The sequence below is a fragment of the Hyla sarda genome, chromosome 6 (assembly GCF_029499605.1).
Source record: "Hyla sarda isolate aHylSar1 chromosome 6, aHylSar1.hap1, whole genome shotgun sequence".
NCBI classification, from domain to species: Eukaryota; Metazoa; Chordata; class Amphibia; order Anura; family Hylidae; genus Hyla; species Hyla sarda.
In genome coordinates this window covers 19,813,426-20,101,783 of record NC_079194.1, presented here as the reverse complement: position 1 = coordinate 20,101,783, position 288,358 = coordinate 19,813,426, and the positions used below count along the sequence as shown (strand labels likewise).

The 288,358-nt window shown below is 44.1% G+C and overlaps 1 pseudogene; it reads right to left on the bottom strand.

The window, feature by feature from the left end:
- Positions 1-273,299: 273,299 nt before the first annotated feature.
- LOC130277875 (U2 spliceosomal RNA) lies at positions 273,300-273,475 on the bottom strand (annotated as a pseudogene).
- Positions 273,476-288,358: the final 14,883 nt, after the last annotated feature.

The window sequence follows — 288,358 nt, the reverse complement described above, 5'->3', positions numbered from 1 at the left end:
GTAGATGCAGATATCAGTACATATAGATATCAGTAGATGTAGATATCAGTAGATGTAGATATCAGTAGATATAGATATTATTAGATGTCTATGCCTATAGTCATTTGGCTGAATCTAGCACATGCAGTTTTTGATATTAATATAATAACGTTTTTTTTTTGTTTGGTTTTTTAATTATGGAAAGTTATCTGTTTGACCCTTATGTGACACAGGCATTGCCCTTTTGGTCCAATAATGTGAGATTTCTGTTGTAAAGGGTCATATAGTTGTGAACTGGTTCCAGGAACAGGACAGTGAGTTAACCTTCTTGGCCATCACAGTCCCTAGATCTTAATCCTTTAGACATCCCTGGGACAAGGTGGAAAAAGCTAAAAAGTCCATACTTCCCTATCCCCATTCCCTTGCTGGTCTGCTGCAACTCCAGTTTGGCTCTGTTCGGTCCCCTGATCTTCTGTGCTCAGTTTAGGACCTGCCAGTTCAACCAATTAGTGTACACAGGGGTGTCCCGCCTCAGCCAGTGATTGGTTGAGCTTACAGGCCCTGCACTGAGCACTTTGAGCATTTGCCCGATAACCAGTGCATATAAAAGGGCCTTTACACAATGATATCTATGAGGAACCAATAGCAGCCCAACTTAATTTGGATACATATGAACATAAGGACTATAGATGAGCGAATTTTAAAAAAATTAGATTCGGACGATTTGATACGGTGCAAATTGATTTGCGGTGAATCGCTATTAAAAACGGCTATTTCTGGCCTACAGAGAGCCTCAATAGGGGTGTAGAACACTTTTGCCTTGCTGTAATACGCATATGGAGTGTGCTAGGTTAGTGAAATAATACTGTTAGTCAGTATGACATGCAGATCAGAGGCTTTGCTATTAGAATCACTGTTGCAGAGCGGCATAATGAAAGAGCCTGGAGTTGGCATCAGTATGATGAGATCATATTGTGGCTAAATGACAGAGCATGGAGGTGGCGGAAGCATGAAGAGACCATATAGTGGCTGAATGACACAGTGTGGAGGTGGAGGCAGCATGAGGAGACCATATAGTGGCTAAATGACACAGTGTGGAGGTGGCGGCAGCATGAGGAAAACAGAGAGTGGCAGAATGACACAGCCTGGAGTTGGCGGCAGCATGAGGAAAACATAAAGTGGCTGAATGACACAGAGTGTACGTGGCAGCAGCATGAGGAGACCACATAGTGGCTGAATGACACAGAGTGTAGGTGGCGGCAGCATGAGGAGAACACAAAGTGGCTAAATGACACAGTCTGGAGGTGGCGGCAGTATGAGGAGAACGTATAATGGCTGAATAACACAGCGTGGAGGTGGCGGCATCATGAGGAGAATATATAGTGGCTGAATGAGACAGCCTAGAGTTGGCGGCTGCATGAGGAGACCACATAGTGGCTGAATGACACAGCATGGAGGTGGCAGCAGTATGAGGAGAACATATAGTGGGTGAATGACACAGCATGGAGGTGGCGGCAGTATGAGGAGACCATATAGTGGCTGAATAACACAGCGTAGAGGTGGCGGCATCATGAGGAGAATATATAGTGGCTGAATGAGACAGCTTAGAGTTGGCGGCAGCATGATGAGATCACATAGTGGCTGAATGACACAGCATGGAGGTGGCGGCAGTATGAGGAGAACATATAGTGGGTGAATGAAACAGCGTGGAGGAGGCAGCAGTATGAGGAGACCATATAGTGGCTGACTGACACAGCGAGGAGGTGTCGGCAGCATGAGGAGAACATATAGTGGGTGAATGAAACAGCCTGGAGTTGGTGGCAGCATGAGGAGACCACAAAGTGGCTAAATGACACAACATGGAGGTGGCGGCAGAATGAAGAGACCATATAGTGGCTGAATGACACAGTGCGGAGGTGGAGGCAGCATGAGGAGGCCACATAGTGCCTGAATGACACAGCGTGGAGGTGGCGGCAGTATGAGGAGATCATATAGTGGCTGAATGACACAGCCTGGAGTTGGTGGCAGCATGAGGAGACCACATAGTGGCTAAAGGATAAAACGTGGCGGCAGCATCAAGAGACCATATAGTGGCTGAATGACAGCGCAGAGGTGGCGGCAGCATGAGGAGACCATATAGTGCCTGAATGACACAGTGTGGAGGTGGTGGCAGTATGAGGAGATCATATAGTGGCTGAATGACACAGCTTGGAGGTGGCGGCAGCATGAGAACATATAGTAGCTGAATGACAAAGCCTGAAGTTGGCGGCAGCATGAGGAGACCATATAGTGGCTGAATGACACAGCATGGAGGTGTTGGCAGCATGAGGACACATATAGTAGTTGAATGACACAGCCTGGAGATGCACTCAGACGGATCCCTCCAAGGAACAGCCCAGGATAAAGGCAGCGCACAAGACTTCAAAGGTAAAATGGTTTATTTACCCGGCATGCAACGCGTTTCGCTGGATAACCAGCTTCATCAGGCCTTGTGCGCTGCCTTTATCCTGGGCTGTTCCTTGAAGGAATCCGTCTGAGTGCTTCACCTGTGTTGCCAGGAGCGGCTGCCGTTTCTTCGCCCGTCGAAGGGTTATCCTACGCTTTCACCATAGTTGTACTTGGTTGCAGTACAACTACACTTGGTGAGCATTTCTGCTTGTTTTCCATCTCCTTTTCACATTACGTTATCACACTAGGAGCGCTCTCCTTGTCTGTATTTTGCTGTTTAAACAGCCTGGAGATGACGGAAGTATAAGGAGACCATATAGTGGCTGAATGACACAGCGTGGAGGTGGCGGCAGGAAGAAGAGAACATATGTTGGCAGAATGAGACAGCATGGAGGTGGCAGCAGCAGCAGCATCAGGAGTCCTGAAAGTTACCCAGTGACAGAGTGGTGGGGTGGGTGGCAATACCAGTACCCAGTGACGAAGGTGGGTGAAAAAAGGAGATTTTGGCATCAAATGTGTGGCATCAGGCGGTTGGCAGGATCAGAATAGTAGCTGAGGCAGGTAGGCAGAAGAAAACGGTCTCTTTTGTAAAAGTGTTACTGTGCACAAGTAAGTATTGAGGATATGCATTCAAAAAAAAGTTACTTTTAATAATATGCTTAGGATAAAATATATGGCCCCCAATTATTTTTTTAAATCAAACCAAAGGAAGGGTGTGCAAAAAACACCATGTGCCACCTACAACACCAAGTATTGATGTGATGCAAAGACCTCTAAAAGGTGGAAGGGAACAACGTGTGGTCCACTGTAACCGTAGGGGGTAAACACTTCCCCTGTAAGGCCCTACTCTCACATTATTAATTCCCTTCTTGGCAAGTGATACTAGCCCTAAAAAGGGCGGCACCACACAGGAACCTCTCCCTATTTCCACCTACAAACACTGCCATTTCCCAGGGTTTTTAGGTGGAAATAGGGATTGGTTCCTGTGTGGGGCCGCCCTTTTAAAGACAAGTAATACTTTCCTCGAAAAGGTGGAAGGAAACAACGTATTGTCCATTGTAGTAGGTGGGGGTAAAAAACTTCCCCTGTAAGGCCCTACTCTCATCCTATTAATTTCCTTCTTGGCAAGTGTTACTCACCCTAAAAAGGGCAGCCCCACCCAACTCTCTCTATTTCCATTTAAACACCCTGGGAAATGGCAGTGTTTGTAGGGGGAAATAGGGAGAGGTTCCTGGGTGGGGCCGTCCTTTTTAAGGAGCGTAACACTCTCAAAGAAAGGAATTAATAATGCGAGAGTAGGGCCTTACAGGGGAAGTTTTTACCCCCACTGGTTACAATGGACCATACGTTGTTCCTTTCCACCTATTAGAGGTCTTTGCATCACATCAATACTTTGTAGTGTAGGTGGTAAATGGTGTTTTTTGCACACCTTTCTTTTGGTTTGATTTAGAATTTTTTTTGAATATGTATATTTTATCCCAAAAAAAGTAAAGTTTTAGCTAATGCATATCCTCAATACTTACTTGTGGTTTGATGGCGAGGAATGTCTGTAACTGGGGAGCAGCACCTTAAATATGCACTATCCATATTTGGGAAGTGTTGGTGTGGCACCATGGTCAATCTACTCTGATGCATCAGGCATTGGTGGGGGGAAATCCTGGCTGATCCATGCCTGATTCATCTTCACAAAAGTCAGTCTCTCCACATTTTTCATGGACAGACGAGTTCTCCTTGGTGTTACCATTGCCCCCGCCGCACTAAACACCCGCTCTGATGGCACACTACTGGCCGGGCAGGACAACTTTGCTAGTTGCTGCCACAAATCAAGTTTTGCTGCCCAGAAGTCCAGCAGTTCTTCAAGGTGTGTTGGCATGGTCATGTCAAGGTATGCCATCACCTGCTGGTTCAGGTCCTGCTCCAGGTCTACCTGCTGCTGATGAATTGCTTCACTATGCGGCTGAAGGAAGCTACTCATCAGCGACTGTAGACTCAGGCTGCTGCTGATGGAGCTGGTACTGCTCTTGCTACCCCACCCCTCCCAAGCAGCCATGGCAGTGGAAGGTGAGTGCAGAGGGCCCCCCGATTCAGACCTGTGAGAGGATGAACAATGGCGCAGATAGGCATCGGTCAAGTGACTAAATAGGACGTCTCTGTAGTAGGTCAGTTTGTCCTCCCTCTCAGTGGGTGTGAAAAAGGCCCCCATTTTGTGCCGGTAGCGAGGGTCCAATAAGGTGGAGAGCCAGAAGTCATCCCACTGCCGAATGGTGACAATTCAGTGGTCACTATGCACGCAAGTGAGCATTCATCGTTTCATTTGTGCAAGTGACTCGGAGGGACTCCCTGCCTCCATCTCCACTGCATACTGCCACTGTGTGTCTGGGTCCTGGGTCTCGCCTTCCTCATAACCTTCCAGCTCCTCCAACTTTTCCCCCCTCAGTTTTGGGGAAGAAAAAGTGCGTCTTATACGGCGAAAAATACGGTATTTTGATTTATAAAATAAAGGATTCAGTTTTTTTCATTTAGGATCGGAGATATCTTTTCAGAGAAAAATTCTAGGTGGCACTCTGCCATTGTCTGTCCTCAGGGGCATAACTAACAGGAAAGCGGACATGGCAGCAGTTATTGTGCCACAACTGAGGCTATAAGGTGCAGTTAGTGATAAAGTAAGGTGGGATCAAAACTCAAATCCAGTCCCATTCTGAGCTTAAATGGTCACTCTCATTAAAACTCAGTTTTGCTACTGCACTCTTTATGGTAAATAAAAAAAAATCTTTCTAATGTACTTTGTTTAAAAAAAAAACAAAAAAAAAAAAAAACACTGAAGTTTTCTATGTTTTATTTGTGCTTAAAATAGCTGCAACTAGGTGTCTCCCTACTAGTCCAGAGCACATTTCTCCCCATCTCTTACACAGGCTGCCCTGGCCGAAGTCCAAAATCAGGAAATGCAGTCTGGAGTGCTGAGGGGAGGGGGGGGGGGGGGTGCAGCCTTATCCAATCATAGCTCATCTCACACTGAACTGCTCTGGGCTGTGTGTAGCAGAGTGAGGGAGGGAGTTCTCCCCTGTATGGCTTCAGATGATGTCACGCCTGCTGTGGAACGCCCCTTCCCAGTCTGTGAATCTGACTGAGACTGAGCAGAAAATACAATATCAAGGTAGAAAACAAAAAAATAATAAAAATAAAGGCAGGGGGTGGTTTGCTATGATGGGGGAAGTGAACTGGGAGGAATATAAAATTTAACAAGATCATGAGAGGAACTCTTTAAAGGTTTACCACCATAAACACCTATTCCCAAGTCACGTGTATCATCCACCTGTCTTCAGAATTCCCATAAACAATGAATAGAGCAACTTTCTAGTCTGTGCACTGCTATTCCTTTCAGATATTTTTTTCTTAAGATTGTGAGGGTTCCCAGCAGCCAGCACTTTTCCACGTATCCCTGTACTGTGACATCAATGTGTGTGTTACACCTCTACTGTGACATCACTGTGTATATTATCCATGTACCGTGACATCATTGTGTGTATTATCTCTGTACTGTGACATCACTGTGTGTATTATCCCTGTACAGTGACATCAATGTGTGTATTATCCTTGGACTGTGACATCACTGTGTATTATCCCTGTACTGTGACATCACTGTGTATTATCCCTGTACTGTGACATCACTGTATATATCATCCCTGTACTGTGACATCACTGTGTATTATCCCTGTACTGTGACATCACTGTGTATATTATCCCTCTACTGTGACATCACTGTGTGTATTATCCCTGTACTGTGACATCACTGTGTGTATTATCCCTGTACTGTGACATCACTGTGTATTATCCCTGTACTGTGACATCACTGTCTATATTATCCATGTACCGTGACATCACTGTGTATTATCCCTGTACTGTGACATCACTGCATGTATTATGCCTGTACTGTGACATCACTGTGTGTATTACCTCAGTACTGTGACATCACTGTGTATTATCCCTGTACTGTGACATCAATGTGTGTATTTTCCTTGGACTGTGACATCACTGTGTATTATTCCTGTACTGTGACATCACTGTGTATTATCCCTGTACTGTGACATCACTGTGTGTATTATCCCTTTACTGTGACATCACTGTGTGTATTATCCCTGTACTGTGACATCACTGTGTGTATTATCCCTGTACTGTGACATCACTGTGTATTATCCCTGTACTGTGACATCACTGTCTATATTATCCATGTACCGTGACATCACTGTGTATTATCCCTGTACTGTGACATCACTGCATGTATTATGCCTGTACTGTGACATCACTGTGTGTATTACCTCAGTACTGTGACATCACTGTGTATTATCCCTGTACTGTGACATCAATGTGTGTATTTTCCTTGGACTGTGACATCACTGTGTATTATTCCTGTACTGTGACATCACTGTGTATTATCCCTGTACTGTGACATCACTGTGTGTATTATCCCTTTACTGTGACATCACTGTGTGTATTATCCCTGTACTGTGACATCACTGTGTGTATTATCCCTGTACTGTGACATCACTGTGTATATTTTACCTGTACTGTGACATCACTGTGTGTATTATCCCTGTACTGTGACATCACTGTGTGTATTATCCCGGTACTGTGACATCACTGTGTGTATTAACCCTGTACTGTGACATCACTGTATGTATTATCCTTGGACTTTGACATCACTGTGTGTATTACCTCAGTACTGTGACATCACTGTGTATATTATCCCTGTACTTTGACATCACTGTGTGTATTATCCCTGTACTGTGACATCAATGTGTATATTATCCCTGTACTGTGACATCACTGTGTGTATTATTCTTGGACTGTGACATCACTATGTATATTATTCCTGTACTGTGACATCACTCTGTGTATTATCCTTGGACTGTGACATCACTGTGTATATTATCCCTGTACTGTGAAAATACTATGTATATTATCCCTGTACTGTGACATCACTGTGTATATTATCCCTGTACTGTGACATCATTGTGTATATCATCCCTGTACTGTGACATCACTGTGTGTATTATCCCTGTACTGTGACATCACTGTGTGTATTATCCTGTACTGTGACATCACTGTGTATATTATCCATGTACCGTGACATCACTGTGTATTATCTCTGTACTGTGACATCACGCTGTGTATTATCCTGTACTGTGACATCACTGTGTATATTATCCATGTACCGTGACATCACTGTGTATCATACCTGTACTGTGACATCTCTGTGTATTATCCATGTACTGTGACATCACTGTGTGTATTATCACTCTACTGTGACATCACTGTGTGTATTATCACTGTACTGTGACATCACTGTGTATATTATCCCTGTACTGTGACATCACTGTGTGTATTATCCCTGTATTGTGACATCACTGTGTGTATTATCTCTGTACTGTAACATCACTGTGTATTATCTCTGTACTGTGACATCACTGTGTATTATCCCTGTACTGTGACATCACTGTGTATTATCCCTGTACTGTGACATCACTGTGTGCATTATCCCTGTACTGTGACATCACTGTGTATATTATCCCTGTACTGTGACATATCTGTGTGTATTATCCCTGTACTGTGACATGTCTGTGTGTATTATCTCTGTACTGTGACATCACTGTGTGTATTATCCCTGTACTGTGACATCACTGTGTATTATCCCTGTACTGTGACATCTCTGTGTGTATTATCCCTTAACTGTGACATCACTCTGTATGGCCACAGGGGAGCGGGGTTCCGTTTTGCTATGTGGCCTTATTTGGGCCCCAATGCCAGTGTCAAACATTCTGCGCACACTGTACGGTGTCACTGGGAGACTTCCACCATGTGGTACGGTGCAGCATTGCTAATTGGGAGTTGAACGGCGGCGCAAGTATGGGGTAAGTTCCCCAGTAGTTAAATAGCCCTTAGTGAGAAGGCAGTACGTTCCTTTGTTAGGTAGCTCGGTCCCCCAATAGGTTGGCAGGTAGATCCCCTGGTATGTAAATTCAACTGTTAAGATAGGTAGGTCAATCCTTTTGGTAGGTTCACTCAAGAAAGTAATTTGGTCAGCCTAGTATGTAGGTAGGTAGGTAAGAAACAGACCAAACTCAACATGACCTCTTACAGTAACTGTCCTAAATGTATTTTCCATAAAATCACTCGCTTGGTCGCTATTTAGTTGTGTAAACATTTATTTCTTCCATCTTCAGTCATGTCATGAGTTCTAATGTTACATATTTTGAGTGATGAAAAACTGTAAAAAAAATGAGACCACTTGTAATATTTTTTGTTCTATTGTTAGCACCCGGATGTTACCTGAAAATCAGCAGGCAAAGTTTTTTTGTTTGTAGTCTTTCCCTTCACTTTCAGTGCATTTTTGAGAACGCACATTTTTTGGGGGGTGTTTTCTTATTATCTTCTTTATGAGCCTTAAAGGGGTACTCCGCTGCTCAGCGTTTGGAACAAAGTGTTCCGAATGCTTAGAGCCGGCGCCGGGAGCTCGTGACGTCATAGCCCCGCCCCTCGAGATGACACACCCCGTCCCCTCAATGCAAGTCTATGGGAGGGGGCGTGATGGATGTCACGCCCCCTCCCATAGATTTGCATTGAGGAGGCGGGGGCGTGACGTTATGAGGGGCTATGATGCCACGAGCTCCCGCTACCTCCTCTAAGCATTCGGAACATTTTGTTCCAAGCATTGAGCAGTGGAGTACCCCTTTAACAAAAATACTTATAAAATCAGTATCAATATAAAAAAAGTCATCCCCAAAAAATTTTGCACAGAAATCATAGCAAATAAAGCCAAAATGTAAACAAAAAGCTGAAAAAACAAGGCAGAGGAAGATTTGTCTGAATTTGTGAATAAGACATCAGGTGGAGCGAGAGGAGAAACTGTGGGAAGTGGATATTAAGTGGATCGGTCTCCAGACAAGCCATTATACATTACAATACTCAAGAGAGTTTTTCCGACTTTTGACCGATAGCTGGCCTGGTGTCTACACACTTTCGTTCATTCATTTATTTTTAAAGTTTGTTTATTTGAGGTTAAAACTAGTAAAAACATTGAAAGGCTAAATAAATATTTAGTATCCTTGGAGCGGACATGTTTATTATATTATCAAGCATGAAGATCAGGGAAGAATGGAGAGAAGTAGAGAGAAGAATTGGGGTTGGAGCTAGCTGTTTTTGTGGCTGACACTAAGGTCTGGCTTAGTAATTAAAGGGGTACTCTGGCCTTAAGAAATCTTATCCCCTATCCTTTGGATAGGGGATAAGATGTCTGACCGCAGGGGTCCCGGCAATCTTGCATTTGGCACCCACCTCTTTGAGCTGCACGCCGCGCTGCAAACTCACAAACTGCCGGGTGCCGACCACAGGGCCGGAGTATCGTGACATCATGACTCCGCCCCCCTGTGACATCACCCCCAGCCCCCGCTATGCAAGTCTATGGGAAGGGGTGTGATGGCCGTCACACCCCCTCCCATAGACTTGCATAGCAGAGGTGGGGGGTGATCTCACGGGGGCGGAGTCGTGCCGTCACGATGCTCCTGCTCCGTTTTCCATGAGGATTTTCTCCTGCTCTGGACAGTTCCTGATACGGGCATCAGGTGTCAGCAGAGAGCACTGTGGGCAACACAAAAAAGAAATTCAAAAAACAGCTGCTAAAAAGTACTGAAAGGATTAAGATTTTTTAATAGAACTAATTTACAAATCTGTTTAGCTTTCTGGCACCAGTTAATTTATTTTAAAAAAGTTTTCCATCGGAGTGGGCCTAGATGCTGTGAAAGGACAGCCAAAATAACTCACCGGCTGGTGCAGTACAGATTATTTTTTAAGCGTACTGTAGCGCATTTTTCTGCCCTCAAAAGAGCATTCCACATATGTACATCTAAGTGTTGTACCATTTTGTTCCTGATAAAGTCTTAAAGGACTAGTTACTGTAAAAGGCCAGCCAAAAGTACACACCTGCTGCTGTTCTAGACATATACTGTTTTAAGTGTAGTGAAGCGTATTGTACTCCCCTCATATACGCACTATGTATGTCAGGCAGAGAAGTGCCAGGATGTGCACAGAGGAGTGGCAGAGGCCAAAATTCATCAGGCACAGGCAGAGGTTGCAGCAGACATGGGGCAAGTCGCAGCGAGATGCCTGATTTCCCGATATCAGCTAGCGGTCGTGTCTTGACCAGCAGCCCATCTGCCATCATTGATTGGTTAACACAGTCATACACTTCATCACAAGTGACATATGGCACCCCCAGTCAACAGTCAATGGGTTCCTCAGTCACAACCCTTTAGTTGGCATGGCCTGGGAGCAATCCCTGTCCTTCCATTGCCTTTGTCCTATGCTGTTCCCCCTCCTACAGAAGGATCTTATGCTGTGGGTTCAGCTCCACCATTCAGTGAGGACGATCTAATAGAGGACAGTCAGCAGCTACTGCCCAGGCAGAAAGGGGAGGAGACATCCGCCACTTCCTCCACTAGGCAGGCAAGAAGTGATGAGGAGAGTGACGTGGGAGGCGGTGTTGTCAGCGCTCAGGGTCCTGAAGCAAACACTGTTGAGTGCAGACACTTGTTGATGATGATGAAGCCGATCGCAATTGGGAGCCGGGTGCAGAAGGGGCTTCATCATTATCAGAAGAGGGTTGCAGGTTGCCCTTGAGGCAGCAGCTGAGCCAGTAAGGTGGTAGCACAGTGCGCATTCAGCATGGTGGCAGAAATGAAAATTCTGGATCAAAATGTGCCTGAGAAGGACCACCTGCTTTGAGGCAGCCTACCCGGGAGGTAGTGGAGCAGGGGTTCCTGGAGTCGGCGGCAGTAGCAGTCAGTGTTACGCCGAGCACTCCGGGTCCCCGCTCCTCCCCGGAGCGCTCGCTACACTCTCCTCACTGCAGCGCTCCGGTCAGATCCACTGACCCGGGGCGCTGCGATACCGCATCCAGCCGGGATGCGATTCGCGATGCGGGTGGCGCCCGCTCGCGATGCGCACCCCGGCTCCCGTACCTGACTCGCTCTCCGTCGGTCCTGTCCCGGCGCGCGCGGCCCCGCTCCCTAGGGCGCGCGCGCGCCGGGTCTTTGCGATTTAAAGGGCCACTGCGCAGTGGTTCCAATCAGTATCTTCACCTGTGCACTTCCCTATTTATACCTCACTTCCCCTGCACTTCCTTGCCGGATCTTGTTGCCATTGTGCCAGTGAAAGCGTTTCCTTGTGTGTTCCTAGCCTGTGTTCCAGACCTCCTGCCGTTGCCCCTGACTACGATCCTTGCTGCCTGCCCCGACCTTCTGCTACGTCCGACCTTGCTTCTGTCTACTCCCTTGTACCGCGCCTATCTTCAGCAGTCAGAGAGGTTGAGCCGTTGCTAGTGGATACGACCTGGTCACTACCGCCGCAGCAAGACCATCCCGCTTTGCGGCGGGCTCTGGTGAAAACCAGTAGTGACTTAGAACCGATCCACTAGCACGGTCCACGCCAATCCCTCTCTGGCACAGAGGATCCACTACCTGCCAGCCGGCATCGTGATAGTAGATCCGGCCATGGATCCCGCTGAAGTTCCTCTGCCAGTTGTCGCTGACCTCACCACGGTGGTCGCCTAGCAGTCACAACAAATAGCGCAACAAGGCCAACAGCTGTCTCAACTGACCGTGATGCTACAGCAGCTACTACCACAGCTTCAGCAATCATCTCCTCCGCCAGCTCCTGCACCTCCTCCGCAGCGAGTGGCCGCTTCTGGTCTACGACTATCCTTGCCGGATAAATTTGATGGGGACTCCAAGTTTTGCCGTGGCTTTCTTTCCCAGTGTTCCCTGCACTTGGAGATGATGTCGGACAAGTTTCCTACTGAAAGGTCTAAGGTGGCTTTCGTAGTCAGCCTTCTGTCTGGAAAAGCTCTATCATGGGCCACACCGCTCTGGGACCGCAATGACCCCGTCACTGCCTCTATACACTCCTTCTTCTCGGAAATTCGAAGTGTCTTTGAGGAACCTGCCCGAGCCTCTTCTGCTGAGACTGCCCTGTTGAACCTGGTCCAGGGTAATTCTTCCGTTGGCGAGTACGCCGTACAATTCCGTACTCTTGCTTCAGAATTATCCTGGAATAATGAGGCCCTCTGCGCGACCTTTAAAAAAGGCCTATCCAGCAACATTAAGGATGTTCTGGCCGCACGAGAAATTCCTGCTAACCTACATGAACTCATTCATCTAGCCACTCGCATTGACATGCGTTTTTCCGAAAGGCGTCAGGAGCTCCGCCAGGATATGGACTTTGTTCGCACGAGGCGTTTTTTCTCCCCGGCTCCTCTCTCCTCTGGTCCCCTGCAATCCGTTCCTGTGCCTCCCGCCGTGGAGGCTATGCAGGTCGACCGGTCTCGCCTGACACCTCAAGAGAGGACACGACGCCGCATGGAGAATCTCTGCCTGTACTGTGCCAGTACTGAACACTTCCTGAAGGATTGTCCTATCCGTCCTCCCCGCCTGGAAAGACGTACGCTGACTCCGCACAAAGGTGGGACAGTCCTTGATGTCTACTCTGCTTCTCCACGTCTTACTGTGCCTGTGCGGATATCTGCCTCTGCCTTCTCCTTCTCTACTATGGCCTTCTTGGATTCCGGATCTGCAGGAAATTTTATTTTGGCCTCTCTCGTCAACAGGTTCAACATCCCGGTGACCAGTCTCGCCAGACCCCTCTACATCAATTGTGTAAACAATGAAAGATTGGACTGTACCATACGTTTCCGCACGGAGCCCCTTCTAATGTGCATCGGACCTCATCACGAGAAGATTGAATTGTTGGTCCTCCCCAATTGCACTTCCGAAATTCTTCTTGGACTACCCTGGCTTCAACTTCATTCCCCCACCCTGGATTGGTCCACTGGGGAGATCAAGAGTTGGGGGCCCTCTTGTTTCAAGGACTGCCTAAAACCGGTTCCCAGTACCCCTTGCCGGGACTCTGTGGTTCCTCCTGTAACCGGTCTCCCTAAGGCCTATATGGACTTTGCGGATGTTTTTTGCAAAAAACAAGCTGAGACTCTACCTCCTCACAGGCCTTATGATTGTCCTATTGACCTCCTTCCGGGCACTACTCCACCCCGGGGCAGAATTTATCCTCTGTCCGCCCCTGAGACTCTTGCCATGTCTGAATACATCCAGGAAAATTTAAAAAAGGGCTTTATCCGTAAATCCTCCTCTCCTGCCGGAGCCGGATTCTTCTTTGTGTCCAAAAAAGATGGCTCTCTACGTCCTTGCATCGACTACCGCGGTCTTAATAAAATCACGGTAAAGAACCGCTACCCCCTACCCCTCATCTCTGAACTCTTTGATCGCCTCCAAGGTGCCCACATCTTTACCAAACTGGACTTAAGAGGTGCTTATAATCTCATCCGCATCAGAGAGGGGGATGAATGGAAAACGGCATTTAACACTAGAGATGGACACTTTGAGTATCTGGTCATGCCCTTTGGCCTGTGCAACGCCCCTGCCGTCTTCCAAGACTTTGTTAATGAAATTTTTCGTGACCTCTTATACTCTTGTGTTGTTGTATATCTGGACGATATCCTGATTTTTTCTGCCAATCTAGAAGAACACCGCCAGCATGTCCGTATGGTTCTTCAGAGACTTCGTGACAATCAACTTTATGCTAAGATAGAGAAATGTCTGTTTGAATGCCAATCTCTTCCTTTCCTAGGATACTTGGTCTCTGGCCAGGGACTACAAATGGATCCAGACAAACTCTCTGCCGTCTTAGATTGGCCATGCCCCTCCGGACTCCGTGCTATCCAACGTTTTTTTGGGGTTCGCCAATTATTACAGGCAATTTATTCCACATTTTTCTACCGTTGTGGCTCCTATCGTGGCTTTAACCAAAAAAAATGCCGATCCCAAGTCTTGGCCTCCTCAAGCGAAAGACGCCTTTAAACGGCTCAAGTCTGCCTTTTCTTCGGCTCCCGTGCTCTCCAGACCTGACCCATCTAAACCCTTCCTATTGGAGGTTGATGCCTCTTCTGTAGGAGCTGGAGCGGTCCTTCTACAAAAAAATTCTTCCGGGCATGCTGTTACTTGTGGTTTTTTTTCTAGGACCTTCTCTCCGGCGGAGAGGAACTACTCCATCGGGGATCGAGAGCTTCTAGCCATTAAATTAGCACTTGAGGAATGGAGGCATCTGCTGGAGGGATCAAGATTTCCAGTTATTATTTACACCGATCACAAGAACCTCTCCTACCTCCAGTCTGCCCAACGGCTGAATCCTCGCCAGGCCAGGTGGTCTCTGTTCTTTGCCCGATTTAATTTCGAAATTCACTTTCGGCCTGCCGATAAGAACATTAGGGCCGATGCTCTCTCTCGTTCCTCGGATGCTTCGGAAGTTGAACTCTCTCCGCAACACATCATTCCTCCTGACTGCCTGATTTCCTCTTCTCCAGCCTCCATCAGGCAAACTCCTCCAGGAAAGACCTTCGTCTCTCCACGCCAACGCCTCGGAATCCTCAAATGGGGTCACTCCTCTCATCTCGCAGGTCATGCAGGCATCAAGAAATCTGTGCAACTCATCTCTCGCTTCTATTGGTGGCCGACTCTGGAGACGGATGTCGTGGACTTTGTACGAGCCTGCACTGTCTGTGCCCGCGATAAGACTCCTCGCCAGAAGCCCGCTGGTTTTCTTCATCCTCTGCCTGTCCCCGAACAGCCTTGGTCTCTGATTGGTATGGATTTTATTACTGACTTACCCCCATCCCGTGGCAACACTGTTATTTGGGTGGTCGTTGATCGATTCTCCAAAATGGCACATTTCATCCCTCTTCCTGGTCTTCCTTCAGCGCCTCAGTTGGCTAAACAATTTTTTGTACACATTTTTCGTCTTAACGGGTTGCCCACACAAATCGTCTCGGATAGAGGCGTCCAATTCGTGTCAAAATTCTGGAGGGCTCTCTGTAAACAACTCAAGATTAAATTAAACTTTTCTTCTGCATATCATCCTCAATCTAATGGACAAGTAGAAAGAATTAACCAGGTCTTGGGTGATTATTTACGACATTTTGTTTCCTCCCGCCAGGATGATTGGGCAGATCTTCTACCATGGGCCGAATTCTCGTATAACTTCAGAGTCTCTGAATCTTCCTCCAAATCCCCATTTTTCGTGGTGTACGGCCGTCACCATCTTCCCCCCCTCCCTACCCCCTTGCCCTCTGGTCTGCCCGCTGTGGATGAAATTTCTCGTGATCTTTCCATCATATGGAGAGAGACCCAAAATTCTCTCTTACAGGCTTCATCACGCATGAAGAAATTTGCGGATAAGAAAAGAAGAGCTCCTCCCATTTTTTCTCCTGGAGACAAGGTATGGCTCTCCGCTAAATATGTCCGCTTCCGTGTCCCTAGCTACAAGTTGGGACCACGCTATCTTGGTCCTTTCAAAATTTTGTGCCAGATTAATCCTGTCTCTTACAAACTTCTTCTTCCTCCTTCTCTTCGTATTCCTAATGCCTTTCACGTTTCTCTTCTTAAACCACTCATCATCAACCGTTTCTCTCCCAAACTTGTTTCCCCCACTCCTGTTTCCGGCTCCTCGGACGTCTTCTCCGTCAAAGAGATTCTGGCATCCAAGAAGGTCAGAGGGAAAACCTTTTTTTTTGTTGATTGGGAGGGTTGTGGTCCAGAAGAGAGATCCTGGGAACCTGAGGACAATATTCTAGACAAAAGTCTGATCCTCAGGTTCTCAGGCTCTAAGAAGAGGGGGAGACCCAAGGGGGGGGGTACTGTTACGCCGAGCGCTCCGGGTCCCCGCTCCTCCCCGGAGCGCTCGCTACACTCTCCTCACTGCAGCGCTCCGGTCAGATCCACTGACCCGGGGCGCTGCGATACCGCATCCAGCCGGGATGCGATTCGCGATGCGGGTGGCGCCCGCTCGCGATGCGCACCCCGGCTCCCGTACCTGACTCGCTCTCCGTCGGTCCTGTCCCGGCGCGCGCGGCCCCGCTCCCTAGGGCGCGCGCGCGCCGGGTCTTTGCGATTTAAAGGGCCACTGCGCCGCTGATTGGCGCAGTGGTTCCAATCAGTATCTTCACCTGTGCACTTCCCTATTTATACCTCACTTCCCCTGCACTTCCTTGCCGGATCTTGTTGCCATTGTGCCAGTGAAAGCGTTTCCTTGTGTGTTCCTAGCCTGTGTTCCAGACCTCCTGCCGTTGCCCCTGACTACGATCCTTGCTGCCTGCCCCGACCTTCTGCTACGTCCGACCTTGCTTCTGTCTACTCCCTTGTACCGCGCCTATCTTCAGCAGTCAGAGAGGTTGAGCCGTTGCTAGTGGATACGACCTGGTCACTACCGCCGCAGCAAGACCATCCCGCTTTGCGGCGGGCTCTGGTGAAAACCAGTAGTGACTTAGAACCGATCCACTAGCACGGTCCACGCCAATCCCTCTCTGGCACAGAGGATCCACTACCTGCCAGCCGGCATCGTGACAGTCAGTCAGTGTAAACTGTTGGTGGGAAAATCAGCTACTCGGTGGTGTGGCAGTTTTTCGTCAAGCATCCGGAGGAGGTTAACATGCAAGATGTGTCGGTGGAAGGCGGAGCGTGGCCAGGGTCCCAATGTTGGCACCACGGCCCTGCATCAACATATGTTGCGCCACCATAAAGCGACCTGGGAGAATCGTGGCTCCGATGTGGTGGTCCAGCCTGCTGCATCACCCAGTGGAACGCCGCTCCCTGTTTCAGCAAGCCAAAGCTCCACCACCTCAGCTGAAGGGAGCTGTGTGTCATACCCTCCTTCTTTCGCTCCAGGTGCTCCTGCTCCTCTGACTTTTAGTCACTCATTCTGCCAGCAATCCATCGGCGAAGCCATGTCCAAGAGACAACAGTATGCACCCACTCATCCAACGACGCAGAAGCTGAATGTGCTCCTGTCTAAGTTGCTGGTGCTGCAGTTCCTACCTTTTCAAGTGGTGGACTCTGCACCTTTCAGAGAACTGATGGCTTGTGCCGAGCCGAGGTGGAAAGTCCCATTCCGTCATTTCTTTGTGAAGACGGCAGTACCAGCCCTGCACAATTTTGTGGAAGAGAAGGTGGTCCAGTCCTTGAGCCTATGGGTGTGTACTAAAGTGCACGGCAGCGCCGAAGTGTGGATCTGTAATAACGGTCAGGGACAATACATGTCCTTTACGGCCCACTGGGTGAATGTGGTTCGTCAACACCAACTGGGACAGGTCACGCCACTTCCTCCTCCCCACTCTCAGGTTCTTGGTCCTGTGACTGTTTGCGACTCTGCCTCCTCATCCTCTACCGTGTCCTCAGTCTCCACTGCACGGACAAGTCTCAGTGCCCCTCCAGCATACCATGTGTCCAGGGCACAGCGGTGTCACGCTGTTCTTCACATGGTTTGCCTTGGCGAACGGAATATCACAGGGGAGGAACTGCTAAAAGTCATTCATAAAGAAATCGGATCATGGCTTACTCCACGAAAACTGGAAAAGGGAACCATGGTGACCGACAATGGGAAGAACATCTTGTCTGCACTGCGACAAGGAAGACTGAGCCAAGCGCCCTGCACAGCACATATGTTTAATGTGGTTATCATGCGGTTCCTGAAGTGTTCCCCCCATTTGCAAGACATCCTAACAATGGGAAGAAAACTTTGCATGCACTTCAGCCACTCATACAAGGCAAAGCACACCCTCCTTGAGCTGCAGCGTCATAACGGTATCCCACAACATAGTCTGATTTGCTATGTTGCCACACGTTGGAATTCCACCCTCCATATGTTGGACCGACTGCATGAACAGAGAAAAGCCATCTCCGATTTCTTGATGATCCAAGCGGATAGGGGGACTCCCCTGCGTAACTTCAGTATAAACCATTGGCTGCTCATACAAGACATCGGCCTTTTGCTCAGGCCCTTTGAGGAAGCCACATTATTAGTCAGTCGCCAGGATTACAGGATGAACAACGTCATTCCACTGCTTCATTTCCTGCAACACATGTTGGAAACGATGGCTGGTCAGGGCACTGGAGACATGGCGCCTACATCTTAGGGCTACATGAGCCCTGTGAGGGCTGAACTGGAGGAGGAGGAATTGGAGGGGGAGGGGCACAGTGGAGCACAGTTTAGGTTTTCGCAAAATGGGCAGTTTTTCTAGTCATCTGACAGGAGAGGAGCAGGAGTAGCCAGAGGAGTTAGAGGGTTATGAGACAGAGGACCCAGACACACTGTTGCAGTATGCAGTGGAGATGGAGGCCGGGAGTCCCTCCGAGTCAATTGCACAAATGGCACAATGCATGCTCAGTTGCTAGCCTAGTGACCACTGAATTGTCACCATTCGAGAGTGGGATGACTACTGGCTCTCCACCTTATTGGACTCTCTCTTCTGGCACAAAATGGGGGCCATTTTACAACCAATGAGAGGGAGGACAAACTGACCTACTACAGAGACGTCCTACATAGTCAGTTGGCCGATGACTTTCGGCGCCATCATCCACGCTCTCGCAGCTCTGACTCGAGGGACCCTCTGCGCTCACCTTCCACTGCCATGGCTGCTGGGGAGGGGTGGGGTAGCAGGAGCAGTACCAGCTCCATCAGCTGCAGTCTGAGTCTACAGTTGCTGATGAGTACCTTTCTTCACCCGTATAGTAAATCAACTCATCAGCAGCAGGTAGACATAGAGCAGGATCTGAACCAGCAGGTGGTGGCATACCTTGACATGCCCATGCCAACACACCTTGGAGATCCGCTGGTCTTCTGGGCAGTAAAACTTTATTTGTGGCCACAACTAGCAGAGTTTGCCCTAGAAAAGCTGTCCTGCCCGTCCAGTAGTGTGCCATCAGAGTGGATGTTTAGTGCGGTGGGGACCATAGTCACCCCAAGGAGAACTCGTCTCTCCATGAAAAATGTGGAAAGACTGACCTTTGTCAAGATGAATCAGGCCTGGATCAGCCAGGATTTCCACCTACCAATGCCTGATGCATCAGAGTAAACTGACCATGGTGCCACAGCAACACTTCACAAATATGGATAGGTCCAAACAGATTTAAGGTGCTTCTCCCCAGTTACAAACATTCTTCCGCATCAGACCTTTTTTCACCCACCTTCTTCACCGGGTACTGGTATTGCCACCCACCGCACCACTCTGTCACCGGATAACTTTCAGGACTCCTGATGCTGCTGCTGCCACCTCCAGGCTGTCTCATTCTGCCACCATATGTTCCCTTCATGCTGCCGCCACCTCCAGGCTGTGCCATTCAGCCACTATATGGTCTCCACATGCTGCCGCCACCTCCACGCTGTGTCATTCAACCACTATATGGTCCCCTTTTTCTGCCGCAAACTCCAGGCTGTGTCATTCAGCCACTATATGTTCTCCTCATACTGCCGCCACCTCCATGCTGTGTCATTCAGCCACTATATGTTCTCCTTATGCTGCCGCCACCTCCATGCTGTGTCATTCAGCCACTATATGTTCTTCTCATACTGCCGCCAACTCCAGGCTGTGCCATTCAGCTTCTATATTATCTCCTCATGCTGCCGCCAACTCCAGGCTGTGTCATTCAGCCACTATATGTTCTCCTCATGCTGCTACCAACTCCAGGCTGTGTCATTCAGCCACTGTATGGTTTCCTCATGCTTCCGCCACCTCTAGGCTGTGCCATTCAGCCACTGTATGGTTTCCTCATGCTTCCTCCACCTCCAGGCTGTGTCATTCATCCACTATAGGGTCTCCTCTCGCTTCCGCAAATTCCAGGCTGTGTCATTCAGCCACTATAGGGTCTCCTCTTGCTGCCTCAAACTCCAGGCTGTTTCATTCAGCCACTATATGTTCTCCTCATGCTGCTACCAACTCCAGGCTGTGTCATTCAGCCACTGTATGGTTTCATCATGCTTCCGCCACCTCCAGGCTGTGCCATTCAGCCACTGTATGGTTTCTTCATGCTTCCTCCACCTCCAGGCTGTGTCATTCAGCCACTATATGATCTCCTCATGCTACCGCCACCTCCAGGCTGTGTCATTCAGCCACTATATGGTCTCCTCTTGCTGCCGAAAACTCCAGGCTGTTTCATTCAGCCACTAGATGTTCTCCTCATGTTGCCGCCAACTCCAGGCTGTGCCATTCAGCCACTATATGTTCTCCTCATGCTACCGCCACCTCCAGGCTGTGTCATTCAGCCACTATATGTTCTCCTCATGCTACCGCCAACTCCAGGCTGTTCCATTCAGCTACTATATGTTCTAATGATGCTGCCGCCAACTCCATGCTGTGCCATCAAAGTATTTTGTTTTAACAGACAGAAAATAATGTGTTGCTTACAGAAGTTAAAGGTAGGTAATGTCCCCAGGAGGTAGTGGCCCCTAGTAGATCATGCCCCCAGGTAGTTAATGTCCCCCAGGGAGTTAGTTATGCCCCCTGTGGGTAAGTCCCCCAGATAGCTTCCCCTATATGAAAACACGCTATGCAGGTAGTAGGAAGCCCTCCTATTAGTTTGGTAGATTGTCCCCATATTAGCTAGGCAGGGACATAGTAGATAGTCCCTCACATTATGTGTAGGCAGCAGAGTTCCCCCACAGTAGGTGTAGGCAGCAGAGTTCTCCCACAGTGGGTTTAGGCAGCAGAGTTCCCCCACAGTGGGTGTAGGCAGCAGAGTTCCCCCAGAGTAGGTGTAGTCAGCAGAGTTCCCCCACCTTAAGTGTAGGTAGCAGATTTCTCCCACAGTAGGTGTAGGCCGCAGAGTTCCGCAACAGTAGGTGTAGGCCGCAGAGTTCCCTCACAGTAGGTGTAGGCAGCGGGTCCCCCCCACAGTAGGTGTAGGCAGCAGGGTCCCCCCCACAGTAGGTGTAGGCAGCAGGTTCCCCCACAGTAGGTGTACCACACATACAAGAGAAGGCAGCGCTGTCTGCTGGGGATCAGGGACAAGTGTCCTGGATCCTCAGTAGCGGTGGCAGCAGTGGGCCCTTTAGCCGGCCGTGTCCTGAAAGGGGAGCATGTGGAGCATGAAGCAGCTCATAAGTATTGAAAGGATTAAGATTTTTTTAAAGAAGTAATTTACAAATCTGTTTAACGTTCTGGCAAATTGCTTTCCACCGGAGTATCCCTTCAAATCGATTGTTTGTAAATCAACATAGAAATAGACAGTAGATTTGAGTACTCCAAATAAAGGTTGTTTTTTGCTGAACCCTCTGGAGCCTATTGTTGTGTCTGAGCCGGTGTCCACCAGTAGATCCTCCTCTGTTACAGTGGGGGAATACACAGTCGAAGCCGGCATAGTCCTTACAGATGTTGATTTCATTTGGGGAATAAGTGATCTTATTGATATGACTGATGACTAATATTCTGGGGAATCTTCTGTTTATACTGTTTACATTGACGTGGTCTGAAAAGGCAGGAGGTGCTCAACCCCAAGTGAAATTATGCACCTATGCTGGGGTGGTGGTCCGTTGCTATGGACGATCCCCAGCATAATATGCATACAATGGAGGATGCCTGCAGATGGTCACAAGTACCACAATGACATCCTATACCAGATAAATGTGTGGATGTGTAACACTCATAATTTAAACATTAAATAACTACATTGACGTGGTCTGAAATGGCAGGAGGTGCTCAACCCCAAGTGCAGTTGTGCACCTACGCTGGGGTGGAGGTCCTGCATTTGTGGACCACAATATAGGTTCACTACTGTGGTAGATGTAAACATCTACCCCAGCAGTGAACCTATATTGTGGTCACAAGTACAGCGTAGGTTGAGCACCTCCTGCCATTTCAGACCACGTCAATGTAGTTATTTAATGTTTATACTGTTTCCCTCTGTTTCGTGGAGTATAAAATCCCATCTTGTGTATTAAAGAAATAGGATCCATTTTTAATCCTTGACAATCTAGAAATGAAGGTTGTCTTTAAAGTGGTATTCTGGTATCAGAAAATAGAAATTTAATTAAGACTCAAAACATTCTGTGTAACTTACGTATTGTTCCCGAAAATTGTCCTGCCTGCAATATATTTTTGCTTAATTCACCCCTGGCAGAAAGTTGTGTAGTCCTCTCGTTGTCAGTGTGGTGTTGTCTCATGCTCCTCCCTCTCTCCTGACAAGAAGTTGTGTAATCCTCTTATTGTCAGTGTGGTGTTGTCTCAGCAGCTCTTTGTCTCCTCCCTCTCTCCAGACAAAAAATCATGTAGTCCTCTCATTATCAGTGTGGTGTTTCCTCAGCTGCTCCCTGGCTCCCGACTCTCTCCTGAGACAACTCATCATTCTTTGCTTCCTCCTTAGGCATTGTTGGATCTTATGCCCCCTGAGTCATGTCATCACCTCTGAGCAGCACCTTCAGCCTACATCACCAGCTCGCTGTCATATACACAAAGGAATATGTATCTTTTTTGGGACATTTAGGAAAGAATGAGGTGTGGTTACGGCATGCTGCCTTGTAGTGAGCAACACCACAGGCAGAGGAACAGACAGGAAGTAAATTCAGCAGGTGCATCAGGTTTACTGACTTCAGAGGCATTTGATAAATTATAATCTGAAAGACTAGCAACATTGTTCATGTTCTCCAGAATTGTTGCTTTAAGTCTACTCGTGGTGCTCTCCCCGCTCATCTCTCATTATGACTTTCCAGAAAAATTTTTTGGGAGGGGGAATTTTTTTTAAACAGGATGTTTTTCACTTTCAAATCAGAATAGAGAATGGGTAAAAATCGCTGAACAATCTCTTTTATTTGTGTGAATTGTGGGCAATATTGCAAAACCAGGGTTGGAACACATTTAAAGGGGTACTCCATTGTCCAGAATTGGAAACATTTAGTTCCAAAAGCTGTGTGCGCGCTGCAGGGGTCAACCACGCCCCTTGTGATGTCACACCACGCCCCCTCATTGCAAGTCTATGGGAGAGGCGTGGGGGCCGCCACCCCCCTCCCATAGACATGCAATGAGGGGGCATGTCCTGACTTCATGAGGGTGGCATGGCCGACCCTCGCAGTGCGCATGCAGTGTTAGGAACTAAATGTTCCCAACGCTGGCCAGTGGAGTACCCCTTTAAGTGTTATTTTTTAGATGTCTTTCACTGACTTTCCTGTTGCTTATTAATAACTCCATTCCTATCACGTGCAATCTTCTTTGCCCTCTCTAGTGTCAAACCTGCATAACCTTCCTCCTTGAGCCTGTCACAAGATGCCAGCCTCTCACTATTAAAGTCCAAAGTCTCACTACAATTGTGCCCAACCCTTGTTAGCTCCCCTACTAGGATGGCTTTTACGGTAGGGCATGGGTATTGGCTACAGGCATGAAGAATTGCATTGCCCCATGTGTGTTTCCTGTAGTTGGACACAACAAAGGGTGTACCGTACCGTACCCAACTAATTCAGTTCAAGAAATGAAACTTCTGATTCCTCAACCTGATGTGTATAAGTGAAGATAAGTGTCAGCACGCCGCGATGGCGGTGGTGCACGTGATGGCATCAAAACCAGGGCTATAGTGTAAAGGAGATCCCAGCACTCACCAGATCAGATGCATGGATAGAAGGATTGTTCACATCAGGTCACAATGCAGGACGCGTTTTGTGCCAAAAGGCATCCTGTATTGTTACCTGATTTGAATAAACACCACTATCCTTGCATCTGATCTGGAAAGTGCTGGGATTTTCTTTACGCTTATAACCTGATGTGTAAACCTCAGGTTGAACTGATTGTTGTTGATATATTCTGCATACAGTGATACAGGAAACATCTCGCCCCCTCGAAATGGAAAAAAGTGTACATCTGCAAACAGGACTGGTCATGATGCAATACTTTATGGGGATACATAGTCTTTGTGTGATTCATGTAATTGTTTCTGAGGACCCGTGTTAGACGTGAGTAGGAGGAGAGTGTCAGGTTGAAATATATACTGTGCGGCAGTGTAAATGATATTTTCCTGCTGCATTATAACTTTCACACATGCAGTGTTTGTTGCTGTTTGTCATGTTTTTATTCTAGTTGCATGTTTTATAAATTTATAATGTTATGTGACATTTTAGAATCTGTTATGATCATATCTGAAGTCAAACAAAATCTGTGTGCTGGTTTGTCACGTTGCACCTGAGGCCAGAGGGTTCGCTCACCACAGGTGTAGTAAACTTTCAGATTGTGAGCACCCCTACAAACCTGGTCTCAAGGGTCAAGTGACACCCATGAGTAAGGATGTGATCTCTATTTCCGAAACGCAGCCATAAAAGGTTTACCCCCTAAGGGGTAAGTGTCTGATTGTGGGGGGTGCAGCGTTCATGCATCCCCACCTCTCCCATAGAGCTGAATGGAGGGGGGCATGTCTGTCGACCTCTTAGTGAGGTCAACCAAACACACACCGACACAAACATTAGCCGCGCAGAGCCGTGACAATTCCGGGGTCCCATATGGGAGATTGCGGGGGCTCCCAGCAGTTGGACTCCCCCCGTTCAGACGCTTATCCCCTATTCCGCGGATAGGGGATAAGTGTTCTATGGCTGAAATACTTCTTTAAGGACTTTAAGAACTAAGGATTTTTCATTTTTGTTTTGTTTTTTTCCACCTTACCTTCTAAAAATCATAAAGCTTAAAATTTTCCACCTACAGACCCAAATGAGGGCTTGATTTTTGCATCACCAATGTTACTTTGTAATTATATTAGTAATTTCACCAGAAAATATATAACCCCCCCAAAAAATTTTGTGGGACAAAATAGAAGAAAAAAAATGGCCATTTTGTAACTTTTTGGGGGCTGCCAATTGCTATCTTCCTTATTTTGTAGGTCCATACAATTAAAATTATACCCAACTTATATAAAATTTTGTTTTATTTCTTTTAAAAAATTTAAACTTTTTGTACAAAAATGAGTACATTTAAAATAGTTCTCTTCTGACCCTTACAACTTTTTTTTTTTTTCTGTATATGTGAAAATGTGTGAGGGTAATTTTTGCGCCCTGATCTTTACTTTTAATCGGTACCATTTTTGTTTTGATGGAACTTTTTGATCGCTGTTTCTGCATTTTGTTAGGCTATACAAAGTGACCAAAAATATAAAATTTTTAACTTTGGTATTTTTTTTACATATAAATATGTATTTTTCTTTACATATTGACCGTGCTGTTTATATTGTTATAGTGATATGTTTTTATAGTTCAAACATTTACGCATGCGGCGATACCACATGTTTGTTTTTGTTCACATATTGCGGCATCTAAGGGGTTAATGCCGGGGATTACGCAATCGGTGATGTCCAGCATTAGACACGGGTCCCGGTGATCAGTTGCCAGGACCCGTGTCTAATGCCGGACATCACCGCACTATGACGCGTACTCAGCTCCTGAGTGTGCATCATAGAAGGGGAGCGAGTCCTTAAGGGGTTAAAGTTGTCCTTTTCTGACCCTTAGAATTTTGTAATTTTTTTATATATACTTTTTCTGATGTATGATGTGACCTAAAATCAGCAATTCAGTTTTTTGGTGTTTTTTTTAATGTTTATACCATTGCCTGAATGGGATCGTCAATGTATAAATCTTTCTCAGCAAAGGCTACTCACCAATACTGTGATTACTGCACCTGTTAGATCGAAACGCTCAAAGGGGTACTCCGATGAAAAACTATTTTCTTTTAATCAACTGGTGCCAAAACAGATTTGTAAATTACTTCTATTTAAAAATGTTAATCCTTCCAGTACTTATCAGCTTCTGTATGCTCCACAGGAAGTTCTTTTCTTTTTAAAATGTATTTTCTGTCTGACCACAGTGCTCTCTGCTGACACATCTGTCTGTCTTAGGAACTGTCCAGAGCAGGAGCAAATCCCCATAGCAAACCTGTCCTGCTCTGGATAGTACATGAGACAGACAGAGGTGTCAGCAGAGAGCACTGTGGTCAGACAGAAAATTAATTGAAAAAGAGAAGAACTTCCTGTGGAGAATACAGCAGCTGTTAAGTACTGGAAGGATTAACATTTTTAAATAGAAGTAATTTACAAATCTGTTTAACGTTCTGGTACCAGTTGAATAAAATAAATAAAATAAATAAATAGTTTTTCACTGGAGTACCCCTTTAAGCCAGACTTGGCTCTCCTCACTGTCCTATTGGGTTGTGCTCACTGTTACAGCCAAATAGTCCATATATATACATATATATATATATATATATATATATATATATATATACATATATATATATATATATATATATATATATATATATATATAATTCCACATCCATAGAATAGAAAAGAGGGCTTTGTTTTCTATTCTATGGATGTGGAATTATAAATGTATAAATGTTTTATTTTTTTAGTTTAGACATTTCTGCATGCGGCAACACAAAATATGCGTTTTCTATTTGACTTTCGTCTTTATAAGGGGTGGGGCTTTTTTATTTAACCCCTTTCCCCACGATTTTTTTATTATTATTTTATTTACACTTTTAAAGTCCCTATTAATAAGCAATCATTAGATTGCTAGTGGTGAATATTGCTATGCTATGGCAAATTACTGATAATCTACCAACAGATTGGACCCAGGACCCCCACAGAGCAGGTGAGGAGAGCTCTGCATATATTTTGCGAAGGTGCTGATCAGGCAGCGGGAAAGTCATTGGGGGCTCCTAAATGCTATTGATCACAGCACTTAAAGGGGTACTCCATTGGGGAAAAAATATGTTTTTTTAATCAACTGGTGCCAGAAAGTTAAACAGATTTGTAAATTACTTCTATTAAAAAATCTTAATCCTTCCAGTACTTATTAGTAGCTGTATGCTACAGGGGGAATTCTTTTATTTTTGAATTTCTTTTTTGTCTTGTCCACAGTGCTCTCTGCTGACACCTGATGCCCATATCAGGAACTGTCCAGAGCAGGAGAAAATCCCCATAACAAACCTATGCTGCTCTGGACAGTTCCTGATACGGACAGAGGCGTCAGCAGAGAGCACTGTGGTCAGGCAGAAAAGAAATTCAAAAAGAATAGAATTTCCTCTGTAGCATACAGCTGCTAATAAGTACTGGAAGGGTAAAGATTTTGTTATAGAAGTCATTTACAAATCTGTTTAACTTTCTGGCATCAGTTCATTTAAAAAAAAAAAGTTTCCCACTGGAGTACCCCTTTAATGGATATTACCGATAGCAGTCATCACTCACAGTCTATGAGGCCAGTAGGTGGAATGCCATTCAGGACATTAATGTAAGGTAGCAAATCAACCTTCTGATGAAAGGAATCACAAAAAATGAAACAAAAAGAACCAAAAATGAAGAGAGTGGCATTGCGTGTACAGACCTATACTAAGGTATTTTCAGTTTCCCTAGAGACCTCCTTACATCCGCTTCACAATGGTAAGTGGTGTGCCGAAAATCAGTCATAAGGTTCAGAGCCTCGAGAGGAGTACAAGCCGATTCTATGAATAGCCTCCATTAATGAAAGAAAGCCTCCGTTTCCTTTTACGGTTTCCAAAGTGCCCCCGGATTATCAATAAAAAGTCTATCATCTCTGGCATATCCGAAAGTGACCACGTCTTCGTAGTTGTAAAAATATCCGAAAGTGAGGTCTGAATGACGTAAAACATATTTCAACACCGCCAGAAGTGTCACATGAATCCCCTAGACTGCTACTAAGGTGGAAGCAGCAATAAAATACAATGCAAATAAATAAAAAAAATTACCACCTTCTCACCCCATCCAAATGCTGTCTGGGTTTTAAATAAAAAAAATTCTCCAAGGGTTGGTAGGTCCTGGTTATGTTGACGCGTGAACGTGCAGATTAAAGGGGTACTCCTGTGGAGGTCTTTTTATTTTATTATTTAACTGTTTACTTATTGTTTTATCAATACAATTTTCAATTCAGTAAAATAGAAAAAAAAATAACAAAGAAAGAAAAATCTCGCAGCAGCAAGAATGGAGCATAGAGTTCATGGTCAGAGCGTATATGCAATAACGGAACAAGAACCTTCCATCTAAGTGCTTTAAGCTATCGCCATGTCTCTATAGGAATTGAGTTGCAGGTTTATAGATTGTCCACAATACATTTAAATCCGTCAGTGTGTATTAGGTAGAAACATAGCAATCTATATTATTTCTGTTAGATTCCAGAAACGGAATAAAGGAAATGAAAAGAAGGAAAAGAAAGAAAAAATAAATAAAAGATAAAAATTATAAAAATAAAGTACCTGCTTGATCAAGATGTGAAATATAGAATAAATCCATGTCTATGCGACCTCTTCCGACTTTCCTCCCGTCAGTGTTGGTTATCGTCTTCTATATATTCATTCCAATCCTTCCAAGTTTTGTAGAAATGAGAAAGCCTGTTTTCTGTCATTGCGGAGAGATATTCCATCTGCCTAACTTCCAGAATCCTATTGGTTAGGGCTTGTACGGATGGAGGGGTAGGCTTTTTCCAATCTTTGGCTATTAAACACTTTGCAGCCGTGAGTATGGAATGGAATAATCTGAGTTTATTTTTTTTAATACCAGGGGGAGGTACATTTAAGAGATCATTGATTCAACTGGTGCCAGAAAGTTAAGCAGATTTCTAAATTAAGGTAGAAGACAGACATGGTGCACATCTACAATCTTGTATAATGATCTGATTGCTTCTCAGCATAATATCAAAAACTAACAGGTTGTTATTATACATTTTTGAACAAAAGGTACAAAGCCCACTCGCCACGTCAAGGCCACCTATCCAGAGTGGGTCCCTAACGTCCCTAGCATAAAATGGCGTAGCACTGGGCGGCGACCACCACCGTCGCGACACCAGTGCCCACGGGGGGGGGGGGAAACGACCCACTGGCAGAGCGGCCCCAATGCCACTCAAACCAGTCTATGGGTCACCCCCCCCCCCCCACAGACACGGCGCCACGGCAGCAACGGACGCCGCACAGCACCACACCAGTGTGAACAAGGTGTAATGGCTCACTTACCATGTGCTCCCAATCAGGCTGGGAGGCTGATAGGAAAGAAATGGCCCTTGTGTAGCTAACTACTACTTATATAGGGTTGGGCTGAGGGGGTGGGGAAGAGTGCAGACACATGTTCAAACCAAAAAAAAAAGGAGGGGATAGAAAACACAGTGTGAATTCTTGTAGAAGAAACAGACATGGTCGCACATCCTCAATCCTGTATAATGATCTAATTGCTTCTCAGCATAATATCAAAAACTAACAGGTTGTTAGTATACATTTTTGATCAAAAAGTACCAAGCCCACTCGCCACGTCAAGGCCACCTATTTAGAGTGGGTCCCTAACGTCCCTAGCATAAAATGGCGCAGCACCGGGCGGCGACCACCACCGCTGCGACAACTGGTGCCAGAAAGTTAAGCAGATTTCTAAATTACTTCTATTTAAAAATCTTAATCCTTCCAGTACTTATCAGCTTCTGTATGTTGCACAGGAAGTTATTTTCTTTTTGAATTTCTTTTCTGTCTGACCACAGTGCTCTCTGCTGACACCTCTGTCCATTTTAGGAACTGTCCAGTGTAGGAGCAAATCCCCATAGCAAACCTATCCAGCTCTGGACAGTTTCTGACATGGACAGAGGTGTCAGCACAGAGCACTGTGGTCAGACAGAAAGGAAATTCAAAAAGGAAAGAACTTCATGTGCAACCTATAGCAGCTGATAAGTACTAGAAGGATTAAGAATTTTAAACAGAAGTAATTTACAAATCTGTTTAACTTTCTGGCACCAGTTGATTTAAAAAATAATGTTTTCTAGAGGAGTACCCCTTTAACCCCTTAACGACGAGCGCCGTAAATGTACGTCCTGGTGATGTGGTACTTAACGCACCAGGACGTACATTTACGTCCTAAGCATAACCGCGGGCATCGGAGAGATGCCCGGATCATGCGCGACAGGTCCCGGCTGTTGATTGCAGCCAGGGACCCGCCAAAAGTCCAAAATAGCTGTTTTTTATAACATTTTATTCAAAAAAAAAAATAATTAAAAATTTATTACAAAATAAATAAAATATTAAAAGTTTTATATAAGCAAATATGGTATCAATAAAAAGTAAAGATCACGGCGCAAAAAATGAGCCCTCATACCGCCGCTTATACGGAAAAATGAAAAAGTTATAGGTCTTCAAAATAGGGGGATCTTAAACGTACTAATTTGGTTAAAAAGTTTGTGATTTTTTTTTAAGCGCAACAGTCATAGAAAAGTATGTTATCATGGGTATCATTTTAATCGTATTGACCCAAAGAATAAAGAAAACACGTCATTTTTACCATAAATTGTACGGCGTGAAAACGAAACCTTCCAAAATTAGCAAAATTGCAGTTTTCTTTTTAATTTCCCCACACAAATAGTATTTTTTTGGTTGCGCCCTACATTTTATGGTAAAGTGAGTGATGGCATTACAACGGACAACTGGTCGCGCAAAAAGCAAGCCCTCATACTAGTCTGTGGATGAAAATATAAAAGAGATATGATTTTTTAAAGTCGAGGAGGAAAAAATGAAAACGTAAAAATAAAACTTTCTGCGTCCTTAAGGTCCAAATGGGCTGCGTCCTTAAGGGGTTAAGAGCTCCTCTTCTACTCCAGACACCACATATATATCTAGATGTTATTCAGTATTTGCACCATATAGATAGCCAGAAAGTCCAGGAAAACAGGACTCGTACCAGATCTCAATGATCCTTTCTGGTCCATAGCACCAATACCTGAGGACGGTCCCTGTTCCATCATGAAGCCCACTGGGGTGCACCATACAGCTAGATGATAGAAGACCTTCCATCACTCATTTCCCCTTCTTTAAAGGGGTACTCCAGTGGAAAACTTTTTTTGTTAAACTGGTGCCAGAAAGTTAAACAGATTTGTAAATTACTTCTATTAAAAAAAATCTCTATCCTTCCAGTACTTATTAGCAGCTGTATGCTACAGAGGAAATTCTTTACTTTTTGAATTTCTTTTTTGTCTTGTCCACAGTGCTCTCTGCTGACACCTCTGTCCGTATCAGGAACTGTCCAGAGCAGCATTGGGATTTTCTCCTGCTCTGGACAGTTCCTGATACAGGCATCAGGTGTCAGCAGAAAGCACTGTGGACAACACAAAAAAGAAATTAAAAAAGAAAAGAATTTCCTCTGTAGCATACAGCTGCTAAAACGTACTGGAAGGATAAAGATTTTTTTTTTACAGAAGTAATTTACAAATCTGTTTAACTTTCTGCCACCAGTTTATTTAACAAAAAAAGTTTTCCACCGGAGTACCCCTTTAAAGAAGGGAAAATGAGTGGTGGAAGGTCTTCTATCATCTAGCTGTATGGTGCAGCCCAGTGGGCTTCATGATTTTTTAATAGAAATAATTTACAAATCTGTTTAACTTTCTGGCACCAGTTGATTTAAAAAAAAAAAGTTTTCCACTGGAGTACCCCTTAAAGAATCATCACCAGCTCCTTCATTTGCTCTTAATGGGGTACTCCGCGAAAAACATAGGGGGATGGGGGATAAGATGTCTGATCATGGGGGTCCATTTGGATAGGGGATAAGATGTTTTTTGTGGAGTACCCCTTTAAGAACAGAAAAAGGCTGAGGAGCTACGGCGTGGCACCCTAGTCATCTGTGCACAGAGTGAACTCCGCTCTGTGTCGGATGACTGGTGTCTACAGCCTCCACGCTCCCTTCATTCATGTCCATGGGAGGAGGCGTGACGGCTATGAAGTAACCGTCACGCCTTCTCCCATAGACATGAATGATGGGGGCATGGCGTGGCGTCACGAACATGGAAGCTTCAAGCTTCCATGTTCTGAATGCCGCTGCTCCTGGCCTGGAGATCACGGGGGTCCCCATCTTATACGCTATCCTTTGGATATGGGGTGAGATGTTTTTTGGCAGAGTACCCCTTTAAGTCCTGGGTGAGGGAGGACATTCCACACTAAAGCTTTTGCAATAACCTCTTAGCTTTTTCTCCCATCATCATCTGGACATCTTTCCTAGCTCCATGACTAGATCACATATGGCAACGCTACACTCTACGTTCCATGCCATGCAGCTGACATTTGGAAGGTTTTACATTCTAGAGTAAGAAGCTGCACATATAACTCACCTCTCCCCAACATGTACAGCAGATTAGAGTGTCTCGTAGACTGGGGTCACATATATCAGGCCTCCGGCGTGCACCGGAGGGAAACTGATGCCAGAACTGATCCCATTCATTTGAATGGGGCAGTTCACAATCATCCAGTGTCTCAATTCTGACGCCGGATGGTTGGACACGCCGGAGGGCACTGGACAGGGGAACACAGCTTGCTGCTGTAATCTCTGTGAGATCAGGCTATATAGTAGTTATACACCTCCACTCCAGCTCTATCTGTATACTGCTGCTGTTATCTCTGTGAGATTAGGATATATAGTAGTTATACACCTCCCCTCCAGCACTGTCTATATACTGCTGCTTTCTCTATGTGATCAGAATATGTAGTAGATATACCCCTCTCCTCCCATCTCTATCTGTATTCTGCTGCTTTCTCTATGGGATCAGGATATATAGTAGCTATACACATCTCCACCTAGCTCTATCTATATACTGCTGCTATCTCTATGGGATCAGGATATATAGTAGCTATACACCTCCCCTCCAGCTCTATCTATATACTGATGCTATCTCTATGGGATCAAGATATATAGTAGCTGTACACATACCCACCTAGCTCTATCTATATACTACTGCTATCTCTATGGCATCAGGATATATAGTAGCTATACACATCCCCACCTAGCTATACCTGTATATTGCTGCTATCTCTATTGAATCAGGATATATACTGTAGTGGTTATACCCTTCCCTCCCAGCTCTATCTGTATACTGCTGCTTTCTCTATGGGATCAGGATATATAGTAGCTATACACATCCCCACCTAGCTATATCTGTATACTGCTGCTATCTCTATTGAATCAGGATATATACTGTAGTAGTCATACCCCTCCTCTCCCAGCTTTATCTGTATACTGCTGCTTTTATCTCTATGGGATCAGACTATATAGTAGGTATACCACTCTCCTCCCATCTCTATTTGTATACTGCTGCTGCTGGGTGGGTCTGACAGTTCATACTTTCAGATAATATCTGGCTGAAAAGTTTTGCACAAAATAAATAAATCTGTGTGGAAAATGTGATGTTTTGATAGCATTTTTGCTGCAAAAAAGGGGAAGCACAGCGGCAGGCTAAGTAATAGACATTACTCATCATCATTGCCCTACTTAAAATTGTACACTACAGGAGCCGGGGAATAGAAGTCTGCTTTGTGACATGTAGATATGATCAGTTTTTCTTACTTTGGCTGCTGTTTTTTTTTTTTTTCACTTCTGGTCTCAGCTCGATTCTATTAACTTCTTGGAAAATAAGCAGTTTTATATAAATTCTAGCAACATGATGGTAGATCATCGCTTTCTGAGAAACCAATTCAAACTGTAATTTCTGTGTAAAAATATTTTTTGACACTTTTTCTGGAATTCCTCATTACATTTACCGCTTCCGGCTCTTGACATTGCTGGGCCATAATGCTGCGGCCACCAAGCGCTCGAAACGCGTCCATTTTCAGTGCACCACTGGTGCTTGTTTGCAAGATTTTAATGTTTTTGGATTTCAAATAAACTTGGATGTTTTACGGAATTGCTGGATCCAGGACATCTTCTTTTTCTACGACACGTACCAGGCCAGGCTGAGGATCCGTGCAGAACCAATGGGAGGTGAGCTGAAGATTTCTTTCTCACTTTCAATGTAAATTTACGCATGACATACTCTGTTATTTTACTTATACCTTATCCCTTTGGATAGGGCATAAGATGTCTTAGGGCCGGAGTACCCCTTTCAGGTCTCCTGATTAAAGCTAAAAAATTGCCAAGAGCTAAAGCTCTGATGCGTTTCAATGAACGTCTTCACAGCTACCAATGGCAACTTTCACTATGTGTCTATGGCATCCAGTAACTTACAGGTCCCTATGGTGAAAATATATTTTTGTGCACTGCTGCTTACCGATGCCAAGTAACGTGTGGGAGGTGATAATAAGCCTGAGAGAATTTCCCGACATCGTGCCCCCACAATGCCTGGTGGTCTGCAGATCCAGAGTGATGACACAAAGTGTGTGTGTGGAGGTGGGGCTGGGTATGACAACTTTTACTACTAACCCAGCCATGTGCAACAGAGTATGCTATATCTATGGCACACCCATTATACCATGTATAAGTCATCTGAAATACAGGTTTTCGGAACATATGAGGCCAAGTGAGGATATAGTATCCTAAATATCTCTTGTGGGAATGTTTTTACAATGGTTTCTTCTCCATCCCTCAAGTGTAACCTGGGGCCCAAATACACAGGGTGATTATCAGTCAAACAGCAGATGAACAAGTGAACACTCATTTGTTGGCCGATCGCTTCTTTACTTTATGTAAAAAAAAAATAATTGTTTGTTGCCGACACGTCATCATTTTGTGTAATAGCAGAAAAGAGTAATCCGGCACCAACGGCAGGTAAAAGAATCCACTTTATTGAAGCATAAATGTAAAATACAAGCTGGGCACAGCATCCTACGCATTTTGGACAAGCATGTCCTTAGTCATGGCAATGCCATGACTAAGGACATGCTTGTCCGAAACACATAGGCTGCTGTGCTCAGCTTGCATTTTATATTTATGCTTCAATAAAGTGGATTCTTTTACCTGCCGTTGGTGCCGGATTACTCTTTTCTGCTTGTACTGAAAGAGCGGAGGCGCTACCCCACAGCCTGAGCACAACGGAGGTAGTGAGGTTTGGAGCGATCACTTGCTATATGGAAAGTATTTCGTGTAATAGGGAATGTGCAGGCCACAAATGATGGAAGCGGAGGGTCACTCAGAAGATCCAGTGATAGTTTGTCGAGCCTTGTATTAGGCTCCGTTAATGAGTGCCGATCTGCGATGTCCAACCATCTATTACGGCCTATAGTTCATGTCCTTTGTGGGCAATTCAGCAGAATACAAGGAGTAATAACCTACAAAAAAATTCGACACCATAGGACAACTATATAACATTTATGGAAGTTTCATTGATAATGATGTGGTGACTGGGTGGTGCAGGTGATGGTGTAGGGTATGTTGGTGTTAACCGTTAAATGTCGTGACGCCAGGGTGTAGTTTTCCTCAACGTAATGGTCCTACCGCCAACCGTCCCACAAACGGCAGGGAGAAATAACGGAATGTCCACAGCAGATTTTCTGAAGTAAACTTGAAGTAACTTTACTGTAAATTTTATGCAACGACATGTAACACAACAGTCTTTTACGAGTGAACCGGGATACAGGTTCCTCACAGGCTTGCTGGGACTCCGGATCAATGAGCTTTGATTGCTAGCCACTGTGCTACTATGTTTAGGAGATTTCAGTTTCTAGTAGTCACACAGGATTCAGTAATTTGAGCTTGGAGAAACTTACGTTTAATGGCTGCGGATTCTTAGGGTTTGGGCCTAGCTTGAATTGATGCTGACGATATGAGATTAGTGCTGCTTGATAGTCCAGAACTAAGAGAGCGAATTTAGTGGCAGCAGCACCTTATATATTAAGGGGGTGGGACAAAGCTCATTGGTCAGCAGAACCTGTCAGTTATGAACCCAGTGAACTCTGGGCATCACATGACTCAAACGTCCTTAAACCATAATACAATTAATTAAAGGCACTTGACCTCTAAGGTCCTATACAGAGGTATTCCTATATAACATATTAAATATATATTTATTTGTACATTAAATTACATTTACATGAGGCGACTAAGGGTTAGTCCTAAGGGAGAGTCCTATTGTCATGGAGGGACTCTGGCTGTGGGGACTCTAGACAAAGGGACAGAACCAGGTCCTGTTCAGGACACCACAATGACATAAAGAAATCTGACAGACAAGTTTATTAGTAAATATATATATATAAAGAGAAGGCCTGACTCACTGACTCATAAATGCCCGGCCTAAACCCTTGGACCTAGATACCTGAATTTTTTCACAGTTGTTGTTTTTAAGACATAGATGAGGAATAAGAAAGGATTTTTCGAAATTCAACCCTTAAGGGGGTGAAAAAGGGGTTGAAAGTTTGTATTGAAGTCCGTCATTTTTGAAGCTAGAAGCATGAAACCTTGTTTTTAGGATAACAATTAGAGATAAAGAAACACGTGTTTTAACGTTTTCTAAAATTCCACCCCTGAAGGGGTGAAACGGGGGTTCAAAGTTTGTATGAATTAACCCTTTGCCACAGAAGGCCAGGTATACCCGGCGCTGCGGCATGGGAGGGTTATGAAGCGAGCTCAGGAGCTGAGCTCGTATCATACCCATACTGTCCCGGCTGCTATCAGCAGCCAGGACCCGTGGCTAATGCTGGACATCGCCGTTCCGGCAGATGTCCGGCGTAAACACTTTAGGCGCGGCGATCAAAGTGGAAAGAATTCGGGTTGTTTGGATGCCCGTAGACTTTACCCAGAGCAGCCTCATTACTATAGGATCATAAAAAGTAGATCTATGTTACCCCAAATTTACATAAAAAAACATAAAATGTTAAAAAAGAATTACCAGAGAAAAGAGGACAGGGTCACTGAGGTACACTTAAGATTTTGATGGGAATTTGCATGTAAAGACTAGGTTGACACTTTTTTCCACGGTCCATTTTTTTTTTTTGCGTCAAACTACCTGAATGGGTTGGAGCACAACTCGACTCGACTTGAACGACAGGAGTTGAGCAGAGAGAAAAGATCGGATGTGCAGTAATTTTTACTCTGCTCAACTCCCATTCTTCCAATGGATTGCGTGATGGAGCTCGCTTTAGCGGAGCATAGCGGCCGCGTGTATGTAATTTACTGCACAACCATGAATTTTATTGAAGGATCTTACATCTCAGTTGAACTTGAGAGGAGAAATGTCTGACAAATTTGTGACAGAAATGTGGTGTGGATTTATTTGACTATGAGTCAATGTCCTTTAACCCCTTAAGGACCGAGCGTTTTTCAGTTTTTGCACTTTCGTTTTTTCCTCCTTACCTTTTAAAAATCATAACCCTTTCAAATTTGCACCTAAAAATCCTTATGATGGCTTATTTTTTGCACCACCAATTCTACTTTGTAATGACATCAGTCATTTTACCCAAAAATCTATGGCGAAACGGGAAAAAAAATCATTGTGCGACAAAATTGAAAAAAAATTTTTTTTTTCTAATTTTAGGGGGCTTCCGTTTCTGTGCAGTACATTGACATGACACCTTCTCTTTATTCTGTAGGTCCAAACGCTTAAGCTGATACCCTACTTATATATGTTTGATTTTGTCGTACTTCTGGAAAAAAAATCCTAACTACATGCACGAAAATGTATACGTTTAAAATTGTCATCTTCTGACCCCTATAACTTTTTTATTTTTCTGCGTATGGGGCGGTATGAGGGCTCTTCTTTTTGTGCCACAAAATGTTCCAAACGCTGAAGCCGGCGCAAGGAGCTCATGATGTCATAGCTGTCATGCCCCCTCCCATAGACTTGCATTGAGGGGCGTGACATCATGAGGGGGCGAAGCTATGACACCATGAACTCCCGACGCTGGCTCCAGCGTTTGGAACAGTTTGTTCCAAATGCTGAGCAGCGGAGTACCCCTTTAAGGACTCAACCCTTTCTTGCAATTCTGACCACTGTCATTTTAAGCATTAATAACTCTTGGATGCTTTTAAATTTTATTCTGAATCCGAGAGAGTTTTTTCGTGACATATTCTACTTTAACATAGTGGTAAATTTTCAATGTTACTTGCATCCATTGGTGAAAAATCCCCAAATTCCATGAAAATCTTGAAAATTTTGCATTTTGCGAACTTTGAAACTCTCTGCTTGCAAGGAAAATGAATATTCCAAATAAATTATATTGATTCACAAATACAATGGCCCTCATTTATCAATGTCTTTAGACAGTTTTTGTGTCTAATAAAGGGGCAAAAAAGGCGCAAGCAGGGTTTTTTGCGCCTTTTTTTGCTCCTTTTTGTTTACACATTTCTGCTGATTTTGAGTTGCAATCCACTGATTTTGGCAATAAACATGATATGGAAGGGATTTATCATTGCGCCTTTTTGTAAAAAGGAGCAAAAAAAGGCGAAAAAAGAAAAGTCTCTAAAACTACACCAGCCCAGACATGGTGTAGCTTTTTGGTGTATGTGTAGACAGAAATTTCAGAAAATGTGACCTGCATAAAATTTATCAAAGCTCTTTTAGCTTTTAATAAATTTGGTGCTCCTACACATTATCAACACACAAAAAAAAAAGGTGTAAAAAAATGCTTCACTTGCACTGCAATGATAAATGTGGGCCAATATGTCTACTTTATGTTGGCATCATAAGGTTGACATGTTTTTACTTTTTGAAGACATTAATGGGTTTCAAAGTATAGCAGAAATTTTCAAAATTTTCACGAAAATTTCAAAATCTGAATTTTTTAGGGACCAGTTAAGTTTAAGTGGATTTGAGGGGCCTTCCTGTGACAAATACCCCATAAATGACCCCATTATAGAAATTGAACCCTTCAAATTATTCAAAATGACATTCAGAAAGTTTGTTAACCCTTAGGTGTTTCACAAGAATAGCAGCAAAGTGGAGGAGAAAAATCAAAATCTGTATGTTTTACAGTAACATGTTCGTTTAGCCCCATTTTTTTTCATTTTCATTTTTATAATGGTATAAAGAGAAAATCCCCCCAAAATTTGTAGCTCAATTTCTCTCCAGTGTGAAAATACCTCCTATGTTGACATAAGGTGCTCTGCGGGCTCACAACATGGCTCAAGAGGAAAAGAGCAACTGTGGGATTTTGGAGAGCAAATTTTGCTGTCATGGTTTTTGGGGGCCATGTTTGCATTTTTCTTTTCAACACGGGGTAATAGGAGAAAATTCCCCCCAAAATGTAAAACACATTCTGAGTATGTGGCCGTTAAGTGCTCTGCTGGCGCACTACAATGCTCAGAAAAGAAGGAGCAAATTTTTTTTTTTTTAAAGAGAATTTTGCTGAAATGGTTTTGCGGGGGGCATGTTGCATTTAGCAAGTCCCCAGGGTGCGAGAACAGCAAAAAAAAAAAAAAACATATGGCACACTATTTAGGAAACTACACCCCTCAAGGAATGTAACAAGGGGTACAGTGAGCCTTAACACCTCACAGGTGTTTGACAGGTTTGCGTTGAACTTGGACGAGAAAATGAACATTTTTCTTTTTAACACAAAAATTATGGTGTTACTCCAATTTTTTCATTTTCACATGGAGTAATAGGAGAAAATGGAGCACAAAATTTGAAGTCCAATTTCTCCTGATTAAGAAAATGCCCCATATGTGAACGTTAAGTGCTCTGCTGGCGCACTACAGGTCTCAGAACCGAATTTTACTGGAATTGAAGTTGGGGCCATGCGCATTTACAAACCTCCCATGGAGCCAGAACAGCAGAAACCCCCACGAGACCCCATTTTAGAAACTACACCCTCAAGGAATGTAACAAGGGTTATAGTGAGTACTTACACCTCACATGTTTTTTGAGCAGTGGGCCGTAAATTGAAAAATTAGATTTTTTTACACTAAAATGCTGGGGTTACCCAATTTTTAACATTTTCACAAGGGATAATGGGAGAAATTGTGATGCAAATTTTGGAGGGCTTTTTCCCCTGACTATGGAAACACATCCACATATGGGGTAACGTGCTGGGCGGGCGCACAACAAGGCTCAGAAGTCATAGAGGTCTGTTTGCATTTGAGGCCTATGACATATCAGTAGCTGACGGTTACATACATTCAGAGGAAAATACAAAAATGAAACACCCACATGTGACACCATTACAGAAAGTACCCACCCTGAGGAATGGGTATAGGGGTAAAGAGGACATTTTGAACACACGGGTGTTTCCTAAATTTATTTTCCAGGAATGGATGAAGGGTAGCTTTGGAAAATTGCAATTTTCAACCTATGCTCTGCTTCATCTTTCTGGGAACAACTAACATGTGACTCCGAATTGTCGCCTGGAAATTTGACAGAGCTCAGCGAGAACTCTTCACATTTGAGGACGATGTTTCTTACGGACCTAACAGTTACATACATTCAGAGGAAAATACAAGAAAGGAACAACCACATGTCAGATTATTACAAACAGTACACCCCCTAGGGAAGGTGTATAGGGTGAAGTTGAGATTTGGAACAGACGGGTTTTCCCTAAATTTATTTTCCATGAACGGATGAAGTGTACTATGGGGGGGAATGGAAATTGCAATTTTTATACTGATATGCCAATTCCCAGAATGATGACCCAGAGTATAGCTGAAAGCAAAAATTACGCCCGCCCCAAACCCTATGCTCTGAATCTTAATTCTTGGAATGTGATGTGTGTGGCTGTCCCTAACCTGTTACCTCAAATGCGCACCACGCTCAGGGGAGGAGAGAGTGCAGCATATTTTAGGCAACTGCAAACCCCCAATGCTGTTGACTCTGTGTCCCATGACCCATTTTATGGGGGGGGGGGGGGGGGAGATATTATCAGGGGTATTGGGAAATAGTTGCTTTTTTTTTTTTTTTGGGGGGGGGGGGGTTGGTTTTAAAATTTGGAACACAAAGTACTCTAGACTGGTACATTGGAGTCAAATTCTGGGGAATTAAAATTAGGGAAAAGGATTAAAAATGTTGTGCTCCATGGAAGTGTGATGCTCCCTGAAGCAGTTTTTAATGCAGAGGCCAGAATGATCGGGGCAAGTGTCGCATTAAGTGGTGGTGTCCTTACGAATCCCCCTCCTGTGACACACTCTGCATTTTTTCTGGGATTGTCCCTTCTTTTCAGTGTGGGGGACCTCACCTGGAAAGTGTTGGCCGGGGACGATCCGGGGAACCGAAGTTCCAGAGGTGCTCCGATCCGCTCTTTGTCACCAAAGATTAGGGCCTTTAGAACTTCGGTGAGCATCGGGGACCAGAATCGCCACAAATCGCCGGTCTGAAGGAAGTGAAGGTAGGACAAGCAGGGCTCTGTGCAGGCTCCTGGCTTGTCAATCATCCTCATGTGTGAGCCCATAGCATGTCACAAAGCCTCACTGCACAGAGCCCTGTTTGTACACCATCATTTCCTGTATTTGGACTTCTGATAGAGACACACAGGCATATAAACAACTAATGTTCATTCAGATGGGACATAATTATTTCACAGTTTCTTATCTCACCCCCTTTCTCTCCATTCATCCCCCCCCCCCCTATATCTTGGGTGAATTGTAGAAGTGTCGTCTAATGGCCGGAGGAAGCACGATCATTGTGCGAAACGGAGCTTGGTCGCCATCCTGTGTCCCCCCACTACCCTCTTCCCACATGATATCCTTGTGAGTATGAAATAAAAGAAGATTTACTCAGCTGGCCGTGGTGAGTTGCCGATTATTTCTCTGCTTCTTTGTCGCAATTCCATGCACTATTACTAGTCAGAGCACCACCTCCAGCAATCCTTAGTCCTAGTCTGCCGTGTCATCACCGTTCTGCACCTGAAGGGAAAGTAGTGCCGTGCTGTCTATCTATGAACTGTGTCTATCTACACTTTAAGGAGTAGTTACATTTATACAGTCTCACACTTACAAACGGCTCTTTGAAGGCAACCTTAAGGCTAATGTGGCCCTCGGCAAAAATGAGCTTGACAACCTTGCTACACTTTCCAGAATGCTTAGGAAAAATAAATGAACTGCACGTGAACTTCACTGCGCCCTAGAAGTGCCCCAGCACATAAAATTACCAGCAGTTCACACCCTCACAGGGTATAGGACATGGTACAAAACATAATCGCAGATGGCTGTCCGGGCATGCTGGGAGTTGAAGTTTGGCAACATATGGGGGGCCACAGTTTGAGACCACTGGCCTAGTCTATGGATACACTGTCTATGACAGTATGTTTCACGCCCTTTCTTTCTGTGACTGTAACAATTTTGGTGTATTTTTAGACTATCTAGTCCAGTGGTCTCAAACTGTGGCCCTCCAGATGTTGCAAAACTTCAACTCCCAGCATGCCCGGACAGCTGTTGGCTGTCCGGGCATGCTGGGAGTTGAAGTTTTGCAACATCTAGGGGGCCACAGTTTGAGACCACTGGCCTAGTCTATGGTTACACTGTCTATGACAGCATGTTTCACGCCCTTTCTTTCTGTGAGTAAGGAATTACCCATACGCCACAGAAAGTCCCATACACTTTCATTGTGAACATTCTAGATCAGGGGAGGAGCTTGCTCTAGTCCTGTTTCTCCCTCTCGGCAGAGGATATTAGTTTAGAGAGCGTTTAGTTCTTGGACCGATCTTTCCTTTATAATTGATGTGCGGTATCCTATTCTTTATTGGATATACAGTGGTCCCTCAACATACGATTCCAAATGAACCATCGTTACTTGAATCCATCGTATGTTGAGGGATCCGTGCAATAATATTATAGAAAGTTATACTCACGTGTCCCCGCCGCTCCGGACCATCACCGCTGCCCTGGATTGTAGCTCCCCATCACCATCATCATGTCCCGGGGTGTCCCCACCACTCACGAACATCACTGCTGCCCTGGATCATCGCTCCCCATCACTGTCATCACGTCCCCGGGGTGTCCTCGCCGCTCCGGACCGTCACCGCTGCCCTGGATCGTCACTCTCCATCGCCGTCATCATGTCACTGCGCATGCCGCTCCTATTGGATGAAGGGATGGCGTGCACGGCGACGTGATGATGATGAAGGAGAGCGATGGCCATGCAGTGGAGCATGAAGAGGACTGTCCGGAACGTCAGGGACAGGTGAGTGACACTCACCGGAGCACACGAGGCACATTTAACGGCTATCCGGCGGCAGTTGAAGCAGTCTGCGCTGCCGGATAGCCGTTTATGTGATGGCCCCGACATATTAAAGCATCGTATGTTGATGCTGCCTTCAACATACAATGGTCTCATCATATGTTGAAATGATCGTATGCCGGGGCCATCGTAGGTCGGGGGATCCCTGTATTATATAATGGATAAATCAACCATTTCACAAAACCCATCCTAAAAAGAATAGTTTATTTCTACCATATTTCATCAATTATACATTATATTAAAGATGACTAATGAATCCTGTAATATAATATATAATACCTTGTAACATTTAGGTCCCTTGGCATTCATTAGACCTATAGGGACGGTCCCTCTATGGGTACTGTATGATGACGCTGGGTATTCACCCACATACAGATGAGTAGTTCAGTTTCGTTACAACTAAATAGATTGTGGTTAAAGTTTTTCTGACTTTATTATTTTCTTTTGCATTCTCATTCTAAAGCTTTAGAACTTTTGAAGAATCATGATATCTTGTAATGTTATGCCTGAGAATTAGGTCATGAATGTTGATAATATTTTATTAGGACACTTTCGTTTTTCTTGTATTTTATCATTTGCCATTTTTGCAATGTTATGCCTGATAATTTTGCCATCTGTTTCAGTCTGATATAAAAAAAATATATTTTTTCTTCTTCATTGAGACCAGACTAATTTTTCCCACAAACATTTGCATTATATATATATATATATATATATATATATATATATATATATCCACAGGATTGGGGAAAAGTAGCTGATGGCGAGGGGTCTGACCACTGGGGCTCCCCGCGATCACTGGGACGAGACCTGACGCTACCGGTAGACGGCACACGCTCCATTGTTCCTGTGGAAGTGCCGAAATGACCCATGTACAGCTCTCGGGCATCATCGGCGCTTCTATAGAAATTAATAGAGCGCGTGATGTCTACCGGTAGGCGACATACCGATGATCGCGTGGGCCCCAGTGGCTGGACCCCCCCCCCCCCTGTGATCCGCTACTTATCCCCTATCCTTTTGTGAGGGGATAAGTTATTTATTGCTGGAGGGCCATTTTAAAGGGGTACTCCGGCCCCAAGACATCTTATCCCTTATCCAAAGGATCATGGGGGTCCCACCGCTGGGGACCCCCACAATTTAGCATGCAGCACCCACCTGTAAGCACTGCAGGAAGCGCTGGAGGCTCTCAGTGTTATGCCTCCCGACCACGGGGATGGAGTATCTTGACATCACGACTGCGCCCCTGTGTGACGTCACCCCCCCCCCCCCCAATGCAAGTCTATGGGAGTGGGCAGGGATAGCCATGTTATTGACCACCAACAATATATTGTTATAGTCATAAAGCTTTACAATTTTGTATAATTAACCCCTTAATTCCTACCTGATCATTTTTCCTCGCCCTTCCTTGTTCCTATGTATAGTCCCTGTTGGTGGCCATGACTCTGGCAAGCATCCATGTTGAGCTTCTAGGCAACCCGCATTAATGCTGTGATCGGCATCCTCTCTCTTCTCTCTCTGCTCGATGCAGCAAGACCATCTGGTTTTCATTGCAACCAGTGCTACTCTTTGACTTCACCCAATCGGCCATCGGCCATATCTTCTTGACTGAAGATTATGGTAAATCCTTGTGGCTTTTGTTCCTGATCTTGTTCCTTATTGTGCAAGATGGGGATAACTTTAAAGGAGTATTCCGCTGCTCAGCGTTTGGAACAAACTACTCCGCTGCTCAGCATTCTGAACAAACTTTAAATTAAATTAAATTTTAACTGTTTGTAGTACATTCTTTTGCTGTATCTAAACGGATAGAGAAACTAAACTAACTCATTGACACCAGTTTCTATTATTTAGTCTGTCACCCACTAACCTCAATGATAAAACCCTAATGAGGTAAACTGTAAAACAACAGAATAAAAATGCAAACCAAAAGTATAAATCATTTTGACCTTTGGCAAACACATTATAACCAAAAATAATAACACAAGAAAAGTATATGTGCACTCACCGTCTGGTTGAAGTCTTTCTTCTCCTAACGCCGGGTCTGGATTACGGGATCACATCAGACAGGTTCTGTGTGCGCTCAGAAGACAGCGAGGCGATGCCGACATTTTGCGCACAAACGGCGCTTCGTACAGCCTCTCTAATCACGTCATCGCGCCCGATATATCTGTTGCTAGGTTGCCAAAGCAACGGGAAAACATTCAAGTATGGTAAGAGGGGAGAACTACTTCCGAACTCACGAGCACCGCAACAAAGTGAATAGCAGCTATCACCGAAGCGAAACACAAACAGAAACCATATAAATGTGCAGTGTGAATCAAATAAAGCCTTGTGAAGGAAAAAAGAGAACCGAGTGTCTACACAGGGGAGACCAAACAAAAGGAAAGAGAGAACACATACTGAAAAAGGAAAATAAACAGATCTATAAATCGGCAGATTGCCTAGTGTAGGTAGAATCATATAATAACTATTGTAAATTTAAAATACATAAAATGAAATGGGATCATCTATTTAAGAAATGGAGCAAGGTCTAAACGGTCATTTAGACCTGCTGGGCCTTGAGCTCCACATCGCATTATCCATCTAGCTTCACATTTTAGGAGGAGGTTGCTCCTATCCTCTCCTGATTCTGGGATTAAAATTCTTTGGAGACTGCAAAATCTCAGGACTTCTATGTCATTGTTATGACATAGGCGCAGGTGTTCAGCTACCCTCAGGGCTCCTAGCCCTTTCCGGAGGGAGTAGAGATGTTCTCTAAATCTGACCCACATTTGAAGTTCTGTCTTGCCTATGTAAAAAACGTTGACAAGGACATACTAGATAATAAACCACAAATGTGCTTCTGCACGTAATTGTATGTGGTACGTTGTGAGAGATACCGCCTATTGTGAGGGCTTTTTTGCACGTATTGTATCTACAGTAGCGACAGGTCCTACATTTGAAATTACCCTTCAACATCTTTTCAGTTAGCCATGTTGAAGGAGTAGTTGGATGGGGAGGTTTACTCATCCTTTTAAGCTGGTCGGAAATAGTTTTATTTTTTCTATAAGATATCAGAGGAGGGCGTTTGGCAACTGCTCTGAGATCTTGGTCGGTTTCTAGGAAATGCCAATATTTCCTAATTGCACTATTGATCTTACTATTCATAGCAGAATTTTTGAACGAGAGGGTGAACCTTTTTCCGCTATTATCCTTTATATGTGCTTTTATTCTTTTATTCTTGTTTCTCAGCAAATCTTCTCTGCTCATGCTATTCACTTTGTCCCGTGCTATATCCAAAATCTGTTGGGGATATCCATGTTCTCTGAGCCTCTTTTCTAGGTCGTCGGCCTATTTTGAAAAGGTTGTTGTATCACTGTTTAGGCGCTTTAAACGCATGAATTTGCTTTGTGGTATTCCTCTTTCATATGAAAAGGGTGTGAGCATGAAAAATGCAATAAGCTGTTCCTTGATATATTTTTTCTGTAACCTTTGGTCATTAAGCTTTCTGGGGATATAATGATGTCTATATCGAGAAATTCAAGATGAATGTCGCTGAGAACGCTCGTGAATTTCATATTCATGCCGTTCACTTCATTGAGGTACGAGACAAATTCTTGGAACGTGTCGTCTGGTCCGTCCCATATTATCAGAACATCATCTACGAAACGTTTGAATGCCTTGATATTTTTAGCAAATGGGTTTCTAGTGGAAAACACGTACTTGTACTCAAAAAATGCAAGAAACAGATTAGCAAAAGTACAGGATATTGGGGTCCCCATAGCGGTCCCTGTCTTCTGTTGAACCACTGTTTGTTGTATTGAAAGGTGTTCTGTGTAAGTATAAAAGTAATTGATTCAGCTACAAAATCTATAAAGGTAGGTGACTTGCTTGTCTGTTGGAGGAAGAATCGGACTGCCTGCACACCCGCATCAATTGGGATGCGGGTGTACAGGCTCTCCACATCTATACTAGCGAGCTTGTAACCCGGAGTCCATACCACATCTTCAAGAAACAGCAAAACAACTGTCGAATCCTTCAGGTAGGACGGGGTGTCAGGTAGAAGGGGTCGTAGAAGCCAGTCCATATAGCTCGACAGGTGCTCGGTCACGGACCCTATCCCCACAACGATCAGACGACCTGGGGGATGGGTCCATGACTTATGCACCTTAGGGAGCAAATACCATTTGGGTTTACTGGGGCACTGAGGTAGTAGCCTTTCTGCTGTTTTAAGATCTAAAACTCCCTTCTCCACAAACTGTCTTAATAGGGTTCTTAGGGAGTTCTGGATTTTACATGTGGGATCAGACATAAGGCGCTCATAGGTGCTGTCGTCAGATAGCTGTCTGAGGGCTTCTTGTTCATATTGTTCGCTCCTCATTATGACTATAGCTCCTCCTTTATCTGCCTTTGTTACCTTCAGTTGAGGCTGTGTAGCTATCCATTTGAGGGCTTTACTCTCTTCCTCTGTTAAATTAGAGACAGTTTTGGGGTATTTGAATGTTTTCCCGTTGCTTTGGCAACCTAGTAGCAGATATACCGGGCGTGATGACGTGATTAGAGAGGCCGGACAAAGCGTTGTTTGTGCGCGAAATGTCAGCATCGCCTCGCTGTCTTCTGAGCGCACACAGGACGCGTCTGATGTGATCCCGTAATCCAGACCCAGTGTTAGGAGCAGAAAGACTTACACAGGACGGTGAGTTCACATACATTTTTCTTGTGTTATTACGATTGATGCTTCAGTTTAGTGTGTGCACCCGGGAGGTTGTTGGATCGCATCCCTGGAAACCTCATATGTACTGCGACAGTGCCACACTGCATAGAGTGGCAAGTAGCCCATCCACAGTATTGTATGTATAGGAGTGCTCTCCTACTCTTTCTCCATATTGTGTACATTATAACCAAAAATACAAACGTGTAAAGCTTTATGACCACAACATTACATTGTCAATAACATGGTTATTCAAAAGGGATGTTGCAAAATGATGCAGAGAGAACATAACACAGGTTTATCACTATGAAAAGACGCATCTATCCAGGTTTTATCTATGCACTACCATTACGATTTTAATTGGTGACATCGTCTAGGCTGTAGTCCAGTTCTGTCCTGGCACTGCCGCCATCTCCTTGAATATGGACTGCTTTAATGCTGCGTTGTCTCAAGTGTTCATGAGACATGAGAGTATTGTGACATCACGGCTCCATCCACATGTGACGGACCCCCGTGATCTCTCACGCAGCACCCCGTTACCATCAGCCCCCGGAGCATGTTCGCTCCGGATCTGATGTCTGCCGATCACGGGGCCGGGGTATTGTGACGTCACGGATCCACCCCTGTGTGATGTCACGCCCTGCCCCCTCAATGCAAGCCTATGGGAGGGGGCGTGACAGGGGGCCCTGCATTGCTTTAGATGATGTCACGCCTGCTGGGGAACGCCCCTTCCCAGTCTGTGAATCTGACTGAGCAGAAAATACAGAGCAATATCAAGGTAGAAAACGAAAAAATTATAAAAATAAAAGCAGGGGGTGGTTTATCATGATGGGGGCAGTGGAATGGGTGGATTATAAAATTTATCAAGATCATGAGAGGTACTCTTAAGGGCACAGACTTTTTGTGAGCCCAGAATTTTAACATTGCTATGGACATCTAAGACAGTTTTTCTTTGATCTTTAGTCCCCGTCTGTTTACCACTTATATTACTTTACCTGCAGACCTTTACTTTTGCACCGTCATTTTTAAGCCCATTTTCACCTTAAGGACCAGACCAATTTTTTTGGGGGGGGGATTTTCGTTTTTTCCTCCTCGCCTTCTAAAATACAAAACTCTTTTAAATTTCCATCTACAGACTCATATAAGGGCTTGTTTTTTTGTGTGAGCAATTGGGCTTTGTAATGAATCCTGTCATTTTACCATAAAATGTACGGTGAACCCAAAAAAATATTTTTTAGGGAGGACATTTAAATGAAAACAAAAATTTTGCAAATTTTGGAGGGTTTTGTTTTCACACTGTACAATTTACGGTAAAAATGACATGTGTTCTTTATTCTGTGGGTCAATATTATTAAAATGATACCCATGACTAGATACTTTTATAGTTTTGTACCGCTTAAAAAAAATCTAAAACTTTTTGTACAAAATCAGTAATCTAAAATTGCCCTATTTTGACCACCTATAACTTTTTCATTTTTTTGTATGTAGGGCAGTATGAGGGCTAATTTTTTGCGCTGTCATCTGTAATTTTTATTGATACTATATTTGCATATTTAAAACTTTTATATAATTTTTTATAAAAAAAAAATGTTTAATAAAATGTGACAAAAAAGCAGCATTTTTGGACTTTAAAAAAAAAATTACGTTTACGCCGTTCACCGTATGGGATCATTAACATTATATTTTGATAGTTTGGACATTTATGCACATGGTGATACCAAATATGTTTCTAAAAAAAATTACACTTTTTGGGGGTAAAATGGGAAAAACTGACAATTTGCACTTTTATTGGGGGAGGGGATTTTTCTTTTTTTAACTTTAAATAAAAAAAAATATATATATATTTTTTTTACACTTTTTATGTCCCCATAGGGGACTATCTATAGCAATCATTAGATTGCTAATACTGTTCAGTGCTATGCATAGGACACAGCACTGATCAGTATTATCGGCTATCTCCTGCTCTGGTCTGCTCGATCTCAGACCAGGGCAGGAGACGTCGGGAGACGTATGGAGGCAGATGAGGGGACCTCTGTCTGCCAATACAGATAATCGGATCGCCGCGGCAGCGCTGTGGGCGATCCGATCATCTATTTTATGATGCTCATTGCCGCAGATGCCGTGATCTGTAGAGATCACGGCATCTGAGGGGTTAATGGCGGACATCCACGCGATCACGGATGTCGGCCATTACCGATGGGTCCCCTGTCGTGTATGACGCGAGCACCGATCCAATGCTCGCGGTCATACATAGGACGTAAATGTATGTCCTTGTGCGCGAAGTACCACTAAACCAGGACGTACATTTATGTCCGTGGTCGTTAAGTGGTTAAATCACCCTGTACCGCATCTCAATAAATCAAGGAGAAACTTATATAAAAATCTGCTCATCAGACCGTCCACATAAAAGTTATGACTCTTTGTTGAATATACATACTGTCAGGTTGAGTCCCTCAGTGACCTGGGGGCTCTCCTGCAGTGTCTCCCCTGCTGTTGCTAGAGTGTAATTTGTTGTACTGTATGTATGGTCAGTATACCTATTTATAGTTAGTACAAAGAACCTTATATGTTATATGTTGTGTTGTCACATGATGTTACCCAGAGAGTACCAGCTTAACCTATGACCCGCAGCTTGACCAATGGGCTTTGGTTCAGCCACCCACTATATAAAAGGGGGCCATTACAATTCTCTCGCTTATCTCTTGTATCATCAGTCTTTACTGAGACCAGCAAGCACCAGAGACCTCAGTGCTAGTGACCAGCATCTGGAAGGCCACAAAGCTACTGTTACGCCGAGCGCTCCGGGTCCCTGCTCCTCCCCGGAGTGCTCGCTACACTCTCGCTACTGCAGCGCTCCGGTCAGATCCTCTGACCCGGTGCGCTGCGATACCGCCTCCAGCCGGGATGCGATTCGCGATGCGGGTGGCGCCCGCTCGCGATGCGCACCCCGGCTCCCGTACCTGACTCGCTCTCCGTCGGTCCTGTCTCGGCGCGCGCGGCCCCGCTCCCTAGGGCGCGCGCGCGCCGGGTCTCTGCGATTTAAAGGGCCACTGCGCCGCTGATTGGCACAGTGGTTCTAATTAGTGTGTTCACCTGTGCACTCCCTATTTATACCTCACTTCCCCTGCACTCCCTCGCCGGATCTTGTTGCCATTGTGCCAGTGAAAGCGTTTCCTTGTATGTTCCTAGCCTGTGTTCCAGACCTCCTGCCGTTGCCCCTGACTACGATCCTTGCTGCCTGCCCCGACCTTCTGCTACGTCCGACCTTGCTTCTGTCTACTCCCTTGTACCGCGCCTATCTTCAGCAGTCAGAGAGGTTGAGCCGTTGCTAGTGGATACGACCTGGTCACTACCGCCGCAGCAAGACCATCCCGCTTTGCGGCGGGCTCTGGTGAAAACCAGTAGTGACTTAGAACCGGTCCACTAGCACGGTCCACGCCAATCCCTCTCTGGCACAGAGGATCCACCTCCTGCCAGCCGGCATCGTGACAGCTACAGTCATTCCAGTAAGTCAAAAGTCTGTCTGCTGTCACTACCCATAGTCAAGTAGAGTCTAAAGTCAAACCTCATGATAATTATCCAAAGTCATTTAAAAGTCTAATTTGTTCCAAGCAAGCTGCGAGGTCCTTCTGGGTTCCTGGCCACCTCTCTGGGAATCTGGCCTAGCTGTGAAGATAATACCATCTGTCTTAACTCAGTAAAGCCTCTGTTGAACCATAACTGGTTGTGGACTCTCCTTTCACTATTAGCCATTGGAATAGCGGAGATACTGTTCGTGTGATTCCGGTACCCAAAAACCACTCTGGCGTCACGAACACTAGGGATTAACAACATCTTGCACTGGGGAGTGGGTTAATCCAATCTGACCCCACCACCTACACCGCTACACCCCTGGTCCCCACATACACCGTGGGTTACCACACGTTTTATTTTCCCTATGAAAAACAGATTGTTTAGATGCTGCATTGATCTCTTTATTTTCTCGCCATGAGCTTTTACTCAGATGTAGTACTTGACCTTTTTTCTGACCAGAGGATTTTTGTCCCCTCACATGAGAAATATATGTACAGACTTTCCGCAAAGTAAAACTGAAAGACATCAACTGAATCATCTCATTTGCCCTAGTTTAGATAGGTAAATACTGTGTGTGATATCTTGTGATGTAAGGAAAACCCCCAAAAATATGACTGATGTGGTCACCGTCACTGCGATATACATTGACTTCAACAATAAAATGCTGTGTGTCTATTCAGGTTATAAGAGCTGAGTCACAGAGTGTTCAGTGACTGGCCAGACTAACGTAGGCTGCACTTCCCCTTTATGCTGCACGATGACTGGTTTCTTGTTTAACACAGACACCACAATGCAAAAGAAGAAAAAAAACGAAGACTTCAGTATGTACAATGGCCTTGGATAAAAATGAAAAACAAAGAACTGCTACAGATCCACAAGATAGATGGCTCCACGGGGGTGTAACTAGAAATGGTAGCAGGTAAAGGACCAACAAACCACCATGACAGGCCAGGGTAGGGCTAGGGCTGCAAATTTAAAGGGGTACTCCGCACCTAGACATCTTAACCCCTATTCAAAAGCTGGGGTGTGGCACCCCAGACATTCGGTGCACTGAGCGACTGTGCCGGATGACTAGCGATGCGGGGCGGAGGCTTGTGAGGTCACGCCCCACACCATATGCCCCCTCAAAGCAAGTCTATGGTGAGGGGGGCGTGACGGCTCCACATACTTGCATTTAGGGGGCGTGGTCATGATGTCACGAGCCTCCGGAGCTGATCTTGATGCTCTAAACAAAAGTGGGGTGCAGCACGGAGACCGTGAGGGTCCCCAGCGGCGGGAAACCCGTGATCAGACATCTTATCCCCTATACTTTGGATAGGGGATAAGATGTCTAGGGGCAGAGTATCGCTTTAATCTTTTCCCTGGTGAAGGAAGCCTAGCTATGACTTTGCAAATGTTTAATTCTTTAGAACACATGGGTCAAACTAAAGGACCTGTGGGCCTAATCAGGCCCTTCATGTAATTTTATGTGGCCCACAAGGTCTGGACGCATTTCAGAGGTTGTAGCAGCTCCCTGTGTTGGAGGCTTCCTGTGTTGGAGGCTCATCTGCATCCACTGCGTATGAAATGCCCAATGCACGGGAAGCAGGCGCCATCTTGGATTTTGAACTCCAGGGTGCACCTCCATACCGATCTGTGCAGCAGCTCACAGGCAGTGGCACAATTCTGACATTGCAGTGCTGGTTTTGCAAGTTTGTCTCTCTCCTGCCACAAATATCATGTCATCCCGATATCTGAAACTAAAACTTTCTAAAACTGAAGTTCTTGTATTTTCCTCATTGAATAAACTACTCAAACATGACATTTTCATCTCGGTGCGCGGTACTAAAAAAAAAAGCCGGGCAGCACGGTCTGATCTGTCTTTCACTCCCCTATATTTAATCACTTTCTTGCCATCTGCACCTCATAAACATCTTTACATTATTGTTTCTTCCTATTGAAACTGCTAAAAAAAACTCTCATTGCTTCGTTGCTTCGATTCATTCTCGCCTTGACTATTGTAACTCTTTACCAATAGGTCTTCACTTCCCTAAACTCTTCTCTCTCCAGTCCATCCTTAATGTCACAGCCAGACTCATCTTCCTCTCCAGCCTTTGCACCAATGTCTCCCCCTGTGTCAGTCACTACACTGATGTCTCCCCTGTCAGTCACTACACTGATGTCTCCCCTGTCAGTCACTACACTGATGTCTCTTCTGTGTCAGTCACTACACTGATGTCTCCCCCATATGTCAATCACTACACTGATGTCCCCCCTGTGTCAGTCACTACACTGATGTCTCTCCTGTGTCAGTCACTACACTGATGTCTCCTCCTGTGTCAGTCACTATATTGATGTCTCTCACGTGTCAGTCACTACACTGATGCCTCTCCTGTGTCAGTCACTATACTGATGTCTCTCCTGTGTCAGTCACTACACTGATGTCTCCTCTGTTTTAGTCACTACACTGATGTTTCCCCCTGTGTCAGTAACTACACTGATGTCTCTCCTGTGTCAGTCACTACACTGATATCACCTCCTATATCAGTCACTAAACTTATGCCTCCTCCTTTGTCAGTCCCTACACTGATGCTTCCCCCTGTGTCAGCCACTATACTGATGCCTCCTCCTGTGTCAGTCACTACACTGATGCCTCCCCTGGGTCAGTCATTACACTGATGTCTCCCCTGTGTCAGTCACTAAACTGATGCCTCCCCCTGGGTCAGTCACTACACTGATGTCTCCCCCTGTGTCAGTCACTACACTGATGTCTCCTCCTGTGTCAGTCACTACACTGATGTCTCCTCCTGTCTCAGTCACTACACTGATGTCTCCTCCTGTGTTAGTCACTATATTGATGTCTCTCCTGTGTCAGTCACTATACTGATGTCTATCCTGTGTCAGTCACTACACTGATGTCTCCTCTGTGTTAGTCACTACACTGATGTCTCCTCCTTTGTCAGTCACTAAACTTATGCCTCCTCCTGAGTCAGTCCCTACACTGATGCTTCCCCCTGTGTCAGTCCCTACACTGATGCTTCCCCCTGTGTCAGCCACTATACTGATGTCTCCCCCTGTGTCAGTCACTTCACTGATGTCTCCCCCTGTGTCAGTCACTACACTGATGCCTCTACCTGTGTCAGTCACTACACTGATGTCTCCCCTGTGTCAGTCACTACACTGATGTCTCCTCCTGTGTCAGTCACAACACTGATGTCTCCCCCTGTCTCAGTCACTACACTGATGTCTCCCCCTGTCTCAGTCACTACACTGATGCCTCCCCCTGTGTCAGTCACAACACTGATGTCTCCCACTGTCTCAGTCACTACACTGATGTCTCCTCCTGTGTCAGTCACTACAGTGATGCCTCCCCCTGTGTCATTCACTACACCGATGTCTCCCCTGTCTCAGTCACTACACTGATGTCTCCCCTGTGTCAGTCACTACACTGATGTCTCCCCTGTCTCAGTCACTACACTGATGTCTCCTCCTGTGTCAGTCACTACACTGATGCCTCCCCCTGGGTCAGTGACTACACTGATGTCTCCCCTGTGTCAGTCACTACACTGATGTATCCCCCTGCGTCAGTCAATACACTGATGTTTCCCCCCTGTGTCAGTCACTACACTGATGTCTTCCCCCTGTGTCAGTCACTACACTGATGTCTCCTCCTGTGTCAGTCACTACACTGATGTCTCCCCCTGTGTCAGTCACTACACTGATGTCTCCCCCCTGTGTCTGTCACTACACTGGTTACCCATTTAGTCCAGAATACAGTACAAAATCCTCACTCTCACTCAAAAAGCTCTGAATAATAATTTCAAAGAAATGCCCACTATTTTCCTCTAAAGCCCGTACCCTGTTGTGTTAAAGGGGTACTCCCGTGGAAAACTTTATTTTTTTCTTTTTTTTAAATAAACTGATGCCAGAAAGTTAAACAGATTTGTAAATTACTTCTATTAAAAAATCTTAATCCTTCCAGTACTTTTTAGGGGTTGTATACTACAGAGGAAATGCTTTTCTTTTTGAATTTCTCTTCTGTCACGACCACAGTGCTCTCTGCTGACACCTCTGTCCATTTTAGGAACTGTCCAGAGCAGCATATGTTTGCTATGGGGATTTTCTCCTGCTCTGGGCAGTTCCTTAAATGGACAGAGGTGTCAGCAGAGGGCACTGTGGTCGTGACAGAAGAGACATCCAAAAAGAAAAGCATTTGCTCTGTAGTATACAGCCCCTAAAAAGTACTGGAAGGATTAAGATTTTTTAATAGAAGTAGTTTATAAATCTCAGTAAAAAAGAAGAAGCGGAGCACTCACCAGACCTTGAATGCAGATGGATTTTATTGACCGGTTCGATCAAAAGCACATCAGGGGGGGAAGAGGTGGTACAGACAGGGGAGTGTGACTTAGAGACGCGGGGGTATCCTCTTGGTAGGATACCCACGCGTCTCTAAGTCACACTCCCCTGTCTGTACCACCTCTTCCCCCCCTGATGTGCTTTTGATCGAACCAGTCAATAAAATCCATCTGCATTCAAGGTCTGGTGAGTGCTCCACTTCATCTTTTTTACTGGAATTTCACATTGTCTATCAGCGTGGTAGCACCTGTATGTACCTCCAGCAGTTGCAAGGGGAGAAGCAATCAAGGGTCCTAGCCTTTCCCGTCCTTTTCATATACAGAGAGTGGTGCAGAGCTCCTTTCGATACAGATAGTTTACAAATCTGTTTAACTTTTTGGCACCAGTTTATTTAAAAAACAAAAAAAAGTTTTCCACGGGAGTACCCCTTTACGATGACGCATTAACACCGCTCATAGCTCTGGCCCCTGTATATGCCATGTCACATGACCGCAGCACGTAATAATGCATGTATGCTATGTCACAGAGAGACACGACACTCGGGGGCCGAACGGCGCATGCGCATAAACAACAAGTTAGTGTGTTGGAAAAATACCAACACCCTAGGGTGCCAAAGTTAAAGAGCTATCTGGTGGAGACATAATGCAGCTACAAATCAAAATAAAGTCAAAATAAAAGGCCCAATACTAATAAAGTATAACAATAATTATATTTGTATAAGTAAATACAATGCAATAAATGAAGTGACGATAAAGTAATAAATATTATGTTAGAAACATAAATATTAATAGACAATGCATAAAAAAATGAAAAATGAAATGCAAGCATATAGAATTAAAACGCTTCAATAAATTAATAGCATGGATAAATATAGTGAACATACGTAATAAACATAAGTGCTTGCATAAAAAATAATCAAAGTGCAAAAAGTGCAGAAATAAGATACACAAACAGCATATTAAGAAAAATATATATGTCAATAGAGATGTCGCGAATTGTTCGCCGGTGAACAGTTCCCGGCGAACTCAGTATGTCCGCGTTCGCATCGCCGGGCGAACATATGTGAAATTCGATTCGCCCCCTATACTTTAACATTGCGGTAAACTTTGACCCTGTGAGTCAGAGTCAGCAGACACACTACTGCCAATCAGCAGCAGTCCCTGCCTTCCAGACCCTCCTACCTCTTGCACGGACGCCATTTTCCCCTCATTCAGCATGCTGCAGGCTTAGGAAGTGGAGGGACAGAGAAGCTGCTCCTGCTGTATAGGGAAAGTGATAGCTAGGTTGCTGCTAGGTGGTGTATTCAGGGTCCACTTTACTCCTAAAGCACTAGTGTAACATCTGCTTTAAGGACAGCACCCAAAAAAGCCCTTTTTAGGGCTCAAATATCAGTCCGTGTGTCTTGCAACAGCTGGGGGCACCCACGTTGGGAGGGAACCGCTGGTTAAAAGGGCTACTCCAGTGTAAAACTTAAGTTCCTTCAAGCAACTAACTACAGTATTAAAAGGGCTATAAGTTCAGTCCGTGTGTCTTGCAACTGCTGAAGGTACCCTGGTTGGGGACCTCTGCCTAAAAGGGGAACTCCGCTGGCAACCTTTTTTGCTCATTGTCACACTAGTGCAAATCACATTTGGTGTGACAGTTGTTCAAATAAAAAAAAAATACCTTTTTTGGTTGTGAAATAAAACCAGTGCTGCCTAAAGGGGGGCTCTAACTATGTGTTGCCTAATATGGGGGAATCTATGTGCTGCCTAAAGGGGGGATCTAAATATGTGCTTCCTAAAGGGGGCTCTATGTGCTGCCTAAAGAGAGGCTCTAACTATATGCTGCCTAATATTGGGGGATCTATGTGCTGCCTAAAGGGGGGCTCTAACTATGTGCTGCCTAACATGGGGGAATCTATATGCTGCCTAAAGGGGGGGGGGATCTAACTATGTGATGCCTAAAGGGGGGATCTAACTATGTCCTGCCTCAAGGGGGGATCTAACTATGTGCTGCCTAAAGGGGGCTCTATGTGCTGCCTAAAGGGAGGCTCTACCTATGTGCTGCCTAAAGGGGGGCTCTAACTATGTGCTGTCTAATATGGGGGGGATCTAACTATGTCATGCCTAAAGGGGGGCTCTATGTGCTGCCTAACGGGGGCTAAAGCACGTTTATTCCAAAGAATTTAATAATAATAGGTGATTTATGCCCTTTATGGATTAAAACCAGACTCTGCATCAATTATGTAATTTTCCATGGGAGTTTTGCCATGGATCCCCCTCCAGCACGCCACAGTCCAGGTATTAGTCCCCTTGAAACAACTTTTAAATCACTATTGTGGCCAGAAAGAGTCCCTGTGGGTTTTAAAATTGCCTGCCCATCGAAGTCAATGGCGGTTCGCCCGGTTCGCGAACATTTGCGAAAATTCGCGTTCGTCGTTCGCGAACCGAAAATGTTATGTTCGCTTTCGAAATTTTCCTTATCAAAAATTTCTCCCACCTCTCTATGGTACGTGGGTCATGGAAAGTGACTTTGAGTGTGACTCATCCCTTTCTGTACGCTTTGGACCTATTTGCTGAGAATCTGTGTATATCTCTGATTCATTTATTTATTAACCGGTTGCCGTCTAAGGATGAGCTGGCTTGTCCTGAGACAGCAACTGTTGTATGGCGCGGGCTCCCAACTCGAGCCCATACCATACCAGCCGGCCCCCAGCTGATTCCTGTAGCTGGGGGCCAACGTTAATAGCCAACATTCAGCGATTGTGGCGGCCAACTATTAACCCTTTAGATGTCAAAGTTGAAAGCGGCATCTAAAGGGACATTTAAACCATCCCTAGTTGTCCAGTGGGTGGATGCCCCCCCACAGCACAATCCACTGCTGAGGTAGCTGGAGGACTTACCTCACGTTCTATGTCGTCTGCTGCACTGTGAATGATAAAGCCTGGCAGGACGAGGCTTTATCAATCAAGCGCAGAGAGCACAGATCTATGTGGTTCTATGAAACCACATTGATCTGTATGAGGAATCTAATGATTCCTTCTAAAAGTCCCCTAAGAGGACTAAAAGTGCAAAAAGAAAAAAAGTTGAATAAAAAGTTTTAAAAAACACCCATTAATCCCTTACTTCTTAAAAGTTTAAATCAACCCCGCTTTTTCCAAATTCCATATAAAAATATGTAACCATATAAACATATGTGGTACCGCCGACTGCGTAAATGTCCGAACTATAAAAATATATCTATTATACATATATATATATATATATATATATATATATATATATATATATATATATATTAATTAAACTGCATGGTCAATGGCGCATGGCGAATTCCAAATTCCAAAATAGCTTATTTTTGGTCACTTTTTATATCATTAAAAAAATGAATAAAAAGCGATCAAAAAGTCCGATCAATACAAAAATTATACAGCTAAAAACTTCAGATCATGGCGCAAAAAAACTTAGCCCTCATACCGTCCCATACACATAAAAACAATAAAGTTAGAGGGGTCAGAAGATGTCATTTTTAAACATTTACATTTGTAGTTATGATTTTTTCCAGAAGTACGACAAAAACCTATATATGTAGGGTATCAATTTAATTGTATTGACCTACAGAATAAGGATAAGGTGTCATGTTTACCGAAAAATTTACTGTGAATAAACGGAAGCCCCCAAAAGTTACAAAATTGTGTTTTTATTTCAATTTTGTCGCATAATGATTTTTTTTTTTGTTTCGCCTTAGATTTTTGGGTAAAATGACTGATGTCATTACAAAGTAGAATTGGTGGTGCAAAAAATAAGCCATCATATGGATTTTTAGGCGCAAAACTGAAAGGGTTATGGTTTTTAAAATGTAAGGAGGAAAAAACGAAAGTGCAATAACAGAAAAACGCTTGGCCCTTAGGGGGTTAAGTATGATATTATTTCACTCTATACGTGACTTTGATTTTTGGTGTGTATACTTGTATGGTTGGGAAACTCCCTTCTTAGTCTCCTGATGATCCAGCTGGTTAGTAGGGAAACCACTTAGAGACTAGAGATGACTGAACTCTTTAAAAGTTTGGTCCTGCAGATTCCCCAGAATTTGGCAGAAAGGTCTGGTTCTCACCAAACTAACCCTGTCCAACCTTGTACTTGACTAATAGCTCAAAACATGTGTATTCCACTGAATAAGAGTCCTGTAAGCCAGGTATAACACTGTTAGGTCACTGTTAGGTCTTCAGAGCTGGGTTATGGCAACATGTATGGCTATGGGTAACCAGATGGTCCCTCGTGGTAACGGATGAAGACTTCCAAGGAGGAGGTGGGTTTCAACAGCACTTACCAGGAAAAGATGCGTCAGGTGAAGTAGAAAGATTTATTGGATAAAAGAATGCAACATGTTTCACTGCGCTTGCACCGTTTCATCAGGCATTTATCTGTAGACTTCAGAGTTGGGTTATGGCAACATGTATGTATGAGTAAACAGATGGTCCCTCGTGGTAAGTAATGAAGACTTCCAAGGAGGAGGTGGGTTTCAACATCGCTGACCAGGAACAGGCACGACAGGTGAAATAGAAAGATTTATTGGATAAAAGAATGCAACGCGTTTCGCTGCGCTTGCGCAGTTTCATCAGGCATTTATCTATGGACTTCAGAGCTGGTTTATAGCTACATGTATGGCTATGGGTAACCAGATGGTCCCTCGTGATAACGAATGAAGACTTCCAAGTAGGAGGTGGGTTTCAACTGCGTTTACCAGGAACAGGCATGTCAGGTGAAGTAGAAAGATTTATTGGATAAAAGAATGCAACGTGTGGTAACTAATGAAGACTTCCAAGGAGGAGGTGGGTTTCAATGGCGCTTACCAGGAACAGGCACGTCAGGTGAAGTAGAGAGATTTATTGGATAAAAGAATGCAACGTGAAACCGTAAGTGCGGTTTCATCAGGCATTTATGTATGGACTTCAGAGCTGGGTTATGGCAACATGTATGGCTATGGCTAACCAGATGGTCCCCTGTGGTATCTAATGAAGACTTCCAGGGAGGAGGTGGGTTTCAATGGCGCTTACCAGGAACAGGCACGTCAGGTGAAGTAGAGAGATTTATTGGATAAAAGAATGCAACGTGAAACCGCAAGTGCGGTTTCATCAGGCATTTATCTATGGACTTCAGAGCTGGGTTATGGCAACAAGTATGGTTATGTGTAACCAGAGGGTTCCTCGTGGTAACTAATAAAGACTTTCAAGGAGGAGGAGGGTTTCAACTGCGTATACCAGGAACAGGCACATCAGGTGAAGTAGAAAGATTTATTGGATAAAAGAATGCAACGCGTGGTAAATAATGAACACTTCCAAGGAGGAGGTGGGTTTTAACTGCGTTTACCAGGAACAGGCACATCAGGTGAAGTAGAGAGATTTACTGGATAAAAGAATGCAATGTGTTTCACCGCGGTTTCATCAGGCATTTATCTATGGACTTCAGAGCTGGGTTATGGCAACATGTATGGCTATAGATAACCAGATGGTCCCTCGTGGTAAATAATGAAGACTTCCAAGGAGAAGGTGGGTTTCAACAGCGATTACCAGAAACAGGCACGTCAGGTGAAGTAGAAAGATTTATTGGATAAAAGAATGCAACGCGTTTCACCGCGCATGCGCGGTGAAACGCGTTGCTTTCTTTTATCCAATAAATCTTTCTACTTCACCTGACGTGCCTGTTCCTGGTAAGCGCCGTTGAAACCCACCTCCTCCTTGGAAGTCTTCACCTGCTATTAATCACATTGGTGGATTACCTATAGGTGGTTTTACGCTATGGAGCGCTCTTCCATTTTCTTTTAGTCCTCGTGGTAACTAACAGGTTGAAGAAAACACACTGAACTTGGGGATTTATTATGCTTTTAAAAATTTATGTTCAAAAATTCTCCCTTTGAGAGAAACAAGCTATATTTTTTTTTTTATTATTCTGGAGTGTAGCAACAGGATTGGCAACCTAAAAAGTGCACAAAAGTGGCTCTGAGATCACCACTATACTGCCTCCTGATTGGCTGGAAGAGCTGTATGAAAGGCATTATGGGATTCCCTGAGGTCATGTGATCTTTCCTCCTTCTCCTTTCTGCTATGTGGCTGATGTTATTAGCAGGTTCTAACTAAACCAAACGTTTATCAAAGTTCTGACCGAATTCGGGTTCTACGGGTTTGGTTCCCTCATGTCTAGTTTTGTCCAGTGTGACTCTATCAATGCGAATGCCCACTAAGGCCCCTTTCACACTATAAAATTCATCCGTTTTAAAGATCTGTTTGATGTTCCGTTATAAAAACCCTGAAAAATCGGACGTTAAACTGCTGTTAGAAAATCCCATACGGCCGTTAGAAAATCCCATTATAGTCTATGGGATTTTTACATTATCCGTTTTAAAGGGGTACTCCACCCCTGGCATCTTATCTCCTATCCAAAGGATAGGGGATAAGATATTAGATCTCCGCGGTCCCGCTGCTGGGGACCCCGGGGATCGGCGCTGCGACACCCTGCCATCATTACTGCACAGAGCGAGTTCGCTCTGTGCGTAATGACGGGCGATACAGGGGCCGGAGCAGCGTGACGTCATGGCTCCGCCCCTCATGACATCACGGCCCGTCCCCTTAATGCAAGTCTATGGCAGGGGGCGTGAAGACTGCCACGCCCCCTTCGCATAGACTTGTATTGACGGGGGCGGGCCGTGACATCACGAGGGGCGGGGCCGTGATGTAACAATGCTCCGGCCCCTGTATTGCCCGTCATTACGTGCAGAGCGATCTCGCTCTGTGCAGTAATGATAGCGGGGTGCTGCAGCAGCGATCCCCGGGGTCCCCAGCAGCGGGACCGCAGCAATCTAACATCTTATCCCCTATCCTTTGGATAGAGGATAAGATGTCTAGGGGCGGAGTGCCCCTTTAACCCTTTAAAGCCCGTTATTACTAACGGCTGTTATTTTGTGATGGAAGATAGTAACGGGAGAAGTAGTGCATGCACTATTTCTTCCGTTCATTCTCCCGTCACAAAATAACAGCCGTTAGCCGGGACGTCGGGGAAAGCAGATCACAAAACAATACTGAAATCTGACACTAATAAACTACAATATCAACCAATCCAGGTACACTGCTACATAAACTCACATACTTTGTTTTTTATTTGTTGCCTATAGGTGACTATAATCTATTTATCAGTCATTTACAGGATGTACATTGTTCTTTCTATATCATTCTTACATAGACTATTTGAATACTATTTATCAGTCATTTACAGGATGTACATTGTTCTTTCTATATCATTCTTACATAGACTATTTGAATACTGTGCATAGTAATAAGGCGTATTAGCTTAAAAACTGAAAAGTTTGAATATTGTGGCTATGAACAGTCTGGTTGAGTCGTTAAAAAATATAATGTAAAAAGCAAATGGATAGTTTACCAGAAGAGCCAAGTATCATGGAAAATATCTAACCGAGCTATTGTTTCATTAACACCTTAAGGACTCAGCCCATTTTGGCCTTAAGGACTCAGACAATTTAATTTTTACGTTTTCATTTTTCCCTCCTCGCCTTCTAAAAATCATAACTCTTTTATATTTTCATCCACAGACTAGTATGAGGGCTTGTTTTTTGCGCGACCAGTTGTCCTTTGTAATGACATAACTCATTATATCATAAAATGTATGGCGCAACCAAAAAATACTATTTTTGTGGGGAAATTAAAACGAAAAATGCTATTTTGCTAATTTTGGAAGGTTTTGTTTTCACGCCGTACAATTTATGGTAAAAATGACATGTGTTCTTTATTCTGAGGGTCAATACGATTACAATGATACCCATTATTATATACTTTTATATTATTGTTGCGCTTAAAAAAAATCACAAACTTTTTAACCAAATTAGTACGTTTATAATCCCTTTATTTTGATGACCTCTAACTTTTTTATTTTTCCGTATAAGTGGCGGTATGGGGGCTCATTTTTTGCGCCATGATCTGTACTTTTTTTTAATACCACATTTGCATATAAAAAACTTTTAATACATTTTTTATAATTTTTTTTTTAAATAAAATGTATTAAAAAAGTAGGAATTTTGGACTTTTTTAATTTTTTTTCATTCACGCCGTTCACCGTACGGGATCATTAACATTTTATTTTAATAGTTCGGACATTTACGCACGCGGCGATACCAAATATGTCTATAAAAAAATGTTTTTTACGCTTTTTGGGGGTAAAATAGGAAAAAACGGACGTTTTACTTTTTTATTGGGGGAGGGGATTTTTCACTTTTTTTTTACTTTTACTTTTACATTTTTTAACATTTTTTTTTACACTTGAATAGTCCCCATAGGGGACTATTCATAGCAATACCATGATTGCTAATACTGATCTGTTCTATGTATAGGACATAGAACAGATCAGTATTATCGGTCATCTCCTGCTCTGGTCTGCTCGATCACAGACCAGAGCAGGAGACGCCGGGAGCCGCATGGAGGAAGGTGAGGGGACCTCCGTGCGGCGTTATGAATGATCGGATCCCCGCAGCAGCGCTGCGGGCGATCCGATCGTTCATTTAAATCGCGAACCGCCGCAGATGCCGGGATCTGTATTGATCCCGGCACCTGAGGGGTTAATGGCGGACGCCCGCGAGATCGCGGGCGTCGGCCATTGCCGGCGGGTCCCTGGCTGCGATTAGCAGCCGGGATCAGCCGCGCATGACACGGGCATCGCTCCGATGCCCGCGGTTATGCTTAGGACGTAAATGTACGTCCTGGTGCGTTAAGTACCACCTCACCAGGACGTACATTTACGTCCTGCGTCCTTAAGGGGTTAAAGGGGTATTCCGGGCAAAAACATTTTGTCCCCTATACAAAGGATAGGGCATAAGTTGTCTGATGGCGGGGGGGGGGGGGGGTGTGTGCTGCTGAGACCCCCCGCGATCTCCCTGCAGCACGAGCATTCTATGCGGGTGCTGAATCTCCAGTTTCGGAAATCTCCGGGAGGAAAACTAGGGGACGTGAGGTCACGCCACGACCCCTCCATTCATGTCTATGGGAGGGGGCGTGACAGCAGTCACGCCCCCTCCCATAGACATGAATGGAGGGGGCATGGCGTGACCTCACGTCCCCAGTCCGAAACTGGAGATTCAGCACCCGCATAGAATGTGGGTGCTGCAGGGAGATCGCGGGGGGTCTCAGCAGCGGGCCGCCCCCCCCCCCCCCCCCCGCAATCAGACAACTTATCCCCCATCCTTTGGATAGGGGATAAAATGTTTTAGCCCGGAATATCCTTTTAAGTCTGGTGAATACCCCTTTAAGCCATGTAAAGAGAGAGAACGGTTTTATAGCATTGATTGTTTTTATGATTAATATGTTTTTATATAACTTTTCTAGAAATAACCCTGGTACCGAGTCAGTAATCTGTTCTGTGAGGCCTCGAATCGCTCCAAACCGGCCAAAAGCAGAACCAGAAAGGGTTGTCTGGTTAGAACGATCTTATCCCCTCTCCACAGTATTAGTATTGTGGATTTGACTGCTGGGACGTCCTATGATCTCCTACAAAATATAGTAGAAAATTGCAGAACGTTTCATCATGCAGTGATTCAGCTTTATTTGCATGGAAACTGCATTAAGTGACTTAGGTCTCAGAGTCCTGAACACATATTTTGGGTAAAACGGAAAAAGGGTTTTGATTCAATCCAGATGTTGAAGCAGATATGAACTTTGAAAGGTGTCCCCACCGGCTTGTAAATGAGCGAGAACCATCATCCTCTTCTAGTCCCATCTGGTCGAGTTGCGATCATTCCCTCACAGTGTGATTGACAGCTCTGTCTGTTTAGGGAGCAGTGCAGGAACACGGGCTGTCAATCACACTGAGGGGGCATGATTACAGCCCGAACACTGTAGGATATATTTAGTCCTACAGTGCCATCTGCTTTGTTCCAGCACATCAGCAACCATTTGTTTCATTACTGTAGCTGAGTCATGTGACCAGCACTCAGACCACCAGTAAATTACATGACTTTATGTGTCTTAGGCAGTGGTCAGTCTTGGGTCAGCTGACTTGCTCTGAACTACCGGATAACATCATCACCTATCAGATCTCTTCGGGCAGCTCCCGAACTACTCCCCTCCAGCTCTATCTGTATACTGCTGCTGCTTTCTCTATGGGGACAGGACATATAGTAGTTATACACTTCCCCTCCAGCTCTATATGTATACTGCTGCTGCTATTTCTATGGGATCAAGATATATATAGTAATTATACACCTCACCCCTGCTCTATCTGTATACTGCTGCTCTCTCTATGGAAACAGGATATATAGTAGTTTTACACCTCCCCTCCATCTCTATCTGTATACTTCTGCAATATTTATGGGATCAGGATATGTAGTGGTTATACACCTCCCCTCCAGCACTATTTGTTTTCTTCTGCTATATCTGTGGGATCAGAATATATAGTAGTTATACACCCCCTCCAGCTCTATCTGTATACTGCTTCTGCTATCTTTATGGATCAAGATTTATAGTAGTTATACCCCTCCCCACCCAACTCTATCTGTATACTGCAGCTCTTCCTATGAGATCAGAATATATAGTAGTTATACACCTCCCCTCCAGGTCTATCTGTGTTCTGCTTCTATTTCTATGGGATCAAAATATATACAGTAGCAGTTATACATTTTTCTTCCAGCTCTATCTCTATGGTCTGGGATCAGGATATATAGTAGTTATACACCTCCCCTCCAGCTCTATCTGTATACTGCTGCTATCTCTATGGGATCAGAATATATAGTAGTTATACAACTCCCCCACAGCTCTATCGGTATACTGCTGCTGCTATGTCTGTGGGATCAGGATATATAGTAGTTTTACACCTCCCCTCCAGCTCTATCTGTATACTGCTGCTATCTCTATGGGATCAGGATATATAGTAGTTATATACCTACCTCCAGCGTTATCTGTATACTGCTATCTCTATGGGATCAGGATATATACTAGTTATGCACCTTCCCTTCAGCTCCATTGTATCCTGCTGCTGCTTTCTCTATGGGATCAGCATATCTAGTAGTTATACACTTCCCCTCCAGCTCTATCTGTATACTGCTGCTGCTATCTCTTTGGGATCAGGATATACACTGTAGTAGTTATACACCTCCCCTCCAGCTCTATTTGTATACTGCTGCTGCTATCTCTTTGGGATCAGGATATACACTGTAGTAGTTATACACCTCCCCTCCAGCTCTATCTGTATACTGCTGCTGCTATCTCTTTGGGATCAGGATATACACTGTAGTAGTTATACACCTCCCCTCCAGCTCTCGGCACTGGAAAGGAAATTGGAGAAAAAAAAAAAAAGGTATGCCTAAAATCCTGGTGACTAGCCCTTTAAATTCATGGTCCTATTTTAATTCCCGTTTAAATAATTCCCTAATAAATAACCTGGTTATATCTTCATGTAAGATGATTTTAACGACATACTGAGTTATGCTAAGTTTGAAGGGGTACTCCGCTGGAAAATAATGCTCCAGAGGAAGCTCTTTTCTTTTTGGATTTCTTTTCTGTCTGACCACAGTTCTCTCTGCTGACAACTCTGTCTATGTCAGGAACTGTCCAGATCAGGAACAATTTCACATAGCAAACCTCTCCTGCTCTGGACAGTTCCTGACATGGACAGAGGTGTCAGCAGAGAGAACTGTGGTCAGACATAAAAGAAATTCAAAAATAAAAGAACTTCTTCTGTGGCATACAGAAGCTGATAAGTACTGGAAGGATTAAGATTTTTACAAATCATTTACAAATCTGAACTTTCTGGCACAAAAAAATAAAAATAAAAAATAGTTTTCCATCAGAGTACCCCTTTAACCCCTTAAGGACCAAGGACGTACAGGTACGCCTTTGCTCCCTGGTACTTAAGGACCAAGGGCGTACCTGTACGCCCGTGGGAATTTCGGTCCCCACTGCGCGCCGGGCGGGGATCGCTCCGGGGTGACTGCTGATATCTATCAGCAGGCACCCCGCGCAAATGCCCAGGGGGATCATTAGACCCCCCCATGTCGGCGATCGGCGCAAATCGCAAGTGAATTCACACTTGCGATTTGCGCCGATTCCGGGTAATATGGGTCTATGGTGACCCGGTGACCTGGAATAGAAGGGGGATCCCGGGTGTCCTAGACACCCACAATCCCCCTGTAGTGATAGGAGTGAGGTGGCAGGGTTGCCACCCCTCCTATCTCTGCTATTGGTGGTCTAGACGCGACCACCAATAGCAGATCGGGGGCGGAGGGGTTTACTTTCGTTTTCCCCGTCCTGCCCTCCCACAATAGGCGGGGCAGGACGGGGAAACCAACAGGGACCGAAGATCCACTTACCCATCGGCGACGGCAGCGGGCGACGATCAGCAGCGGCAGCGGGCGACGATCGGCGGAAGAAGAGGACGGCGACGCAGCTTCCTGGATCCAACGGAAGCCGGTGAGTTACTTAGCAACATCTGGAGGACTACAGTCTGAGACCACTATAGTGGTCTCTAAACTGTAACCCTCCAGATGTTGCAAAACTACAACTCCCAGCATGCCCAGAGAGCTGTTTAGGCTTGCTGGGAGTTGCAGTTTTGCAACAGCTGGAGGTCTACAGTTTGAGATCACTGCAAAGTGATCTCTATACTGTGCACCTCCAGATCTTGCAAAACTACAACTCCCAGCATGCCCAGACAGCAGTTTGCTGTCTGGGCATGCTGGGAGTTGTAGTTTTGCAACATCTGGAGGTCCACAGTTTGGAGACCACTGTGCAGTGGTCTCTAAACTATAGCTCTCCAGATGTTGCAAAACTGCAACTCCCAGCAAGCCTAAACAGCAAACAGCTGTCTCTACATGCTGGGAGTTGTAGTTGCGATCCCTCCAGCTGTTGCATAACTACATCTCCCAGCATGCCTTTCGGCGATCAGTACATGCTGGGAGTTGAAGTTTTGCAACAGCTGGAGGCACACTGGTTGGAAAATACTGAGTTAGGTAACAGAACCTAACTGAAGGTTTTCCAACCAGTGTGCCTCCAGCTGTTGCAAAAGTACAACTCCCAGCATGCACGGTCTGTCAGTACATGCTGGGAGTTGTAGTTTTGAAACAGCTGGAGGTTTGCCCCCCCATGTGAACGTACAGGTTACATTCACACTGGCGGGTTTACAGTAAGTTTTCTGCTTCAAGTTTGGGCTGTGGCGGTAAATTCACTGTAAACCCGCCAGTGTGAATGTACCCTAAAAACACTACACTACACTAACACATAATAAAGGGTAAAACACTACATATACACCCCTTACACTGTCCCCCTAATAAAAAATAAAAAACGTATTGTACGGCAGTGTTTCCAAAACAGAGCCTCCAGCTGTTGCAAAACAACAACTCCCAGCATTTCCGGAAAGCCACTAACTGTCCATGCATGCTGGGAGTTTAGCAACAGCTGGAGGCACCCTGTTTGGGAATCACTGGCGTAGAATACCCCTATGTCCACCCCTGTGCAATCCCTAATTTAGTCCTCAAATGCGCATGGCGCTCTCTCACTTCAGAGCCCTGTCGTATTTCAAGGAAACAGTTTAGTGCCACAGATGGGGTATCTCCGTACTCAGGAGAAATTGCACTACTAATTTTGGGGGCTTTTTTTCCTTTTACCCCTTATGAAAAAGAAAAGTTGGGGTCTACACCAGCCTGTTAGTGTAAAAAAAAATTTTTTTTTATATTAACATGCTGGTGTTGTCCTTTACTTTTTATTTTCACGGGATGTAAAAGGAAAAAAAGACCCCCAAAATCTGTAACGCAATTTCTCCTGAGTACGGAGATACCCCAGATGTGGACGTAAAATGCTCTGCGGACGCACAACAAGGCTCAGGAGTGAGAGTGCACCATGTACATTTGAGGCCTAAATTGGTGATTTGCACAGGGGTGGCTGATTTTACAGCAGTTCTGACATAAACACAAAACAATAAATACCCACATGTGACCCCATTTTGGAAACAACACCCCTCACGGAACGTAACAAGGGGTATAGTGAGCCTGAACACCCCACAGGTGTTTGACAAATTTTCATTAAAGTTGGATGGGAAAATGAAAAAAAAAATTTTTTTTCACTAAAATGCTGGTGTCACCCTAAATGTTTCATTTTCACAAGGGAAAATAAAAAAAAGCCCCCCAAAATTTGTAACCCAATTTCTTCTGAGTAAGAGCATACCCCATATGTGGATGTAAAGTGCTCTATGGGTGCACTACAATGCTCAGAAGAGAAGGAGCGCCATTGGGATTTTGAAGAGAAAATTTGTCCGGAATTGAAGGCCACTTGTGTTTACAAAGCCCCCATGGTACCAGAACAATGGACCCCCCCATATGTGACCCCATTTTGGAAACTACACCCATCATGTAATGTAATAAGGGGTACAGTGAGCATTTACGCCCCACAGGTGTCTGACAGATTTTTGGAACAGTGATCCGTGAAAATTAAAAATGTAATTTTCCATTTGCACAGCCCACTGTTCCAAAGATCTGTCAAACGCCAGTGGGGTGTAAATGCTCACTGCACCACTTATTAAATTCTGTGAGGGGTGTAGTTTCCAAAATGGGGTCACATGTGGGGGGGGGGGTTCACTGTTCTGGCACCACGGGGGGCTTTGTAAATGCACATGGCCCCTGACTACCATTCCAAACGAATTCTCTTTCCAAAAGCTCAATGGTGCTCCTCCTCTTCTGAGCATTGTAGTTCGCCCATAGTGCACTTCAGGTCCACTTATGGGGTACCTCCATACTCAGAAGAGATGGGGTTACAAATTTTGGGGGGTATTTTCTGCTATTAACCCTTGCAAAAATGTGAAATTTGGGGGGAAACACACATTTTAGTGAAAAAAATATATATTTTTTTTACATTTGCAAAAGTCGTGAAACCCGTGTGGGGTATTAAGGCTCACTTTATTCCTTGTTACGTTCCTCAAGGGGTCTAGTTTCCAAAATGGTATGCCATGTGGTTTTTTTTGCTGTTCTGGCACCATAGGGGCTTCCTAAATGCGACATGCCCCCCGAGCAAAATTTGCTCTCAAAAAGTCAAATATCACTCCTTCTCTTCGGAGCATTGTAGTTCGCCTGTAATGCACTTCATGCCAACTTATGGGGTGCCTCCATACTCAGAAGAGGTGGGGTTACAAATTTTGAGGGGTATTTTCTGCTATTAACCCTTGCAAAAATGTGAAATTTGGGGGGAAACACACATTTTAGTGAAAAAAAAAAATATTTTTTTTACATATGCAAAAGTCGTGAAACACCTGTGGGGTATTAACGCTCACTTTATTCCTTGTTACGTTCCCCAAGGGGTCTAGTTTCCAAAATGGTATGCCATGTGGGTTATTTTTGCTGTTCTGGCACCATAGGGGCTTCCTAAATGCAACATGCCCCCCAAAAACCATTTCTGAAAAACGTACTCTCCAAAATCCCCTTGTCACTCCTTCGCTTCTGAGCCCTCTACTGCGCCCGCCGAACACTTTACATAGACATATGAGGTATGTGCTTACTCGAGAGAAATTGGGCTACAAATATAAGTATACATTTTCTCCTTTTACCCCTTGTAAAAATTCAAAAATTGGGTTTACAAGAACATGCGAGTGTAAAAAATAAAGATTGTGAATTTTCTCCTTCACTTTGCTGCTATTCCTGTGAAACACCTAAAGGGTTAAAACACTTACTGATTGTCATTTTTAATACTTTGGGGGGTGTAGTTTTTAAAATGGGGTCATTTGTGGGGTATTTCTAATGGGAAGACCCTGCAAATCCACTTCAAACCTGAACTGGTCTCTGAAAAAAAGCGAGGTTCAAAATTTTGTGAAAAATTTGAAAAGTGCTGCTGAACTTTGAAGCCCTCTGATGTCTTCCAAAAGTAAAAACATATCAATTTTATGATGCAAACATAAAGTAGACATATTGGAAATGTGAATAAAAAAAATATATTTTGAATATCCATTTTCCTTACAAGCAGCTTCAAAGTTAGAAAAATGCTAAATTTTCTAATTTTTCATCAAATTTTGGGATTTTTCACCAAGAAAGGATGCAAGTTACCACAAAATTAGAATATGTCACGAAAAAACAATCTCGGAATCAGATTGATAACTAAAAGCATTCCAGAGTTATTAATGTTTAAAGTGACAGTGGTCAGATGTGCAAAAAACGCTCTGGTCCTAAGGTGTAAAATGGCCTGGTCCTTAAGGGGTTAAAGTAGACATTTTGCCTATCCCTTCATCCCTGCATATTGTGTTTTACTATTTTGAAAAATAAACATTACTTATTATGAAAGAGATTGGGATCAGTAACTCCTATAGTGGAGATCAGACAAGATAACTCATGACTACAAATCGTAGGCGACTTTCGCTGTTTTGGAAGTTATTTCTTGGTTATGTCTGTATACTGAAGAAGTTTCCATTCTGCAGATGGTTACAGAGGAAACATGTGACAGATGTCAGGACCACGGACAGCGGCACAGTGTAAGCTGCCGTCTGTTTATACAGAAGAATAAGCTATAATATTGCAACGGCGCTGATTTACTGTGAAGTTCCCAAATAGTTTTTATCGCCTTTTTTTGGCCAGAATTTTGTCGCACACTGTCAGAAAATGCACTAATGTTCTCCAGAATATGCGCGAATGTGTGCCACAAAAAGGGGTGTGGCCACCTGTTTGCAACCAATTAACTAACGTTTTCCCACAAAAAATTTTGAATTAGCACCATCAATTTCCAACCAAAACCTTGTCAGAAAATCGACCTTTTTTACTTTAACCACTTAGATATTGTAATTTTTAAAGGATAAGTATCTTGAAAAAAAAAAAAATTATCCCCCAGCGATCTAAAACTTTAGATCGCGGGGGGGATAAGGGTTAGTTTTTTTTTTTTTATAATACTTATCCTCTAAAGCATACCCATCAGATCCAACAAAAATTTATTTTTTATAGTTCCCGTATACGGGAACCGTAGTTACAAATCGTAGTGTGAACCCAGCCTAAGATGTCTTGGGGCCGGAGTACCCCTTTAATGCTAATGCAATCTCATTTTTGGGGAGTTGGCCACAAGTCCTGAAACGGAGCTGCCATTTTGGCATAGAATATCGGTGAAAAGTTTAACAAACAATTGTTGGTTTAAAAAGTTGGATACGTCTGAAGGTGCAGCAAATTTATCATACACCATAATGCAAAGTAATAGATTTCGATAAACTACCATACCGTTATTATGTTGTATTGTCTAAGTCTATGCTTTCTAAGTATCTTACAGGATTAGTAACTCTTCTTTATGTAAAATCTAAAACAAATATAACAAAAAGTTAAAATAGACCCAATCATTTCAATTGTATATATATATGGGGTCTTGAGTATAAACAATTGGACTATATAAACAATTGGAGTATCATTATTTTTGTTATAATTTTTTGTTATAACTGATTTCACGATGTCATATGGTTTCCAATTTTCTTCTCTTATACTGATAAACGTCATCATAAAAATGTTTTAAACCGAATTAACAGAAGGTCTAAGTTCAAGCAAAGGTCAAAAACCGGTCTTCTAAATTCTCACGGGGGGGACTTTGTGTTATATAATTTTATGTAAGTTTTTAGTTAGTTTGATGTCTAACAGAGGGAACCGAGTGCAGCTTCCTCATGAGTGGGTGTTATCAATGTTCATCTAACAGGATATGAATGTTTGTCTCCAGGTTTCTGAACTGTTCCTTTTTTAGTGGTTGAATACGGTAAATACATTAACATTTCCTTTTTACTCTTTTTTTTTTTAAGGTCAAACCGACTGGTACCGATAAATTGTATGTCATTACAGAATTGGTTTGTAAGTATCGCCTTGTCTTTTTATACAGTTTAAAAAAATGATCTCAGCCTGGGGGAAAACAGAAAAACAAACAAACAATATACTTACCTTTTTCAGTCCCGCTGCCTCTCACTTGTGCTGCCGATGGTTGAGGTGGGACACCGGAGTGGGAAGCCCCACACACAGCCAATGTTTAGTCTGGACAACATGTCAAAAGTTATTTCCAATAACATGAACAGCTTCACTTCACAAACTTATTATGAAAGGGCAGAATTCTAAAGAATGTTCACGGATTATCTCTATTCTCTCTGGTTTCTACTGCTTTTAAATGCCATGACCATGGCTGTATATTTGCTAGTGGATAAATAGGCATACAAGTCAATGGTGCCCATCAGAATTCAGTGGTATCCACTCAAATACAAATCTGTTATAGCATGGTTCTTTTAAGAAGGGGAACCATTGAACTCATGTGAACAGAGCCTAAGCTACTTTGTGAATTTTTTTATGGGGATAAGTGATCACAGGAAGTCTGACCTAAGTTAAAGGGGTATTCTGGCCAAAGACATCTTATCCCCTATCCACATTCTATGTGGGGCTGCTGCTTAAGTCTTGAAAACCTCTGTGTTTCCGGGACTGGGGAAGTGATGTCACGCCACGCCCCCCCCCCCCCATTCATGTCTATGTCGTGGCCATCACGCCCCCTCCCATAGACATGAATAGAGGGGGCGTGGTGTGATGTCACACCCCCAATCCTGGAAACCTGGGGGTTTCCGAAACTGGAGACGCAGCTCCGCATAGAGTGTGGGTGCTGCAGGGAGATCACGGGGGGGGGGGGGGTGGTCCAGCAGCAGGCCCCCCGCGATCAGACATCTTATCCCCTATCCTTTGGAGGGAACCGAGTGCAGCTTCCTTTGGATAGGGGATAAGATGTTTTTGCCCGGAATACCCCTTCAAGTTTTTTCTAAGGCTCAGGTGCCTGCTGTAATGTGGATCCTAGCAGCAAGATGTCTGCCCTGTTCCCACATAAAGAAAATCCAGTACAAATTTACGTTTCCCTTATTTTCTGCACATAGAATACATTTTTATGTAGTTTGTGAAATCTAGTACAAATTTCATTTTATTTCTCATTTTTAGCGTCTTCTACATCACCAGACTGTAGGAATATTAAGCTTGAGCCAATAAAAGGTGACTTGACAGTGGAAGATGGCTCAATAGTTTGTAGATCGACTGGAATCTACGCACTCTATTTGTATGCCGAGGCGAAGGACAGAAAGGAAACAGGAAAAATCACTTTGAACATCAAGCATCCAGGTAAAGGTAGATTGCGTGAGACCAAAGAGGATGTACGGAATGGCTACGTACGTGCAACTCTACTTGAACATCTCTATCAGGAGTCGAGAATTTACCTCAACACAAGTCTCTGTTTGAACGTGTTGCAGTTGACGGTCTTTCAACTCTGATCCTTTTCTGATATCAGGGAAATCAATTCCTACGAGATATTCCCCTCATCATTCACAGTAACTGACCTGATCAATGTGGAGGACTGCCTGAAAGCTAAAACTATAGACGGTTACCCGTAACATAATACGTGTTGGAAAACGTCAAGAAGATGTCTTCAACTCAAAGCTAGAAGAATAATGGACAAGTTATACATACAAAGGAAAATGCAACTTATATTGTAACAGTCCAAATCTTATATGCAGCTTTTTAATCAAGGATTTCTCACTTTGCTAGCAAGTCAAGTTTTTCTTCATCGAAGAGTAACTCACTTCTCTTCCAGGACAGCATCTACAGCTCATTTTGCCCCAGCCATTGAGCCGGAATACAATATTTTTTCCTTCTTTATTGGGTTCTGTCAATAGGACTAAGTAAGCTGGTGTTTATTGGGAACAATCGTCTGACATTGGTTATGGGAGGAACTCAGTAGGTGTTGATGATTGGATGCACCCTGCTGGTCTTTACAGAAAACACTCCAGATTTCTTTATGAGGGACACTCTCCTGGCATTTGTAAGGGGGGGGGGGTAATGGGGAGGTACTAAGTTGTTTGTACTGAGACAGTATGCTGGCACAGTGTATGGAACCCACACATCTGGTTTTGTTTATGATGGGGGCATTTAGTTGATGTTGGTGTGGAGGTCACCTTGCTAGTGTTAGTTATGGGGGGGGGGAGTTAATCAGATTATATTATTTATTGGGGCATTTTTGGCCAGTTGGAAGGTACATGAACTGATTTTTTACATATGTACAATTGAAGGGCATATGAGCCAGTCAGACTTTTATTGTAGAGTGGAGGTGTTTCTGATTTATTAGTAGCTCTCAAAAAACTCTCACGTTTAGGAATGATGATAGCTGGAGGTCTCCCTTTGTATAGATAGATTTAGTACTTGTTACACTTTTGGGAGCTCAGGGCTCCCGCCACCTAGATCACACATCATCGGCAACCTCCGAGGCTGCCACTATAGGTCCACTCCTGAACTCTACAATTAATCACTCTATCAAAATGACACAAGACATTGGTAGAAGCAACTTGCACCTCAGTCGCCTCCACAATGTTCAATAATGGCCTGTAAAAAAAAGAAAAGAAAAAAAAAAGTTTTTCCATTAGGCAAACAAATGCAATGTGTTTGGAAAGTGAAATAAATGTGGGATTTTATACTGTGTGTTGAGGTGGGGGGACTGGGGTTAGGACAAGCAAATACTGTACTATTTCTTTAATAGTAAAATAATCTGACTATCTGCAGAACTTTTATCGAAAGGAGAGTAACTAGGAAGCTACTGTAAGGTAGTGCTATATATTTACACCTGCCAGAGGTTAAAGGAGATGTCTGGGAACTTACTGGGGCTATATTTACAGCCTCTAGAGCTGGAAATATACTGGGAGTAAGATTTTAGCTGCCAAAGGGAGAAGAAGACTGACTTGTCCTTACAGAATGACTATATTTACAGCTGTCAAAGGAGAAAGAGACAAGGGAAAGGAAGGAAAGAGATTGTCTGGAAGCATACCGAGGGACAGTATTTAAATCTTACTAGGGACTATATTTACAGATTGCAGAATTTAAAGTAGAATAACTGGGAACATACTGGAAGTAAGTTTACAGCTGCCAAAGGGGGAAGAAGACTGACTGGTACTTACTGAATGACTATATTTACAGCTGCCAGAGGGAGAAGGAGACTAGCTGGAAATGTACTGAGGGATCATATTTACAGATGAGAGAAAAAGACTGTGTTTGAACCTATTGTGGGGCAATTTACACCAGAATTGAAAAACCCTGACTAACTCTCCATTTTGCTAAGAAAACCTGAAAAGGGGGCGTGGCTGCTAGGAAAAGGGGGTGTGGTCTCCAAAAGGGGCGTGTTCCCGACATTTAAAAAAAAAGAAAGAAAAAAAGAAACATATTTACTAAGGTTTCCACATAAAATGTGGTGGATTTGAGCTGAGGAAAACCCTACAGATCAGAGCATGTGTAAAAAAAGCAAAATGTAGGGAAAGTGGAAAATGTAGGGAAACCTTAGTAAAAACTGTGGAAAATAAATTGTAGGGAATTAAAACCCACAAAGAAACCTACACAACACTCTTAGTAAATAAGGGCCAATATGATGAAGTTCTGATATGGGGAAATATGGAGGACACAAACATCTTTGAACAAATACTGGAGGCGAAGCAGGTCAGCAACATTACATTTACCTGGAGGGTTCAATACTATTTAACTAATAAATAAGTTTGACAACCTGCACATACTGTATAGCTAAAATTACAATGTATTCATCAATCACAATTTTTTTTTCTTGGCTTTGTCATATGTCATCATGATGTCCTCTTTGTTATACATTTATTTATTAATTTATTATTACATAATTAATGTTTTTTTTTTTTTTTTTTTTTCAAATGGGTCATCTGGCTTTTGGCTTCCTCTTGTCTTTACTACCTCCTGTTTAGGGATAGTTCAGTTGATTGTTAGTGTTTTGGGTTAGTATTTATGGCCAACAAAGACAGGTAAGGCCCTGTACAGTTTGAACTGAACCCAGCAAAATCTATTTTAGGCTTCATTGTGATGGATCCTGTTGATTTACATTTAGGTCTATCATGTTATTTTTTTTATGTCAAGAATAGGTGTGAAAACTGCACAATTTTTTGCTATAAATATGCTGGAACCCTGAATGGAAATAATAAAATGAATATGTAAACCGAGCCTTAGACATATTTTCATCTATGCTTTTACCATACAAAATGTGTAGAATTTGCAGAGTAGCAACCTATACAAAAACTATGTGGTAGACAATTTTAGACACAGCCCATTTTCATTTTTGCATTTTAGTTTTTTCTTCATCGCCTTATAACAACCATAACTCTTATTATTCATAATTTGATCACTCACCCATATTAGGGCTTATTTTCTGTGTGACCAATTGTACTTTGTAATGACACTTTTCATTTTACCATAAAATGTACGATGAAACAAAAAATTAGTTGTGGTGGAAAATCAAAAAGAAAAATGCAATTTTGCCACTTTTGTGGGGTTTCGCTTTGACATAGTGCATTTTACGGTAAAAAATTAACATGTGATCTTTATTCTTGGGGTACATACTAGAGATGAGCGAACTTTTCAAAAATTCGATTCGGCCGATTCGCCGAATTTTCCCGAAAAGTTTGTTTTGATCCGAATTTGTTTGTGGCGAATCGATATTAAAAAAGGTTATTTCTAGCCTACATACAGCCTCTATAGGGGTATAGAACACTTTGCTGTGTCCTAAAATGCATATGGAGTGTGCTGGGGTAGTGAAATAATACTGTTATGCAGAATAGCATGCAGATTACCGGCATCACTCTTAGAATCACTGCCGCACAGCAGCACAATGACAGACCTGGTGGTGGCATCAGTGACAGGAGACCATATAGTGACTGAATGACATAGCGTGGAGGTGTTGGCAGCATGAGGAGACCATATAGTGGCTGAATGACACAGCGTGGACATGTTGTCAGCATGAGGAGACCATATAGTGGCTGAAGGACACAGCGTGGAGTTGGCTGATGCACTAGTACACTACACACCAGGGCTTCACAATCCCCCCCCCCAAAAAAAAAAAACAACACAATATATGAAATTTTTGACAAAGATTTCTCATAGATAGCACCCGCTATCCAAAAATGAGAAATTTCTAGACCCAGGCCCCAACTCTGCGGCATCAGGAACCCATAGATTGCCTGAAAGACACAGCCTGGAGTTGGCTGATGCACAAGTACACACCCGGGCTTCGCAATCCACCCCAAAAAACCGCAAAATTTTATTGAAATTGTCTGACAAAATATCTGTTTTTTAAAAACAAGCGCATATACAGCAGTTCAGAAGACTCTATAATGCAGGATGGTGGACCACCAAAAGACATTCTTCTGAAAAATAATAAACCACACAATGTTTGACATTTGGTTAAAAAAATTATTACATGTGTGTAAGTGCATCTGTCTTCAAAAGATCAGATCACAAAAGGATTCTAATCGCCAAAAATTATTAAACAGAGTTAATCCCTCTCCATATATTTTATAATTTTTTTCATTAAAAAATCACACGCAACAAGCGTTCCGTTGTGTAACGGTTAGCATTCTGCAAAATTCAATTTTATTACTGATAAAATTCTCAGTAAATTTAACAATAACACTACCCAAGAGTGTTTAACTACCCCATACATTGCACCAGGAGCAGTCAGGAGTAGGCCTCAGCAGTACCCAAGAGGCTTTAATAACCCCTTACCTTGCCCGATCAATTGCGAGATCGAGCAATAACAGGTGTGTTATGGCCTCAGATGTCCTGGGCCGCACTAGCACTCCACTGAACGGATTAGAGTGTCTCTATCTTTCAAGGACAGGAGCGTGTTGCACGCTGAAACCAGTTCGTGATAGGGATCTGGGATTGCAATTATTTAACCTTAAAACGAGAAATTACCAGTAAGTGAGGGTCATAACTCCCTGCCCTTTGTACACACCGCCCGTCGCTATAAGCGATTGGATTAGTTAGTGAGTTGGTTAGTGAGGTCCTCGGATCGGCCCAGGCGGGGTAGGAGAAGGCCCTGGCAGAGCACCGATAATTTAATGATCATTGTTGAAATTTGCATTAAGCATGTAATTAGCTATTGCTAAACATCCAAAAATTTAAGGCCCAAGGCCAGAGGCACCAGGGAGGCAAGTAGCTCCTGAAAGACACAGAATGAGTCTGGATCATGCATTTGCAGTACCCTAGAGGTTTTCATAACCCCTTACATTTAAAGATCAATGTTTACATTTGCATTAAGCATGTATTTAGCTACTGCTAAACTTAAAAAAATTATAGGCCCAAGGCCTGAGGCACCAGGGAGGCAAGTAGTTTGTGAAAGACACAGAATGAGTCTGGAGCAGTAATTTGCAGTACCCAAGAGGTTTTCATAACCCCTTACATTTAAAGATCAATGTTGACATTTGCATTAAGCATATATTTAGCTACTGCTAAACTTCAAAAAATTATAGGCCCAAGGCCAGAAGCATCAGTTTTCCCCATATTAGGAGCATAGTTGTCCCCCAGATTAGGCAGCAAAGATGTCACCCAGATTAGGCAGCATACATGTTCCCCAGATTAGGAGCATAGTTGTCCCCCAGATAAGGAGCATAGTTGTCTCCCAGATTAGGCAGCATAGATGTCCCCCAGATTAGGAGCATACTTGTCCCCCAGAGTAGGCAGCATAGATGTCCCCCGGATTAGGAGCATACTTGTCCCCCAGATTAGGCAGCATAGATGTCCCCCAGATTAGGCAGCATAGATGTCCCCCAGATTAGGCAGCATAGATGTCACCCAGATTAGGCAGCATAGATGTCCCCCAGATTAGGCAGCATAGATGTCCCCCAGATTAGGAGCATAGTTGTCCCCCAGATTAGGCAGTATAGATGTCACCCAGATTAGGCAGCATAGATGTCCCCAGATTAGGAGCATAGTTGTCCCCCAGATTAGGAGCATACTTGTCCCCCAGAGTAGGTAGCATAGATGTCCCCCGGATTAGGAGCATACTTGTCCCCCAGATTAGGCTGCATAGATGTCCCCCAGATTAGGCATCATAGATGTCCCCCAGATTAGGCAGCATAGTTGTCCCCCAGATTAGGAGCATAGTTGTCCCCCAGATTAGGCAGCATAGATGTCACCCAGATTAGGCAGCATAGATGTCCCCCAGATTAGGAGCATACTTGTCCCCCAGAGTAGGCAGCATAGATGTCCCCCAGATTAGGAGCATACTTGTCCCCCAGATTAGGCAGCATAGATGTCCCCCGGATTAGGCAGCATAGATGTCCCCCAGATTAGGCAGCATAGATGTCACCCAGATTAGGCAGCATAGATGTCCCCCAGATTAGGCAGCATAAATGTCCCCCAGATTAGGAGCATAGTTGTTCCCCAGAGTAGGCAGCATAGATGTCACCCAGATTAGGCAGCATAGATGTCCCCCAGAATAGGAGCATACTTGTCCCCCAGAGTAGGCAGCATAGATGTCCCCCAGAGTAGGCAGCATAGATGCCCGCCAGATTAGGAGCATACTTGTCCCCCAGATTAGGCAGCAAAGATATCCACCAGATAAGGAGTTTAGTTGTCCCCCAGATTAGGAGCATAGTTGTCCCCCAGATAAGGAGCATAGTTGTCCCCCAGATTAGGCAGCATAGATGTCACCCAGATTAGGCAGCATAGATGTCCCCCAGATTAGGCAGCATAGACGTCCCCCAGATTAGGAGCATAGTTGTTCCCCAGATTAGGCAGCATAGATGTCCCCCAGATTAGGCAGCATAAATGTCCCCCAGATTAGGCAGCATAAATGTCCCCCAGATTAGGAGCATAGTTGTCCCCCAGATTAGGCATCATAGTTGTCCCCCAATCAGCACGGGCCGGTCAGAGCCAATCAAAGAGCCGTATGTGGCAAGCGGGCCGTACAATGCCCAGGTCTGCCCCAGAGGGTTTCATAACCAACCACAATAGAGAAAATTTTGTTGTAGGAGCATGGTCAATCTACTCAGACCCATCTGTCATTGGTGGCTGGAAATCCTGGCTGATCCATCCCTGATTCATCTTGACAAACGTCAGTCTCTCCACTTTTTTAGTGGACAGACGAGTTCGCCTTGGGGTGACTATGGCCCCGGCCGCACTAAACACCCGCTCTGATGGCACACTACTGGCCGGGCAGGACAGCTTTTCCAGGGCAAACTCCGCTAGTTGCGGCCATAAATCGAGTTTGGCTGCCCAGAAATCCAGCGGATCTTCAACAGTTGTTGGCAGGGTCATGTCGAGGTAAGCCACCACCTGCTGGTTCAGGTCCTGCTCCATGTCCACCTGCTGCTGATGAGTAGCTTCACTATGCGGCTGAAGCAAGCTACTCATCAGCGACTGTAGACTCAGGCTGCTGCTGATTGAGCTGGTACTGCTCCTGCCACCCCTCCCCTCCCCAGCAGCTGTGGCAGTGGAAGGTGAGTGCAGAGGGCCCCCCAAATCAGACCTGCGAGTGGATGGACCATGTGGCCGATAGGCATTGGCCAACCGACTACGTAGAAGCTCCCTGAAGTAGGTCAGTTTGTCCTCCCTCTCAGTGGGTGTAAAAAAAGGCCCCCATTCTGGGCTGATAGCAAGGGTCTAATAAGGTGGAGATCCAGAAGTCATCGCGCTGACGAATTTTGACAATTCAGGGGTCACTACGCAAGCAACTCAGCATGCATCGTGCCATTTGTGACAGTGACTAGCTGGGACTACCTGCCTCCATCTCCACTGCATACTGCCACGGTGTGTCTGGGTCCTCTGTCTCGCCTCCCTCGTAATAACCCTCCAGCGCCTCTGGCTGCTTCTGCTCCTCCTCTCCTGTCCAATGACCAGAAACACCGGCCATCTCATTCACCGTAAACTGTGCTCCGCTCTGCCCCTCATCCTCCTCCTCCAGTTCATCCCCCACAGGACTCATGTAGCCTTCTGATGTAGGCGCAACGTCTCCATTGCCGTGACCAGCCATGTTTTCAATCATTTTTTGGAGTAAATGTAGGAGTGGAATTACGTCGTTCATGGCTAACAAAAAATGTGGCTTCCTCAAAGGGCCTCAGCAAACGGCAGGTGTCACGTATGAGCTGCCACTCGTTCACATTGAAGTTACACAGGGGAGTACTCCTATCTGCTTGTATCATCAAAAAATCTGTGATGGCTTTTCTTTGTTCGTATAGTCTGTCCAACATATGGAGGGTGGAATTCCAACGTGTGGAAACGTCACAAATGAGACTATGTTGTGTGCTTGGCGGTGTACGAGTGGCTGAAGTGCATGCACAGTTTCCTTGCTATTGTCAGGACGTCTAGCAAATGGGGTGAAGACTTGATAAACTTCTTGACAATGACAACCAGATTCAACACGTGTGCCATGCAGGGCGAATGGTTCACACTTCCTTGTCGCAGCGCGGCCACAATGTTCTTTCCATTGTCGGTCACCATTGTTCCCATTTCCAGATTTCGTGGAGTAAGCCATACTCGGATTTCTTCCATAATGAACTTTAGCAGTTCCTCCCCTGTGTGCCACCATTCGCCAAGGCAAACCATGTGAAGGACGGCTTGACACCGCTGTGCCCTACACACGTGGTACGATGAAGGGCCACCGAGATTTGGATGTGCAGTGGAGGCCGAGGACACGGGGGAGGAGGCGCACACTGTAAAAGGACCAACTGCCTGGGAGCGAGAGTGTGGAGGAGGAAGCGGTGTGACCTTTCCAAGTTGCTGTTGTGGCTGAGCAGGAGCAAAATTTACCCAGTGGGCCGTAAAAGACATGTATTGTCCCTGCCCGTAGTTACAGCTCCACAGGTCGGTGCTGCCGTGCACTTTTGAACACACCGACAGGGTCAAGGACTGGCCCACCTTCTCTTGTACAAACTTATGCAGGGCTGGTACTGCCTTCTTCGCAAAGAAATGACGGCTTGGGACTCTCCACCTCGGCTCGGCACAAGCCATCAATTTCCTGAAAGCTGCAGAGTCCACCAGTTGGAAAGGGAGGGACTGCAACACCAGCAACTTGGACAGGAGCACATTGAACTTCTGCGCCGTTGGATGAGTGGGCGCATACTGTTGTCTCTTGGACATGGCTTCGCCGATTGATTGTTGGCGGAATGGCTGACTACGAGCGGAAGAAGCAGTAGCGCAAGAAGGAGGGTTTGACAGAGGGTTTGACCTTTGGCTGAGGTGGTGGAGCCTTGGCTGGATGACGGAGGGAGCGGATGGCCACTGGGTGATGCGGCAGGCTGGACCACTACATCGGAGCCACGGTTATCCCTGGCCACTTTATGGTGTATCATGTGTTGACGCAGGGCCGTGGTGCCAATATTGGGACCCTGGCCATGCTTCACTTTCTGTCGACAGATTTTGCATGTGACTACGCTAAGGTCCTCCGGATTCTTTATGAAGAACAACCACACCGCAGAGTAGCTGATTTTCCCACCCGCAGTCCGCACTATTTCACTGCTATTGGCGCCATCTCCAGGAACCCCTGTTCCACTACCTCCCTGAATAGTAGCTTGCCGCAAAGCAGGTGGTCTCCCCCTGGCACGTTTGGCTCCTGAATTTCCACTACTGCCTCCACCAAGCTGATTGCCAACCGTGCTACCGCCTTGCTGCCTCATAGACAAAGAGCGAATCTCTTCTCCTGATGATGATGAAGCCCTGGCTTCTGCACCCGGCTCCCAATTAAGATCGGCTTCATCATCATCAAAAGATGTGTGCACGTCACTGATGTCCTCCTAGTGTTCCACAACAGTGTCTGCCTCAGGACCCTGAACAATTGAAACACCACCTCCCACTTCACTCTCCGCATCGCTACTTGCCCGCCTTGCGGAGCAAGCGACGCATGTCTCCTCACATTCACGGCTACCCATTAGATGCTGACTGTCCTCTATTACATCGTCCTCAGTAAATAGTGGAGCTGAACCCAAAGCATGAGATACTTCTTTGGGAGAGGGAACAGCATAGGGCAAAGACAATGGGATTACGGGGACTGCTCCCGGGCCTTGCCAACTGAGGGTTGTGTCTGAGGAACCCACTGACTCTTGACTGGGGTTGTCACATGTCGCTTGTGATGATGGGGATGAGATTGCAAACCAATTGACGAGGAGAGATGGGTCGACGACACGACCGCTGGGTGTTAACGGGAGCTCAGGCTTATTGCTGCGACTCCTGCTGCCACTCGCCCCAATTCTGCTGCCAACTCTGCCTGACGTATGTAGGCCTCTGCCCCTTCTCTGTGCACGTCCTGGCACTTCCCTGCCTGACATACTTAGTGCGTTTATGAGGGTATAGAACAGCAGCAGGCGATTACTTACGGCTGTCCTTTCAAAGTATATAGGCCCTAGACAGAATAACAGTTACTAAATAGTACACTCCTTTGTTGTATGTATGCCCTTTGCAATGATGAGCGCACTGGTATGCAGGTGTATACTAATGTGTGGAATAGCACTGAATTTAGCACAGAGACAGAATAACAGGTAGTAAATAGTACACTACTTGGTTTTATGTAGGCCCTTTGCAATGATGAGCGCACTGTTAAGAGTATTTATACGCAGAAAAAACATTTTTTTTCTTTAATACACCGGCAGGTGTATAACGTGTGGTATAACACTGAATTTAGCACAGAGACAGAAAAAAAGGTAGTATATGGTACGCTATTTGCTTGTATTTAGGCCCTTTGCAATGATAAGGCCACTGTTAAGCGTATTTTTACGCAGGAAAAACTTATTTTTTTCTTTAATACACCGGCAGGTGTATAACGTGTGGTATAACACTGAATTTAGCACAGAGACAGAGTAACAGGTGAAAAATGGTAAAAAGGCACTAAAGTCCACACTAATATGACTTATTTCTGAACAGCAGCAGGACCCAACAGTGCAGCACCACAAAAAAAAAAAAAATAATCCAGGGATTAAACCCTAATTGCACGCTGAAAAATGAGGAGATAAGATGGTTGATAAAGTTCAGACAGCTTGGAGATCTGTATGAGGCAGCTGACAGCTATCTGCCCCTCTCTGCTGCAATGCTCAATAACGTGAATAGGAGGTTTAGCTATCAATGATCCTTCTCAGTGTAACAGCACAGCACTCTGCACTCCTGCTTTTCCCTAATGCTGATGTGACTAGCAGTTGCAGTGTAACGCTGTGGTATGAGCTATTCACACACACGCAGTCCCGTCCTCTCCATCTGACTGCATAGATGAAATGAAGAGAGGCAAGATGGCCGCCAATTATATAGGGCCTGTGACATCACAGGGGTCAGTGAACACTGATAGGCTGCATCTCACGTGTGATTCAGGGTCAGCCCGTCTACCTTCATTCCCGCCGCTGTTTCCTGCCCTCCCATAATCCCCTGCCCCATGTACTCACATGTGGATCCACCATCTTAGGTCTCCAATAGCCTGGAACACTGTAAAATGGAGTTTAATGAAGCGATTTGCGCGATAGAATCGCGGCGATATTCATATTCGTTGCAAATCGAATTTTTCATGAAATTCGTAACGAATTCGGGTTCGTCAACTTCGATTCACTCATCTCTAGTACATACGATTAAACTTATGACCATGTCTAAACTCATGTTTTTTTTTTATTATTAAACTACTTTTAAAACATTTTCAGTCAAACATATTTTTCCATATACGGGGTTGTATGAGGGCACATGTTTTGCGCAATGATCTGTCATTTTTATTGGTACCCCTTTTGTGTACACATGACTTTTTGGTAAATTTTTATTATTATTATTATCATTATTATTTTTTTTTTATGTGATGTGACCAAAAATCTGCCACTTTGGTGTATTTTTAATGTTTACACCTCTCACTGCACAGGACCATTAACATTTTAATTGAAAAGTTTGGACATTTTTGCATGTGGTGATATCAACTATGTTTATTTATTTTATTGTTTTCCTTTTTTTTTGTCAAATGGGAAAAGAGGGTAATTGTTTTTAAGGGGGGAGGGGCTTATTCACATTTAACAAACTTTTTTTTTTTGCTCTTTTTTAAGTCCCCCAGAGGACTATTTCATAGCACCAGGAGGTGGTAAGCATAGCTCTGGGAGCCATCTTTAACCATGGGACCCCTGCAATTGCACTGCAAGTGGTCCGATGAGTACCCCCGAACCCCATATATACTTCAGATGCCGTGATCAATAATGATCATGGCATTTGAAAGGTCATTAGCAGACATCAGCAGGATCGCTGATGTACGGCATTACCCATGAGGTCCCGACTGCCGATTCCAATCACTGTGTCAGGAGACGCGGTGATATGGAACCCTGCAACGTACATGTAGGTCTTTGTACACTAAGTACCAGGGCACATCAAAGTGATTAAAGGAGTACTTCCAGAGTTCTGAACATTTTGTTCAGAACGATCAGAGCCGGAGGTGATGTCAGGCCACACCCCCTCCATTCATGTCTATAGGAGGGGGCGTGTCGGCTGACACGCCCCTCCCATAGATATGAATGGTGGGGGGCGTGACTTGATGTCACGAGGGGGGCGTCGCTGTGACATCATGACCACTGCCACAGGAAGCCGACTTTTCGTCCCGCTGCTGAGGCCCTCCGCGATCAAACTGAAAGCATTGAAATCATTGCACTGTAATGTCGTTTATTTGTGTCAAATTGAATCTAAAATTTTAACTGACATTTCGTTCACTTCTAATATTGACTGACAAGATTAAAATTTTAGGCCACAAAACTTCACTAAAGGGGATTTTATTTAACACTTTACTTCAGCATTGATATGAAAAATAACATATTGTACCATTCAAAACTATTAGAAAATATGTTTAATTTTACATTTGTAAACATTAAAATGATGCTAAAATGATTATAAATCTATGCCATGATTATAAATCTATGCTCCAATGGCTTCCAATAAATCATTGAAGCTTCTTGAGGTAGCCATTACATGGATGCCAGTTTTGTATGCCATACTCTGCCATCTGTCACCCAGAGGCTAAGGTTACGTTCAGACAAGCGGATTTACAGCTTACTTTACGCTGCGGATCTGCCGCTGAAGGATCTCTGTATGCTTTACATGTGCCTGCTTGAAGCAGCAATCCGCCGCTACGTGCAGACACACTGAAGCGATGTGCGAGTCGCCGCGCATGCGCAGTGTACTCGCACACGTCGCGCCCGCTCCCCCAGCTCAATGAGCTAGGCCGAGAGCTGCCGCGATGTGCGAGTAGCAGACAGTGTGTCTGCTCGGAGCGGCGTATTGCAGCTCCGAGCAGGCAAATGTAAAGGCAGCATATAGAGGTCCTTCAGCGGCGGATCCGCAGCTAAATATGCGCGGATAATCCGCTCGTCTGAACGTACCCTAATAGAGTATTTATTTAACAAGACTGTTTTAGCCTCCATCTGGCAGTGAATGCCTATGGATGTGTTTAGTGTGTACAATGGAAGCTTTCCTGATATACAAGCAAAACATAATGCAAAAAAAAAAGAGAAAATGATAAGAATCATTGTTTTACAATAGCGTGGTAACTAACAAAATGCCTAAATCTACTAATGACTTCTCTGCACACCATGTTTTTAAAGGGGTACTCCACTGCCCCAGCATGCAGAACATTTTGTTCTGAATGCTGGATGCGGGCTGCGGGGGCCGTGACATCATGGCCACTCCCCTCGTGATATCACGCCCTCTAAATGCAAGGCTATGGGAAGGGGAGTGGCAGCTGCCATGCCCCCTCCCATAGACTTTCATTGAGGAGGCATGGCATGACATCACAAGGGGCAAGGCCGTTATGTCAGGATCCCCACAGCCTGCACCCAGCAGTCAGAACAAAATATTCTGAACGCTGGGGCAGTGGAGTACCCCTTTAATGTTGAAATAAAGTATTTGTTGGAGAATTTCCCGTATAAAGCAAAATCTAAAAAAAATTCTAGTATTATAATTTTGATCATTCTTGATGAATACCGAGTGCTTCAACTATTTAAATATATAATTTTCTAAGAAAAAAACAATAATTCAGAAATAAAAATTCTCTGAATTATTTCTGTCTTTCTACTAAATGTTAAAATGTTTTAAAATTAAAGTGTAACATATTTTTTTTTTTTTTTTGTGATTGAAAACTGACAAAAAACTATAGTGTATTTTATAACTTTCATATTTATGAAGATTTACTGTTGGTTACAAAGGATAGTCTCTGATCAACATTCCTATTTTGCTACAGATTTAAGGTTTTAAGATACAATATTCTACATCTATGTTACTTTTTCTTTTTTTTTTTTCTCTCGATTTTCAATTTTGTTTATGTAAAATGTTGAGTTTATTTAAAGGGGTATTCCAGGAAAAAAACTTTCTTTTTTTTATTTTTATATAAACTGGCTCCAGAAAGTTAAACAGATTTGTAAATTACTTCTATTAAAAAATCTTAATCCTTTCAAAAAATATCAGCTGCTGAAGTTGAGTTGTTGCTCTCTGTCTGGCAACAGTGCTCTTTGCTGACATCTCTGCTTGTCTCGGGAACTACACAGAGTAGAAGAGGTTTGCTATGGGGATTTGCTTCTAAACTGGGCGGTTCCCGAGACACGTGTCATCAGAGAGCACTTAGACAGAAAAGAACAACTCAACTTCAAAAGCTGATAAGTACTGAAAGGATTAAGATTTTTTAATAGAAGTAATTTACAAAACTTTCAAGAGCCAGTTGATATATATAAAAAAAAGTTTGTTCCTTGATAAACCCTTTAATATAAAGAATGAAACATGAGAATATTTTTTTTCAATATCTTTCATTTTTTTTATTTCATTTTTAAATAAAATTATGAAATGTAAAATATCAAACTCATGTTAGTGTTTTATTTTTATTCCCAACCGGATTTTATAAAGTGGTATTTTAATGGTGTAAACATTAACTCTAGTGCTCATAATACATATGCTTAAACAACTGTTAAAAGTCCCTAAATTGTGCCTTTTGTTTATTAAGTCACAGAAGGAACTTAAAGTGAACCTGTTGTTTCAGAATATTTTTTTAAAGGGGTAGTCCAGTGGTGAAAAACTTATCCCCTATCCTAAGGATAGGGGATAAGTTTGAGATCGCGGGGGTCCGACCGCTGGGGCCCCCTGCGATCTCTCTGTACGGAGCCCCGGCTCTCCGCCGAGATAGCGGGTGTCGACCCCCGCACGAGGCGGCGGCCGACACGCCCCCTCAATACATCTCTATGGCAGAGCCGGAGATTGCCGAAGGCAGCGCTTCGGCTCTGCCATAGAGTTGTATTGAGGGGGCGTGTTGGCCGCCGCCTCGTGCGGAGGTCGACACGCCCCCTTCCCGCGGGCTGTCGGGGCTCCGTACAGGAGATAGCAGGGGGCCCCAGCGATCGGACCCCCCGCGATCTGCAACTTATCCCCTATCCTTAGGATAGGGGATAAGTTGCTCACCACTGAATCACCACTGGACTACTCCTTTAAATCTTGCTGAACTTGTTAGATTAACCTTTTAGAGGGGGGACAAGGTAAGTTAGTGCTGTCACTGTTGTTATTGAGCCACTGAGACCACCATGGTCTGAGCTGCTTGCCAGCAGAACACACATAGATACTTCCTTCCTTAGTTGCCCAGCCAATACCAGCACAGCACAACACTGCTTTGCCATGATATAGTCCTGGTGAAAGGGCACAAACAGGCTGACTCTGTGCTTGGGGAGGATTTACACATTACACTACTATAGATGACATGTGAAATGGAGAATGGTTTAAATGGGCACTGTCATGAAATAAAAAAATTGATATGTTGTAGTACTTAAGTACTACAACATATCTCTAATATACTTTCATTTAAAAAAGTGATTTTAAAACAGTTTAAAATCACTTTTAAATTCTGCCACTAGGGGTCGCCCTCCTAGTGGTCGAATGCATTCGGCAGTCACTAGTGAATTTCGACTCATTGAAGCCTGGCAATGAGTCGGAATTCACTCACTTCGGTGCTCGCTCCCGCCTGTCAATCAAACAGGCGGGAGTGAGCACTGAGAACAGAAGAAGCGCGCATTGGCTCCCCTGCTCCCTGGCCTTGCACGTCGGCCCCGCCTCCCGGCATCCCGTCTCTGCTGTCCTGCCCGTCGCTGCACTGTCCTGGTATGTCTGGGGGGTGGGGGTGTTAGGGGGGGGTTCTAGTAGCAGGTGTTCGGCTAGCAGGGTTCAGGGGAGGGGTAGCGGGGTTCAGGGGAGGGGTAGCGGGGTTCGGGTTGCGCCGCGGCCATGCATTGTTTTTAACACAGGGTGCCTCCAGTTTTTCCCCACTACAACTCCCAGCATGCCCTGAGAGCCAATAAATGTCAGGGCAAGCTGGGAGTTGTAGTGGTGAAACAGCTGGAGGCACCCTGTGTAGATGAACTAAGGGTGGAAGTCCCCCCCAGCAGGCATCAGTGACGTGGTGCCTGCTGTGGAAGTCTGCCTGGTAGTGAGCACTGCCAGGCAGACAAAACTACATTTTTTATATAGTAAAGAAAAAAAAATTAGGCAGGGAGGAGGTTAGGGATAGATGGGAAATAGGCAGGGACAGAGAGGGAAAAAAAGGGATGGTGGGAGCTACCCTTTAATGATGCACTGGGTTTGCAATGTATTGTGTAAGCAGAAATGCAAGAAACAGCAGCAGTAATGAAGAGGTTATGCTAAGCAGTGAGCTACTGCTACGGTCGATGATGACAAATCAGATTGGTTGGGATCAGACTGCTGAGGTGTCTACCAATCAAAAGAAAGCAGGAAAATTGTGCCATCATGTGTGCCCGCCCAGTACTCCAGTCATTCCCTATGGGGCTTCTGAATGTTGAAAAATACTGAATGTGCCGCTGTTTCATTAAGTCAAAGGATGTTTGTCCTCTGTTGTAACAATTGAGTGGGGGCTTCTAGTAGTTTGACCCCCTCTGATCCCCTAATTATCTCCTATGCTGTAGACAGGGAATCATTTTCTAAAATGAGAATACCCCTTTAAATTAGTGTTGAGCGGCATAGGCCATATTCGAATTCGTGAATATTTGCGAATATATGGACGAATATTAGCATATATGCGAAAATTAGCATATACAAAATTAGCATACGCGAAAATTCGCATATACGAAAATTAGCATATGCTAATTTTCGCATATGCGAATTTGCGTCTGGCAGTCTCACACAGTAGTATTAGAGCCTTCTTTACACCACACAAGCTGGAAGCAGAGAGGGATGATCACTGTGATGTGTGCTGTGAAGAAAAAAAAAAATAAACGAATATTCGTAATTACGAATATATAGCGCTATATTCGCGAAATTCGCGAATTCGCGAATATGCGATATTCGCGAATAATATTCGAATTGCGAATATTCGCGAGCAACACTACTTTAAATAGGAGTATTTCTTGATTCTCTGTCACTTTATGATTGACAGTTAGCTGGAAGCCGAGCCCTGTTTCCAAATCTCGCGAACAATTTGTATGCACAGTACCGGCAAGATTTGGAAACAGGGCTCTGCTTCCAGCTGACTGTCAATAAAGCAGGTACAAAGATGGAAGGGGTAGTGAGGGGGTGTTTTTAGCACCAAACAATATATATATATTTTTTTATATTATGAAAGGTATGATGTGTTTCCTCCCACCTCCAGCATCTTCTTGTTTCTGTCTGTAACCAACATCCTTCTCTGAACTCTTTGGGAATGGAGATGCTACTGCCCTCTATCTAGAGGAGTAGAAATGGAGAAAATGTTGTTGCCAGTGGTGCAGAAAAGAATGCCAGGGTTGTAGAAATGGGCAGGGATTTAATGCTGCTGGGTATGGATAGAAAGGGGGAAATGGACAATAGAAGACAGGTAATAAGGAGGACAATGCTGCTGCCAATAGAGGACAGGTAATAAGGAGGACAATGCTGCTGCCAATAGAAGACAGGTAATAAGGAGGACAATACTGCTGCCAATAGAGGACAGTAATAAGGAGGACAATGCTGCTGCCAATAGAGGACAGGTAATAAGGAGGACAATGCTGCTGCCAATAGAGGACAGGTAATAAGGAGGACAATGCTGCTGCCAATAGAGGACAGGTAATAAGGAGGACAATGCTGCTGCCAATAGAGGACAGGTAATAAAGAGGACAATGCTGCTGCCCCTAGTCATCTCCTATGCTGTAGACAGGGAATAACTTTCTAAAATGAGAATACCCCTTTAAATATGAGTATTTCTTGATTCTCTGTCCCTTTATGATTGACAGTTAGCTGGAAGCCGAGCCCTGTTTCTGAGCTGCCAATAGAGGACAGGTAATAAGGAGGACAATGTTGCTGCCAATAGAGGACAGGTAATAAGGAGGACAATGCTGCTGCCAATAGAGGACAGGTAATAAGGAGGACAATGCTGCTGCCACTTAGGGTGTGAATTGTAGCAGACAGATCCCCTTTGAAGTACTCCAGCAAAAATTAGTTTTATAATAAATATATCCACTATTTAAATGAAGTTATCCTCAGACAAAGATGACATACACCAATGGGCTATGTGGATTGTGTGTAGGAATGCGATAAAAATGATGATTCAAGTTGTACCAATATGGAATGCAAGGTGATATATTCTAATCCACTACTAGATCAGAAAAGACAACTAATAACCATGAGTACCTGTAGCCGAGTGCAGATGATGTGCAGGAGTTCAGATTCTGGTAACTGAGGCTGATATAAGATGTGGGTAATGTGTGCTAAAAAGAGTTAAGATATATATAAAGACCAGTATTAGTGTGGATCTAGGGAACACGCAGACCCTAGCTGGCGGGCAATGAATGATGCGTCCATCAGTTAGAGCGCTGTGGATAAGGTCTGGCTATTGTATTACAATCAAACACATAAATAAAAATGTCTATATGTTCAGAGAACTCAGTATCACTATGATATACCTGTGTCTGAAAATCCTATGGATGCAATTGATGACCTAAAGTTGCTGCTGTACAGTCCTTAACCCCTTAAGGACCAGGCCATTTTACACCTTAGGACCGGAGCGTTTTTTGCACATCTGACCACTGTCACTTTAAACATTAATAACTCTGGAATGCTTTTACCTATGGTTTTGATTCCGAGATAGTTTTTTCGTGACATATTCTACTTTATGTTATTGGTAAAATTTTGTCAATACTTGCATCGTTTCATAGTGAAAAATTCCAAAATTTTATGAAAAAATTGAAAATTTAGCATTTTTCTAACTTTGAAGCTCACTGCTTGTAAGGAAAATGGATATTCCAAATAAAAAAAATTTTTATTCACATATGCAATATGTCTACTTTATGTTTGCATCATAAAATTGACGTGATTTTACTTTTGGAAGACACCAGAGGGCTTCAAAGTTCAGCAGAAATTTTTCAATTTTTTACAAAATTTTCAAACTCACTATTTTTCAGGGACCAGTTCATGTTTGAAGTGGATTTGAAGGGTCTTCATATTAGAAATACCCCACAAATGACCCCATTATAAAAACTGCACCCCCCAAAGTATTCAAATTGACATTCAGTCAGCGTTTTAACCCTTTAGGTGTTTCACAGGAATAGCAGCAAAGTGAAGGAGAAAATTCACAATCTTCATTTTTTACCCTCGCATGTTCATATAGACCCAATTTTTTAATTTTTGCAAGGGGTAGAAGGAGAAAATGTATACTTATATTTTTAACCCAATTTCTCTCGAGTAAGCACATACCTCATATGTGTGTTTAGAGTGTTCGGCGGGCGCAGTAGAGGGCTCAGAAGCGACAAGGGTATTTTGGAGAGTACATTTTTCTGAAATGGTTTTTGGGGGGCATGTTGCATTTAGGAAGCCCCTATGGTACCAGAACAGCAAAAAATCCCTATTGGCATACCATTTTGGAAATTAGACCCCTTGGGGAACGTAACAAGGGGTAAAGTGAACCTTAATACCCCACAGGTGTTTCACGACTTTTGCATATGTAAAAAAATATTTTTTTTTCACTAAAATGTGTGTTTCCCCCAAATTTCACATTTTTGCAAGGGTTAATAGCAGAAAATACCCCCAAAAATTTGTAACCCCATCTCTTCTGAGTATGGAGGTACCCCATAAGTTGACCTGAAGTGCACTACGGGCGAACTACAATGCTCAGAAGAGGAGTCATATTTGGCTTTTTGAGAGCAAATTTTGGTCGGGGGGCATGTTGCATTTAGTAAGCCCCTATGGTGCCAGAACAGCAAACCCCCCCCCACATGGCATACCATTTTGGAAACTATACCCCTTGAGGAACGTAACAAGGAATAAAGTGAGCCTTAATACACCACAGGGGTTTCACAACTTTCGCATATGTAAAAAAAAAAAAAAAATGTCACTAAAATGTGTTTTCCCCCCCAAATTTCACATTTTTGCAAGGGTTAATAGCAGAAAAGACCCCTCAAGATTTGTAACCCCATCTCTTCTGAGTATGAAGGTACCCCATAAGTGGACCTGAAGTGCACTACGGGCAAACTACAATGCTCAGAAGAGAAGGAGTCATATTTGGCTTTTGGAGAGCAAATTTTGCTCGGGGGGCATGTTGCATTTAGGAAGCCCCTATGGTGCCAGGACAGCAAAATAACCCCCACATGGCATACCATTTTGGAAACTAGACCCCTTGAGGAACGTAACAAGGTGTACAGTGAGCATTTACCCCCCACTGGTGTCTGTCAGATCTTTGGAACAGTGGGCTGTACAAAATTTTTAATTTGCACAGCCCACTGTTCCAAAGATCTGTCAGACACCAGTGGGGTGTAAATTCTCACTGCACCCCTCATTACATTCCGTGAGGGGTGTAGTTTCCAAAATGGGGTCACATATGGTTTTTTTTTTTTGCGTTTGTCAAAACCGCTGTAACAATCAGCCACCCCTGTGCAAATCACCTCAAATGTACATGGTGCACCCTCCCTTCTGGGCCTTGTTGTGCGCCCCCAGAGCACTTTGCGCCCACATATGTGGTATCTCCGTAGTCGGGAGAAGTTGCATTACAAATTTTGGGGGTCTTTTTTCCCTTTTACCTCTTGTCAAAATGAACAGTATAGGGCAACACCAGCATGTTAGTGTAAAAAATTAATTTTTTTACACTAAGATGCTGTTGTAGACCCCAACTTCACCTTTTCATAAGGGTCAAAGGAGAAAAAGCCCCCCAAAATTTGTAACACAATTTCTCCAGAGTACGGCGATACCCCATATGTGACCCTAAACTGTTGCCTTGAAATACGACAGGGCTCCAAAGTGAGAGCGCCATGTGCATTTGAGGTCTGAATTAGGGATTTGCATAGGGGTGGACATAGGGGTATTCTACTCCAGTGATTCCAAAACAGGGTGCCTCCAGCTGTTGCAAAACTCTCAGCATGCTTGGACAGTCAACGGCTGTCCGGCAATACTGGGAGTTGTTGTTTTGCAACAGCTGGGGGCTCCATTTTGGAAACAGTGGAGTACCAGATGTTTCTCATTTTTATTGGGGAGGGGAGAGGGGCTGTGTAGGGGTATGTGTATATGTAGTGTTTTTTACTTTTTATTTTATTTTGTGTTAGTGTAGTGTAGTGTAGTGTTTTTAGGGTACAGTCACATGGGTGGGGGATTACAGCGAGTTTCCCGCTGCAAGTTTTAGCTGCCGCGCAAAATTTGTTGCATCACAAACTTGCAGCCTGATACTCACTGTAAGCCCCCTGCCCATGTGAATGTACCCTGTACATTCACAGGGGGGGGGGGACCTCCAGCTGTTGCAAAACTACAACTCTCAGCATGCACAGTCTATCAGTGCATGCTGGTAGTTATAGTTTTGCAACAGCTGGAGGCACACTGGTTGGGAAACACTGAGTTAGGAAACAGACAATGTTTCCCAACCAGTGTGCCTCCAGTTGTTGCAAAACCACAACTCCCAAACATTCTCAGGCATGCTGGAAGTAGTAGTTCGGCAACATCTTTAGAGCCAGATGTTGCCGAACTACAACTCCCAGCATGCTTGGAGTTGTAGTTTTGCAACATCTGGAGGACTACAGTTTGCAGACCACTAATACAGTGGTTCCCAATCTGTGCCCTTCCAGATGTTGCAAAACTACAACTCCCAGTATGCCAAAACTGTCCAGGCATGTTGGGAGTTGTAGTTCTGCAACATCTGAAGGGCCAGATGTTACAGAACTACAACTCCCAGCATGCCTGGACAGTAAGGGCATGCTGAGGATGTGTAGTTTTGCAACATCTAGAAGGGCACAGTGGTCTCCAAACTGTGGACCTCCAGATGTTTCAAAACTGCAACTCCCAGCATGCCCAGACGCCAAGGGCTGGCTGGGCATGCTGGGAGTTGTAGTATACAGGGTCCCATTACAGCAATGCATGTCGCTTTATGGCGACGTGCATTGCTGTAAAGGGCCCGACCGCGGCTGAAGAGGAACTCACCTGTCGCCGCCGCCGCCGTCTTCATCGCCGGGATACAGGTCTTCAGGGACGAGGTAAGTACCGAGGCCGGTCGCCAGCACTCCCCCGTCCCCCGCCGCGTCCTCCGGTCTTCCTCTCGTCCTCTCCGGACGTCAAGGGGCCAGGCAGGGCGGGAGGAAGCAACCGCCCCCCCCTTGCGATTGGTCGTTTAGTAACCGACGGATCGCAGGGGATAGGAGGAGGTGGCAGGCTTGCCACCTCGCTCCTAGCCTTCAGCATGGTCCTGGCTGTCTGTGACAGCCGGGATCATGCAAAATTACCGGGCGGTCGGGTCCCAGAGACCCGATCAACCCGGTATCGCCGCAGATCGCAAGAGCGATTTCCCTTGCGATTTGCGGCGATCTACATGGCCCCCCTCGGCGTTTGCCCTGGATGCCTGCTGAAGGATTTCAGCAGGCATCCGGTTCCAATCTCTGCCCGGCGAGCGGCAGAGACCGGAAATACAACAAGACGTTCTCTAACGTCCTTGGGCATTAAAGCCCAGGTAGCGGGGACGTTAGAGAACACCCTATGTCCTTAAGAGGTTAAAGGGGTATTCCAGGAATTTTTTTTATTTGACTATGCTACAGGGGCTATAAAGTTAGTGTAGTTCATAATATAGTGTCTGTACCTGTGTGTGACGGTTTTCTCACAATTCTTATGTGATTTTCACCCCACTATTTATTTTTAACAGCATACAAAATTACTGTTGTCTCCAATTTTTCTCAGGTTGCAATGCAGCCGAGGCCTGACTCACTAGTCAGCTGATAACAGGGAGCCTGTCTGCTTCAATAGGTGGAGCAATCGCTTGGTGGGAGAGAGATCAATCTGCAACTAATGCAACAGCTGGAGGCACCCTGATTGAAAACCACAGGTCTTTTGAATGGAGGCAGCTCATTTATGTTTCAATGGGTGGGGTGGCTGATGTGTGGGAGGAAGGAAAACCCCTTTAAAGGGGTAGTAAGCTGTAATGTAAGCTATAGCAGAGTGATGGGAGTAAATACAAATTTTTTTATTGTTTAACCCCTTAAGGACACAGCCCATTTTGACCTTAAGGACCAGGCCAATTTTATTTTTGCATTTTCGTTTTTTCCTCCTCGTCTTCTAAAAATCGTAACTCTTTTATATTTTCATCCACAGACTAGTATGACGGCTTGTTTTTTGCACCACCAATTGTCCTGCATAATGACATCACTCATTTTACCATAAAATGTATGGCCCAAATAAAAAAAATACTATTTGTGTGGGGAAATTAAAAAGAAAACCGCAATTTAGCAAATTTTGGAAGGTTTCGTTTTCACGCCGTACAATTTACGGTAAAAATGAGTTCTTTATTCTGCGGGTCAATACGATTAAAATGATACCGATGATTATATACTTTTCTATTATTGTTGCGCTTAAAAAAAAATCGCAAACTTTTTAACCAAATTGGTATGTTTAAAATCCTTCTTTTTGATGACTTATAACTTTTTCCTTTTTCCGTATAAGCGGCGGTATGAGGACTCATTTTTTTGCGCTATGATCTTTACTTTTTATTGATACCACATTTGTGTATATAAAACTTTTATTTATTTTTTTATAGATTTTTTTAAATAAAATGTGACAAAAAAGCTGAAATTTTGCAAATTTTTTTTTTACTGTTCACTGTACCGGATCAGTAACATTATATTTTAATAGTTTGGACATTTACACACGCGGTGATAACAAATATGTGTATTAATTATTATTTTTTCACACTAATTATCTCTTACACTTTATGGGGGTAAAATGGGAAAAAAAGGACATTTTACATTTTTATTGGGGGAGGGGATTTTTCAATTTTTTTTTTACTTTTTTATTTTTTTTATTTTTTTTACTTTCATTTTTACACTTTAATAGTCCCCATAGGGGACTATTCATAGCAATCGTTTGATTGCTAATACTGTTCAGTGCTATGTATTAGACATAGCACTGATCAATATTATCGGTCATCTCCTGCTCTGAGATCGAGCAGACCAGAGCAAAAGACCCCGGGAGACGGTCGGAGCAAGGTGAGGGGACCTCCGGCCGCCATGCTGGATGATCGGATCGCAGCGGCAGCGATGCGGGCGATCCGATCATCCATTCAAAGTACCGCACTGCTGCAGATGCCGTGATCTGTATTGATCATGGCATCTGAGGAGTTAATGGCGGACATCCGCGCTATCGCAGCTGATTGCAGCTGGGACCTGCCGGACATGACGCGAGCACCACTCCGGTCATGACGGGCGTAAATGTACGCCATGGTGCGTTAAGTACCACGGCACCATGACGTCCATTTACGTCCATTGTCGTTAAGGGGTTAAGCTAGCATTAAAGGGGTACTCCGGTGGAAAACTGTTGCATTTTTTTTTTTTATCAACTGGCACCAGAAAGTTAAACAAATTTGTAAATTACTTCTATTAAATAATCGTAATCCTTCCAGTACTTATTAGCTGCTGAATACTACAGAGGAAATTATTTTCTTTTTGGAACACAGAGCTCTCTGCTGACATCATGACCACAGTGCTCTCTACTGACATCACGAGCACAGTTGTCAGGATTCAGCAGGCTGATCCTCTGTATCAGTAAGGGATTGGCGTGAACCGGACCGGTGGACCGGTTCTTAGTTGCTACTGGTATTCACCAGAGTCTGCCGCAAAGCGGGATGGTCTTGCTGCGGCAGTAGCAACCAGGTCGTGCCCACCGGTAGCGGCTCAACCTCACTGACTGCTGAGACTGGCGTGGTACAGAAGGACAAGGCAAGAGCAAGGTCGGACGTAGCAGAAGGTCAGGGCAGGCAGCAAGGGTCATAGTCAGGGGCAACAGCAGAAGGTCTGGAACACCGGCTTGGGACATACACAAAACGCTTTCACTGGCACAAGGCAACAAGATCCGGCCAGGACAGGAAGGGGAAGTGGGTTTTTATCGGCATGGAGCAGGGAAGCTAATTACACTGATTGGGCCAGGCACCAATTAGTGGTGCGCTGGCCCTTTAAACCTTAGAGAGCCGGCGCGCGCGCCCTAGAGAACGGAGCTGCGCGCACCAGGACGTGACAGCCGGGGAAAGGGACAGGTGAGTAGATTGGGATGCGACCCGCGAGCGGGCGCGTCCCGCTATGCGGATCGCATCACCGCCGGTAGTGTCAGTGCAGCGCTCCCGGTCAGCGGGTCTGACCGGGGTGCTGCAGGGAGGAGAACGCCGCGAGCGCTCCGGGGAGGAGCAGGGACCCGGAGCGCTCGGCGTAACAGTACCCCCCCCCCTTAGGTCTCCCCCTCTTTTTATCTGCTTGTCCCTTCATACGAGACGAGGCCATTGGGAGCGACTCTTGAGTCTCCTTCCAGATAACGGAGAAGTCCTGGGTTACTTCATCTAGGGCAGGAACTCCAGAAGAAGTGGGAATGGGGAGGGGGGGCAGAAGGTGAAGCTTGCCATGGGGCAGAGTGTTACCAGGAAGGGGGCTATGAGGAGGCAAGATCTCTGCTTGCTTTTTGCGGAAAATATCAGAAAAGTCCTGGTAAGCCTTGGGAGGGATCTTAAGGTGGAACCTCAGGAGTGAGACAAGTGGGAGCAGATGTGAGGCATCGTTTGTGACAAGAAGGACCCCAATTTTTGATCTCCCCGGTGGTCCAGTCAAGGGTAGGAGAATGACGTTGGAGCCATGGCAGACCGAGGAGGACTTCAGAGGTGCAGTTGGGCAGAACAAAAAATTCAATTTTTTCGTGATGCAGTCCAATGCTCATGAGAAGGGATTCTGTGCGGTAACGCACAGTGCAGTCCAATTTTTCTCCGTTGACAGAAGAAATGTAGAGCGGTTTGACGAGACGGGTTACTGGGATACTGAATCTATTAAGGAAAGAGGCCTAAATAAAGTTTCCTGCAGAACCGGAGTCCAAGAAGGCCACAGCTGAGAAGAAGGAGTTAACAGAAGGAGAAATCCGCACAGGTACAGTCAGACGTGGAGGGGCAGAATTTATGCCAAGAGACGCCACTCCCACGTGAACAGGGTGCGTGCGTGCATTTCCAAGACGCGGGGGCCGAATAGGGCAGTCCACTAGGAAATGTTCGGTACTAGCGCAGTACAGGCATAAATATCCATCTCTGCGACGAGACCTCTCTTCATGGGTCAGGCGAGACCGATCCACTTGCATAGCCTCCTCCTCAGCGGGAGGCACAGGGGTAGATTGCAAAGGATTCTGGGAGAGAGGTGCCCAAAGATCAAGGTCCTTTTCCTGGCGGAGCTCCTGGTGTCTTTCAGAAAAACGCATGTCGATGCGGGTGGCCAAATGGATAAGTTCAGACAGGTTAGCAGGAATTTCTCGTCCGGCCAGTACATCTTTGATGTTGCTGGATAAGCCTTTCTTGAAGGTCGTGCAGAGGACCTCATTATTCCAGGCTAGCTCTGAGGCGAGGGTACGAAACTGGATGGCGTATTCGCCTACGGAAGAACTTCCTTGGACTAGGTTCAGCAAAGCAGTCTCGGCAGAGGAGGCCCTGGCTGGCTCCTCGAAGACACTACGAACTTCAGCGAAGAAGGACTGGATTGTACAGTGGCAGGATTGTTGCGGTCCCAGAGCGGTGTGGCCCATGCCAAGGCCTTTCCAGACAGGAGACTGACCACGAAAGCCACCTTAGACCGTTCAGTGGGGAATTGGTCCGACATCATCTCTAAGTGCAAAGAACATTGGGACAGGAACCCACGGCACAATTTAGAGTTCCCATCAAACTTGTCAGGAAGGGACAAGCGGAGTCTGGAAGTGGCAATTTGCTTCGGAAGAGAAGCAGGAGCAGGCGGAGGAGATGGTTGCTGCTGTAGAGGCAGAAGCTGCTGTAGCATGGCGGACAACTGTGACAGCTGTTGTCCTTGTTGGGCGACCACGGTGGCGAGGTCAGCGAGACTTGGCAGTGGCACCTCAACGGGATCCATGGCCAGATCTACTGTCAGGATTCGGCAGGCTGGTGGTGGATCCTCTGTGTCAGTGAGGGATTGGCGTGGACCGTACCGGTGGATCGGTTCTAAGTTGCCACTGGTATTCACCAGAGCCCGCCGCAAAGTGGGATGGTCTTGCTGCGGCGGTAGCAACCAGGTTGTGTCCACCGGTAGCGGCTCAACCTCACTGACTGCTGAGACTGCCGTGGTACAGAAGGACAAGGCAAGAGCAAGGTCGGACGTAGCAGAAGGTCAGGGCAGGCAGCAATGGTCGTAGTTAGGGGCAACAGCAGAAGGTCTGGAACACCTGCTTGGGACATACACAAAACGCTTTCACTGGCACAAGGCAACAAGATCCGGCCAGGACAGGAAGGGGAAGTGGGTTTTTATAGACATGGAGGAGGGAAGCTAATTACACTGATTGGGCCAGGCACCAATTAGTGGTGCACTGGCCCTTTAAATCTTAGAGAGCCGGCACGCACGCGCCCTAGAGAGCGGTGCCGCGCGTGCCAGGACGTGACAGCCGGGGAATGGGACAGGTGAGTAGATTGAGATGCGACCCGCGAGCGGGCGCGTCCCGCTATGCGGATCGTATCCCCGCCGGCAGTGTCAGTGCAGCGCTCCCGGTCAGCGGGTCTGACCGGGGCGCTGCAGGGAGGAGAACGCCTCGGCGTAACAACAGTGCTCTCTGCTGATACCTCTGTCCATTTTAGAAACTGTCCAGAGCAGCATATGTTTTCTATGGGGATTTTCTCCTATTCTGGACAGTTCTTAAAATGGGCAGAGGTGTCAGCAGAGAGCACTGTGGTCATGCTGTCAGCAGAGAGCTCTGTGTTCCAAAAAGAAAATAATTTCCTCTGTAGTATTTAGCAGTTAATAAGTACTGGAAGGATTAAGATTTTTTAAAATAAGTAATTTACAAATTTGTTTAACTTCATGGCACCAGTTGATTAAAAAAAAGTTTTCCACTGGAGTACCCCTTTAACCCTTCAGATGCCGTGATCAACTGTCAAAATGCAGGTGCTGGTTGCCTAGGGAAGCTTGCTGGGATCTCTGTGGAGTGATCCCGGAGTCCCGATCATCTTACATGAGGGCCAGAGGGTCCCTACCTGCCCCTATGCTATCCGCTTATAGCTCTGCTTTTCCTGACTACGTCTGTATCCTGAAGAAGCAGAACACTGATAACACTGATCAATGCTATGCTATTGAAAGATTACTTGTAAAAGTCCCCATGGGGACTATAAAATTGTGACAAAATCTAAACAAAAATTATTAATAAATGTGAATAAACCCCTAATAAAAGTTTAAATCATACCCCTTTTCTTTTTTTTTTTTCTTCAAATAAAATAATATAATAAAAAATAAGCATAAATATATGTGGTATTACAGCATGCAGAAATGTCAGAACTATTGAAATATAATGTTGAAACGCACAGTGAATGACTTATATGTAAAAAAAAAAATACCAAAGTCCAGAATTGCTGATTTTTTATCACTTCAAATACCAGAAAAGAAATTTGAAAAAGTGATCAAAAAGTCCCCACAGACCATATATGAAAAAATTTAAAAATTATAGGGGTCAGAAGAGGACAATTTTATGCATACCAATGTTCTTACAAAACAATATTTTTTAAAGTAGTAAAAAAATTTTTTTTTTATAAATTGTGTATCATTGAAATCGTATTGACCTACAGAATAAAGATAAAATGTCATTTTCACCATAAAGTACACTGCCTAGAAACGATACCCCCCCTCCCCCCAAATTGTGCAAGATTTTTTTTATTTAACCCCACAAATAATTGTGTAATGATATTACAAAGTACAATTGGTTCCATATAAAACAAGCCCTCATATGGCCATCTAGTAATTACAGTGACAGCCATGTAATACTGCCTTTCCCCTGTAGTGGCCGCTCTATGCTTATAACTATCTGAAACTCTGGGGATTCCAGAGGTTCCATAATTTCTGCTCACGCTTCATTCTTAGATGGGGTTAAAACTTTCACTTCACAAGAATCCGTCCTAACAGAGAGCAGGGTGGATTACATTATTACTGACCTCAGGTCGTCCTCCCTACTCTAAATAGTTCACATTACATTATGTAGAATATGTAATGTCTCAGATAACATTCTATATGTCTTACTCCCCACCCCAACACTCACACAGATAAGAGAAGTCAGCAATAAACTCCCTCAGTGATGTGTGGCCTCTGATGTTATGGAGTGAGCAGAGTGTCCCACACACAGCTGAGGGAGTGTTATTGCTGGCATCACATATATTTCTCCTGTTACATAGATGTGAATGTGTTTGGGGGTGCGGGACCAAAGAGGTAATAATACAACACTGTGAGCATACCAAGACAGAGTAACAACTGGGCCCTATGGTGCACCAGCCGTCTGAGCAGAGTAAGCCTGAATCACTTTAGTCTGAGCAGCAGAAGCCTGGACCCATTCAGTTTGAGCACAGTGAGCCTTAACCCCTTAAGTCTCAGCACAGTAAGCCTTCAGTCTGAGGATAGTAAGCCTTGACCTCTTCAGTTTGAGCAGCAGAAGCCTGAACATCTTAAGTCTGATCAGAGTAAGCCTGAACCCCTTTAGTCTGAGCACAGTAAGCCTTACCCCCTCAGTCCGAGCACAGTAAGCCTAAACCCCTTCAGTCTGAGAACAGTAAGCCTAAACCCCTTCAGTTGGAGCAGAGTAAGCCTAAACCTGTTCAGTTTGAGTACAGTAAGCCTAACCCCCTTCAGTCTGAGCAGAGTAAGCCTGAACCTCTTCAGTTTGAGCACAGTAAGCCTAAACCCCTTCAGTTTGAGCATAGTAAGCCTTAACCTCTTCAGTTTGAGCAAAGTAAGCCTGCCTGAACCCCTACAGTATAAAAACAGTAAGCCTGAACCCCTTTATTCTGAGAACAGTAAACCTGAACCTCTTCAGTCTGATCACAGTAAACCTGAACCTCTTCAGTCTGAACACAGTAAGCTTTAACCTCTTCAGTTTGAGAACAGTAAGCCTGAACCCCTTAAGACTCATCACAGTAAGCCTGAACCCATTCAGTCTGAGCAGAGTAAGCCTGAACTTCTTCAGTTTGAGCATAATAAGCCTGAACCCCTTCAGTCTGAGAACAGTAAGCCTAAACCCCTTCAGTTTGAGCAGAGTAAGCCTACACCTCTTCAGTTTGAGTACAGTAAGTCTAAACCCCTTCAGTCTGAGAACAGTAAGCCTAAACCCCTTCAGTTTGAGCAGAGTAAGCCTAAACCTGTTCAGTTTGAGTACAGTAAGCCTGAACCCCTTCAGTCTGAGCAGAGTAAGCCTGAACCTCTTCAGTTTGAGCACAGTAAGCCTGAACCCCTTAAGACTCATCAAAGTTAGCCTGGATCGCTTCAGTTTGAGCACAGTAAGCCTAAACCCCTTCAGTCTGAGCAAAGTAAGCCTGAATCTCTTCAGTTTGAGCAGAGTAAGCCTGGATCTCTTCAGTTTGAGCAGAGTAAGCCTGGATCTCTTCAGTTTGAGCAGAGTAAGCCTGAACCTCTTCAGTTTGAGCACAGTAAGCCTGAAACCCTTCAGTTTGAGCAACATCTGCCCAATTCCAGTAGGCCTTAAAGGGGTACTCCGGCACTAAGACATCTTATCCTCTCCATAGGCTCCGCCCCTCCATAGGCTTGCATTGAGGGGGCGGGCCGTGACATCACATGGGGCGGAGCCGTGACATCACTATGCTCTGGCCCTGTGATCGCTAGTAATCAGACCCGGAGCGAGCATGCTCCGGGGGCTGATTCTAACGGGGTGCGGCGTGGAAGATCACAGGGGTCCCCAGCGGCGGGACCCCCGCTGTCAGGCATCTCATCCCCTATCCTTTGGATAGGGGATAAGATTTCTTAGCGCCGGAGTACCCCTTTAACACTGGCAGCCTGATCACAACCAGTATATCTAACGCTTAGATTGTGATGGCACCTGGAGTACGACACTGCTGAATCCTGGGGGAATGAGCCAACACTGCTGTTAAGAGACTGTTCCCAGTTACTTTCTAAAGACTGTCCACTATCCAGTTTTAAGAGTCTGAATCTGATGCTTGTTTCTGATATCTCCGTATTAGCCTCTCCATAATGAGCAGCATCCACAAGAGTTAGCGATCTCCACATACACCTTGGTGTCTGTCATTTTACTACAAGAATGTGCTGTACGCTGCCTTTCTAGTCTGCACTGGAGGCTCCCACACACATGTGTTTACTGTTTGTAGTAAATTAATAACAAGCAAAGCTCTGCAGTCTTTATGTCGGCATCTATCACAGACAGGACACAACCCAAGTCATATATCTCTTTTGTCTTCTCTTCGTTTGCCAACAATCCGTGCCAAAAGTTCAATGGTATGAAGAACATTACTTACGATGACAATTGAGCAAACTGAGGTTGTTCTTCCTATAACGCACATCCTATGTCTGCATGATAAATAGATTTATTCAGATCTATTATTCTGAGAAGCCACTTTCTGTATGTGAGACATGGTATCATTGTACAAATAACGCAATATCATAGGGAGATTGAAGTGAAGCACTCACCCTTGTACTAGTGCAATAAAAGACCCTTTATTTCATAATTCAATGGTGATTCACATAGTGGGGAAGGGAAAAAAAGAACAGGAGCTCAACAGAGCTTGTGGGTATGATGGTCCCGTTTCGGGGGTGAACCGCTTGGTCACGCCCCAAGGGGCGTGAACAAGCAGATCACCCCCAAAACGGGACCATCCAACCCAAGAGCTCTGCAGAACTCCTGTACGGGAAGGGAAGAAAAGAACAGGAGCTCCGTGGAGCTTGTGGATACAACCGTCCTGTTTTGTGGGTGATCCGCTTGATCATGGCCCTTGGGGCATGACCAAGCGGATGATCCAAGAAATTAGACTGTCGTCCCATGAGATCTGCAGAGCTCCTGTTCTTTTCTTCTCTTTCCCGCTATGGGCTTCACTATTGCATTCTGTAATAAAGCGTATTTTCTTGCACCAGTACAAGGGTGAGTGCTTCACTTCAATTCCCTATATTATTGCATTACCGTATTGTTGGCTCCAAGGGAGAGCACCCCCGAGATGCCAGCTCACCATCTCCTTCTCCGCATCACCATATAAAACTAATTAGTGATTAGACACATAAAAAGAATGGAGCATATATCAGCTCTTTCTGATAATAAAGTGGAGGCCTTTATGAAGGTATAGCAGCGTTGGGAGGATTATGAGGACACCCTGAGCTCCGTTCCAAGAGCCTGACCTCTCCTTCTTTGTTTCTCCACCGACCACGCATGACTTTCCTTTTCCTTCCTTTCCTTTTTTTTTGGTTATTTCACTCTACCTAGTCTTTTTCCATCTTTTCATATCTTACTCTTCTTTGTCCCACGTATTTCTTTTTTATGTATTTGACATGTACATTTGGAAATTTCCTGCGTCTCTTGGGGACCTAGTTGAGATATAAAGTCTTAATGGGCTCTTATCCTAGGATGTTAATTACACAATCCTATATGCCTAATCTCGATGGTTTGCTAGTGAGACTGCTATTGACTTGTTATTGTCTTTTCTATTTTTTATTGTTTTGTACCTTACAAAAACCTGATGAAAACAATAAATAAAACAATTATATAAAAAAAATGAATCAGTGATTTTGCCGTGTGGTACCGATACTGTACATTCTCTTTTTTCGACCGTAAACATAATGCCTGGAGGTTGACATTATTGATGGTTTCCCATAAAACTAATCATCTTGTATAATGAGTTTCTTCACTATCGTAGGTTACTGTATATGATGTTTACCAAGATACCATGCCTTTTACCTGGAATTTCATACGTGATTCCAAGAACTGAAATTTATGGAATAATTTATTAAAATCCAATTTATGCTGAAAGGGGTTATCCACCGTAAGGTGATTTTAGTACATACCTTGCAGATAGTAATGGACATGCTTAGGAAGGATCTGCGCTTGTCTTGGGGATAAATGGCTATGTTATGAGATTACCATAACATTGTGGCTAGCTTTTTGTGAACTGGTATTTCCTGTTTGAGTTTTCTTCTTTGCATAAAAATCCCACAATTCCATTTTCCTCCCTCCCACACCTCAGCCACCCCACCCATTGAAACATAATTGAGCTGCATCCATTGAAAAGACCTGGGGTTTTCAATCAGGGTGCATACAGCTGTTGCATTAGTTGCAGAGTGATATCTCTCCCACTAAGCGATCGCTCCACCTATTGAAGCGGACAGGCTCCCTGTCATCAGCTGACTAGTGAGGTCAAGTTTCGGCCGCATTGCAACCTGGGAAAAATCTGGGACAACAGTGCAGTTAAAAATAAATATTGGCGTGAAAATCTCATAAGAATTGTGAGAAAACCGTCACACACAGGTACAGACACTATATTATGAACTACACTAACTTCACAGCCACAGCCATAGTCAAATAAAAAAAAAAATCCTGGAATACCCCTTTAAGTCCTGGGTACAGACAACTACCAATGACAGTGACTGAAGTTTAAGAGAGAAGCGGATCCTACATTTAAAAAGCATCTTGGTTCACATCATACACAGTAACCTACAATTGTAAATAAACTCATTATACAAGATAGTTTTATGGGAAGCCATCAATAATCTCAAATTACAGGCAGTAAGTATTGTTACTGGCACATATTTCTTGCTCCGGGCATTATTTATATGATGAAACCATGTCTCACATACTGAAAGTGGCTTCTTAGAATAATATATCTAAATAAAATTATTTATAATACAGACATAGAATGTGTATTATATGAAAAACCAAGTGGATCATTTGCGAAACGGGACCATCGTACCACGAGCTCTGCAAAGCTCCTGTTCTTTCCTAACTTTTACCGCTATGTGCGCCACCCTTGGATTATGAAATAAAGCGTCTTTTATTGCACCAGTACAAGGGTGAGTTCTTCACTTCAATTCCACTATATTATTGCATTATCGTGTTGTTTGTTCCAATTAAGAGCACCCCCCGAGACGCCAGCGCAGCATTTCCTTCTCCACATCGCCATATAAACTAATCAGTGATTTTGCCGCGTGGTGCCGCGACTGCACTTTCTCTTCTTTCCACCATACACATAATGCCTGGAGGTTGACATTATTGATGGTTTCACATAAAACTAATCATCTTGTAAAATGAGTTTCTTCACTAGTAGGTTACTGTATATGATGTGTACCAAGATGCCATGCCTTTTAACTGGATTTTCGTACATGATTCCAAGAATTGAAATTTATGGAATATATATATATATATATATATATATATATATATATATATATATAGAACTCAATGTGTGTATGGGTGTATGTTCCAGTATCACGTCCAAATGGCTTACGATATTAACATGAAACTTGGCACACGTTACTTATATGTCAACAACATACATAGGATATGTGATTTACAGTAGAGTCTCCAGCATTCATATTTAGGGGAGGCACATGGGGGCCAGTGACAAAAGTGGGGGGGGGGGGCAATTTTAAAATGTGTGTGTGTGTATATATATATATATATATATATATATATATATATATATATTTATATACACACACCGTGCAGAACATGTTTTATAAAAAAAACTCCCTCTGCAAACTGCACTCTCAGGTAGGTAAGGTGTAGCCGCATTGTCTGCTTGCTATGCTCCCCCTTTCTTGCTCAGGGTCCTTACTTGCTCTGCTCTCAGGTCTCCCTTACTTGCTCTGCTCTCTGCTCCCCTTTACTTTCTCTGCTCCCCTTACTTGCTCAGCCCCCTCCATACCTGCTCAGCCCCCTCCTTCCTTGATCAGCCCTCCTTACCTGCTCTGCTCCCTTTACTTGCTCAGCCCCCTCCTTACTTGCTCAGCCCCCCTTACTTGCTCTGCTCCCCCTTACTTGCTCAGCCCCCTACTGCTCCTTACTTGCTCAGCCTCCCTTGTTTGCTCAACCCCCCCTTACTTGCTAAGCACCCTCTTATTTAATCACCCCCCCTATTAGCTCAGCCCCCCTTAATTGCTCAGCCTCCCCTGTTTGCTCAACCCCCCCTTACTTGCTCAGTCCCCCCTTACTTCCTCTGCTCTTCCTTACTTGCTCTGCTCTCTGCTCCTCCTTCCTTACCCAGCTCCCTTACTTGCTCAGCCCCCTATTAGCTAAGCCTCCTCTTACAGCTCAGTCCTCCCTTATTAGCTCAGCCCTCCTTACTTGTTCAGCTCCCCCTTACCTTACTTGCTCATTCCCCTTATTTGCTCAGCCTTCTCCCTTTACTTGTTCAGCCCCCTCTTATTAGCTCTGCCCCCCTTACTTGCTCAGCCCCCTCTTATTAGCTCAGCCTCCCTTACTTTCTCAGCCCCCTCTTATTAGCTCAGCCTCCCTTACTTGCTCAGCCTCCCTTACTTGCTCAGCCCCCTCTTATTAGCTCAGTCTCCCTTGCTCAGCTCCCCCTTACCTTATTTGCTCAGCCTCCCTCCCTTATTTGTTCATCTACCTTTACTTGCTCAGCTACCCCTTAACTTACTTGCTCTTCCCCTTTTGTTAGCTCACCCCCCCTTACGTTATTTGCTTAGTCCCCCTTTATTAGCTCAGCCCCCCTTACTTGCCCAGCTTTCCCTTATCATACTTGCTCAGCCCCCTTATAAGCTCTGCCCCCCTTATTTGCCCCCCTTATAAGTTATTTTGTCAGCCCCAGACCCCCTTACTTACTCTTACTAACTGCTCCTAACTGTCCTAACTGCTCTTGGCTCTTCTCACTCATCTCCCCTTTCCTTGCTCAGTTCTCCTTACATTACTTACTGCTCTTGCTGTGTCTTGCTCTTCAGGTTCTAACTTCTTCTCACTGCTTACCCTCTGTCTCTTCGCTGTCCGCAATGTGCGCTCCCACTCCTCTTCCTCTCTTCCTGTCCGCCGAGTCCAACTGCCAGAAAGCATGGGTTGTGCGCACGTGACCCTGGCGCCGCTCAGCCACATCAAAATAATCAGTCGTGAGGTGAGAGGGAGGGGAAAAGGAAGCAGTGCTCCCTTGCGACGCCGGCGCGGCTTCAAATGCTATTTGATATCATATTAAAATATAACTTAGCTTATTTTAAATTGTGGGGGACAAAAGGGGGGGGGGCACGGCCTGATCTAGTGACGCCAGTAGTGATTTAAACAAACAACAAAAAACGTGGTCTCAAATGGCTGGAAGTGCTCAACCCCAAATGCGGTTGTGCATTTATACTGGGGGAGCAGATCCTGCCCTTGTAGTCCGTTGCTAGGGGCGATCCCCAGCATAAAAATGCATACAATGGAGGATGCCTGCAGCGGACTACAAGTGCCACAATAGAATCCTACACCAGATAAACGGTGTGGATATGTAACAATTAGAATACAATACAAGAATATGGGTGCACTACTGTGGTAGATGTAAACAATACATTGGCTATCCCTCAACACTGATGTTAAAATTGAGACATTCACCAGTGTATCCTTATATGAAGGACACACCAGAGCCCGCACACCAACGCCAAGGTTTCTCAATTTGGTGCGAGGCCTAACGCCTGTCCTACCTGTGCTTGATAAACAGAACAGGGGCCAGTGGGCAATTACGGCAGCATTCGGCTGGCTCACAACTTCCTTCCAGATACCCTCCAGTGTTACTACGCACACATGCAATGGGAGGAGGGAGGCAAGCTGCAAGCCCCACCTGAGTTGGCTATTATGGGTGCCTGGCCTCACAGGTGCTACCTTAATGCTGCCTGGTAGATATTCAAGGCGCATTAATATTGGAGTTTACACACCTCCAAATTTAAAATTGGCGTTGGTGTGCGGGCTCTGGTGTGTCCTTCATATAAGGATACACTGGCGAATGTCTCAATTTTAACATCAGTGTTGAGGGATAGCCAATGTATTGTTTACATCTACCACAGTAGTGCACCCATATTCTTGTATTGTATTCTAATTGTTACATATCCACACCGTTTATCTGGTGTAGGATTCTATTGTGGCACTTGTAGTCCGCTGCAGGCATCCTCCATTGTATGCATTTTTATGCTGGGGATCGCCCCTAGCAACGGACTACAAGGGCAGGATCTGCTCCCCCAGTATAAATGCACAACCGAGTTTGGGGTTGAGCACTTCCAGCCATTTGAGACCACGTTTTTTGTTGTTTGTTTAAATTTTAAATTTGGAGGTGTGTAAACTCCAATATTAATGCGCCTTGAATATCTACCAGGCAGCATTAAGGTAGCACCTGTGAGGCCAGGCACCCATAATAGCCAACTCAGGTGGGGCTTGCAGCTTGCCTCCCTCCTCCCATTGCATGTGTGCGTAGTAACACTGGAGGGTATCTGGAAGGAAGTTGTGAGCCAGCCGAATGCTGCCGTAATTGCCCACTGGCCCCTGTTCTGTTTATCAAGCACAGGTAGGACTAGCGTTAGGTCTCGCACCAAATTGAGAAACCTTGGCGTTGGTGTGCGGGCTCTGGTGTGTCCTTCATATAAGGATACACTGGCGAATGTCTCAATTTTAACATCAGTGTATTGTTTACATCTACCACAATGTATTGTTTACATCTACCACAGTAGTGCACCCATATTCTTGTATTGTATTCCAGTAGTGATTTAACCCTTACTCACCCCTATTTGCCAGGGCCGGGGTTTTTGTTTAAAGTCCCATACAAGTCTATGGGAAATATATGTTACTGCATAATTTCCAAACGGCTGGAGATATTTCGATAATAGTTGGTCACATATTACTTATATGTCCAATTAAAATATAGGATAGTTAATTTAACCCTTAACTACCCCCATTTGTGAGGGTCAGGTTTTTTGTTTAAAGTCCCATGCAAATCAATGGGAAATGTATGTCCCCACATAACTTCCGTACAGCTGGAGATATTTCAATAATACATGGTACACATATTACACATATTACAGTACAGACCAAAAGTTTGGAAACACCTTCTCATTCCGAGTTTTCTTTATTTTCATGACTATGACAATTGTAGATTCACACTGAAGGGATCAAAACTATGAATTAACACATGTGGAATTATATACATAACAAAAAAGTGTGAAACAACTGAAAATATGTCATATTCTAGGTTCTTCAAAGTAGCCACCTTTTGCTTTGATTACTGCTTTGCACACTCTTGGCATTCTCTTGATGAGCTTCAAGAGGTAGTCACCTGAAATGGTCTTCCAACAGTCTTGAAGGAGTTCCCAGAGATGCTTAGCACTTGTTGGCCCTTTTTGCCTTCACTCTGCGGTCCAGCTCACCCCAAACCATCTCGATTGGGTTCAGGTCCGGTGACTGTGGAGGCCAGGTCATCTAGCGCAGCACCCCATCACTCTCCTTCTTGTTATAATAGCCCTTACACAGCCTGGAGGTGTTTGGGGTCATTGTCTTGTTGAGATTCAAGAGGTAGTCACCTAAAATGGTTTTCACTTCACAGGTGTGCTGGTGTGGAGGGGGAGGTGTGATGGTGTGGAGGAGGAGGTGTGATGGTGTGGAGGAGGAGGTGTGATGGTCTGGGGGTGGAGGTGTGATGGTGTGGGGGAGGAGGTGTGATGGTGTGGGGGGGAGGTGTGATGGTGTGGAGGAGGAGGTGTGATGGTGTGGAGGAGGAGGTGTGATGGTGTGGAGGAGGAGTTATGATGGTGTGGGGGGCTTTGCTGGTGACACTGTTGGGGATTTATTCAAAATTTAAGGCATACTGAACCAGCATGGCTACCACAGCATCTTGCAGTGGCATGCTATTCCATCCAGTTTGCATTTAGTTTCACCATCATTTATTTTTCAACAGGACAATGACCCCAAACACCTCCAGGCTGTGTAAGGACTATTATACCAAGAAGGAGAGTGATGGGGTGCTGCGCCAGATGACCTGGCCTCCACAGTCACCGGACCTGAACCCAATCGAGATGGTTTGGGGTGAGCTGGTACGCAGAGTGAAGGCAAAAAGGGCAAACAAGTGCTAAGCATCTCTGGGAACTCCTTCAAGACTGTTGGAAGACCATTTCAGGTGACTACCTCTTGAAGCTCATCAAGAGAATGCCAAGAGTGTGCAAAGCAGTAATCAAAGCAAAAGGTGGCTACTTTGAAGAATCTAGAATATGACATATTTTCACACTATTTTGTTATGTCTATAATTCCACATGTGTTAATTCATAGTTTTGATGCCTTCAGTGTGAATCTACAATTTTCATAGTCATGAAAATAAAGAAAACTCTGAATGAGAAGGTGTGTCCAAACTTTTGGTCTGTACTGTGTGTCAAATAAAAAGATATGATAGTTAAATATTATAATTAAATTAACTCTTACCTACAGATGGGTTTTTGTTTCAAGTCCCATGAAAGTATATGGGAAATCCAGTACCTTACTCCACAAGCTCCGCACTGCATCTCCTGGTGAATGTGTCAATCCGGCTTGAAAGCCCCACCCCATCTCACAAAGAGTGGAGGTCGGGATAGGAGGTCAGGATAGGAGGACAAGATCTGAGGATGGGATATGAAGTTGGGATATGAGACGGGATATGAGGTCGGGATATGAGGTCAGGATTGGAGGTCGAGATATGAGGTCAGGATATGAGAACGGGATATGAGGACATGGTATGAGGTAGGGATATAAGGTCGGATATGAGGACGGGATAGGAGGACTAGATATGAGGACGGGATATGGGGTTGAGATATGAGGACGGGATATGAGGACGGGATATGAGGACGGGATAGGAGGACGGGATAGGAGGATGGGATAGGAGGATGGGATAGGAGGTCGGCATATGAGGTCGAGATATGAGGACGGCACATGAGGATGGGATATGAGGACGGGATATGAGGTCAAGATATGAGGTCAAGATATGAGGACGGGATAGGAGGTTGGGATATGAGGTCAAGATATGAGGTCGAGATAAGAGGTTGAGATGTGAGGTCGGAATATGAGGTCGGGATATGAGGATGGGACATGAGGTCAAGATATGAGGATAGGATATGAGGACGGGATAGGAGGTCGACATATGAGGATGGGATATGAGGACGGGATAGGAGGTCAGGATATGAGATCGAGATATGAGGACAGGATATGAGGATGGGATATGAGGAGGGGATAGAAGGTTGAGATATGAGGACGGGATATGAGGATGGGATATGAGGACGGGATATGAGGATGGGATATGAGGACGGGATATGAGGTCGGGATATGAGATTGAGATATGACAAAAATATGGATGGGATATGAAGTCAAAAGCTTCCTCCTTTGTTGATTTTCCTCCCCAACAAGGATGAGGAAGGAAAAACCGGGCAACTGAGCAAGTAATTTATTAAAATCCAATTTATGCTGAAGTCCTGGGTTCAGACCACTACTAATAACATTGACTGAACTTTATGAGAAAAGCGAATCCTACAGGTAAAAAACATCTATACACAGTAACCTACAATTGTAAATAATCTCCTTATACAAGATAATTAGTTTTAAGGGAAACCATCAATAATCTCAAATTACAGGCAGTAGGTATTTTTACTGGCACATATCTATTGCTCCAGGCATTATTTATACAATGATACCTTGTCTCACATACTGAAAGTGGCTTCTCAGAATAATAGATCTATGTATTCTATGAAAAATAACCTCAGATTGCTCTGTCTGTAGTAGATGCCAACATAAAGACCACAGAGCTATGATTAATGTTTTACTACTATATAATCAGTAAACTAAGGTAGTGTTCACATCTGTGATGGAGCCTTCAATGCAGATTAGAAACAATATGGCAGTATGCAGCACGGAACATGAGTGGAGATCACTCACTGTTGTTGATGCTGCTCATTCATGAGGCTAGAATATTTCCAAGACACAGCACCTTCAAGAGTCATTTATAAGGGGATAAAATGCTAGATTGCAGGGGTCTTGCCACTGGGGACCCCCGCGATCTCCGTGCTGACAGCGGCGGCACCAGGAACACGGAAGCTTGGAGCTTCCATGTTCGTGACATCACTCCACGCCCCCTCCATTCATGTCAATGGTAGCCATCACACCTCCTCCCATAGAAGTGAATGAAGGGGGCATGGCGGCCGTATCGCCAGTCATCGGGCAGGGAGCAGAGTTTGCTCCATGTGCCGAATGACAGGGTGCCATGTTGGAGATTGCTGGGGTCCCCAGTGGCGGGAGACCACAATTTAACATCTTATTCCCTATCCTTTAGATAGGGGGTAAGATGTTTGTGGCTGAGTACCCCTTTAAATTGTCTGCAAAGGGAATCGTCACCACTACCCAACATTTAGACAACCTACCAATGCTACAGCTTAGATTACTGTCATCAAAAGCTGCCTGAGTCTCCACTTCCATACCGGAGCGCTCACGGTCCAGAATATAGTTGCGGAGAACACAGGCAGCTTTAATCATCAGGTCAACAGTGGTCACATCCAATTGTAATGAAGTAGAAATAACCTCCTCTTACTACTCATGATTATTATTTATATAGCACCTTTGGTTCCAGGGCACTTTACATTTCATCAAGGTTAAAATAAATAATGTAGATTACATTGCAGAATGATATAGATGGGAAGGGTCTCTATCCAGGGCGTAGGCTTTTCTTGAAGAGATGGGTCTTCAGGTTGCTCTTGAAGGTCTTCAATGGTGTGTTGGGGTAGCAAGTTCCTATTTATGGGGGAAGCTGGGGAGAAGGCTTGAAGATGGTTGTGTGAGGTGCAGACGAGGGGAGAGCACACATGGAGGACTTGAGAGGATCAGAGATTACATAAGGGGCAGTACCGGGAGATCAGGTCAGAGATGTATGGTGGACAGGTTGTGGATGGCCTTGCATGTTGTGGTGAGTTTAAAAGTTGGTTTCTGCTACCTCCTAACAGCAACATGTTGCACTAGGCTGGAATTATCCAGCACCATGTTGCTAAACTGCATAGAAAGCATATACATACATACATACGGCACATTTTCTTCTCAGTGTCACACCAGTGTTATACCATGGGCCATTATTAATGTTCAGGTGGTACCTACTGTCAGTCACATGGTCACACCACCTCCAATCAACCCCCACCTAACGAGGCATCCCATGTTGGCCCCTGCTACCTCCTTACAGCAACATGTTACATGAGGCTGGAATTAGCAAGCACCATGTTGATAAACTGCATAGAAACCATCGGGGAGATTTATAAAAACCTGTGCAGAGGAAAAGTTGCTGAGTTGCCCATAGCAACCAATCAGATCGCTTCTTTCATTTTGCAGAGGCCTTGTTAAAAATGAAAGAAGTGATCTGATTGGTTGCTATGGGCAACTGGGAAACTTTTCCTCTAGACAGGTGTTGATAAATCTCCCCCCATATCCATATGTCAGTGTCTCCCATCCAGGGTGCCTCCAGCTGTTTCCAAAGGCTGTCCGGGCATGTGGGACTTGCAGTTTTGAAACAGCTGGAGGCATTGTGGTGTGAAAACACTGCCATATGCACTTTCAAAAAACACATTGCACTTATACTCGAGTATAAACGGTATATAACCCAGCTGTATAACTTTTCTTTACACAATGACTGCACTTTAGTTACGCAAAACTGAATATCGAGGATAAACATCAGGCAAGAAATAATTATCTTATTACCTGAAATGTAAACTCTTTCTTGCTTGATGTTTACCCTGGATATTCAGTCCTAAAGTGTAATCATTGTATATAAAAAAAACGTATACAGCTGAGTAACATCCTTTGTTTCAGCTGCTCAGTAGGTAGATTTTTCTCTTTTCTATCGAGAATTCAGCACCACAGACAGCAACTCAGTAATGAAAGCCAAATCCTACTGTGTGACGAACAGTATAAGATGATCCTAAAACTATAGTACAACCAAATCTGACAAACAATAAAAGACTAAGACTAAAAGACTTGACAACAAGCAGCATAATTAGTGATAAAATGCAGCCGAACCCGAACCTGACAACTCGACCGCTGATTGGTGTAGTCTAGGACTGCATCTTTTCAAGCACCCGTAGAACTTTGATAGCGGTACTATAGCTCTATATATTCATATAGACTAAAGCAATCGTTGCCAACAAGTTCTTCTTCTGTTGCATTTACACTAATCAAAATGGTATTTAGGAATAAAATGTAAAACGAGAAAGAATTATTAGGAGATGATCGAAGATGCTAAAGGATCACTTTATGGTCCCTTTGGTAGTAGCAAAAGAATGGAGCACTCACCACATCAGTCATCTTTCTTTGTCTTTATACACACATAAGCTCTCTCCTCTGAATAAGTGCTGGTGATATAAAACCCAAGTGGGCACTCACCTGCACATCTGGTCAACCTGTCCTGAAATCCACAATTATTGGAAAGAAATTGAAAAGGCTAAATCTAAGATTGATCCCTCATTTCATGATTTTAATCCGGCCTCTATGCCCTTGAACAAACCCTTTAAAAATCCTCCACAAATGGTCTTTGAGGTGAAAGCATTCATACCCATTAAATGGCTTCAAAATCCCCCCCCCCCCCCCCCATACTGACAGACTGGGTTTCCAGATCTGCTGTTTTGAGGAGATGTCCAGCAGAGCTTCCAGACTACATGAACACTTTATCAAAACCTGGACGCCGTGGCTATTTAGCCCCTACTCCAATGTCTGAACATGCAGGCGGTGGCATGCTGGGGTGTCACCTATGGAGTGACTTGTGGACTGTCACTTAATCTAAGATTCGTAGATCTGTTGGTAGTTTCTAACCTACCTAATGACAACATGCTGTTATCCCCCCCCCCCCCCCCACTCACCCCTGATTTTCTGATATTTGCCAGAAACTACCATATATGCCATATATGTATGCACTACAAACTTGCTCACATGATGTGAACACCCCCTTTTCCCTATTCTAATCCTGCATGAGTACTTGATGTCATTTGTCAAAATTGCTCTGATCCATTTATTTTATGTGTTGAAACTCAATAAAAACATTGTTGATCACATACGATAAGGTGCAAACAGACGTAACAGACGTTTGTGCAGGGGAGTGGTGTAGCAGGTAAGGCGGGGGCGTGGATATATTATGTGCCTATATGTGTAGCACTACTGGAGTTGATCATAATCAGTGGAGACTTTCATGTTGGTCTGAAATGAAAGTTCAAACTTACTGTATTTTCTGGCGTATAAGACTACTTTTTAACCAAGGAAAATGTTCTCAAAAGTCAGGGGTCGTCTTATATGCCGAGTGTCCTCATACAGGGCAGGTGCTGCAGTCGGCTGGGATGCCCGGGGAATGGATAGAGAGAGAGCAGCGCTGTGCCCAGAAAAACACGCATCTTTCAACCATCTGGCCCGCCCTTGTATGTATCCTATTACTATACCTCTTTCTCTGCCTCTCAGATCTTGCTCCTGAGGATTGCAGTGAAGCGATGCACATGTTCGACATCTGAGGCGGCGTAGGCGTGAATGTGCAAGATCTGAGAGGTGGTGCTGGTAGGCATTTGCGAGATCAGAGAAGCAGAGAAGGAGGCACGTTAATGAGATACAAGGGTGGCGCATGTGTGAGATCTGAGAGACGGAGAAGAAGGTACGGTAATAGGATACAAGGGCGGGCCAGATGGGTGAAAGAGGCATGTACCGCTTTGATAGTATTGGAGACAGGGAGGGCTGGGCAGACAGGGAGAGCTGACCAATCCAAGCAGGCTTAGTATACAACAACCAGCCAATCACTGGTAAGGTACCGTACATCGCAATAGAGGGGTAGTCTTATACAGCGAGTATATCCCAAACTCTATATTTTAACTGTAAAAGTTGGAGGTCATCTTATACGCCGGAAAATACAGCAGCTTTGATTTAATTAAATCTAGGAAAGGACATGGCTCAGGAGCAGGAGCATAGCCCATCATAATGTATTCATTTCTATAGTCTAATAGTGACTACCTTCAGTATATTTGCAAGTGCCAGCATGCTCCTTTTTTTTTGTCTTTTTGTGCAGGACTTAAAAGATCAGACAGCCATGCTTTTGGGTCCCATGCTTTTGGTTCCCATGACTGTGGTATATGGTGGCGTACCGATTGGCTGGTTTTCTGACCACAAGTGTAGGGTACTTGGCAGGGGTGGACGTGTCGTTATACATGGCCTTTTTTTTAATCCCTTATGTTTTCTTCAGGTTTTATTTATTTTTTGCCCATAAAAACACACAAGCAGAAAAAGACAAAAAAAAAACAGTCCCACAATACATCAGACAATAATTACTAATATAAAGCCCTCCCTAATGAGCATTGTGATTAATAAATAAGTAAATACATTTATTCAGGTATTTACAATTGAGAAAGGAATCAATTAGAGTATCCGGCACTTGTAACTAAAAATATTTATTTATATTAATAACACCAAACATACAGAACAAGAAATCACAGAGGAATAGAATGTTAGTGGGTTTCAGACACACCACATGGTCCTTGGACATAACACAGATTTTCCCATGAGAACCACAAGTGAATTCTCCCACACATCCTGTACATCTGGCATTAATCCCAGTAATTGGCTTAAAATAACTTTATACCTGGGGGGTCAAAACAGCAGCAGCCAATACACACCCCAAAACACGTAATCCAAATCCAAGTAATGTATCAGAACCACCCATAGCAAATTCCAGTAATACCAAAGGAGAATAACAAGTGTGCCTTAAGGGAGTGTTTATTACCTCTCATTTATGTTCTCGTAAGACATAATTATTACCCTTCTAATAATTGTTTCTACAGTCACAGGCATGTCCCACAGGGCACATTTTTTACCGTACGTAGCCAATTTATTTATGTCAGAGAAGGTTACTTTTATAATAAACTAACACAGTAGAACATTTTTTGCCACTGCAAAACACTTCAAAACCTACAGTATACTCTTCCGTGGGACACAATGTACACTACAGGTAACATAATTCACCAGACATTATGAACACCTACATATGTCCCCTATAAAATCACACAATAATTATAACCAATCTCTATCCTTATATTATTATCCTCTGCAACACTTATTGACTCCAAGGTAGATGGCAAGTAATGGTTCTCTCTTACATCTTGACAGAGATGACAGCACAATGAGTACTAAAGGTGTTTGCAGAACTATATTAAATTGACCAGAACTGTATTAACACTACAGGCTAGATCCGTGTAACTTTAACATGCATGGCAGAGATAACAGCACAATGAGTACTAAAGGTGTTTGCAGAACTATATTAAATGGACCAGAACTGTATTAACACTACAGGCTAGATCTGTGTAACTTCAACATGCATGGCAGAGATAACAGCACAATGAGTACTAAAGGTGTTTGCAGAACTATATTAAATGGACCAGAACTGTATTAACACTACAGGCTAGATCCGTGTAACTTCAACATGCATGGCAGAGATAACAGCACAATGAGTACTAAGGGTGTTTGCAGAACTATATTAAATGGACCAGAACTGTATTAACACTACAGACTAGATCCGTGTAACTTCAACAAGCATGGCAGAGATAACAGCACAATGAGTACTAAAGGTGTTTGCAGAACTATATTAAATGGACCAGAACTTTAGTAACACTACAGGCTAGATACATGTAATTTCCACATGCTTTTTGCATGGCAGAGATTACAGCACAATGAGTACTTAAGGTGTTTGCAGAAATTTTTTATATTCACAACTATGTTGACAGGCCCTATAGATATGTAGTTGCCACTTGGATACACTTTGTGGCCCAGATTTACCAAACTGTGAGAGAAAAAATTGAGAGATTTTTCCACAATAACCAATCACAGCTCAGCTTTCACTTTACCTCAGATCGTTAGCTGATCTGTGATTGGTTGATGTGGAAAAATCACTCTATGTTTTCTCTCACACAGTTTGATAAATCTTGGCCTGTGAGTGGGTGGCACAGATCACTGCACCTCACTGGCTACTGTAGCTGGTTGAGGAACACTATTAAATTCAGGTATATGCAGGTATGAGCCTTGAAAAAGGCTTTGAATTTGTGGTAGCAACATATGAGCCCTTTAGAGGCTGTGATTTAGATGTCCCCTCCTTATATGCGGTGTTGGTGTATAGGAGCCCCTACAAGATTCTTGCATGGGGATTTAATCCTGTTCACACACACACAAGGGCCCTTATTTACTAAGAGTGGAGTGTAGGTTTCTTTGTGGGTTTTAAAGGGGTTATCCAGGAAAAAACTTTTTTTCATATATATCAACTGGCTCCAGAAAGTTAAACAAATTTGTAAATTAGGAATTCGGGTAGAAAACAGACATGGTGCACCTCTACAATCTTGTATAATGATCTGATTGCTTCTCAGCATAATATAAAAAACTAACAGGTTGTTAGTATACATTTTTGATCAAAATGTACAAGCCCACTCGCCACGTCAAGGCCACCTATTCAGAGTGGATCCCTAACGTCCCTAGCATAAAATGGCGCAGCACTGGGCGGCGACCACCACCGCCGCGACACCAGTGCCCACGGGGGGGGGGGAACGACCCACTGGCAGAGTGGCCCCAATGCCACTCAAACCACTCTATGGGCCGCACCCGCCCGCAGACACAGCGCCCACGGCAGCAACGGATGCCGCCCAGCACCACACCAGTGTAAACAAGGTGTAATAGCTCACTTAACATGCTCTCCCAGTCAGACTGGGAGGCTGCTAAGAAAGAAATGGCCCTTATGTAGATGTGCACCATGTCTGTTTTCTACCCGAATTCACACTGTGATTTCTATCCCCTCCTTTTTTTTTTTTTGAACATGTGCTGCACTCTTCCCCACCCCCTCAGCCCAACCCTATATAAGTAGTAGTTAGCTACACTAGGGCCATTTCATTCTTAGCAGCCTCCCAGTCTGACTGGGAGAGCATGGTAAGTGAGCTATTACATCTTGTTCACACTGGTGTGGTGCTGGGCGGCGTCCATTGCTGCCGTGGCGCTGTGTCTGCGGGCGGGTGGCCCATAGACTGGTTTGAGTGGCATTGGGGCCGCTCTGCCAGTGGGTTGTTCCCCCCCCCCCATGGGCACTGGTGTCGCGGCGGTGGTGGTCGCCGCCCAGTGCTGCGCCATTTTATGCTAGGGACATTAGGGCCCCACTCTGAATAGGTGGCCTTGACGTGGCGAGTGGGCTTGTACTTTTTGATTAAAAATGTATACTAACAACCTGTTAGTTTTTGATATTGTGCTGAGAAGCAATCAGATCATTATACAAGATTGTAGATGTGCACCATGTCTGTTTTCTACCCGAATTCACAAATTTGTAAATAACTTCTATTAAAAAATCTTAATCCTTTCAGTACTTCTGAAGTTAAGGTTGTTCTTTTCTGTCTAAGTGCTCTCTGATGACACTTGTCTCGGGAACCGCCCAGTTTAGAAGAGGTTTGCTATGGGGATTTGTTTTCAAACTGGGCGTTTCCCGAGACACGTGTCATCAGAGAGCACTTAGACAGAAAAGAACAACCTTAACTTAGGAAGCTCATAAGTACTGAAAGGATTAAGATTTTTTAATAGAAGTAATTTACAAATCTGTTTAACTTTCTGGAGCCAGTTGATATATAAAAAAAAGTTTTTTCCTGGATAACCCCTTTAATTCCCTACAATTTATTTTCCACGGTATTTACTAAGGTTTCCCTACATTTTCCACTTTCCCTACATTTTGCTTTTTTTTTACACATGCTCTGACCTGTATGGTTTTCCTCAGCTCAAATCCACCACATTTTATGTGGAAACCTTAGTAAATATGTTGGGTTTTTGTAAAAATCTTTTGGAGGCCACGCCCCCTTTTACCGGCATCCACGAGTTTTCTTAGCAAAATGGAGAGTTATTCTGGGTTTTTTCAATTCTGGCACAAATTCTGGCACAGACACAATTTCTGGCGCAATGCAACAGAATCTGACGCACAACTCGACAAAACATGTCGTGTTTGCAATAAATGAGGGCCAAGGTCTCTATTTCTAATCTGTATCTCTCTCTCTTTCTGTCCCTATTTCTGTCTATTTCTGTTCTGTCTCTAGCAGTTCTGCCATTCTGAATGCAGTGGGTGACGTCACTGCCCTCTTGTCTGTGTAAAAATGCCCTCCCCCTTGCTGTGTCCAGTTGGCCTTTATGCTGATTGACACAGTAAGCAGCAAATCACATGTCACCTCCCCCTGGACACCCTATTTCTTCCATCCACATTTGGGGAGACATCAATTGGTGAACACACTATATAGATGATGGAGGGGGGATTTATCATTGTTTGCATAAATCAAGTTATTTCTACCCCCCCCCCATTTGAATTTGCCTACGTCATGTGCAATGCACTACTATGAGTGGCCAACCAGTAGTAATATATATATATATATATATATATATATATATATATATATATATATATATATACATGTATGTATATATGTTCTCTATGGCCTCTAAACCGCTCAACCGATTTTGATCAAATTTTCTGGGAAACTATAGTATAGTCTGAGGATTGTTTCTGTGAAGTTTGGTTGCAATCGGATGAGGGGGTGTGACACTGCTGATATGAGAGAAAAACCAAATTTGTCATATAAGCTGTCCAAAAGAAAATCTGTGTTGTCCATAGTAACCAATCACAGCACAGCTTTTATTTTACCTCAGCAGTAAAACAAATAGCAGCAAATCACAACACAGCTTTCATTTTACCTCAGCAGTATAAGAAAAGGCAACCAATCGCAGCACAGCTATCATTTTACCTCAACGGTATATGAAATGGCAGGGCAGCTTCCATTTTACCTCAACAGTATAAGAAATGGCAACCAATCGCAGCACAGCTTTCATTTTACCTCAACAGTATAAGAAATGGCAACCAATCGCAGCACAGCTTTCATTTTACCTCAAAAGTATAAGAAATGGCAACCAATCACAGCACAGCTTTCATTTTACCTCAACAGTATAAGAAATGGCAACCAATTGCAGCCCAGCTTTCAGTTTACCTCAATAATATAAGAAATCGCAGTGCATCTTTTATTTTACCTTAGCAGTATAAGAAATAGCAACCAATCACAGTGCAGCTTTTATTTTACCTCAGTAATGTGAGAAATGAAAGCTGAGCTGTGATTAGTGGCTATTAGCAACAAAAATTACAGGGGAAGTCTATATAAAAATGGATGTATGTTCTAAACCGCTCACCCAATTTTGATCAAATTTTCAGGGAAACTATAGTATAGTCTGAGGATTGTTATAGTATAGTCTGAGGACAGCTTTCATTTTACCACAGCAGTACAACAAATAGCAACAAATCACAACCAGCTTTCATTTTACCTCAGCAGTATAAGAAATGGCAACCAATCGTAGCTCTGCTTTCATTTTACCTCAACAGTATAAGAAATGGCAGCGCAGCTTTTACTTTACCTTAGCAGTATAAGAAATGGCAACCAATCACAGTGCAGCTTTTATTTTGCCTCAGCAGTGTGAGAAATGAAAGCTGAGCTGTGATTGGTGGCTATTAGCAACAAAAATTACAGGGGAAGTCAGTGATGTGAGTCTATATAAAAATGGATGTATGTTTATATGTTCCCTATTGGCTTCTAAACCGCTCAGCCAATCTTGATAACATTTTCAGAGAAACTATGGTATAGTCTGAGGATTGTTTCTGTGACTTTGAGGGGGAGTGCCACCGGTCATGTAAGAGAACAACTACTAGATCGATTTTGATGATATATTGAGGCATACGTGCTGAGCGAGTGAGACAGGCGGTGTTTGGGTGAAGTCACAATATACTCAGCAATGCCACCGAAAAGAGCATCAACTGGACGAAAAACATCCAAACAACAAGAATAAGGGAAATGCTGATGAAACGGAATCTCGAGCGAATCTCAGCTTGAACAAAACTGCGACAGAGCATCAAAGTACAAGGGCAATCATTTACCCCTTCCAGCAAATAGACGTTCATGAATGTGGTGTGCCGGTACCGTATGGTATACCGTACCTTGTATGATGTTCCCCAAAGTCACCATTACTCTGTTCCAGTAGCATCCTCCTGTTGGGATAGCCCATAGTCGCCTCTTCTTTCTTTAATTTTATGATGTTTAATTGTAATTAAAGTAATTATATATTTAATTGTCTATATAGTGTCGCAGGACCTTAGGTCACATGACTAATGTTACTTCTTTAGTTCATGCTTAAGGACCTTCCAAGGTCACATGGTATAGTCACATGTCAGACCATAATCCTTTGTAAGTAGAATTGACATATGGTATGGACCAATGAGCTTAAGGCCAGCCCCTGCCCATATAAGAGAGCTGCCAGACAATCCTCGCTCTCTTGCGTTCCAGACTAGCAGAGAGAGAGAAAGTGGATCTGTGCAACTTACAAAGACAAGACCAGGCCAGAAGCCTGCAAATTCCGCAACTTGCGAAACCGTGAGTTTACATATCAATCCATGCTAAAGCAAGCGTGACTACTGGACCTTATATCAATCCCCTAAGTCCAGTGGAACAGCTCATATAAATCTCCCAAGCTCTAGAAACTCATGAGGTCCCAACCAACTGTCAAACTTCAGATAGACTCTGTTATATGGACTGTTCTTGTTTAAGTCTGCATAAAAGCTGCAGTAAAAGTTTTGACAGTTTTCTGAAAGTCTCCGGTTGTGGACAATCATTTATTTACTATCTCCCTATCACTCTTGGGACGGGTGGCGGTAGGACAAGCATACAGAGAAAACCCTCACCCTGGCGTCACGACAGTTAAGGGTTAAACCAGCACACTTTCATCACTGCAAAGCTACACCCCATATACTCTACAACCCCAGGCTACCACATGAACGTCCATTTTTCCTGTCACTTAATGCAAAAGGACATTCATGAACGTCCAATAAATTTTCTATCACCATGTCCGTTGGCATGGTGATAGAAACGTCATCGCAGCTGTTCTGGACAGCTGACCGATGACACTATGCAGCTGGGGACCAATCAGAATGGTCCCCTGCTGCTGATCATTGTCATTAGTCAGTCAGTTAGTGACTGATAATGACAAGGACTTGTGGGGTCAGAGACAGCTCCGATCATCCTGAGTGACTGACCAATGACAAGGACTTGTGGGGTCAGAGACAGCTCCGATCATCCTGAGGGATAGGAGCGAGGTGGCAGCTGCCACCTCGCTCCTATCCCATGCCATTAGTTAGATATGACAACTGACCAATGGCAGTTAGGGGCAGGGGTGATTAACGTGTAAATCCCTGCTCTGCCTGCCCCTGGATGTCGGGCAGAGTGGGATGAGAAGATGGCGGAAGGTACCTGGGGACCGTCGGCGGGGACCTGCGACCATCGGCGGGATCAGCGGGGGATCAGCGGCGGTGGGATCAGCGGTAAGGAAGAGACGGCAGCTGTGACGCTAGCAGTAAAGATCGCTGTAAAGCGATCTTTACTGCTGCCTTCTAGGGGTTGCCAAACTACAACTCCCAGCATGCCCAGACAGCAAAAGACTGCCTGGGCATGCTGGGAGTTGTAGTTTTGCAACATCTGTAGGGCCACAGTATGGAGACCACTATACAGTGGTGCCCAAGCTGTAGCCCACCAGATGTTGCAAAACTACAACTATCAGCATGCCCAGACAGTCGAGACATGCTGGGAGTTGTAGTTCTGTGACATCTGTCCCTTCAGATATTGCAGAACTACAACTCCAGCATGCCTGGACAGTCTGGGCATGCTTGGAGTTGAAGTTTTGCAACATCTGGAGGGCTACAGTTTGGACACCACTGCACAGTGGTCTCCAAACTGTGGCCCTCCAGATGTTGCAAAACTACAACTCCTAACATGTCCTTAGGCTGTCTGGGCATGCTGGGAGTTGTAGTTTTGCAACAGCTGGAGGCACACTGGTTTGCGAACACTGAGTTAAGTAACAAACTCTCAGTGTTTTGCAACCAGTGTGCCTCCAGCTGATGCATAGCTACAACCCCCAGCATGCACGGACAGCCAAAGGGCATGCTGGGAGTGTTAGTAGTATGCCTCCAGCTGTTGCATAACTACAAGTCCCAGTTGTCACTGCATACTGAGAGTTGCAGTTTTTGCAACAGCTAAAGGCACGCTGGTTGCGAAGTTTGTTACCTAACTCAGTGTTTCGCAACCAGTGTGCCGCCAGCTATTGCATAACTACAACTCCCAGCATGCACTGATAGACTGTACATGCTGGGAGTTGTAGTTTTGCAACAGCTGGAGGCACACTAGTTGGAAAATACTGAGTTAGGTAACAGAATCTAACTGAAGGTTTTCCAACCAGTGTGCCCCCAGTTGTTGCAAAAGTACAACTCCCAGCATGCAGGTCTGTCAGTAAATGCTGGGAGTTGTAGTTTTGCATCAGTACAGGGTACATTCACACGGGCAGGTTTACAGTGAGTTTCCTGCTTCAAGTTTGAGCTGCGGCAAATTTTTCATCACAGTGCAAACTCCTAGTGGGAAACTCACTGTAAACCTCCGCCTGTGTGAATGTACCCTAAAAACACTACACTACACTAAGACATAATAAAGGGTAAAACACAACATATACACCCCCTTACACTGTTCCCCCAAAGAAAAATGAAAAACGTATTGTACGGCAGTGTTTACAAAACGGAGCCTCCCGCTGTTGCAAAACAACAACTCTCAGCATTTCCGGACAGCCACTGACTGTCCAGACATGCTGGGAGTTTAGCGACAGCTGGAGGCACCCTGTTTGGGAATCACTGGCATAGAATACCCCTACGTCTACCCCTACGCAATCCCTAATATAGTCCTCAAATGCGCATGGTGCTCTCTCACTTCGGAGCCCTGTCGTATTTCAAGGAAACAGTTAAGGGCCACATATGGGGTATTTCCGTACTAAGGAGAAATTGTGCTACAAATTTTGGGGGGCTTTTTCTCCTTTTACCCCTTATGAAAAGGAAAAGTTGGGGCTACACCAGCCTGTTAGTGTACATTAACATGCTGGTGTTGCCCCATATTTTTTTTATTTTCCCAAGCGGTAAAAGGAAAAAGAGACCCACAAAATTTGTAACACAATTTCTCCTGAGTACAGAAATACCCCATATGTGGGCGTAAAATGCTCTGCGGGCGCACAACAAGGCTAAGGACTGAGAGTGCACTATGTACATTTGAGGCCTAAATTGGTGATTTGCACAGGGGTGGCTGATTTTACAGTGGTTCTGACATAAACGCAAAAAAATTTATACCGAAATGTGACCCCATTTTGGAAACTACACCCCTCACGGAACGTAACAAGGGGTATAGTGAGCCTGAACACCCCACAGGCGTTTAACAAATTTTCGTTAAAATTGGATGGAAAAATGAAAAAAAATTAAATATTTCACTAAAATGTGTAAAGAGTAGCAAATAGGGTCAGCACTGAACTACACTTATGGAGCACTATGCAGACTGCTGATTGATTCCGGCAGGCGGTATGGACAGGGTGTTACGGATATACTGCACAACTAGTGCCGTGCTCTTTTCGTTAAAGTAAGACAAATGCAGGTCTGTGATAGATAAAGTGAAAGGCACTCACGGTTCGTAGTTCGGTGCAGATTTCTTTATTTTCAAGTGCTTAAATCAATAGCGGGACGCTAGAGCAGGGTCAGGTTTGAGCCATGGTTACAGCCGTATCGCGCCTCGTCTCCGGCGCTTCATCAGACCACACCTACCCTCAGGTGAGTAGCACGGTAAGTACCATTTGGCCTCTGATGCTTCAGGTCTTCAGGGTAGGGGCGTTAACATAATCTTTACAATGAAACATAAGGTGTGAAAGTTTAAATCAATAAACCTCAAAGATAACAGAAACCTCTTACTTCTTATCATAATAGAGGGCATTAGACTATAATAGAGGGCAAATAGATTTGCATCTGTCACTTTGAAAAGTAAATAAAAAATTCACAATAGGTCTGGAAATACTATGCGCACTGAAGGGGAAATACCGGTCATTATTGGACCACTAGATTTTTCAGTACTGCAATCAGCCCCTCAGACTAAATTAGAAGAGCTGGATTAATTTATAGACCTATTGTCTAAAAATGATACATCCTCGAATGTTGTGCATGATGTCATCTCCGTCCCGGAGTTCACTGGGGGAGTAAAATCAAATTTTTGCCCCCCAGTGAATCCCGGTAGCAGTATTGACTTATTTTCCCGACGAGTATTGGAAGATATAAAAGCCCTCAGATACCCCATTGCCCCCTCAAATCTGACTGAACAGGAAAGATCTGCCTTAGAAAAATTAAAGATGAGGGAAGATATTATTATCAAAAAGTCAGATAAAGGGGGCAATGTGGTCCTGATGAGCAGAGATTATTATGTATCTGAAGCAAAGAGGCAATTAAATGACCCTAGGTACTACTGTAAACTGAGCTCTCATCCAATATCTAAACTTACCAGTCGACTCATGTCCTTGCTAAGATGTTACGTTGAAAAGAATGTGTTATCTAATAAAAACTCAGAAAAGCTATTACCTTTGCAGCCAAAAATACCAAACTGGTATTTTTTACCTAAAGTGCACAAGACACTTGTGTCCCCACCCGGGAGACCTATTGTCTCCGGGGTGGGATCACAGAACCTTTGTCAAAGTTTCTGGATTGGATTCTGCACCCCCTGCTCGCAGAGGTACCAGCGTTAGTTAAAGATACGAATGAATTCTTACTTACTCTAGAAGGCTTAAGTTGGCGAGAAAATTGCATACATATCAATTGATATTGAAAGTCTCTTTACTAGTATCCCGCAGAGGGAGGCAGTTGAATCTATAAAAGAATGTCTTGCGTTATCTGACAAAAGTCCAGGATACATCCTGTCAGGATCTGGATAGGAATGCAGCGAGGATACTGGTGGTGGATCCTCTGTGTCAGTGGGGTGATGACGTGGGCCGTACCAGGGGAACGGAGTCTAAGGGGTTACTGGTTTTCCCCAGAGCCCGCCGCAGAGCGGCATGGACTTGCAGCGGCAGGTAACCCCCAGGTCGTTCCACCCGATAGCGACTCAACCCCAGCTGACGGCTGAGACAGGCGCGGTACAAGGGACAAGGCAAGAGCAAGGTCGGACGTAGCAGAAGGTCAGGGCAGGCAGCAAGGATCTTAGTCAGGGGCAACAGCAGAGGGTCTGGAACACTGGCTTGGAACATACACTAAACGCTTTCTCTGGCACAAGGCAACAAGATCCGGCGATACCAGGAAGGGGAAGTGGGTTTTTATAGGAAGGACAGGTGCAGGAACTGATTGGGCCAGGCGCCAATCAATGGCCATTGGCCCTTTAAATCTCAGAGAGCCGGCGCGCACGCCCTAGGGAGCGGGGCCGCGCGGGCCGGGACTGAGCAGGCGGAGGATGGGGCAGGTGAGGAGATTGGGATGCGAGCCGTGGGCGGGCGCGTCCCGCTACGCGGGTCGCATCCCCGCCGGTGACACTAATGCAGCGCTACCGGTCAGCGGGTCTGACCGGGGCGCTGCATGGAGGTGAACTCTGCGAGCGCTCCGGGGAGGAGCAGGGTCCCGGAGCGCTCGGCGTAACCGTACCCCCCCCCCTTGGTCTCCCCCTCTTTTCATTTGCCTGTCTCTTCATACGAGACGAGGCCAGTGGGAGCGACTCTTGAGTCTCCCTCCAGATAATGGAGAAGTCCCGGGTTATTTCATCTACGGCAGGAACTCCAGAAGAAGTGGGAATGGGGAGGGGGGGCAGAGGGTGAATCCTGCCACGGGGCAGGGTGGTACCAGGAAGGAGGCTATGAGGAGGCAAGATCTCTGCTTGCTTTTTGCAGAAAAGATCAGAAAAGCCCTGGTAAGCCTTGGGAGGGCCCAGTAAAGGTGGAACCTCAGGGGTTAAACAAGTGGGAGCAGATGTGAGGCATCGTTTGTGACAAGAAGGACCCCAATATTTGATCTCCCCGGTGGTCCAGTCGAGGGTGGGAGCATGACGTTGGAGCCACGGCAGGCCGAGAAGAACTTCAGAGGTGCAGTTAGGCAGAACGAAAAATTACATTTTTTCATGGTGAAGTCCAATGCTCATGGGCAGGGGCTCAGTGTGGTAGCGCACAGTGCAGTCCAATTTTTCTCTGTTAACAGAAGAGATAGAGAGCGGTTTGACGAGACGGGTTACTGGGATGCTGAACCTATTAATAAAAGAGGCCAAAATAAAATTTCCTGCAGAACCGGAGTCCAAGAAGGCCACAGCTGAGAAGGAGGAGTTGGCGGAAGGAGAAATCCGCACAGGTACAGTGAGACGTGGAGAAGCAGAATTCACACCAAGAGACGCCACTCCCACATGAACAGGGTGCGTGCGTTTCCCAGATGCAAGGGACGAATAGGGCAGTCCACTAGGAAATGTTCGGTGCTAGCGCAGTACAGGCACAAATTTTCATCTCTGCGACGAGACCTCTCTTCATGGGTCAGGCGAGACGGATCCACCTGCATAGCCTCCTCGGCGGGAGGCACAGGGGTAGATTGCAGAGGATTCTGGGAGAGAGGTACCCAGAGATCAAGGTCCTTTTCCTGGCGGAGCTCCTGGTGTCTTTCAGAAAAACGCATGTCGGTGTGGGTGGCCAAATGGATAAGTTCAGACAGGTTAGCAGGAATTTCTCGTGCGGCCAGTACATCTTTGATGTTGCTGGATAAGCCTTTCTTGAAGGTCGCGCAGAGGGCCTCATTGTTCCAGGATAGCTCTGAGACGAGAGTACAAAACTGGATGGCGTATTCGCCTACGGAAGAACTCCCTTGGACGAGGTTCAGCAAAGCAGTCTCAGCTGAGGAGGCCCGGGCTGGCTCCTCAAAGACACTACGAACTTAAGCAAAGAAGGACTGGATAGTAGCAGTGGCAGGGTCGTTGCGGTCCCAGAGCGGTGTGGCCCATGACAAGGCCTTTCCAGACAGGAGACTGACCACGAAAGCCACCTTAGACCGTTCAGTGGGGAATAGGTCCGACATCATCTCCAAGTGCAAGGAACACTGGGACAAGAAGCCACGGCACAACTTAGAGTTCCCATCGAACTTATTAGGTAGGGACAAGCGGACTCTGGAAGTGGCAACTTGCTGCGGAGGAGAAGCAGGAGCTGGCGGAGGAGATGGTTACTGCTGTAGAGGCAGAAGCTGCTGTAGCATGGCGGTCAACTGCGACAGCTGCTGTCCTTGTTGGGCGATCTGTTGGGATTGCTAGGCGACCACCGTGGTTAGGTCAGCGAGACTTGGCAGCGGCACCTCAGTGGGATCCATGACCGGATCTACTGTCAGAATCCGGATAGGAATGCAGCGAGGATACTGGTGTTGGATCCTCTGTGTCAGTGGGGTGATGACGTGGGCCGTACCAGGGGAACGGAGTCTAAGGGGTTACTGGTTTTCCCCAGAGCCCGCCGCAAAGCGGGATGGACTTGCAGCGGCAGGTAACCCCCAGGTCGTTCCACCCGATAGCGACTCAACCCCAGATGACGGCTGAGACAGGCACGGTACAAGGGACAAGGCAAGAGCAAGGTCGGACGTAGCAGAAGGTCAGGGCAGGCAGCAAGGATCGTAGTCAGGGGCAACAGCAGAGGGTCTGGAACACTGGCTTGGAACATACACTAAATGTTTTCTCTGGCACAAGGCAGCAAGATCCGGCGATACCAGGAAGGGGAAGTGGGTTTTTATAGGAAGGACAGGTGCAGGAACTGATTGTGCCAGGAGCCAATCAATGGCGCACTGGCCCTTTAAATCTCAGAGAGCCGGCGCGCGCGCCCTAGGGAGCAGTGCCGCGCGTGCCGGGACTGAGCAGACGGAGGACGGGGCAGGTGAGGAGATTAGGAGGCGAGCCGCGGGCGGGCGCGTCCCGCTACGCGGATCGCATCCCCGCCGGTGACACTAATGCAGCGCTCCCGGTCAGCGGGTCTGCCCGGGGCACTGCATGGAGGTGAACGCCGCGAGCGCTCCGGGGAGGAGCAGGGACATATCGGTGTAACACATCTAGTTCATATGCGATGCGCTCGAATTTGTTTTAATGGGCAATGCATTTGTGTTTGGGGAAGAATGGTATGCCCAAATAGGAGGAGTGGCAATGGGTACACCTCTCGCGTGTACCCTTGCCAATCTCTATGTGGCAATTTTTGAGAAAAGATTCATATTCACAGAAAATAACCCCTATCTCAAATACATTTCTTGATATCGTCGTTTGGGGACGATGTTTTTATGGTCTGGACAGACACTGAGGCATCATTCACGGAATTTGTCACTACTCTTAACAGAGAAAACAATATGAATTTGAAATTTACTTACGAGATAGGCCCGCATGAACTGGAGTTTCTGGACATTTTGGTCAAGATAAAAGATAATGGAATTATAACACAGGGTTACCGAAAACCAACAGCATGTAATGCATAGTAGCTACTAGAGATGAGCGAACTGACAGTAAATTCGATTCGTCGCAAACTTCTCGGCTCGGCAGTTGATGCCTTATCCTGCATAAATTAGTTCAGCTTTCAGGTGCTCCGGTGGGCTGGAAAAGGTGGATACAGTCCTAGGAAAGAGTCTTCTAGGACTGTATCCACCTTTTCCAGCCCACGGGAGCACCTGAAAGCTGAACTAATTTATGCAGGATAAGTCATCAACTGCTGAGCCGAGAAGTTCGTGACGAATTGGATTTACTGTAAGTTCCCTCATCTCTAGTAGCTACCATCCAGATCATGTAAAAACTGCAATACCATATGGGCAGTTTCTGCGATTGAGAAAAAAAAATAGTGAAGAGGAAGATTTTTTGATACAGGCAAATGAGCTAAAAAATTGTCTTAGAATGAGGGGCTACCCTAATGATGTACTGGATAGAGCTTTGGATCGAGCTAAAAGTAAAAGTAGAACTGAGCTTTTAAATGGAAAGAAACCAAAAGTAAAATATGAAAACAAGAGAGAACTACCTTCTTGCACACAGGATAGAGAATTTGAGAGTCCAAGGCTCTGCTTTTCCTTTCAATATAGCCCGATGGCTGAAACAATTAAAAAATCTATTAGGAATAACTGTTTTTTTATTCACTTTCCACTTATAACCTTTAAAAAAATCTAAAACCATTAGGGATCACCTTGTTTCTAGTAAATTCAAATCTAAGAAAAAAGAGAATTGGTTAGGTAAACCCCCCAATCCAGGTAATTACCGTTGCAGGTCCTGTAAATGGTGCAATTATATTTGCACAGAAAATATTAACATTGGCCGAGTATCTCATACTTTTAAGGATGTAATGTGTTGTAGATGGAATCATATTGTGTATGCTATAGTCTGTACCTGTAAAAGATTCTATATCGGTTGCACAATCAGAGCCCTCCATACCTGTTTTAGGGAGCATGTTTCTTCGGTAAGAACTGGAAAAGGCTCCCCCAGATGTATTGCTCACATTAATGAAACACACGGAGGCTCAACTGCTGAATTGTCTTTTTTTTGTTTGGAGAAAGTTACACGAGTTGAAGGAATGGATTGGCGGAGAGCGCTCCTAATAAGAGAAGCCAAGTGGATACTAAAAACGGACGCTCAAGGTGGACTCTGTCTGAACGACCGCCTAGATATGAGCGTTTTTGTATAGGAGCGCTCCGCATCCACTCCCGCGTACTCCTTACAGATTAGATAAAATTTGCCCTCTATTATAGTCTAATGCCCTCTATTATGATAAGAAGTAAGAGTTTCTGTTATCTTTGAGGCTTATTGATTTTAACTTTCACACCTTATGTTTTGTTGTAAAGATTATGTTAACGCCCCTACCCTGAAGCGTCAGAGGCCAAATGGTACTTACCTTGCTACTCACCTGAGGGTAGGTGTGGTCTGATGAAGCGCCGGAGAGGAGACGCAATACGGCTGTAACCATGGCTCAAACCTGACCCTGCTCTGGCGTCCCGCTATTGATTTAAAGGGGTATTCCAGGCCAAAACTTTTTTTTTATATATCAACTGGATCCGGAAAGTTAAACAGATTTGTAAATTACTTCTATAATAAAATCTTATACCTTCCAATAGTTATTAGCTTCTGAAGCTGAGTTGTTGTTTTCTGTCTTACTGCTCTCTGATGACTCACGTCCCGGGAGCTGTGCAGTTCCTATGGGGATATTCTCCCATCATGCACAGCTCCTGGGACGTGGCATCATCATTGAGCAGTTAGACAGAAAACTTCAGAAGCTAATAACTATTGGAAGGATTAAGATTTTTTAATAGAAGTTATTTACAAATCTGTTTAACTTTTCAGAGCCAGTTGATATATATAAAAAAAGGTTTTGCCTGGAATACCCCTTTAAGCACTTGAAAATAAAGAAATCTGCACCGAACTACGAACCGTGAGTGGCTTTCACTTTATCAGACCTGCATTTCACTAAAATGCTGGTGTTACCCCCCCCCCCCCCCCTTTGCAACGTCACGTTTCGCCGTCATGCCCCAGGAGACGGGCCGTGACATCACAAGGAACGAAGCCGTGAAGTCACGATACTCCGGCCCCTGTATCACCAGTCATTACGCACAGAGCGAGTTTGCTCTGTGCAGTGATGACAACAGGGAGCTGCAGCCGAGATCGCAAGGGTCCCCATCATACATCTTATCCCATATCCTTTGGATAGAGGATAAGATGTCTAGGGGAGGAGTACCCCTTTAAGTACCAGGGCACCAAGATATATATATTTACATCCAATGGGGGAGATTTATTAAAACCTGTGCAGAGGATAAGTTGACCAGTTACCCATAGCAACCAATCAGATCGCTTCTTTATTTTTTTTAAAAGGCCTCTTAAAATGAAAGCAGCAATCTGATTGGTTGCTATGGGCAACTGCTCCACTTTTCCTCTGTACAGGTCTTTATATATCTCCCCCAATGTTCTTAAGGGGTTTTCATTCTGATGATACACTGTAACAAAAACCTCCTTATGTCCCCATCATCATCATAACACACTGTAAGAAACCTTCTCATGTAATCTTCTTACTACTGGAGTGACACACTGCAACAAACCTCCTCCTCATGTAATCTCCTTACTACTGGAGTGACACACTGCAACAAACCTCCTCCTCATGTAATCTCCTTACTACTGGAGTGACACACTGCAACAAACCTCCTCCTCATGTAATCTCCTTACTACTGGGGTGACACACTGTAACAAACCTCCTCCTCATGTAATCACCTTACTATTGGGGTGTGATGGAATTGGGTAGAAGAGACTCCATTTTGTCTTCTAGAGAATCAATTTTTTTAAGTCTAAGTGACTGCATTCTATAATTCTTGTTTTTTCTACATAACTCCTGTGAATAGACTAGAGACAATTAGCATCTTATATTCAAGGCTAACGGGATACAATGAAGGAACATCTTATCTCTTTCTACCACAGATGTGTCCCCGAAACATTGGTTCATTATACCTCAGCTTAAGCAAATGTATCCTTGTATCTAATTTTTTGCTGACTACGCAGATTTACTGTTTGCTGTCTTTGATACAATTTAAAGTTTACTGCGCATGCTCTATATACGTGTACTAGAAAGCTTTTTAAGTAAAGAGCCAGTCTTAGAGACTGCACTCGACTTGCTCACAGCTGATGTGTCTGTGTCTTGATTTGAGTGGCAGGTGGTGTGGAAGGAACGTAGGGTGACTGCAGCCCCTTACAAGCCTTCCACGCACTAATTGGGCATCCGCCGACGGAAGACGTCTCGGCCTTTGGGGTCGAACCTAACATTATCTGGCGCTGTGAACAGGGACCCGCTGACGCTGAATCACAAGGAGTATCTCAGATATAGTGCGGGAACACTACGGCTCGGGCCTCCGGAGACCACAGATTGAAATCGCCTGGCCAGGTAAGAAAAGCTTTATTTTCTTATATCTGTGCCCTCCTGAGATCTGTGGCTGTGGCTCCTGCACTTAGACTGTGTTTTAGAATAGCTCCTGTGGGTCTATTTGAATAGACAATGAACCAATATACCTTCTGTCGGTTGGATAAGTACAGTGTTACTCCGCAAAGAGACATGAAATGAATGTATGAGCCAAGAGAGGATGGTATGTGATTTTATGAGGGTATTGCCGAACTGATCTGTGAAAGCGCCTAATGGGGTCACAGATTATGCTTAAATCCCATATTATCACATAAACCATTATCTGGTTGCTAGCATGAGCCTGGAATACATCATAAATCCAGGACAGGTTTCGTGTGATAATCCCGTGTAGTCTGGGGGGAATAAGGTGTGGAAAAAAAAATTAAAAAAATTAAAAACACACCTAGACGGACACTGACCCTATAAGAGTGATGTAGATGACGCTGAAAAGGCCAGGTGAGCCTTTTAGCATATTAGTCGCCTAGGAGGAAGGCAACGAGGGAAAGACACCTTATGAGGGTTTCCCCAATAAGCTACCTAGGACCGGACGGCTAGTATGAGTTAGCTAATATCTAATACAGAATTGTCATGCATCACAGGAAAAGGCCAGGAGAGCCTTTTAATCAGGAAAAGGCCAGGAGAGCCTTTTAATCAGGTAAAGGCCAGGAGAGCCTTTTTAACCTATTAGTCGCCTAAGAGGACAGCAACGAGGGAAAGACACCTACAGGTTTCCCCAATAAGCTACTTAGGACCGGACGGCTAAGGATGGGTCAGCTAATGTCCAAAAAGAATGATGGAGAACCCCAGATAAACGCTCTTAAAACAATCCTTATAGAATTACACGGCAAGGATGCAGTAATTCAGACTGTATCTGACTATTTCCCTAGTCTAGAAGGTTCGGACATGAGCAGTGATGCAATACAGAGACTGTTTGTATGTGCTTTTGTGGACGGTCTAAGACCCCAGAGAAGGGAACAACTGAAAGCCCAGGGATAGGACCTGACCTACGGGGAGCCCCTAAAAAGACTACAATAGCATATGTCTCTGAAAAATCCCAAGGTGGGGGTCAGAATAACAAAGGAGACAGACCCCGGAAACCCCCAATTTGTTATTATTGTGACAAGTCAGGACACATAAAAAAGAACTGCAGAAAACGTATTGCTGACGAGGGGAATGACAAGCAGGACTAAAGGGATGTACGGAGTTAAGAATGAAATCAGAATGTGACAGTGATGGAATACTGAGTAATCAGCGTTTGGAAAGACAGCAGGTTATGGGAATGTTGACAAGTTGAGTTGACTAAAGCGAAGTGAAGGAAATAGAAGCTTTCTGTGAAATCTATGTGTATGTTTGTTATTTCCATACAAATTGTTTTGTCAAGTTGTGTTGTCCACTGTGTATGCAGGACATGGTGTGTCTAACATGCTACATTTTTACGTGAGTCTTGTGATGGTAGAGAACGTGAAATGAAACTCTTTTTTTTCTCTTATGTGAGGTATGATACCTTTATGGTCTAAATATGGTGTCTAGGGACTAGCCAGCACCCAAAATTCCAAGAGGAGGGGCTTGTACGTCACATACTGTAGACAAAGAAATAAGTGTTTACCTTATGGGATAGTTTGTGAATACTTTTTAGTAAATGTGGAAGTTGCCGGATTAGTGGAAATTCTGGAGTATGCAATGTTTTAGTTGAATGAAGCGGAATATAATCTCCCAGTGAGACTGTTTTAGAAGGCTACTGATAAGCTTTTTGCGTCCGAGTAGATATATATATCTTCGTGTCACTATTAGTTTTGTTTGGTTGTGATTTCTGATCTCCAAAGATAATATTCAATGTTTGTGTTTGAACACTAGGTCTTTGTGACTTTTTTGTTTACTAATCCTGATCCTCTGTCACGATATCTGTTTAATATTTTATTGTTCCCTATCTGTATCTAATTGTATGTCACTGATCATTCTTGGATTAGTCATTTAACCCTTGCCTCTTCTTGCTTATGCTGTTCTGTTTAACACCCTTGTATTGTACAGTTCAGGAATAGGCTGGTGACTAGTTGTCATGCAATCTGTGATTTATTGCTATGTGAATCCCTTTTTGTGTTTGTATTTTTTGAGTCTTAACGGTCCGTCCCGTGTAAAAGCTGACACAGCATTCTAACCTGTGTGTGAACAGCTCGATGCTGCAGAGGGGGGCAGCCCCCCCTTCCTGTCTTTATCTCTGAAGATTTTCTGTGTGAGAGCGGCATTACTAGTTTGTTTCCCTTGTTTTTCTTGTGATTATTTAAATGTAATTTATCTCTTATGATAAAAATACTAAGTCACCTTTTATTTTGCGTAATTTTGCCATAGTGTTGAAACCTTGTTGTCTTATTGGGTTAAAATTATGTTCTTGTGAAAGATTGAGATAATTTCAGAATTACATTTTGGTTTGTGAGAGGGAGTCAACCTGTTGATTCCATTCACTGACATGTAGCGGCTTGGTAGTCTGGTCTTCTTTCCAATCCATTACACTCCTCTCTACACTAGATAACTGTGCCCTTGAATCCAGCTTCATTGCTCTCTGGTGGAGAATGACTGGATTCAGGGGGGGGGGAGAGATGATGGGAGAGGGGCATAATTTATTACAAACTCTGTGTATAATAATGATGATGATGATGAATGCCTGTATAGAGTTAATCTTACAGGAGACAGCAGGGTTCTCACATGATGGGGTATGCATTCTGCATGACACCAAGTAGTCAAAAGAGCAAACTCTCTACCTTGTTGCACAGGGCAAAAAGGTAATGAGTTGGCTGCACTAACTGGAGCTTAGAGACTTGGCTGGGGTAAAACCGCTCACAGACTTATCTGAAAGACTTTTCTCACCTCTTCAGGCAGACCAATAAAAGATGCAGAGAATTGGAGCACTCATGGAGGGGCTGCTAATGTCAGAGGAGGTGGGAATTGTCAGAATTAGGGTCCATACTAAGACTGGTACTTGCCAAAAATAATGAGTTGGCTGACACCACTACAGAGGCAGTCGCCGCACTGCCAGTGATATCTGTCAGAGACGTGAAGGTGAGCGTGGAAAAAAAAACCTTCACAACAGGCAGATGTTGCTGTAAAATGAATCTTGGAGGATGTTAAGGGACAGAGGAGAAAAGACGGCATATGGGGGACTTCTGCAAAAGTCTGCCTGCCTAGAACACATTTTGTCCAAAGGGGCCATGCTGCAAGTCATAGACAAATCCTGGATAGCCCCTGGCATCTCCACTACCGTAGTAGCTTTTCTTCAAGCCTGTATGACCTGTGCTTCATACAATCCAGGGAGGACTATACCAGCCCCCTGAAAGTATACCCAAAGCCACTCTGTCTGCTCTAGAGAGTCGATTACATAAGCCTGACCCCTTGTTCAGGCTATGTGTTTGTCTTGGTGTGTGTTGATCTCTTTAGGCTGACCCGAGGCCTACCCCATGGGAGAATGTATTATAGTTATAACATTAGTATGAGAATCTGTCCTCATATGTGCAGTTCTTGTGAAAGTATCTGAAACTAAAATGTGGGCAAGTGTTGTCTTTCCTCCCAGACCGGACAGCATTGAAGGAACCCACACGCTACAGCCTGGAGGCTACGTGTATGTAAAGAAACATACCAGGAAGTCCCTCGAGCCCTGATTTGAAGGACCATATCAAGTTCTCTTGACTACAGCCAGTTGGATTCATGCTTCACACTGCAAAAGGACGGTATCTGACCATGACAATACTTTGGTTACTGTTTAACTGTCTAATATGTTACATCACAACTTTCCATGATGATGCAAATATGGGACAAATTAGTTGAGGCCACTGACTACCTTGACGACCAAATATATGACATTCTGGACATCACTAACACCTCTGTGTCTGTACAACTAACCAGCACACAATAGTTCTTGATTACCTTACAGCTGCTCAAGGGGGAACGTGTCAGATTATAGGCCCCACTTGCTGTCACTACAGACACCACAGGTACCATCCAGATGCACCACCGACTTGAAAACATAAAAAAACTAAGGGAACAGTACGCTAAAGACAATGACCAAAATAAAGATAAGTGGTGGGGGAGACACTTTCTCCAGAATGAACCCATACACCTGGTTGAAAGGTATTGGAGGATGGGTAGAAGGTGCCATACATTTTATATTACAAGTCGCAGTTGTTATTCTTTTATCTTATTTAGTTATAAAGCTTTTGATGATATGCATAAGTCGCTGTAAATATAGAATCAGCAAGTACTGAGTATTGTTTACTTCAAATGAATGGGTTAACATAAACATTTTATGCTGTTTTCCCAAGATGTAGACGGAATAATGATCGGCATTTGTTTCCTGGTTCTCATGTCTCTTCTCTTTTTCGTTTGTTTCTAGATTGACATCACACCTGAAACACTCTTCCTGGTGAGGATGCCGGTCCATTACTCAGGGGACGGAGCCAATTTAAGAAGACTTGGTTCCCTCAGACAACTCGCGGTCTGGGATAGTACCTGAGGAAAGACCCGCTATACACCTGACCTGGAGGATCCAGTTCTTTCAGATGATGATGTCAAAGGGGGAAATGATGGAATTGGGTAGAAGAGACTCCATTTTGTCTTCTAGAGAATCAATTGTTTTAAGTCTAAGTGACTGCATTCTATAATTCTTGTTTTTTCTACATAACTCCTGTGAATAGACTAGAGACAATTAGCATCTTATATTCAAGGCTAACGGGATACAATGAAGGAACATCTTATCTCTTTCTACCACAGATGTGTCCCCGAAACATTGGTTCATTATACCTCAGCTTAAGCAAATGTATCTTTGTATCTAATTTTTTGCTGACTACGCAGATTTACTGTTTGCTGTCTTTGATACAATTTAAAGTTTACTGCGCATGCTCTATATACGTGTACTAGAAAGCTTTTTAAGTAAAGAGCCAGTCTTAGAGACTGCACTCGACTTGCTCACAGCTGATGTGTCTGTGTCTTGATTTGAGTGGCAGGTGGTGTGGAAGGAACGTAGGGTGACTGCAGCCCCTTACAAACCTTCCACGCACTAATTGGGCATCCGCCGACAGAAGACGTCTCGGCCTTTGGGGTCGAACCTAACAGGGTGACACACTGTAACAAACCTCCTCCTCATGTAATCTCCTTACTACTGGGGTGACACACTGTAACAAACCTCCTCCTCATGTAATCACCTTACTATTGGCGTGACACACTGTAACAAACCTCCTCCTCATGTAATTTCCTAACTACTGGGGTGACACACTGTAACAAACCTCCTTCCATGTAATTACCTTACTACTGGGGTAACACACTGTAACAAACCTCCTCCTCATGTAATTTCCAGTGGAAAAAGCAAAGGAACGCCGTTCCTGTGCGTTCCTGCAGGACTCGAGCCCTGCATAGGGGCTTCCTAAGGGTGCGTTCACACGGAGTAATTCAAGAGGAATTTACTCGAGTAATTCCTCTTGAATTCTCTATTCTAAATTAATGCACATCTCCTCTGCCCATTGACTTCAATGTTATTTCTGCTGTCCTGTTCTCACTGCGGAAATTCTGCTTGCGGAATTCCGACACTGAATTCCGTTCTGCTTGAAGAAAGAGCATGTTTATTCTTCAAGCGGAATTCGCTAGCAGAAATCAATTGAAGTCAATGATAAAAAAAAATTCGGCCCGACATCGTTTTCGCGCAGAATTCGCACGGAATTTGCGCGCAATTCGCACACAATTTGCACGCAATTCATGCGCAATTCACACAGAAATGGCTGAAAAACCCTTCACTTCTTTCTCCCCCATTTCCGCGCGCAATTCCGAATTTCCCGCGATTTTCACGCGAAAATAAAAAAAAATTTCCATCCGTACATTTTTCAGCGTGAATTACTCTCAAGAGTAATTTGGGTTACAAATTTTGAGAGGATTTTTCTCCTTTTACCCCTTGTAAAAATTCAAAAATTGGGTCTACAAGAACATGCGAGTGTAAAAATTGAAGATTTAGAATTTTCTCCTTCACTTTGCTGCTATTCCTGTGAAACACCTAAAGGGTTAACAAACCTTTTGAATGTCATTTTGAATACTTTGAGGGGTGCAGTTTTTATAATGGGGTCATTTGTGGGATATTTCTAATAAGAAAGCCCTCCAAATCTACTTCAAACCTGAACTGGTCCATGAAAAATTCCGATTTTGAAAATTTGGTGAAAAATTTGAAAATTGCTGCTGAACTTTGAAGCCCTCTGATGTCTTCCAAAACTAAAAACATGTTAACTTTATGATGCAAACATAAAGTAGACATATTGTATACGGGAATCAAAATATTATTTATTTGGAATGTCTATTTCCCTTACAACCAGAGAGCTTAAAATTTAGAAAAATGCTAAATTTTCAATTTTTTCATAAAATTTTAGAATTTTTCACCAAGAAATGATGCAAGTATCGACAACATTTTACCACTAACATAAAGTAGAATATGTCGCGAAAAAACAATCTCGGAATCAGAATGAAAAGTAAAAGCATTCCAGAGTTATTAATGCTTAAAAGTGACAGTGGTCTGATGTGCAAAAAACGCTCTGGTCCTTAACCCCTTAAGGAGCGGGGGTTTTTCCGTTTTTGCATTTTCGTTTTTTGCTCCTTGCCTTTAAAAAAATCATAACTCTTTCAATTTTGCACCTAAAAATCCATATGATTGCTTATTTTTTGCGCCACCAATTCTACTTTGTAATGACGTCAGTCATTTTGCCCAAAAATCTACGGTGAAACGGAAAGAAAAATCATTGTGCGACAAAATTGAAAAAAAAACTGCCGTTCTGTAACTTTTGGGGCTTCCGTTTCTACGTAGTACATTTTTCGGTAAAAATGACACCTTATCTTTATTCTGTAGGTCCATACAGTTAAAATGATCCCCTACTTATATAGGTTTGATTTTGTCGCACTTCTGGAAAAAATCATAACTACGTGCAGGAAAATTAATACGTTCAAAATTGTCATCTTCTGATCCCTATAACTTTTTTATTTTTCCGTGTATGGGGCGGTATGAGGGCTCATTTTTTGCGCCGTGATCCGAAGTTTTTAACGGTCCAAATTTTTTCATTAATAGGACTTATTGATCGCTTTTTATTCATTTTTAAATGATATAAAAAGTGACCAAAAATGCACTATTTTGGACTTTGGAATTTTTTGGCGCGTACGCCATTGACCGAGCGGTTTAATTAATGATATATTTTTATAATTCGGACATTTCCGCATGCGGTGATACCATATATGTTTATTTTTATTTTTATTTACACTGTGTTTTTTTTTTATGGGAAAAGGGGGTGATTCAAACTTTTAATAGGGGAGGGGTTAAATGATATTCATTCACTTTTTTTTCACTTTTTTTGCAGTGTTATAGCTCCCATAGGGACCTATAACACTGCACACACTGATCTCTTATACTGATAATTGTTATCCCATAGGGACCTATAACACTGCACACACTGATCATTGTTATCCCATAGGGACCTATAACACTGCACACACTGATCTTTATCATTGATCACTGGTTTCTCATAGGAAACCAGTGATCGATGATTCTGCCGCATGACTGCTCATGCCTGGGTCTCAGGCACTGAGGAGTCATTCGGCGATCGGACAGCGAGGAGGCAGGTAGGGACCCTCCCGCTGTCCTGTAAGCTGTTCGGGATGCCGCAATTTCGCCGCGGCTATCCCGAACAGACCACTGAGTTAACCGGCAGCTTTTACTTTCGCTTTTAGCCGTGTGGCTCAGCTCTGAGCGCGCGGCTAAAGGGTTAATAGCGCGCGGCGCCGCGATCGGCGCTGCACGCTATTAGCGGCGGGTCCCGGCTTCACTATGACGCCGGGCCCGCCGTGATATGATGTGGGGTTACCGCGTAACCCCGCGTTATATCACGGGAGCAGGACCGACGACGTATCGGTACGTACTTGGTCCTTAAGGGGTTAAGGCCAAAATGGGCCTGGTCCTTAAGGGGTTAACTATTACTGGATTGAATTAGTAAAATTCATGTTTTTCACATGGCCAGTTGTATGTTGCTTGCTCGCGAGTTGGCACACCAAAAAATGTATACATTTGTACACCAAATGAAACCACCAAAAATATTGTGTATCAGTTAGCATCACAATAAAATAAAGAAAATTTTATTCACAATTGACGTTAAATATGTGTATTTTTTCTTGGGCGCAGCAACGTGCGCCAGTACCGCTGGTAATAAAAGGCTTTCTTCAGGATAAAGCCTTTCCGGCGAAGCACGTTGGAGGATTGTTAGGGTGCTGGGGTAAGTCCTGTTGCTCTGTATGGACCTGTATGTAGTCATCTGCTTATATGCACCTTTGCATCTCCAGGTATATATCTTAATATTTACAAGCTCTTGGGAACTTTATTTATTGCTCTGGTTCATGACACTGCATTTTATGTGTGAGGGATTATTCTTTCATAGGATGGCAAGTTTGGCTTTTACTCCACCAATTGCATTTTTAAATGAAAATAACTTTATTAGCAATCAATCGTCAATCACCTATACACTGCTAAAAAAATAAAATAAAGGGGACACTGCGATAACACATCCTAGATCTGAATGAATGAACTAATCGTATGAAATACTTTTGTCTTTACATAGTTGAATGCGCTGACAACAAAATCACACAAAAATTATCAATGGAAATCGAATTTATCAACCCATGGAGGTCTGGATATGGAGTCACATTAAAAATCTAAATGGAAAACCCCACTACAGGCTGATCCAACTTTGATGTAAAGTCCTTAAAACAAGTCAAAATTATGCTCAGTAGTGTGTGTGGCCTCCACGTGCCCGTATGACCTCCCTACAACCCCTGGGCATGCTCCTGATGAGGTGGAGGATGGTCTCCTGAGGGATGTCCTCCCAGACCTGGACTAAAGCATCTGCCAACTTCTGGACAGTCTATGGTGCAATGTGGCGTTGGTGGATAGAGCGAGACATGATGTCCCAGATCTGCTCAATCGGATTCATGTCTGGGGAACCGGCGGGCCAGTCCATAGCATCAATACCTTCCTCTTGCAGGAACTGCTGACACACTTCAGCCACATGAGGTCTAGCATTGTCTTGCATTAGGAGGAACCCAGGGCCAACCGCACCAGCATATGGTCTCACAAGGGGTCTGAGGATCTCATCTTGGTACCGAATAGCAGTCAGGCTACCTCTGGCAAGCACATGGAGGGCTGTGCTGCCCCCTAAAGAAATGCCACCCCACACCATTACTGACCCACTGCCAAACTGGTCATGCTGGTGGATGTTGCAGGCAGCAGAATGTTCTCCACAGCGTCTCCAGACTCTGACACGTCTGTCACATGTGCTCAGTGTGAACCTGCTTCCATTTGTGAAGAACACAGGGCGCCAGTGGTGAATTTGCCAATCTTGGTGTTCTCTGGCAAATACCAAATGTCCTGCACGGTGTTAGGCTGTAAGCACAACCCCCACCTGTGAACATCGGGCCCTCATACCACCCCCATGGAGTCGGTTTCTGAGGACACATGCACATTTCTGGCCTGCTGGAGGTCATTTTGCAGGCTCTGGCAGTGCTCCTCCTGCTCCTCCTTGCACAAAGGCGAAGGTAACGGTCCTGCTGCTGGGTTGCTACCTTCCTACGGCCTCCTACACATTTCCTGATGTACTGGCCTGTCTCTTGGTAGCGCCTCAATGCTCTGGACACTACGCTGACAGACACAGCAAACCTTCTTGTCGCAGCTTGCATTGATGTGCCATCCTGGATGAGCTGCACTACCTGAGCCACTTGTGTGGGTTGTAGACTCCGTCTCATGCTACCACTAGAGTGAAAGCACCGCCAGCATTTAAAAGTGACCAAAACATCAGCCAGAAAGCATAGGAACTGAGAAGTGGTTTGTTGTCACCACCTTCCGAACCACTCCTTTATTGGGGGTGTCTTGCTAATTGCCTATAATTTCAACCTGTTGTCTGTTCCATTTGCACAACAGCATGTGAAATTGATTGTCAATCAGTGTTGCTTCCTGAGTGGACAGTGGGATTTCACAGAAGTGTCAGTGACTTGGAGTTACATTGTGTTGTTTAAGTGTTCCCTTTATTTTTTTGAGCAGTGTATAATAAACTAATAAAACTGTGAATTTAATTTTCTTTATTGTATTGTGATGCTAACTGATACACAATATTTTTGGTGGTTTTATTTGGTGTATAAATGTATAAAATTGTTGGTGTGCCAACTCGCAAGCAAGCAACATAGAACTGTCCATGTGAAAAAAAAAAGAATTTTACAAATTCAATCCAGTAATAATTAATGATTGCCCTTGTACTTTGATGCTCTGTCGATGTTTTGTTCAAGCCGAGATTGGCATTGTTCCTCCGTTTCATCAGCATTTCCCTTATTCTTGTTGTTTGGATGTTTTTCGTCCAGTTGATGCTCTTTTCGGTGGCATTGCTGAGTATATTGTGACTTCACCCAAACACCGTCTGTCTCCCTCGCTCAGCACGTAGGCCTTAAAATGTCATCAAAATCGATCTAGTAGTTGTTCTCTTATATGATCGGGGTCACGCCCCCTCAAACTTCACAGAAACAATCCTCAGACTATACCATAGTTTCTCTGAAAATGTGATCAAGATTGGCTGAGCGGTTTAGAAGCCAATTGGGAACATATAAACATACATCCATTTTTATATAGACTCCCATCACTGACTTCCCCTGTAATTTTCGTTGCTAATAGCCACCGATCACAGATCAGCTTTCATTTCTCACACTGCTGAGGTAAAATAAAAGCTGCACTATGATTGGTTACAATTTCTTATACTGCTGAGGTACAATAAAAGCTGCACTGTGATTGGTTGCCATTTCTTATACTGCTAAGGTAAAGTAAAAGCTGCGCTGCCATTTCTTATACTGCTGAGGTAAAATGAAAGCTGTGTTGTGATTTGCTGCTATTTGTTATACTGCTGAGGTAAAATGAAAGCTGTGCTGTGATTGGTTGTTATGGGCAACACAGATTTTCTTTTGGACAGCTTATATGACAAATTTGTCTTTTTTCCTTATATCAGCAGTGTCACACCCCCTCATCCGATCGCAACCAAACTTCACAGAAACAATCCTCAGACTATACTATAGTTTCCCTGAAAATGTGATCAAAATCGGTTGAGCAGTTTAGAAGTCCATAGGAAACATATATACATAATTTTATATATATATATATATATATATATATATATATATATATATATATAGATACTGTATATAATGTGAGGGGTGGACTCACTTATGGGATATACTGTATATAATGTGAGGGGTGGAGTCACTTATGGGATATACTGTATATGATGTGAGGGGTGGAGTCACTTATGGGAGATACTGTATATAATGTGAGGGGTGGAGTCACTTATGGGAGATACTGTATATATAATGTGAGGGGTGGACTAACTTATGGGATATACTGTGTATATAATGTGAGGGGTGGAGTCACTTATGGGAGATACTGTATATATAATGTGAGGGGTGGACTCACTTATGGGAGATACTGTATATATAATGTGAGGGGTGGACTCACTTATGGGATATACTGTATATATAATGTGAGGGGTGGAGTCACTTATGGGATATACTGTATATATAATGTGATGGGTGGACTCACTTATGGAATATACTGTATATATAATGTGAGGAGTGGGGTCACTTATGGGGGATACTGTATCTAATGTGAGGGGTGGACTGATTTATGGGAGATACTGTATATATAATTTGAGGAGTGGGGTCACTTATGGGGGATACTGTATATAATGTGAAGGGTGGACTCACTTATGGGGGACACTGTATATAGAAACATAGAATGTGTCGGCAGATAAGAACCATTTGGCCTATCTAGTCTGCCCAATAATCTGAATACTAGGGATAGTCCCTGGCCCTATCTTATATGAAGGATAGCCTTATACCTATCCCTATCTTATATGAAGTATAGCCTTATACCTACCCCTATCTTATATGAAGGATAGCCTTATACCTATCCCTATCTCATATGAAGTATAGCCTTATACCGACCCCTATGTTATATGAAGGATAACCTTATGCCTATCCCTATCTTATATGGAGGATAGCCTTATGCTTATCCCATGCATGTTTAAACTCCTTCACTGTATTTGCAGCGACCACTTCTGCAGGAAGGCCATTCCATGCATCCACTACTCTCTCAGTAAAGTAATACTTCCTGATATTACTGCAGAAACCTTTTCCTTCTAATATAAAACTATGTCCTCTAGTTGTAGTTTTTCTTCTATATAAATCTCCTCTCATCCTTTACCGTGTTGATTCCCTTTATGTATATAAAGTCTCTATCATATCCCCTCTGTCTCTTCTTTCTTCTATACATGTTAAGGTCCTTTAACCTTTCCTGGTAAGTTTTCTCCTGCAATCCATGTACTAGTTTATTATCTTCTCTGAACTCTCTCTAGAATATCTTTATCCTTCTGGAGATACGGCCTCCAGTAATTTAAAAGCAAAACAACAACAACAAGATTAGTCAAATCTAAACTCCTGAATGACTTGAATGTGACCTAAGTTACCAACACACCTATGAACAGATGTAATACTAAATTCAGTGCCACGCTCAGTCAAGAGCTACAAATCTGCTTGAATGTCACATAATGCCTCGGTAAGCCGCTTGATCTTCTCTTCCATGGCTTTCTTACTGTTCGCCGTTTCTTGGAGGAGCTGGCGCATTTCTTCTTCTACTTGATGAACTTTTCATTGGCTGCATCTAGTTCCTTTTGCTTCTCACTTGCCACTTTAACAAGATCTGCCTGGTGAGCAGCCAAAATAGATTCTAATTGTCTCCGGAATGTGTCATCCACAGAACGAAGCTTCTCCATCACAACCTTATGGTTTTGAAGGCTTTTGTCTCTCTCTCTTGTTTTCCTTGGCATCAAAATTCTCTTTCATCTTCCTGACTTGTGTTTCAATCTGGCTTAGTAATTCTGCTTTATCCAGCCAATGTGAGGGGTGGAATCACTTAAAGGAGATACTTACGATCGATTTTAAGATACAAGTACGAGCTTTTTCACTGCAGCAACTTATACACTTCAGCAATTATACACTATTGGAGCTGGAATTACTGTGGCTGCTGGCACCAGACTTGTCCTCCAATGGGTCCTCAAAAAAGGATTAAACGTTTGCTCATTCTAATTACCAGGCTCTGCCATTGTGCCGCTGTGCGGCAGTGATTCTAATAGCAACGCCTGTAATCTGCATGTCATACTGAATAACAGTACTATTTTACTAACACAGCACACTCATTATGCATGTAACACCTCTATTGATGCTCTCTGTAGCCCGGAAATAGCCATTTTTAATAGTGATTCGCTACAAATAATTTCGAATTGAACCAAATTTTGTTGTAAAATCGGAAAATCGGCCGAATCTAATTTTTAAAAAATTTGCTCATTTCTAGTCTTAAGGCCATGGGCCCCTCACGAGATGAATGTTTTATTTTAAGTTCACTTTTGTTCACTTTGTTTTTAGATATATTTTTTTTTATCATTCACTTAGTCATGGCAACACATATACAAACACATACGACTTGGAGTCATAGGCTATATATAACGTATCTTCATATGAGCCAATCGAATTTCCACTGCTGCATGAAACGGCACCATTGCCAGCTAAAGTAAACCTCTCACTCTACATTCGTCCATCCTGTCAATATGCACTGATGTGTGTACTTTATTGTCTTCAATAAGCTACTGCCACAAGAGCAACTACATGGTGAGTGCCCTATTTACTACTTTGTATGCTGGATAATTTATTTATTTATGTATTTATTTATTTTTGGAGGTGGCACTATTTAACAATTCACCAGAATATGTATTTCTGTTATAAAGCTAGCCATGAAGATACATAATACATAGGATATTCAACAGAATCTACTAAATTAATCAATTTAAGAGACTTAAACTGCTGATACATTCACATCTGATGTCTAGACATGCTCACTCCATTGGGAACTAAATAAAGTACTGTAATAAATTTGCATCAAAGTGTCTGTGTTTGGGAAGTGTCAAGTCTTTATTTACTGTGGAGATTTTTTTTTTATGATTTCCATTTAGTCTAACAGCACAGACAGGAGAGGAACGAGAAAGAATCCCAGACAAATATTTACTCCTCTGATGTGACCAAATACATCCAGAAGACTGAACATCCAGGAAACACATGTACAGCATACGTTATTACTGTAAAACTGGGATGTGGGGGAAAATTTGGCTGGTGAAAAAACAAAAAAACAAGATAATACAAATGAAAAATTACTGCTAAAAAGGTTTATACATTTTTATCAGATGTGTTTTATTTAAAAGGATGTATCTATTAATAATAAGGAATTAAAGGGGTACTCCACTGTTCCGAATGCTTGGTGTGAGCTGCAGGGGTTGTGACATCATGGACACACCCCCTTGTGACATCATGCCACGCCCCTAAATGCAAGTCTATGGGAGGGGGTGTGGCAGCCGCCATGCCCCCTCCCATAGACTTGCATTGAGGGGCATCACATGACGTCAGGAGGTAAAAATAAAATAAATAAAAGGTAGAAAAAAAAAAAAAGATCCCCAATGTACAGGATAGGGGATTAGCGGATGATTGGTGAGGGGACAACTTGTCTCGGCAATTATGGGCTGCCTAGACAATCACCGGCTGAGGAAGGTTACCACTGCAGCTGGTGATTGAGTGGCCCGTCACTGCTGAGACTAATACATTGTGGAAGGTGGGGGTAAAATCAGCCATTAAAGGGCTATTCCGGGTACAAAAAAAATTATCTGCTCTTGTGCTTGGGTTGCTATGAAAGAAAGAAAAATTTTATGTATCTATATATCTAAAAAGCTACAACTTTTTTTTACTAGTTAACTGGATTTGTGGTAGACCAGACTTATAATGGAGCCCATCTGGTAGTTGACTGGATTTGTGGTAGACCAGACTTATAATGGAGCCCAACTGGTGGTTGATTTGACTTGTAGTAGACTGGTGGTAGACCGGACCTATAATGGAAACCATCTGGTGGTAGACTGGACTTGTGGTAGACCAGACTTATAATGGAGCCCATGTGGTGGTAGACTAGACTTATATTGGAGTCCATCTGGTGGAGATCATTTAGGGTCTGAACCCTCAGACCCTGAGAGATCAAAACTTTTCACGTGTCTGTCTGACATGTCAATTTTTTTAAGTGACAGAGATACTTTGAGTACAGCATGAAAAAATGTCAGTCTTCAATAAATGGCCTCCTTTACATTTGCTTTATTATAAATATCTAGAAATGTCAACCTGTGTGTGCAAGCTCACAGGATGACATCATTAACTCTTCCTGGCTCGACAAAACCATGCAGGAATGTGTGGACAGTCTGCCAACTGGTACGTCCCAAACTCTGAATGTCATTGCCAAAGGCCGACTTCATACTTGGCATTTCTCTTTTCTTTTCCTGGCAATAGCAAAAATGTTTATGTGGGTAAAAATTATTTGTATCATCCTGATCACGAGTAACTATTAAAAATGTCCTACTGAAATGTAAAAAATAGGGATTAAGTCTTCTTTGTTATTGTGTGTTATTAACAGTGTGTTAGGACCACGCCAGCGCCGCTGCATACAGGATCACCAGCAGTTACTCTGCCTACTAATGTAGAAATTGGTATTGTACTCTTTGGACCTGAAGAAGGCAGCTTAAGCGTGCCGAAACACGTTGTCCACTCTTTTTGCAAAATAAACAAGTTTTAACCTGTGCTGGCTTGAGTCTCACCGTCCTTTCGTATACAAACAGCAGGGCCTCCATTAGAAACCGGTCCTTTTTTGTAGCTTCCAGCTATCTATCCCACTCCCACACTGTGGAGCTGGAAAGGGTGCAGAGACGCGCGACTAAACTAATATGGGGCATGGAACATCTTAGCTATGAGGAGCGATTAAAGGAGTAACAATTGTTTAGTCTTGAGAAGAGACGTTTAAGGGGGGATATGATAAACGTATATAATTATATTAATGGCCCATACAACAAATATGGAGAAAAACTGTTCCAGGTTAAACCCCCCCCCCCAAAGGACGAGGGGGCACTCCCTCCGTCTGGAGAAGAAAAAGTTTAGTCTCAAGGGGCGACACACCTTCTTTTCCAAGAGAACTGTGAACTTATGGAACAGTCTACCTCAGGAACTGGTCACAGCAGGAAAAATTAACAACTTTAAAACAGGATTAGATACATTCCTGGAACAAAATAACATTAATGCTTATGAAGAAATATAAAATCCCATCCCTTCCCCAATATCGCGCCACACCCCTACCCTTCAATTCCCTGGTTGAACTTGATGGACATATGTCTTTTTTTTTCCGACCGTTCTAACTATGTAACTATATGTAACTATATCCCGTCTCTCCACTGGATCTTGCAGAAGAGCCCAGACCCGGTCGGAGTCCAGCAGCTTTCGTTCAACAGTTCACAACCTAAATTGGAGCTACCAGCAAGATATGGCAACATATTCTGCATTTCATTCCACCCTGGGAGCGCCCCCCATTTTCCGCCCTACTATTCACATATCCTGTCTGATAGGACTCCTCTGTGCTCTCTCCTGTCTGATAGCACTCCTCTGGGCTCTTTCCTGTCTGATAGGACTCCTCTGTGCTCTGTCCAGTCTGATAGTACTCCTCTGTGCTCTCTGCTATCTGATAATAATCCTCTGTGCTGTCTCCTGTCTGTTAGTACTCCTCTGTGCTCTCTCCTGTCTGATAATACACCTCTATGCTCTCTCCTGTCTGATAGCACTCATTTGTGCTCTCTCCTGTCCTATAGTAATCCTCTGTGCTCTCTCCTGTCTGATAATACTCCTCTGTGCTCTCTCCTGTCTGATAGAACTCCTCTGTGCTCTCTCCTGTCTGATAGTATACCTCTGTGCTCTCTACTGTCTGATAGTACTCCTCTGTGCTCTCTCCTCTCTGATAGCACTCCTCTGTGCTCTCCTGTCTTATAGTCCTACTATTTGCTCTCTCCTGTCTGATAGTACTCCTCAGTGCTCTCCCCGTCTGATAGTTCTCTTCTGTGCTCTCTCTCCCCTCTGATAGGACAGGAGAGAGCACAGAGGAGTCCTATCAGACAGGATAGAGAAAAGAGGAGTGCTAGCCCACCCTCACATATTGGATTTTGTCCATGCCTCTGCTTCAGCTTGGACAAAGTCATTATTTCTATAAAAAGAAAATGTTACGCTATGCGCTCCTGCTTCACACGCTGGCCATGAGCGCATGGTCCCCTTACCTTTTGCTGCCGATGGGGCTGGGACTCACATTGCGGGACGCACCCGCATGCGAGCCCCAGTCCGTCACTCTCCGGGTATTTCCCCTGCCTCTGCTTCCGCCTCTCTGCTCCGGCGCGAGTGTCCCCATCCCTTAGGGCGTGCGTGTGCCGGAGCTTTAAGATTTAAAGGGCCAGTACACTCATTAGTGTAACCACCTGCGTCTTGTTGATGAAATTCCTCCACCCTCCTCAGTTCTCTGCCGGATCTTTGTTGCCTTGTGCCCTAGAGAAAGCGTTCCTTTGTATTGCCTTGCCATGTACCAGATCTCCTGCTCTTGTGACCTTGACCTTGCTTCTCTGCTGCCTGCCTACTGAACTTCTGCTACGTCGCGACTACGCTACTGTGCCGCCTGCCATGACCTACAGCTATCCTGACTATGAGTTGTCTCATCTTTTCTGTGCTTCGCATCTCCTCAGCCGCCTGTAGTGTTGAGCCGTTGCCGGGGGTTGCGACCTGGGTGTCGCCTGCAGCAGCAAGTCAATCCTGCTTTGCGGCAGGCTCTGGTGAAGACCAGCGGCACCTTAGACTCCGTTCCCTGGCATGGTCCGAGTCATCTGCCACACAGGTCCAGCGGATCCACATACACCGGAGTTCCTGTCTTCAGAAACGTGAGTGTTACAGAAAATAATGTTTTTTCAAGATGTACAACATAGAAAAAGTTTTTGAATTAGACAGTGTTTATTTAAATCATTTGTGGTGACATACATTGACAAAATAAAACTATCTATTAAATGGTCCAATAAGAACAATACAATACTAACCAAGGTAAAAAAGCAAGTCTGTAAATTTTTTGCAGATTCTAACAAACTTGTCAAAGTGCATGCTACATAGTAAATGTATGCCACCTCAGGGCTCTTATGCATGCACATCATCATTGGACACCAAAAATGGCACAGGATCTTAATACTATAGTTTACAGTTTACATTCTGGCCACTTGGTTAGAAACAGCAAATAATTCAGTTTCTGTACAAATCTCCTCCCAGCACCCTCCTTTTGATCATAATAGACAGGATTGCAGTGACAGATGATACAGAGAATGGATAACAGAGGTACACACCGTAGCTGTTGCTCACAGATCAGCTTCCTCCATTGTCATATAGGGCAGGAAGAAGTGCAGCCCTGAGCTCACCCAGATGATGGCTCTGCCTTTTGGGGTGCCCACTTCCTTAATAGGATGGCCCCAATTATGGTGTTGTACCATACTCTGCTATAGGGCAAGGTGTAAATAAGTCAAATACAAAAAACAAACACTGTATAAATGTCAGAGAAGCAGGTCAAGATACAATAGGTTAGCAGGCATATCACAAGAACAAAAACAGACAAACAGTAAAAGAGTTGTCAGAATGGCCAAATCCAAACCAAGAAAGCTCACAGTACTAATATGGAAGACAGAAGAATAGCCGTGTCACATAGCCATGGGTTAAAATACACAGTGTAGTTTAAGTAAGGTTATTATATCCACCTGGGAAGGGCGTGACTGGGTATTATATCCACCTGGGAAGGGCGTGAAGGCTGAGGCCAGATGTGATTGGATCTATGTTCAAGTCCCCTGATTGGCACAGGTGTTGCCACAGCAACACAGAAGACCACACCGGAACTCAGAAGACTTTTATCTTTCTGCTTGAACCAGATCCACTTATTACTTACTCTCGGTAGAATGACGTCTGAAAATGTTACAGAGCACGTCCAGAAACATTTCCTATTTATATCAAGGGCACAGCTCCTGTCTATGTCCATTGGGATTACTGTAAAGCAAATCTCTAAATGCTGTTAAAAACAGCTCTGGAAAAAAAAAATCACAGCATCGAAACTGATTAGAAAAAATAACATTTTGGAACATGATCAGTAAAAAAATCTAGGTGATACTGTACATTCCGTTTTATACATCTGGCGTAACCACTGTTTGCTTATAGGTTGTTGGCGAAAATATTTTAGAATTCTTTATGTTTAAATTGTTCCACATTATGGCATAAATGCTTTTTAACATATGGGGCCTAATGTACATAGTTTTTTCTTATATTTTTGACAGATGTATGTAAGCTTTGTTTACTATGATCTAACAATTAACCCATGTATTTTTTTTGTAATATTATATTCTATTATACACGGCTGTATCAGCACATATTTCTATCTTTACATAATTCACCTACACCTACAGTATTTGTATGTCTTGAGGTTTATTGTTTCTTATTCTTGGATTGGACTTTGTTTCGTTTGGCAGGATCTGTCAAAACCAACTACTATTAATATGCGCAGGTGACTTTCTATCTCCGGTTCCTTGTTTTTGCTGTAATTGTTATCTTTTGACTTATTGTGTTTGAAATTTCCTGTTGTTAACCACTTGAGTAGAATGAATCTTGTGTGTCTGTGTGGTAGAATTGTTGTTGCTCGTCTTATGTAATGTACAGTGCAATAAATAAAATCTCACTAATACAAATATTTTCCAGGACATTTTTTATCGATGGCCTTTTCTTAGGTCTTTAAAGAGGTACTCCACTAAATGTTCCAAATGCTGTTTCCGCGCTGCAGGGGTTGGCCACACCCCTCGTGATGTCATGGACATGCCCCCTCAATGCAAGTCTATGGGAGGGGGTGTCACGCCCCCTCCCATAGACTTGCGTTGAGGGGGCATGGTCATGACATAACGAGGGGCGTGGCTGACCCCCGAATGCTGCGAAAATAGCATTCAGAACATTTAGTTCCCAATGCTGGCCAGTGGAGTATCCCTTTAAGGTCAGATCAGTTAGGTGCCAATTCATGAGACCCTCCAGTCAGCTGTTTGCTTCCAAGAGGACAAGAGATTGATGCAGGACCTGGCAGCTTAGACAATCACTGGCCCAAAGAAGAGAAAAGGCCAGGAGAAGGAATAGACAGAGGCAAGCATCAGGGGACCGGGGCTAGGTAAGTGTAGGCATTTTTTTTTCCCCAGCTCCAGCGCCATCGCCTTTAACCCATTAAAGACAGTAGATGTAAATGTATGTCCATCACTGGTACTTAACACTCAACCCCCCCAGGAGTTCAATTGGTTTGAATGCCTGCCGGAGATATCCGTATGGGTCCTTATGCTCTGTGTGGGTCCAATTTGCTGATTTGCCCATAACACTAAATAATGCTATATAATAGTGTAAGCAGTCTAATGATTACATATAAAAAAAAATTCCGCTAACGGGACTTAAAGGTTAGATTTGTAAATTACTTCTATTAAAAAATAATAATCCTTCCAGGACTTATCAGCTGCATAAGCAGCTGTATGCTACAGAGGAAGTTGTGTAATTCTTTCCAGTCTTACCACAGTGCTCTTTGCTGACACCTTTGTCCATGTCAGGAACTGTCCTGAGTAGGAGCAAATCCCCATAGCAAAAAAAAAATACTATAAGGTAGTTAACAGTGACCCATTCCCGGCCCTTTAGAAATAAATCTTATCCACACTGAATGAGGGCCTTACCAAAAATATAATTTCGAAATAGGAAAAGAAGGTTATGTTTATTCCCAATCCTACAGTTCCGTACTACTACCACCTACCCAAGATCCACAAAAACTCCACCTGTCCACCTGGAAGACCAATAATCTCTGGCATAAATAGCAGCACCTGCAACCTGTCCCAATATCTCGATCTCCTGTAACAGGAATACGTACAGAATCTTCCAAGTTACCTTAAAAATTCTGACCAACTAATTTCACTCCTCAGACCCATAAACTGGGAGGACGACATGACATTAGTAACAATGGACGTCATCGCATTGTACACCAACAACCGCCACAACTTAGGCATGCAGTGCACCAGAGATTTCTTGGAAAGAGCCCCCAAGGTCCCACCAGAACAAACAGCGTTCCTAATCAACTGTTTTGAACTGATTTTAAAAAATAACTTTTTCACCTATGACAAACATATGTTCCAGCAGATACGGGGACCGCTCTGGGGATGAAGGTAGCACCAGCCTTTTCAAACCTCTTCATGGGATGATTTGAAGATACCATTATCACAAGTAATAAACTGTTTCAAGATCATGCCCTACTGTACAAAAGGTACATAGATGACCTGTTCATCCTATGGTAAGGCCCCACAAAAAACATCAACCAATTGGTTAAAGATATTAACAGTAATGATTGGGGAATTACGCTAACCCTCAACTACTCCTCAGACAAGAGTTTCTCGACTTAGAAATCACCCATGAGAACGGTGAAATACTCACATCAACCTATTTCATAACTGTAGATTCGAACAGTTATATTTCATTCCACAGTGGCCACTACAAGAAGTGGTGGGAAAACACCCCGTTCGGTCAATACAAAAGGGTAAGAAAAAATTGCACAGTAGACAGAAACTTTATCACCCAAGCCAGAACCCTAGAGGAGCACTTCCGGGCTAAAGGGGACCCCAGACCCTTATTGAAAAACGCATACAAGAAAACAAAAAACCTGACAAAAGAAGAATGCCTAGACAAAGGATGGGAGGCACCAGTCCAGATGGATAAGACCAAAAAAGAAAAAGAGAACCCCTTTGGTTCCAACTTCATCATTACCACATATTCAGCAGGGCAGCACGCCATAAGAAAAATCCTCCAGAAACACTGGCACATCATCCGGTCACATCCATACTTGAAAGACATCATTCCAAAAGTGCCGAGAATCAACTTTTGCAGAGCTCCAACCCTGAGAGGTATGATTGCTCCTAGTAAACTCAGGCACAATACCAGTAAAAACAATCATAATGCGACCACAAAGAAAGGAGCATACCGGTGCAATACACCCAGATGCATGTGCTGCAAAACCATCTCTAACGGAAAGGCAACTATTACAAGCACCAACACAGGAAAATCCTTCCAAATAAAAAAACATCTAACGTGCCATTCAAAGTACGTAGTGTATCTGATAGAATGCAAGAAACAATGTCAGAAACAATATGTGGGCAGAAAAACACAACCACTGCTTTCAGGACTGAATCAGAACCAGGCCAATATCAAAAAAGGTAATCAACTTCATAGCCTCTCACGCCACTGCAGCAGATACCATCCTGGCGACAGTAACCCCATATCCATTATTCCTATCGATCAAGTCCCAGGACCCCTCACCAACAGATTTGAAGCCTTGATTAAAAAAGAGATATTCTGGATCTATAGCCTGAAGTCCCTGCAACCACATGGTCTCAATGAGATTACCGAACTCATATAGTAAAACTCAGCCATCATCGTAACCAACTAGACCATGTACAGTCCTTCACCTAAAACCATCCCCTCCCTCGCTATATATTCGCTATGTACACCTTACATACTGCGCTCCAGCATATTGCATCATAATAAAATCCCCCTCATCCCCCTTCGTACCCTTCTAAATGTGTAACATATTGTGCACACCCATGCTTGCACATAATTAAATGTGAGCGCACAAAACATTGTGTGAACACAAAACTAGCATACACACATGAATATATGGTGCATCCCACATGATGCCTATATACTATACAAACCACATTATGTTGCACACAGTATGATAATAGGGGTATAGAACAACACCCCCCCCTATTCCGTCTCCCCTAGCGCTGTAGCCGAGCCTCCTTTATCGGGGTTTTTCACCTCTGATCGGGGCTGCTCAATACCCCACACATACCTACGTGTTGTAATACCGGGGCCACCTTAATCTTTCCCCCGGTATTTGCGCTCTCCTGCAGAGTCCGACATCATTAATGTAAGTCCCCTTACTGACGGAGTATAACATAACATCGTGCCCGAGCCTCAAACCGAAACCATAAACTCACTGCGATGTGACACTGCGCAGACAGAAGCTGCACTCCACGGATGTCCCTGGGGCTCACCGCCAAAGTTCTGAGCAGCCGGAGCTCAGCAACTCAGTACCACTCGCACTGCACCCCGGCAACACAAATACATACAACTACAGTAATAACATTAGATAAACTGCAATGTTATCATATGTATACTCTGCATGTAACCCCATTCAACATGTCTAGTTTGTTTACATTGCACGGGACTCCACGTGGGTTACCGATGACATCACCTGGAACTGCCCCTGGGCCCTGCAAGTCTGTTCTTTTTTCACCAGTGTGCATTATAAAAGGAAGCCATGTTATGGGTCCCCTCATGACCTGATGAAGAGGTGAGCCATCCCCTCGAAACGCATTGTCACCCCTATTGATTCAAATAAACGCTATTTTATCTTCAACACTCTGAAGTTTGAACTCTTCATTGCTGACCTACATCCAGCAAGCGCCAGAAAAGTGTCTTCCTTTCTCCCACACCGCCGCAGGTTGTGGAGACTCTTCAGTATCTTTTAATCTTAGGGATTGTGAGGCCCTATGGTCTCCTCATGCTGCCGCGAGCTGCAGGCTGTGTCATTCAGCCATTATATGGTTTACTGATGCTGTTGGGCCTGGGACATTACCAACACATTTTTATGGTAGCACTAGCTACCATAAATCTTCAATTTTAATTTTATAATTCATCTTTAAATCTTAGGGATTGTAAGGCCCTATGGTCTCCTCATGCTGCTGCAAGCTGCAGGCTGTGTCATTCAGCCACTATATGGTTTACTGATGCTGCTGGGCCTGAGACATTAACTACACATTTATATGGTAGCACTAGCTACCATATAGCTTCAATTTAAATGTTAAAATTCATCTTTTAATCTTAGGGATTGTGAGGCCCTATGATCTTCTCATGTTGCCACAAGCTGCAGGCTGTGTCATTCAGCCACTATATGGTTTACTGATGCTGCTGGGCCTGGGACATCACCAAAAAAAAATTTATGGTAGCACTAGCTACCATAAATCTTCAATTTAAATTTTAACATTCATCTTTTAATCTTAGGGATTATGAGGCCCTATGGTCTCCTCATGCAATTTTTATTGTAGCACTAGCTACCATAAATTTTCAATTTTAAAATTCATCTTTTAATCTTAGGGATTGTAAGGCCCTATGGTCTCCTCATGCTGCTGCATCTGCAGGATGTGTCATTCAGCCACTATATGGTCTCTTCTTGCTGCCGCCAATTCCAGGCTGTGTCATTCTGCCAGATTATGGTCTCCTCATGCTGCTGCCACCTCTACGCTCTGTCATTGTGTCGCCATGTGACTCCTTGTTAGTTTGGGTTTTGTGGTCATACAGTATTAGTTCAAAGTAAACACTGAAACATTAAAATTGGGAATCTAATATAAATCTTAAATTTTAATTTAAAAAAATGTGTGTAATCTTTTCAAGACTGAGGCCCTATGGTCCTCGCCGTCATATTACCTGTGGAATTATCACAAGAATTCAATGAAACAGCTTGGAGCGATAACAATGAACCATAACTGATTAAATGAAACATTCGCACTTTCACAGTCAGGGGAGTGCTGAGAGGCAGGGGCTGGAACAGATGGTATCTCGCCTGGCAGTGGACCGCCAGCTCGATTTTAAGATACAAGTACAAGCTTTTTCACTGCAGCCACTTCTAGCATTATGCGCCCACTTATCCAATGGCATAGAAGCTGAATGTGCTCCTATTTGCTGGTACTGCAGTCCCTCCCTTTTCAAGTGCACAGTCAGAGTATGGGGGTGCACTGAGAGGCAGGGACTGGAACAGGTGGTAGCTCGCCTCATGGCAGACCGTCAGCGTTACCCAGAATGGGTAATCAAAAATGTAACTAAATTAAATTAAATAAAAATTACATAAAAAATCTGCCACATCCAGACGCTCTGTGGCAGTGATTCTAATAGCGATGCCTGTGATCTGCATGTCATACTGAATAACAGTATTATTTCACTAACACAGCACACTCCATATGTGTGTTAGGACAAAGCAAAGTGTTATACACCCCATTGAGTCTCTCTGTAGGCCAGAAATAGCCGTTTTTAATAGTTATTCTCCACAAATAAATTCAGAACCAAACCTAATTTTTTCGGAAAATTTAGCCGAATAGAATTTTTCCAAAAATTTGCTCATCTCTAATATATATATATATATATATATATATATATATATATATATATGTAACATGAGGTAATTTGAAACAACATATGATAAAAGGAAAGGAGACAGGGCGAGCTGGGACACTTATTTTCTGTAAGGCATGCATCCTAGTACAAAGGTGTTTATTTAGCCAAACAAATTACAGTATAATAATCCTTCTCGCTCATAACCACAAGAAATGAATTAAGTCATTCCTGGAAACACATACCTGAATATACTTGATTTTAAATGCATGTAACTTTAATATAACCCTGTGAATTTCAACTAGTGTTGAGCAGCATAGGCCATATTCGAATTTGCGAATATTCGCGAATATATGGACAAATATTCGTCATATATTCGCGAATATTCGTAATATTCTCGTTTTATTTTCGCATATGCGAAAATATGTGAAAATTCGCGTATGTGAAAATAACATATGCGAAAATTAGCATATACTAAATTAGCATAAGCAAAAATTAGCATATGCGAAAATTCGCACACCAGTCTCACACAGTAGTATTAGAGCCTTCTTTACACCACACAAGCTGGAAGCAGAGAGGGGTGATCACTGTGATGTGTACTGTGAAAAAAAGAAAAAAAACAAACGAATATTCGTAATTACGAATATATAGCGCTATATTTGCGAATATTCGCGAATTCGCGAATATGCGATATTCGCGAATAAAATTCGTATTGCGAATATTCGCGAGCAACACTAATTTCAACCGAGGAAACTATTTTAACATAAAAGAAAACTCTTTTCTACTCTTAAAACTAGAGGTGAGCAAACTTATGAAAAGCTTGGTTCTGCCGATTGGCTGAACTTTGGAAAAAAGTTTTGGTTAGTACTTTACCTAGTTCAGTCTAAACCTGTACACCATTAGCCCAAAAAAGTGTGTATAGCACAGTCTAAGAGCTCTACAAGCCCTGTATAACACTGGTAGCTCACATTGGAGTGAAAAATGATTTCCATTTCGGGGTATAGCAAGAGGATAAGCATCCTAGAAAGTGCACAAAACTGACACAAAACCCTTTATGGGGCTTTATCATAATTAGTGTTAAAAAAAAACCTGTCACAATTAAATTAAATTGAACAGATGCAGAACGCTCTCTGCTGCTTTACTACAATTATTATATATGTGGCTCCTACTCCTATCTGTGTTGGTCACTGCTTAGTGTCCCTCACAGAGATCTTCACCAAACACCTGCTGTCTCTACAATGGCTGCTGAAGCTGTGTGCATAGGCTTTATACTGGCTCTGAAATCACCTCTGTACTGCCTCCTGATTGGCTGGGAGACATGTTTGAGAAATAATGGGATTTTTATGTGATCCCTACTCCTTCTTTCTGTTATGTGGCTGATGTTAATTTAGCAGTTTCAACCAAACCACCCAAAGTTCAAGTTCTAGCTGTACTGAACTCAGGTTCTACATGTTCATTTCGCTCACTCCTATCTTATCTAAACCCATCAAACCAACAGGTTATAAAGGTAAGACAGTTAATGTCCAATGTCTTCAATCTCCATTAGGGCCCTTAGTCCTAATTCTTAAATGGGTAGGACAAATATGCACTTTCCTTCCCTATAGACTTGAATGGGGACATTGAAAATAGATGGATGTTCTGATTCATCTGCTTCCATAACAGCCGGAGACTCCCCAATAATGGCAGACATTAACGATTAAAGTGATGTCCACCATTTACTTTATAAAAACCATAATCAATGCTGATCACAGCATCTGTAGCAAAACCGGAGGTTCTGGTGGTCTTATCTGTCCCCCGCTGTGCAATCGCAGGGGTTCGTTAAGTGCAAATGACCACTGGAGGTCTCTTACCTCTCTTCAGCATGGAGATGACCAAGCTTCTTGTGCAGCCTGGAGAGCCAGGTTGTATAAGAAGATTGCCAATAGTACTGATCAGTACTATGTTATAACATAGTACTGACAAGTACATGGCAATCTAATGGTTGCTATTTACAGTTCCCTATGGGGGATGGGGGCTTAAAAAGTGTAAAAAAAAATAAATTAAAAATGTAAATTAAATATAACCCCCCAATAAAAATATAGATTTTTTCCTATTAAAAAAAGAAAAATGTAATAAAATAACTACCTACATATCTTGTATTGCCACATGCGTAAATGTCCGATCTAATAAAACATAATGTTTATTTTCCTGCACAGTAAACAGTGTATATGTATAAAAATACCAAACACCAGAATTGCTGATTTTTGGTCCCTTCACATGATAGAAAGAAATTAATAAAAAGCCATCAAAAAGTTATATAAAAACAAAAATTTTACAGATAAAAACTACAGATTTTTTTCCCTCATACAGTCGTCTATACTGAAAAATATAGGGGAAGTTGTTGGAAAAAAACGAAAGTGCAAAATAGAATTGTCTGTGTCCTTAGGGTCTTATTTACTTATTACTTTTTTTTTTGGCTGGACATCTCCTTTAAAATGTTAAGGATGCAGGGTGTATGGGTACCTGTATACCCTGGTCCTGTTACCGGGGTTTGAAGCGTGCTCAAGAGCTGAGCACGGTTCATACTTGATGGGTCCTGGTTGCTATCAGTAGCCAGGACCCAGAGTTAATGATGGAGATCGCCGATCGGGCCGATACCAGGCACTAACCCTTTAGACGCTGAGATCAAAGTTGATTGCGGCATCTGTAATGTAAAAAAAAAAGATCCCGGCAGCTCAGCGGAGCTGATCGGGACCATCGTGGTGAAATCGCAGGTCAGCTGAGTGGATGGCTGGAGGGCCCTTACCTGCCTCCTTGCTGTCCGATTGGTGCTCAGATGCTGGAGTAGCACATTGATCAATGCTGAGCTAAATAAAAAATCTCTTAAAGGGGTACTTCGGCGGTAAGACATCTTATCCCCTATCCAAAGGATAGGGGATAAGATGCCTGATCGCGGGGGTCCCGCTGCTGAGGACCCCCGTGATCATGCACGCAGCACCCCGTTATAATCAGTCCCTGGAGCATGACAGCTTTCACGCCCCCTCCCATTGGCTTGTATTGAGGGGGCGGAGCGTGATGTCACACGGGGGCGGGGCCGTGACATCACAATGCTCTGGCCCCCGTGATCGCAAGTAATCAGATCCGGAGCGAACATGCTCCGGGGACTGCTTATAACGGAGTGCTGAGTACATGATCACGGGGGTCACCAGCGGTGGGACCCCCGCGATCAGGCATATTATCCCCTATAATTTGGATAGGGGATAAGATGTCTTAGCGTCGGAGTACCCCTTTAAGGGGTTAAAATTGTGTTCTCGGTAATGCAAAGCAAACAACTAACCTTCTTTGGCTATTTAGGACTGTAGTGACCTTTTTATATTTGAGCTTCTACCCCCCAAAATATCTGTGCACGTTCCTGCTTATCATTGCTATACCTATGACAATCTAAAAATTACCTGTAATAGTGATTTTTTTTATAACAAATGTAACTAAGCCCCTCCCCCAATAAAAGTTTTAATAACCACCTTTTACTATATATATTTTTTTAAAATAAAATAATGTAAACAAAATTAAACCTAAACAAATGTGGTATGGGCGAGTGCGTAAATTTCTAAACTATTAAAATGTAATAGTAATGAAACTACAGGGTAAACAGCTTTCATGCATTCCTGTACATAGAAAAATAAAAAAGGTTATCAGGGTCAGAAGAGACAATTTTAACGTTATAATTTAAAAAAAGTTTATGAAACAAAACCTATATAAATGGGACATCGTTGTAATTATATGGCCCTACAGAATAAAGCTAACATGTCATTTTAACCATAAAGTGCACTGCATAGAGACGAAATAAACCACTCCATCTTCCCAAAAAAAGTAGCAAAATTGTTTTATTTTTTTTGCAATTTTGACCCACAATTTTTTTGGTGTCACTGTAGACTTTGTGGTGAAATGACTGATTCCATTATAAAGTGCAATTGGTCCTGCATAAAACAAGCCTCATATGGCCCTGTAGATGGAGTTATGGATTTTAAAAGGCAAGGAGAAAAAAAAAACAAAAAAACAAGGCTGTGTCATAAGAGAGTTAACATTATCTGTCTGCCTCCCCCCCCCCCCCCCAGACAGATGATGTTAACTCTCTAATGACGCAGTTGTGGTAAATCTGCTTGTCTCTTTGCAATCCTCACTCAACTCAAGTGACTAAACAACTTTCTGTAAAGTGTTTGAGATCACAATCCCTAATAATGTGGACTCGCCAAACTTTTTGGAAATTGCGAGTTCGGTTTGGCTCATTTTGTTTTGAACCGGCAATGAAAAAAAGCCCCTAAACACGTTTATAACACTGTCTAACAGCTCTAAACCCCCATCTAACACTGTTAGGAGTGCACTCAAGTAGTTTTAAATTGTTTTTAAGGCTCAGTTATAACGACATGCGGTAACCCATGGTAACTATTCCAATTTATGGAGGCATGAGAAGATGCCGTGACTTTATCCCAGCATGCCATAAGTTATTCCTTTTTTGGGAGTAGCAAGAGGTTCTTAGTCTAGCAAATGTAGATGACGGCATGGATTTTTCCAAGCGTCCCAAAAATTATCCCTTTTATTGTGGATGATGGGTTGTGTACGTGTAGGGCTGGCTGGAAGTGGGGGATGGTGCATTGGTTATTGGCTATTAGTAGCCAGCTTACAGCAGACGGTGGTGAGGTAGAGTTATTTGTAGCCAGCAGAGAGCAGGCATTGGTGGATAGGTATACTTCTACCCAGGCATTGTGATACTTGAGGTGCTGATGCAGAGGCCTAATTCCTAAATTTGGACCCTGCCTGTGCCTCACTTTCTCTCTGCAGAGACGGCACCGTGCCTGCTTTCCTGCATCTGGTAACCTAGTAAAGAATTTCCACAAGGCAGGATACCATAAATAGTTTGGTACACCCAACTGTGCCCCTGTTCTAGAATCTTTTTTTTCTCAAGCCTTCAGATTCAGCACCAGTGTCATGTCACTTTCTCCTGAGCTGCTCAGACCAGAAGGCCCGCTGACATCCCCACCACTCCACTCAGTTAGCACTTCTGATGTGCCATCAAGGCCTCCTCGTTCCCCCGCACCACACCGACCATAATACCTTCTAGAATCCTCATGATGACTACCACCAGTCCCACTAGTGCTATGCTCTGCCACTGCAGCCCCTTCACCCACCTCAGCAACACGCTCCAAGGGCTGATTGTGACCCAACTCCTCCTTGTGGATAGTGCTATCCTTCTGCGTAGCAGTATGGGGGAAGCAAAGACAGAGATGAGGAAACAGACCCTCTAGGATGGACAATTCCTTTACCATTATTCTAAGGACATATATATACAATTCCTTTACCATTATTCTAAGGACATATATATATATATATATATATATATATTTTTTTTTTTTTGAGTGATTTTTTTCACCAACCTACTTGTCAACTTTGAGTTTCAATGCTATGAACTGAGTTTATCTTACAACAAGGTACGTACAAGGAAAGTAAAAAAATATATATATATATATTTGTGTTTGATATTGGATAAGTTTGAATTGTTTCTAAATATTTCTAATGTTTTGTACAATTGATGTAAGTTCTGAAAATTTGGGAAATATTAATTATATTTATAAAAAAAAAAAAAAACATGAGTCAGGAGAGAAGGAAGAGCCGAGGAGCTGTTGAGACAACACCACACTGGCAATAACTGACAATAAGAGTACTTTACAACTTCCTGTCAGGAAAAAGGGAGGAGTCAGGGAGCTGGAGACAACACCACACTGACAATGAGAGGACTACATAACTTCCTGTTGGGAAATAGGGTTGAGCCAGGGAGCTAGAAACAACACCATACTGACAATGAGAGTACATTAAAAGTTCCTGTCAGGAGAGAAGGAGGAGCTAGGAAGCTGGAGGCAACATCATACTGATAATATGAGTACTTTACTTGTCAGAAGAGAGGGAGGAGCCGTGGAGCTGCTGAGACATCACCGCACTGACAATGAGAGGACTACACAACTTCCTGTCAGGAGAGAAGGAGGAGCCGGGGAGCTGGAGAAAAAAACACATTGACAATGAGAGGACACACAACTTTCTGTCAGGAGAGAGGGAGGAGCCAGGGAGCTGCTGAGAAAACACCACACTGACAATGAATGGACTACACAACTTCCTGTCAGGAAAAAGGGAGGACTCTGGAGCTGTTGAGACAACATGTGGAAGCCGGTATAATTTGTGATAACACTATATCAATAAGTTACATGTCATAGCCAGATTTAAACACAAACCTACCTTTAAAGGATCAGATTCTTCAATCTTATGTTGGTGTTTCCTACTGTTGTACAAGCATTTGCAGTCAGTGGGGGACATTCATCAAAACTTGTGCAAATAGCAACCAATCAGATCGCTTCTTTCATTTTTGAAAAGGCCTCTGAAAAATGAAAGAAGCGATCTGATTGGTTGCTATGGGCAACTCAGCAACTTTTCCTTAGCACAAGTTTTAAAGTGGTACTCCACCGGAAAACATCTTATCCCCCTATCCAAAGCATAGGGGATAAGATGTCTAATCGTGACTGGAGACCACAACCGTCAGTCGTACTAGCCGTCATGCCCCCTTCCATAGACATGAATGGAGGAGGCGTGGCATGACATCACGGGATAAGATGTTTTCCGGCGGAGTACCCTTTAAGGAATCTCCCCCATTGTGTTCACAGAGAGAGGATGAAAAGTTTATCATAGTAAATGTAACATTTCAGTAGTGTTTGAACCTGCCCTGTATTACTATGGATTTTTACTTTATTTTCTGTGATAGATATTTATTCACTGAACTTCTTATACGATTATAAAATATATTATGGCAACTAGGAAGACAAGGCAGCTGGCACTACTGGAACTAGACCATAGAGAGGAACGGAGAAATACAGCGGGACCAGACCAGATGGTATAATCCTGTAGCGGTGGTGCTCAGCCAAATAGACAATAGCGATTCAGCAGGAAGACAAAGGAAAGAGGCGACGCTCACCATTCAGGAAAACTTCTTTATTCACTCGGCGGTGACATCAAGCGGGATACAGGCAGGGGAGCAGGATGGAGGATGGGCAACCGAGACAAGTTGTTTTGTGCGCCTAGCGCACTTCCATGTCACATCCGGCTAGAGGAAGTGCGACAGGCGCACAAAACAACTTGTCCTGGTTGCCCCTCCTACATCCTGCTCCCCCGCCTGTATCCCGCTTGATGTCACTGCCGAGTGAATAAAGAAGTTTTCCTGAATGGTGAGTGTCCCCTTTTTCCTTTGTCTTCCTGCTGAAATAAAATATATTATGTGTGCACTTTCTTTTGACTTGTTAGACTGTAGAATGACTTGGCTTTTCAGCTCTGGGTGTCATGTTGGTGCGTGCAGTGTCTGGGCTCTCGTCCCGGTTGCACATGGTTTTCTATGGCGGATTTACATACAAGGCTATGGATACCGCAAATAAACCCTCCTCCTCCCCCATCTGCATAAATTAGAATTGATGCTTTGTCTGTCTCCCACTTCATATTGACTTGGGACAAGCAACAAATTAATTTTCCCTTTGTAATCCTTGGCTGAATCATATTTGTAACTTTTGTGAGGAGCAGAAGAGGACTGGGGATCAATATGCCTGACTTCAGAAAATGTTGCCCTATATTGGTCATCTCCATCTTCCTGATATCAGCTGAAATATTTATCTTCTTCTTTCTGTGCCCCAACACGGTAAGTCATTGGTGGAATCCATTATTGTCTGTGTAAATCCAGTTCTTCACCTAGGTCCTAACCAACAGCAATAACACGGAAAAATCAAATGGCTATAAAAATTGTATCTCTGTCGGATGGTAGAACTTTTTTGCAGGTTTTTGTTTAATTTATTATTATTTTAAATCATATCTTACAACTATCAAATCGTATCGTTAAACTAAATCTTACTAGACTATTCTGACGCTACTCTGCACTAACACGATTCAATACGATTTACTTGTTATTGTTATGAAAATCAGATACGATTTTAACCCCTTAGGGACGAAGTCCATTTTGACCTTAAAGTGTACCTGTCGTCAGCAAAAACGTTTTATATGATGTAGATAATACAATTATATGTATATTTGTAATATACATTGGTTAAAAAAATGTGTATATTTTTTGGGGGAAAAATGCTTGTCCTGCTTGTCCTGCCCTCACTTCCTGTATTCGGACTCCACATAGAGACACACAGACAATATCTGCAGGGACACTGCAGATATTGTCTGTGTGTCTCTATGTGGAGTCCGAATACAGGAAGTGAGGGCAGGACAAGCAGGGCTCTGTGCAGGCTTCTGGCTTGATATTTATCCTGCTGTGTGAGCTGGGAGCGTGTCACAGAGCCTCACTGCACAGAGCCCTGCTTGTCCACACTCACTTCCTGTATTTGGACTCCTCATAGAGACACACAAGCAATAGCTGCAGGGACAAAACTATTCATATTTTTTAACCAAAGTATATTACAAATATACATATAATGGTATTATTTACATTATATAAAAAGTTTTTGTTGACAACAGGTACACTTTAAGGATCAGCCCGTTTTTTGGCAATCCTGACCTGTGTCACTTTATGCATTAATAACTCTGAGTTACTTTTACTTAGTCTGATTCCGATAGGTGTTTTTGGTGACTTGTTCTACTTTAAAATAGTGGTAAATTTTTGTCATTACTTGCATTATTTCTTGGTGAAAAATTCCAAAATTTCATGAAAATTTACCATTTTTCTAACTTTGAAGTTCTCTGCTTGTAAGGAAAATGGCCAAGCCAAATAAATTATATATTGATTCACATATACAATATGCCTACTTTATGTTGGCATTATGAGGTTGATGTTTATACTTAGAGGGCTTCAAAATATAGCAGCAATTTTCCAAATTTTCACAAAAAATTCTAAATCTGAATTTTTCAGGGACCAGTTCAGTTTGAAGTGGATTTGAGGGGTTGTGAAAATGGAAAATGTGTTTTTTTTTTCACTAAAATGCTGGTGTTAGCCCAAATTTTTTTATTTTCACTAGGGATAATAGGAGAAATAGACCCCCAAAATTTGTAACCCCATTTCTTTGGAGTATTGAAATAATCCATATGTGGACGTAAACTGCTCTGCTGGAGCAAAACAGGGCTCATAAGAGAATGTGCACCATTGGGCTTTTTGGAGAGAGAACTTGGCTAAAAAGGAAATCGGGGGCCATATGCATTTACAATGCTCCCATGGTGCCAGAACAGTGGACCCCACACACACACACATGTGACCCCATTTTGGAAACTACACTCCTCACAGAATGTAATAAGATTTTTGGAACAGTGGGCTGTGCAAATGAAAAATACTCACTGCACCCCTTATTACATTCATTGAGGGGTGTAATTTCCAAAATGGGGTCACATGTGGGTGTTTGTATTTATTTTATTTTTTTGCATTTATGTCAGAACTGTAGCAACTATCAGCCACCCCTGTGCAAAGCACCAATTTAGGCCTCAAATGTACATGTGCGCTCTCTCTCCTGAGCCCTGTTGTGCGCACGCAGAGCACTTCCCCTCCACATATGGGGTATTTCTGTACTCAAGAGAAATTGTGTTACAGATTTTGACGGACTTTCCTCCTTTTACCTTTTGTTAAAATGACGTATGAGGCAACACCAGCATGTTAGTGTAAAAAATAAAAAAAAAATTTTTACACTAACATGCTGGTGGTGTAGACCCCAACTTTTTCTTTTTGTAAGGGATAAAAGAAGAAAAAGACCCCAAAATTTGTAACACAATTTCTTCCAAGTACGGAAATACCCCATAAGTGGCCCTTAACTGTTGCATTGAAATAAGACAGGGCTCCTAAATGAGAGAGTGCCATGTGCATTTGAGGTCTAAATAAGATATTTACATAGGGACATAGAAACATAGAATGTGTCGGCAGATAAGAACCATTTGGCCCATCTAGTCTGTCCAATAATCTCAATCCTATGAATAGTCCCTGGCCCTATCTTATATGAGGATAGCCTTATGCTTATCCCATCCATGCTTAAACTCCTTGACTGTATTTGCAGCGACCACTTCTGCAGGAAGTCTATTCCATGCATCCACGGACCCAGATACAAGCATTGCACTTGCCTCCGCCACCAAAAATACTCTACGGCAGTGTTTCCCAACCAGGGTGCCTCAAGCTGTTGCAAAACTCCCAGCCTGCCTAGACAGCCAATGGCTGTCCAGCAATGCTTGGAGTTGCTGTTTTGCAACAGCTGGAGGCTCCATTTTGTGTAGTGTTTGTAGGGTACATTCACACGGTTGCGTTTACAGTGAATTTCCCGCTGCGAATTTGAGCCGCAGTTCAATCTTGCAGTGGGAAACTCACTGTAAACCCAACCGTGTAAATGTACCCAGTAATTTTTATTTTTATTTTTATTTTTTTGTATGCAAACCTCCAGTTGTTGCAAAACTACAATTCCCAGCATAAACGGTCTGGGAGTTGTTGTTTTGCAACAGCTGGAGGCATACCGGTTGTAAAACACTGAGGTAACAGACCCTAACTCAATATTTCCCAACTAGTCTTCCTCCAGCTGTTGCAAAACTACAACACCCAGCATGCACTGACAGCCAAAGGGCATGCTGGGAGTTGTAGTTATGCAACAGCTGGAGGTACACTTTTTCACAGAAAAAATGTGCCTCCAGCTGTTGCATAACTACAACTCCCAGCATGCCCTTTAGCTATGCATGCGGGAAGTCGTACTAATGCAACAGCAGGAGGCACCTAGGCCCCACCTCCTGCTGCTTCTTCCCCAGGATCCTTCCACCGCTGCTGCCTCTGGACCCACCGCCGCCACCTCCAGACCCTGCAGCCGGTAAAGTAACCCCCGCCATCGTCGATCACATATGTCATGATCACGGCAATCATGAGGTGGCACCACCTCACTCCTGCTGGCCAAGGGTGATTGGTGCTGTCTCAGATATCACCAATTACCCTTATTTTCTGGGTCACCAGAGACCCGATTGGCCTTGAAAATCCGTAATATGCCTGTGAGAATTGACTGGACCCCACTAGGTGATGTGCCAGGATGCAGGCTTGTGTCCATAAGTACCAGGACGCAAGGTCCTATCTGTACGACCTTTATCCTTAACTGGTTAATTCAATTTTAAACATGAGTCAAAAAATTGCGGTTTACCATGATTTTTTTACCCAACCAAAAATCTAATAAGTCTTCCCTATTGTGTTTTGCTGTAATGTTTTTAAAATGTTCTTGTAATTTTTTTAGTTATTTTTTTGTTTTAAATGTGGCATCAGACTCAGCGAGGGAAAGCAGTATAAAGCTAGGTTTCCAATAGTTTTTTTTACAACCCACATTGCATTTTTCGTGGGGTCTTTTTCTGTCCCATACACTTCTACGGAAGAAAAACACCATTAAAAAAATGCCATAGTCTCAATATGCTGTGATTTTGAAATACTACCACTGAGCCCAAAAAAGCAGAAAATGCCAAAAAGGAGTGAAAAATGCCACAGTGAAAACGGCAAGTGCGTATGGCTAACATTTGGCTGCTGCATTTTTACCGCTGAAAAACATTGTGCGGCTGATTTAGCCTAAAGCTGGGTTCATACATATGGTGGAATTTATCAAGGCTGTCACCAAATAATTAGCATAAAAAAATCACAAATGTTTGTGCAATGTACTTTTTGTGCAATGTACTTTTTTTGGTAAAACCATTGATAAAGGGGTACTCCCCTGGAAAACATTTTTTTTAAACCACCTGGTACCAGAAAGTTAAACAGATTTGTAAATTACTTGTATTTAAAAATCCTAATCCTTCCAGTACTTATCAGCTGCTGTATGCTCCACAGGAAGTTCTTTTCTTTTGAATTTCCCTTCTGTCTGACCACAGTGCTCTCTGCTAACACCTCTGTCCATTTTAGGAACTGTCCAGAGCAGGATTGGTTTGCTATGAGGATTTGCTCCTACTCTGGACAGTTCCTAAAATGGACAGATGTGTCAGCAGAGAGCACTGTGGTCAGACTGAAAGGAAATTCAAAAAGAAAAGAACAGCTGATCAGTACGGGAAGGATTAATATTTTTAAATAGAAATAACTTACAAATCTGTTTAACTTTCTGGCACCAGTTGATTTAAAAAAAAATGTTTTCCAGTGGAGTACCCCTTTAAATTTTGTAGTTTTGTCAGTATTTATAGCTAAAACCAAAAGTGGAACCAGCAGAGAAGTTTTTAGGGAGTGGTGGTCACTCAAGCCATCTGGGCGGGAAGCTGCCGTCAGGGCCCACCTAGAAGACTAGTTACCCGGTCCAGGCAGCATTTTTTATTCATTAGTATTATGAAACGCCCGATCGTCTCAGAGTAATTCATAGTGTGCCAGGATCACATTGCCTGTGCTTGTTTTATGTTGCTGCTGTTCGGGCAGCATAAAACTGATGACAGGTTTTCTTTGAGCCAAGCAATCTTCCAATCTACGTTATATTGACTAAATTAGTTACTGTTCGATAATATATATTTCAGATATTTGATAACACTTCCTGACACAACAGGGTTAATATTTTTTTGATTTTGGTTGTGGGGAGGGTGACAGTTTATGCTGAATTGGTTTTGGCTTCTGTTCTAACAATAAACATGTGCTCTTCATGTGGTCTGTGGGGTTTATGTTGGTTTTTATGCTACATGACAATGCTTCGTGTCACATGCTGTTTTTTTATCCAATACTTTTTCATTATCAATAGCATTACATTGAGCTATGTAAGACGTCTACTGATGGGGGCCAAAAAATGTGTAGAAAAAAAAAGGTTAACCTGTTAAGTAGCAGGAGCGTACCTATATGCCCTGGTCCCATTACTGGTGTTTAAAGCACGTCCACGTGCTGAGCATTGTTCAAAAGCATGGGTCCCGACTGCTTTTGGCAGTCAGGACCCAGGGTTAATGCCGGGAACCACCAATCAGGCCGATGCCCAGAATTAACCCATTAGACGCTGCAATTAACCCCTTAAGGACTCAGGATTTTTCAGTTTTTGCACTTTCGTTTTTTCCTCCTTACCTTTTAAAAATCATAACCCTTTCAATTTTCCACCTAAAAATCCATATTATGGCTTATTTTTTGCGTCGCCAATTCTACTTTGCAGTGACATTAGTCATTTTACCCAAAATTGCACGGCGAAACGGAAAAAAAAATCATTGTGCGACAAAATCGAAGAAAAAACGCCATTTTGTAACTTTTGGGGGCTTCCGTTTCTACGCAGTGCATATTTTGGTAAAAATTACACCTCTTCTGACCCCTATAACTTTTTTATTTTTCCACGTACAGGGCGGTATGAGGGCTCATTTTTTGCGCCGTGAACTGAAGTTTTTATCGGTATGATTTTTGTGTTGATCTGACTATTTGATCACTTTTTATTCATTTTTTAATTGTATAAAAAGTGACCAAAAAATGCGCTTTTTTAGACTTTGGAATTTTTTTGCGCGTACGCCATTGACCGTGCGGTTTAATTAATGATATATTTTTATAGTTCGGACATTTACGCACGCGGCGGTACCATATATGTTTATTTTTATTTATTTTTTACACTGTTTTATTTTTTTATGGGAAAAGGGGGGTGATTCAAACTTTTATTAGGGAAGAGGTTAAATGACCTTTATTAACACTTTTTTTTAACTTTTTTTTTGCAGTGTTATAGGTCCCATAGGGACCTATAACACTGCACACACTGATCATTGTTATTCCATAGGGATCTATAACACTGCACACACTGATCTTTTACACAGATCACAGGCGTGTATTAACACGCCTGTGATCAGTGTTATCGGCGCTTGACTGCTCCTGCCTGGATCTCAGGCACGGAGCAGTCATTCGCCGATCGGACACCGAGGAGGCAGGTAAGGGCCCTCCCGGTGTCCTGCAAGCTGTTCGAGACGCCGCGCTTTCACCGCGGTGGTCCCGAACAGCCCGACTGAGCAGCCGGGTCACTTTCACTTTAGAAGCGGCGGTCAGCTTTGACCGCCGCATCTAAAGGACATCGCCGCGATCGGCGATATGTGGTATTAGCAGCGGGTCCCGGCCGTTGATGAGCGCCGGGACCGACACGACATGATGCGGGATCACGGCGCGATCCCGCTTCATATCGCGGGAGCCGGCGCAGGACGTAAATATACGTCCTGCGTCGTTAAGGGGTTAAAATAAAAAACGATCCCAACAGCTCAGTGAAGCGGATTGGGACCATCGGCATGAAATCTAAATGTCCCGATCCGCTTAGAGGATGGCCCTTACCTGCCTCCTCGCCGTCCGATTGGTGATCCTCTTGTGGTGGCCCAGTATGGGAGGTGTTACCCCGTACCCTTGCTGCCCTGTCATGCAGCCTCCCTACAGTGCCCCCTGGGCCCCCTTGCATCTGTCCCCCATGTTTCTAATGTATTATACAATGTAATGTGTTCAGAAAGCGTTGTCACTTTGAGACTGTTTACCATGTGACTTGCCATGTGATTGTTACCCAGGAGGTACCACTGACCAGGTGATTGCAGGGGTGACCTATGGGCTCCCTGCTAGTCTCCCCCATATAAGCCCTGGGTGGAGCTTCTGCTCTCTTTCTTTCCTTACAAGTCTTTGCTGAGGTCGAGTCCTAGAGAGTGTCCAGAATCATAGGAGGCCTCAAGTTCAGTCTCCAGCCACAGTCAATTGCAAGTAAGCCACAATCATAGCTTTGTCAGTCATCAGTCAAGTCAGTCCCTGTCACCAACTGTCAAGTCAGCGTTGCCTGCATTCAATTGTCCAATCCTACTCAAGTCCCAGCAAGCCCTTAAGGTCTCTCTATCACTGGTCACCTCCGAGGGCCTGGCTGAACTGCATAGACTGTACCATCTGTCATTCAGTAAAGCTACCGTTATCCGTAACTTGGCGTCAGAGTCTTTATTGCCCCCCGTGCCTAGCCCAGGATCCAGCGGTATACCTTCGGGTGGTATCGAGGATAAACCATGCCCTGGCATCAGGAATACAAGGGGTTAATGCCATCTGCCCCTAGGGTAACTACATCTGCCCTCATCACACCCCGTTACCACACTCTGCTGCCTCCAGCCTCCGCAGACAGGAGCAACAGAGCACCGAGAACACTGATCAATGCTGAGGGAGTTGTAGTTTTGCAATATCTGAAGGGGCACAGTTTAGAGCCCACTGTGTAGTGGGCTCAAAACTGTGCACCTCCGAAAGTCCAGGTATGCTAAGAGTTGTAGTTCTGCAACATCTGGCCCTTCGGATGTTGCAAAACAACAATTCTCAGCATGTCTTGACAGTATGGCATGCTGGGAGTTATAGTTTTGCAACAGCAGGAGGCACACCGGTGGGGAAACACTGAGTTAGTCTGTTACCTAACTCAGGGTTTCCCCACTAGTGTGCCTCCAACGGTGGCAACACTACAACTCCCAGCATGTACTGTGAGTAAGTGCATGCTGGGAGTTGTAGTTTTGCAACAGCTGGAGGTTTGCTGCCCATTCCCCCCCCCCCCTGAAAAAAAAGTACAGGGTACATGCGCATGATTGGGTTTACAGTGAGTTTCCCGCTACGAGTTTCAGTTGTGACAAATTTTCCACCACAGCTCTAACTCCCAGCGTGATACTCACTTTAAACGTGACCGTGTACCCTAGAAACAATACACTACACTACACAAAATAAAGAGTAAAATACTACATATACACCCTTATACAGTTACACCCCCCCCCCCATAAAAAAAAATGGATCGTACGGTGCTATTTACTAAACAAAGCCACCAGCTATTGCTGAACAATGACTCCAAGAATTGCCTGCCATTAACTGTCGAGGCATACTGGGAGTTTTGCAACAGCCTGAGGCACCCTGTTTGGGAAACACTGCCTTAGGGTATTTTTGGTGGAGGAGGCAAGTGTAATGCTTGTATCAGGATTCCCCCCCCCCCCCCCATGCAAATCCCAAATTTAGGCCTAAATTGGGCATAACGCTCTCACTCTGGAGCCCTGTCGTATTTGAAGGCTACAGTTTAGTGCCACATATGGGGTATTTCCGTACTCAGGAGAAATTGCGTTACAAATATTGGTGGCTTTTCTCCTTTAACCCCTTTTGAAAGGGTAAAGTTGGGGGCTACACCAACATGTTAGTGTAAAAAATGTAATTTGTTTTACACTAACATGCTGATATTGCCCCATACTTTTCATTTTTACAAGAGGTAAAAGGGAAAAAAAAGACCCCAAAAATTTGTAATGCAATTTCTCCAGAGTACGGAAATACCCCATATGTGGGCGTAAAATTCTCTGCGGGCGCATAACAAGGCTCAGGAGTGAAAGCGCATCATGTACATTCGAGGCCTAAATTGGTGATTTGCACAGGGGTGGCTGATATTTGCAACGTTTCTGACATAAACGTAAAAGAAAAAAAAAACACCCACATGTGACCCCATTTTGGAAACTAAACCCCTCAAGGAATGTAATAAGGGGTACAGTGAGCCTTAACACCAAACAGGTGTTTCACAGATTTGTAAAAATTAAAAATGTAATTTTTTTTGTTTGCACAGCCCACTGTTCCAAAAATCTGTCAAACACCAGTGGGGTGTAAATGCTCACTGCACCCCTTATTACATTCCGTGAGGGGTGTAGTTTCCAAAATTGGGTCACATGTGGGGGGGGGGGGTCCACTGTTCTGGCACCATGGGGGCTTTGTAAATGCACATGGCCCCCGACTTCCATTCCAGCCAAATCTATCTCCAAAAAACAAATGTTGCTCTTTCTGTTCTGAGCATTGTAGCGCGCTCGCAGAGCAGTTTATGTTCACATATGGGGTATTTCATACTCAGAAGAAATGGGGTTACACATTTTGAGGGCTTTTCCTCCTATTACCCTTTTTGAAAATTAAACATTTGGGGTAACACCAGCATTTTAGTGAAAAAAATCTAATTTTTCATTTTCACATCCAACCTTAATGAAAATTCATCAAACACCTGTGGGATGTTAAAGCTCACTATACCCCTTGTTACATTCATCGAGGTGTGCAGTTTCCTAAATAGTATGCCATGTGTTTTCTTTTTCTGCTGTTCTGGCACCATGGGAGCTTTCTAAATGTGACATGCCCCTCAAAAACCATTTCAGCATTATTCTCTCTCTTAAAACCCAAAGTTGCTCCTTCCCTTCTGAGCCATATGAGGTATTTCCATATGCGAGAGAAATCGGGTTACATTTATTTATTTATTTTTGGGGGGCGTGTGACTTTTTTTTTTACCCCTTGTAAAAAATAAACACTAAATGGGGCTACAAGAACATGTTATTTTTTTTTCAAATAAAACCCTGGTAAAAAAAACAAAAACATATACTTGTCTGACCTTTTAAATTATGATGTTCCTGATCCTGCACAGTAAACAGTGTGAATGCAAAAAAATTCCTAACACCAAAAAATAATAAATAAGTCTCATATATGCTAGAGTGGTACCATTAAAAATGAAAACTCATGGTGCACAAAATGAACTATAATTCCAAAAACATTCCATTTGTAAAGTAATATTCTAAAATAAAAGAACAGCTGCATCTCCAAACAAGGCGGATCACCAGCTAAGTCTTCATTTTCTTTCATTGTAGGAAAAGAACAAGTGTTTTGCTCACTCTACGCCTGGTAAGTGTTTTCACACAATGCGGTTACATTCCATTATTTATTTGGCAGATTTGTCCTCCGGGAGTTTTTAATATGATAATGTTCTTTGATATTTATTCTAAGGCCGTGTTCCAAAACAGTTTTATGCTTTTAAAATGGGCCCAAAAAAAGACTTTTACTACTGAGTTGTGTTAAACTCCGCAGTAAAATCTGGTGATTCCTTTTAATAATCGTAATCATTTTGATACCCTTGTGCCCTGACTGTAATGGTGCTGTCCGACCTATGTGCCCTGACTGTAATGGTGCTGTCCGACCTATGTGCCCTGACTGTAATGGTGCTGTCCGACCTATGTGCCCTGACTGTAATGGTGCTGTCCGACCTATGTGCCCTGACTGTAATGGTGCTGTCCGACCTATGTGCCCTGACTGTAATGGTGCTGTCCGACCTATGTGCACTGACTGTAATGGTGCTGTCCGACCTATGTGCACTGACTGTAATGGTGCCGTCCGACCTATGTGCACTGACTGTAATGGTGCTGTCCGACCTATGTGCACTGACTGTAATGGTGCTGTCCGACCTATGTGCCCTGACTGTAATGGTGCTGTCCGACCTATGTGCACTGACTGTAATGGTGCTGTCCGACCTATGTGCTCTGACTGTAATGGTGCTGTCCGACCTATGTGCACTGACTGTAATGGTGCTGTCCTACATATGTGCACTGACTGTAATGGTGCTGTCCGACCTATGTGCACTGACTGTAATGGTGCTGTCCGACCTATGTGCCCTGACTGTAATGGTTCTGTCCGACCTATGTGCACTGACTGTAATGGTGCTGTCCGACCTATGTGCTCTGACTGTAATGGTGCTGTCCGCCCTATGTGCACTGACTGTAATGGTGCTGTCCGACATATGTGCACTGACTGTAATGGTGCTGTCCGACCTATGTGCACTGACTGTAATGGTGCTGTCCGACCTATGTGCCCTGACTGTAATGGTTCTGTCCGACCTATGTGCACTGACTGTAATGGTGCCGTCCGACCTATGTGCTCTGACTGTAATGGTGCCGTCCGACCTATGTGCACTGACTGTAATGGTGCCGTCCGACCTATGTGCTCTGACTGTAATGGTGCTGTCCGACCTATGTGCACTGACTGTAATGGTGCCGTCCAACCCGTGTGCACTTACTGTAATGGTGCTGTCCGACCTATGTGCACTGACTGTAATGGTGCCGTCCAACCCGTGTGCACTTACTGTAATGGTGCTATTCGATCTGTGTGCACTGACTGTAATGTGCTGTCCGACCTATGTGCACTGACTGTAATGGTGCTGTCCGACCTATGTGCACTGACTGTAATGGTGCTGTCCGACCTATGTGCACTGACTGTAATGGTGCTGTCCGACCTATGTGCACTGACTGTAATGGTGCTGTCCGACCTATGTGCACTGACTGTAATGGTGCCGTCCAACCTATGTGCACTGACTGTAATGGTGCCGTCCAACCCGTGTGCACTGACTATAATGGTGCCGTCCAACCCGTGTGCACTTACTGTAATGGTGCGGCGTGACCCATGTGCACTTACTATAATAATGCTGTCCCACCTGTGTGCACTGACTGTAATGGTGCTGTCCGATCTGCTTGCACTGACTGTAATGGTGCTGTTCAATCTGTGTGCACTGACTGTAATGTTGCTGTCCGACCTATGTGCACTGACTGTAATGGTGCTGTTCGATCTGTGTGCACTGACTGTAATGGTGATGTCTGACCTATGTGCACTGACTGTAATGGTGCTGTTCGATCTGTGTGCACTGACTGTAATGTGCTGTCCGACCTATGTGCACTGACTGTAATGGTGCTGTCCGATCTGTGTGCACTGACTGTAATGGTGCTGTCCGACCTATGTGCACTGTCTGTAATGGTGCTGTCCGACCTATGTGCACTGACTGTAATGGTGCTGTCCGACCTATGTGCACTGACTGTAATGGTGCTGTTCGATCTGTGTGCACTGACTGTAATGGTGATGTCTGACCTGTGTGCACTGACTGTAATGGTGATGTCCGACCTATGTGCACTGACTGTAATGGTGCTGTCCGATCTGTGTGTACTGACTGTAATGGTGCTGTCCGACCTATGTGCACTGACTGTAATGGTGCTGTCCGACCTATGTGCACTGACTGTAATGGTGCTGTTCGATCTGTGTGCACTGACTATAATGTTGCTGTCCGACCTATGTGCACTGACTGTAATGGTGCTGTCCGACCTATGTGCACTGACTGTAATGTTGCTGTTCCATCTGTGTGCACTGACTGTAATGGTGATGTCTGACCTATGTGCACTGACTGTAATGGTGCTGTCCGTCCTATGTGCACTGACTGTAATGGTGCTGTTCGATCTGTGTGCACTGACTGTAATGGTGCTGTCCGATCTGTGTGCACTGACTGTAATGGTGCTGTCCGACCTATGTGCACTGACTGTAATGGAGCTGTCCGACCTATGTGCACTGACTGTAATGGTGCCATCCGATCTGTTTGCACTTACTGTAATGGTGATGTCTGACCTATGTGCACTGACTGTAATGGTGCTGTCCGACCTATGTGCACTGACCGTAATGGTGCTGTCCGATCTGTGTGCACTGACTGTAATGGTGCCATCCGATCTGTTTGCACTTACTGTAATGGTGTTGTTCAATCTATGTGCACTGACTGTAATGGTGCTGTCTGACCTATGTGCACTGACTGTAATGATGCTGTCCAACCTATGTGCACTGACTGTAATGATGCTGTCCAACCTATGTGCACTGACTGTAATGGTGCTGTCCGACCTATGTGCACTGACTGTAATGGTTCTGTCCAACTTTTTTTATTTTTTTATATTTTTTTTTTTGCAACATAATAAACTACAGAACAATAAGTATATGCAATATTAAATAAGAATACAATAACAGTATATAAAGAAACAAAATTATTCGAAAAAAGAAAATTTATCAAGGGTATTTAGGTACTACTTACAATATCCAATGGCCTTAAAAAAATAAAAAATAAAAAGGAAAAATAAAAAAAAAGGGGGGGGGGGGAAGGAAAAGAGAAGAGAAGAAACCCTCTTGTACAAAAACGAAATTACATTAGTGTCTTATAATCCACCTATTCCAAATCGCACTAAATTTGTCTGCTAGTCCTCTCTTTAAGTAAATCGCTTTCTCCCAAGCGACCACCCGTTCCATCTTTTTAAGAAATTGTTTTTTGCTGGGAGGAGATGAATCTTTCCACAATTGTGCTATTAGTTTCCTAGCATTGTACAAAAGTCTCCCAATATCCACCTTTATATGAGTTGGTATGTTTAAGTTATCTAGGTACCCTAGTATACAAGTTTTAAGATCCAGAGGCAGGTAAATATCCCATACAGCACCTATATATCCAATAATTTCTTCCCAATACCGCCTGATATCTAAGCAGCTCCAAAACATATGTATAATGTCCGCGGAATCTTGGAGACACCGAGGGCATTTTGAATCTTTACGGTAACCTATTTTATGAAGAAGGGCCGGGGTTCTATATGCTCTATACACAATATATAATTGAGATAGTCTCGCCCCTTCTCCGAGAGCCTGACTGGGAATATTATTGAGTACTGTTTTCCACTGTTCTTTACTGATATCCGCATCCCTCTGCCATTTCATAAAAGCTGGTACCGACTGCATCAGCCTGCCACTCGCGATAAGAAATTTATATATTATCGAGATAAAAACCCTTCTGTTTCTTCTCTTTTAGTATTACATCTAGAACTAAGTCTTTCTTTGCAATTAAAGAGAAATGTTTTTGTTGTGCACCAGCCGCATGGTGCAGCTTTAGATATTGAAAGAATTCATTAGCGGGAACATTGAAATCCTCCTGGAACTCTCTGAAAGAACGGAAGTTGCCAGCTTTAAACATATCTTTTAACCATACTACCCCTAGTCTCTTCCAGTTGTCAAAGCCTTGTAATTTTTTAATTTCTAAAGGCTGTGGATTATCCCATAAGGGAGTGTACTCATTGACTCTCCCCAACCCTCTCATATCTTTTACTTTATTCCAGACTCTATGTATTAAATTAAAGGTTGGGAGAGCTGAGTTTTTACTTTTCTTAAGTTCATCTGCTTCTAGAGCTATTATTAGATTGTTACGTAACAAAGTACTTGTTATCATAGTCATACTAGGATTAGAAGACTCCATATTGTCCCATCCCCTAAGGTGTTGGCACTGTGCTGCAAGGAAGTATATCCAGGGGTTAGACAAAGCCAATCCGCCCTCCTGTTTTGAGCAATAAAGATATTCTAATTTTAATTTGGGCTTACGCCCATTCCAGATCAACTCACGAAATTGAATATTAATTCGCTGAAAGAGACTGAAATTTATCCAAACAGGAGAATTATGTAAAAAATAAAGGAGTTGTGGCATAACTGTCATCTTAATAAGATTCACCCTACCAACTGGGGAGAGATTTAATTTCCGCCATGCAGCACTTTTCATCTTAATACGATTGAGCAAGGGTACTAAATTTAACTTTTCATAGTCATATACAGAGGATGATATTTCTATACCGAGATATTTGAATTGGGTCGCACATTCTAAACTTACTTTCTCATCCACCTTTACATAAGATACTCGTCTATCCAGAGGCATTAAGTAGGATTTATCCCAGTTTATGGTAACTCCGGAAAATTTACTAAAACAACTAAATATTTCTATCGCCTTTTTAAGAGATCGACCCATATCGTTCAAATATAATAGAGTGTCATCTGCGTATAGAGAGATTTTATTTATATAGTTTCCATACTGAAACCCTTTTATCTCGGGCGTAGCTCGAATAAATTCTGCAAGAGGCTCCATTACAATAGCGAACAATAACGGGGAGAGAGGACAACCCTGTCTCGTTCCGCGATGCAATGGAAAGCTGCAAGAAGTCTGTCCATTTACCCTAATACGTGCTAATGGGTCTTTGTACAGCAATCTTATCCAGGCTATAAACTTTGGGCCAAATCCCATAACCTCCAGAGTCGCCCAAAGACAGGGCCATTCCACGGAGTCGAACGCTTTCTGCGCATCCAACGCAAATATGGCCCTGTCTTCGGGGGAGTCCGAAGGGACCTGTAAGCTTAAAAAAAGACGTCTAATATTTATATATGTGGATCTAGTTGGGATAAAGCCTGTTTGATCAGAATGTATACGTTTTGCAATAATTTTGTTTAGTCTTAATGCCAAAACTTTAGCTAAAATCTTTACATCGCTTGTCAACAGAGAGATAGGTCTATAAGATGCGGGATCCGCGGAGTCTTTACCTTTTTTCAAAATAACTACGATAATTGCTTCTCGCATTGATGCAGGGAGGACACCTACATCCATCGAATGTTTGAAAAGATCTAAAAGTTTTGGCAGCAAGACATCCCCATATTTCTTATATAATTCAACGGGAAAACCGTCAATACCAGGTGCCTTATTATTTGCTGATATATTAACTGCATGTTCTAATTCTCCTAGCGTAATCTCCGCCTCCAGAAATTCACGGTTCTGTCCAACTTATATGCACTGACTGCAATGGTGCTGTCCGACCTATGTGCACTGACTGTAATGGTTCTGTCCAACTTATGTGCACTGACTGCAATGGTGCTGTCCGACCTATGTGCACTGACTGTAATGGTAATGTCCGACCTATGTGCACTGACTGTAATGGTTCTGTCCGACCTATGTGCACTGACTGTAATGGTGATGTCCGACCTATGTGCACTGACTGTAATGGTGATGTCCGACCTATGTGCACTGACTGTAATGGTGCTGTCTGACCTATGTGCACTGACTGTAATGGTGCTGTCCGACCTATGTGCACTGACTGTAATGGTTCTGTCCGACCTATGTGCACTGACTGTAATGGTGATGTCCGACCTATGTGCACTGACTGTAATGGTGCTGTCCGACCTATGTGCACTGACTGTAATGGTGATGTCCGACCTATGTGCACTGTCTGTAATGGTGATGTCCGACCTTTGTGTCCTGATCGTAATGGCACTATGCCGTTTTGACTACTCCCAATTAAGTCAATGATAGGCAACTTGGAATAACTCAACGGCTTCAGTAGTTTTTAGGCTTCCAACGACCATCTGGGGCCACAGTGGAGAGGGAGGGGGCCAGTAAGCAGATAAGGTGAGATGGGACTTTAACCCTTTATTGTTAGATTTTTTTCCTGCTTTTATACTAGTTACAAACATGGCTTGATAATTTATAAACTGCATAACTGCATGTCTGATATTTCTCAGAAAATAACACAAACGATGAACTAAACTGGAAGTGGAACACGACAAGATGTGACGGACTTATCAAGCGAATGAATGAAACGTCAGTGAAAATACACAAGGCCGGAATCTATTTAATAGAAATTCAAGTATACGCTGAACAGAATGTGGTTTTTGATATTATGCTGACAATATCCCCAAACCTGGTAAAATATGTGGGAGGCGCCTCACCAAGCGCTATTGGAAATTCAACTTATGCCAGACTGATACAAATTGTTGAGTTACATGAGGGACAAGAACTAAACTTGTCAGTAAATGGTAACAAAAAATATGTCCAACGTAATTCAGAGACCTCTCATTGGAAGATATTAAAGTATAGGGACTTATAAAGTATTTGCATAAACACAAGGGGTGTAATACTATTGTAAACAAACGGTGTGTTACAATGTGTCAATGCCTCAAGTGCTAACGCATTGCAAAATACATTGTGCTAAGTGAGTTGTCCAAAAGGATAAAATAAAAAGTTAAAGGGGTACGCCGCCCCTAGACATCTTATCCCCTATTTGTAACTTCGCTCTGTGCCGGATGGCTGGCGATGGGGGGCGGAGGCTCTTGACATCACAACCACACCCCGCTTAAGACATCACAGCCACGCCCCCTCAATGCAAGTCTATGGGAGGGGGCGTGGCGGCCGTCACGCCCCCTCCCATAGACTTGCATTGAGGGGACGTGGCTGTGATGTCGCGAGCGGGGCGGGGTTGTGACGTCACGAGCCTCCGCCCCCCCATCGCCAGTCATCCGGAATTGAGCGAAGTTCACCCCGTGAACAGGATGTCTGGGGTGTCGCAGCATAGACTTGCATTGAGGGGACGTGGCCGTGATGTCACGAGCCTCCGCCCCCCATCGCCAGTCATCCCCCATGGAGCGAAGATCACTCCGTGAACAGGATGTCTGGGGTGTCGCAACATAGACTTGCATTGAGGGAACGGGGCCGTGCTGTCGCGAGCGAGGCATGGCCATGACGTCACGAGCCTGCGCCCCACATTGCCAGTCATCCGGCATGGAGCGAAGTTCGCTCTGTGCACCGGATGTCTGGTGTGCCGCAGGCCGAGATCTCGGGGGTCCCCAGCAGTGGGATTCTCTCAATCAGACATCTTATCCCCTATCCTTTGGATAGGGGATAAGATGTCTAGGGGAGGAGTACCCCTTTAAACAGATTATAAGAAAACTTAAAAAAAAAACTGAATTTGCCTCACCACAGGTGCTCCGTTCCCCACTGATCTCCACTTTCTGGTCCCTGTTTGGACACATAGGACATTGCTGCCCAGCCGACCACTAACCACAGCAGAGACCAGCATAAGTTACTGATAAGATAAGGGGTGGCCATTTCCGTGTGTCCAGATGGGGACCAGGAAGTGGAGATAAGTAGGGACCCAGATTCAAATATTGTATTAACAAATACAAAGAGAGGGTTAAAATAAGTGATTTATTAATTAAAATTGTAAAATGCTTTCCTGAGATAAATTAGTACTGCCAGTAGCATATATCCTTGTTCCTCTCTTTCTCTATTAACTACCAATAGCTGGGTTTTGCTATACACATGTTTATTCCATTTGTATGTATTGGAACTAAACAAAAAAAGGGAGAAAAAAAAAGTAATTTGGACATAATGTCACCAAACTCCCAAAATGGGTTGGACAAAATTATTGGCACCCTTAACTTAATATTTGGTTGCACACCGTTTGGAAAAAATAACTGAAATCTGTTCCTTCCTATAACCATCAATAAGCTTCTTACACCTCTCAGCCGGAATGTTGGACCACTCTTCCTTTAGAAACTGCTCCAGGTCAATCTTATCTGAAGGCACCTTTTCCCAACAGCAATTTTAAGATCTCTCCACTGGTGTTCAACAGGATTTAAACCTGGACTCATTGCGACGGCAGTGGTCGGGAGGTCACACCACACCCCTTTCCTTTATGCCTTTGGATAGGGGATAAGATGTTTAGCAGTGGAGTACCCCTTCAATACTGTGGTTATCAATTGCTTTTTTTAAGGAATTTCATGATAGCCAGGTCATCGTTCACATATACTACTACACGGTTTGCTGTTACAGGTAAATATATCAATGTGCACACAAACACAAAGCACCTCCATTCAAACATATGTTGTAAAAATCTTTCTGCCACCTAGTGGTTAAAATAGGTAGAAGCGTAACAAATTCTATTTTTTGTTTGAAAAATGTAATTTAAAACATGCGTTTCTTGGTCCCTGCTGGTCACTGCTACTGTCGTGTACATCTTAATTTGACTTGTAAAAACCCTTCTTTGTTCATTCCTGCCTTATGAGCTTGACATTTTTAGAGGTCTTAAGATAAAATGTTCATTTTTTTTTTCTTTTATATAGCTGTACTTGTATTCTGTAAGATTGAATAACTTTTTTGTCAGGGCAAATGAACAAAAAAAAATAAACAAACCAATAAAATACATTTATAAAATTAAGCAATGATCCTGTTTGTGTCGCCACATCGCAAAACTTATAACAATAATATTTTTTTAGTCAACTGAGTTGTATGAGGGCTCAGTTTTTATGGGTTATTTTTATGATTTTTTGTTTTACTGTATATACTCAAGTATAAGCCGAGTTTTTCAGCACGATTTTTCGTGCTGAAAACGCCCCCCCCTCGGCTTATACTAGAGTGAACTCTCCGCCCGTCAATCTCTTTCAGTGGTCTTCAACCTGCGGACCTCCATATGCTGCAAAACTACAACTCCCATCGGCTGTCCGGGCATGCTGGGAGTTGTAGTTTTGAAACATCTGGAGGTCCGCAGGTTGAAGACCACTCTGGGACCTTCATGATCATCCAGACCCCCCTTTAGTTTTCTACTCACCTCCCCTCGGTGGGAAGGAAGGGTGAGCTGGTCCGGGCCATCTATGCTGCAGGGACCGTCCGGTGGGGAGGGTTAGTCGTTCCGGGCTGTCCATTTTCACCGGGAGGCCCTCTTCTCTGGGCCGGCCCCGGCATAGTGACGTTGCCTTGACGACGACGCACAGGGACGTCCGTGCGCAGCAGACGTACCTGCGCATGAATGTCCCTGTGCGTCATCGTCAAGGCAACGCCACTAGTCCGGGGCCAGGCCCGGAGAAGAGGGCCTCCTGGTGAAAATGGACAGCCCGGACGACTAACCCTCTCCACCGGATGGTCCCTGCAGCATAGATGGCCCGGACCAGCTCACCCTTCCTTCCCACTGAGGGGAGGTGAGTAGAAAACTAAAGGAGGGGTCTGGATGATGACGAAGGCCAGAGTGGTCTTCAACCTGCGGACCTCCAGATGTTTCAAAACTACAACTACCAGCATGCCCGGACAGCCGATGGCTGTCCGGGCATGCTGGGAGTTTTAGTTTTGCAACATCTGGGGGTCCTCAGGTTGAAGAGGGATTGACAGGCGGTGATGATGAAGGGGGGGATGATGTATTTCCCACCCTAGGCTTATAGTCGAGTCAATAACTTTTCCTGGGTTTTTGAGGGGAAATTAGGGGCCTCAGCTTATATTCGGGTCGGCTTATACTCGAGTATATACGGTATATTAAAATATTTATTTTTATTTTATCAAGGCTTAAATACAAAGTTTTTCCATTGGCCATATGCTCCATGATATTCCTTATCACAATCACCTTATACATCTGAACATCATGACCATATTCACAGTAATATATTGCATATAAAATCACAATGCCATGGAAACAAATACAAGATAGTCCCCTTATACCCCCCCCCCCCCCCGATCCCCCCAGCTGGCAGGTTTTTTAGCCTCATTTCCCCATCGCCAATATTCGATCCTCATTTTTCCAATTTTGCACTACATTTTTCCATTCCCGCACCGGTATCTTTGGGCCCACCCACTTATGCAATATCACCAATCTTGCATAGAACAATAGATATTAAAAATGTGGAGCTCACAACAGAAGAACACGAGGTTAACTGTGATCACAGAGAGAAATGGGATTGTGACAATAGAAAAATAGCCAACAGTCCTGAGTGTCTTACCCAAGAAGTAGAGTGTGTGATGGATATGCGGTTCAATATAACATTTATTATTACCATACAATAGTTACTTAGAATGTCAATACAAAAAATAAAAAATAAAATAGAAATGGAAATAAGATACAGAATTGTTGTAAAATATTCCGCAGGGCCCTTGTGGTTAAAGTGGTATCCAGATGGATTAACAGCTTAAAATATTCTTGCTAATTCTGAGCAATGAAAAATATGAATAAAGCAGAATAAAGCAATATTAAAGGGGTACTCCGCCCCTAGCATCTTATCCCCTATCCAAGGGATAGGGGATAAGATGTCAGATCGCAAGGGTCCCGCTGCTGGGAATCCCCGGGATCTCTGCTGCAGCACCCGCATTCATTACTGCACAGAGAAAAACTCACTCAGGGGGCGGAGCATCGTGACATCATGGCCCCGCCCCTCATGACGTCACTGCCCGCCCCCTTAATGCAAGTCTATGGGAGGGGGCGCGATGGCCGCAACGCCCTCTCCCATAGACTTGTATTGAGGGGGCGGGCCGTGACGTCACGAGGTGGCGGAGCCGTGATGTCACAATGCTTTGGCCGTGTATAGCCCTTCATTATGCACAGAGTGAGTTTTCTCTGTGCAGTAACGATAGCAGGGTGCTGCAGCGGAGATCCCGGGGGTCCCTAGCGGCGGAACCCTAGCAATCTGACATCTTAGCCCCTATCCCTTGGATAGGGGATAAGATGGTAGGGGCGGAGTACCCCTTAAAAGTCCAATTGTGATGGTAATAATTCACACAAGCTATAGCAATAGTTCAGTGACTTAGTGCCGGCAATACATTATTGTAGTTATTTTCACCTGGAAAAAAAGAAAGGGGGTACTCGATTGCCTCTATTTATGCCAATTTTATCAAGTGCCATTTGTTGTCCACCTGTAGTGAAAAAATATAGTTCCACCCAATAGCATAAAAGGTGTAAGGCCAATATATTGCCAATATCCTCCTGTAAAAGAATACACAATCCCACAGTTCCCCCTAATAGCAGTATATGCGGATGTGTTGCCCATCTCTGGTGTGTTGCCTGCGGGAGAAAGATCATTTGGCACAATGTGCCACTCACCACTCCACATCGTCTGGACTTCAGCGCTCCAGCCAGCGGCGGCTGGTTTTGCTGTGGCCAATGCCATCTGTGATGGTCTCTGCAGCCGCATGCTGGCGAGCTTCTGGGAGCTGCGGTCAGCTGACCCGGTGGATATGCTCCCTCGGAGATTTAAACTTTTACAAAGATATGCAAACTCGGCCGATGTGTGCAAAGATGATTTCAGGCAACAACGGTGGATGGTAGATAGCAGTAGTGTTTTTGAATACAGTGACCCCCCCCGACCTACGATGGCCCCGACATACAATAATTTCAACATGCGATGGCCTCTCAGAGGCCATCGCATGTTGAAGGCAGCATCAACATACGATGCTTCTGTATGTCAGGGCTATTGCATAAATGGCTATACGGCAGCGCTGACTGCTTCAGTTGCCGCCGGATAGCCATTTATGGTGCCCCGTGTGCTCCTGTGATGGTCTCCTACCTGTCCTCGGGGCTTCGGAGCATCCTCTTCGGGATCCCCTCCATCGCCAGCGCTCTCCAACATCGTCATCACGTCACCGCGCACGCCGTCCTGTCATGCAATAGGAGCGGCGTGTGTGGTAATGTGTTGATGGCGACATGAGAGTGAACATCACAGCGGGAACATCACAGGGACGCTGAGACAGCGATGGAGGGGGACATCCAGGGCAGCGGTGACGAGCGGCGGGGAGAGGTGAGTACAACTTCCTATTCTTTACATTGCACGGATCCCTCAACATACGATGGTTTCAACAAACGATGGTTCATTTGGAACGGATTACCATCGTATGTTGAGGGACCACTGTTGTCAGATTTTCACAGATGCTGGTATGAGCCGTACTTGAAGCCATATCACTTAGTGTGAATATGGCTGTGCGTCTTGCGTCTGGATGCAATGCCTTACATATTAACCCCTTAAGGACAATGGACGTACTCCTACGCCCCCGTTTCCGAGTCCTTAAGGACCGAGGACGTAGGAGTACGTCCTGTCCTTTCCCGGCCCCCTGCCGCTAGCCGGAGGGGAGCCGGTGCCGGATGCCTGCTGAAATCGTTCAGCAGGCATCGCGGCATATCGCCCAGGGGGGTCATTATGCCCCCCCATGTCGGCGATGGCCGCAGATCGCTGGACAATTCAGTCCAGCGATCTGCGGCGATTCCGGGTCAATCGGGTCTCCAGTGACCCGGTGACCCGGAATTACTGGCTGATCGGGGCCGTCAGAGACGGCCCCGAACAGCCAGAGCCTGCAGGGGTGAGGTGGCACTGGTGCCACCTCACGATCGCCCTGATTCGTCGGCCGGATTACCGGCCGACCAATCAGGGCGCCTGCTGCGGGTGTCACTCCCGCACCCGCTCCGCCCCTCTTCCGGAGGACGTGAGCGGGTGCGGGACGTGCACCCCTGGTGCTGGGGACCCCGATCCCCGGCGTTAATGTTGGGATCGGGGCCCCAGGAGCGGCGGCGGCGGCGACGACGACGAGGGACTGACCTGTGCGGCTGGATCGTTGGAGGTGAGTGACAGCCTCCTGCTGTTGCTTAGCAACAGCTCCCAGCATGCAAAAAGGGCATGCTGGGAGCTGTAGTTATGCAACAGGAGGAGGCAGACCACCACAACTCCCAGCATGCACTTATGGGCATGCTGGGACTTATGGTTTTGCAACAGCTGGAGGCACATTCTTTCTATGGAAAAATGTACCTTCAGCTGTTGTGTAACTACAACTCCCAGCTTGCACAAACAGCTTAAGTGCATGCTGGGAGTTGTAGTGGTGCATCTGGTGGTTGCATAACTACAACTCCCAGCATGCCCGTTGGCTGTCGGTGACTGCTGAGAGTTGTAGTTTTGCAACAGCTGAAGGCACACTGAGTTAAGTAGCAAACCAGTGTGTCTCCAGCTGTTGCATAACTACAATCCCCAGCATCCCCAGCCAAAGTAGTATGCCTCCCGCTGTTGCATAACTACAACACCCAGCATGCCCTTCCGCTGTCCGTACATGCTGGGGGTTGTAGCTTTTGCAACAGCTGAAGGCACACTGGTTGCAAAAGACTGAGTTTGTTGCCAAACTCGGTGTTTCACAACCTGTGTGTCTCCAGCTGTTGCAAAACTACAACTCCCAGCATGCACTGATAGACCGTACATGCTGGGAGTTGTAGTTTTGCAACAGCTGGATGTTCCCCCCCCCAATGTGAATGTACAGGGTACACTCACATGGGCGGAGGATTACAGTAAGTATCCGGCTGCAAGTTTGAGCTGCAGCAAATTTTCTGCTGCAGCTCAAGCTGCCAGCGAGAAACTACTGTGAACCCCCGCCCGTGTGACTGTACCCTAAAAACACTACACTACCACAAAAAATAAAATAAAAAGTAAAAAACACTACATATACACATACCCCTACACAGCCCCCCTCCCCTCCCCAATAAAAATGAAAAACGTCTGGTACGCCACTGTTTCCAAAACGGAGCCTCCAGCTGTTGCAAAACAACTACTCCCAGTATTACCAGATAGCCACTGACTGTCCAGGCATGCTGGGACTTTTACAACAGCTGGAGGCACCCTATTTGGGAATCACTGGCGTAGAATACCCCTATGTCCACCCCTATGCAATCCCTAATTTAGGCCTCAAATGCGCATGGCGCTCTCACTTTGGAGCCCTGTCGTATTTCAAGGCAACAGTTTAGGGTCACATATGGGGTATCGCCGTACTCGGGAGAAATTGTGTTACAAATTATGGGGGGTATTTTCTGCTATTACCCTTTTTAAAAATCTAAAATTTTTGGGAAACCAACATTTTAGGTAAAAATTTTTTTTTTTTTTTACATATGCAAAAGTTGTGAATCACCTGTGGGGTATTAAGGTTCACATTACCCCTTGTTACGTTCCCCGAGGGGTCTAGTTTCCAAAATGGTATGCCATGTGTTTTTTTTTGCTGTCCTGGCACCATAGGGGCTTCCTAAATGCGTCATGCCCCCAGAGCAAAATTTGCTTTCAAAAAGCCAAATGTGACTCCTTCTCTTCTGAGACCTGTAGTGCGCCAGCAGAGCACTTCTCACCCCCATATGGGGTGTTTTCTGAAGCGGGAGAAAATGGGCTTCAAATTTTGGGGGGTATTTTCTGCTATTACCCTTTTTAAAAATGTAAAAATTTTGGGAAACCAAGCATTTTAGGTAAGATTTTTTTTTTTTTTTAACAGATGCAAAAGTCGTGAAACACCTGTAGGGTATTAAGGTTCACTTTACCCCTTTTTACGTTCCCCGAGGGGTCTGGTTTCCAAAATGGTATGCCATGTGGGGTTTTTTTGCGGTTCTGGCACCATAGGGGCTTCCTAAATGCGTCATGCCCCCAGAGCAAAATTTGCTTTCAAAAAGCCAAATGTGACTCCTTCTCTTCTGAGACCTGTAGTGCGCCAGCAGAGCACTTTTCACCCCCATATGGGGTGTTTTCTGAATCGGGAGAAATTGGGCTTCAAATTTTGGGGGGTATTTTCTGCTATTATCCTTTTTAAAAATGTAACATTTTTGGGAAACCAAGCATTTTAGGTAAAACATTTTTTTTTATTTTTTACATATGCAAAAGTCGTGAATCACCTGTGGGGTATTAAGGTTCACTTTACCCCTTGTTATGTTCCCCGAGGGGTCTAGTTTCCAAAATGGTATGCCATGTGGTTTTTTTTTGCTGTCCTGGCACCATAGGGGCTTCCTAAAGGTGACATGCCCCCCAAAAACCATTTGTCGCTCCTTCCCTTCTGAGCCCTCTACTGCGCCCGCTGAACAATTAACATAGACATATGAGGTATGTGCTTACTCGAGAGAAATTGGGCTACAAATACAAGTAAAAATTTTCTCCTTTTTACCCCTTGCAAAAATTCAAAAATTGGGTCTACAAGAACATGCGAGTGTAAAAAATTAAGATTGTGAATTTTCTCCTTCACTTTTCTGCTATTCCTGTGAAACACCTAAAGGGTTAATACACTTATTGAATGTCATTTTGAATACTTTGGGGGGTGTAGTTTTTATAATGGGGTCATTTATGGGGTATTTCTAATATGAAGACCCTTCAAATCCACTTCAAACCTGAACTGGTCCATGAAAAATAGGGAGTTTGAAATTTTGTGAAAAATTTCCAAATTGCTGTTGAACTTTGAAGCCCTCTGGTGTCTTCCAAAAGTAAAAACTCATAAATTTTATGATGCAAACATAAAGTAGACATATTGTATATGTGAACCCAAAAATGTTTTATTTTGAATATCCATTTTCCTTACAATCAGAGAGCTTCAAAGTTAGAAAAATGCAAAATTTTCATTTTTTTCATCAAATTTTGGGATTTTTCACCAAGAAAGGATGCAAGTTACCATAAAATTTTACCACTAAGTTAAAGTAGAATATGTCACGAAAAAACAATCTCGGAATCAGAATGATAACTAAAAGCATTCCAGAGTTATTAATGTTTAAAGTGACAGTGGTCAGAATTGCAAAAAACGCTCTGGTCCTTAAGGTGTAAAATGGCCTGGTCCTTAAGGGGTTAAAGGGGTTATCCAGGAAAATACTTTTTTTTTAATATATATATATCAACTGGCTCCAGAAAGTTAAACAGATTTGTAAATTACTTCTATTAAAAAATCTTAATCCTTTCAGTACTTATGAGCTTCTGAAGTTAAGGTTGTTCTTTTCTGTCTAAGTGCTCTCTGATGACACGTGTCTCGGGAACTGCCCAGTTTAGAAGAGGTTTGCTATAGGGATTTGCTTCTAAACTGGACGGTTCCTGAGACAGGTGTCATCAGAGAGCACTTAGACAGAAAAGAACAACCTTAACTTCAGAAGCTCATAAGTACTGAAAGGATTAAGATTTTTTAATAGAAGTCATTTACAAATCTGTTTAACTTTCTGGAGCCAGTTGATATATATATATATATATAAAAAAAAAGTTTTTTCCTGGATAACCCCTTTAAATCTTTAGAATTATCTTTTATACTTAGATAACCCAACAGTATCAATGAAATGGTTCAAGGAAGTTTCCTACCAATTTTACCCTCTAAAACTACCATGACCTGTTCCCAAAAACTTGCAATTACTCGACATTACATAAATAAAATGATGCATAAAGTCAGCACCCTCCATATTATAACCCAAACATGTGTTGAGTGATTTTATGTTGCATATTCAGGGTAACCTTAGTTAAAGGTGTACTCCGCTGCTCAGTGTTTGGAACAAACTGTTCCGAACGCTGGAGCCGGCACCGGGAGCTCGTGATTTCATGACCCCGCCCCCTCATGACATCACACCCCACCCCCACAATGCAAGTCTATGGGAGGGGGCGTGACAGTCATCACGCCCCCTCCCATAGACTTGCATTGAGGGGGCGGGTGTAACTTCATGAGGGGGTGGGGCTATGATGTCACAAGCTCCCGGTGCCGGCTCCAGCGTTCGGAACAGTTTGTTCCAAACACTGAGCAGCGGAGTACACCTTTAACCATGGTCTGTTTTATTCTTCTGATTCTTCTACTTTGTAAGACTTTTGATTACAGTGTAGGAGAGCGGAGCCTTTCACACACAGCATTGCTCAATTTTATGGTTTTTATTGAACCACAACCATGAACACTGCTGAAGAAGTCTACAATGGAACCCTGTACTATCATTCTAGAGTTCTCTGGGGAAAGAGAACATTTGGACAGCTAAACAAATATTTTATAGGACTAAATAATAGCCAACTCATCAAATTCAGGTTCAGTGAATCGTACTAGCCATTTGCATAATTTAAGTAACGATTGTTAGTACCTACAAATGTACATAACCAAGTGCACAGAGAGGGACAACCATGTGGCAATCATAATAAGGTTGATGCTATCCCAAATTGAAGAACTACTAAGAATATAATACCAATTATCAAAGGGAACAAAAGAAAACAACAACAACACACTATTTCAACTAAATATGAAGATATAAACATAATGAATTTTGCTTATACTTATTAGAGATAATGGGACATCTGATGTATGAGTGACAAGACCAAAGGCACAATAAATATGTACAAAACAGTGGTTGTAATATTATACATTCAGGGTGCTGGCAATTGCATCATAAAAAGCCCCACGTGTTTTGCCTACATGCCCAGCTTCCTCATGGGATATTATAAAATTAAGGCCTTTAGAGGGTCTACTAACTTTATTTTATGTATTGGTACTGAATATTATTAATGTTTAGCAATAGATGATTTATATTGTCAATTTATAGTTGTTTGTTAATGATTAACAGCTTTTGTTACACGACTTGTGCATTTGACCTATCATGTAGGGTGGGTTGTGCTACCTCTATGATTGTTGATGATTCACATTGTTGATGTGTTACAACCAATCACAGCTGGTCACTATGTATTTAAAGGGGTACTCCGCTGCTCAGCTTTGGGACAAACTGTTCCAAACGTTGGAGGCGGTGGCGGGAGCTTGTGACGTCATAGCCCCGCCCCCTCATGATGTCACGCCCCACCCCCTCAATGCAAGTCGATGGGAGGGGGCGTGGCAGCCACCACGCCCCCTCCCATAGACTTGCATTGAGGGGGCAGGGCTATGATGTCAAGAGCTCCCTGCACCAGCTCCAGCGTTCGGAACGGTTTGTTCCAAATGCTGAGCAGCAGAGTACCCCTTTAAGATAGTAGATTTTATGCTTTTATTATGCTTGAGATAGGCCTCCAGGCCGAAAAGTTACATGTACTTTTCATTGGTGCAAAAAATATTTTGCCACTTTTTTCACCCTGAATAGCGCCATTGTTGCTGTGTCTTCGCTTGGAGTGTGATTTACTTGATCCAGCACTGGCACGCTGGTTGGACACTTGCATATGAGCTGGGACTTTCGTGTGCTGACTCTTCTTCCTACATAGGTTCTGATTTCAATTATAACATTCTGTCTACTTACAGCTATCAATAGGGGAAGCTCACTGCATGAGGTTTTAAAGGTGTACTTCACCCCTAGACATCTTATCCTCCATTCAAAGGATAGGGGATAAGATGTCTGATCGGAGGAGTCCTGCTGCTGGGACGCCCCACCATCTCTGTGCAGCACCCGTGGGCAGTGGGGTTCATGACAACAAGGACATTCCCTTGGTGTCATCACGCCATGACCCCTCAATGCAAGTATACGAGAGGGGGCGTGACTCCCATAGACTTGCATTGAGGGGGTTTGACGTCACGATGGGCATGGCTGTGACGTCACAATCACGGGCGCAAGCTCCAAGCGTTCGGACCAAAATGTTGCAGAGTACCCCTTTATAGAGTCTATCTGTGGATATATTCTGCTGCATGGGGAGTATGAAATCCAGACAGGCTCTCCAACAACAACATGATGAATGATCATTCGTTTTGGGTGAAAACTATCACTTTTGTCAACTTTAACCGAAGTATAGTGGTACATTTAGACTACCTGCAGAATCAACCTGTGCAGGTGACTAAGGTACATACAATACATACAATGCATACAAGGGACATACAATACATAAAAGGTACATATAATACAAGCCAAACAATAGTCCAATAGTCCATATAGATGAAACGTGTTTCGCTGCGGGAAAGCAGCTTCATCAGGCATGCCTGATGAAGCTGCTTTCCTGCAGCGAAACACATTGCATCTTGGGAAATAAACTGCCTTGATTTTATCCTGCCTTTCCCTGCTTGTATCCTGCGCCATTTGAGCCGGCGTCCTTTCCGAAGCCATACCGATCATCTACTGCTGCGGATACTATTTTATATGCTTACCTTTGTTGTGTATGCCGTTACACAACCATCTCTGGTGAGCGGCTTTCATGTCTTTGGATTTATATCTGAGAATCTCTCTTTTATTGCACCACAGAGCGCTCTTCTCTTTCCTTTTAGAAATAATAGTCCATGGCAGATCATAGTAGTTTCCTGCACTTTTTTTTTTTTTTTGCAGTTTCCTGCAGTTTCCTGCAAACTCATCTAAACCTTGTTTAACCCCCCCCCCCCCCCCCCTTCCCCTGCTACTTAGTCCCTCCTCACATTTACTTTACTGCTAACTACAGATCTACTGACTGACATGTGCCGGTCTGTTTTCCAGCATGTCCTCTCTCGGTAACACTTAAGCCTGGTAACTTTTTATCCGGTGCTTAGCGCTTTTTCCTTCAAGGACTGAACGTATGAAATTCCAGCTAATGCCGTCATCTCGGGTCCAGAACAGTAACATTGACATTGACAGATATTTATAAGAAAAGTGTGTAATCCCATCACACGTATCATAGCTTACCGTAATGTCACTCATGACACTGGTTTATACGCTTTACAAGAAACCGCAAGTAATGACAAAGTCTCGGTACAGATGAGAGTCAGGAGATCACTGGCGTGCGTCCCTTGGCCTCGGGCATTATCTGAACAAAGATATCTTGTCTCACGTACAGTAAGCGGCTCTTGGCAGTATTAGATCTGAACACAGGATGAAACATACAGAAGTAGAATGTGTGTTATATGAACAACAAACGTAAATTGCTCAATTGCTTATGTAATGTTCTTTATAAAATATAGAGCTTCAGGCTAAGTTTCCACTTTTCATTGAAAAAACGCTGCGGCCAGATGTTAGCTGTAAATCAATGAAAAAACACTAAATTCTTTTTTCACTTTGCGTTTTCAGTTTGGCGTTTTTTTTTTACACCTTTTGGCTTTTTTCACTCTTTTTTGGCATTTTTCAGCTCCTTGGCGGTTTTGCACAGTCCTGATACCACAGTCCTGGCGGTTTTGCACAGTCCTGATAGCATTTTGTTGAGCCTATGGTGTTTTTCTCCTATAGAAGTCTATAGGAGTAAAAAGAATGCCAAGAAAAACGCCATGAGAGTTTTAACTTTTGTGTTTTTGAAGGCGGTTTTTATTCTTTTTTGGACTTTAGCTATCCAAAAAACCGACGGAGATACAATTTTAAGTAAAATTGCGTAGAGTACCATTAAAAAAATGGTACCTTTGATACATTTTATAATCCTCCCAGGTCACTGCTCCCATCATGATAAACCTCCCCCTGCCTTTATTTTTATTATTTGTTAGTTTTCTACCTTGATATTGCTCTGTATTTTCTGCTCAGATTCACAGACTGGGAAGGGGCGTTCCCCAGCAGGCGGGACATCATCTGAAGCCATACAGGGGAGAACTTCCCCCCTCACTCTGCTACACACAGCCCAGAGCAGTTAAGTGTGAGATGAGCTCTGATTGGCTAAGGCTGCACCTGATTTTGGACTTCTGCCAGGCCAGCAGGAATCCAAAGTCTGTGCAAGTGATGGGGGGAAATGTACACTGGACAAGTAGGGAGACACCTATGGGAAGCTTTTTTTAAACATAAATAAAACATAGAAAACTTCATTATTTTTTTTTAAACAAAGTACATTACAAAGATTTTTTTATTTACCATAATGAGTCCAATAGCAAAAATTTGTTTTATTGACAGTGCCCATTTAAGGTTAAAGTGAATCTGCCATCTGGGAAAAATGTATTAAAGGGGTACTCCAGTGGAAAACAAATTTTTTTTAAATCAACTGGTGCAAGAAAGTTAAACAGATTTGTATATTACTTCTATTAAAAAAATCTTAATCCTTCCAGTACTTAGCTGCTGTATGCTCTAGATGATTTCTTTTCTGTCTGACCACAGTGCTCTCTGCTGACACCTCTGTCCATGTCCGGAACTGTCCGGAGCAGGAGCTGTTTGCTATGGGGATTTGCTCCTGCTCTGGACATTTCCTGACACAGACAGGTCAGACTGAAAAGAACTACAAATCTTCCTGTGGAAAATACAGCAGCTAATAAGTACTGGAAGAATTAAGATTTGTTAATAGAAGTCATTTACAAATCTATTTAACTTTTGGGAGCCAGGTGATTTGAAAAAAAAAAAAAAAAAAATGTTTTCTACCGGAGTACCCCTAAAGCTCTGACATGGGCAAAAAGCTACAGTATTACTACATTGAGACTAACAGCATCTGTTGTGTACAAAACTATGGCTGCATTTCCATAGCAAACATTCTTTATTGATTTATTGGTTATAAGATTATAAACATAAATGAGTAATAAACACAATTATATATGCAAATGAATATCAATTAGATATTAATAAACAGTAAAGTTTGTTAAATTGACTACATATAAGTAGAACAATATATGTGAGTAGTTAGTAACTTGTTACAATAAACAAAAGCTACTAGGTTAAGAATATCATATAAGAAAAAGGTTACATATCACTCTATTCAGAGGAACCTCATGATATCAAGGTGGACAATATCTAATCATAGACATCAATATGGAATGCTAAATACACTCCGCCCCTTCTAACCAACAAATCACATGATTCCATGAATGGGGAAATCCATCTAAGAATATATACATGGAAGAACTATGATATACCTTCTCCCCATTCTGGACTATTTTCTATACATGATCTTGGTAAGACATTATGACAATTAAATAGCAATGATATATGATCTTGCTAGACTATATTTAAGGAGGAATAACTTAAAACAAGTTTCCTGTGTGGGAAATATACTTATAACACTTAAATTGGCGAGTAGGAATTCTATCAATATCTAAGCAATTATTTAATGCTTTGATAGATTATGAGTCTTGATTCTTCTGCAGATAGAATGAGGTCTCACAATATCCTAAAAGTATAATCTCAATATGGAGATAATTATTTTATTAATTTATTCGCCAATCTAAATTGTATAATCCCATCCACATTATCCCAATTAGTCTTAATTAAATGGAATACCATTTTTGTGTCTCTTACCAAAACTTTGTAAGAACCTCACTTCTGCTCTGAGGAACACTGAAGGTCCATCTCAGGGACAGCCATTGGGTCAGTACCATGTAATCAGTACGCCTTGCAGGGATCTACATGGCTTTCATGGCTTCCATCTTGGGGACCTCTTTCAGTGGAAGACCTCTTTGTCTGTTCTTTTCAGGCTACAGTTGAGAAAGTCTACCGTCTCCAGTTCCCAGTTAGAGCAGTTCAGTGTCCTAACATCTGGTTTATCAGACTTTTTAATTAGTTAGACACACACTCCTATATTGGAATTCCCCAATGAATGTAAGTTGGGCGTGTACATATGGTAATGACTATGACATCACTATACTACCCAGAATGCCTTTCCTGTCAGTGTAATGTCAACTACCCATCCACTAGGGGTTGCTATTGCATAAGCAATTAGCATCATTACCATTAAGGGTTAACTGTCAATAATTGGTCTTAAACCCAAATTCCACACTTGACATATGGAACAATAATTAATAAACAGGGATTATTTTTTACATCTATAAGTAATCAAAACCTGGATTCTCATAGACGTCTTGGAGCCTATTAGACATCCTAATTTATTGGAAATAGAAGAGTCATGGAGGTCTCTTTCCCACAGATGTGTGAATCTCTCTGTCTTATCCTGGTAATTGATTACTTACAATAACATTCACAAAGCCTATACTTGAGACTCTTCCACCATGTCTTATCTAAACATTGAGCAATGCTCCTATGAGAATCATATATTAGATAATAGATATATACTGAAGTCCTTTACAACACTAACAGTATATGACAATATCATATGTCCTATTGATTACCTAATATACATATATAAAGAACTAATGTTCATTCAGATGAGACATAGTTATTTCACAGTCTCTTATCTCACCCCTTTCTTCTCTCCATTCACCCCCCTTTACCTTGGTAGTAATGTCATCTAGAGAGTGTAACCAGACCCCCTATCAGTCTCTTATCTAAACACCATAAATAAGCTAAAGATACAAGAAGCATTGTACTCCCTCACTGGCATTAGAGATAGGAGATGAAACTTCAGAATTGGCCTACTTAGGTTAATACACAAAATGGCCGACATCATGCTCTTACGCTATGAAACATATTAAATATAGTGATTTATTTTTGGGGTGTAATTAGCACGACAGTATAGTGAGTGAGGAATATGCAGTGTATTTCCCACTGCTGCCGCAAATTTTTGCACAGCGTGAAATACACTGCGTATACGCCAGGTGGGAACGCACCCTTAAAGGCGAAAAATTTTAATTGGCTAAATAAGTGATCTCATGTTTAAGTCCCATCAAAAAATGAACAGAAATGAAATGCTAAACATTTAGAAATCCTGATGTTTCTGTTTAATGTTTATTGTAAAAAATAATTGCAACATTTACGTTTGCTGGACACAATAGCGTAGTTGACTACATTTTCGTATAACACAAAATAAACATACTGTAATGGAAACAGTGGAGACAAAAACCTAGTGAGACCCTGACCTAACTGATATCACATCTGTAAATGTCAAAACTATAAATCCCCTATAAGACTCCAGGTACCAGTACACCACCACTTCAGATCGCCTTTTTTGGGGCACACTTGTAGTATTATAAATTAAATTTTGGGAACTTTCCAGAGTAGGAGAAAATCCCCATAAAAAACCTATCCTGCTCTGGACAGTTCCTAAAATGGGCAGAGGTGTCAGCAGAGAGCACTGTGGTCAGGCAGAAATGAAATTCAAAAAGTAAAGAACTTCCTGTGGATCATAACAGCAGCTGATAAGTACTGGAAGGATTAAGATATTTTAATAGAAGTAATTTACAAATCTGTTTAACTTTCTGGCACCAGTTGATTTAAAAAAAAAAAAAAAAGTGTTCCAGTGGAGCACCCCTTTAACCTTTTTATGTGGGGACAGACGCAGCTTTTATTTCTTCTCAGGACTCCATATAACTGAAATAAGACTGTCACGATCACACCCTATCCGTCCAGCCAAGACATGAGAGAGAGTGTGATGGTACAGACCTCTGGGTATCCACTACTAGTCCCAGCAAGTCACCAAATTAACCCTTAGATAAACGTGTTTCCACCAGAGCTGCCTTCAGAAAGGTGAGCTCATATATTTAGAGATCAAATACCAGAGCTGATTAATTAAACATTTAATTTGATAAAAGGTATCACAGTGCTATATATGTAAAAATACAGAAACAAATGACATACAGGTACAAAAATATATAAAAGAGTTTAGCAAGGCAAGTTCAGTAAACAAAAGATGAAGTTCTTACAGCATGATGATAGAGCAGTCCATGAGAGTGAGTTCCAGCTGTTCTTAGGATGGTCTTGTCAGCTTGTTGCACAGCCTTGAACAACAGTTGAGTCCAGTCTTATCTGCTTCTTTGGAGGGAAACTCCATTACCCCCCTTCCCTCTGATCCCACCAGGCGGGGCATCTCTCTTCCTGACCCCTTATCTCTTTGATCATATGATGAGACCAGAGTGCATGACTTCAAAGGAGATGCCAAACAGCCAGACACCCAATAAAATGCAATACACAAAAAACAAAGGATACACCGTCTGAATGACCCCTCACCCCCCTTATAAAACACATGTATGTTTCCATAATCAGTCCTTGGGCCTGACACCTCCCCCTTAAGATGGAGACAGAGAGATCTGGCCTCTCCAGGCTGATACATCTGTCTCCATTAACCGTCTATTTCTTTTCTTGACACCACAGGCCCTGCATTCCCAGGCAAAGATGGCACTGAAGGGGCCTATTTCCTCATTTAGCTGCCTTTTCTTTGCAGCTAAGAGCTGTGTATTGATCTCTACATCCTGAAGGGATCCCTGGCTCTTAGCTTCCTCCACCAGGTCTAGTAGGGGATCACTACCCACCCCTTTCTCTGGTGCACTGCATACACTGAGTACCACCTTCTCAGGGTCATAGTATGCCACATTAATGTGGTACTGTCTCCGCCTCTGACCTTTCTCATCAAGGGCAACTACATATGTGGTGGGTCCTAGGCACTGCAAAATGGGGAAGGGACCCTCCCAGGCAGCCTGCAACTTATTCTGCCTGATGGGGTTCTGAACCATTACCTTCTGTCCCACTTCATAGACCCGGTCCCTTGCTTTGTGATCATACCAGTACTTCTGCCTGGACTGGGCTGCTGTGAGGTCATGTACCAGCCCAGTCAATGTCTGCATCCTGTCCCTGAATCTCAGAACATACTCCACCACAGAAGTCTCAGGGGCAGTTAGCCCCCTTCCCATTCTTCCCTAACTAAATCTCGGGGTCCCCGCACTTTGTGACCATATAATAACTCAAAGGGCGAAAAACCTGTAGGCTCTTGGGGTACCTCCCTGTAAGCAAATAACAGATGGGGTAAATACTTTTCCCAGTCTCTGCCCTCCGAATCTACAAATGTTTTTAGCATTTGTTTCAAGGTGCCATTGTTACCAGACACTCTGTCCAACCAATGTAGAGGGTTGTGATCAGTTATGACAGTAAAATCCCTGCCATACAGGTATGGCTGTAATTTTTGCAAAGCCCAGACCACAGCTAGACATTCCTTCTCTATGACCGCATAGGCCACTCCCAAATGTCCTGCCAGGGGGGTCTCATGGGCCAACCTCAGCAGCTCTTTCCTGTACTGCCTAGGAACCACTAACGGCCTTTCTCCCTCCTGGGCTCCTAGCATGCCTTTGGAAAGGGACTCCCAGTACAAGATATCATTTTCCCAATATACCCGATGTCCCTCTGTGTCAACATCTGTATGCTCAGCACGTTGTCTCAGCCCTTCAAGGGAAGGGGCACTGTGCGGAGCTGCCCGGAAATGCTCATTTCCCTCCCCCCATCTTGGGGCATCAGGGAGCACATTTCCCCCAGGTGAACTAGCATCTCCACCTTCCTCTCCCTCAGTTCCAGACATAACAATGTTACAGGCATCATACACAGGGCTGTCACTCCTGCCCTCCTCCTCCTTAAGCTCACAGGATTGGGACATATAACTCACTGCTGGTCCCTCATCCTTAAATGTCACCAGGGGCACACCAACCCCTCCCCCTAGCCCATCTCCACTAGGTTTTGGCATTGGCAATGCATTGTCACCACATTTTACAATACACCCCATTTCACTTTTGGAAAACATTACTGGTTCAGTCACAGGTAAATAATTATCAATCCCCTGCACTCCCTCCCAGTTACCACATTTCACAGTGTCTCCCAAAGTCTCGCACAGTACCTCAGAATGAACAGGGCTCTCTCCTAGCCCTTCCGGTGTGCAGGTAGTGTCCTCTGGAGCATAATGACAGAGCATCCGACCCAAATCATTCCCCAGCAGAACATTAACAGGGATGTCCTCAGAGACCCCCACCTCCCACAAACCTTTGCCTGTACCCCAATCCAGGTACACACGGGCCATGGGCACAGCAGGCCGCACACCTCCAATTCCTTTTAAAGCCATGGTTCTTCCAGGGATGATGTCCTCTGTATCCACCACTTCAGGCCGCACCAAGGTAAAGGAGGCTCCAGAATCTCGCAAACCCACTGTCACCCGGTCACCCACAGTTAGACTCTGCAGGTTATCCGCTCTTTTCTCCACCGCTCCAGACACCAGAAGAACGGCTGTGTGTCCTCCAGCTACTGGTGGAGAATTCTTTTTGTTGGGGCAAGTGACACTCAGGTGCCCAATTTTGTTGCATCTGTAACATCGGCAGGTGTCTCCCTGACCCAATGTGGCTCCTGTTGCTTTTGGTTCTGATGGCAAGAATTTTCCGGCTGGCTTGGTGCTGCTGGTGGTGCTCTGTGGGTTTGTAGCTCCCCTCCCGGTACTTGCTCCAGCTTGTGCAGATCCACGCTTTGCTGTTGGTGCCCGGTTGTTGGCAAAGTCATCTCCTCGTTCTGCTGCTTCCATTGCTGTCTTGGGCTTGCGGTCCAAAATCCACTCTCTGGCTTCAAAGCTCCGTGTTTGGAGAAACTGATCCAGGACCATCAAGTCCTCCAGGGCCTCATAGGTAGTGACTTGTAGGCCCCCAGTCCATTGCCTGAATTCAGTCCTTAGCTGACCTGCATGTTCAGTGCAGCTTTCTGTGGCACTTTGTTGCAAAATCTGAAACTTTTTCCGATAAGTCTCTGGAGTCAGATTGAAACTTTTAAGCAGGACAGATTTTATTGCCTCATAGTCCTGGTCACTCTCAGAGGGAAGCGAAGCAAACACATCCAGAGCTTTCCCTCACAGCCGTGGGGTTAGATATCGTCCCCACTGTTCCTTAGGTAGATGGAACTGTCGGCAAACCTTTTCAAATCCCCTCAGGAACACATCCAGATCACCATCTTTCTCCAACATGGGGAAATGTTCCAAGTGGGGTTTGTGGTCTCCTTGATCCTGCACAACACTCCGTGTGGATGAAGCATCCCCTCTCAGCCTCAGAACCTCCAGTTCATGCCTCCGCTGGGCCTCTCTCTCTGCCGCCTCTCTCTCTGCTGCTCGTGCCTCTCTCTCTCTGCAGTCTGGTACTGGAGAAGCAGTTGGCGTTTCATATTGGCATCCACATTCCCAAGGTGTTGTAAGGCAGTCCACATATAAGAGTCCAAGGCCTCATGTGGATTCCTGTCCTGATGGGGAGTGATGTTATATTCCCCAGGAGATATCAGTCCTTGGATGGCAGTTCCAGCTTTAGGACTTTGTCTCATGTCACTCAGCTCTTCTACACGGGCATCATACTCCACAAGATCAGCAATAAGTTGTTCTTTCCTGCAGTAGGGATGTCCTTTTCTTGGCACATTAGCTCCAGTAGAGGCTTGTACTGCTTGCGATATGCCTCCATATTTCTGAGATGAGACAGAGGAGGTAAAACAGGAAATGGAGAGGACAGAACTGTCTTGCACTCTTTTTGTATGTCTTTTAAACCAGCACTGAGCTCTATCTTTGGAATTTACACACAAGAATATGTATGCAATTTCTTTTTAGTGCTAAGATTTCCTTACAGGTAAAATCCAGCAAGCACTAAAAATCTCTAAATATATCCCGACGCTGCCACCAGTTGTCACGATCACACCCTATCGGTCCAGCCTAGACATTAGAGAGAGTGTGATGGTGCAAGGGTTAAGGCCACCTGACCTCTGGGTATCCACTACTAGTCCCAGCAAGTCACCAAATCAACCCTTAGATAAACGTGTTTCACCAGAGCTTCCTTCAGAAAGGTGAGCTCATATATTTAGAGATCAAAGACCAGAGCTGATTAATTAAACATTTAATCTGATAAAATGTATCACATTGCTATATATGTAAAAATAAACAAATGACATACAGGTAAAAAAAATATATAAAAGAGTTTAGCAAAGAAAGTTCAGAAAACAAAAGATGAAGTTCTTACAGCATGATGATATAGCAGTCCATGAGAGTGAGTTCCAGCTGTTCTTAGGATGTGTCACGATGCCGGCTGGCAGGAGGTGGATCCTCTGTGCCAGAGAGGGATTGGCGTGGACCGTGCTAGTGGACCGGTTCTAAGTCACTACTGGTTTTCACCAGAGCCCGCCGCAAAGCGGGATGGTCTTGCTGCGGCGGTAGTGACCAGGTCGTATCCACTAGCAACGGCTCAACCTCTCTGACTGCTGAAGATAGGCGCGGTACAAGGGAGTAGACAGAAGCAAGGTCGGACGTAGCAGAAGGTCGGGGCAGGCAGCAAGGATCGTAGTCAGGGGCAACGGCAGGAGGTCTGGAACACAGGCTAGGAACACTCAAGGGAACGCTTTCACTGGCACAATGGCAACAAGATCCAGCAAGGGAGTGCAAGGGAGGAGATCAGATATAGCCAGGGAGCAGGTGGAAGCCAATTAAGCTAATTGGGCCAGGCACCAATCATTGGTGCACTGGCCCTTTAAGTCTCAGAGAGCTGGCGCGCGCGCGCCCTAGAGAGCGGAGCCGCGCGCGCCAGCACATGACAGCAGGGGACCGGGACGGGTAAGTGACCTGGGATGCGACTCGCGAGCGGGCGCGTCCCGCTGTGCGAATCGCATCCCCGACGGCCATGACAGTGCAGCGCTCCCGGTCAGCGGGACTGACCGGGGCGCTGCAGGGAGAGAGACGCCGTGAGCGCTCCGGGGAGGAGCGGGGACCCGGAGCGCTAGGCGTAACAGGATGGTCTTGTCAGCTTGTTGCACAGCCATGAACAACAGTTGAGTCCAGCATTTTTAAGTCTTATCTGCTTCTTTGGAGGGAAACTCCATTCCCCCCCCCCCCCTCTGATCCCACCAGGTGGGGCATCTCTCTTCCTGACCCCTTATCTCTTTGATTATATGATGAGACCAGAGTGCATGACTTCAAAGGAGATACAAACAAACAGCCAGACCCCCAATAAAATGCAATACACAAAAAACAAAGGATACACCGTCTGAATGACCCCTCACCCATGTCTTATAAAACACATGTATGTTTCCATAATCAGGCCTTGGGCCTGACAAAGACATTCACCAGTGACCAGAAATAACTGCCGGCATGTAACCGTAAATTGGCCCAAAATAGTAATATCTGTACACCAGATGTAACTTACAAGAACTTAGAAAACTGCAATTAATACAAATAAATAATTAGGGAGCGAGGAGTTTACTATGCATAAGTTCAGATTATGGGAAAAAAAGGACTGAGGTGTATGTGGGAAGTGGGGTTCAATCATTAGACAGGAAGAGAGGAGATAAGGAGTCATCTGATCAGGGTCCCCCAACCCAAAACAACTAAGGAAATGAACCCTTGCCTCACTGGGTTCCTGCAGTCAGGTGGGCAAACACTTATTCCGTGTGGCCCCTCTGATACAACCTAGGATATCACACAAGTCCTAGAAGCATAAAACTAAGCCAAGAAAAACCTATAGATAAACTATGGTGGACACCAAACCAATTCAGTATCATAAATATGGTCTTTATTGATCAACTCATAATACCTACGTAGCTGACATTAGTGAGTCCACCCCTCACATAATATACAGTATCTCCCATAAGTGAGTCCACCCCTCACATTATATACAGTATCTCCTATAAATAAGTCGACCTCTCCCATTTCTTTAAACATTTTCTTCTATCTTTTCCTGTGACAACACTGAAGAAATGCCCCTCAGCTACAATGTTAAGTAGTGAGCGCATGGCCTGTATAAGTGTGTGTCCCCTCAAAATCCCCTCAAAATAACTTAACATACAGCAATTTATGTCTAAACCTTGGCAACAAAACTGAGGACACCCCTAAGTGGAAATGTCCAAATTGACCCCAAGTGTCTATAATATTGTGTGTTGCCACCAATATTTTCCAGCACTGCCCTAAGCTTCTTGGACATGGAGTTCACCAGATTTTCATAGGTGTTCCTGTGAGTCCTCTTCCCTTCTCCATGAGGATATCACAGAGTTGGTGGATGTTAAAGACCTTGTGCTCCCCCATCTTTCATTTGAGGATGCTCCACAGATGCTCAAAAGGGTTTAGGTCTGGAGGCCAGTCCAATTGCAACATCAGCGCTCCGGCCAGACACGCTAGATTCCAGTAGAATCAAGGATGCTCTCTCTGCTCAAGATCCTCCGACTAACCTGAGCAAACGCATCCACGTATTTGGCGCATTTGGCCACATGTATTGATGTGAGTTTTGCCAAAAGGCAGGAAGAACTTCATTTGGAAAGAGAACCTGCACGAACATGGCGATTACCCCGACTGGCTCCTGTGTTCCAACCTCCACCTCTTCCGTCTTCTTTGCCTCCTGCAAGGTTATGGAGGTGGATCGCTCTCGCCTAACGCATCAGGAAAGATCCTGTCAACGCAATGAGAATTTGTGCCTACATTGTGCCAGTCCGGAGCACTTTCTCAAAGACTTTTCTATATGTCCTCCACATTTGGGAGAACACTTGCATCTCGGACAAGTAAGAGTGGAGTCCCTAGATGTAAATAATACCTATCCTCATTTAAACATTTCAGTTCAGGTCTTTTCTCCTGCCAAGACGTCTTTCAACGCTTCAGCATTTTTGGACTCTGGTTGAACGCTGGCGACTTCATTGGTGTCTCCCTGGTCCAGAAACTTTGTCTTCCAGTGACTCGTCTTGCCAAGTCTTTATACATTTCCTTTGTTAATTGACAAAATCTGAACTGTAAGGTACTATACTGCATTAAACCTCTCATCATGCAAGTAGGAGATTAGCATAAGGAAAACATTGAGTTTTATGTGCTACAACATTGTACTTTGGAACTTCTTCTTAGTCTTCCTTGGCTTCAACTTCCTTCTACTCAACTAGACTGGAAATCCGGTGAAATCACATGTTGGGGAGAGTTGTGCCAAAATCATTGTCTTGTGCCGATCCAGTATAAAACTCTTTCTTCGCCTCCTCCTAGGCCTGCTAACAAAAACTTCAGAGCTCATGCTTTTTCCAGGTCCCCCGATGTTGCAGGTTTGGACTCCACGTCAAGGCATAATATTCCTCCTGAGCGACTGGTTCCTTTAGCTCCGTTCTATCTTCAACAAACTCCACCTGGAAAATCTTTTGTACCTGCTAAACAGAGACGTAAAGTCTTGATTTGGGGACATTCTTCTTTGTTGCCTGTTCACCTTGGAAAATGGAAGACTATTCAACTGATCTCATGCATTACTTGTGCCCGTAACAGAACTATTCGACAGAAACCTGGGAACCGCTTACAGCCTTTGCCCACTCCTGAAACCCTCCAAGAAGAGCGGGAGACCAAAGAGGGGGAAACTGTAACATCAGTGCTCCGGCCAGACAAGCTGGCTGTGAGCGCTCTCCTCTCATATCCCCGCTGCCAGCAGGGCTGGGATTTGCATTGCAGGACGGGCTCGCACGTGAGTTCCAGCCTGTCACTCACCTTCTGGTCTTCTGTGTTCTTAGTCCCGATGCGCGTGCCCCCACCTCCTAGGGCGCCCACCTCTGGAGCTTTGTGATTTAAAGGACCAGTATGCCCTAATTAGTGTCTTTACCTGTTCCTTCCCTATAAGTTTGTGCACCTCCCCCTGTCTGGTGCCGGATCTTTGTTGCCCTAGTGCCTGAGTGAAAGCTACTGTGTTCCTGTGTTCCTGGTTATCCGTGTACCTGATCCTTATTCTGTGACCTGACCTTCTACTGTGCCGCCTGCCCTGACCTTCAGCTATCCTCACCATATCTTGTCTTTATCCTCTGTACCACGCTTCATCCCAGCAACCTTTGTGGACGAGTTGTGCCAGGGGTAGCAACCATGGTGCCGCCTGCCACAGCAAGACCATCCCGCTTTGTGGCGGGCTCTGGTGATAACCAGCGGTACCTTAGACTCCGCTCCCTGGCACGGCTCACGTCATCATCCACACAGGCCCAGAGGATCCACCACCTGCCATGACCCTTACACCAATAAATGATTCCACCACTGTACAAATCAAGTCAGACCACACATATAATACTGTGTACAGTACTGGGCACCAGAGTACAAGAAAGATATACAGTAGTGGAGTTGGAGAGGGTTCAAAGATGGGCAACCAGAGCAATACGGGGAATGGGAGGACTACAGTACTGTGATGGGGCACCAATACCAAATTATTCTTTATAATTCTTTCTAAGTTTCAGATGTATTCTGTAGGTAACTTAAGACATTTGTCTATGTGTTATGGAGGGGGCAGAGTGATCTGTTGTCATGGTTAGCAGATCTGTACATGAAATGGACACAGGAAGATGCTGACCAAAGCAATGCAAATTATTCCTGCTGACCACCTCAGGTCTGGGGGAAGACACCTTGGAGCCGCTGGAGGTGCCTTCCCTCCCCCTACAGGAATCTGGGAAGATAAGAAAATCTGGGTGTGGATTCAGGAAGGTGGCGTGTTATGTCCCAGAGATGGGACCTAATGTTAGTACAGAGCCTGCTGGGACATATAGTATTGCAATAGTTGGCGAGTCTTGTGCTGTAGTTTGTGGGTGATGATCTCAGGGGTAAGAGTTGCTGTCATTACAACACTGCCCTGGGAGATTGTGCCCCTGAATGTGGAGAATTGCTTGGATAGAGGAGCTGAGGCTGAGGCCACCCTCTAAAATAAGGAATTGTGTCTGTGTTACTTGTGGACTTAGATGTGCACCCCTGTGAACTGAGGAGCTGATGTGAGAACCGGACCCCCAGGAGACCTGAGGTACCACTAGACATGGAGCTGTTATCTGTGGACTGTGGACAATATATTGGAGTGTGGTGTGTTGGACCCGTTGTGGAATCCCGGGATCTGCAGTTTGTTCCTTCCCTGGTGTCCAGTGACTGTGCCCTTCTGTTGCCCATTGTTTACCCCGACTCCAGATCACGCCTCATCCTGTGGACTGTGTCTTGTTTTGTGATCTTTGCCAATAACCTGGTGCCCTTCTCTCATCTCTTGCTCTGTTGATTGTGTGACAATCCCTGAGTGGCAAACCCCATCACAAGTACCCAGAAAGATTATCAGAATTAGGGTTCTTTAGTACAGAAAAAAGAAGGCTTAGGGGAGACCTAATAACTACTATAAATATATCAGGGGTCCATACAGAGATCGCTCCCATGATCTATTTATACCCAGGACTGTATCTATAACAAGCATCCTAGAAGGTTTCTAAAGCAGCACAGACGGGGGTTCTTTACTGTAAGAGCAGTGAGACTGTGGAATTCTCTGCCTGAGGAGGTGGTGATGGTGAACTCGGGGTCTGAATGCATTTTTGGAGAATAATAACATTGCTGGTTATGTATATTAGATTTATAGGGACAGAACATTGATCCAGGGATTTATTCTGAGTCCATATTTGGAGTCGGGAAGGAATTTTTACCTCCAGTATGAGGGCTTTTTGCCTTCCTCTGGATCAACTCAGTAGGGACTCATTAGAGATATAGATTGAACTTTATGGACTCTGTTTTTTTTCAGCCTTATGAACTATGTTAACTTTACTATTAGCTTCTTAGTAAGGCAGTGGTGGTCTTGGAGGTGTTTGGGGTCATTATCATGTGTGAATATTGCCCTGTGGCCCAGTCTCTGAAGGGAAGGGATCATACTCTGCTTCAGTATGTCACAGTACATGTTAACATTCATGGTTCCCTCAATAAACTGCAGCTCCCATGCAGCACTCATTCAGGACCAGATCATGACACTCCACCACTTTGCTTGACTGTAGAAAAGACACACTGGTCTTTGTACTCCTTACCAGGTTGCCCCCACATACACTTGAAACTATCTGAACCGAATACGTTTATCTTGATCTCATCAGACCACAGGACATGGTTCCTGTAATCCATATCCTTAGTCTGCTTGTCTTCAGCAAACTGTTTGCAGCTTTCTTGTGCATCCTCTTTGAAAGAGTCTTCCATCTTGAACAACAGCCATGCAGACCAACTTTATGCAGTGTGGGTGTATGGTCTGAGCACTGAAAGGCTGACCCCTACTCCTTCAACCTCTGCAGCAAAACTGGCAGCACTCATACATATCTTTCCCAAAGACAATCTCTGAACATGATGCTGAGCATGTGCACTCAATTTCTTTGGTCAACCATGGTGAGGCCAGTTCTGAGTGGAATATGTCCTGTGAAACCGCTGTATAGTCTTGCCCACCGTGCTGCAGCTCAGTACAAGGGTCTTGGCAACAATTCAATTTTTTAAGATCATCAGAGAGTTCTGCCATGATAAATTACCGATGACCAGTATTACAGACACCAAATTTAAGATACCTGCTCCCAATTCACACCCGAGACCTTGTAACAATGAGTCACATGACATCAGGGAATAAAAATGGTTAATTGGGCTCAATTTGGACATTTCCACTTAGGGGTCTACTCACTTTTGTTGCAAAAGTTTAAACATTAATGGCTGTGTGTTGAGTTATTTTGAGGGAACACAACATTATACACTGTTATACAGGCCGTGCACTCAATACTTTACATTGGAACAAAGGGTCACTTCTTCAGTGTTGTCACTTGAAAACATAGAAGAAAATATTTACAAAAATGTGAGGGTGGACTTACATATATGGTAGAGGAGGTCACGTGACAGCATGACGTGACTCCGTTGGCCCGTCCCTCTGGTCGCCTGATGGATCCTACTAAGTAAGTGCTTTGCCCTCTCTCCCTGGCCTACCTTGTGGACAAATGACAGGAATGACAGGTAAAAAAGACAGTCCTCTCGACCAGCGGACAAACTCAGCATTTACAATAAATTGTACAAACAGTATAAAAATGAAAAATTATGTATAAAAATCTAAATAAAATTATGCAAATAAATAACGAGAGGATAGAGAAGGGTCGAAATTTTTTTTTCCATCGAGCATTCTCTATGGTCTCATGCAGATCATGCGGTATTAAAGTAGACAAAGTAAATATCCAATAGGCTTCGCGGTTAATTAAATATTGAAAACGATTAGGTTTAGAAGGTGGAACAGATTCTAAAATAATTAAACGAAGAGATGATATGTCGCTTTTGTGAACATGAGTGAAATGACGTGACACACTATGGAGTGTGAATTTGTTCTTAATATTGGATCTATGTTTAGACATACGGCAACGTACTGTTTGAATAGTGCGACCAATGTATTGTAGATTACAACTGCAAGATAGTAAATATATTGCGTATTGAATATTACAGTTTAACCCCTTAAGGACCAAGGACGTACTGGTACGTCCTTGGTCCTGCTCTTCTGATATAACGCGGGGTTACACAGTAACCCCGCGTCATATCACGGCGGGCCCGGCGTCATAGTGAAGCCGGGACCCGCCTCTAATAGCGCGCAGCGCCGATCGCGGCTCCGCGCGCTATTAACCCTTTAGCCGCGCGCTCAGAGCTGAGCCGCGCTGCTAAAAGTGAAAGTGAAAGTTCCCGGCTAGCTCAGTCGGGCTGTTCGGGATAGCCGCGGCTAATCGCGGCATCCCGAACAGCTGACAGGACAGCGGGAGGGCCCCTTCCTGCCTCCTTGCTGTCCGATCGCCAAATGACTGCTCAGTGCCTGAGATCCAGGCATGAGCAGTCATGCGGCAGAATCATTGATCACTGGTTTCTTATGAGAAACCAGTGATCAACATAGAAGATCAGTGTGTGCAGTGTTATAGGTCCCTATGGGACCTATAACACTGCAAAAAAAAAGTGAAAAAAAGTGAATAAAGATCATTTAACTCCTCCCCTATTAAAAGTTTGAATCAGTGATCAACATAGAAGATCAGTGTGTGCAGTGTTATAGGTCCCTATGGGACCTATAACACTGCAAAAAAAAAGTGAAAAAAAAAAGTGAATAAAGATCATTTAACTCCTCCCCTATTAAAAGTTTGAATCACCCCCCTTTTCCAATAAAAAAAAAAACACAGTGTAAATAAAAATAAACATATATGGTATCACCGCGTGCGGAAATGTCCGAATTATAAAAATATATCATTAATTAAACCACTCGGTCAATAGCGTGCGCGCAAAAAAATTCCAAAGTCCAAAATAGTGCATTTTTGGTCACTTTTTATATCATTTAAAAATGAATAAAAAGAGATAAATAAGTCCTATCAATGCAAAAATTGTACCGTTAAAAACTTCAGATCACGGTGCAAAAAATGAGCCCTCATACCGCCCCATACACGGAAAAATAAAAAAGTTATAGGGGTCAGAAGATGACAATTTTAAACGTATTAATTTTCCTGCATGTAGTTATGATTTTTTCCAGAAGTCCGAAAAAATCAAACCTATATAAGTAGGGTATCATTTTAATCGTATGGACCTACAGAATAAATATCAGGGGTCATTTTTACCGAAAAATTTACTACGTAGAAACGGAAGCCCCCAAAAGTTACAAAACAGTGTTTTTTTTTTCAATTTTGTCGCACAATGATTTTTTTCCCGCTTCATCCTAGATTTTTGGGCAAAGTGACTGACGCCATTACAAAGTAGAATTGGTGGCGCAAAAAATAAGCCATCATATGGATTTTTAGGTGCAAATTTGAAAGAGTTATGATTTTTTAAAGGCAAGGAGCAAAAAACGAAAATGCAAAAACGGAAAACCCCCCCGGTCCTTAAGGGGTTAAATATTTCTGAATTTTAAAAGATTTTCTTTTGTGTAAGAAGAGCAAAAACTATCAATAAATGGGTCCATCATATTACAACATAAACAACGAATCCTATTGCACGGTGAACAACCGAAAGGAGAGGATGGAATGGACATATCATTAGATTAAATATTTTTTAATCTATTGGGGGCCAATAAATTTTGAAGATTTTTAGATCTTCTATAAGTAATGCCCGGATTCGAGGGGACTATATCCTTGAGGATCGGATCACTCCGAATAATATGCCAATTTTTCTTATTATTATTTATGGGGGCATTCGAGGCCGTCCACATAGCACAGTCTCTGATTTTTTCACCTCACATATTATTTTTCCGGCGTTATATTGATGATTTATTTTTCCTTTGGACAGGTACAGAAAAACAAGCTCATTATTTTGTTAATTATTTAAATTCTAATTCCTGGGGTCTACAATTCACAATAAATTTTTCAACTACCAGTATTAATTTTTTAGATTTGGAAATAGTCAACAATATGGGACAGATACAGACCAGAACTCATTTTAAATCCGTTGATGTTAATAGTTTTCTAGATTACACCAGTGCTCACTATCCCAGTTGGCTTAAAGGCATCCCTTATGGTCAATACCTTAGAATATGTAAAAATTGCACCACTGATCATGATTTTTCTTTACAGGCACAAATATTAAAACAACGTTATCCATGTTCAATTTTATCCCAAGCATATCACAGTGTGAAAAATAAAACACAGATAAATTTAACCACTATAAATAAACAAAAAAATAATAAAAAAGAAAATAATCATTTCAAATACAACTTCATCACTAATTACAACAGAGCGGCTCCCCTTATACATAGGATTTTGAAGAAAAATTGGCATATTATTCGGAGTGATCCGATCCTCAAGGATATAGTCCCCTCGAATCCGGGCATTACTTATAGAAGATCTAAAAATCTTCAAAATTTATTGGCCCCCAATAGATTAAAAAATATTTCATCTAATGATATGTCCATTCCATCCTCTCCTTTCGGTTGTTCAATAGGATTCGTTGTTTATGTTGTAATATGATGGACCCATTTATTGATAATTTTTGCTCTTCTTACACAAAAAAATCTTTTAAAATTCAGCAATATTTAAACTGTAATACTCAATACGCAATATATTTACTATCTTGCAGTTGTAATCTACAATACATTGGTCGCACTATTCAAACAGTACGTTGCCGTATGTCTAAACATAGATCCAATATTAGGAACAAATTCACACTCCATAGTGTGTCACGTCATTTCACTCATGTTCACAAAAGCGACATATCATCTCTTCGTTTAATTATTTTAGAATCTGTTCCACCTTCTAAACCTAATCGTTTTCAATATTTAATTAACCGCGAAGCCTATTGGATATTTACTTTGTCTACTTTAATACCGCATGGTCTGAATGAGACCATAGAGAATGCTCGATGAAAAAAAAAATTTCGACCCTTCTCTATCCTCTCGTTATTTATTTGCATAATTTTATATATATTTTTATACATAATTTTTCATTTTTATACTGTTTGTACAATTTATTGTAAATGCTGAGTTTGTCCGCTGGTCGAGAGGACTGTCTTTTTTACCTGTCATTCCTCCCCCCTCCCTCCCCTTCTCCACCCCTCCCACCCTCCTCTGACGTGTCCTCTCACCATCCTGATAAATTCACCATCCATGTGTCTCTTGTTATGCCTGATGAAGCTGCAGATGCAGAGAAACGCGTTGCATGCTGGGAGAATAAACTACCCTTGCTTTTACCTACCTTGATTGTCCTGTGACCTGCGCCTCTCAAAGCCGACACCCCTATTGAAGTCTTTCTCTGCATTACCTCCTGTTCTGGCGGCTTGGCTGCGGACACTTTATGCGCTCACCATTGTTATGTATGGGGGTACACAACAACACCAGGTGAGCCTCCTTGTCAGTATATACCTCTCCACCTCACAGGTCTCCCATTTATCACACCATGGAGCGCTGTATCTTTTGTCTTTTCTAGTCCCCTCCTCACTGTGGCACACGCTAGATTTTATCTTAGTATCGGGCTTAGAAACATAAAATAATATCACCACTCCATATTATTTCTGCAGTGACTAAATAATACCACCATACTGTAAGGAAAAGCCACTATACACGGACCAGTATCACTAATAACACCACAATACAAAGGACATATAATTCTGCCACACCAAGACCACTACCATTACCACTGACTAACACTGCTATATTGTTATTGAATAAAAACCACTATACAAAAGATCAATAACCCCTATATAGGAGAAGAATTGAACTGTACACAGGGGCTGCAGACCATATAAGTCATTATAGTTATATACTCACAGGGGCGTCTTCTCTTATCTGAGTCTTTCACTTTTCTCTTTCTTCTCCATCTGTCCTGGGTCATCATGAAGATTTCTCTCACAACTCATCTCCACCGAATCTGACAGACAAACATTTTAGGCTCCTCGCTACAGCAAAGTCCTCAATTCTATACAAACCCCCTATATGTATTACACTGCCCCATATAGTAGTCCCTTATGTGCCCCTGTACAGTATTAGGCCCCAATATTGTCCTGATACAGTCTAATGCTCATACATTCTAATGCCCCCGTACATTTTATAATGTCCCCGTACTTTATAATGCCTCCATACATTGCTCTGATACATTATAATGCCCCCTCACATTGCCCCTAGATAATAAAATGCCCCTGTGCATTGCCCCTTACAATATAATGCCCCCTCACATGGCCCTCATATATATTAATGCCCCCTCACATGGCCCTCATATATAGTAATGCCCCCTCACATGGCCCTCATATATAGTAATGACCCCTCACATTGACCCCATGTATAAAAATTACTCCTTACATTACCCCCATAGATTATAATGCCCCCTCACATGGCCCCCATATATAATCATGCCCTCTCACAGTGCCCCCATATAAGTAATGCCCCCTCACGTTGCCCCCATATATAGTACTGCCCCCTCACATGACCCCCATATATTGTAATGCCCCTCCCATGGCCCCCATACATAATAATCCCCCTCACATGGCCCCATACATAATAATGCCCCTCACATGGCCTCCATACATAATAATGCCCCCTCACATGGCCTCCATACATAATAATGCCCCCTTACACGGCCCCTATATACAATAATGCCCCCTCACATGGCCCCCATACATAATAATCCCCCCTCACATGGCCCCATACATAATAATGCCCCTCACATGGCCTCCATACATAATAATGCCCCCTCACATGGCCTCCATACATAATACTGCCCCCTTACACGGCCCCTATATACAATAATGCCCCCTCACATGGCCCCCATACATAATAATGCCCCCTCACATGGCCCCCATACATAATAATGCCCCCTCACATATCCCCCATACATAAAAATGTCCCCTCACATGGCCCCCATACATAATAATGCCCCCTCACATGGCCTCCATACATAATAATTCCCCCTCACATGGCCCCCATACATAATAATGCCCCCTCATATGGCCCCTATATACAATAATGCCCCCTCACATGGCCCCCATACATAATAATGCCCCCTCACATGGCCCCTATATACAATAATGCCCCCTCACATGGCCCCTATATATAAGTAATGCCCCCTCACATGGCCCCTATATACAATAATGCCCCCTCACATGGCCCTTATATGTAAGTAATGCCCCCTCACATGGCCCCCATACGTAATAATGCCCCCTCACATGGCCCCCATACATAATAATGCCCCCTCACATGGCCCCCATACATAATAATGCCCCCTCACATGGCCCCCATACATAATAATGCCCCCTCACATGGCCTCCATACATAAAAATGCCCCCTCACATGGCCCCTATATACAATAATGCCCCCTCACATGGCCCCTATATATAAGTAATGCCCCCTCATATGGCCCCTATATACAATAATGCCCCCTCACATGGCCCCCATACATAATAAAGCCCCTCACATGGCCCCATACATAATAATGCCCCCTCACTTGGCCCCTATATACAATAATGCCCTCTCACATAGCCCCTATATATAAGTAATGCCCCCTCACATGGCCCCTATATACAATAATGCCCCCTCACATGGCCCTTATATGTAAGTAATGCCCCCTCACATGGCCCCTATATACAATAATGCCCCCTCACATGGCCCCCATGCATAATAATGCCCCCTCACTTGGCCCCTATATACAATAATGCCCCCTCACATAGCCCCTATATATAAGTAATGCCCCCTCACATGGCCCCTATATACAAAAATGCCCCCTCACATGGCCCTTATATGTAAGTAATGCCCCCTCACATGGCCCCTATATACAATAATGCCCCCTCACATGGCCCCCATGAATAATAATGCCCCCTCACATGGCCCCTGTCACGATGCCGGCTGGCAGGTAGTGGATCCTCTGTGCCAGAGAGGGATTGGCGTGGACCGTGCTAGTGGACCGGTTCTAAGCCACTACTGGTTTTCACCAGAGCCCGCCGCAAAGCGGGATGGTCTTGCTGCGGCGGTAGTGACCAGGTCGTATCCACTAGCAACGGCTCACCTCTCTGGCTGCTGAAGATGCTGAAGATAGGCGTGGTACAAGGGAGTAGGCAGAAGCAAGGTCGGACGTAGCAGAAGGTCGGGGGCAGGCGGCAAGGATCGTAGTCAGGGGCAACGGCAGGAGGTCAGGAACACGGACTAGGAACAGACAAGGGAACGCTTTCACTAGGCACAAGTGCAACAAGATCCGGCAAGGGAGTGCAAGGGAAGTGAGGTAATATAGGGAAGTGCACAGGTGATTACCCTAATTGGAACCACTGCGCCAATCAGCGGCGCAGTGGCCCTTTAAATCGCAGAGACCCGGCGCGCGCGCGCCCTAGGGAGCGGGGCCGCGCGCGCCGGGACAGAACAGACGGGGAGCGAGTCAGGTAGGGGAGCCGGGGTGCGCATCGCGAGCGGGCGCTACCCGCATCGCGAATCGCATCCCGGCTGGCAGCGGGATCGCAGCGCCCCGGGTCAGAGGACGTGACCGGAGCGCTGCAGCAGAGAGAGAGAAGCGAGCGCTCCGGGGAGGAGCGGGGACCCGGAGCGCTCGGCGTAACAGTACCCCCCCCCTTGGGTCTCCCCCTCTTCTTGGGGCCAAAGAACCTGAGGAAAAAAAACTCAATTTTTCCGTGATGAGGTCCGATGCAAATTAGGAGGGGTTCTGTGTGGAAACGTACGAGACAGTCCAATCTTTTATTGTAAAAACAATAGATGTAGAGGGGTCTGGCGAGACTGGTCACAGGAACGTAGAACCTGTTGATGAGAGAGGCCAAAAAAAATTTTCCTGCAGATCCGGAATCCAAGAAGAGCATAGTAGAGAAGGAGAAGGTAGAGGCAGATATCCGCACAGGCACAGTAAGGCGTGGAGAAGCAGAGTTGACATCAAGAACTGTGTCACCTTTGTGCGGAGTCAGCGTACGTCTTTCCAGGCGGGGAGGACGGATAGGACAATCCTTCAGGAAGTGTTCGGTACCGGCATAGTACAGGCAAAGATTCTCCATGCGGCGTCGTGTCCTCTCTTGAGGTGTCAAGCAAGACCGGTCAACTTGCATAGCCTCCGCGGCGGGAAGCACAGGAACAGATTGCAGAGGACCAGAGGAGAGAGGAGCCGGAGAGAAAAAACGCTTCGTGCGAACAAAGTCCATATCCAGGCGGAGCTCCAGACGCCATCCGGAAGAACGCATGTCAATGCGAGTGGCTAGATGAATGAGTTCATGTAGGTCAGCAGGAGTCTCTCGTGCGGCCAGAACATCTTTAATGTTGCTGGATAGGCCTTTTTTAAAGGTCGCGCAGAGAATCTCACTATTCCAGGACAACTCGTAAGCAAGAGCACGGAACTGAATGGCGTACTCGCCAACGGAAGAAACACCCTGGGCCAGGTTCAGCAGGGCAATCTCGGCTGAAGAAGCTCGGGCAGGTTCCTCAAAGACACTTCGAATTTCCGAGAAGAAGGAGTGTACAGAGGCAGTGACGGGGTCATTGCGGTCCCAGAGCGGTGCGGCCCATGACAGGGCTTTTCCAGACAGAAGGCAGAACACGAAAGCCACCTTAGACCTTTCAGTAGGAAACTGGTCCGACATCATCTCCAAGTGCTGGGAACATTGCGAAAGAAAGCCACGGCAATACTTAGAGTCCCCATTAAATTTGTCCGGCAAGGACAGGCGGAGGCTAGGAGTGGCCGCTCGCTGCGGAGGAGGTGCAGGAGCTGGCGGAGGAGAAGATTGCTGGAGAAGTTGCGACTGAAGTTGGTGCGAAATGGTGGACATTTCCGACAGCTGACGGGTTAGAAGGGCGATCTGTCGGGCTTGCTGGGCGGCCACCGTGGTGAGGTCAGCGACAACTGGCAGAGGAACTTCAGCGGGATCCATGGCCGGATCTACTGTCACGATGCCGGCTGGCAGGTAGTGGATCCTCTGTGCCAGAGAGGGATTGGCGTGGACCGTGCTAGTGGACCGGTTCTAAGCCACTACTGGTTTTCACCAGAGCCCGCCGCAAAGCGGGATGGTCTTGCTGCGGCGGTAGTGACCAGGTCGTATCCACTAGCAACGGCTCACCTCTCTGGCTGCTGAAGATGCTGAAGATAGGCGTGGTACAAGGGAGTAGGCAGAAGCAAGGTCGGACGTAGCAGAAGGTCGGGGGCAGGCGGCAAGGATCGTAGTCAGGGGCAACGGCAGGAGGTCAGGAACACGGACTAGGAACAGACAAGGGAACGCTTTCACTAGGCACAAGTGCAACAAGATCCGGCAAGGGAGTGCAAGGGAAGTGAGGTAATATAGGGAAGTGCACAGGTGATTACCCTAATTGGAACCACTGCGCCAATCAGCGGCGCAGTGGCCCTTTAAATCGCAGAGACCCGGCGCGCGCGCGCCCTAGGGAGCGGGGCCGCGCGCGCCGGGACAGAACAGACGGGGAGCGAGTCAGGTAGGGGAGCCGGGGTGCGCATCGCGAGCGGGCGCTACCCGCATCGCGAATCGCATCCCGGCTGGCAGCGGGATCGCAGCGCCCCGGGTCAGAGGACGTGACCGGAGCGCTGCAGCAGAGAGAGAGAAGCGAGCGCTCCGGGGAGGAGCGGGGACCCGGAGCGCTCGGCGTAACAGCCCCTATATACAATAATGCCCCCTCACATGGTCCCTATATATAATAATGCCCCCTCACATGGCCCTTATATATAATTGTGCCCCCTCACATGGCCCCTAAATATATATATATATATATATATATATAGAGAGAGAGAGAGAGAGAGAGAGAGAGAGAGAGAGAGATGCCCCCTCACAATGCCCCCATATTGGGGGCCATGTGAGGGGGGCATTGCTTATATGGAAGCATTACTATATATGGGGGCAATGTGAGGGGGCATTATTATGTATGGGAGCCATGTGCGGGGGCATTACTTATATGGGGGCATTATTTATGAGTAATGCCCATCTCACTTTGCCCCCATATAAGTAATGCCCTCCTCACTTTGCCCCCATATAATGGCCCCCATATATAGTAGTGTCCCCTCACATTGCTCACATATATAGTAATGCCTCCTCACATTGCCCCCATATAAGTAATGCCCCCCTCATATTGCCCCATGCAAGTAATGCCCCCCTCACTTTGCCCCAATATAAGTAGTGCCCCCCATATATAGTAATGCCTCTAACAAAACAATAAAAACACTCTCACCTCTGCCTCGTTCCCCCGCAGCTCCTGTTCTCTCCTCTTCTCTCTGCTTTCTGTGCTGATAGCCTCCGCAGAGCCGCTGCCAGACAGGAAGCCCGTGCTGGAGTGACAGGATGGAGCTGCCGGCTCCTTCCTGTTACGTCAGCTGCCGCAGCCGAGCGCGCACTCAACGCTGTGTGCATCTTAAAGGCGCACTCAGTGTTAAAAGCTGCGGTCACTCGAGGATTCAGGACAGGTGTCCCGGATCCGCGGGCGCAGCCCCCCCCCCCTTCATCTGCTTGCCCAGGGGTCACGATGGGGCCGCAGGTGAGGGGTCCGGTTATGCACATGCAGGGACCGTGCTAGCACCAATCCCAGCATGTTGCAGCCCTAGGGCCCTGGGCCTCCCTGGGTGCCCGGGCCCCTGATTGGGGTACTGGCTGTACCCCCCTGATGGCGTCCCTGGTGAGCATACACATAACAACAGAATGGACAAGTTCTTGACATCCCTGACATTCCTACGGTAGTCTGTGGGTTAAGATACGCTGCACTACAGAATGAGGGGTCAGGGAGGAGAGAGAGAGAGGGCTGGCAGGAACTCACAAGTTCTAAGTACGATGTTGAGTGGTGTGGAGAAGTGTAACAAGGCTTTGGAGGATCTGACTTCTAAGGTCGGAACGCTCAGCACAGATGTCTCTCTTATAAGGGAAGATGCAAACAAGATTAAAGGGGTACTCGAAACGCTGGAGCCGGCGCCAGGAGCTCGTGACATCATAGCCCCGCCCCCTCATGATGTCATATACTGCCCCCTCAATGCAAGTCTATGGGAGGGGGCGTGGCGGATGTGATGGCTGGCCAAGCATGACAGAGGTATTGCCAAGTCAGTACTTCCAACCCCTCCCCTCAAATGACGACAAAGACCAGGAATGGAATGAATTGGCCACAGCAAGCATTTTATTATTAACAATCATATATAACATTAACATGTAATAATACAAACCCACTCAATACCAAGGTGGTCCTCGAAGCCCAAACTCCCCTGGCAGTCCCCCCACTTAGAACCCACACAGGCTCATTTTGCCTTCAGCTGATTCCACTGGCTCAGAGGCAGGAAAATACTCACCCGGGGTCCCGAGAGGCCTAAGCCTCCCATCTCTCAATGACTTCTCTGGAACCGCCATCCACCAAGATCTAACCTCCAAAAGGAGTCCAGAACCGAGTTGGTTCCCTCCCTTTACGTTTTCCACACCTTTTGTTACCACTGACTTCGAGGACCCCCCTGCCACTATGCAAAATCCTGACTCCTTAGGAGTTTGCATCCCTCCATACGTTCAGGGCAGCCTCAATCCCACCTTACAACGCCAGGCACCACAAATCTATGCCGATGGCATTTAAATGGACACCATTCCTCCGCCAAAAACCCCCTTCATCCTCCTCAAGATCAGAGTGCCTTACTGCAACGGACCCATTCCGGGCTATAAACTTCCCAGACGCCCGATTGACTTTGATCCACTTGAACCAAGCAGGGAGGATCTGAAAAACAAAAAGGAAAAGAAAAGAAAACATGGCAGAATAAATGCAACAAGAAATACAGTGACCACTCCACACACTCCACACTCTAAGTGTTCAACCTACTATAAGACTGGAAGCGAATAGACTCCCACTGCCCAATATGTCGAATCATGTCCTCACCTAAACCCCAATGTGCAGCCTCCATTGCTGCCCCAAACTGAAAAGAATACCCACCAAAATGCCTACTATCCACACCTCTGGCCTCTAAACATCTCCAAAATATCACCACAAACAGAAATTTTGACCAAAATCACCCATCCAGATATCTCAACAGCGGGCCATCCCCTGGCAGGTAACGTAATCGGTAAACCCGGAGACAGAAAACCGGGCACACCTCAACCCCCGGTACCTCAAACAGAATCAACCCCCTTCTTTTTCCAAACTGGCCTGTGTTAGAGCTCCGCAAACAAAACTCCACCCTATCAGGGAACAGCTCTACATCATCATCCTCTAAACACCCAGCCCTGCGCGAGGAGGGACTAACCAATTCCCCCAAACGCAATGCCCCAAAAAAGCTAAAAAAAAAAGCCAATCTAAAAAGTACCACCTCCCCCTCTGAAGAACAACCCCCCCCCCCAAAATGTGAACTCAACAATTGCAAAATCGCAAAAGATAAGGGCCTACGTCTATCCTGCTTCTGCCAAACCTTCCTTTAACCCCTTAAAGCCTGTAAAACTGAAAGGACTTGGTGACATCACCCAACCCCCTAACCTTACACCCAAAAGCAATTCCCGCTACTAACTTATTAACTCTGGACACTGACCAACTCTCCTCCCTGCAATGACCCAATAACAACAGCAACCAACATCACCCGCCAACAAACTCTGCCAACTCTCCCATTGTTGCCACGCAGCCGAATAAGAAGCCCATGTAGTACTCGCCAAGGAGGCCTCAATCAATGCATTCGCCATGGACGCTGTGGGAGTCCCATGCCGCCACAACTTCTCCGGGCATGGGACTCCCACTGGGTCTACCTGAGGCGCTAGCAACCGGAACCGTGACCACTGCAAATGAGATAGGGCATCAGCAATCTCATTCTGCACCCCTGGAACATACCACCCACACATTCAAGGACAAACATAACAAAACCAAATGCTGCAACAAACTCACCACAGGAGGTGAAGAAACTGACAAATTCTGAATCGCCATCACCACTCCCATCTTATCACAATGGAAACATATTTTTTTATTCCTGAATTTGTCTCCCCAGACGGACATTGCCACCACAATGAGAAACAATTTGAGAAGCATCAGATTTTTTAGCACTTTAGCACCCCTTCAACACCTCACAACTCTGTCCAAGAGCTCACCAGCTACCCTGACAATAGGCCCCAACCCTCCCCCTGCTGCATCAGTATACAACTCGAAGTCTGCCACATCTACCATTGCTCCCATGACCCCTGCTCGGCCATTGTATTGCCCAAGGAAAGAAGCCCAAACCTTCAAGTCATCCCTCAGTTCACCGGATGAGGCAAAGTCACCCCGCCGTAGAGTGGGCTAACTTCCTACAAAAAATGCACCCCATCGGCATTATGCGACAGGCAAAATTAAGTTTTCCCAACAGCGACTTAAGATCTCGCAGCCAAATCTTTTTCCGGCAGCGCAACGCGCCCACCGCATCTCACAACCCTTTCAGCTTTTGACTCGGCAAGCAGCATTCCATAAGTAGCGTGTCAATCTCAATCTCCAAAAAACTAAGGACCTCCCAAGGACCCTCTGTCTTATCCCTAGTCAAGGGGACACCAAAACACTGCACCACAGACTCCATTGTGTGCAACAAAAGCGAACACACATTAGATTCTACGGGGCCAATGCACAAAAATTTGTCCCGGTAACAAATGAACGACTGACACCCGGACAAGTCCTGCACAACCCACTCAAGAAAAGTACTAAAACATTCAAAATAAGAACAAGAAATTGAACAACCCATAGGCAAACAATGATCCACAAAATATTCCCCCTCCCCAAAATACCCCAACAAATGCAAACAATCAGGATGGACCGGAAGCAAGCAGAACACAGCTTCAACGTCCGTTTTTGCCAAAAGCGCCCCCGCCCCATAAGTTCTCACCCAATTTATTGCAGCATCAAAAGATGTATAATTAACAGAACACAACTACGGATCAATCCCATTATTAAAAGATGACCCCTTGGGGAAGGACAAATTATGAAATTAAATGGCTTCTTCTTTGGAACCACCCCAAGGGTGACACCTGCAAATTATCCACCAGAGGGAAACCAAACGGCCCATACATTTGTCCAAGCCCCACATCCTTGCTCAACTTATCCCGCACCACCTCAGGATGACCCAATGCAGACCGCAAATTTTTGACACTTAAAATCTCCCCCTCCCGGAATTTAACGGGATATGAAAACCTGCAGAAAACCCCTCTTCTAACAACAACGCTGCCGCTCTATTAGGATACCTATTTAGCAACGGCCGCATCTCTCCCACCTGCAACAGAGTCACCCCCTTTTCCAAAACTATCCCCACTTCCTCTTTGACGCCCCTTAAAACAGCGGGACAAACCATGGGAATCTCTGCAACCGGATCATTCATGTTTAAATTTACACTTAGATCCAAATTTGCACACCCCGTCTTTGAAGAGGAAGCAAATACCCTTCTGCATGGCAGCCGAGTGCCCAGATGACCCTAAACCCCCGACCCCCCAAGAAAGGGCTGTCCGCTTGGACCAGCCCGTACAGGCACAGTCACCCTCAACCACAAGCTAATATCTTTGTTGTCCCAGCCAATATGCGCCTTCCGCTTCCGGAACTGTTCGCCATACCGGAGCCAAGCCTGATCCCTGTATACACATTAAGCCTCACTAATGGCATCCATATAACAAAGCGAGTGTTGGGCGCGAATATTTATCGCAAATATTGCTTATTTGTGAATTTGTGAATATAGCGCTGAATATAAAAAATTACGAACATTCACATTTTTGTTCACAGTACACATCACAGTGATCATCCCTCCCTGCTTCCAGCTTGTGGTGTAAACAAGGCTCCAGTACTAGTAAGGCTGGGTTCACATCACGTTTTCCTCAATACGGGACTGGGGGGAGCTAAAACCTTGCGCTCCCGTATCTCAGCCGTATGCGCCCGTATGTAATTCATTTCAATGAGCCGACCGGAGTGAAACGCTGACTCCGGTCGGCTCATTTTGCTCCGTTTGAGGTTTTCCACCGCACCTCAAACAGTGGTCGACTACGGTTTGAGGTGCGGTGGAAAACCGCATACGGGGCAGAAATGAGCCAACCGGAGTCAGCATTTCACTTTGGTTGGCTCATTGAAATCAATTACATACGGGCGCATATGGCTGAGATACGGGAGCGCAAGGTTTTACCTCCCCCCAGCCGTATGCGGTCCCGTATTGAGGAAAACGTGATGTGAACCCAGCCTTACTGTGTCAGACTGGCAGGCACCCAAAAATTTGCAAATGCGAATATTTATGCATATTGATCCCTCCCTTCTTTTAGCTCTTTTATCACATGATATTGCGCATGCAGATTTTTGGTGAATGCGCATGCAAATTTTATGGCGCATAGTAAAAAACAAGACCGAATAATGCGAATATGCGAATTTTGCCAATATATGATGAATATTCGTCCATATATTCGCAAAATATCGCAGATTCAAACACTAAACAAAACAACGCCAAACATTTCTCCGGCTCCTTCTCCCCAGTAACACTGGCTAAAATAGCAAAAGCTTGTAACCAATATGGAAAAGTCTGAGGGATCAAGTGATACCGCCGCTTCTCTTCCTTTTCCGTTTTTTCCTCAATTCTCCTCCCATCTAAATTAAAATTTTATAAGGGCAATAAGAAAAACATTTCCACATACTCCCCTTTCCATATTTGCTCCTTGACATCCTGCTTCAGATGGGCACCTAATGACCCTTCAAAACAGATTTACACTTCCCCTTTAGCCGCATCTGCCAATATAGTCACTACCCCATCTGCACTGCCGCACCTTCCTGGCTCCTGTGTCTGTACTGATACCGACACCCCCGGTCCCTGGGGCCCCCCTACCACGGACCCACGCAAAGCAAGGCCCCCAAAACTTCCGCCCGCCACCCCGGAAGCAGGGCCGCCCCCACCCCAAGCTGCCACCGGCGAACTATTCACCACTGGGACACTAGACCTATCCCCCCCACAGATGACCCCAACCCAGCAATCAAATCCTGCAAACCCAATAAAAATTGGACCATACCCCTATCCTCCCCCCTCACCCCCCTCGCCCATTCCAGGGCAATACATGAGAAAAAACCAATGGAGTCTCACCTGGCCACTGTGGTCCTAGCAGCCGATGATCTGGATCCCTGATGTAACTCCTCTCTGCACTGATCCTCTCTGCACTGATCATTCTGGCCCCGTCCCTCAAGCTGGCCAGCAATGAGACCAGCAGCAGCGAGGTAAAGGACCCCACAGAGCAGCAAAGGACCTCTGCCCTGGACCGAGGCCTCACCATCCTGTCGCCGGCCCACATTCTGTGTCACTTCCGGTCGCGCTCCAGTGACGTCACGCCTCCTGCCGCTCAGGGAAGGAGCACTGCTGTCGTCAGTAGATGTGCCCAGGCCAGCAAACTGCCGCCTGCTCTTCTGCATCGACTCCCGAGGGCCAGCCGACTGCTGCCTGCTCCCATACCGCTGCTGCACGGCCAACGACTGCGACCGGCCCTGCACCACTCCGCTGCTCCGCACATGGCACCTGACCCAGTGGGGTCTCCTCTGGACTCAGGCGCTCGGGAGATTTTTTCCTACCCGACCGGTGAAGTGTGGGGGCCAATGAAGTGGTAGAAGCCCAGCCCCTGACCCCCCCTGCTTCAGAGCCAGCCAACAAGCCTTGAAGCCATCCAGAAACTCTAGCCTCTGCCTCCTTATGCAGACGGGCCAATAAGACTTCAACTGTCTTCATACCCACAGACTAAGGTAAGCTTGATTTTTTTGTGTGAGCTTTCTGCCTCCAGTACAACACCTCAGTCACAACTGACCCAGCCCCCCACTTCTCTATATCCCACCCCCCTTTTTCTCCCCAGACCTTACCCCCTCCTCCACCAATCACATCCCTTGAGCACTATGGGTGAACCAAGGGATGGGTGCATTTATTTCTAATTCAACTTCTTACTCAATCCAAACCCATTCAACTCTTAATGGTTTTCCAGTTTTTGTGCAACAGGATGTAAAATTCGTATCTAAGGCCAAATTCAAGAAACATCAAAATCTCACTAGAAAAGTAGCCATTGCTGTGAAGCAACTTATAATACTGGTTATAATTTATTTTTATATAGTGCCAATATATTTTACAACACTTTACTAGGTTTGGATTCATCACCAAAATATTCTCCTTTCCCTTGTTTGGGTTTGAATCCAGGACTCCAGCATTGCAAGGTAATAATGCTAACCAATGAGCCACCATGCCCGGATATTTCTATAGTTTATTACTATAAGGGCTTTTTTTTTTTTTACTCTAGTAATTCTTAAATAAGAACTCTAAGGCCATGTTGACCCCTCAGAATGCCCACACGGAAAATCTCTGTACGGACATTTCAAAGACTGCGGGCAGAGAGACACCATTTTCTGCTTTACAGCCGGCTCCCTCTCACTCACTAACCCCTAACCCTAATCCTAGCCCCTAATCCTAATCTAACCCCTAGTCCTAATCCTAACCCCTAACCCTAACCTAGAATCCTAATCTAACCCCTAGTCCTAATCCTAACCCGTAACCCAACCCCTAATCATAACCCAGCACATCACCAGCATAACATAAAAAGCTTAGTGATTCATCAATCTTTCAAAAACTTGATGGGGACAAGTTTTATTCTTTTTGGACCTTGTATTTAGACTTTTTTGAAGGAGGAGGATGGTCACTGTTTTGTTTTTCTGTTTTTAGTATTTGATCAATCTTTACAACGTTTGGGCTGGGTCCACATTACATTTACCCAGTCCATTGATGGTGTAACATAGTAACATAGTTCATAAGTTCAAAAAAAGACCAGAGTCCATCAAGTTCAACCTATAAGGCTAGGTTTAGACTATGGAATCTTCGGGCTAAATCAGTCGGCGCTAGGACCGAGCGGACACTGCAGCCTCCAATAAACTGCAATGTGTTCAGCGAGTATTTCCGCTGAAGAATGAGCAACGCTATTCTTCAGGCGGAAATTTCCAAGCAGATTTTCTATTCACAAATTCCGCTTCACAAATTCCAAAGTGTGAATTGGTGAACGGAAACCCATTCACTATACTATATATTTTAGTAAGCAGAATTTCTGCCTGCAATTTCAAAGCGGAATTGCAGGCGGAAATTCTGTAGTCTGAACCTAGCCTAACCCTAATGAGTCCTTACTGAGTTGATCCAGACGAAGGCAAAAAATACCCTCATACTCAAGGTAAAAATTCCTTCCCGACTCCAAATATGGCATCAGAATAAATCCCTGGATCAACCTTCTGTCCCTATAAATCTAGTATCCAGAACCTGTAATGTTGTTATTCTCTAAAAATGCATCCAGACCCCTTTTAAATTTTTTTACAGAGTTCCCCATGACACCTCCTCTGGCAGATAATTCCACAGTCTCACTGCTCTTACAGTAAAGAACCCCCGTCTGTGCTGGTGTAGAAACCTTCTTTCCTCTAGATGTAGAGGATGCCCCCTTGTTATATATACAGTCCTGGGTATAAATAGATCATGGGAGAGATCTCTGTACTGTCCCCTGATATATTTATACATAGTTATTAGGTCGCCCCTAAGCCTTCTTTTTTCTAAACTAAATAACCCTCATTCTGATAATCTTTCTGGGTACTATAGTCCTCCCATTCCCCGTATTACTCTGGTTGCCCATCTTTGAACCCTCTCCAGCTCCACTATATCTTTCTTGTACACTGGTGCCCAGTACTGTACACAGTATTCTATGTGTGGTCTGACCAGTACTGTACACAGTATTCTATGTGTGGTCTGACCAGTACTGTACACAGTATTCTATATGTGGTCTGACCAGTACTGTACACAGTATTCTATGTGGGGTCTGACTAGTGATTAGTACAGCGGTAGAATTATTTCCTTGTCATGCGCATCTATGCCCCTGTTTATGCCCCCCATGATTTTATTTGCCTTGGCAGCAGCTGCCCGACACTGGTCACTACAGCTAAATTTACTATTAACTAAGACCCCTAACTCCTTTTCCATGTCAGTCGTCCCAAGTGTTCTCCCATTTAATACATAATCCCAGGCCGGATTTTTCTTCTCCATGTGCATTACCTTACATTTATCAGTGTTGAACCTCATCTGTCACTTCCCAGCCCAAACCTCAGATCCATTCCAGATTCAGATCTATTTGAAATAGGGCACTGTCCTCTATAGTGTTTACCACTTTACAGAGTTTAATATCATCTGAAAAGATTGCTTCTTTACTATTCAACCCCTCTACAAGGTCATAAATGAATATATTAAATAGAATAGGACCCAAGACTGACCCCTGTGGTACCCCACTAGTAACAGTCACCCAATCAGAATAAGTACCATTAATAACCACCCTCTGTTTCCTATCACTGAGCCAGTTGCTTACCCACTTGCACACATTTTACCCCAGCCCAGTCCTTCTGATTTTATGCACCAACCTTTTATGTGGCACTTTTTAGCAGTTGTATGCTACAGAGAATATTCTTTTCTTTTTGAATTTCTTTTTTTGTATTGTCCACAGTGCTTGCTGCTGACACCTGATGCCCATATCAGGAACTGTCCAAAGCAGGAGAAAATCCCCGTTGCAAACCTATGCTGCTCTGGACAATTCCTGACACGGACAGAGGTGTCAGGTGAGAGCACTGTGGACAAGACAAAATAGAAATTCAAAAAGAAATTTTTCACTAGCACATACAGCTGCTAAAAAGTACTGGAAGGGTGAAAATATTTTAAAAGAAGTAAATTACAAATCTGTTTAACTTTCTGGCCTCAGTTGATTAAAAAAAAAATGTTTTCCACTGGAGTACCCCTTTAAACCATTCACCTCAGGTGGGAGAATATAGGGGGAGATTTATCAAAACCTGTCCAGAGGAAAAGTTGCTGAGTTGCCCATAGCAACCAACCTTCTTTCATTTTTGAAATGGCCTCTAAAAAATTCCAGAAGCGATCAGATTGGTTGCTATGGGCAACTAAGCAACTTTTCCTCTGGAAAAGTTTGGATAAATCTCCTCCATGGTGTCCAGAGCTTCTGATATAAAGCTATAGCCATGACCTGGAAATGACATGGAATAAAGTATTCACCCTTTGGAATTCAACCACGAAATTTAGTACAGACCAAAAGTTGGGACACACCTTCTCATTCAAAGAGTTTTCTTTATTTTCATGACTATGAAAATTGGAGATTCACACTGAAGGCATCAAAACTATGAATTAACACATGTGGAATTATAGACATAACAAAAAAGTGTGAAACAACTGAAAATCTGTCATATTCGAGGTTGTAGCCACCTTTTGTTTTGATTACTGTTTTGCACACTCTTGGCATTCTCTTGATGAGCTTCAATAGGTAGTCACCTGAAATGGTCTCCAACAGTCTTGAAGGAGTTCCCAGAGACGCTCAGCACTTGTTGCCCCTTTTGCCTTCATTGGGTTCAGGTCCGGTGACTGTGGAGGCCAGGTCATCTGGCGCAGCACCCCATCACTTTCCTTCTTGGTCAAATAGTCCTTACACAGCCTGGAGGTGTGTTTTGGGTCATTGTCCTGTTGAAAATTAAATGATGGTCCAATTAAATGCAAACCGGATGGAATAGCAGCCGCTGCAAGATGCTGTGGTAGCCATGCTGGTTCAGTATGCCTTCAATTTTGAATAAATCCCCAACAGTGTCACCCGCAAAGCACCCCCACACCATCACACCTCCTCCTCCATCCTTCACGGTGGGAACCAGGCATATAGAGTCCGTCCGTTCACCTTTTCTGCGTCGAACAAAGACACGGTGGTTGGAACCAAAGATCTCAAATTTGGACTCATCAGTAGTGATGAGCGGCATTGCCCATATTCGAATTTGCGATATTTTGCAAATATATAGATGAATATTTGTCCTATATTCGCAAATTTCACGTATTAGTTATATTTGCATATTCAGATATGCGAATATTCGCATATGTGAATATTCGCAGATTCGCAAATTCGAGGAAGACACCAGTGAGGGGGTGGGCAACTTTACTATTGGTTGCTAGGGATGTTGTTGATAACCTCTGACAAGTGTATTTGCATCATTCTAATTGGCCCATAAGTGAAAAGAAGGAATATGCGAATATTTACATATGCGAATATGTGCATATGCGATAAAAAGCAAATATTCACAATTTCGAATACATAGCGAATATATTTGCAATATTCGCGAATTCGGGAACTTGCGATATTCGCGATAAAAATTCGAAATGCGAATATTCGCTCCCAACACTACTCATCAGACCAAAGCACAGATTTCCACTGGTCTAATGTCCATCCCTTGTGTTCTTTAGCCCAAACAAGTCTCTTCTGCTTGTTGCCTGTCCTTAGCAGTGGTTTCCCAGCAGATATTCTACCATGAAGGCCTCACACAGTCTCCTCTGTTGTTCTAGAGATGTGTCTGCTCTAGAACTCTGTGTGGCATTGACCTAGTCTCTAATCTGAGCTGCTGTTAAAGGGGTACTCCGGTGAAAACCTTTTTTCTTTTAAATCAACTGGTGCCAGAAAGTTAAACATATTTGTAAATTACTTCTATTAAAAAATCTTAATCCTTCCAGTACTTATTAGCTGCTGAATGCTACAGAGGAAATTCCTTTCTTTTTGGAACACTGATGACATCACGAGCACAGTGCTCTCTGCTGACATCTCTGTCCATTTTAGCAACCATGCATAGGAAATGTATGCTAAGGGCAGCATGGTGGCTCAGTGGTTAGCACTGCTGCCTTGCAGTGCAGGAGCCTTGGGTTCAAATCCCACTAAGGACAACTATAAATAAAGACTTATTGTTATTATTATTATAATAACGTCAGCAGAGAGAACTGTGCTCGTGATGTCATCAGAGAGCATTCCAAAAAAAAAAGAATTTCCTCTGTAGTATTCCGCAGCCAATAAGTACAGGAAGGATTAAGATTTTTTAATAGAAGTAATTTACAAATCTGTTTAACTTTCCGGAGCCAGTTGATTTAAAAGAAAAAAGGTTTTCACCAGAGTACCCCTTTAACCTGTGATTTCCGAGATTGCTGGTGACTCGGATGAACTTATCCTCCGCAGCAGAGGTGACTCTTGGTCGTCCTTTCCTGGGGCGCTCCGCATGTCAGCCAGTTTCTTTGTAGCTCTTGATGGTTTTTGTGACTGCACTTGGGGACACTTTCCACCTAGAATCTGACATATTTTCAGTTGTTTCACACTTATTTGTTATGTCTATAATTCCACGTGTGTTAATTCATAGTTTTGATGCCTTCAGTGTGAATCTACAATTTTCATAGTAATGAAAATAAATAAAACTCTTTGAATGAGAAGGTGTGTCCAAACTTTTGGTCTGTACTGTATATAAAAAATGTATCCATTTAGGAGGCTTAGAAGGTTCCATTCCCCTGATACTTTAACATCTGATGTCATACACGCTTTACTGTAATATATTTGCACGTCTTTATTTATTGCAGAGCATTTCTTTTATGATTCCCTTTCAGCTCTAACAAATGCTTTTTCTTGATGTTAATTAACACCTGTTAAGTATAAGACATCTAAGGATATTCCATTAATTTAGTCTAACAATTCAGACAGAAGAGGAACAAGAAAGATTCCCAGACAAATATGTATCCTAAGAATGTTGCCTTTGCAGCCTGAGGTAATCGGGCACAATATCCACCCAACTCATCCCGACATGTTTCCTTACATCTGTGCTGCTGAAATAAACCAAGATCATAGCAAAATAACAAAAGCTTAAAGGGGTACTTAGAGGGGGCGTGACATCACAAGGGGTCGGGGCTATGACATCACGAGCTCCCGGCGCTGGCTCCAGCATTCGGAACAGTTTGTTCCAAATGCTGAGCAGTGGAGTACCCCTTTAAAAAGACAAAAAAAGAATGCAAAAAGCAAAGAATTTCCTCTCTAGTATACAGCTGCTAATAAGTACTGGAAGGATAAAGATTTTTTAATAGAAGTCATTTACAAATCTGTTTAACTTTCTGGCACCAGTTCATAAAAAAAAAAAAAAAAAAGTTTTCCATGGGAGTACCCCTCTAAGCCATTCAGGATGCAAGGCATAAGGGTACGCTTCAAACCTGGTGGGTTCCGACTGCTATTAGCAGCCAGGACCCAGGGTTAATTCTGGGCACTGCCAAGTGGGTCGATGCCCGGCATTAACCCTTTAGACGGCACGATCAAAGTTGATTGAGGCATCTAAAATGAAAGTTAAATGATCCCGGCAGCTCAGCGGAGCTGATCAGGACTATCGCGATGAAATCCTGATCAGCTGAGAGGACAGGGGGAGGGCCCCTACCTGTCTGGGCTGGAACAGCAGAGCACCGTTAAAGCTGATCAATGCTGAGCAAAAGCTCAGTACTCAACAGTGTATGCAATCTCAAGATTGCATGTTATAGCCCCCTATGGAGACTAAAATAAAAGTAAAATGTGTAAAAAAAAAAATAATGTAAATAAGCCTCTCCCTTAATAAAAGTTTGAATTACCCCCCTTTTCCTATTTTTTTTAAAATAAAATAATGTAATAAAAAATAAACATAAACATATGTGGTATCGCCGGATGTGTAAATGTCGAACTATTAAAATATAAGGTTAATTAAACCGCACGTTCGATGGCGTATACCGTATTTTTCACCATATAAGACGCTCCGGCATATAAGACGCACCAAATTTTAAAGCATAAAAATCTAGAAAATAAACATTCTGAACAAAATACAATGTAAAGTATAGGACAGTGATCTTCAACCTGCTGACCTTCAGATGTTGCAAAACTACAACTCCCAGCATGCCCGGACAGCCGTTGGCTGTCCGGGCATGCTGGGAATTGTAGTTTTGCAACATCTGGAGGTTCCGCAGGTTGAAGACCACTGGTATAGGAGGTAGTACTCACCAGTGTTGCTCGCGAATATTCGCAATTCGAATATTATTCGCGAATATCGCATATTCGCAAATTCGCGAATTTCGCGAATATAGCGCTATATATTCGTAATTACGAATATTCGTTTTTTTTTTTTTTATTATTATTTTTTTCTTCACAGTACACATCACAGTGATCATCCCTCTCTGCTTCCAGCTTGTGTGGTGTAAAAAAGGCTCTAATACTACCGTGTGAGACTGGCGCGCGAAAATTCGCATATACGAAAATTAGCATATGCTAATTTTCGCATATGCGAATTTCCGAGTATGCCAATTTTCTATATGTTAATTTTCGCATACGCGAATTTACGCATATGCGAAAATAAAACGAGAATATAACGAATATGCGAATATTCGCGAATATATGACGAATATTCGTCCATATATTCGCGAATATTCGCGAATTCGAATATGGCCTATGCCGCTCAACACTAGTACTCACATGTCCCCGCCGCTCCGGACCCGTCACTGCTGCCCTGGATGTCGCCCTCCATCGCTGTCGCCGGGTCCCCGGGGTGTCCCCGTTGCTCCGGAACGTCTCTTCTGCCCGGGATCCTCACTCTCCGTCGTCGCCATCACGTCGCTACACACGCCGCTCCTATTGGATGACGGGACGGTGTGATGACGACGAAGGAGAGCGCCAGCCATGCAGGGGTTCCCAGCACGGAGCAGACACCGAGAAGGCAGGTAAGGTCCCTCCCGGTATCCTGTAAGCTGTTCGGGACGCCGCGATTTCACCGAGGTGATCCCGAGCAGCCCGACTGAGCAGCCAGGTTAGTGTCACTTTCACTTCAGACGCGGTGGTCAGCTTTGATCGCTGCGTCTGAAGGGTTAATACAGGGCATCACCGTTGATGGCCGCAGGGACCGCCGGTTTTAACGAGTATTTGCCGTATGAGACGCACCAACTTTTCCCCCCAGTTTTGGGGAAGAAGAAGTGTGTCTTATACGGCGAAAAATACGGTATGTAGAAAAAAAAATACCAAAGTCCAAAATTGTGCATTTTTGGTCACTTCATATACCATAAAAAATGTATTATAAGTGTTAAAAAAAAGTCCCATTAAAACAAAAAATAACAAAAACATCAAAACAAAAAAATGAGCCCTCATATAGTCCAGTATGCAGAAAAATTAAAAAGTTATAGGGGTCAGAAGATAACAATTTTATACATGCTAATTATGGTGCATGTATTTATAATTTTTTTTTAACCCCTTAAGGACCCAGCCATTTTACACCTTAGGACCCAGCCATTTTTTGAACATCTGACCACTGTCAATTTAAACATTAATAACTCTGGAATGCTTTTAGTTATCATTCTGATCCCGAGATTGTTTTTTTCGTGACATATTCTACTTTAACATAGTGGTAAAATTTTGTGGTAACTTGCATCCTTTTTTGCTGAAAAATCCCCAAATTTGATGAAAAATTAGCATTTTTCTAACTTTGAAGCTCTCTGCTTGTAAGGAAAATGGATATTCAAAATAATTTTTTTTTGATTCACATATACAATATGTCTACTTTATGTTTGCATCATAAAATTGACGTGTTGTTACTTTTGGAAGACACCAGAGGGCTTCAAAGTTCAACAGCAATTTTCAAATTTTTCACAAAATTTTCAAACTCACTATTTTTCAGGGACCAGTTCAGGTTTGAAGTGGATTTGAAGGGTCTTCATATTAGAAATATCCCACAAATGACCCCATTATAAAAACTGCAAGTATTCAAAATGACATTCAGTCAGCATTTTAACCCTTTAGGTGTTTCACGGGAATAGCAGCAAAGTGAAGGAGAAAATTCACAATCTTCATTTTCTACACTGGCATGTTCTTGTAGATCAATTTTTTTAATTTTTACAAGGGGTAAAAGGAGAAAATGTATATTTATATTTGTAGCCCAATTTCTCTCGAGTAAGGACATACCTCAAATGTTTATGTTAAGTGTTCGGCGGGCGCAGTAGAGGGCTCAGAACCAAAGGAGCGACAAGGGGATTTTGGAGAGTGCGTTTTTCTAAAATGGTTTTTGGGGGGCATGTTGCATTTAAGAAGCCCCTATGATGCCAGAACAGCAAAAAAAAAAACCACATGCCATACCATTTTGTAAACTAGACCCCTTGAGGAACGTAACAAGGAATTAAGTGAGCCTTAATACCCCACAGGTGTTTCACGACTTCTGCATATGTAAAAAAATAAATTAAAAAATTTCACTAAAATGTGTGTTTCCCCTCAAATTTCACATTTTTGCAAGGGTTAATAGCAGGAAAGACCCCCCAAAATTTGTAACCCCATCTCTTCTTAGTTTGGCGGTACACCATAAGTTGACCTGAAGTGCACTATGGGCGAACTACAATGCTCAGAAGAGAAGGAGTAATATTTGGCTTTTTGAGAGCAAATTTTGCTAGGGGGCATGTCGCATTTAGGAAGCCCCTATGGTGCCAGGACAGCAAAAAAAAAACCACATGGCATACCATTTTGGAAACTAGACCCCTTGAGGAACGTAGCAAGGAATTAAGTGAGCCTTAATACCCCACAGGTGTTTCACGACTTCTGCATATGTAAAAAAGAAATTAAAAAATGTCACTAAAATGTGTGTTTCCCCTCAAATTTCACATTTTTGCAAGGGTTAATAGCAGAAAAAAAAACCAAAATTTGTAACCCCATCTCTTCTGAGTATGTCGGTACCCCATAAGTTGACCTGAAGTGCACTACGGGCAAACTACAATGCTCTTTTGCATATGTCAATTTTTTTTTTCACTAAAATGTGGGTTTTCCCCAAAATTTTACATTTTTACAAGGGTTAATAGCAGAAAAGACCCCCCACAATTTGTAAATACATTTATTTGGAGTAAGGACATACCTTATCTTTTTATGAATTTGGCATGGCGGGTGCACAGCAGGTCTTGCTTGAGTGGGAGCGCAGTCAGGGACCTTGAGCTTGATATGGAGCCAGGATGTGGTACCCCCCCTCAAAGAGCATTAATGGGGGGGAGCACTGAGCCCTAAAATAGGGGAACACTATGGGGGACAACGGGCCGTAACTGGGGTAGAGAGGGGGTGTACAGAGGCCCGTAAATATGGGGTACAGTGGGCCAGAAAATTATAAATCATAATTAAAAAAAAGGATATATTCCCAGAATGATGACCCAGAGCATAGCCAAAACTGAAAAAAATATGCCCTCCCCAAACCCCATGCTCTGAATCATCATTTTGGGAATGTGATGTGTGTGGCCGTCCCTAATCTGTTGCCTCAAATGCGCACCCGCTCAGGTGGAGAGAGAGCGCTGCGCATTTCAGGCAACATAAAAAGTCCCGGATGATAGTGACTCAGTGACCCATGACCCATTTCTGAAAAAAAACACCCCCAGAGGTCTTATCAGGTTTTTTTTTTTCTCAGGTTTTTTAGGGCAATTTATTGATTTCTGGGGGTTAAATTTTGGAATGTACTCTGGACTTGGTACATTGGTCAAATTATGGAAAATTCTAATGAAAAGGGAAAATTTAGGGCTCCATGGGAGTGTGATACTCCCTGAAGCAGCCTATGCAGAGGCCCGGATTATCTGGGCAAGTGTCACATTCATACGTGGTGTCCTTCTGTCTCCCCTTCCTGTGACAGACTCTGCATTTTTTCTGGGATCGTCCCGTCCTTCCAGTGTTGGGGATCACACCTGGAAAGTGCTGGCCTGGGACGATCCTGGCACCTATAACTCCAGACCCTTGGGAAGTCCAGCCTGATCTTTCCCTGTCAGCAAAGATCAGGAACCTTAGGACTTCTTCTTGGTACTGGAGGAATGTCCCTGTGTTGCCAGCGTACTGGGATAGTACAAAAGCGTTGTACATGGCAACCTGTACCAAGTAGACCGCAACTTTTTTGTACCATACCCGTGTTTTCCGCATGGCGTTATATGGCTTGAGGACTTGATCTGAGAGATCAACTCCCCCATATACCGATTGTAGTCCAGAATACAATCGGGCTTGAGGACCGGTCCCACGGTACCTCGCACAGGGACAGGGGCGCTGCCATTCTCATGAATAGTGGTGAGTATAAGGACATCCCTCTTATCCTTATACTTCACCAACAACAGGTTATTATGGGTCAGGGCACGGGACTCACCCTTGGGGATAGGCGTCTGGACCAAATTTAGAGGGAGGCCTCTCTGGTTCTTCCGCACGGTCCCACAAGCGGACCTGGATCGGTTGGAAAGGGATGTGAACAGAGGGATGCTGGTATAAAAGTTATCCACGTATACGTGGAAACCCTTATCCAGCAATGGGTGCACAAGGTCCCTAACGATTTTCCCGCTAACACCCAAAGTGGGGGAACAATCTGGGGGTTCAATACAGGAATCTCGTCCCTCATACACTCTAAACCTGCAAGTGTACCCGGAGGTACTCTCGAAGAGTTTATAGAGCTTCATGCCATACCGCGCCCGCTTCGAGGGAATATACTGGTGGAAGATGAGTCTCCCCTTAAAACTGATGAGAGACTCATCTACCGAGAGGTCTCTGAGCGGTACGTAGGCCTCCAAAAATTTGGCCCCAAAGTGATCGATGACCGGCCTCACTTTGTAAAGCCGGTCATAGGTGGGATCACCTCGGGGTGGACATGCCGCATTATCTGCATAATGCAGGCATTTCCGAATCGCCTCGTATCGCTTCCGTGTCATCGCCATACTGTAAAGCGGGGTTTGGTATAGGACGTCCCCACTCCAGTAATGACGGACACTTGGTTTTTTGACCAGGCCCATATGCAGCGAGAGGCCCCAAAATGTCCTCATTTCCGCTGCATCAATGGCGCGCCATTCATTGGACCTGGCCAAAAAGGAATCGGGGTGGTGGGCAATGAACTGCTGGGCGTACAAGTTTGTTTGCTCCACCATTAGATTGACCAGGCTGTCACTGAAAAAAAACTTTAAAAAGTCCAGATCAGTGAAGCCAGCCGTGTCAATCCGGATTCCTGAGTCGCCAACAAACTCAGGAATCCGTGGCTGATAACCCTCTGGGGGGCTCCAGACAGGGTCATCGGAAGGGGGCTCCGGTGCACTTGTCTGGGGGGGCCGGACTCCTATTACGAGCGGCATTGCCACTCGTACTACTGTCGGCCACTGGGTCACTCTCATGGCCGCCGCCATGCAGGGGGCTCATCATCACTACTAGATGATGAGGAGGGCGAGGAAGAACACAAAAAAGTTGGATCTTCATCGTCCTCACTGGCAGATTCGGAGTCGGAGGCTAAAAAAGCGTATGCCTCTGCTACCGAAAATGCCCGGGGGGCAATCGCCTTTTTTCTACAGTGGAGGGGGGGGACAGTGGCGGGGGGGGGAGGGCGGGGAAGTGTGTATGTGGTGCTTGGTGTAAACTTTATATAATAACGGTGTGTGATTTACAACCACACAGCGTTATTAGAAACAAAAAAAAGCTGCAGCCCAAAAAAAAAGGGGTGGCAAATGCAGCTCCCTGAACCCCTAATAGGACCCGGGGTAAGGGATCAGACCCTAATAGGACCCTGGGGGACCTATTAGGGGGTCAGGGGGGATTTTTTTTTAATAAAAAAAAAAAAAAAAGCTGCGGCCCAAAAAAAAAACGGATGGCACACGCAGCTACCTGAACCCTTAATAGGGCCCGGGGTCAGGGATCAGACCCTAATAGGATCCTTGGGGACCTATTAGGGGTCAGGGGGGGAGGGGGTTACTTTTTTTTTCTTTTTTTTTTACTTTTAATAACTTTTATTGACACTTTTTCACCTACCTGTCCCTGCAAGAGACTATCCCTATTCTAACGGCTCCAGAGGGGGCTCCGGAGCTCTGAGGGGGGATCCACGGTCGTCTCTACCCTGCTGTACCCGCTGACTGAATGCATCGAGCGGGTACAGCGGCGAGAAGGACCGTTAACCCCACCTCTGCCGCGCTACTATTGGCCAGACGATCGCTGGCCAATAGTAGCGTTGCTGGGGCGGTGACAGTATTGTCACCGCTCCCCAGCAACGGCAGGTGATTGGTGGTGTATGGTAGACCCCTGATCACCCTGTATTTCGCGGTCATCGGGTCACAAGTGACCCGAAAGACCCGAATCGCCGAAGATCGCTTACGTGAATTCACAAGCGATCTCCGGCGATCGCCGACATCCGGGGGTCCCGGTACCCCCCTCGGCATATGCACCGCAAGCCTGCTGAAAGATTTCAGCCAGCCAGCCGTTCCGATCTCTGCCCGGGGCGCGGCAGAGACCGGAGAAACACCAGGACGTACTAGGGGTTAAAGTAGTAAAATAGAATAAAACCTGTATAAATTGTGTATCTTTGTAATCGTATGGACCTACAGAATAAAGATGAAGTGTCATTCTTTTACCGAAAAGTGCACTGCTGTCAGTATTATTGATGTGATCTGCGGATGGTGAGCCACGTGCGGAAATCCTTGCATTTGTGGGAGGAAATTATGAACGGCGAGACCACTATTCATATGTAAATCCTCCCTGTGGGCAACTCCCTTAATATAGGATTAGTTCCCCCCCACAAGATGACCCTCACATGAATGTTGTGTCTACCCCGCTATGGCGGGCAGTGATTACGTCATTGTGATAATAAGTAATGGAAGTTAGTAAGTAATGGAAGGATTAAGATTTTTTAATAGAAGTCATTTACAAATCTGTTTAACTTTCTGGCACCAGTTGATTTAAAAAAATAAAAGGTTTCCACCGGAGTACCCCTTTAATATATGTGATCTTATGAACTGCTACAATCTCTAAACCATGCAATTCATATCTGTGGACCGGACTATTTACCCAGAGTATTTAATAGCTCATTAATTTACGCGATGGCGGTATCAGGGCCGGATTAACGTAGGGGCGGATGGAGCTGCGGCTCCAGGCCCCTACATGAAAATAGGCCCAGCGGCCTGCACAGGCGGCCCGCATAGGCCGCCCGGTAAATATGTTAACAGAAAAAGAGGGCCGGCCCTGCTTCTAACTTACGGCCCTGGGTCACCCAGGGCCGTAAGTAAGAAGCAGGGCCGGCCTGCAGAGCACTGTATTCTTTTTTTAAATAGCCTCTGGCCCTTTAAGGTGAGTGCAGGGGCCGTGGCCGCAATGCCTCTCTGGGAAGAGAGCCGAGGGATGCTCCTCCCCCTCCCCCCACACTCCTGTGTGCAGGCTGCAGCCCTATTGGAGCAGGCAGGTGCTTTGCTTCCTGTTCCATTGCTGACTACATCACCCGCCCGCGCCGAAGGGTAACAGGAAGACTTCCCCTGCCCACAGCTGCGGCCCCCTATACAAAAGGTAATTTTTCGGGAGGAAAAGGTTGAGGGGCAAATTGCTGTTTGGGGGGTCAGTGGGAGTTAAATGGGCAATTTCTTAATGTTTCCTGACCAGGGGGCCTCCAGCAGTTTTAAAACTACAACTCCCAGCATGCTTTCGGCAGTCCAGACATGCTGGGAGTTGTAGTTTTGTAACACTTTATCTATCTAATCTCATATCTATCTATCTATCTATCTATCTATCTATCTCATATCTATCTCATATGTATCTATCTATCTATCTCATATCTATCTATCTCATATCTATCTATCTATCTCATATCTATCTCATATCTATCTATCTATCTCATATCTATCTATCTATCTATCTCATATCTATCTATCTCATATCTATCTATCTATCTCATATCTATCTATCTATCTCATATCTATCTATCTATCTCATATCTATCTATCTCATATCTATCTAATCTCATATCTATCTATCTCATATCTATCTATCTATCTCATATCTATCAATCTATCCCATATCTATCTCATATGTATCTATCTATCTATCTATCTATCTCATATCTATCTATCTATCTCATATCTATCTATCTATCTCATATCTATCTATCTATCTCATATCTATCTATCTAAATATCTCATATCTATCTATCTCATATCTATCTATCTATCTATCTATCTATCTATCTCATATCTATCTATCTATCTCATATCTATCTCATATCTATCTATCTATCTATCTCATATCTATTTATCTATCTCATATCTATCTCATATCAATCTATCTCATATATATCTATCTCATATATATCTATCTCATATCTATCTATCTCATATCTATCTATCTATCTAGACAAAGAAGTGCTGCTGCATTCTTCTGTTGCTGCTATCTATCTATCTATCTATCTATCTATCTCATAGCTATCTTATTTCTATCTTATATCTCAGTGTTTCCTGACCATGGTGCCTCCAGCTGTTGTAAAACTATAACTCCCAGCATGCGTTTGGCTGTCCAGGCATGCTGAAAGTTATAGTTTAGTAACAGCTGGAGGCACCCGGGTTAGGAAACATTGATCTATTTATGTATCTAATATCTATATTATATCTCAGTGTTTCCAAAACACCAGTGTACCCAGTATACCAGTGTACCCAATATACCAGTGTACTCTATATATACCAGTGTACCCAATATACCAGTGTACTCTATATAAACCAGTGTACCCAATATACCAGTGTACTCTATATATACCAGTGTACCCAATATACCAGTGTACTCTATATATACCAGTGTACCCAATATACCAGTGTACTCTATATATACCAGTGTACCCAATATACCAGTGTACTCTATATATACCAGTGTACCCAATATACCAGTGTACTCTATATATACCAGTGTACCCAATATACCAGTGTACTCTATATATACCAGTGTACCCAGTATACCAGTGTACCCAATATACCAGTGTACTCTATATATACCAGTGTACCCAATATACCAGTGTACTCTATATATACCAGTGTACCCAATATACCAGTGTACTCTATATATACCAGTGTACCCAATATACCAGTGTACTCTATATATACCAGTGTACCCAATATACCAGTGTACTCTATGTATACCAGTGTACCCAATATACCAGTGTACTCTATATATACCAGTGTACCCAATATACCAGTGTACTCTATATATACCAGTGTACCCAATATACCAGTGTACTCTATATATACCAGTGTACCCAATATACCAGTGTACTCTATATATACCAGTGTACCCAATATACCAGTGTACTCTATATATACCAGTGTACCCAATATACCAGTGTACTCTATATATACCAGTGTACCCAATATACCAGTGTACTCTATATATACCAGTGTACCCAATATACCAGTGTACTCTATATATACCAGTGTACCCAATATACCAGTGTACTCTATATATACCAGTGTACCCAATATACCAGTGTACTCTATATATATCAGTGTACTCTATATATACCAGTGTACCCAGTATACCAGTGTACCCAATATAATAGTGTACCCAGTATACCAGTGTACCCAGTATACCAGTGTACCCAATATACCATTGTACCCAGTGATCCACTTTACCCAATATACCAGTGTACTCTATATACCAGTGTACCCAATATACCAGTGTACCCAATATACCAGTGTACCCAGTGATACAGTGTACCCAGTGTACCCAATATACCAGTGTACCCAATATACCAGTGATACAGTGTACCCAATATACCAGTGTACTCTATATACCAGTGTACCCTATATACCAGTGATACAGTGTACTCTCCCCAGGGCACCGGCTGCTCCTCTGCCCCACATAGTGGATAGTCCTGATGGGTCTGGGTATATACTGTCACTGGGGTCTGGGTATATACTGTCACTGGGGTCCGGGTATATACTGTCACTGGGGTCTGGGTATATACTGTCTATGGGGTCCGGGTATATACTGCCACTGGGGTCCGGGTATATACTGTCACTGGGGTCCGGGTATATACTGTCACTGGGGTCCGGGTATATACTGTCACTGGGGTCCAGGTATATTCCTCTTTCCTTCCTCATTAAACTAAAGGGCTCTTGTTTTTCTTGTCCTGTGTTTTCAAATATATTTTTTTATAGATAATGTGGAAGTTAGTAGGTGGGGGGGGCCTTGAGTTGTGTAAGGGGCCCTAACATTTGTGATGGCAGCCCTGGTCTTGTATATAATCCCTTATATGGTATACAGACCCTGTGTACAGCTGGTAACTTTTGCTATATGGGCACTGTGTGGGGGAATACTGGTCTGTGTATAGTGGTTTTATTCAGTACAGTATGGCGGTATTATCAAGTTATTGTGTGATGTATATATTTCCTCCTTGTATACTGGTATTCTTGGTCATGGAAATTTATCTTACCTATGTTAACTTGTTATATAGTTTCTTTTCTTTTATTTTGTGTGTAGGTTGGGGCATTAGGAGGCATTTGGGTTGGATAGGGGCGTGGCAGAGGTGTGGCCATGGGTGGAGCCTCACAGGGTGCCCTTGCTTTATTTGGTCCGAGGGCCCTGAGTGTTGTCAGTCCACCCCTGCCTGGGTGGTCACATGGGCTGGGTAACCTCCTGACCAGCGGGACTCACGTCACGGTATCGTAGGACGCTCCTCCCCCCCTGTCAGAAAGAGGATGGTATGTGCTCCTTTCCTGCCTGGCCCACACCCGTCAAAAAATATTACTGTGTGACAGCGGCTGAGGTCCCGCCGGCGGTCATTGTTCTCTGCCTCTGAAGTCCCCCAAAAAGGTACCACCACCAGTCATGAACTGACTTGCCATTCAGGTACATAGAAAAGCTAGGTGAGAAATTGTCACTTAGCTTTTCTGTGTACCTGAATGGCATCTCTGCTTATCATAGCTCAATTATTAAAGATAGATTTACCTATAACCTATAGTCATATCTGTCTATTCTATGGTAAGCACATATGCCATTCAGGAGCCCAGAAAAGCTAGGTGACAATTTCTAACCTAGCTTTTCCATTCTCCTGAATGGCATATCTGCTTATAATAGCTCATCTATTATAGACAGATTTGACTAAAGGTTATAGGTAAATCTATATATAATAACTGAGCTATTATAAGCAGATATGCCATTCAGAAGCATGAAAAATCTAGGCGAGAAATTGTCACCCAGCTTTTCTGTGCTCCTTAGTGCCATTTCTGCTTATATTAGTTAAGCTAATATAGACAGATTTGCCTATATTTTATAATAAGTTATCCTTATAGGCTATAAGCAACAATGGCATTCAGGAGCACGGAAAAGCTAGGTGATAAGTTCTCACCTGGCTTTTTTATGCTCCTGAATGGCATATCTGCTTATAATAGCACAGCTATTATAGACAGATTGGCCTAGAAGTTATAGACAGGTGTGCTTGACCCCTTCCTGCGAAAAAAAAATATAATAATAACATTTAATTAACCCTTTCCCTAATAAAAGTTGAATCACCTCCCTTTTCTAATTAAAAAAAATAAATAAATGTTATCCAAAAAAAAAAAAAAAAGTGGTATCGCAGCTTATAATGTTGGGTAATCTGCAAGGTCAATGGCCCAATTTGGGTGTCGTAATCGTATGGACCTACAAAATAAAGCTAATAAAGCTAATGGGAGAGACTTATAAAAACCTGTGTAGAGTAGTGGTGCAGCTGCCCATAGCAACCAATCAGATTGATTCTTTCATTTTTTAAAAGGCCTCTGAAAAATGAAAGAAGCGATCTGATTGGTTGCTATGGGCAACTGCACCACTACTCTACACAGGTTTTGATAAATCTCCCCCAATGTTTGCAAAAAGTGCACTGTGTAGAAAGACCCCAAAAATTGCATTTTTTTCCAAGTTTGTCCCACAAATATTTGTTTGTGTTTCACTGTAGATTTCGTGGTAAAATAAGTGATGTCATTGCAAAGTATAATTGGTGACGCAAAAAAACAAGCCCTTATATGAGTCTGTAGGTAGAGAAATAAGAGTTATGTCTAGAAATGAGCGAATTGGAGCTGACGAACCCAAATTCATTACGAATTCCAGAAAATATACGATTCGCAACGAATGCGAATATCGCCGCTATTCTATTGCGCAAATCGCTTCATTAAACTCCAGGTGCAGGCTCCAGGGCATCTAAAATGGCGGATCCACATGTCAGTATATGGGGCAAGGAATGCTGGGAAGGCGGGAAGGCAAGGCGGGATGACCCTGAATCACATGCAGGATGCAGCCTATCAGCAGCCAGTCACCCCTGTGATGTCACAGCCCTATATAATCGGCAGCCATCTTGCGGCCAGTCACTTCATTATATTACACTGCAGAAGGATCATAGGACGCAGAGCCTGTGTGTGTTACAGCAGAGAACAGCGCAGTCCAGCAGCGTTTAACATCCTCCTAGTAACATCAGATAAAAGAAGCGATCTGATTGGTTGTTGTGGGCAACTCAGCAATTTTTGGGCACTAACATATATTCATCTATCCTGGTAATTTAATGTGCATAAAACATGTGACGGATGCGCTTTATTTGTGTTAAACAAAATTGCTTTGTGTTTCTTTTTCATTTTATATATTTTGATTAAAAGGCCCATCAAAATCTTCAGCACCAGGCCCATGATCCTCTTAATCCGGCCCTGGGCGGTATGTTTTGCAATATCATGAAATAACACACAGGTATTATTAACTATGCAGATTTATTGGTTATGAATATGATTAATAAACAAAATGAGTATATAAGGATAAAGATTATACATATATGCATCATTTATCAATATGACACATATAGAACATTATTGAAGCATTATTTAGTATACGGGGGGGGGGGGGGGCAAAAAAGTATTTAGTCGGCCCCCAATTGTGCAAGTTCTCCCACTTATAAAGATGAGAGGCTGTAAATATCATCATTGGTTATAACCTCAACTATGAGAGACAGAATGAGAAAAAATCCATAAAATCACATTGTCTGATTTTTAAAGAATTTATTTGCAAATTATGGTGGGAAATAAGTATTTGGTCACCTAGAAACAAGCAAGATTTCTGGCTCTCACAGACCTGTCATTTTTTCTTTAAAGGCGTACTCCGCTGCTCAGCGTTTGGAACAAACTGTTCTGAACGTTGGGGCCGGCACCGGGAGCTTGTGATGTCATAGCCCTGCCCCCTCATGAAATCACGCCCCACCCCCACAATGCAAGTCTATGGGAGGGGACTTGCATTGAGGGGGCGGGGCATGATATCATGAGGGGGCCAGGGCTATGATATCTCAAGCTCCCAGCGTACCACTTTAAGAGTCTCTTCTGTCCTCCACTCGTTACCTGTATTAACCCCTTGGGGACAAAGCCCATTTTAACCCTAAGGACGAGAGCATTTTTTGCAAATTTGCCAACTATAACTTTATGCATTAATAATTATGGGATGCTTTTACTTATTTAGTTTATGTTAGTGGTAAATTTTAGCCGATACTTGCATAATTTCTTTCGCAAAAATTCCAACATTAAAATTTTTTACAAATTTGAATTTTTCCAACTTTGAAGCTCTCTACCTATAAGGAAAATGGATAGATCAAATAAATTATATATTGATACACATATAAAATATGTCTACTTTATTTTGCCTTCATAAAGTTGACATGTTTTTACTTTTTGAAGACATTTTGGGGGGCATGTCACATTTAGAAAGCCCCCATGATACCAGAACAGTAAAAAAAAAAAAAAAAAAACACATGGCACACTATTTTGCAAACCCCTCAAGGAACGTAACAAGGGGTATAGTGAGCTTTAACACCCCACAGGTGATTGACATACTTTCATTAAAGAGGGACATTAAAAAAAAATTGATTTGCTGGTGTTTCCCCAAATTTTTCAGGGGTAATAAGAAAAAAGCTCTCCAAAATTTGTAACCCCATTTCTTCTGAGTATGGAAATACCCCATGTGTGAATGTAAATTGCTCTGTGGGTGAACTACAATGCTTAGGAGAGAAGGAGCATCATTGGGCTTTTGGAGAGAGAATGGAAGTCGGGGACCTTGTGCGTTTACAAAGCCCCCTGTGCTGCCAGAACAGACCCCCTCACATGTGACCCCATTCTGGAAATGACACCCCTCAATGTAATTAGGAGTTCAGTGAGCATGTACACCCACCCCACTGGCGTTTGACAATTCTTTGGAACAGTGGGCCATGCAAATGAAAAATAAAATTTTTAATTTTTACGGACAACTGTTCAAAAAATCTGTCAGACACTTGTGGTTTGTAAATGATCCAAAATAGGGTTTCCAAAATGGGGTCACATGTGGGGAGTCCACTGTTCTGGCATGGTGGCTTTGTAATCGCACATGGTCTTTAATTCCAGCCAAATTCTCTCTCCAAAAGCCCAATGGAGCTCCTTCTCTTCTGAGCATTGATGTTCGCCCGCAGAGCACTTTACGTCCATATATGGGGTATTTCCTTATGCAGAAGAAACAGTGTTACAAATTTTGGGGGCTTTTTTCCTATTACCCCCTGTGAAAATGACAAATTTGGGGTAACACGAGCAGTTCAGGGAAAAAAAAATAATTATTAATTTTCACGTCCAACTTTAACGAAAATGTGTCAAAGACCTGTGGGGTGTTAAGGCTCACAGTACAAATTATTAAATTCCTTGAGAGGTGTAGTTTTCAAAATGGGGTCACATGTGGGTGTTTTCTTTTTTGCATTCGTGTCAGAACCGCTGTAACAGTAACTGTATCAGCCACCTCTGTGCAAATCACCAATTCAGGCCTCAAATGTACTTGGCGCTCTTACTCCTGATCTTTGCTGTGCATCCGCAGAGCATTTTATGCCCACATATGGGGTATTTCCGTACTCAGGAGAAATTGCTTTACAAATTTTGGGGGTCTTTTTCTCCTTTTACCTCTTGTAAAAATGAAAAGTAAGGGGCAACACCAGCTTATTCAGTGTAAAGATTTTTTTTTTACAATATCATGCTGGTGTAGCCCCCAACTTTACCTTTTCATAAGGGGTAAAAAGAGAAAAATCCTCCCAAAATTTGTAACACAATTTCTTCCATGTACGGAAATACCCACTATGTGGACCTAAACTGTTGCCTTAAATTACGACAGGGCTCTGAAGTGAGTGAGCGCCATCCGCATTTGAGGCCTACATTAGGGATTTGCATAGGGACGGAACCAGATACAAACATGGCGCTTGCCTCCATTAAAAATACTCTACGGCAGTGTTTCTTAAACAGGGTGCCTCCAGCTCTTCCAAAACTCCCAGCATGCCAGGAAAGTCAATGGCTGTCCAGCAATACTGGGAGTTGTTGTTCTGCAACAGCTAGAGGCTCCGTTTAGGAAACCGTGCCGCACCAGACGTTTTTCATTTTTATTGGGGAAGTGGGGGGGTGGTAGGGACGATGACCATGTAAGGGGGTGTATGTAGTGTTTTACTTTTTATTTTGTACTGTAGTGTTTTTAGGGTACAATCACACAGGCGGGGCTTTACAATAAGTTTCCCACTGGGAGTTTGAGCTGCAGCACAAAATTTGGCAGCTCAAACTTGCAGAAGTAAACTCATCGTAAACCCCTGCCCGTGTGATTGTACCCTAAAAAGGAACTTTAACCCCCCCATACCCAACTGAAATTGGTCGGTCAGTCCTGACTGACCAATGGCAGGGGATAGGAGAAGGTGGCACCCCTGCCACCTTGATCCTATCCTTTAGGATGATCAGGGCTGTCTCTGATCACGCTTATTTTCCTGGCGATCGGGTCACCAGAAAACCGATCAGCCCGGAGAAACCGTGATTCGCCGGTCATGGGGGGTCCCAGGACCCCTCTGGGCGATATCACGGGATGCCTGCTGACAGATATCAGCAGTCACCCTGGTCCAATCACCGCTCGGCGAGCGGCAGTGATTGGAAATACGGAGGACGTACCGGTACGCCCTCCATCCCCACAGGTTAATGGCAACTGTTTGAACTTGTTATCAGTATAAAAGACACCTGTCACAACCTCAAACAGTCACACTCCAAGCTCCACTATGGCAAAGACCAAAGAGCTGTCGAAGGACACCAGAAATAAAATTGTAGACCTGCACCAGGCTGGGAAGACTGAATCTGCAATAGGCAAGCAGCTTGGTGTGAAGAAATCAACTGTGGGAGCAATTATTAGAAAATGGAAGACATAAAAGACCACTGATAATCTCCCTCGATCTGGGGCTCCACACAAGATCTCACCCCGTGGTGTCAAAATGATTACAAGAAAGGTGAGCAAAAATCCCAGAACCACACGGGGGGACCTAGTGAATGACCTGCAGAGAGCTGGGACCAAAGTAACAAAGGCTACCATCAGTAACACACTACACCGCCAGGGACCCAAATCATAAAGTGCCAGACATGTCCCCCTGCTTAACCCCTTAAGGACACATGACGTTAGGTGTTTTACCGCCCCCCCGCAACCATCTGGAGCGGAGCCGGTGCCCGATGCCTGCTGAAATCGTTCAGCAGGCATCGGGGCATATCGCCCAGGGGCCCCCATGTTGGCGATGGCCGCAGATCGCTGGACAATTCAGTCCAGTGATCTGCGGCGGATTCCGGGTCAATCGGGTCTCCAGTGACCCGGTGACCCAGAATTATTGGCTGATCGGGGCCGTCAGAGACTGGTGCCACCTCACGATCGCCCTGATTCGGCCGACCAATCAGGGCGCCTGCTGCGGGTGATCCCCGGCATCCCTGTTGGGATCGGGGCCCCAGGAGCGACGGCGACGACAAGGGACTGACCTGTGTGCCGGCAGCAGCAGGAGGTGAGGGACAGCCGACTGCTGTTGCTTAGCAACAGCTCCCAGCATGCAAAAAAGGGCATGCAGGGAGCTGTAGTTATGCAACAGCAGGAGGCAGACCACCACAACTCCCAGCATTCCCTTATGGGCATGCTGGGACTTATAGTTTTGCAACAGCTGGAGGCACATTTTTTCCTATGGAAAAGTGTACCTTCAGCTGTTGTATAACTACAACTCCCAGCTTGCACAATCAGCTAAAGTGCATGCTGGGAGTTGTAGTGGTGCATCTGCTGGTTGCATAACTACAACTCCCAGCATGACCGTAGGCTGTCGGTGACTGCTGAGAGTTGTAGTTTTGAAACAGCTGAAGGCCAGTGTCTCCAGCTGTTGCATAACTACAATTCCCAGCATCCCCAGCCAAAGTATTATGCCTCCAGCTGTTGCATAACTACAAGACCCAGCATGCCCTTCCGCTGTCCGTACATGCTGGGGGTTGTAGCTTTTGCAACAGCTGAAGGCACACTGGTTGCAAAACACTGAGTTTGTTACCAAACTCGGTGTTTCACAACCAATGTGCCTCCAGCTGTTGCAAAACTACAACTCCCAGCATGCACTGATAGACCGTACATGCTGGGAGTTGTAGTTTTGCAACAGCTGGATGCCCCCCCCCCCCCCCCAATGTGAACGTACAGGGTACACTTACATGGGCGGAGAATTACAGTAAGTATCCGGCTGCAAGTTTGAGCTGCGGCAAATTTTCTGCCGCAGCTCAAACGGCCAGCGAGAAACTACTGTGAACCCCCCCATGCGACTGTACCCTAAAAACACTACACTACACTAACACAAAATGGTTTCCAAAACGGAGCCTTCAGCTGTTGCAAAACAATTACTCCCAGTATTGCCAGATAGCCACTGACTGTCTAGGCATGCTGGGAGTTTTACAACAGCTGGAGGCACCCTGTTTGGGAATCACTGGAATAGAATACCCCTATGTCCACCCCTATGCAAGTCCCTAATTTAGGCCTCAAATGCGCATGGCGCTCTCACTTTGGAGCCCTGTCGTATTTCAAGGCAACAGTTTAGGGTCACATATGGGGTGTCGCCGTACTCGGGAGAAATTGTGTTACAAATTTTGGGGGGTATTTTCTGCTATTACCCTTTTTAAAAATGTAAAATTTTTGGGAAAACAAGCATTTTAGGTAAAAAAAATATATATATTTTTTTACATATGCAAATTTCGTGAAACACCTGCAGGGTATTAAGGTTCAAATTACCCCTTGTTACGTTCCCCGAGGGGTCTAGTTTCCAAAATGGTATACTATGTGTTTTTTTTTTTTTGCTGTTCTTGCACCATAGGGGCTTCCTAAATGTGGCATGCCCCCAGAGCAAAATTTGCTTTCAAAAAGCCAAATGTGACTCCTTCCCTTCTGAGACCTGTAGTGCGCCAGCAGAGCACTTTTCACCCCCATATGGGGTGTTTTCTGAATTGGGAGAAATTGGGCTTAAAATTTTGGGGGGTATTTTCTGCTATTACCCTTTTTAAAATTGTAAAAATTTTGGGAAACCAAGCATTTTAGGTAAAAAAAAAATATATATTTTTTTACATATGCAAAAGTCGTGAAACACCTGTACGGTATTAAGGTTCACATTACCCCTTGTTACGTTCCCCGAGGGGTCTAGTTTCCAAAATGGTATGCCATGTGTTTTTTTTTTGCTGTTCTGGCACCATAGGGGCTTCCTAAATGCGGCATGCCCCCAGAGCAAAATTTGCTTTCAAAAAGCCAAATGTGACTCCTTCTCTTCTGAGACCTGTAGTGCGCCAGCAGAGCACTTTTCACCCCCATATGGGGTGTTTTCTGAATTGGGAGAAATTGGTCTTAAAATTTTGGGGGGTATTTTCAGCTATTACCCTTTTTAAAAATGTAAACATTTTGGGAAAACAAGCATTTTATGTAAAAAAAAAAATTTTTTTTACATATGCAAAAGTCGTGAAACACCTGTAGGGTATTAAGGTTCACGTTACCCCTTGTTACATTCTCCGAGGGGTCTAGTTTCCAAAATGGTATGCCATGTGGGGTTTTTTGCTGTTCTTGCACCTTAGGGGTTTCCTAAATGCGGCATGCCCCCAGAGCAAAATTTGCTTTCAAAAAGCCAAATTTGACTCCTTCTCTTTTGAGACCTGTAGTGCGCCAGCAGAGCAATTTCACCCCCATATGGGGTGTTTTCTGTATCGGGAGAAATTTGGCTTCAAATTTTGGGGGGTATTTTCTGCTATTACCCTTTTTAAAAATGTTAAATTTTTGGGAAACCAAGCATTTAGTTAAAATTTTTTTTTTTTTTTACGTATGCAAAAGTCGTGAATCACCTGTGGGGTATTAAGGTTCACTTTACCCCTTGTTACGTTCCCTGAGGGGTCTAGTTTCCAAAATGGTATGCCATGTGTTTTTTTTGCTGTCCTGGCACCATAGGGGCTTCCTAAAGGTGACATGCCCCCCAAAAACCATTTGTCGCTCCTTCCCTTCTGAGCCCTCTACTGTGCCCGCTGAACAATTAACATAGACATATGAGGTATATGTTTACTCGAGAGAAATTGGGTTTCAAATACAAGTAACATTTTTTCCTTTTTACCCCTTGCAAAAATTCAAAAATTGGGTCTACAAGAACATGCGAGTGTAAAAAATGAAGATTTTGAATTTTCTCCTTCACTTTGCTGCTATTCCTGTGAAACACCTAAAGGGTTAATACACTTACTGAATGTCATTTTGAATACTTTGGGGGGTGTAGTTTTTATAATGGGGTCTTTTATGGGGTATTTCTAATATGAAGACCCTTCAAATCCACTTCAAAACTGAACTGGTCCCTGAAAAATAGTGAGTTTGAAAATTTTGTGAAAATTTTCAAAATTGCTGCTGAACTTTGAAGCCCTCTGGTGTCTTCCAAAAGTAAAAACTCATAAATTTTATGATGCAAACATAAAGTAGACATATTGTATATGTGAACCACAAAAAAATATTTTTTGAATATCCATTTTCCTTACAAGCAGAGAGCTTCAAAGTTAGAAAAATGCAAAATTTTCATTTTTTTCATCAAATTTGGGGATTTTTCACCAAGAAAGGATGCAAGTTACCATAAAATTTTACCACTAAGTTAAAGTAGAATATGTCACAAAAAACTATCTCGGAATCAGAATGATAACTAAAAGCATTCCAGAGTTATTAATGTTTAATGTGACAGTGGTCAGATTTGCAAAAAACGCTCTGGTCCTTAAGGTGTAAAATGGCCTGGTCCTTAAGGGGTTAAGCCAGTACATTTCTGGGCCCATCTGAAGTTTGCTAGAGAGCATTTGGATGATCCAGAAGAGTATTGGAAGAATGTCATATGGTCATATGAAACCAAAGTAGAACTTTTTGGTAAAAACTCAACTTGTCGTGTTTGGAGTAAGAATACTGAGTTGCATCCATAGAACACCATACCTACTGTGAAGTATGGGGGTGTAAACATCAGGCTTTGTGGCTGTTTTTCTGCTAAGGGACCAGGACGACTGATCCGTGTAAAGGAAAGAATGAATCGTGAGATTTTGAGTAAAAACCTCCTTCCAACAGCAAGGGCATTGAAGATGAAACATGGCTGGGTCTTTCAGCATGACAATGATCCCAAACACACCGCCTGGGCAATGAAGGAGTGGCCTTGTAAGAAGCATTTCAAGGTCCTGGAGTGGCCTAGCCTGTCTCCAGATCTCAACCCCATAGAAAACCTTTGGAGGAAGTAGAAAGTCCATGTTGCCCAGTGACAGCCTCAAAACATCACTGCTCTAGAGGAGATCTGCATGGAGGAATGAGCCCAAATACCAGCAACAGTGTGTGAAAACCTCGTGAAGACTTACAGAAAACGTTTGACCTCTGTCATTGCCAACAAAGGGGATATAACAAAGTATTGAGATGAACTTTTGTTATTGACCAAAATCTTATTTTCCACCATAATTTGCAAATAAATTATTTAAAAATCAGACAATGTGATATTATGGATTTTTTTTTCTCATTCTGTCTCTCATAGTTGAGGTTATAACCTATGATGAAAATTACAGCCTCTCATCTTTATAAGTGGGAGAACTTGCACAATTGGTGGCTGATTAAAAACTTTTTTGCCCCATTGTATGAGCGCAATGACTACATATATGAAGCATGTAAGATAAGAAATGTATAGAACATATATAGAAGCATGCTAAGCTTATAATTGTGCAGATAGTAGCTATTGTGGTGGCCCATTGCAGGAGTTGCACCCCTGTACCATTGCTGCCCAGTCAGGCAGACTTCTGTGACCCGTGAGCCTCCCCTTCACCTGTGTGCCCTGAATAGTTAAATAATGTATGTGTTATCCAATGCAATGTACATAATTGTTTTATGCCTTTAAGTACTGTTGTCAAGTGATTGTAACCAAGGAAGGTACCAGTGACCATGTGACCTACAGGGTGACCTATGACCCTCCAGAGTCTCCCCCATATAAACCCTGGGTGGAGCTAGTTCAGGCTCTTTTTTCCTGCTTAGTTGAGTTGCAGTGAGGTCAAGTCTGGAGAGAGTGTCTGCGTGGTAGACTTAGGCCGACTGTCTCCCTAAGTCTACCACGCAGCCACTCATCCACAAATCCACTACCCCACAGGTCCAAGTCAAAACCTGGTAAGCTAGTCTGTCTGTGAAGTCTGTCTAGTCAGTCCCAGTCAAGTCAGTCAAGATAAATCTGTGTCAAGTCAGCATGGCCCTGCAGCACAGCAAATTGTCCAAGTCCACCACAGGTCCCAGCAAGCCCTGAGGTCTCTGAAGTCACTGGTCACCTCCTTTGGCCTAGCCAAGCTGTTAAGACTGTTACACCTGTCTAACTCAGTAAAGCTGCTGTTGTTCCGTAACTTGGTGTTGGAGTCATTATTTGGCCCTGTGCCTAGCCCAGGATCTTGCGGTATACCTTCGGGTGGTGTAGAGGTTAAACCACGCCCTGGCATCATGATCACAAGGGGTTAATGCCCCTAGGGTAATAACAACCCACCCTCACCACACTAAATAGAGGATACAGAATCACAGTAGCTACAAGTAACTGTGTTGTACACACATCAGTCACCACACGGTCAGCAAATCTATGGCATCACTCCCCAAGAGAATATTATACCAAGATGAATACAGAACGGGCACCCCCCCCCCCCTACCCCTACTCTTTAGATATAGGAAATACAAGCGACACAATTGGAGGAGATAAGTGACACAATGCTAACGCTAGTCCATCTGCCTAACCACACACAACCGTTACAACAATTTAGATACAGCACAATATATATATATATACAGTGTATATTGTTCCTTATGTAATTATAAGACACTTTGCTTTTTACTTGCTGTTAAAATTCTCAACCTTTATATATTTTTAAAGTGATTGAAAAAAGACCACTAGATGGCTCTGTTCTGTTCCCTGCGCAAGTCAAACAGTTAGTTTGGTCTCCTCCCGGCCTGGCAGGAGACCAGACTCAGGAAGTGTGGCTTCAGTGACGTCGTGCTTGCTGGGGAACACACACGTTCTCCTGCCTGGAGCTCACACAATGTGAGAAAGGAAAAGGTATAATACAGAGCTTTTATTAACTCTGAAATCTTTTTAAGGGCAGGAGGGGTGTTAGGAGTAGTTAGGGAATATAATCCGAGTCAGTTTAGAAAATGTGGTTTAATGACAGGTACTCTTTAGGGGTTGTTTATACAGGCACAAACATGTAGGATAATGAGGATTATTACATATCAGCTACATAAGAATTTTGGCCGTCAGGTCTAATATAGCAACTGCACAAAGAGAATATGAACTTGGCATCAGGCAATGACATTCATCATTTGTAAAAGTACCTGTCGGCTGACATTAATACAACACATTCCTGCAGGGTTCTGTCAAGGTAAATTAAAGGAGTACTATGGCACTTTTTTTTTATTAACCCTCCGTGCCCGGGCTGCAAAATGAAACAAAACAAACTTTAACTAACCTGCCTACGTTCCCCATTGCTCCGATGTCGGTGTTCCGTTCTCTGGTCCCTGTCTTCTTCCGCTTTCTGCAAGTGGGTGAGCCACGCTGCTCTCAGCGTATCACCAGCCGCAGCGGGACATTGTTGCGGCCGATACGCTGAGAGCAGTGGGACTCACCGACCCGCAGGAAGCGGAAGAAGACAGGGCCTGGAGAGCGGGACACCGACATCGGAGAAACGGGGGAACGTGGGCAGTAGTGATGAGCGGCATATGCCATATTTGAATTTGCAATATTTCGCGAACATATGGACGAATATTCGTCCCATAGTCGCGAAATTCGCATATTCGATACATTTTTGGTTATTTTTGCATGAGCGTGTGCACATGCTGATAACTTTCTACCTATCTATCTATATTATCTATCTATCTATATATCTATATTATCTATCTATCTATCTATCTATCCATCTATCTATCTCCTAATATTCTTTAGTGATGACGATATTCGCGAATTTTAGGATATTCGTGAATATTTGCATATTCGCATATTTGCTAAAATGTGCTCTCCAGACTAATACTGTAAATAGTATATGAGCCTTCTTTAGACCACAAGCTGGAACCAGGGAGGGATGAGATCACTGTGATGAAATGCGAAATTCGCTATAAATATTCCAATTGTGAATATTCGCACTCAACACTAGTAGGCAGGTGAGTTAAAGTTTGTTTTGTTTCATTTTTCAGCCCAGGCATGGAGGGTTAATAAAAAAAAAAGCGCCATAGTACTCCTTTAACCCCTTAAGGACCGAGGGTTTTTCCGTTTTTGCATTTTTGTTTTTTCCTCCTTGCCTTTAAAAAATCATAACTCTTTCAATTTTGCACCTAAAAATCCATATGATGCTTATTTTTTGCGCCACCAATTCTACTTTGTAATGACGTCAGTCATTTTGCCCAAACGTCTACGGGGAAAAAAAAATAATTGTGAGACAAAATTGAAAAAAAAAAACGCTGTTTTGGGGGCTTCCGTTTCTACGTAGTACATTTTTCGGTAAAAATGACACCTTATCATTATTCTGTAGGTCCATACGGTTAAAATCATCCCCTACTTATATAGGTTTGATTTTGTCATACTTCTGGAAAAAATCATAACTACATGCAGGAAAATTAATACGCTTAAAATTGTCATCTTCTGACCCCTATAACTTTTTTATTTTTGCGCATATGGGGCGGTGTGAGGGCTCATTTTTTGTGGCGTGATCTCAAGTTTTTATCGGTACCATTTTTGCATTCATAGGACTTATTGATCATTTTTTCATGATATAAAAAGTGACCAAAATGTACATTTCCGCACGCGGTGATACCATATATGTTTATTTTTATTTTTATTTACACTGTGTTTTTTTTATGGGAAAAGGGGGTGATTCAAACTTTTAATAGGGAAGGGGTTAAATGATCTTTATTCACTTTTTTTGCAGTGTTATAGCTCCCATAGGGACCTATAACACTGCACACACTGATCATTGTTATCCCATAGGGACCTATAACACTGCACACACTGATCTTTTACATCGATCACTGGTTTCTCATAAGAAACCAGTGATCGATGATTCTGCCGCTTGACTGCTCATGCCTGGATCTCAAGCACTGAGCAATCATTCGGCGATCGGACAGCGAGGAAGCAGGTAGGGACCCTCCTGCTGTCCTGTAAGCTGTTCGGGATGCCGTGATTTCACCGCAGCTATCCCAAACAGCCCACTGAGCTAACCGGCATACTTTCCCTTTCACTTTAGACGCGGCGTTCAACTTTGAACGCCGCATCTAAAGGGTTAATAGCACGCGGCACCACGATCAATGCTGCGCGCTTTTAGCCACGGGTCCCGGCCATTGTTAGAGGCCGGGCCCCGACCTGCTACTATGCGGGGCCCTGCGTTATAGATCGGGAGCGGACACATGACGTTCCAGTACGTCATTTGTCCTTAAGGAGTTAAAAAGTAAAAGGTTAATTATATAATTCTTAGTAATTTTACTTTAGAAAGACACAAAAACAAAGTTTTTTTTATCACATTTTATTATTTGGAAATAAATATTGTATTAGCCTCCAGGTGTTGGACAAAACCAACAAAGCGCTCTTGGGATTGTTTACAAGATCCTTACTTTAAAGCTAAGCAAAATTTGTTGGTTTAGAAATTTGTGTTTATGTCTTTCTATCTTGTAGCTCACTTGTTGCTTTGTGTTTGGCATAATCACTTAAGTAAGCTATGTTTTTTCATTTAGACATTTTTATGACCCAATTTATGATTGAAGAAGGAAGGCTCACATGACCTCAGGAAATCTCCTAATGCCTTTAAAACAGCTCTTCCAGCCAATCAGGAGGCAGTATAGGATTGATGCCAAAGCAACTATCAAAGCCTATGCACATAGGTTCAGCGGCCATTGTAGAGATAGCAGGTGCTAGGTGAAGACCTCTGTGAGGGACAGTAAGTAGTGATCAACACAGATAGGAATAGGAGTAGTCTCTATATATAATAATTGTAGTAAAGCAGCAGATAGCATTTTACATCTGTTCTGGCAGTGCAAAATCTATTTTAATTGGAAGTTAAGTGTCCCAGTTTTTTTTTATTTAGACCATTTGTGATGAAGCCGCATAACAGGTTTTGTGTCCCTTTTGTGCACTTTCTAGGATGCCAATCCTGCTGCTACGCTGTAAATTGGAATAATTTTTCACAGCTTATAAAAATCCACTGCATTACTTTCCAGATACAAAACCTGCTGCTACTCACAAAAAGGCATACATTTTTTACATTGATTTTAAAAAGCATAAAAAATAGTGCCAGTTTTTTTTCAACCTGTTAATTACCACCGAGTATCATCTGTTTACCCCTAACCATACTTTCAAATTAACTTTGCTTTAAAGACAGCTCAGAAGTCCAGCTAACAGTGTTATACAAGGCTTTAAAGTTGTACTCCACTGCCCCAGCGTCACTCCCCCTCCCATAGACTTGCATTGAGGAGGCATGGCCATGAGGTCACGGCCCCTGCATCCCGCACCCAGCGTTCGGAACAAAGCTAAGGGCTCTAAGACAGTGTTATACACAGGTGTTAGGGCTATTGGTGTAGTACAGGTTCAGACAGAGGCAAAACTTTTGCCAGAGTCCGGTGAGCAGGTAGAAGGGATATTTTGCACAAATCCTTATAAAGTTCAGATGCTGAAAGATACTTGTGTGTGTATAAAAGTAAATAGAATATAAATTTAGTATCAATACTTCTACTGTGTATTTAGAAACCAATACTTGTGTGTGGGAATGCACTGTAATCTGTTGATGATGAAACTATTGCCTGACCATTTTTGGACATACTGTATATACATTATCTCTATCCAGAAACCAAAACCTGAATGAACGTGAGATTGTGAGAATACATGGCAGGTACTTTCTGTTAACATCTGCAGAGCAATGATGAAACATTGATTGCATGATCCCTTCTCTGCTGTGGACGGCTGCCAAGACTTTCATTTCCCTTTCGACCTTTATACTGTAAGCCTCAAAAACAAACATCGATGAAACCGAAGAGGGGAAAACCGATCATTTTACTTTCACATTCGAAAAGTCAGAATAGACTAATCAGAAACGTGATTGGACGAAATAAAGTCAATTATGTCATTGATACGAGATAATAGTTACATGGAAGGGACTTTACAATGTATCTGTACATTTGGTGAATACGCTGTAGTATTTTATGATTTTTGCTTTATTCACCGATCAGTTATGATATAAAAAAAAATAATGAATACGTTGTAGGAGTTCCTCTGTCCCTGGGCTATATTTACAGGTTGTGCTGTACTCGGCCCAAGGACTGAATACTCTCCATTAGGGCAATTCCACACACGTTAGAGTTTTTTCTCTGTCAAAAATGGGCATCAAAAACTGCACGCCTTAGGGTACATTCACACTACGGAATTCCCGAGTGGAATTTCTGGTGCAGCAGCCTCTCGTTGTCTTCAATGGCATTCCACTACATTGTGTACATTGCTGAAATTTCCAAATTCCAGAATTTGCTGGAAGAATAAATGTTCATTCTTTCAAAGGACATCTGGGCAGACCGTATTGATGTTAATAGTGACAGCGTATGACCCCGCGGTCTTAGCTCTGAAGTATTTCGGTGTCAACTGCATCTGATGGCTTCTGTAGTGTGACCTCAAGTGCATTTGGTTGCAGATTCACCATAGACATTGGTGGCCAATCGGCAGGTAAATTTTTCTGCAGTTTTTACCCATGTGGATTCAATGGGTGAAATTTGAGTTATTTTCTGCCACAGCATACCTAACACAGTTACAATAAAAATATTTAGCTTTTTCTCTTACTCTCTGAAATGCTGACCCCCTCAGTTCTGCTACTCTAGGCAGGTGCCTTGTCACAAATTTGGCCTTGTCTGCCCCTGGAGGTGTTTTATTGTATCTGGCACCAAAATTATAGCAGCAGATCCTGGAAGTTTTATTTTTGGTTGTTTTAATAATTTTTATTAACAGTTTTTTTTAATAGAAACACAAAGTAACCAGGAAATTCCCAAGAGTCGATAATAAACAACACGGTATATCACTTATAAGACATCATTTATTTTATAACATAATCTGCGTTAAAACAAAAAAAAAACTTATTTGTGTGGTGAAATACAAAAACAAAAAACAAAAAAAAACACAATTTTTTTAGGGCTTCCATTTCTACGCAGTGTCAGACATATTGGACTAAGTCCAAAATTTAAGACTTCATTTTGTCTCCGAAAAGTCATGTAAAATACATTAAATTGTGTTACTTGGAATATGGTCTATTCTAGCATGTTTCAATCTTACAATAACAAAAAGGCCGATAATGAGAAAGTTCCAAAATAATCTAAAGGTTACGGCCAAATCTCACAGTAAATGAGACCAGGGGGCTGCTATTGTCTAACAAAGCCAAAATATACTGTATGAAAGCCAAAATATACTGTATGACTGTTGTTGACATACTGGTGGAGTCACATGACTCATTATATTTGTGTGTTCATTTTTATTTTTCCTGTAGTTGGTGATATTGTATAGCGCCATCTGCAGGGGAATTGCACAGTGCTGTCACGGGGGGGGGGGGGGTCTTCCTCAGTCCTGGGGAGACCACTTATTGCCATTGGTTAAGAAGTCCGTACCACGGGGTCTACTTGATACACAGCGAGAGATCATAAAAGCACCTGGGGACAGGAAGTAGGGACGGTTGATGGGAACAGAGGACACCAGAAGATGCCATGAGGTAGTAAGACGTCTCCACCTGCCCCAAGAGGGGGCGCATGCCAAAATAAGGGCTCTGAGAGACAGTCCCAGGTGCTGCTGTCTGTCACGGATAGATACCTGGTAACTATTATAATTATATATTATGTCTCTTCCTCTCTTCTTTGTTTCTATATACAATACAATCTGTTCTCCTCTACTTTGTGAGATGCAACTGGTAACAACAAGTTAACTCTTAGATGTTAAGAATCAGAGTTAAGATGTGGATCTCATTATGACAACTGAGATAGCGAATAGATCTATTACATCTCGATGTTGAGATTGTAGCAGGTTTAGTATATAGATCATCCAACTTTTATCTGTAGAGAAAGGGGGCGTGGTCTATGCCTATCAATGCATTAACATCAGTGCACATTTCGCATAGTTGCCGATCCTTCTACCTTCATAAATAAAAATATATCCACAGAGTTCCTAATAGGAGCTCCTGTCAAATTTAGTACTGTTAGATTTACAGTATTCCAAGCTTAGTTTGGTGACAGGTGCTTTTTAAGGGTGTTTTCCTATCTATGACATTAAATATCCACAAATTAGGCCATAAATGTATTTTTTGTTTTATGTTGTTTACATAACTCTCATAGTGGCCATAGAGGTTAAACCCTAAAGGCCTCAGACAATTTTCATCTTGAGGGTTAAATGACTCGCAATAAAGGGTATACTGGTTACCAATGGTCAGTGTACACCCCTATGCATGAAGCAGGTTTAGCTCATTACTCTATTTATTCCATACTCCCTAAGCACACATCTGTTGTTAATGTATGGCTGGTATCGTCAATGGGTTAATGGGAATTGCGCACTCAGCCCAGTGAATGTTGCTCACAAGCATACAATGAATGCGTCACTGCTTGGCGTACCAACGCAGGGTTTCCTACCTTCGACAGGAGTCCCTGCTCTTGTACATACTTCGCGTGACACCCTACACTATCAGAGTGGGGCATCACACAATCTGCCCATAACTGATCTTAAAAGTGGCAGATATGAACAAAACTGATTTATGGGGGGAATTTGTTTGGAATCCATTTACACAATTCACTGCAAAAAATACTAGACAATCCACACACCAGTAAAATCTGTCTTCCTTGGGCCTCTTCAAGGATGTCACGCATGTATACCTTTATTGGGCGCCACAAAATTTTAGAAGTCTAACATACATTTTCCCAACTACGTTGTGAAATCTATGTAACAATTGGCAAATGTAATTTTTGCAATGCTCAATGATTCACATTATGGCATGTTTTTTCTATAACAAACCGGTAGAGAAATAAAACGTACACTCACCGGAGAAGGCGTCTACAAAGAGAAGGTGTCTGTTTCTTTTCTCTACTGGTTTATTATTGGATGTCATCATCTTTTGAATGTGCATCCCACGGATGTCATTGATTGAGTAGCCAGACTGTCACGATTCGGCAGGCTGGAGGTGGATCCTCTGTGCCAGAGAGGGATAGGCGTGGACCGTGCTAGTGGACCGGTTCTAAGCTGCTACTGGTTTTCACCAGAGCCCGCCGCAAAGCGGGATGGTCTTGCAGCGGCGGTAGCAACCAGGTCGTATCCACTAGCAACGGCTCAACCTCTCTGACTGCTGAAGATAGGCGCGGTACAAGGGAGTAGACAAGAGCAAGGTCGGACGTAGCAGAAGGTCGGGGCAGGCAGCAAGAATCGTAGTCAATATGGCAAAAGCAGGAGGTCAAGTACACAATATGGACAAACACAGTAAACGCTTTCTCTAGGCACTAAGGCAACAAGATCCGGCAGGGGAGTGCAGGGGCAGTGATCAGATATAGTCTGGGAGCAGGTGGAAGCCAATTAAGCTAATTGGGCCAGGCACCAATCATTGGTGCACTGGCCCTTTAAGTCTCAGAGAGCTGGCGCGCGCGCGCCCTAGAGAGCGGAGCCGCGCGCGCCAGCACATGACAGCAGGGGACCGGGACGGGTAAGTGACCTGGGATGCGATTCGCGAGCGGGCGCGTCCCGCTGTGCGAATCGCATCCCCGACGGCCATGACAGTGCAGCGCTCCCGGTCAGCGGGACTGACCGGGGCGCTGCGGGGAGAGAGACGCCGTGAGCGCTCTGGGGAGGAGCGGGGACCCGGAGCGCTAGGCGTAACAGTACCCCCCCTTAGGTCTCCCCTTTTCTTTGTCCGGTAACTGCCTCCCCTGGGATGAGGACACCGGGAAAGAATGGAGGGTTTCCTCAACGGCAGGCAGTACAGCAGGAGTGGGAATGGGGAGGGAGGGCAGAGGGCGAAGCCTGGCACGGGGCAGTGTGACACCAGGACGGGGGCCATGAGGAGGCACTGAGGCTTGCCTGACGGGACTGGGAGGGGGGGAGAGGCACTTCCTATGGCAGGCAGAGTCCCAGTTCTTGATCTCCCCGGTGGTCCAATCAAGGGTGGGAGAATGGCGTTGAAGCCACGGTAGTCCAAGGAGAATTTCGGAAGTGCAATTGGGGAGGACCAAAAACTAAATTTTTTCGTGATGAGGTCCGATGCACATTAGGAGGGGATCTGTGCGGTAACACACGGTGCAATCCAACCTGACTCCGTTGACCGCGGAAATGTAGAGCGGCTTGACGAGACGGGTCACTGGGATGCGGAATTTATTCACCAAGGAATCCAGAATAAAATTCCCAGAGGAACCAGAGTCCAAGCAGGCCACGGCTGAGAGGGAGGAGTTGGCTGAAGGAGAAATCCGCACGGGCACCGTGAGACGTGGAGAAGCCGACTTTGAATCAAGAGACGCCACACCCACGAGAGCTGGGTGCGAGCGTGCGTTTCCCAGACGTGGAGGACGAATAGGGCAATCCACCAAGAAATGTTCGGTACTGGCACAGTACAGACAAAGATTTTCTTCCCTACGGCGATTCCTCTCTTCCTGGGTCAGGCGAGACCGATCCACTTGCATGGCCTCCTCGGCGGGAGGCCCAGGCGTAGATTGCAACGGAGACTGTGGGAGAGGTGCCCAGAGATCTAAGTCTTTTTCCTGGCGGAGCTCTTGATGTCTCTCAGAAAAACGCATGTCAATGCGGGTGGCCAAATGGATAAGTTCTTGCAGGTTGGCAGGAATCTCTCGTGCGGCCAGCACATCCTTGATGCGACTGGATAGGCCTTTTTTAAAGGTCGCGCAGAGAGCCTCGTTATTCCATGATAATTCGGAAGCAAGAGTACGAAATTGGATGGCGTACTCGCCCACTGAAGAATTACCCTGGGCCAGGTTCAGCAGGGCAGTCTCGGCAGAAGAAGCTCGGGCAGGCTCCTCGAAGACACTACGGACCTCAGCGAAGAAGGACTGGACTGTGGCTGTGGCAGGATCATTGCGGTCCCAGAGCGGTGTGGCCCAAGACAAGGCCTTTCCAGAAAGAAGGCTCACTACGAACGCCACCTTAGACCGTTCTGTAGGAAACAAGTCCGACAACATCTCCATATGCAGGGAACATTGAGACAAAAATCCACGGCAGAGTCTAGAGTCCCCATCAAATTTGTCCGGCAGGGACAAGCGGAGGCTAGGAGCGGCCACTCGCTGCGGAGGAGGTGCAGGAGCTGGCGGAGGAGATGGTTGCTGCTGTAGCAGAGGCAGAAGTTGCGACTGAAGTTGCTGCACCATGGTGGACACTTCCGACAGCTGGTGAGTTAGATGGGCGATCTGTCGGGATTGCTGGGCGACCACCGTGGTGAGGTCAGAGATCGCTGGCAGGGGAACCTCAGCGGGATCCATGGCCGGATCTACTGTCACGATTCGGCAGGCTGGAGGTGGATCCTCTGTGCCAGAGAGGGATAGGCGTGGACCGTGCTAGTGGACCGGTTCTAAGCTGCTACTGGTTTTCACCAGAGCCCGCCGCAAAGCGGGATGGTCTTGCAGCGGCGGTAGCAACCAGGTCGTATCCACTAGCAACGGCTCAACCTCTCTGACTGCTGAAGATAGGCGCGGTACAAGGGAGTAGACAAGAGCAAGGTCGGACGTAGCAGAAGGTCGGGGCAGGCAGCAAGAATCGTAGTCAATATGGCAAAAGCAGGAGGTCAAGTACACAATATGGACAAACACAGTAAACGCTTTCTCTAGGCACTAAGGCAACAAGATCCGGCAGGGGAGTGCAGGGGCAGTGATCAGATATAGTCTGGGAGCAGGTGGAAGCCAATTAAGCTAATTGGGCCAGGCACCAATCATTGGTGCACTGGCCCTTTAAGTCTCAGAGAGCTGGCGCGCGCGCGCCCTAGAGAGCGGAGCCGCGCGCGCCAGCACATGACAGCAGGGGACCAGGACGGGTAAGTGACCTGGGATGCGATTCGCGAGCGGGCGCGTCCCGCTGTGCGAATCGCATCCCCGACGGCCATGACAGTGCAGCGCTCCCAGTCAGCGGGACTGACCGGGGCGCTGCGGGGAGAGAGACGCCGTGAGCGCTCCGGGGAGGAGCGGGGACCCGGAGCGCTAGGCGTAACACAGACACTGGAGCAACAGTTCTCCTTATAACGGTGAAATCGGCAGCTTTCTATTGTGCCCTCCCCTCTGTTCTCCTCTGCACCTTAATCACATTTATTTATTTTTATTTATGAGTCCTAATGCAAATCTTTTTTTTATTATTCTTCTTCTTTTTTTTCCCTTTATCTTGTAACCCATGTAATTATTTTTGAACTTTAAATCCATTTAAACCCTTAAAGGGATACACTGCTGCTCAGTGGTGCCAGCGCCGGGAGCTTGTGATGTCATAGCCCCGCCCCCTCACAATGTCATTCCCCGCCCCCTCAATGCGAATCTGTTTTTTCTTTAGCCCCTTAGCGGCGCAGGAAGTACATTTACGTCCTGCGCCGACTCCGGCGATATAACACGGGGTCATACGGTAACCCCACGTCATATCGGGTCGGTCTCGGCGGCAATCAATGGCCGGGACCCGCGGCTAATTCAGGACATCACCAATCGCGTTCATCAAAGTTGACGGCTGCGTCTGAAGTGAAGGTATCCCGGCAGCTCAGTCGGGCTATTCGGGACAGCCGCAATGAAAGGACACCGGGAGGATCCCTACCTGCCTACTCGGTGTCCGATTGGCAAATGACTTCTCCGTGCCAGAGATCCAGGCAGGAGCAGTCAAGGTGCCGATAACAACGATAAATGGCATGTTAATACATGCCAAGTGATCAGTGTAAAAGATCAGTGTGTGCAGTCTTATAGCACCGTATGGGAGCTATAACGCTGCAAAAAAATGTGAAAAAAAGTGTTAATAGATGTGATTTAACTCCTTCCCTAATAAAAGTTTGAATCACCCCCCTTTTCCCATAAAAAAGTGTAAATAAAAATAAAAATAAACATATGTGGCATCGCCCCGTGCGTAAATGTCCGAACTATAAAAATGTATTGTTAATTAAACTGCACAGTCAATGGCGTACACGTAAAAAAATTCCAAAATCCAAAATAGCGTATTTTGGTCACTTTTTATACCATTAAAAAATTAATAAAAAGTTATCAAAAAGTCCGATCAAAACAAAAATCATACCGATAAAAACTTCAGATCACGGTGCAAAAAATTAGCCCTCATACCGCCCTTTACGTGGAAAAATAAAAAAAGTTATAGGGGTCAGAAGATGACATTTTTAAACGTATACATTTTCCTGCATGTAGTTATGATTTTTTCCAGAAGTGCGACAAAATCAAACCTATATAAGTAGGGGATCATTTTAACCATATGGACCTACAAAATAATGATAAGGTGTAATTTTTACCGAAATATGCACTGCGTAGAAACGGAAGCCCCCAAAAGTTACAAAATGGCGTTTTTTCTTCAATTTTGTCGCACAATGATTTTTTTTCCGTTTCGCCGTGCATTTTTGGGTAAAATGACTAATGTCACTGCAAAGTAGAATTGGCGACGCAAAAAATAAGCCATAATATGGATTTTTAGGTGGAAAATTGAAAGGGTTATGATTTTTAAAAGGTAAGGAGGAAAAAACGAAAGTGCAAAAACGGAAAAACCCTGAGTCCTTAAGGGGTTAAAAGTAAGGAGGAAAAAACGAAAATGCAAAAACTGAAAAACGCTGAGTCCTTAAGGGGTTAATCCATTGTTCACCGCACTAATATTTCTATGCTTACATAATCTACCTCCAAGTACCTGTATTGTGTGAAAGATATGTGGTGTCTAATACTTGGACTTTAGTTCGTTGGATAAGGTGAAGCAACCTGTTTGGCGGGACCTGTCAATAGTAAATAATCCTGATGTGGGCAGATTAGTTCCTCTCTCGGGTTATTTGTTATATTTGGCTGGAAATCTTTCAACTTGAATAAATAAAGAAAGTCCTTAGGCAGCAGAGATTGCCTCATTCCTAACATGGTGAGTAGGAGGAATCCTGTGGGTCTGCGTGGGTTGGATTGTTTTAGTACTTGCTGCTTGTCTTAAAGGAGAACTCTTAAAAAAAAATTTTTTAAATCAACTGGTGCCAGAAAGTTAAACAGATTTGTAAATGACTACTATTTAAAATCTTAATCCTTCCAGTACTCATCAGCTGCTGTATACTACAGAGGAAGTTATTTTCTATTTACATTTCTTTTCTGTCGTCCACAGTGCTCTCTTCTGACACCTCTGTCTATGTCAGGAACTGTCCAGAGCAGGAAAGGTTTGCTAATAGCAAATTGAGCTGATCTCCGCTGAAACAAGCCCCGGTACACCTGCCCCCTCCATGCAGCACCCATCCCCACCAGTCACACATCAGTGGTGTCTGGACAACTGATAAGACTGATAAGAACAAATACTACACTTGATCTTAGCCAAAAGGCCTAGAAGCGATGTTAATTAATAGCAAATGCTCCTAATGATATTCAGAGTTGGTATCATATCTGTAAAATCTACTGTACATTAGGATCCTTACCACACTTTTTGACACTTTATACACTTTTATTTTGTTATACTTCTAGCTTTAATCTTTGACCACTCCCCCTCCATCATCTTGTCCAGTCCTGACTACCCCTTTCCAGGAAATGCATCATAAGCAGAAGCTCTTCACTCTGAATACTCATTCTCCCTCTCTCTTTTGCCTCACCCACTCTTATGTTTGTATCATGAAATCAGGGATGAATCTTTGGCCACCCACTTCCATTTCCACTGTCTCAATCAGGAACTTGTGCATAACCCACACCAGATGCCATCCTGCAGATACCAACCTGTTATATTTCTGCTCCTCCGAAATTCCACAAGATGCCTGCTCACCCACAAGAGCTCACCTCAGCCCTGGTGGCTTAGACCAGTTTTCCTCAAGCGCGGTCCTCAAGTCCCCCCAACAGGTCATGTTTTCAGGATTTTCTTAGTCTTTCCCTGGTGATATTGTTAAGGACGGGTTAATGTGCGGCCTTAATTTGTGAGTGACTACTGCTGTACTATTTTCCGAGTGTCGAAGTAAGAAAATTCACACCAGGCCAGGTTGGTATGAGTTCCCTCCTCGGTGTTGCCTCCAGGGAGTTCTGATTTATTATAGGAAGTAAATTTGGTTTTTACATTTGGAAAAAGGAGGGTTAGTTATGACATCACAATTAGCATGTTACATTTTGATTGATTGTTCGATTATTGTGTCCGTATTTAGTAGCATATCTAGTGTCCATTAACTTCTTGGCAGAAGTCCTCTGTTCGTCAGATGTTTAGTCTTTCTACTCCTGCATGGAGTCATTTCAAGGCCTATATTCAGAGTCACGAGCAGATAGCATTCTGATGTATATGGTCTAAAGGGTAGGTAACAGATATCTTTTTCCAGCAGCAATGGCATTTTAGTATTAGTATATTGATCAGTCATTAGAAACATAAGGGTCATCTCTATCAATTCCCCCCTAAAAAATATCTGTTACCGTACACAACATCTCACCCTATGGTGCGTTCTGCCTAAGAGTCCCAGGTTCAGGAAGAGAAAAAAAAAATCGGTATGGGATGCTTCACTGATTTGAGATGAGCGGCTCCTGGTGAACCGCCCCCCTTTGTACTAAGATTTGTCCTTTACCTGTGACTTCTATGTTCACCCTACTCTGCTGGGTTTGCCCTTGCACCATTGGCATACAGGATAGTTGTTCTCATGTGGGGTATTCCCTCACTCATGCTTGGGTCTGATGTATCAGGAGCATGGTGTAGGAACCCTCTTGCAGTGTGAGGCATATCCACATTGATTCTCCTTCCAGTTTCACCGAAGTCAGAGTTGTCAGTAGAACCTGATAAGGGCCTTCAAATCTAGGTTCCAGCGGCCCCCTCATGTGTCTTTTCACGAGGACAAACTCTCCAGGCTGCAGATTGTGTCTTCCTGGTTCAGTGTCTGGATCTGGAATGGAAGAATAAAACTGCAACGTGTCACTTTCAGCTCATTACACAGGGTAATAACAAACTTTACCAAACTATCATTCCCTGCACTAAGCTGCTGAGGGTAAGAACATCCTAGCTTAGGGACCCCCCCAAAAAGTGTCTCATATGGGGTTAGACCGGTTGTCTGTTGGGGTGTGTTTCTAACAGAGTATAGGGCTATGGGCGGCACTTCTGGCCATGGAAGGGACAGTTCTCAGCTGCCCTTTAGGATTTTGTTCTTTAGGGTGCCATTCAGTCTTTCAACTTTCCCACTGCTCCGGGATGATATGTAGTATGGGGTCCGAGGTCTGCTCCCACCATTCTCCAAAGTTCTCTTGTAATATCCACAATGAAAGCCGGTCCCTGGTCACTTTCAATTACTTCAGGGACTCCAAATCTGCATACCAGTTCTGTTAGTAGTTTCTTTACAATAGTCTTTGCTGTAATATCAGTGACTGGGTAGGCTTCTGGTCATCCTGAGAAAATGTCCACTGCTACTAGTGCGTACTCAAATTTCCACTTTTGGGCAATTGCGGTCTATCTGGATCCTCTGAAATGAGTAGCAAGGTTTGGCCAAGTGTTTCTTAGGAGTAACTTCTGTTCTTCCACGGTTGCAGGTGTTACAAATGTCACATCCCTTGACATGTTGTTCAACTGGTGTTGTTATTCCTGGTGCAAGGTAGATTTTGTTGATAGAAGTGATCATTTGTTTTTTTCCTATGTGGGTGACTCCATGAGCCCATTGAGTCACCCCCGGATAAAGGGCTTGAGGAAGGCAAATTCTGTCTGCATTTCTCCATAGGCCATCCGATTCATTTAGTTCAGCTCCCATTTTCTTCCATATCCTCTTTTCCTTGTCCAAGGCTTGAGTCTGGAAGTGTTTCAGTGTCTTGAGTCCAGGGTTCTCCTTTTCCTCTTCTGGTTATTTTGATCCTTTCTTCTGTCTTCTTGTCACCACATATACCACTGATTCCTCTCGAGAAAGGGGCAGTATTGCAGTTTCTTAGGCTGCCTGGTCTGCCAAGAAAGTTCCTTTGCGCCTCTTTAGAATCCAATCTTCTGTGCGCTTTGACTTTGATGATTGCCACTTGTTTAGGCAGTTTTAAGGCTTCAATCAGGGTCCTGACAGCTTCAAAGTTCTTTATAGGGGTTCCACTTGCAGTCATGTACCCCCTCAATTTTAATCCAAAGTCCAGCGCCACTCCATGCCCATCGGCAGAGTCCATGTAGATGTAGGCGGTTTGTCCTCCCGAGATGCGGCAGGCTTCAGTAAGGGCAATAAGTTCCGCCTCTTGTGCTGAAACACGGGAAGGGAGTGGTCTTGCCAGCAGAACTTCTAACGGGCTAACTACTGAGTATCCTGTGTGGAAATGGCCACTTTCATCAGCATATCTGGACCTGTCTGTGTAGAGAGTAAAGGTTGCATTGTCCAATGGTGTTTCTTGGACCGTCGGTAAATGTGATGTCTCTATTTCCATAACCTCTAAGCAATTGTGCTCAGGATCACCAAGGTCTCCATAATTTTGTTCAATTTGTTTTTCTTCATCACCCCCCCCCCCCCCCCTTGAGAGAGGAAGCAGGGGATGGATTCAGGATTGGGCATCTTTGAAGAGTGACTTTATCCGGAAGTAGGAGAGAGAGCATTGAAGCCTCACTTGTCTTTGTAGAGAAAGTGGATTTCTTTGGCATTGAGTCAAAATAGCTTTCAGATCATATGAAGCGAGGATAATGATAGAATGTCCAAGAATGATGTCCACAGTCTTGTCCAAAAGGTCTTTAGCAGCTATCTTAGTTCAAAGTCAGGTGGGTGCAGTTTGTGCAACAGGATCTAGTCTGCATGAGTAGTATCCCAAAGGTCTCAATTTGTCTCCATGTTATTGTGCAAGGACTCCAGAGGCATGGCCCTTTGTTTCAGAGACAAACAGATAAAATGGTAGTTAATAGTTCGGGATGTCTAGTGCAGGAGCGGACATGATAAGGTATTTTAGGCGGTTCAAACACTGTATTGCTTCCCATGAAAGTGTTTGCTTCTGAGTCATAGCTGGAATGAATGGCATCATATAGAGGTTGCATCAGTGCTGAGGCAGCAGGAATCCATTGTCGGCAGTAAATGATCATACTAAGAAAGGCCTGTAGTTACTTGACAGTGGTAGGTACAGGAATCTCTTGTATGGCTTGCTTCCTGTCTTCTGTGAGGTGTTTAGCACCTTGAGAGATACAATATCCTAGGACAGAGGTTCTTAACCTGGGTTCGATTGAACCCCAGGGGTTCGGTAAGTCAGTCCCGGGGGTTCGGCGGGGGGGAGGTCGCAACAGGACAGGCAAACCAAGCAATTGGTTGGGGCCCCGAGTTAAGTTTAAAAATGCAGGGCCGCCGGGACATAGCGCACACCTGGACGTCACTGACGTCCCGTGTGTGCGCCCATGGAAACGAAGGCGCCGAGGACCGGAGGATAGACAAGGAGGAAGACGCGCGCTGGCCAGCTTGGTAAGTGACCAGCGGCACGTCTTCTTCAGTGCTCTGACCACCGGTCCCGAGACCTACTGCTATAGCCGGAGCGGTGGTCGGAGCGCTGAAGTGGGCAGTACACAGGCATACAGCCTCCAGCCATACACTGTATATAGCTGGAGGCTGTATGTCTGTGGGGGAACACTGCCTACATCAGTGGTCTTCAACCTGTGGACCTCCAGATGTTGCAAAACTACAACTCCCAGCATGCCCGGACAGCCGTTGGCTGTCCGGGCATGCTAGGAGTTGTAGTTTTGCAACATCTGGAGGTCCACAGGTTGAAGACCACTGGCTTACATAATGTGGGGGAACACTGCTTGCCTAATGTGGGGGAACTCTGCCCGCCTAATGTGGGGGAACACTGCCTGCCTAGTGTGGAGGAACACTGCCTGCCTAATGTGGGGGAACACTGCCTGCCTAATGTGGGGGAACACTGCCTGCCTAATGTGGAGGAACACTGCCTTCCTAATGTGGGGAACTCTGCCTGCCTAATGTGGGGGAACTCTGCCTGCCTAATGTGGGGGAACACTGCCTGCCTAATGTGGGGGAACTTTGCCTGCCTAATGTGGGGGAACACTGCCTGCCTAATGTGGGGGAACACTGCCTGCCTAATGTGGAGGAACACTGCCTGCCTAATGTGGAGGAACACTGCCTGCCTAATGTGGAGGAACACTGCCTGCCTAATGTTGGGGAACTTTGCCTGCCTAATGTGGGGGAACACTGCCTGCCTAATGTGGGGGAACACTGCCTGCCTAATGTGGGGGAACACTGCCTGCCTAATGTGGAGGAACACTGCCTGCCTAATGTGGAGGAACACTGCCATTGTTGCAAAAATGACATGAGAGTGGCACTTGCCAAGGTAAAGCAGCACATTTCTGAACTGGTCTCTAAAAGACAACAGCAGAAGTCATTATGTTTTTGTTTTTGTGGGGGAACACTGCCTGCCTAATGTGGGGGAACACTGCCTGCCTAATGTGGGGGAACACTGCCTTCCTAATGTGGGGAACTCTGCCTGCCTAATGTGGGGGAACACTGCCTGCCTAATGTGGGGGAACACTGCCTTCCTAATGTTGGGAACTCTGCCTGCCTAATGTGGGGGAACACTGCCTGCCTAATGTGGAGGAACACTGTCTGCCTAATGTGGGGGAACACTGTCTGCCTAATGTGGGGGAACACTGCCTGCCTAATGTGGAGGAACACTGCCTGCCTAATGTGGGGGAACACTGTCTGCCTAATGTGGGGGAACACTGTCTGCCTAATGTGGGGGAACACTGCCTGCCTAATGTGGGGGAACACTGCCTTTCTAATGTGGGGGAACACTGCCTGCCTAATGTGGAGGAACACTGCCTGCCTAATGTGGAGGAACACTGCCATTGTTGCAGAAATGACATGAGAGCGGCACTTGCCAAGGTAAAGCAGCACATTTCTGAACTGGTCTCTAAAAGACAACAGCAGAAGTCACACTGATTTGCAGTAAATATTCATTATGTTTTTGTTTTTGTGTGAAAATCCTGTTTTCATGGTTTTGTTCTTTGTTCTTAATGGTTTTGTTCATTTTGTGCACCTATGTATAAATATATACTTAAATATATACCACGTATGGTATAGAGTTTAGATGGCGTGGATCTGGGTAATCCATGTTGTAGGTTATCTGAATCATCACATGGCATTGGGTGTTTACCCAAGAGATTAGGTTTCTTGAGCAAGTTGACAGCATCCACCAGAGCTTGGACTGTTTTGTATGTTTTAGAGATAAGCCTGATTTCTTGCAATGTTGGTATTGGCTTGTGATTCTCAATACTGGACACTGTTGTATTGGCACAGATATTAGGAGGAAATCCAAAGAGTCCAGAACTGATGGGGGGAATGGCCAGAGAGGAAATGTCCTTCTCTCCAGCTAGATCAATAATGTGGTGTATTGTGGACTGAAGCTGCCTTATGCATGCATCATGTTGGGCAGAGGAATATCTGGGACCAACAACATGTATTATCATGTTGCAAGGCAGTGTCCCAGTGCCTGTAATGGCCAGTTGGGAAGTTGAAATGGGCCCTTGTTGTAGTACCAACAGATCAGAGTCATGTTGTATACTAGTCCCCCCTGCCTGCACTAAGGCAGCAGCAAGGCCATAATTATGTTGAAGATATGAATTTGCAGGGTTAACTATAGCTTGCACTTGCTGGGTTTCCATGGAACCCATGCCAATCCGGAGTAGGGTGTTATTCTAGATCTTTGTTCCAAGGGCCGGTTGAAAAGATTTAGACACCATATTTGCTATAATGGTTTGGTACATGTTATTGTTGGAGGTATTGGGAGGCTCATGAAATTGCACCACAGTAGGTGTGATTGTATTAACAGGTGAAAGTGGTCTCTTCCCTGGGGACTGATGATGATGATCAGTGTTAGGAGACTGATAAGGATCATCATTGATAGGAGACTGAAACTGTGCATGGGGTTCATCTTGGGCTGGAGGACTGTCTTCACTGGGTACAGAGGTCTGACATCTTGGTGAGGCACAGCAATTATTAGTAGAATGAAATACAGAGCTTTCCGGTGAGGGCTGATCCGGGAGTGTGTGGGTTTGAATTGGGTATAGGCCAGTGATCTGGTCATTAATTACAAAATAACTCCCATCCTGTGTCATACCTGGAAAGAGATCAAGTGCTTCAGCACTGGAGGAAGTTCCATTTGGAAACCTTCCAGCAACTGGTAAGTTCTGTTTGGGTGCACTGGATGAGGGCTCATTACACGGAGTAAGTAGATTGGTGAACCAAGATGGCTGACAGTACAGGAAATGGATGAGACAGCATTTCCTGTTCCTTCAAGATGGCTGACAGCACAGGAAGCGGGGCTAGCCACACTTCCTGGCACTCCAATATGGCTGCCAGTGCAGGAAGTGTCTGTAGTAACATGGCCACCACTAGACGGAGGTTGAATAGCATATAGTGGGGTGGGTGCACTTTTGGGGGGGGTTCCATTTTTCCAGTATACGGAGGTGCTGTGGCAGTACATGGTGGAGCATTTACAGGCCAGGCTTGGCAACAGGAAACACAGTCTTCTACTGAGGGCAGGTTTTTCTGACCACAACCGGGACACAACCAACAGCTATGATCATCATCATTATTGAGCGGTAAAACGTCTCTATTTTTGTAATACAAATACATAATCACATTGCTCTTCTCATCTCTGGTTTCCTCCTCCACATATTCTTCTTTTGTTATGGAACATGACGTACGATACCAAGCTTGGGCAGCAGCCAACAAATCATTATCCTCCAATATTCCCTTTTTCTGCTTAATGGCATCAGCCCATAAGTCTGGTTGTAATCTACCCCTCTCATAAATGCCACATATAGACATAAGTTTCTTCATTTTTTCAAGATGCTTCTTCCCTTCATGGGGCATAACTATGTTGCGTGGCTCTAAATATCCAGGGACAGAAGCAGTCTGACTTTTAAACAAAGGCGGCAAAGTGTTCATCTTTATCTCTGAAAGTCTATCAATGCAAAAACTGAACAATTTTAAAGCTCTTTTAAAGTCTCAGGTAGAGAGAGGGTGTGGCAAATTACCCCTATTAACAAAAACTCACAGTGGATTGGCCAAACAAATTGAAATTAAACACCAAACAAAAAGGGTGTGCCCCGTCACAGAAAAAATGACAAAATCTACCTGGAAAAGCCTTAGTTAATGAGGCACCATGTGTCATTGTTACTGAAAAGTGCACTGTGGAGAACCCCCCCCGCCCCCCCCCCCCCCCAAAAAAAAAAAAAAAAAAAAATTTGCAAATTGCTTTTTGTGGTACACGTAGAAAAAGAGGTAAAAAGAAAACAGGGGGCCCTCCCTTGGTTTACGTATACCGACATAGTGTGACCCTCCACCACACCTAAGTGATATACTCACCAGATCTGTGGCAAGCCTTGATCCCAGGGTTCCTGGGGCCAATGCCTGCAGTGGGCTGGTGAGGGTATGGTTTTGGTAGGTAATGGCTGCTGCACTCTGACCGGGACTGGACCCTTGCGTAAGGGCCAGTTTGAGCAATACGTGATAAAATGGAGAAAATATGGTCTTAGAGGCGCTGCGCACAAACGTGGTCACAAATGGGAAGACTCTAGCCAGCCCAGGACAATAAATATTTTTTATTTGAAGCAATGGACGACGCGTTTTGGCACACAGAGAGTGCCTTCCTCAGGTCCAAACATACAGTGCAATTTCTGGGGTGGATCAGATGCAAGATTGAACTTGTGGGGTTCCTGTGTTGAGGAGTGCTGGCGTGGTTCCTTGTGGTAAAAAGACTGTCCCTACAAAGTATTATGGTGGTGCATAATACAAGCCTCATATGGGTCTGTAGGTGGAAAATTAATGGCTAGATAGTTTTATATTTTTGTACCGCTTAAAAAAAATCTAAAACTTTTTGTACAAAATCAGTAATCTAATATCGCCCTATTTTGACCACCTATAACTTTTTCATTGTCCCGTATATAGGGCGGTATGAGGGCTCATTTTTTGCGCCGTCATCTGTACTTTTCATCGATACCACATTTGCATATATAACACTTTTAGATATTTTTTTTTTTTTTTTTATAAGATGTGAAAATTTGGGACTTTTTTTTTATTTTTTACGTTTACGCCGTTCACCATATGGGATAATTAACATTGTATTTTGATAGTTTGGACATTTATGCACGCGGCGATACCAAATATGTTTATTAAAAAAATTATTTTACGCTTTTTGGGGATAAAATGGGAAAACTGATAATTTTTATTTTTATTGGGGGAGGGGATATTTCCCTTTTTTTTACTTTTTATTTTTAAATTTTTCAACTTTCTTGTACACTTTTTATGTCCCCATAGGGAATTATCTATAGCAATCATCTGATTGCTAATACTGGTCAGTGCTATGTATAGGACATAGCACTGATCAGTATTATCGGTCATCTTCTGCTCTGGTATGCTCGATCTCAGACCAGAGCAGGAGATGATAGGAGACGGATGGAGGCAGTTGAGGGAACCTCCGTCCTCCATTACAGACGATCGGATCACCACGGCAGCGCTGCGTGTGATCCGATCATCTATTTTAACATACACATTGCCGCAGATGCCATGATCTGTACTGATCACGGCATCTGAGGGGTTAATGGCGGACATCCGCACGATTGTGGATGTTGGCCATTACTGGCGGGTCCCCGGCTGCTCATAGCAGCCGGAACCTCCCGTGTATGATGCTCGCGATTATACACAGGATTTAAATGTACGTCCTGGTGCGCGAAGTACCGCCAAACCAGGACGTATATTTACGTCCATGGTCGTTAAGGGGTAGTCCAGTTAACCTCTTAAGGACACAGGGCATACCTATATGCCTTGCACCCGCTCCCACGATATAAAGATGATCACCGCATCTAAAATGTAAAAAAATACATCCCGGCAGCTCAGTCGATCATCTGAGGGCACACAAGGAGGGACCCTACCTTCCTTCTCAGCATCCGATCAGCAATTGATTGCTCCAAGCCTGAGATCCAGGCTTAAGCAATAGTGTTGAGCGCGAATATTCGAAATGCTAATTTTTTCCACGAATATTGGCACTTTACGATTTCGCAAATATTTAGAACAGGGGTCCTCAAAATACGGCCTGCGGGCCACATGTGGACCGCCGAGGACATTTATCCGGCCCACCGCTGCCGAAAGATGTTTCCGGGACACAGGGATGCGCTCTCGGCAGCCCCACGTTTACTTTAAAAATGCAGGGGCCGCCGGGGAGGTAGCGCATGCAGGGACGTCACTGACGTCCCGTGCGTGCGCCCATAGCAACGGAGCACGGAGGAGCGGAGCAGCGATGAGGATGTGCGCTGGCCAGCTTGGCAAGTGTTACCAGCGGTACGTTAGCTTCGGTGCTCCGACCACCGCTCCTTCAGTCCCGGGACTTACTGCTATGTCCGGACCAGAGGAGCGGTGGTTGGAGCACTGAAGAGGGGCAGAACACAGGCATACAGCCTCCAGCCATACATTGTATGGCTGGAGGCTGTATGTCTGTGGGGGAACATACTGCACCTAATGTGGGGAAGTATACTGCATCTAATGTGGGGAGCTATACTGCACCTAATGTGGGGAAACTATACTGCACCTAATGTGGGGGAACTATACTGCACCTAATGTGGGGGAACTATACTGCACCTAATGTGGGGGAACTATACTGCACCTAATGTGGGGAGCTATACTGCACCTAATGTGGGGAGCTATACTGCACCTAATGTGGGGAAACTATACTACACCTAATGTGGGGGAACTATACTGCACCTAATGTGGGGGAACTATACTGCACCTAATGTGGGGGAACTATACTGCACCTAATGTGGGGAGCTATACTGCACCTAATGTGGGGAAACTATACTGCACCTAATGTGGGGCAACTATACTGCACCTAATGTGGGGGAACTGTACTGCACCTAATGTGGGGGAACTGTACTGCACCTAATGTGGGGAAACATACTGCACCTAATGTGGGGAACATGAAGCACCTAATGTGGGGGAACTATACTGCACCTAATGTGGGGGAACATACTGCACAAAATGTGGAGGAACTATACTGCACCTAATGTGGGGGAACTATACTGCACCTAATGTGGGGGAACTATACTGCACCTAATGTGGGTGAACATACTGCACCTAATGTGGGGGAACTATACTGCACCTAATGTGGGGGAACTATACTGCACCTAATGTGGGGGAACTGTACTGCACCTAATGTGGGGGGACTGTACTGCACCTAATGTGGGGAAACATACTGCACCTAATGTGGGGAACATGAAGCACCTAATGTGGGGGAACTATACTGCACCTAATGTGGGGGAACATACTGCACCTAATGTAGGGAACATGCTGCACCTAATGTTGGGGGAACTATACTGCACCTAATGTGGGGGAACTATACTACACCTAATGTGGGGGAACTATACTGCACCTAATGTGGGGGAACTGTACTGCACCTAATGTGGGGGAACTGTACTGCACCTAATGTAGGGGAATTGTACTGCACCTAATGTGGGGGAATTGTACTGCACCTAATGTGGGGAAATTGTACTGCACCTAATGTGGGGGAACTGTACTGCACCTAATGTGGGGGAACTGTACTGCACCTAATGTGGGGGAACTGTACTGCCAACCCTAATGTGTGGGAACTACAACCTAATGTGGGGGGATCCATACTGCCAACCTAATGTGGGGGGAAATGTGCTGCGTACTTAAAGGGGTACTCCGGTGCTTACACATTTTATCCCCTATCCTTTGGATGCCTGACTGCGGGAGTCCCGCCGCTGGGGACCCCCATGATCATGCACGCGGCACCCCGTTTGTAATCAGTCTCCGGAGCGTGTTTGCTCCGGGTCTGATTACGGGCGACTACAGGGCCGGCGGCGTGTGACGTCACGCCTCCACCCCCGTGTGACGTCACGCTCCACCCCTCAATGCAAGCCTACGGAAGGGGGCATGATAGCTATCACGCCCCCTCCCGTAGGCTTGCATTGAGGGGCAGAGCGTGATGTCACACGGGGGCGGAGGCGTGACGTCACACTCTGCCGGCCCTGTAGTCGCCCGTAATCAGACCCGGAGCGAACACGCTCCGGGGAATGATTACAAACGGGGTGCCGCGTGCATGATCACGGGGGTCCCCAGCGGCGGGACTCCCGCGGTCAGGCATCTTATCCCCTATCCTTTGGATAGGGGATAAGATTTGTAAGCACCGGAGTACCCCTTTAAAAGGGGTAGTCCACTAATAAGATATATAAGTGTGCATAGGAATTTGTTCATGTTTTTTTATCTATAGTCCGGCCCTCCAACGGTCTGAAGGACCGTGAACTGGCCCCCCTTTTAAAATGTTTGAGGACCCCTGATTTAGAATATAGTGATATATATTCATAATTAATATATTGTGAATATGCAAATATATTGCTAATATGCGAATATGCAAATATTCGTGAATATCAGCACTTCCAGTCAGAGGACTCTGATCCCTCCCTTCTTTTAGGAAAAAGATATAATCGCGAATATGTGAATTTCGCGAACATAGGAGGAATATTCGTCCATATATTCACGAAATATTGCAAATTTGAATATTGCTCATCACTATATGAGCAATCGACCGCCGACAACACTGATCAACGCAATGCTATTATTAATTGTATGGACGATTATATTTTAATCGTATAACCCTATAGAATAAAGATAAGGTGTCATTTTTGGGTAAAATGACTAATGTCATTACAAATAGAATTGGTGGCGCAAAAAAACAAGCCATCATATGAGTCTGTAAGTGCAAAATTGAAAGGGTTTGTTATTTTTTAAAAGGTGAGGAGGAAAAACACTAAATTGCGAAAACGGAAAAACGCTTAAGGGGAATCCTTAAGGGGTTAAATAAAATATAATTTATTTTATTCTCCTATGTAATGATAAATATCACTTCCTAAGCAAGTACAGTATAATCTCCCAATAGCGGACACTCACGGGGAATAAAAAAGTGTCCAGTATTGAGAATTGTCCCCTATTGGGAAAAAGGCATAACATTCTTCCTAAATGGCCGAATACTGTACTGTACTAACTCCAGAGTGTAATTACCTATAAAACATAATAAAAAGCAATATTACAGTAGAATCTCCCAGTGCCATTTAATCTCCCCTTATCCCCCGTATCATTTCACCCCCTTTTACCCTGTGCCACCTTATTCCCCCGTGCCTTGTGCCAAATTATCCCCCCTTACCCTCTGTGTCATATCATTTTCCCTTGATCCCCCCTCCCTGTGCAATTTCTTTTCCCCTTCATTACTCTCTGTGTAAATTCATCACCCCCCCCCCCCTTATGAAATGGCACAGAGGGATAAAGTGGCACGGGTGGGGGGGGGGGATCGGGGAAGGGGTTGAATGATGTAGCCAGCGGACGTACAGAAGCAGGAGAAGCCTGTTTAAACATTGGTCTTCTGCTTCTGTGCTGGGGCTGCTGCAAGGGGGTGCAGCAGGGGCCTGGGTCCCTTACTGGGGTATTGTCTGTACCCCCTGACGGCAGCCCTGTGTACAAGGTAGGGCTGGCACATATGCCTGGTTGTACCCTATTGGGAGTGTTTTGGCCCCTAATGGGAGTTTTTTTGTTCCCTATTGTCCCCTCTCCGGTGTGTCCTCGTCCACAATTGGGAATGTCCCCGTAGGGTGCAAATACATTAAGTCTTATGGGTCTCTGCCGGGGAAGTAAAAACTGTCCGCTATTGGGAGGTGTCCACTAAGGGAGATGTCACTGTATATGTATTTTGTTTGGGCAGGTACCTGGGCATCTTTACAGGAAAAAAAAACTTTTTGCAAGACAACTTTCAAAATCGTCTTTTGTTTTATTGAGATGAAAACCTCAAATCCATTTAAAAAAAGATAGCTGTAATGCTCCAACCTCACTTCATGAACAGTTTACTTGGCATCAAGATGGGTTTCCCTGAAATAAAAAAATAAATAAAACTAGTCATTGTGGCTTCCTGCCCTGTCATGCCTATTGCTTGGAAACTGGATGACAGCCAATGTGACCCTAGTTCCTCATGGAGGGGCGTAGTTCCATTGTTTTAATGATACACCAGGTATGTGACATTACAGCCATTTATGATTAATTTTAACACTATGACTTATTATTGTTATGAATATTGTTATGCCTTTCTTTTTTTTAACTATTTGAACCTTGGAATAGGTCTAATAAAAGTTTGAATCATCCCCCTTTTCCCATTTAAATAAATAAATAAATAAAAATAAACATATGTGGTATCGCCACATGCGTAAATGTCCGAACTATCAAAATATAATGTTACTTTAACCGTGTGGTTAATGGCGTTAACGGAAAAAATACCCAAGTACAAAATTGCGTATTTTTGGTCACTTTGTGTACCCCAAAAGATTTATAAAAAGTGATCAAAAAGTTCCATCAAAACAAAAATGGTACAGATAAAATCTACAGATCACGGTAAAAAAAATGAGCCCTCACACATCGCCATATACGAAAAAAAAAAAAAAAGTTGTAGGGGTCAGAGTAGGACATTTTTTTTAACATGGCAATTTTCGTACAAAAAGTAAAACAAAATAAAACCTGTATTAGTTGTATTACTTGTATCATTTTAATCATATGGACCTACAGAATAAATATAAGGTGTTATTATTTTTACCGAAAAGTGCAAAATCGGAAGGCCCCCAAAAGTTGCAAAATGGTGTTTGTTTGTTTTTCAATTTTGCCATAGATTTTGTGGTGAAATGATTGATGTCATTACAAAGTAAAATTTGTGGTGCAAAAAACAAGCCCTCATATGGTCTGTAGGTGGAAAATTTAAAGCATTGTGATTTTTAGAAGGGGAGGAGGAAACAACTAAAGGGCAAGAGTGATTCCTTAAGGGGTTAAGAATTTAAAAAAAAAGTAATCTGTTTGCTATGGACAACTTTTCCTCTGCACAGGTTTTGATAGATCTTCCCCTATGTCACAATATGACATCAAGTACAAGGTTAGTTCAGATATTATACATATTGTAGGTATATTACTTTGGAAGAGATAACTTCACATCACATGATATCAAGAATGATAGAAAACAGAAAAAGAACAAAAAAAAAACGTGCGCTCTCTCGTAAGGGTTAAGTCACTCATGCACAGCCGGCATCTCAGGACGCATCTAACTTATTTGTTTGTGGACCTGATGAAGGCGCGTGTGAGCGCCGAAACGCATTGTTCGAAACAATATTCCAATAAATCGTCCTGTGCAACCGTGGCGTCTTGAGCCCGTCCTTTGCTAGCAGGAGATCTCTACAAATTCCCCACTTTTATCTACCTATTCTTCTGATATCAAGA